The sequence below is a fragment of the Anas acuta genome, chromosome 4 (genome assembly GCF_963932015.1).
Source record: "Anas acuta chromosome 4, bAnaAcu1.1, whole genome shotgun sequence".
NCBI classification, from domain to species: domain Eukaryota; kingdom Metazoa; phylum Chordata; class Aves; order Anseriformes; family Anatidae; genus Anas; species Anas acuta.
The window spans coordinates 32,661,976-32,912,396 of record NC_088982.1 but is presented as its reverse complement, the minus strand read 5'-3'; the positions used below and the strand labels follow the sequence as shown (position 1 = coordinate 32,912,396).

Genomic DNA, 250,421 nt, shown 5'->3' with positions numbered 1-250,421 from the left:
TTCATAAAGAATTTATAGTGTGGTTGAACTACCAAATATGAGTTAAATTATGTGCATACAGCAGGTACTGAAAGGGAGCCTAATATTTTTTTTATAAATGAAAATAGTTGCATACAGCAGGAATCAATTGATGGCTACGTTTGTATTAGATTAAGATCCCTCAAGATGAGGTTGCAAGTAGGAGAGGAGTTATGTAAGTTTAAGGCTTAATGCTTCCAGAAAGAACAAGGTCTAATGGGAAATGAAGTCTGAGAAGGCAAGACCTTTATGCAATAGAAAATGTATGTGAATGGTCAGCATTGAAGGAAGTAGCCTGCCCAGGAGAAGCTGGATCTGGAAAGTCACTTATCATTAGAGATCTGATCCTGAAGGGTCTGACAGCAAAACCATGGTGGGTGAGATGAGTATAGGAAGTCACTCCTGAGCTGAAATAGTATACTACTGAATTGAGGAAGATGCTTTTAGGACATTTAAGGATGCAATTTTTAACTTTATTTAAAGTAGCTTTAAATGCCTTTGAAGGCAATTATTATGTATCCACTATTATTGTATATTCAGAAAAATTCAGGCGTTTAGTCCAGAGAACAGAAAATCTTCGCTTCCTCTTCTGAGGCAGTATTTACCAGACTTCTGATCAATGTCTACTGCATCTGGACTTTTCTTCTCCTTTGTTTTTCTTATCCTCTAACTGCTATAGAAAGAAATTAGATATGCTTTCCATGATTTTACTTGACCAGAACATGCAGGTACTTTGTCCTCTAGTCCCCTTTCTAGAAACACAATGCCTCAAAATGAGGCAGCTCTGCTCTCCAGCTGAGGCTGAACCAATACTGAAAATTATTTCACATTTTACCTTGTGGTGGTTCATTCTGGAGTGTACAAACAGGAGCATATCTGTAACTTTCACAATAGCATGATAACTGATTAAAGTTTAGCATAAGACCCACTATTGCTTCCAGATCTTTCTAAAGAGATGCTACTTGCTACCTGTGCAATTGTACTGTTCCCTATTCCTGTTGCTGATGAGTTTTAGTTATCTTCTCAGTATTGAACTGTAACCTGATCTTTCAGATCACTTGTCAGCATAAATGCAAATACTGTAGGGCTTAGGGCAGACCCGTGTGATATATACTAGATTAAAAATTAGTTACTGATGCTCAGAGAACTTTCAACTATTCCCTACTAGCTCTTTAAACTTCTATACTGCTTACATAAACCTGTCACATGAGAGAGAGCAGGAAAATCTTGCTACAGTCCAATAATATTATGCTTGTCTTAGCAACATCTATGATGTAGAACAATTAAATGGTTATTACTTTGAATATCACCAAATAACCTGAATTATTAGCTTAATCCAGCACTGATTCACTTAAAATCTTGCCTTAAGATTTTTTAAACCCTAGTTTAAAAACCTCTGAAACAATAGGAGCAAACAGTTAATATGCGGTCAGCTTGGGAATGGAACTGCAAACACATGTATGCATTTAAATATATTCAAAGAACAAGGAGCAAGTTCTTAATACTGAAATCCTGGCCCTGACTTCCAGGACTTCAAGTATCTGAGAAAGAAGCTTTGTCAGTAACTGTCTTACATGCAAAGACCAACATAAGTTGGAAAATCAGTCTTGCCATTTAATGCTTTCAATTATCTTGAGTATTGCAACACAAGAAGTCTGTACTGGTTTACAGGAAAAAAAAAAACAAAACAAAACACAACAAAACTTGGAAAACTTGGCATTGATTGGAAGAAAGATTTGGTGGGGAAATAATTTTTAGGTTGAAAAGTTTATTGAATTCAAACAGCTCTTAAAGAATTCTTGTAGAAAAAAAAAAGCCACAAAAAAAAGAGCAGTCCTTAAAAATAGCTTTGAAAGGAATCTTCCTCAGCAAATCAAAGTACATTAGGGAAAGAATAACTTAGGTTTTTCAGAAACCAGGAAATGCAGACAAAACAAATACTGTCAGAAGTGGGGAAAGAAGCTGAGACACTCAGTAGATGGGTCTTGTTGTCATATTTACAAAAAGCATATTTAGTTGTTTAGGGAAGTAGATTGTCTTCTAAGAGATTGAGTTTTTTAATTGGTAATGTAACATATGGTTTAAGTTGACTCATGTCAACACAATTTGTTCCAGGTACTTACAGCCATCATGCCTGGCAATTACTAGTAGTAAGGGTGCCGTTGTCCCTGAGGAAGGGGGAGACTTTAAAAGCATACACAGCTCTTACTAAGCTCTGGTAGTTAGTTTGCTGTTTGTTTTTAAATATTTGATAAAATTATCAAAATTTAGATTTTTTTTTAAATCCAATACTTGGATTCTATTTTCAGAAATAGAGTTGTCATATGTGTATGCACTGGTACGTCATGTGGACTAAAGCAGTATGGCTTCACATTCTGTTTGTTAATGTTGTATATCAAAATCACTGTTAATGGTTCAAAATAGCCATGTATATTTAGTTTCTTTGGATAAGGGGGTAGTCAATTTTTTTTTTTTTTTTTTAGGCTGAACTCTGTATAACTCTCACAAGAACAAGAAACCTGAGAGTCTATATACTATTCCTCCCATCTTCCCCTCAAATAGTCATTACATAAGCTGGAAGCTTTGCTTCTGGAGAACTTCTGTGTTAAAAAAAAAAAAAAAAAAAAGCAAAGTCATTCTTCCATCCTGGTCTGGATACTGTGGTGTAGAAAGTTTGGGAAGTTTGCGGTGAAAAAGAACAATGAACCCACACAAAGTTAATGAACTTGTACCTAGTCACAGAAAGTGGCTTGACAAATTCCAGGAATATCTGACTACAACCCTTGCATACCTGGTCAAAGCTAAACATTATTTGCACACTGGAGAAGTGCAGATATACGTGAATAAAGGCAGGCTGACAGTATTTGAAGTGTTCTCCTAACGGGCTACCAGGTAGCCCAAGGTTGCTTTTAAAGTGCTGCTTCTGTTCTAACAACGTTGGAGGGAAGTGGAGGAGGTTAGAAAAGAGATGCATAGATCCAGGAGAGAAGCTTTCAAAACAGCTGCTGCAAATGTGATTAATCTTCAGTAAAGAAATATCTTGTGCAACAGTGAATGTAAAAACTGGGAATGGAGAACCGCTATCATGAATAACACCCCTTCTAGGATCTCTGTCAGCTGCCAGAACCTAATAGCTGTGGATGCTGCAACAGCTAATACTCTAATACTTAAGGATGCAAGGAACTATTAAAAGGATAAAAGAACATTTGCCTTTCTGATTTCAGTCCAGCTGCTAGAGGGGCGGGAGGAGGTGAGGGAAGAAATGTGAAGTCCCTAAAAACTTTTAAGGATGATACCATACCATCCATCTAAACAAAGAACTAGCAATTAAGAGCCATCCCTTCTTCTGGAGAACAGATTTTTTCCTCTAAGCTGTGGAACACTTCAGGGGCTGGCATGTTTACTTCTAACCTTGAAGATTGCTTTGGCTTTAAATCTTTTTCTTCTAAGAATGTGGCATGTTGACTTCTTAAGCATGACCCTTAATTAGCTGTTCCTTGGGTGGGGGGAATATGGTACCATGCTTCTGGAATGATGTTGCAACAAGTATTAGAACTCCAGACAAGTAACTCCTGCAATTATTTTGTTTGTCACAACACATGGATTTCTTCCATGGAATTTAATTTGGGATGTAGCAGCTTCCATGACTGTGGGAGAGCTTTCTCATGAAAATACATTACAGGGAAGATATGTAAGTGGTTCCTGACACTATCAGGCTTCAAATCTGGAGGTTGTTGGATGCCCCAGTGTTCTTCCTTGATGCTGAATGTAGGTCTAAATACATAACTACAGAGTAACATAGAAGCAGTGGCTCAACATGTTTGGTTTCTCTCTGTGCTAGACTGTGGATGAGTTGTAGCTCACTGTTTGCATTTGCGGGTGGAGTTGGGGGGTCTGTGGTGAAAGGTGTGCTTTTTCAACTGTTCAGCACTGAGTAGGCTGTGGATATGCCCTAGAATAGGCCATATGAAGCTTTATAGCACCATGTTAACCTAATTATAATTAACTTGATGAAGGGACAAGCAATTCAGGAACTACAAAGCAGAGCAATGGGGAAGCACCAAGTATGAAGGGCATTCCCTATTTGGTCAACTCAAAGTATATGACCTGCTATATAAATTGTAAGGGTACCTTTGTTTAAGAACTAAGATTACAACAAATGATGGGATTTTGGGGTCCCTCGCTACAAGAAGGGCATTGAGGTGCTTGAGTGAGCCTAGAGAAGGGCAACGAAGCTGGTGAGGGTTCTGGAGAACAAGTCCTATGAGGAGAGGCTGAAGGAGCTGGGCTCGTTCAGCCTGGAGAAGAGGAGGCTCAGGGGCGACCTTATCGCTCTCCACAGGTACCTTAAAGGAGGCTGTAGTGAGGTGGGGATTGGCCTGTTCTCCCACATGCCTAGTGACAGGACGAGGGGGAATGGGCTAAAGTTGTGCCAGGGAGGTTTAGGTTGGATCTTAGGAAGAACTTCTTTACTGAAAGGGTTGTGAGGCATTGGAATGGGCTGCCCAGGGAGGTGGTGGAGTCACCATCCCTGGAGGTCTTTAAAAGACGTTTAGATATAGAGTTTAGTGATGTGGTTTAGTGGAGGACTTGTTAGTGTTAGGTCGGAGGTTGGACTCAGTGATCTTGGAGGTCTCTTCCAACCTAGATGATTCTGTGATTCTGTAATTTAAACTTACAAGAATTACCATTCCTTTATATTTAAAGGCATAATATTCAACTTGAGCTGTTATAATGTAACTTTGTGTTTCATTGCTCACTCTTACAAGGTGCAGGTTAGAGTCAAAAATGCTTCCTATTTTTCAGTACATTACTTCAGAATGGATTGTTTTTAATTGAGGTATATTCCTCAGATTTTTTGGTCCCCAATAATTCATTTGTCTTACTCAGTTGAAATGAGTACTAAAACTATCAAAGCATTCTTCTTAAAAGAATTAGGCCAATAAAAATGGAACCCAGCTGTCCCCTTGTATTTCTTTCCATATTTTTTGCAATTATATTTTGTAAATAGCAACTGAAGTGTTCAGAGCTAGTTTAAAAATGCAAAACAAAAATGGTTATGCTAATAATACTCTGAAAGAAAACATAACTGTGTACATGAGTTAATTAAAACTAATGAATCAAATAAAGCAGAAACACTGCAAGTTATAATAGCAACTGGGAAAGTTGGAACTTACTTAGGGAATAAGTCTTACTTCCCTAAGACTTTTCCAAAAGTCCTGTGCTGGCATGATAGAAGTTTGGGGGGGGGGGGGGGGAGAGGAGGGTAGTGAACACCCCAAAACCATCCAATCAAGCTTGTTCAGTGGCTGCTGCAAAGTAAGTCCTCTTTTCTGATCTTTAAACCTCTTAGATCGGTTAATTGAAATGTGCTTTATTTATCTAAAATATGGAATATGCTCACTACATGCCAGGGTACTTCTGAAGATTGCAATCGAATGTTACATGCAGTAGAACCAAAAACATGTGAAGTTCATCCACTTTCATGCTTGTTCATGGAGGAACATTGAGATTGCAAGGAAGGGACTCACTGAGCTTGCCTACACCTGATTGGTATTAGGATTTCACACTGGAAGAAAGTCATTTTTAATAACTTCTATATGACTATGTGCTGTTACTTCAGCAGTGCTTTTTAAATACACTGGATTAATTCCAGTTCACAATACTAGGTAAAAACCTGTGTGTTTTATATTCAAGCTCTAATCTCCACTGGAATCTCTTCATTGTCCTTTTCCCAGGAACTCTGGCTAAAGAGAGAACTGGTATTTGAAGTCTCATGGGACCCTACTGAGTATGCTTATTCTTATTATATGAACAAATAACTTCATCTTGTGTACATATCAAAGCTGCTTTCTTTCTGTTCTTGGAACATCATCTACTGCTTTTTAGCCCAGCTGTGGTAGATCAACTTCCTTGAGCAATAATGGTGTTGTCATTAATACGGACTAAGGACTTCTGCACAAATAACTTCTGTTTTCTCTGGGTGAGTGTGGTTTCTGCATGTGATTCTTGTCCGAGTTGTGCACACAAACCAATTTTCTCAGGCATTGTTCTAGAACATGAGTGCTACCCATCAGCACAGTTAAGCCACCTAGGCAGCACTGAATAGCCTTGGCAATGAAGTTGGTTATGTCCCTGAGCTCAAACATTTCTGGATTGATTGTCACCCTCAATTGCACCTGTTTTAGTGCAAATGCAAAAAAAAAAAAAAAAAAAAAAATATTTGAAAACAGTAAAGAATTACCTTGGTAGATGTTTATGCAGGAGTTGGAAACTTGAAGACAGCAAATCATTGAGTGTGGTGATTTGTAACTGTAAATAGACAACACTTTGATATAGTGCAGCAAATATTCGGTGTCTTTCAGAAGAAATCAATAGGTCAATGTGGATTGCTGTACATAAACGTGAAGTGTTGATATGAGATTCTTGGGAGGTGCACACAAAGGCTTACTTCTCAGCTTCTAAAAACAAAAAAGGCCTGGACAATGGGTTGACAGAAGTTCCCCCCCTATACTTTGCTCATTAGAGCCTTTACTGAGACAGTAGATAACTATCTGTTCCATGCCATCTGGCAGCTGTTTGTGTGGAGTTGGTCATTTTGGAGATGACTTTGCTATGCCAGCAAGAAAACTCCTTTAGTTGTTGTATGCTGCATCCTCAGCTGAAATAGGTTCATTACAGAATGACAGCATGCACCAAATACAAAGCAGTAATACTGAAACTTAAATGTTCTACATGTTCCACTCTTGCCTGACTAACAGTCAACATACACTCAGCATGATATGATGCCTTTCATCTTTGTTCTGACTGATCTGATCGCTTTGGGTCTCTGAGATACCACTCTTCTTGCAGCTGCAGATAGGATGAATTAAAAGAGCTGTTAACATGTCTGCTTGAGTAGCATTGTCAGTTCTATGCTCGAGAAGGCTGACTCTATCCCCTGCGGTGCCCCTTGTATGAACCAGAAAAGACAAAACCAATACCACTATTTATAACACCTTACGGTCAACATGGCTGACTAATTAAATTTAGAAAAATCTGTAATGGTGTCTGGGCAGTTGTGAACATCCAATTAATCTGACAACACCCATTATGCTATGAAAGGAGAAACTGGTGTGTGTTTTTGCCCAATCTTTCCTATTCTGTTTAAACTGAAGGAGATAGAACTAGCTGCATTTCATGTTAAAATAATTATGGGTGAAGTTTCTAAATGAGAATAGTCTTGCTTACTTCAAGAACTTAAATGTAAATGATGTAAATGAACTGCAAAGTGTGCTATAGTATTTCTGTGACGTTTTTAAGGTGAAATATGACGTGCTTTCAAGCTCTTTTGAGAAGAGATACTGATGATTTCATAGAGTGAAAATTAATTTTAAAAATATTCATAGCCTTTGAAAAAGGTCTAACAATAAAAATGACGTTAGCCTTTTAATCTTACATGTACTAAGATTGGCCTCAACTAAAGAAGGCATTTTATAAAATGTTAAGTATGTTTAGCTATGCATATGGAAGCTTTGGGACTCAATCTTAAGCTTAGTTAAGTTTTGCTATTACTCTTAAAACTGAAATAGTAGGCCTAGGTAACTTATTTTGTATCTGTTCAGTATAGTTGTTTTTGAGGTATTACAGTTCTTATTTTCATGGCTGTAGAATTTGATGGCCTGGACTCTGTTAATTTAGAAAGCCTAGGTTTTAAAGTTTTGTGTTTGATTGCTGTTTTAATTCCCAATGCCATTTGGGACAGTGTTGTTTGAGTTTCCCTTCCTGTTGTTGAAGTTGGGGCCTCCTCTAATTTACCAGAGCAGTTGCTCATGTACCGAATGACATCATATCATACATCACTGTACGCATCTGTGTATATAGATGTGTGGCTGAGGATACACATAACAAAGGTAGTTTTTTTAAAAGCCATATATCTGTGATATGATGCTCTGTATGTACCAAGCACAAAATGGCAGAGTTGTGCATGTATATAGGGAAACCAGGAAGTAGTCAAAGGAGCCTTTTATAAGGCCAGCCCTGTTTCTCCTTTTTTTTCCCCCTTTTCCCTACTGTCTGCCTACGGACTGAGGAGTTTTGCTATTGCAAAAGCCCACTTAATCCAGAAGGCCACATACTTCTGTACTGATGTTTACTGTCATCTTGTCATTAAAATTCTGTGCATTTTTTCATTCCCTCCTGCTGCTCCCACCACATAGATTTCTGCTATGCTTTGGTGGCGACTGGAAACTTGAACAGCTGCGCCTCTCTATGCATCTGATAACGCCTCTGGAAGAACACCAAGCCTAACCCCGCCTGAGGAGCTCCCTCGACGGCTCGAAGCCCCCCGGGGCTGCTGCCAATGGTCCCCAGCGGCCGCTGCCCCTCGGGCGCCCGCGCCCCCTGCCGCCGCCCGGCGCTGCGGGTGTCGGTGCCGGCTCCTCCCCTCGTCCTGCTCGGGAGCCGGGCGAGCCCCGCACCCAGCCCCTCGTCCTGCCCCCTCCCCCGGTGCGATGGAAGTCCCCGGGAGCCCTCCTCCTCCTCCTCCTCCTCCTCCTCCTGGCCGCTAGCCGGCGGCGGCCCGGCCCGGTGCAAAATGCTGGGCATGTACGTGCCGGATAGGTTTGCCCTGAAGTCGTCCCAAGTGCAGGACGGGATGGGGCTCTACACGGCCCGCAGGGTCAGAAAGGTGGGTGATCGCCGCCACGGCCCGGCACGGCCCGGCCCGGAGCCCTGCCACGTATCGCGGCGGGGCCGTGCCGCGCTCAGCCCCGCTCCGCTTCCGCCCCAGCCCAGCCCGGCCCGCGGAAGGGGAGCGGGGCGCCCCGCGGGGTCCCCCCGCTGTGTTGCTCCCCTCGGGGTTTGCTCGGAGAGCCCCCAGCCCTACGGCTCGGCGGGGCGGGCGGTGCAGGTCCTGGGTGCAGGGCAGCAGTGCGGGCCCGCCGGGGGTGCGGTGCTGCTGCTGCGGCCGCACCGCGCTCATCTCCCGAGCGGGCCCTGCCCCGCGGTGCCGCCTGGCTGCGGTGAAAAACTCTTCGGATTGTTTGAAACCACAATTAAAACTGCTCAGGTGGCTTGCTCCAACAACTTCTCCCAACCGCTAGAGGCATACCTAAAGTTACAAACCCTGCAGTGGCATGCACTTCCAGTTATGTGTGTTTCACTTTACATCTTTTTCCAGGTTTTGCTTCTCACAGGGTTGGCGGAGCTGCCTGATTTTTCTGTGCTATCGTCCACAGGGCTTAGGCACCTCGGGGTAGGAGTGCCTAATCTTTAAGCTGTTGAAAAGGATTAATAGAGGGCAGAGAATCCAAGCTTTCTATCAGTTAACTTTTTATTTATTTATTTATTTATTTTAATTGAGGTTCTGAACATTCATTTTGAAACCTTTGGGAATTCGCACAGGAAGGCAAATTGTACACTGCTGTCATATATCAATCCCTGGACTCTGAAATAGAATTAACTTTATGGTGAAACTTACTGAAATTGACACCTGTGTGTCAATATCAATGCTGAAGGTCTGAGTCCCCTTCCTTTACACTGTTGTACCATTAGATCTACATGCCAGGGAAAACAGCTTTTTCTTGCTGAAACTGCTCCATCTTGCTTTTGAATTCTCTTTCTGTACGGGCAAGGTATATGCTGTCAGAGCTCTGCCTGCATAGCTGCACCAGTGTGAGCTCCTCATAGAAGATATCCTAACAAAACTGAAATGTTGCAAGTGGGACATGTTACACGTGGAACATGGGAGGAAAAGGTGGAGGCAGTTACAGTAAGATCTGTCTGTGTTTTAGGAGTGTGTCATGACAGTGTCTGTTATAGACTTGGTTTTTGTTTGGTGTTTAATCCTCTGTGCTGGCAGCACCAACAGTTGTGGTATGCAAAGCCCTGATTAAAAGTCTATGCCTGACAGACAGGCAGACTTCCTTCAGTAGGATGAGGAAACCAGCTTCTGAGTTGTCCTTTGGAAACCAGGTATTCTTCAATTGTTTTTAAGACCTAAGCACAGTGTGTGGCCATAGCTGCTCACAGAACAGCAGATGTGTAAACAACACAAATGATGCATTGGATATAACCAGACTGTGTGTTACTCTTTTCCCATGGAAAGAAAAATCTGAAGTGCTCTCAATGTTTCTTCCTGTCCAGTAGTGAGGCAGCGTTACTACACTTTATGTTTATAATACAGAGTAACTAATAGCTGTCACATTGTTAAGTAATACCTTGGAGCTCTGGGATTGGACGGAGATGTTGAATATGGTACTAATTGTGAAATAATATCTGTGTTCCTGAGTAGCAAATACCGCATCATTTTCTTTCTGTTGTTATCACACAACTGCAGTTGTCTTAACTGGAAGTCAAACAAATTTCAGATGATCTTATAATCAGAAATTGCAGTAGCAACTATCCAGGTGTTAAGTAATCTTGAGGTAGGCCTTAGAAAACTATAGTATTAGCCAAGTTTTGGTAATAGTACATTTTGACCTGCTGTTACTTGCCATTTTCTTTTGTTCCTTCAGGTGTTTTCAATCTGTTGTCTGTAGTTACAAAAGGTGGAAACTTTCTGTTCTGTTACCTTAACAAAAGCTGTGATTCTCTTGTATTTTTTTTTTTCTCCAGCAGCTTGCCAATGGCTACAGCACCAGTGTCTTAAGACTCTTGGTATAGTCATGAGAGAGAGCTACTACCTTTCTCAGTGTTCTGCTGAGTCTGGAACAAGATTAGTCACTGATGCTTGTTCAACAGCAGCTGTTGGAAGCAGCTTTTTGACATTTGAATGATGTACCTTTCATATCTTCAGTCATTTCCATGGTTGACTTTAGTCTGTGCTGTAAGTTTTGAATTTGAGAAGAAGTCTAACTATGTTTTTGCTCTCTATATATTTATATGACAGCATATTAATTAGCTAGGACTAATGAAAAGTTTTTTTCACACAAGTGGAAAAAAAATTATCTTAAAGGCTGAATTAATAATTACACTTATCTCCACAGACTTTTGTGCTACAAGACACCAGATTTTGCTGTGTCTCGTTTCTGCTTTTTGTCCAAATTTGAGAAGCTATAAAAAGTGCTTAGTAGTTTGAATCACCTCTGGTTCATGTTACATTTGCTTTACATTACTGGCGGGCATCTTGCCTTTTGCTTTCTCTATTGTTTTGAGCTTCTACAAGGGCTTAAGCATATTGCAGGAGCGGTTTATTAGTTTAGAGTAGTTGACCTAGGAATGACGTGTGGTATTTCTTGTTTTGAGTAAGTATGCCCTATTAAGCTGTTGCTGTGTTTCACCCCAGAGGTGACGTGTTGTTCAGTGGTGGGTAAAATTAATCCTGTAGGTACTTCATATGTATGTAGGCATCCTTTGGATGGTGAGGATGAACGTATTACTGAGGTGGGGGTTGTGGAAACGTCCAAAGTAGCTAAGGAATAAATTCATCTTTCTTTGCCCACTTAAGTAGTGTTGTTCTGCTGCTGAAGAGAGTGTAAGAGACTAGCTGTTTCAGGTTCCTTATTCATTAGGTCTTTTAATTATTTCTCTGTTAAACTTACAGAGATTTTTTCTTTTTCTTTCTATAGAACTAATCTAGGTTATAGTCAAACAAGCTTCTTTCATCTTGATCCTTGCTATGAGTGATGGGGGGTTCTGCAGCCACAACCATGTCCGCCCTCAGAGCCCAGCAGCTGTAGTGAGCTAGTTTCTTGTTGCACCAAAACTACGTGGTGCTTTGTAAGTGAATGGGAAAAGGCAATTCAGCTTGGTGTGAGAAGTCTCCCGAAAGTGCCTACCTTATGTTTGCTGAGGCTAGAAAGGACCATACATCTCCAGAACAGAATTCCTCTGCCACCATCTTCCTCCTTTGTAAAATGATGAAAGTTGGTATGGAGATCAGTGAGAAGTGAAGGAGTTGAAGCCACACAGTGCTAATTTTTACTCTCACTGCCTATATCTGTATCTCAAGTGGTGCTCTGGGCTCCAGTCATTGTCTGGTATTCTTGTCTTTTTATCTCCTTATTCTCCTGGTCCTTCAAACGGAATATTTATTGAGCACATTTTAATATAATACTCCACTAGTCTGTTTCCTTGTTATTATGAAATGTCAATTTTCTGTTGTCTGTTACTTCCTCAAATTTCATTTTAAATATATTATATATATATATATATATATATATATATATATATAATTTATTTACTTGGTTAAGGGATCATCCTGTAAGTTTTCTATTCCACCTTTTTTCTCACCACTGTACCTGTAAGCAATGAAGGAGAAGGAAAAATATGTAGCAGGCTGTTCCTGGGATCATGGAATGTGTCAGGGGGAAGAGGCTTCTAGACAAGATCAATCCTTTTGTTAGCCTTTATGTTGTATTTTTAAAGAAACTCCAAAGTTACTTTTTATTGTATGATTATAACCTGTAATGCCTTAAAGTATATAACATTTTTTTTATCTTAATATTGCATAAAGGAACATTGTGTTCTGCATTCCAATTTATATGGTTTATCAGTGCAAATAAGAACAAGGGGAAAAACGTCTAGGCCTATGCCAGGTGGAAGTCCTAGTTGCAGAATTTACCCTGCTGCTGGCATGAAATCTGTAAAAGGAGGGAGAAAAAACAAAAACTTTTGGAAGAACATAGCAATGGATGGTTTCACGATGTGTATTATGACTAGCAGGTGGCATAATATTTTAATTTTTTTTGAAGGCTTGAATTAATTCATAGACACGTGCATATTCCCTCATTTTTTAAACAAGTCCCTCTGTACGTTCAAAACTTCAAAGTTATTTAGTGTTTTGATTTGTGGCACTTCAAAAAGTAGTGTTGCAAATAATCCTGCAAATAAATCTAATGTAAACTTTGTGTTTGCCAAATACTTTGGACTTAATGGGATGTATATTGCAAGGTGCTTCCTGAGAATCTTATAAGAAATGTAAGAAATTTGACTTGTAAATATGACCCTTATTTAAAATCAAGAAAAATGCTGTATGCCAAATGGAAAATTAGCATGTACAGGAAAGGCATGGTTTTAAGAGATTCTCTAAGCCATAAAAAGAATGGGAATGACCTTTTTGGCTGATAGTGGGTAGTGGGCTTCCAAAGCAAAACTGTCCTTTTCCACATGAAACTGAAATTGAGACCTCTGCTGGAGTTTGGAATTCAGATTTTTTTTTTTTAATATATCCCCTCCTGATTCATTTTCTTTTATATTCATTCCTTAGGGTGAAAAATTTGGCCCCTTTGCAGGGGAGAAGCGAATGCCTCAGGAACTGGATGAGGACACAGACTGCAGGCTTATGTGGGAAGTGAGTAGTCTACAATGAAGACATCACACCTAGCAAAAAGTGCTCCTGGGATTATATTTTTGTTGTAACATTTATGTTTGTTTTTGTTAAGGCTTAAAGATACTGTAGCTAGAGTATCTTACTGATGATATTAGAGTACACTTTTTGTATAGGGATATTAACAGGGAAATTACTTTTTTTAAAGGATAAAGAAATAACAAATGATAATTTCTAATCAATGAAATATGAAACATAAAAATGTAACAGCACTGGAAAATTGTTGAAAATTGTGAGAATTAAAAATGATGAAAGTAATTTTCATATGGGATTGTGTATTACTGAGGTTCTGGCTTATGTTTGCTAACATGTCAGGTCATATAAAGCATTCACTGCTGTGATGCTTGTGCTAGCATTTGGCAATTGTAAGATAAGTAAAGTTTTTGTATTTCACTAACATTTGTAATTCAATGTGTAGTTACGAGATCTTTAGCAAAATAAAAACCTGGTGCTATGGGTAGATGAAAGTACAGGGGGTTTCGGGGCTCTTCTAAAACACACTAAATCTTGTAATGAGGTCCTTAACGTTTGTGTCATAGCTGTGTTTGCCTGTAACAAAATCCTGTCTGGGTTTACCGGCTGAGGACTTCACACTTTGGCTGAAAAATACTTGAAATAACTTTTCAAACTTGCTTTAAGCACCTGCTTTTCAGTGCTTCCGTTTCATCTTTGTAATCTGTGATTTCTGCTCTAGTTCTTGGAATAGAATTCATTTCTTTCTTTTTTCACCCAAGCAATTTCCATTGAAAGCAAATTTAGTTCTCTTCTACTCTGAGAAAGGGACTCATTTTCAAGTTTCTCAGACTTTTGTGGTATATTTTTCTGTTGTGTGGCACTGTACAAAAAACACACAGGTTTGTCATCTGTATTAAAGCACTATACATACATTTATGATGTATGTATATTCCATATATGTATGTTCCAAAATAAATATTTGGAAAAAATAACCCTTTAGCATTAACATTGCTGAGCTCCTTCTAAGGAGAGCATGGTACTGATATGGCATTAGAGCTATAAATACCTTCTACACAGTGGAACAATGTGTGAAAATGCTAAAAGCTAAAAGTCCACCTTGCTAAACAATTTCTATCCAGTGATAGAGTGGAAAAATACTCCTTGATGAGTATTAACTCAAGTCTTTGAATCTCTGTGCCTTTATTTTTCCCTTTCCCCTAGAATAACCCTATTTTTTGTCTCTTTTATTGTTGTCTTTTTTAATTTGGAGATGTGTCCAAAAAACCTATTACCAAAGACATGGTGTAGATAGTTCTTTCCCCTGAGTTCTTTGGTTATGTACTCAGAGCAGCTGTTTTCATCTTGTTTTTTTCTCAGCTGAAAACAAAACAATACAATGTACTTTTGTTATGAATGATTGCCAAATACAGTACATGTTAATACACCCTGCCCTGTCTTACTTGCCTTTTCATGATATTTCTGCAAGATATTTTAAATTAATAAAATACTTGAGCTAGAACAAGGTTTTTAGAAGGGATGGTGAGTGGATTATAGGTGTGAGAAGGCCTTTAATTTAGGTTGTTTAGCAAGCCATATGATTTTCCAGATGCCTCATTGCTGATGATTAAATAAGATTTATCTGTTTCTATATGACAGAAAATAAAAGGGAAATGCATGTATTTATTGATGACACTAATATGACCCCTTCGACAGCAAACCAGAAAATGAGATTTTTATGAGCTGTTCTAAAACCTTTTCATAATATCTTATTGTAACCTAGTTTTGAGAGCCTTGAAAAGATTCCTGCATACCAAATTTTATGACTTCCTGAATGTTTGAACCTAAGTTGTTCATGTTTACTGAAGTTGATCTGAACATGAGCTTTATAATATAATTTAAATCATGCTGAGAGTAGTCTTAAGTTGAAAATTGAGACCAGGAATGCAGAAAGTAAAAAGTAAAGCAGTCCAAGTAAATGGTTATTCCAGAGACTGTGGGAGGCAGTCATAGCAACCAGCCAAATTTGTGTGTAGTCAGCTGTACCAAATATATTAAAAATAATTAATATGATGACTATTGGATGAAGGCACAGTCAGCCCTGAACTCACAGTCTGACTGCAATCAAAAAAAAAAAAAAGCATTTTCAGGGAGGACACCTTTAGAAAGAAAGCTAAATAGTAGAAGCTTTTCAATAGGTCAAGTAAAAATGAACGTTAGTGGAGTGTTTTTTTTTCTCTGTATGTGATGCCTGTGTTCTTAGCTTCAACTTTGTGGAACGGTTTTCTGCAAGGAAGCTTACCACATGAGTTTCTAGTTGCATAGACTAGTGGTCTGTAATATGGTCTATTTTGAATAAGCTCTTCCTATTTCTGTAAGATCAGCATTGTGAATTGGCATCTATAAGTTGTCACATTGAGACAGAAATGTACGTATGTTTAGGGACATGGTTTAGTGGTAAATTTGGCAACGATGGGTGGATGATGGGACCTGATGATCTTAGAGGTCTTTTGTAACCTAAATGATTCTCTGGTTCTATGTTATGTTTTCATTTGGTCTTTGGGAAAACATGGAACCAAAAAAGAATTTATCGGGTCCAGTGATTTTGTTAAATACAGTTCTGAGAACATTGGGGTTTGTGTTTTAAATTAAATATAGCATTGTGCTGCTGGTCTGCCTGCAAATTGCATAGTTCTGAAGAAATCAAAGGTTTACAGTTGCTCATTCAACAGACTCCAGGTTGGGAAGGGGTCTGAAACTCAGGAGTATTGCATCTAGATGTTTATCATTAACAACAAAAATCATGTTTTCAGCTAATCAAAACAATAGAATGCAGAAAAGAGAACTTTTCTTTACATGGTTGTTTGAACGAACATACATTTTTAAATTTATAAATGTTTAGAAAATGGTTTACAGAAAGCAGGCAGTGTGTTTACTGTCTTCAGCAAAGACAACCATCTGCTTATTTTCGGTAATTTTTTTTCACCTCTTGCCAGGTGTGCATGGTAAAATGTTTGCATTTGCAGTTGTGAACATTTTAAAGTAGTATACATGGCACCTTGAATGTTTTTCAAAAATTTGGAGGCAATTGCAGCATAAAAAGATGGAGTGCATCATGTGGATGGGCATTACAAGCATCTTAGGTGTTACTTAGAAGTCGATAGGACTCCATCTGGTAACTTATCCAATGATTAGAGGCTTTTTTTTTTTTTTTTTTTTATTACTAATACTTGTATAGCAATGTGAAATTTGTTATTGTGGCATATTTAGTGATGTGCTGGTTGATATTGAGGTAAAACCCCCCTGTGCAGTAGCAGTGAATGTCAGGTATTTCATCTTACTGTGAAGATATTTTATAGAGTCATTGAATAACTCGAGTTGGAAGGGACCCACAAAGAGGATCACTGAGTCCAACTCCTGGGTCTGCACAGGACCACCCCAAAATCAAACTATGTTCGAGAGCATTGTCCAAAGGCTTCCTGAACTCTAGCAGGCTTGGTGCTGTGACCACATCCCTGCAGAGCCTGTCCCAGTGCCTGACCACCCTCTGGTTGCAGAACCTTTCTCTAACCCCCAGCCTGACCCTCCCCTGTCCCAGCTCCATGCCGTGCCCTCGGGTCCTGTCGCTGTCCCCAGAGAGGAGAGCTTGGCGCCTGCCCCTCCGCTCCCCTCCTGAGGGAGCTGCAAGCTGCCATGAGGCCTCCCCTCAGCCTGCTCTGCTCTGGGCTGGACAAACCCAGGTATCTCAGCCACCCCTCATACATCTTCAGATCTCCAGAGCCTTCACCATCTTGTAGCCCTCCTTTGGACGTTCTCTAATAGTTTTGTGTCCTTTTTATGCTGTGGTGCCCAAAACTGCACGCATTGCTCGAAGTGAGGCCGCACCAGCGCAAAGCAGAGCAGGGCAATGATTTCACTTGACTGTCTAGCAGTCATGCTTGATGTAGCCCAGGAATATTTGACTTAGTTCAGTGACACCTTGTGTGTTAATTCTCAAGAAGATAATTCTTAGTGTGTGCTTTGTTTATGTATAAACGTTTTAGGTGGTGGGTGACCAAATATTAAGGGTGTTGTAGTAAAAAGGAAAGATATCTTGCCACGGATTACAAGGCATGAATTTGAACCTCATTCTAGGTTCATGCCAAAATTCATCTAAGCTTAAATATGAAGTGAATTGCCACTTAATTATTTGGCCTGGGAAATTAAAGGTGACTGTGTTGTGGTTTGGCTCTGGCAGGCAGCTGAATGCCACCCAGCTGCTCACTCGCTCTCCCTAGGTGGGCTGGAGGAGAGAATTGGAAAGGTAACAGTGCAAGAACTCATGGGTTGAGATAAAGACAGTTCACTAGGTAAAGCAGAAGTCGTGTATGTAAGCGAAGCAAAACCAAGAACTTATTCACCCCTTCCCATTCAGCCACTGACAGGAAAACAGGGCTCATCATGAGTATCAGTTTCTTGGGAAGACAAATACCATCACTCTGAACATCCCCTTCTTCCTCCTTGTTTCCCCCAGTTTTTATTGTTGAGCATGGTATCATATGGCATGGGACGTCTCTGGTCAGCGTAGGCCATTTGTCCTGGCTCCATTCCCTCTCGGCTCCCTGTGCACCCCTAACCTCCTTGCTGGCAGGGCAGCATGAGAAGCTGAAAAGTCCTTGGCTCTGTGTAAGCACTATTCTGTTGGTGTGCTATCACTACTATTTTCATCAAAAATCCAAAACACAGCGTTGTGTGAGCCTCTGCAAAGACAATTACCTCTGTCTCAGCCAAACTCATGACACTGCATGTCTGGTGACATCACTCCCTAAATAAATGAATAGAAACTCCAACTTATCTCCATTGGTTACAGAAACTACAGGAATGTCTTGGTCACAGTGGCCAGAAGTGCCTCAGAACCAGATAGGTGCTAGGCCAGGATGGTCTGAACTACAGCAGCAGACCTCAACTTCTGTGGATATGCCCCTTAATTTAGAGGAAGTAGGGATAATGTCCCATGTCCTGTTTAAATACAAAAACAACAACAAAAAAGTGTGATATCATCTATTGGTGACTAGGCTTTTGAGGTCTGTTCCTACTAGCTCTTTCACTGATTTCTCTTGTTGACAATAAGCACATCATATAATCCTTGTATGTCTTTGTTGATCTATGAAGATGACTGAGTCCTGTATTATTTAGGGGTGGTCTCACGAGACTTAAGAGCATTTTTAGTTTGGTACTCTTAGAAAACCAATTAAAAAAACAAACCAAAAAAAAAACCAAACACTACTGGGCTTGAGTTCAGGCCTTGTTAAAATAGTTTTAAAATCATTTCTGGATTGATCGCTGTAGCTTGAGGATCCTAAGGAACGCATCTCAAGCTAACTGGATATTTTTTATTAATTGAAAATTTGAGTTAAAGCTAACTGTATAGAAACTGGGCAAATAACATTAAAACATGGAATTATTCATATAGGCAGGTGGCAGGTTCAAATGTTACAATTTTTTAAAGAAAAGTATGTTCACTAGTATTATAGGATTGGACCTACTTCACTGAATTTTTCAGTCCTGTAAAAATGTTTTGCTTCTATTTGAAATGTTTTATAACTATTTATGGAAGACTAAAAATATTTAGATGTATGGGGAAAATGCAGTAAGTTGCTTGCAGATACTGTAAGAAAAGCTTCCTTAAAGCATTTTCTACTTCAGTTTGTAGTATACAAAAGTGTTTTTCCATTTCTTCCCTCAGAAAGATATCCTCCATTTTCCAACGATTTCCTGCCATCAGTAGTTGTGGTAGGCAGGTTGTCCTGAAGATTCTTGGAGTGGTTCAGTGACTAGAAAGGAATCCCCAGGGAGCAGACTGGAAGTTTTGTGGCAGAATGAATCCTGTTTACTTTTCCAGGTCTCATGTGCAGTAAGTGGTAAGACTGTGTGTGAATCCTTGTAAAAGAGGGTTCTGTGAGATAAAGAAGGTTAAGAAACCTTAGTTTATTCAATATGGGAGTTTGCTGGTCATGCTCCAGAAAGCTACTTTCTGAGTCCTAGTTCTGTGGGGTAAAGAGCTAAATTAGTAGTAGTATCTTTAAGTTTCTTGAGGAGCGTGTAAGCAGGTTGACACTGTCTTCTGTTTTTCTTCTCTTGCTGTTTTAGCTAGTGCAACTGCCAGGGCTGGGGGGAGATACTGAAACTACATAGTAAGTTTTTCATGTTTTCCACTGTCACCAACTGGGGATGTAGGAGGGAAAATTCTTTATTGCTGTGGCTAGTAGAACCAAGTTGGCTTATAGTACAACATCTATCTGAGTGACAGCCATCTTTGATCCTGTCTTCTTCGAGGTCTAAACAGATTTACAGGTAGAGCCATGTGAAAGCATTTTTGATTGCATTTGTTGATGTATCTTCTAATTAAGTTGATTTTCTTGTTTGATAATCACAGCACAAGGCAGAAGTATGACTGAGCAGGCTGTTACTGGAGAGAGCATCCCTTAGGACATATTCCAAACTTCATTTCAATTCATTAATAGTTCAACTTAGGTGATATTTAGGTACTCTTTTCAGTTTGAGGAATATATTTGCAAAGCAAACAGACTAGCTCTTGTTTGTTGTTCTTGTTTTTATTTTATTTTTTTTTAAAAAAGTAAGATATTGATAAAGTTTGGAATTTCTTACCATGGTGCTCAAAGACGCATCTAGGAAACTCACCCATTCACCCAACCAGTGAAAAAAGAATGGTAGATGTCTAGTCCATGTTAAGTATGGTATTTTGACTGTTTTTCTTGTCTTCTCTTCCTCACATCTGTGTATTTAATGCATTATTTCTTTATGAGGTGGAAAAAAGCAATAGGAAGTATAGCAAGTTTTCAAGGAATTTATTGTATTCTTATATCAATGGTTTCCTTATGTGTTAAGTCTTTGCTTTGTGTTTGATATTTCTTCATGAATTGGCAGAGAATAAGAAAGCACAACTGAGATGATTGTGTATCACTGAAGTCAATATAAGTTATCGTTACATAATTTAAGGATCAAACAAATGAAGAAAACTGGATGAAAAGGGAGGTAACGTAATGTATGTTTTTTATAATAGGGTCTTGATTCCGTTTCTAATCCATGACAAGATATGATGGAAACCTTTATAGGATTTGCACAGTGGGCCTCTCTAACCCAGTTTTTGGGTCACTTTAGCTAAATCACAAAGCCATTAACTTGACTTTAGTTGCTCACAGATGTTAATCTTCACTGCAAGCTATTTTCACTCAGACAATGTGAGGTTCTGCTCTGTGGTAATTTAGAACTGGGTGATTATTGCAGTATAATAGATGCAGAACTTCTGTAAGGCTTTGGGAAGGAGAGCTGTTTAGGAGGTAAATGCATCACTAACATGTCTTTTTTGCGTGAAGTTTGGTTTTGCTTTTATGATTTACAGTCATTCTGATCAAGTTCCTGGTGGAACAACAGTTCCAGCAATGAGCAGGTTTTATTTCTCAGTGGAATTGTCAAAGAATCACAGAATGGCTGAGGCTGGAAGGGACCTCTGGAGTTTATCTGGTCCAACCCCCTTGCTCAGGAAGGGCTACCTAACTCTGGTTGTCAAAGACCATGTCTAGGTGGCTCTTGAGTATCTTTTTCCAAGGATGGAGACTCCACTGCCTCTCAGTGCAAAGTATTCCAGTGCTTAGTGTTATATAATATTATGTGCAGGTGCATTTAAATATATGTTTGACACTTTTTACTCTGGTTAATTGGTGAGTTTGAAAGTAAAACAACTTTTAGAGTTCAAAATATTGGCATCTTTTCATGATATGTCCCTTTTAAGATAAGTGTCTTTGGAAGAATAGTATTACATTTTGAAGACTTATTTGTTTGGAGAACTACAGCAGTTTTTTTTTTTTTCTTTAATCTGAGAACAACATGCTGTCACCAGCTCTCATGCTAATGGAATACAGTTTTTGTTTCTAATGGTATCTTTAAAGTTTAGGTAATTTAATCAGTCATACTGAAGGAATATGATATTGCAATCATTAGAAATAAATACAGCAAGAATGTGGGCAATTTAAATATAAAGCCATGACGACAATCTAATTTTGATCTTGCACAGCTGAAATCACCAGCTCTTAGAAAATACCTACTCTGGACACTTCTTGTTGACAGATGAAAATATGTTCCTTATTTATATAAGTCATGTGGAATTTGTGTGACTTTATGACCTTTTTTCATGTGTCTCTATCTTTTATATCAGATTTAAATGATCTAAAACAATACCAGCAAGCCTCTAGCAAAGTGGCAGCTATGTTGATTCAGCAGTGTTTCTTTCTGTTTTAAGGGCAAAGAGTGACTTAGAAATAGTAATCTAATTTTAACTATTATTTTCATGTTGTCAGCATAAGCTGGAATTTTGTCACAGTCATAAAGATTCTATGGATCTATAATGATACCCAAAAGCCTCTGTTAAGAAGATGACGTGCAATTCTTTTTTCAAAATGGTGGCTAGCAGGGAAAAGTTGCTTGATCTAGTGTTAAAACTATCAGTAAGTATTATTTGGGGAGGTGGGTTCTACTACTACTGAAGTTCTGGAGTGGAAACAATGGGATGACTCATTAGTTAAAGCTGTCACATTTACATCTGCCTTCAGTTCTTCAGGGCAGTTCTTTAAAGTGTCTTCACTTAGTGAGCAAAACCTGAGCATGTGTGTTTCCCAGGCTAAACAATTTACAGCCCTTCACCTATGTAGTATGTTAATTTGTTATTACTGAAATCATCTCCTATTCTGATACAGTTTCAGCTAAGCGTAATTTAAAACTGACTAACTGTTCACTGAGGCTACGTATTCATGTCCTTTGGATCGGCATATATGAAGGATGCTCAAGTGAGCTGTAAAACAAGATATACGGGATAGATTGATGCAATTATATTGATCCTTGTTCTGAAGATAGTTCTCAGGAAGTGTTGGGAGTATGGGGGAAACACCAAGAAAAACCCCAGCAATCCTCAAACTTCCAAGACTTGAAAGGGAAACAAGTATTACAGTTTTTAAAAAGTGCTTTATAAGTTTCTGGAACATTTAGGATTGGTGTGGGACAGATTTTTTAGAAGCAAATTTAACAATAGCAAAACCATATTTGCTGGATTTGGAATTTGGAAGAAAAGATGCATATGGTGATAAAAGGGTAAAGAACATCTAGTGATGGTGTAGTGGGATTGGAATGGAGACAGAATTGATAATTCAAGGTTGGGCTTGTAAATTGCTTGAACATTTGCTAATTTTACAGAAAGGGGAAGCTGCAAACAAATGACAGTTGAGTTCAGATTTAGACATACTCTGTAATTGTTTGCAGTTAAGATTGAGATTTCTCTGGAGATGTGAGACTAGGCAGAAAGAGTTGGATTTAGGATTTAGCAGTAAAGGGTGAAAAGGATCTGCTAGAGAAAGAACATAATGAGCAAAGGACAAGGCAGTCTAGAAGAAGATCATAGAACCATAGAATGGCTTGGGTTGGAAGGGACCTTAAAGATCATCTAGTTCAAAGTCCCCTGCCAGGGGCAGGGATGCCACCCACTAGACCAGGTTGCCCAAGTCCTATCCAACCTGGCCTTGAACAGTTCCAGGGATGGGGCATACACAGCTTCTCTGGGCAATCTGTTGCCCAGAGAATCTGCCTCATCACTCTTTAAGTGAAGAATTTCTTCCTAACATCTAATCTAGATCTCTCCTTTTAGTTCAAAGTTCCCTGTGGTCCTATCACTATTTGCCTGTGTAAAAAGTTGTTCTCCATCTTTTTTATAAGCCCCTTTCAAGTATTGAAAAGCCACAGTGATGTCTCCCAGAGCCTTCTCTTCTCCAGGTTGAACAGCCCCAGCTCTCAAAGCCTTTCTTCACAGCAGAGGTGCTCCAGCCCTCTGATAATCCTTATGGCCCTCCTCTGGACCAGCTCTAACAGATTCACATCAGTCTTGTGCTGGGGGGCCCAGACCTAAATGCAGTGCTCCAAGTTGGGTGGAGGAGGGACAATTGCCTCCCTTGACCTGCTGGCATGCCTCTGTTGATGAAGCCTGGGATGCAGTTGGCCTTCTGGGCTGCAAGCATGCACTGCTGGCTCCTATTGAGCTTTTTGTCCACCAGAACTCCCGAGTCTTTCTCTGCAGGGCTGCTCTCAATGAGTTTTTCTTCCAGTCTGTGCTCATGTCCGGTGTTGCCCCGACCCGGGTGCAGCACCTTTCACTTGGGCTTATTGAACCTCATTAGGTTCTTGTGAGCCCACTTCTCAAGCTTGTCCAGGACTTGGAGGCAGGTAGGTTTATGACCTTAATCTGTAGAAAAGTCATCAGTGACAGGCTGAATGACGGGAAGTATGAGAATAATTAGATATACTAGGGGAGTAAAATGCTGGTGTCAGAACATGTAAAGGAGAAGAACTCTGAAGGGAAATCTGGAGAAGGGATGATAGGATTTGAATGGGAAAGGACCTCTCAGATTTTCTCACTTTCTGGCAAGATAGTAAACAGAGGTGGACTTAACAAAACGAAGTGGGAAGAAAGAACATGAGCGAAGTGATCATACTGTCAGATGAGTGAGACCCAGGAGTCAGTCATAAAGCAGAGAGGTTTGTTTAATAGAGGAAAGGCTAAGAAAAGAGACTGGGAACTCAAAGGAAACTGACCCCAGTTGCTGGATTTAAGATGTTTATGTATTTTTAGGTGGATAAATGCACTTATATAGAAAAACATGAATGTGCAGCACAGCTATGAGTACCTGTTGAAAGAAAGATCATCTTGCTGACACCAGCATATTTTAATGTTTTACTTGTTAGGATATGTTCAGTAGATATGCTAGATGGTAAGTTTTAATTCTGTGTTGATTTTTTTTGAATGTTTCAGGTTCGTGGCAGTAAAGGTGAAGTCCTTTACATCCTGGATGCAAGCAATCCACGCCATTCTAACTGGCTGCGTTTTGTCCATGAGGCTCCGTCACAAGAACAAAAGAATCTGGCAGCCATCCAGGTAGATTTGGTGAATTCCTACCATTTGCTTCCTGTGACTAATTTGTGAATTTGATCTCCTATTTGATCTTTGTCTCTTGGAATAAAATTGTAAGATCTGAGAAACATAGCCATGCTGCTTTCCTTTTCCTACATTTTTATTTTTAAAGAAGTGAGCACTCGTGCTTAAATATGGTACTATAAAAACAAGATTGAAAGACTGGCAAGACAGCTATTAGTTAGAACCTGGTATTCTTTGAAAGATTTGTATTAATTGACTGAGATGGAATTGCACTGAGTAACTTACTACAAACCAGGAGAAATAGTTTGTGTAAAACAAACAGTTTACATTTAGAAGAAAAATTGACATCCAGTCGTTCATTCAGTATACTAACAGAAGTCTAAATTTCTCACTAGAGCCTTACTCAGTCAAATTAAGCTTTTGCCTGAATAAAGTTTTTTGTCATGGTGGGATTTAAAAATATTAACTATGTAGGTATATACTTGACTGAATCGAGATGAGTGGTTTAGAGGCCTACTTGTGTTTCATGCTGAACTCAGGTATGGACTTAGGAAAGTAGTCATGATTTTACTTTATAGTTTAAAATTTAACAGAACAGTGTGACAAGTTTGAAAGCAAGCATGGTGCTTAAATTATTCCTGTAAAAACCAGAGAATTTAAGGATCTAATTATCTGATAGGATGATCATACAGTGCTTAACGATAAATTAATAAAAAAAGATTTTTCTTTTTCTAATCTTGGCTGCAGATCTGAATTTATCCAACTCATTTTTACATTTTTATATTTGTCATTTGCAGCATTCTGTGGTAATGAGTTCCGCTGTTTTAATTACATATGATGTGAAACATGCTTCTGTTTTTCTTTTAGCAACTTCTTAATTTCACTTGATTCCCTTTAGTCCTTGTGTAACAGTGAATAGTCACTTTGTTCAGTATTCTATGCCATTCTTGATTTTATAGAACCCTATTATATCTGTTCCTTCTTATTTGACAGCTCTTTTCTTAAGCTGAGGAGTCTTAGTTGGTTTAATCTCTCATTTTTGGAAGTATTTTGTGACTTTGCAGAATGGTAGCAAAGACAGACATATTTTTATAGTTATAGATACTGTCCTTTTAGAGATTATAAAAGAAATGAACTATCTGCATATTTTTTCAACAGTTCAGTAAAATAATTTCTAGTCCCATATATGCAAGAATTACATAGCTGTGTTATTTTTTTCTCAAAATATGCATTTGCCAAAAAAAAAAAAAGCTGTTTCAGGTTAATGCAAGCTATTTGTTAATGTAATCCAAATCTCCATTTATTTATTTATTAGTGTTATGAAAGGGAAGCATTAGGAAGATAGTAGAAGGGTATATGCTAGTTAACATTTCTGAAAATTATTTCTCTGCTTTTTCATATTGAAATGACTTTTTTTTCTAGGATTTTCCTGCAGATCCTTGAAAAAAAAAAAAGAACTAAACAGTTTATTTTGAGGCCTAACAAAAATATTATAAGATGTTTCTCTCTGTTGAGAAATAGAGTTTAAACAATGTTTACTTCTCTTTGCTGAGAAGAGAAATGTTTACTTGAAAAAAAGTAGTTAGTGAAGATTCAGCCTGTAGTTCTGTAGAAGGTGCGTACTGATGGCTGTCAACACTGGTAATTTCAATTTCTGTGTTGATGACTTGTTGGCTCCTTAAATCTCGTATTCGCCAGAGGGGCTGTTTGCTAAGTAGGATTTTAAGCAAGCACTGTCCACTGCTTTGAAATACTCTTGTATACCTCGCTTTTGCCTCCCTCTTCATGTCCAAGTTGTGCACCTTTCTGTGACTTTCATTCTACTGTTGTACTACATCTGTTCTGCCTAGCACTTATTCCTTTATCACAGTAGTTGAATGATACTATTATCAGTGGCATCATATTGGTAAATCTGACTGGATATCTGCCTTCACTTGATTTGGCCTCTTACTTTTCGAAGCTCTAGTTTTACTGAATGCTGGTCTATGGTGTACATGTCCAGCTTTATTCCAGGTAATCTCATGTGCAATTGAAAATTCAAGAATGATCTCCATAGAAACCAGAGATCTACTTCTGTCTTCCAGACCAACCAGTTTCTCTCCAAATAAAAATCTTTACCAGTCTCTGGTGCTCCATCAAATATTGATGGATGAATGTGACTGCAATTTTGCTGCTGGTGTTGTTTCTTTGGACCTTGTTGCTGATCCTGTCTTAGGTCAGTGTGGACAGCTTTATCATCAGCTTATCCTGTTGGCCTCTATTCTGTCATCTTTTTGTGATCTCTTCTGATCTTTACATCTATGCTACAGTTTAGTTTAAAGTAACATAGGAAAGAGTGTTCACTATTCATCCATGCAGCAAATACTCATCAGCCTTGACCAAATGACTGTTTCGTTGTGCTTTTCCATGATGTCTGTGACAAGTCAATGGTTAATTTAGTATAACCATTGCCTGTACAACTATTTCTTTATATTTTTCCTTCAGCCGTTGTCTTTCTGTTATATCAAGGCTTTACAGATGAAGATCTTTCAAATGATTTGTTGTCCTGCTTATAGAACTAAATTTGCAAGGTCCTCCTCATCCATGGTTGTCAGTCCTAGGCATTAGTCAAATATATGTTATCTTGAGTGAATAGGCAGTATGATAACAAATTACAGTCAATGTTGGCAAATGCAAAGTAAGGTTCACAAGAGGGAGCAGTGTGAACAAGTAATGCTCGTTATTACTTTTAAATAAAACACTCAGTAAAATGACCCGAATTTCTGAATAAAAGTCTTAATAGAATGTCACATCCAGTGCATAGCAGTGTTTTTTTGTTAGTGAAAATGATTCTTTAAATAAAGAAATAAAAACAGAGTATTATGTTGGATTGCATAATGCTATATCTTGTTTAGTATGTGTTTGGTGCTTTTTGCAAGTCTTTTTAAAGGATCGTGCTGGAGTTACAAGATGACTTAAAAAGAAAAAATGTGCCAAGAGTATTGAAGTCCTATAAAAACTTCCACAAAAATACATATGGAAAAGTTGAGAGTAGGAAAAAGAATAAACATCAGTATATACAAAGTGATGAAAAGTATTGCAGAGGCAAATTTATGAATGCAAACAAAAATTTTTAAAATTATCTCATTATTTTTAAAGGACCGTCGATAATCAGCTGATAATATAACTTGTGCATTCTCTGTGGGTGACCTTGAAATTGTGTGTGTGTATGTACACATATGTATTTAATTACACACAATGTGAATAGGTATTACTTGTATTGCATAAAGCTAAAGATGCACATATTTCTTTTCAGGGTTTGGTTTCCCTTTAGTAGATGGAGGTGCAAATCCCAAAGCTCTGCTATTCCTTCAGGCAAAAAAAAAAAAGCCAACAAATCCTTCAGAATTTTGCTTCCACATTCCTTGTCTTTATGATAGGCAGATTTAAGGCTACTTGTTTCAGTAATACTTTGCTTTATGAAATCAGTAGGCAAAATGATACTGGAGTATTTCCAGTAATAGTATCCTTTAATTTGAATTGGGAGTTGCCTGCTTGCCACAAGGATGATGAAATTATGTTTTAAAAAGAGGAAAAAGTTGTAAGTTACACGTATAAAGTTGCTTTAGCTTCATTATAATTTTGTGGCTGCAAAAAAACATAAGTTACATTGCTGAACAAATACCTAGGATAATTAAAAGATGAATAGAATTCAAACTACAGATCACTATATCAAACAAAATCCTAATCCTAAACCAACTGAATGATCATGCTTTATATAATTAAGTAGAGTATGTCTGCATAGTTTTAGAAAACTAACTCAAAAGAGTAAATAGAATACTTAGAGATGGCTAGAGACTATGTTCTAACCAGCACATTATAATTACCGTTACGAAACACAAAATTCTTCTGGACACTTTTATTTTGTGAAGACTTCCTATGAGCTTGTTTGGAATTTTAAACAAACATCTGATTTTTCGCTCTCAGTTTTTCTGCTTACTCTTTAAGGTAAAGTTGTACTACTGAATCTTGCAAATTAACAGTGATTAAAAATATTTGACCAATATTTATGATAATAACCTGTAAAACGTGGAAAATAAACGTTGTGTGCTTCACAGTTGCCCTTTTAAAATTTTCTAAGAGACTTTGTATGAACTAGGAAAAAAAAAAAAGGTGAATGGAAGCCAAATGATTCCTTCATTTTTTTTCTCACTGCTGCTAATTTCCACTATTTCTGTTTCTCACTATTTTTCTTTCTGGTTTCCAAATACTCCAACAGGAGATTTTTGGTCGACTGTGAGAATGCTTTCTAAACTGATTGTTTCACTCCAGTAGTGATAACCATTGTAATCTCATGTCGAAAATGAAGTGATCAGCTCACTGTTTGCTGCCTAGTGCTTGGTATTTAGTTTAAAGGAAAATGAAGTGGATGCATGTGCCTCAGTAAACCACATCCTGGGGTTGACTGGAAAATATGATTAGCTCATTATAGGTTAATTGTATACAATGATCACATTTAGACCTTGCACAAAATGCTTCCTGTGGTGAAAAGACAACATAGAGGGCCTGGGAATTATTTGAATATTTTTTTTTCCTTTCCTTTCCTGTAATGCAATGCTTTCTTACTAAAACCCTAGTTCTGGTAAGAGCTTTTGGTGGTATTGTGGGGTGCATGCTGGTCTCTGAGTTCTGTCACAGCTCAAGGGTGGAGCTGTGATGTCTGGGTGTTCTTTGACTTGGAACACACAGCAAGTATTTTTAACAACTGTTGTGTAAGTAGTGCCAATGTGTGACTGCTGGAAAAGAGAGGAGAGGTTGGAGGGTAGCAGCATATGTACCATTTGTTTTTCTCAGCATTTTGCAGTTGAATTGATATGTACCATTTGTTTTTCTCAGCATTTTGCGGTTGAATTGCTGCAGGGTTCTCTAACTTATTTCAAGTAGTAATTGAATGAGTTAATCCTCTGTTATGTTTAAAGTAGCTTTAGGATTACAACTTTTGCATTAAGAAAAACTGTATGAATTCTAATCTATTTTGCCCTGGGCTGTTCTTATCTATTTGCTTATAAACATGACTTGTTTTATGGAGTAAAAATGCATTGTAATTATCATAATCAAAGGGAAAAGGTTCCTGTCAAAAATTCTGCAGTTTTGTTTTTTCAGTTTTTAGAGTGGTGGAGTATTATATTTTCAATATTCTTCTATCCAGAATGTATGCACTTATCTGTTTGTCAGTTGTAATTTTATTAAACACTCTGCTGGAGATTACTATGCAAAAAAGGTCCTGTTGTTGTTAACATGAAAACTGTTTTATAAACAGAATCGCAGCCAGCTACAGCTTTAAATTCAAATATTATTTCATTAGCAAGCAGGCACTGAGATGATCTGATGTAGCTCAGAAAACCATGAGCTAGAATAATGATTAGCAAAAACTAATGCAAAGAAGGATATTTACTGTGAAGTGATAGAGTGGTTTAAATCATATTTCAAAAGTGTGACAGAGGACTATTAGTATGTGAGAGACAACGCTATAATAAGTGTAGTAAAACCAGACTATCCAAAAGCAAGAGCGAGAGAAGATGCAAGGAAAGCAAGGACAAACTGTTTTGTGAGCGCCTGAAATTCATTTTGAGTATTACAGAGGAATGATTAATTTGTTGTGCAATGTAAGAAGTAAAATGAATATAGTTGTTGGCTTCCCCTATGCTCAGTGGGGAGAACTCAAAAGTCTGCTTGAATCTTAATTTTTTCTTTTTCCAACAACAACAACAACAACATTCTGATTCCAGGGTGATAGGTGTTTATCTGCTCTTGAGTACACACTATCCCTGTTCAGATACTGTTGCTGAAGTGAGATGATTCTTTCCATATACTCCACATCTGGATTCATGTGTCCAGCTCTGGGCCTGTTACTGTGAGAGACACCTTGCTCCTGCAGAGAGTCCAGTCAAGGGCCACAAAGGTGATGAAGGGACTTGGAGGCTCAGGGGGGATCTTATCTATGTATGCAAATACCTGAAGGGAGGGTGCAAGGAAGATGGAGCCAGACTCTTCAGTGTCGCCCTATGACAGGACAAGAGGCAGTGGGCACAAACTGAAACACATAAGGTTTCCTCCAACCTTCAGGAAACTTTTTTTTTCTTTTTTTTTTTTTTTTTTTCTTCTTACTGGCACAGTTTGCCTAGAGAGGTTGTGGATTCTCCTGTCTCTCTTGGAGATCTTGAGAAGCTATGGTGCTGGCCAAGCCTCTCTAGGTGTCCCTACTTGTGCAGATGTTATTCTGATTGTGTCTTTCCTGGCACGGCATGCCCTTTTTGAACTTTCCTATGTCTGGGCTTGTGGCTTTGCCTTCCTCTGCCACCCTCCCTAAGGAGTCACCTCCACACATTTCCTGGTGTGGAGTTTCTGCCCTCACAGACCTTGCCTAGTGCTCTGGCAAGTGGGAAACCTTGGAGCTGCAGGCAAAGATCAAGGAAAAAAGAGCATGTTTGTTTGGAGAGCTACCAAAGGAGAACTGGCAGAACAGGTAGGCTGAAGAGCTTCCTTGCTGCCAGGAAATGGGGTGTGGAGAGAAGCTAGCTAATGCTGCTTTAAGACCAGTGGTTGTGGGCACTTCGTAAAGATAATAAAGGTTTGGGTTGGAGCCAGCTGATCAAGCCCTGGAGAATGGAGAGGCTCCATTCTCACTCAGGCAGTACAAGACTATTTGCTTCCTCCTCCTGTATTTTCAGTTTTCATGAGTGATCGTGATCTGCTTTGGATGAAACAGTAGGATGGGGCTGTCAGTGTTTGTTGGTCCATATTCCTTGCCAGCCTCCTCTGTTACAAAGCCCTCCTCTGTTACGAAGCATACGTATTCTTAGTAAATGTGAGGTTCATTAAAATTATTTGAAGGATGTTTTACTACTTTCACTATGTCTTCTGTGTATGTGTGCACGTAGATAAATGCACTTCATGCAGGTGCTGCCGGTGGGGAGGGAGAGATTTAAATTCCTTTGTTTGTGGTTTCTGGAGAACTCCCATTGCAGCCTGAGGAGATACTACAGTGGAGGTATATATGTTTTAATTAGCACTAAGAATACCAGACAATTAGCATAGCTGGAAAACCCGAACAAATTAGCTTTAGAGGAGGAATGAGCTTGAATTGTGTGTTAGGTTGGGTTGGTATTAAAACTTGTTTCAGTATGAATGCAATCCAGGTTACTTAGGCATTGAAAGTCCTTAGTACTTCTTCTATTATTATTATTATTGACCAAAAGTACACAAATGGGATAGAATCAGGAGGATGCCTTTTGACATAAATAGCCCTAAAATACATCCCAGATGCACACTGGGGAGGTGTGGAAAAGGTGAGAATGCAACAGTACTGAGGTGAGCTTGGTTGTTGGGATTCATGCACTTGGTCTAGGTAATGAGAATCGTTAGTTCTGGTTGCTGCAGTCCCAGATTGTACCATCTTGTTGTGCAAGGTACGTCGTGTATGATCTAAGTGAAAGGAGCACCATTTGGTTCTTTAATTAGTCAACTTTTTACCTGGGATACATGCATATTTTTTTGTAAGCCTGTAATAGATGTGGGCTTCTGCATGCATTTATAAGGTGGTCTTGCTTTTTATGTTTGTCCTGAACCCTTGATGTGGTGGGGGTTTACCCCAGTCATTTTATCCCATCTAAGTGGCTAAGAGACTGAATATAGAAAGATTTTCTGCCTTTCCTCACATCAGAGTTGCATGAGATGATTTGAGTTGAGACTGCAGTAAATTAAAGTACTCTGAAACTCGTGACAGAAGCATACAAAAAACAACTCTTAGATGTACATACACACAAGTTAGGATAGCATGCTGATAGATAATCTGGGCTGCACAATCTGTCTTAAAAAAAAAAAAAAGCCTAGTTTTGGTTTCAAATGCTGTTGATGAGATTAGAAATAAAAAGAAAAGTGGTGTGTCCTAGAAGGAAGCAGCAGCTACAAGTCCATTGAATTAAACAAGTTTCACTGTTGTGTGACAATAACTTTTGTAATGTATAACAGACCTTCTAAACAGGAGAAATGCTAAATCCCTGTTGATAGTTTAAATTAATCTTACTATATTACAAAAATTAAAAATCATTAACTTGTCCTTGCGGTATGAAGCTTGGTACAAAATATACGGCTAGAAGTACTGTAAAGAAGCTTCAGTTAACTTCCCTGGATGTTAATCAGATAAGCTTTAAGATTTATGATACAACTTGGAAGTCTTCATTACATAAACCTTTTAGTGTTTTGGGGAGCAACCAAAGCAATTTGTTCAAACAGAGCAAAAAAAAAAAAGCAGCTCCACAATAGCAGTTTAGGAGGGAGACAGCTGTTTTTGTTACAGCTTCTACTCTGACCTGCCTTGGTAACTTTAATTTAACATTATCAAAGGCCAAAATCGTTAGCTTATGGATCTGTTCGGGAACTTTTTTAGTCATTGTGGAGAAGATTTTGGACCTTGTTATTATGTAGTTTGAGCTGGATCTGAGAATCTGAGCTGGATCCTTGGCCTTCTGTTATTTAAACTAACAGAGTTTTGATCAAGTGGTTTAAAGTGCTTTTAATAGACCTACCTGCTAACTTAATAGTGAGGGTAACTGATCAGGGTTGAAAGTCTGTTGATGAAGAGAGCTGGGAATCCAAAAAAACGTTAATAATCAGTATGAAAACCTGTTACTGAAAGCTGGATTATAACTCATGCAGCCAATAGATGAGAGAGCTGAAGCTTATTGGTTATTTAAATTTCATCATTTTTCTAATAATCGTATGTTGCATTTTCAAACTCTGAAGTTCTTGTCAGGCTGAGTGTGGTAAGAGAAGAGGACTTTAACACCTTTACTTTGGTCTAGGCTGCAGTGCAGATTGGAAGAGCCTCCTAGGTGAGGTGGGACTTATTGCCAGAATACAAAGGCACTTTATCCATGCATTGGGGAAAAAAATCTAAGAAAGGCTCTTCCATCTTTTTGTCTCCTGGGGAATGGAGCTAACCCTTCTATAGTTCAGGGCTAGCATCAGGGTCCCAGACTTGTCTCTAAATTTTACTTTTGACACAGTTATTCATTGCTTCTACTTGTGGTTTGCAACAGGAAGGGGAAAATATTTTCTACCTGGCCGTGGACGATATTGAAACAGACACAGAACTTCTGATTGGTTACTTGGACAGTGACATGGAAGAAGAGGAGGAGGAAGAGGAAGAAGTAACTGTTATCCAGGAAGATGAAGACACTGGCAGCAATAAAGAAGTGCAACCAGCTGGTGAAAAGAATGCAGGTGAACAATATGTGGCAAATAGTGTAACTTGAGTGCTTAAAAGTAGAATCATAAGATCATTGAATAGTTTGGTTTGGAAGGGACCCTTGAAGATCATCTAGTCCAAGCCCCCTTCCTTGGGCAGGGAAATCTTTTGCTAGATCAGGTTGCCCAAAGCCCAACCTGGCAAAAACATGGCAATGTTTCCAGGAATGGGGCATCCACAACTTCTTTGAGCAACCTGTTCCAGTGCCTCACCACCCTCATAGTCAATAATTTCTTCCTTATATCTAATGTAAACATGTCCTCGTCCAGTTTAAAATCACTCCCCTTGTCCTATCACTTACTTTACCCCTGTAAAAAGCCTTTTCCATGTTCCTTATAAGCCTTACTTAAGTATCGAAAGGCTGCAGTGAGGTCTCCCCAGAGCCTTCTCTTCTCCAAGCTAAACAGCCCCCAGATTTCTTAGCCTTTCTTCAAAGAAGTGCTCCTCTGACCTGTAGGCCACACTTCTTTTAGTGCAGCTCAGGATACAATTAACTTTCTGAGCTGTAAGCACACGCTGCTGGCTTACGAACAAATTTTCATCCACCGGTTGTCCTGTGTTGTCTCCTCATGGCTGCTCTCAATCCATTCATCCCCTGCAAGTAACAAGGAAGAAAGACAACACTAACTGTATGGGACTGGGGAACTGGAAGGCTCCCCAGGTTTACTCTGAACTCTTGTATGATTTTTATCTTATTTTGGGTTGGGTTGGGATTCTTTGCCTGATATGGGGAAGCCAGTCCTCTGAGTTACTGCGAGCAGTGAAGGGGTGAACACAGATTTCATGACAAGTTATAATGAATTTTTTGAACCAAAAGAGTTAATCTCACATAACTATAGCCTTATAAAAGTTAGGTTTACAATCTAAGCAAGAGAGAGGTTCCCTGTGTAATAAACCTAGAGAAATAAACCTTTCCATAAAGGAGTTCAGCTGATCCTGAGGTAAGATGTCTAAGAAGGGGTAGGTGACTTGAGCTGCCTGTTGAATTCTCAGCATGTGTAGAGACAACCCGTGTAACCTGCTTAGACTAACAGTCTAAGTCACACCTAATGCTTTGTATCTATTTTCAGTTATGTTTATTATAATCCTGTGAAGATAGACTGTCTATTTGGAAGGAGAAATAGTAGTGCATCTGTCACCACTACTGAGATGGCAGTAAAATTCAGTAATTTCTTAGAAAAATTACTTTTCCCACACCTGTGAGAGAAGATGTAAGACCATTATCTGGAAGAGAAAGGTAGTTTATCTGAAGTCATCCTCTTTGCTTTAAATGGTATTTGCTTATAATAGATTTCTGTCTCACATCCCTGTTCAAAGTGAGTCTAGAATCACTAAGTCAGAGAAGTATGTCTGCACTTTATCTGAGCAGTCTAGGGGGATTCTAGTCTCTGCCCCGACAGCATTTCAGAACCTGCCTAACAGCAAGAGAATGAGCTGGTGTTAGATCTTTGTTGTGTAATATGAAGTTTGTAAACCTCGGTTGAAGAGAACAAGATTGCACAGGCATACATGTGTGCAAATTCCACGTTGAGAGAAAATAACCTCTTATGAATTTCATGATGCCATTTTGCAGTGCAAATTCCACATTGAGAGAAAATAACCTCTTATGAATTTCATGATGCCATTTTGCATAGTCTGTTTTTGGCAGAGTGTCTCTTAAAGTAACCAAGATATTCCCTGAAAACTATTGCTTTTCTGTTTTCTCTTCCAACCATGCAGATACCCTCACCTGTAAAGAGGACCATGCATGTCCAAACTGTGAATCCAGTTTTGCAAGCCAGGAGATTCTAGCTGAACATCTCCAGACATTGCACCAAAAACCCAGTGAGGAAAAGGAATTTAAGTGCCGAAACTGTGGAAAGAAATTCCCTGTTAAACAAGCTCTACAAAGACAGTGAGTAGAAAAAAGAGTGTTTTTCAGGGATCATCTCATTCAATCATTGATTTCTGTTGGCTTAATCCCAGTTTAGGCTTTAATTTTTTCTACCTATTTCTGTCCTCACTCTTTTCATATTAATTTCTTGTATTTGTTGGATACTTCAGTTTGAATAAGAAGGTGTTACTAATTTTTAATCTTTCAAAATTACTGTAGTTCAGATTAAAGCTACTGATTGGTGCAAAACCCATGATCTCCATCAGTGGACTCCAGCAGTTTAGGAGATTCAACTTTTTAACTGGGGGTGTCATTACAGAATTAGACTAAGATTTGGAAAAAACAAATGATATTTGGAAGGACAGAGAAAGGAAAAGCAGTGCTTTGTGTTGGTTTGATTAAATAGTTGGATGGCAAAAAGCAACACAAAACAAAAGAACCCATAGCAGATGGGAGACTTAAGTGCATCTTTTTTACTCTGTCCTTGGGTAGTGTAAATATGCAATTTTGTCACTGAAGTCATATTCCTCACATTATACTTTTGTACAAATATATAACCCTTTTTTCTTTTGTTATCTATATATATATTTGCTTGTGAATAAGTAGATATATTGCTTTTTATTGTAGGTAGTACACTGTTTGCCAAAGTATCTAATTATAGATAGTACATTTAATCTAACTCTTTCATATCAGGAGACTCATATTATACAATGCGATTAATACTGCTCTTGTAAAGAACTGCTGATGTTTCTTACGTCTGAATAATGTTAATGTATCTTAAACTGGCAGTTATTTATGAGCTCCGTGTCCTTTCATCGACATACATAGCAGAAAAATATTTGGTGGAGGTAATCAAATATTTTCTATTGAACATTCTGTAGTGGAGTTGAATTTGTGTAGTATGGCTAGTTAAGTAAATCTTTGCATCATGCAAAGTAAAATTAATGTATCTGAGGATACAGCAGTATGACCTGAACTCTTGCTGTTTATGTATCTGATGAGTCCCACTAAATTCCAGGAGACTTCACATATTAAATAGATTACTCATATACTTAAATGTTTGTAGTTTGATCTACAAGTAGTTTGTAGTTTCTAGCTACTGCAATTCTGTGAATTGTAGGATGTCCCACTTATTTTTTTCTTTTCTTTTCTTTTTTTTCTTTAGTGTACTTCAGTGCACAGAGAACATCAACCCAGGAGACTCTTCAAGAAGTTTTCAGTGCTCTGTTTGCAATACTTCCTTCAGCTCAGAATCGAGGTTTTGTGTCTGAGTTACTGGACTGCTGTCGTATCATTGCTGGCCTCCCTTTGCATGTTAGCTTTCAAGCTTGTTAGTGTATGTGAATCCTAACAGTGAAAGAAGTCAAATGCTTTCATTCTTATTTGCTGTAAGTAATGCATGAGGTGGCCTTGGAACTCTGCAGTGCAGCATGTGTTAAGCTCAGAGTACTTGCTGTGTGTCTGGTTTCTGCAGATACTGCTTCATGTGTTGTTTTTCTTTGCTGGTTATCCCATACAGTTACGAACAGCACAAGGAGGCATGCAGAGGGGATGCCAGATTCATATGCAAGGCAGATGGTTGCGGGAAGAGGTTCAAGAGTAAGGATGCCCTGAAAAAACATAAAGAAAATGTTCACAGTGGTAAGAAACAGTTTAATGATTTGGTGTTTGTTTGTATGTTTTTTCTCCAACACCTCTAACATGTTCCTAGCCTTAAATATGCAAATCAGAGTAAACATTGTCTTTTGGTTTCTTTTTTAATGGATTCATTTGTACCAAAAAGAAAATTAAGTAGTAACTAATTGCAAGGGTAAGTATTCCTCCTCCCCTAGGGAGAAATTACTGTATACCAGATGAATCATTAGTCTTTTGCAGAAAATGCAATAGGAATCTGAGGAAGTTTAAACTAGGCAAATCAGAGATAAAGCAAAACAATTCAGTAGTGAGGAAAATCAACCACTGGCACAAACGGCTGCAGGAAGTGGTGAGTTCTTGATCTTTTGGTATTTTTGGGATACAATGGGATGTCTTTCTGGAAGACATGCTTCACAAATGATTAGGCTTGATGAGGGTATTGCAGGAAATTCTATAGCCTCTGTTGTGCAGGAAGCCAGATCAGACAATCCACTAGTCCATTTAGGCCCTAGAGTTTTTATATCTGTGCACTGTGAATCAATAGTTTTCAATCAAACTTCACTCTGTTTTCATGAAAGGGCAAAATGCTTCTCTCAGGTCCACAATGCAGATCTCAGTTCTGTCATTCTGCTCTCTCTGCATGTCCCCTCTCAATGTCAATGGCAGATCAGTATGTGTGGGGACAGCAGAATACCAGAGTGCAAAGAAAACAGTCTTTAGTTGATGAGAACACTGAGATGCTTTGTAAGACTTTCAGTACATGAAATCTTTCTTCTGCCAAACTCTTACAGCATGCAGAAATCTTTCCATAACAATTTTTATAAAAGATTATCTTTCTTTTTTTGGTATCAGTAAGATTATTTTTTTCTCAGCCATGTACATTGTTATGTTTAGGCTCAACTTTGGTCAGTTATGTGTAGGTATACAAATTCCACAATTAGTCTCTTGTATGACCACTCCAGGCATGGCTGAGGTTATATATTTGAAGGATATTTTTGTTCTGCCTACACAATGAGCAGAGCTTTTATTTTGTCACTTGGAAGTCATAGAAATCACAACTGGTGTCAGCGCAGGAAGAGCCTACTAATGTTGAGGGAGAATTTTTCAGTTCCTTTATGCCTTGCAATACCTGGAGGCAAGGAACAGTAGAAGGGATTGCTATGTGTTTACATGTGTAGTCCATTATGCAAAGTTATGAACAGAGGCATAGGTATTCACTATCACCTTCCTTGCCTCTGGGAGACTCTTGATAATGCTTTTGTAAGTTAAGGTACTAAGTTTATTCCTGTATTTATATGTGTATCAATACATGTCAATACTTACCACAAGTTTTATAATAGCAAATACAGATGTGAGATGCAGTACTTACATATTACTATAAATTTAAGTATTGAACTGATTGATAGGGTACATTGTAGTGGAAAATGTACCTTGTATTATGCTTTCACAGTCTGCTCACTACACATGAGCAGCTTTCTTCATTATCATCTTTTAGTTCTCTGATCCATTGTGATAGTATGACCTAAGCTAGGTGTACTGATTTTACATTCAAAGTCTTTGAAATCCTATATGTTCTTAAAGCCTGCTATTAGATTCTTTTATTTCTTTGTACGAAATGTTCATTGGAAATAAAATTTTTTATTTGGAAATAAAACTGTGGGCAATAAAATGGTCTAGAAATGAATAACATTCTTTACAAATTCCTCCATTAACAGCAGGCTATGGTGTATCAACATGAGATATGCTGCCTTTATTTTCTAGCTTAGTTGCTTTAGTTTTATCCTGATCAATCATCAACAGAATGGAAACACTGAAGACTAAGACACATTTTGCTAGTCCCAAAGGGCTAAGAAATGCTAGTGTTTCTAGTTACAGTCCCCATAGGTCATTTTTGATTGTGTCATTTCAACACGTTTTAGCCAAATGTTATGTATATAATTTCATTCAATTTTTTTTAAAGTCATTTTATTTTAATGATATAAATAGTAAATGTCTTGTTATCAGTCTCATTTGAAAGACGATACTTTTGCAGGAGAAATTACAGTTACTAAAGCAGTACGAAACATTCTTTCTGGAATTGCAGTGCTTGCATTTGTGCACAGTCTTGGCATCAATGGATGGAAAAAATACCAATTAGGAACATGTGTTACGATTGCAATTAATCAAAAGACCCAATTTACCTCTTATGTTAGTAAACCAAAGGAGTAAATTATCTGCTCATATCATGTGCCAACTAACAAGATGCAGTAAAACATGGCATGAGTTCTTAAATGAACCTAGGAAGAACGGATCTGTTGTTCATGACAATTCCCAGTATCCTGGGTGATTTTTCCTTTAGAAGTCTCAGGAACCACTCAGCAGTTTACTTTCAATTATGTTTGTAAGTGAGAATTTGGTGCAGACTGATTTGCAGCCACAGACAGCAGGTGTGGTTGCCTTGTTTTACGTCATGCACAGAAGATATGAGGGCACCTTCTTGAGGCATCTGTTTGGTGAGGGCTCTTAAGACCAGCTCTATTAGCCATCTTTATTTGACCATTTTGTCGATGTGTATGCCTTAACGTGTAGTCTAGAGTAGCACTTGGGATCTTACAGATCACCAGTTTAGTACTAAAATAGATAAAATAGGAGAGCGATTGTCATTATAATTATATAAGTTCAGTATTTTGGAAGGGAAGACACAATTAAGGCCAGGATTAATTTTTTCTTCTTGAAGATTACTCCCAAGTAATAATCTGGAAAAACAAAGAATCAACATCATTAATTCTTTAGGACAGCAGGAACAGGAAAGATATACAATGCTGAAAGTGAAAAATTGAGCTGGAAACCATCAATAGGTTTGTTCAGGATCCATAATTTGTCTCTGTTTGAATAAACAGTGCTTGCCTTTCTTTGGTTCGGATTCCATTCTTTTTAGTGTTCAATGTAATGTGAACATTTTTTACATAAGCTATGAAATACATGTATCTCGCATAGGCATGTAACTATAAACAAAAAGCTAGGTTTGTGGTGGCTTTACCTTGTGATAGTTTTGTGGGTTATTAAAATTAATTTCAAATGACAAATAATAGACAAGTCCAATTAAATGCTTTGTCACTTCTTAAAGCAACTGCGAAAAAGGTAGAAAAATGTATCTGGTAGAGGATCTGTAGGTTGGTTTGTAATTTACATTATAGACTAGATTTGAATTTGTGATCTGGTGCTAATACACATTGCCTGTCTTGTTCAGTTAAAGACCATTAAGGCTATGTTAGTAGAATGCTTAATTCTTTCTGAATAGAGAAAAATGGGAAATGGTTGTTTCGGATCTTTTTTGTCATTGCTGCAATAACTTCTTTCAGGAGTGTTTCTGTTAAAGCTATAGTATAAATTTTTTGAAGATGTTAGTTGAATTGACTTCTGGAAGAATTCAGCTGTTCAGTTATAAAATGAATTATTCTTAGCTGTGAATTGTGCTCTTCATATTTGATTGGTTAATGTGTGATAACATCTATATCAAGGTTTGTTTTTTTCTATATTGCTCTAGTTTTCTTGCTTTACATTCCATTAGTAACTGGCTTGTTGGACACCCACAGAGAACTCCTGATACTGAATACTTTCAAGATGGGATACAAATGTAAAAATCTTATGTCAATGAAATGACCTGTGAAAAGTCACAAACTCAGTAGAAATATTTAGGTTCTTTCTTAGCACTTCCTTTTTAAGATGTTGGCGGTATTTTGTTTTTGTTTCAGGAAATTCTAGGAAGAAGCTGATGTGTTCAGTGTGCAATAAGAAATGTTCCTCAGCAACAAATCTCCAAGAGCATCGAAAGGTCAGTGAGATGAAGGCTAACCCACAGCAGGCTTTGATTTCACTAAGATGTAAGACTGTGGTGCCTAAGTAACTTGAAAGGTGCTGTAATGCAAACCTTTGACTAATCTCTGCCATAGTTACAAAACCAATTTGTTTTGTTTTGGGTATTTATTTTTGTAATCACAATTGGTTGCAGTAAAAATCTTTCTAATGCTGTAGTGGATCCTTTACCAAGTGGAAAAAAAATGGTTGTGCTTGTTTCATTTGTGCTTTCCAATATTAAGTCAAAGATGCATGCTGTTCTTTAGCATTCTTAAACACTATAAATGTAAAAGTATGTAACCTAACTAAGATGCACATAGGTGTTAAAAAACAACAAAAAGCAGTCAATCTTTCTTACTACCTTGTTGACATAACAGTAAGATTGTTACTTGTAATTTAGTTCTGAGGTAGAAAAAAAAAGTGCTTTCTCAAAAAGTAAATTTGTAATGCTTTTTTGTTTTGTATATGATTTATTACTAGAACAGGAAGGGTTAACACTTCTAAAAGCATCTATTAGAAATAAGGGGTTCATATAGAAATACAGATGGACTATGAATATGAGATTCTGAGTCCATTATACCCAAAGGAAGTCCCTGCAAGATTAATTTGATAAATCACTAAAACCCAGGAGATCCTGTTTTTCCAAAAAGCTACATTGTATTGTTTATCAGATTAACTGTAAGTCTTTAATAATGCCCTGGTTATAACCTGAATCCTTTGAGGATATAGATGATATCAATTAAAATATGTTGTTGCAAAGGAAATGATGGGGCCCCTCTTTTCTCCCCTTCCCCCCCCCCCCAATCTCTTGTCTTATATTAATACACCCTGCATTTCTTGGCTAACGGGGCTGTAATTTGTTCCTCTTCAGACCAAACTGTGGTATGCCTTGCCACATGTTATTACTGATTTTACACGTCAGTGCACCTTATCGAAGGTTCCTGAAAATGTAAAATATCATGGTTTTGCATGTCCATTTTATGAAAACATGTTTCTTCATAGTGTAGACGCTCTGATACAAGCTAATAAGCTTTTCAGATCGCATGGATAGTAGGCCAGTTGTGTGCTTACTCATCTGAATCACCATGAAGATTTTATGCATAAAACTTTTTCCTCTTCTTGATTAGCTCCTGTTTTAAGATATACAGAAAACAGATATTCCAGATTCACACATCTCCATCACGCAGTGAAAGAAATTGCTTGTAGGATTCATGTCTTCTATTATTTGAACTACTTTGCTTTTGTACGAAGTGGGGGAAAATCCATCAGCAACATTGCCCAAGATAGTCAAGCAAGAAAACCAGTAAGAAAACAATAATACATATAACAGGGAGGAAACAGATTTCTTTTCACTTATTTCCTGTCAACATAAAGAACTAAAACTAGGAAATAGAAAGGTAAAGTAAAACAGAAAATAAGCCTGAAGAACTGGAAGAGAGTTCTGACAGAGAAAGAAGGTAAAGATGATGACTACATGAGAGATTGAGATATGTTTACTGTGTGAAGACAGTCATTCAGATCGCTATATTCCACATCATTGTTGATTTAAACTTATTTTATCTTTCTGCGTTTTCCAGATTGTTTGTCTTAAATGTCTAAAGATAAGCCCTTTCTTTGTCATCCACAATTAAAGTTCATTGTCATCATCTTCTGTCCCTTAATCATAACTTCTTGTTTCCAGACTGTTGCTTGCACTGTGCTAATTTTCAGTGACTTCACTTTTTTTCCTTTATCAAAATACAGTCAAGGAAATGTTGAGCTGTGAAAGAGACCCCAGGAGATTTTCATGCCCGTTTCATTCGTATTTGGTAGAGGGGAGTAAGCATGTACCTATCATCCTAGGTATGCACCATCTCAACTCCTAAAGAGTTCACCTGAAGAAAATTCTATGGCCTATGATAGGTATCTTTTTGTATTCTGATTTTGAAATGTGCTCATTAGTCTAGTGTTTTTTTCTTATGTCTTACTTATATCTAATTCTTTATTGCAAATTGAGTTAATTATTCTTTGTCTTATCCCAGAGAATGCCAAGAAAAGTTCATCACCATCTTCTTTGTAGCAGATCAGCACACTGCAAAATTGTTATGAACATCCTTTGTCTTTTCTGAATTGTATAAACACAATTATCTTAACCTTTCTTCATGCACCTGTTTTCCCAAACTATTTAATTTTTTGAAGGCATTTTCTTCCTGTTGATTTTTTCCTTTTCGCCTTTATGCTTGCTGAAGTCAGCTGCCCAAACAAGCAGAGCCATGATGCTTAGTTGAGACCTTAATAGTCCCAAGTAGAGGAGAGTGATCTGGGGACCATGTTTTTTAACAGCAGAATCAAATTTATTATTCATACTTTGTTTGGAATTCATTATTATTCTCTGTAGTGGTCCTACTAGTTTCTTTGATTTATCCATCCTAGATACAGAGTGGTTTCTGAGCTTCATTCACTGTGTGGAAATCATTTTTGCATTCTGTTTTTGTACTCGTTAGGCATTACGATCCTATCCAGAATAGTGTCATCAACTTTTTTTTTTACTTTATATTCTGAATATATTTATATTTATACTCCCACATTACGTATGCTAATACAGTCCTTATACTGCACGATGCTTACAAATCTTCAACAACAGTTATGGTGTTACTATGTTCCTGCTTATTATAGTAGTCATCAGTATCTGTTTATTCTCCCATCTGTCTGTATTCACCTGTTTTCTTTGTCTTGTCCTCTAATTGTAAAGTGACAGCCTTCTACCTCGTAGTTATTATAGTTGGGCTGTAACATTATATGGTAATGAAAAATAAATTAAAATAAAAAATACCAGCAACCACAACTCAGCAAATGCAATACAGGTGCTTACAGAACACTGGGTGAAGGAAATGTCTTAAAACAACTGCCTGTATGAAATGCAGGATTACTTCTCTGGTAAGCCTTGTTTGTGCTGTTGCCTTTCTGGATTTCTTTGCAGACTTCTTAGAAGAATCTGTAAGATTCCATTAAGAGACATGCTGCAATGTGATTTGTCAGAGAGAAAATTACAGAGCTGAGGAGGAGCATACTGATCTGCTTGAAGAGATTTTATGAAGAAAACTTGATTCATTCTTAACTTACGGTCCTTTCTGCCTTATAGAGGGAGACATCATGCAAAATTATGCTGAGGAGAATCACTCTTAAATGTTATCTGTTTTCTTTTTCCTGCCTTTTTTTTCACCTAGCAGGTCCATGTGTCTCTGCATTATTTTTTTCTGTGCTTTTTTGTTCAACATGAGCCAGTGTTTTGTTCTACTGTGCAATCTTTGTCATGATTGCTGTGAAAACTGCAGAAATGTACTGAAATCCAAATGTCAAATATCATTTAGAAATTGTCTGATCATGGAGTAAATTCAGTTGAATGCAATGTTCTGGTATCCTTACATTCTTAAAAGCACTTTCTTCTGACCCAGAGTCTCATCCAATTCATCCAATTCTTGAAATGGTAGATTGAGATTCAAGTTAGTTTTTGAAAGTGTTTAACCTGGGTAACTTTTATCTTCCAAGTTTTACTGCAGTTTTACCCCTAGGACTCTTTTTGAATGACCTTTTGTTTTTCAGTAGACCTCATGAAAATTTTAAGATGGACAGTCCTGGTCGTGAAGGCATGTATTTATCTGAGTATACAATAATGTAGCTCAGATGTTTGCTAGTTTGTATAGCACTTATTAACTTGTTTTCTGAAAATGTAGCTCTTCAAAGCCCTGTGCAACAATTTCCAGTGCGTTCTGACTGTAATGTAATAGAAGTTAGCTGTTACAGAAGATAGCTGTTACAGCCCCCCTAAAAAGAGTAATGTTATTATATTAATAAATCATTGCACAATCACACCTGTGATATTACTGCATTGAATGAACGGGTTTGCATAGTGTACTCTTAAAGCATATTACTTTATAAGTTTTCTTAAAATGAAAATTTGTTTGAATATTTTTGTTAATAAAAATATTTGCTATATGTTAGTATCGTTTTAATATGTGATTGTGTAGTTTTGTAACTGATTGAAGAGTGCCAGCAATAGATTAATGTTTGATAGCTACAGCTGTTTAATGCACATACACACAAGTCTGTCTGGTTCTTTTCTAAAGAATTGATTAGAGTAACAGCTTACCAGCTATAGAGTATGCATTTGATATCAATAGCTTTTTAAAGTGTGCACACTCAAGTCTGTCTGAACACAAATGTACTCAGTGAGACTGTTTGATAAACAATGACCATAAATTGAAATCAGACAATTGTGTAGAGGTAAAGCACAACCTTGGATTCTGATGTGTTAAATAGTAGGCTTAAGAATACCTTATAAGTTATTTCAAGGAACTGTGGCAGGGGGATTCTGATATTACTCAATTGCAGAGCTTACATGTAAACTTCATTCAGCAATCTAAGTCAAAGTCCAGATCACTTTGGAAAGGGTAGAGTAGTAGATTGTTTGTGTATATAAGAGAAATTAACCTGAAATGCAGCTGGGTAAACAGGATATTTCAAATGAATGATCTTTACTTGTGCTTAACACCTGGTTCTGGCTAAGTATTTGGTTAAGCATCACTGTCCAGAGTATGCAAACTTACAGATATTGCAGGAAATGGCATAACCGCTCTTTAGAGCAAGGTAAATGTTTTAGCAAACTAAAGTTAGTTTGGGAGTAGCAGAATAAAAAGCCGCAGAATAAAAACATGGTGAGGCAGCATTCTTATGGAGAATCTCTTTATATTTTTTTCTTTTTTTTTTTAAGTGGAGGTCTTAGTTGATCTTTTTTACTGTGCTGTCCACAAATGTTTTCCATTAGAGTGTTGCACTGAACCTTTAATATTTGTTATTTTTAGCTGCTAGATTCTCCTACAGAAAGTTTGTGGAGCTCCCCAGAAAAGTTTCATGAAATGTGATCTGTGCCAGGAAGTTTTGCTGTCTAAGGCTGTAGTTCCAAAAGGCTAAAAAGTATGTTTAGTTGTGCTGTGACCAGGTCAAGGTGAGGCTGCTGAAAGCAAGTGTAACACAGGGGAAGGTGAATGATAACCTGGACAGGGTTTGCCATTGTAAAAGTACTTGTGCTGCATGAGTTGCCTCTGTTCAACAGATTAAATAACCAAAATGGTGAAATCATTTCTTTTATCAGTATAATTACCAGTATAATTACTCTGACTTTGAATTTTTTTAAAGAATTTGTTTTTTTCCCATGTTCTTTAGCTGATGGTAGATATTGCCAACAACCTGGTTGTTAGCCATGTATGCAAATATCCTTCATGCATGCCTTATTTGTATGTGCTATGTCTGGGAGTGGAAATGTACTGAACTGAATGAAACTAAGACCTACGAAATTCTACATAAATGTGGCCTTAAATGGTTTGGTGGAGCACAATCATTTTAAAACCACACCTGTATTTAATCAGATTCTCTTTTCTATGAGTAGAGATAGATCCTAATAGAGTTTGATGGTATTTGTATTTTGAAATTATGAAGCAGTTATTGTGTTGTTATTTTTACTTATGGCAGATTTACTAGAAGGAAATGTTCTCAAAAGGTATTCTGCATCCAATTTTTAAGCTTTCACATTAATCATATTTTAAATGGATTGGTTATTATGATTTTGCATAGCCTTTGTTTTGGAATAAATTTTAGTGATTTAAAAAAAATGATTATGAATACTGTTTTTGAGGGATACTGTTGTTCATTGGGGGACTAGCAAAGGGGATATCACAATATCTGTAGGTATTAGTGTAGTTGATGGCTAAGAAGTAGTTATGGTCTGTTAGAGAATTTCTGTATATGTAAGATGTGCAATCTTGTTTGAGACAGGTATTTAATTATCATTAAATGCTCATTTTGCAGGTTCATGAGACCTTTGAGTGTCAGGAATGTGACAAGAAATTTATTTCAGCTAACCAGCTAAAACGCCATATGATAACTCATTCAGGTAACACACAAAATGACACAAACCTATATATAATGTGTTACATATTTAGTGTATATTCAGTTTTACCTGAATTGCTTGCTTATAGAAGGCTTAACAAATTTGTTCTGTGTTGCCCTTGGTTGTTCAAGCAGGTCGTAGATTGCAAGGAAACCATCTAAGTTATTGTTTCGAAGCCTTTCAAAAATCCAAGTGTAATGTAGTGTTCTTACACCTGTTGCTGCTTTGTCAAGCTATTTTCTCATGCTAGTTGGCTAGATGATGTCAGTTAGCTGGGATAGGGCAAAAGATTGTTGCTTGGCTTATAGAGGAGGTGAAGAACTAGTGAGTGGCATTTTATGTTGAAAAGAAGAGCATGGGAGCTGAGGTATGCTGTCAGGCAGAGATCTGTGATGAAAGGGGAAATATTCATATTTATTTATATATGTTTAGTGGGCTCATATATGCACAGAGCTTTCAGTCAGAGGAAAACAGCTCATACCCCACACCATTTCGTAGCCCACACACAAAAGTTTCATTGTGCCTGTTTTCTGCCAGAACAGGTCACTGTGAGCAGGGAGCTGCCTGTCCATAGGCTTTGCAGTAGAACACAAATTGGCTCTGCCAGGATTTCTGATCACTGCAATCTAGTGAATTTATATCTTTCACCAGTGATTAGAAACATCAACCAATACAATGGAAACACAAATGTTGTTCTGTCAAATACATTAACATTTTAAAAATGCAGGTTTTTACAGCTGCAGAGGCTTGTAATTGAACTGTTTTCTTGGTATCAGTCCACACCAAAAGCTCATTTCTTGTAACATAATCTATATCTCAGAGGCTCTTAGCTTGCTTTTGACATTTTTGGATGAGCATTAATGTTGCAGTCACCAGTCAAAGCATAAAGGCCTTTTTCATAGCAAATTTTGGTTTTGAAAGCTAATATGTGTATTGTTAATTAAGTTTTAAAACATTTAAACTGTCATGCCCTCTTTCACATTTGTAATCTGGAAACAGGGTTTTCCTCTTTGAAGTCATTCTCTTTTGATTTAAGCTAATTAATCAGAATTTAGTTTTAGCAATGATTATTGCAAAGAATGTGCCAATTTCTTGAGATACACCATGGCTCATCTTTTGTGAAGTGACATAACTGTCTAACATAAAGGGCATTAGTTGTCTTTCTAATTGGTTTAATCTTAATTGGGTTGACTTAATTGCAAAAATCTCTCTGAGGAGATGACTGTCTCTGCCTTTCATCTTCTCCCCCTGTATAAAACAGGAGATTAAATGTCCCCCACTCATTTTCTACAGAAAAACGCCCCTACACCTGCGAGGTTTGCAATAAGTCCTTCAAACGACTTGATCAAGTGACTGCACACAAAATAATACACAGTGAAGATAAACCTTATAAATGCAAGCTTTGTGGAAAGGGATTTGCCCACAGAAATGTTTACAAGAATCACAAGAAGGTAAAGCACTCTGCTGTTGTTGTTTACAGGTCTGCCAGCCTCAGATTTACAGATATTTTTTCTTTAAATGGTTGAACATTAAGCTCTGGCATGCTTATAAACATGGGATTAAAGTATTGGAAAATGTATTTTTTTAGTGATTGTTGTTATAAGCAAAATCTCAAGATAATTATTGTGGTTAGAACAAAATAAGTGAAATAAGAAGGAAATCACACTTGCTTGATTAAAAGCATCAAATAAATTCCCATTTTGATTTTTTTTGTTTTTGTTTTATTATTTTTTTTAACATTAGTATGTCAAGTTAAATTTTAAACTGATCTAAAATCTCTTCAATTTTATTTTTTAAAATACCACATTTGAATAAAACTGTAGTCCTGTTGCAGTCATTCCTAGTTGTTAGACTTAGCAGTAGATGCTCACCAAGCTATACTGGATTTGCACTGAGTAGTGTTTGCACATTAAAACAACATCAGAAGAAACATTACCTGAGAAATAGGCTCCTGAAAGGATGCTCTGCTTCTGTTGATTCAAACTCAAATCTGCTTGACCTAATTTTCATAATGCTTGTCATTAATTTTAACATGGGTTTACATTTTTAATGGCAAAGCTGTATCCACAATGGCTGTATCAGAATTATAAGACAGAAGAAAATCTCTATTTTTGTGCCCAATATTTGGCAGTATTTTATTTTTATTTTTTACTTTTCCCTTTTCTTTCCCCCTTTTGATGAAGCTGATACACCCACACTTACAAGTCTTTTGCAGTTTGGCTCATGTTATATGCCATCTGGGAATTTGGCACAGGATCTTTGCACTATCTCTTGCACTTTCCGCAATAAATCATATTAGAGTAATAATAATGCCTCTCATAGGGTAAAATGGTGATGACTGTCTAAAACAGAAAACAAGCAGAAATCTGCTGAAAGACAAGATTCACTCCCGTATATGTTGTGGTTACATCTTGTGTTTTAGACTTTAATGGGGCAGAATCTCACAAATTGGATATATTCTAAGAAAATATACAGAAAACTGGACAGATACTTCTGTATCTTAAATTAATAGTTTTTATGTGTTTCCCATGTTAATTTGCAGCTGATGACTGATAGGGAATTTTGGCTGTGGGTGGACTTTGGGATAAGTATGAATAATGAGCAAACACTTTGACCCAATTCATTGTTCAAAAGAGCAGCACCACTAACATAAGCAACGATTGCATAAAAGAATGCCACAGAATTGGTTCTTGTGTCTGTCAAGAATTAGAGACTCCACGTAATAGGAGAAACATTAAAATTTAGACAGTGTTAGCAAGTACCTAATTTTGACAGAATTCTTTAAAGCATGTTGGAATACTTATTTTCTGAACCTGTTTGCACATAGTCCTATAATGAGAAAAAATTATTTGTGTCTTTACATAAAGTTTACCCAAACAGTTGTGCATATTCACCCACCTACATTTAGGTTTCTAATTTCACTTGCTAAATGAAGGGATAAGACTGAGAGACAGGACTTGATGTAGATCTCGTGAGTTGCTTTTCTGAGACACCTATGTTTCTAGTGAGTATAGAAGTTTTAAAGATACTGATTAGCAGAACAAGGTGTCTAGGTTTGGCCTTAGCTGTCCCTAAAATCTTCAGTTCAGTAACATATCTTTAATAAAGGTAAACAAAGAGAGGTGGTACATAATAGAGGGAAATATGAATATGTATACACAAAACAAATTGTAAGGTGTAAGCCAAGTATACATTAGTTTGTGATGCCAAAATAGTTTCAAGTGCCATTATTTTGGCAGTGCTGTAATACTATGGAGGAAGAGAATGAGAGTTCTGTTGCTTGGTCACAGAAATGATGAACCAGTAAGAGTAGAAATGTAAACTTTTATTTCTCATACTTTTGCATATTTGTTCTACTCAGGTTTTTAATGAGTCTTCAGGTGCGTACTCCCTGAAGACCACACTCCAGGTTTCATTTTCTTCTGAAGCAAGAAAAATTGACCTCAATTATAATTGAAATCATAAGTGCTTTTTTGAGTTATTCCTTTATGGACGCTACTTGATCTGTTTGTTTTCTTTTTTTTTTTGTTGGAAATATCAGAATAAAAATGACATTTGGCTCTCACAACAGATGTAAGAAAATATTTCTCAGATGTAAGTCATTTCAAAGGTACAGAAGATTAGTTCCTTGCATTTCGCTGGAAGATAGACAGTGGTTTTGCTATGAGCACATCCACTCTGTTTAGTGGAGCGCTGGGATGTGAACCCCAACTTAGTACTCATTAAACCCTTGTAGGCACAGATCTGAGAGGCAGGAGCCGTTAGTCTTTTTGTGGTATCACTCTGATGGACTGCTGCTGCACACAAGCACTACGCTGCTCTGTGTAGGTGCATGTGAAGCTTGCTTTGTCACTTGCTTGGAGATAGTGTTATACAGCGTGGAAAGAGCTCAAATGTCTTGAAAAAGCTCAGACTAAATCACTGAGTGGTCATGGGAAGAATATGGTTCCATTTTTTATGACAAAGTGTAAGGATTAAAGTTGTGTTATTGCAGTGGAAAATTCCACTAACATTGCATATTCAAAAGTAGTTGCGCAGGCATAACAGTGGGAGGGTATGTTAAGATAAGCACATAAGAGAAAGAGAATGCTATCTGAAATTAAGAGATGAGCACAGTATTATGTTGTGTTACAGACAAAAGTAGTCACTTTTCATTTAGGACAGACTGGATGAATGTGAGTATTCTGTGCCATGTAATGCAGGTTACTTCTATACAGGACAATGCAAAGTTTTCACTCCATCTGCTACTTTGCTATGTATAGAGGATGAGTTCAGAGAATAAAATATGAGGAAATGACAGTGAGCAGAAGTAGGTCACCAGACATGGGATTTTAAAGGGTTTATGGTTAATCCAGTGATATTTGGTCCTGGGGAGCATAGTGATTTAAAACAATTGCGTTCCTTCATCTTCTCTGCTGGGAATGGGTAGCCTTGGGCTGGGTTTGAACTTCCACAGATGCTATTGTAGGAAAGGCTGCCGTGAGATATTCCTTAAAAGCCCATCCTTAGTTGCTTTGATTGTATGACTGTCCAAAAAGTGCACTGAATTCTTCTGAAAATGGCCATCTTGCAAATCTTAAAGGATTGGAGGTGCAGGCTTTTTGTGGAATGATGACTTCATTTTGTATGGTTTCTGATGACAGATGCCAGTGCCCATACTATATCCAAATGAGCCTAATCCAGCGTCTGTAGTTTCTGTACCTTTCAAAATACTGCAATCAGTGGTATCCAACAGAAAATAAGGAAATTAGAAAAGAATTGTTTACTTGATTGTAAAGTATTTAAGGGGATATAAACATGGAAAACAACTTAAAGAAGTGTATTTAATTTTTGTAATCAAATAGAATCATAAATTGTGTTTTTCTACATAGTGAGTATGCAAGTAGAGGGAAATGTATATAATATAGAAGGAGTTTTTGGTTTTGTAGTGTTGTTTATGGTCCTACTGGCATTTTAACAGTAGAAATGTTGATTCAGCAATTTGGATGTCCTCTAGAGGAGACAACAGTAAAAACATCCGTTTTGTGTTTGTGCTTTATTTTCTGTTCTCCAGCATGCTGGGAATGTCTGGTGAAGAAGTAGCACAGAATAAAGTGATGGTATTTTTTTAGTCTAGATAGAATCTTTCTCTTTGGACTGTGATTATAAAGAGTTGCAGTACTGAATCCAAACATTTAATGCATTTCAAAGCTTAGCTTGCTACTGATGTACAGAAAAAGCTATGGATAGTTTAGAAAACTGTCTAAAGCTTCTATTTAGTGGTAGAACATCAGGTCACTGAAGCTAATTGCGATGTTAGCAATATGTGCTGCTTATATTCTACTCTATTTCAGGTTGTAAAATGAGACTATAACTTATATTGTTTAGTTTGACTACCACCTTTTTCTGAATTCTAATGCTGCAGACTTCCATACTGGATGTTTCGTCATATTTGAATGGAAGGCAATTATAGAAATCTCTCTCATGAGAGCAACTGCAGTCCATTTTTCCATATGCAAATCCAGAGCAGTCTAGTGCATTTTGCATGATGCTGCTGGGACCCCTATCCAAAAATAAAATCAGTTATTTAATTGTATGAGCATAGTCTATTGCTTTGTACTGCTGTGTACTTACATGTAGCTAAAAAACAAAGCCTAATTTATGTGTGCACTGCGTACCTGCTACCAGATATGTACATGTATCCTATTATATAGCAGACTGTATGGCTATTTAATACATTACGTCTCTTCTAGCAGCTTTTAGTAAACTTGTTAGCTATTTTTTAATATTTAATGTAAGCTTGACAAACGTACTGGCCCACTTTTGGGATTTGGAGTTCCTGTAGTATAAATGTGCTGCTCATAGTTGATCCCAAGCTTGCATAACTAAGTGAAGAGGTTAGACAATGGCGTTGACACATGCATCTCAAAGTGCATGTGCCTTGACAGCTGACGTTTTTCTGCCCCTTCTGTGACTGAATGGAAGCTCTCTCTTTTCTGGAACCTATTAGTAGGACATAGGAGGACGGTATTAGAACTAATGTGCTTGTTTGCGGGGATACCTTTGCTCATTAAGATTTTCATGGCTTTTTGTAACACTCACAGCTTGTTTCTGGACTTTTCACAGATGGGGCAGATGAAACGGGATATCTATGTACCCTTGCATGTGGGTATGACTAGTTAGACATTTGTAGTGAAGTTCAGAAATGTAGGTGAATTCTTGTATTTTGTTCAGAAGCGTAGAACTGGCAAGAGGATGCTAAGAAGGAATTATATGCAAGTGACTGTGCTCTTCAGAACTATCACTGAAGTGTTCTAAAACAGGGCATTTTTAAAGTAAATGACATGAAATTTGCGCTCGTGAAAGGTGCCAGATTGACAGCCCTAGAGACTGAACCCTTCTATTTATCCACAGAACAGGTACAGCACAGACAGCAGCACTGCGAGCTTCCCCACAGTGTCTCGTCAATATGTCTCAACCCTGTTCTGGAGGAACCACCTATTGAGGTGAGAGGGTAGTTCAGTCTCTTCATGTCCTGTCAATCCTTGGCCTGACTGCTGAGGTTGCCAAGCAGGGTGTCAGCTAATGCAAACTGTGATGTAAACCTCTAGCAGCTGGATTCAGCAGATTTTATATAACTTGTAATATATTCCACGTGTTTGACAGTGCTCCACTTGCATTTTTGCTTTAAGTGACGTAGGCTTGGGGTCAAAGAACTCACTTTGAGTCCAAAACCTCCGTATAACATTGCAAGTACTCTAATGTTTGGCACTGTTATTTACATGTACGTGAGAGGACGTTTGTGTTAAAAATCAGTCTTGTTTTGAGGCTGTGAATTTACATGTAAGTTATTACACTGGCTCCCCATAGTCCTTTTTTTCCTCCCCATTTTAAGGGATAGCTATAAATGTCATAGGGTATTAGGAAGTTTTCTTCCAAAAGCAGAAATGGATCATATGCACATGTACTATGCTAGTATTTACCACTACCCTACAAAATTAATTAATTCTCCTCTTTTCATACATACTACAGAACATTTACTGTCCATCCCTTTTTCTCCTTGGCACTCAAGTTTCCATTTAAGGTTTTTGCAAGCTAATACCATGTTCAGACACTGATGCTTTAAAAATGTGCTTTCCTTTGCAAAAAAAAATAGTAGGAAATTGGGTAGATAAATTGTATAGATTACTTTACTATCTATAGTGGGATAGCACTCAATATCACTAGGAAATGTGGAGAGGAAAAGGGAAATTCACAACAGTAGGATGAAGCTGGATGTTTCCCAAGCTCAAGAAAAGAAACATGCTTCTGCAACTCTGCAGTTTGTGAGATTCATCCAAACTTAGCCTTTTATTTTATTTATGGCTTTGAAGGCTGTTTCTATTTTTCTCTTTTTGAAGGCTATTGAGACTGTTTCTCAGCTATGGTGAAATTTTATTACAACAAACAAAAATCTCAGTTCTGATGCTTCTGTGTGTTTTTTGTTTCTTTTAAAATATGAAGGTCAAACAAGGATATGCAAGAGTAGTCTCATGATTTGAGAAATTTTCTTTGCCAAATTTTAGACTACTATCTTGAGATAATCAGATTCATTTTAATGTAAACATTAACTAAAAATAAAAAAATCAGGATTTTGTGTACACCTCTTTAATTTTAAGGTTTTTATTTGTATTAGTGAGTATGTAAGGCCAGTGTTAGTGCTGACAAAGAAATAAACTGATCTTGTAGTTTTCCTCCTGGTTATTTTGTATATTTGTTTCTATTTACATGCATGTGTCATATAACACTTCTGAGGACCGGGTTGGTGCATTAATTCAGTAGCTGCTATGCTGACTTCTAGGATTCAAGATGATGGCAGAATGATTGTTTTAATTCCCTGTCCCCTGATACTTCAACTTGTTATTATATCCCCTCCTGAATCCAGTCTGGAAAATTAGCTATAATTACTGTAATGACAGCTAATTGATTTCCCTGAGCCTCTAACATGTTGTCTTTCATCTGCAGACCCATTCTGAAGAGAGACCGTTCCAATGTGAGGAATGCAAAGCTTTGTTCCGAACCCCATTCTCTCTACAAAGGCATCTGCTAATCCATAACAGTAAGTACTGAGTCAGAGAGGAAAAAGAACTTCCTCACTTCTCATAGTTGACTGAGAAAAACAGATGTATGGCACCTTGCTCTAATACACAGCTTGCTATGTTAAATTAGTCTTAAAATTGAACTCTGACCCTGGGAGTTAGAAAATACAGAGCCAAATTCAAACCTTGCCTTTGAATGCACTTATATGCAAATCCAAATGCACTGTAGAAAATGTGTCCATGCTTTGAGATCTGATGATGAGATTTCTTTCTGCACTAAATGTCATAGTAGTACTTACATTTTAAGAAAGGAGAAATGGAAGTAAAGATAAGTAGGTGGCTTGCTCAGCTTTTGTAGGTAATCCATTTCAGAGAGGCTGAGACTGAGATTGTCTCTTCTGTGCCAGTCCAGGCTTCACTATAAGGTAATGTTTCCTGCCCGTAGGATATAACTAGCAGCCCAGAAGAATTCCGTGGCCGTTTTTCCTCATGAGTAATGTGTTCTTGGCAGTCTGTACTGTTTTTTAAATGACTGTTTAAAGATTTATTTTTATGGATTTTTCTCCATCTAATGTTTACAGAGCCCTAAGCTGCCACTCAACCATGTGATTGTCAGCAGTTTAGATTTTAGAAAAATATTCATGATTGAAAATTATTGTAGCTTAGATGGCAGTGCTTTGGTATGAGGAATATTTAGATTGGTATAATTTAAAAGGTAGGCTTTCCTCTCTTAATCCAGTATAACAGTGTTTATGGTAGATGAATTATTAGACTGGAGTGCTTGGCTTCTTCTTTTATAATTATCTTCTAAACCTACCACAATTTCACAAAGCACTGGATTTCGTAAAATCTGTATCCAATGTAAAACATTAGAAATGTTACAGGGGGAGGAGGGAGTTTGAAAATGTTCAGTAACATATGTATTCCTAAGTTCTATGCAGTGATAGGTGGACTAGGTGGACATGTTTGCAGGCTATCCAAAAGCAGTATTTTACAGTGTCCAGAATTTTCTGCACTGGTAAAAGGTAAAAGTCCCTATAAAAACACGCTTTACCTGTCACTCCCCTTCCCCCCTCCTCCCCCCAAGGAGTGTGGGAGCTCAGGAAATCTGAGGTCTTTGAATCGAACATGATTTGTGGCTTTAGGTGTTCCTGAACCACCACCATTTAAGCAAATACAAGTATTTCAGCCTGTGACCTAATCAGTCCTTCCTTGGTGCAACAGCAGTCTTGTTGAGGAGCAAAGGTTTTTAAAGTTAATAACTTCTTCTGCCTTATTAGGTAAAACTGTCTCCAAAATAAGTCAAAACATTAAAATAGTAATGTTTGGTATGTTTATTTATCACAGGGAAGATTGTCTCTTCTCGTTTTTTGGAAATCAAACAAACAAACAAAAAAACACAACAACAACAAAAAACAACAGACCTTCTTACCAAGTAGTTCTTAGTGCAACAGAACATGGTCCAAAACCTTTATGGTCATACTGCATCTCTATCATCCTTTTATAAAAGAAATGTTGATAGACCTATAAGCAAAATTAAAAGTTAAAGTTATGACTAGAAGAATCTAGTTCTAGTTCAGTTCAAGGCTGTGATTAAAAAAAAAATAGGTCGGCTAGTCTAAGAACTTGTGTTCCAGGTGAAGAAATATAGAACTCTTCTCCTGATGACATAATTCTGAAATTGACAGGTTATGTTGGTATGAAATAAAGCAGATTTATAGGCATTGTCCAGCTACATTTGGGAGATAGTGTCTCTCATAGCACTGAAACATACCTTTCTTTAGAAAGGAGAGAAACAAAACCCTCTCTAGATGTGTTTGGCTGGCTTTACTGATCTGTGCTGTAGGAAACAAAAACTTTTTTGTGAAGCTTGAAATCTCTAGGAAAAAATGAAGTTGAGCCTGCACGATACATTCCTTTTAAATTCAGTATTCCATTGTTTTAGAAGGAGGCATGCTGAAGAATGATATGGAATGCCTTAAATGTTATTTTACAAACTTAATTTACTAGAAAAAATAAGCGTATTTCATAAAGTTCATTTTTCAGGCATACCTGTCTTGAAATTTGCAAGACACAAGACATCACACATATAATTTTCCAAACTCAAGATTAAATATACCGGTTCATGAGGCCGTAAGAGATCTGGCTGACAGGAATGAGAAACTCAAAGCAGTTTATTGGGTCATTCAGTTTTCTGGAGCTGTGGAGGCACGCATGAAGGGGAATTTATCTGTTGAGAAAGACATCATCCTTTTTATGTATTTGTTTTCTAGTGTAAAAATCTATGTGCAGAACATTTGATAGTAAGAGAAATAATCATTAGTTCATTTTACAGGGCTTGGTGGAAGTGGATATTGAACATTGCACTTTTCAAATAAAGCACAAGTAGCCCTGTTTTTCATTGTGTTTTTTTTGTTTTGTTTTGTTTTGTTTTTTTTTTTGTCATAAAGAGAGCACATCAGTGGAGTAGAAAAAAACAGTCCAAGGAAAGACATTCACATTATGATATGTACTTCTGAGGGAAAATGCTGTAGGATATATTATGTCAGGATCTGCTTCCATATTTGGAGGCATTTACAGGTACTGATACCATAGTTTAATGTTAAGCACTACTTAAAAGTTTTCCTCCTTCAGTGGTTTCAAGAACTGAAGTCAATGATGTACTTTGTTGTTTGTTTCCACGTTCTAGAGTGCCTAAGTCTGAAGAGAATATGTGTATTTTTTTGTTAATGTTTTATTTTGTAACATCTTAATCTAGCACAGTGCAAACCTATTGACTGAAAATGAAGAAAGAAAATACTTACTTCATTTCTTATACATAGATATTCAAAATTATTTGCTACCTTTAATAATATTTTTATCTACCAAAGGTAGTGGAAAGACTTTGGTTTTTGGCAGTGACAATTCTTGAGCAACCAGCATGCTCTTACGTTTACTGTACGAAATCTCTCTTTTTATCACAACACGGGATACCATGAAATAAATTGTGTAGCTCTGTTTTTTGCTGCAGTTTTTTACGAGAGGATTTTCAAAGCTGCTCAGGGAATTTTGATGCTCGTGTCTTGTTGTGAATGATTTATACTTTTGCTTTATGCCATTTAGGAACCTTTTGAAACTCTTTGCAGCTAGTATTCTTTATGAAGTTTTCATGTGTCTTTGTTTATGGTTTGAAAAAGAGAAGGAAAAAGGCCAAAGACTGCTAAACGAGCCAACTGTGAGTGGGGATAGTGTTCTGATGGGTCTTCTATAGTGAGGTATATAGTTTGTGATTAAAAAAGGAAGTTGAGGAGAAACAATGATAATTTGCCTTTATCTAGTACAATGTTTGAAGAATAAAAACAAAACAAAAAACACAACAAAACAACAACAACAACAAAAACACTACTTTTAGTCTTCCCATCACTTTGTTGAAAAATTTTGCCAAACTGACACCAGGATTTGGCTGACAGCTGTGTATAGTGGAAGATTATTATAGTGTGTACACAGGAGAGACTAGTTAGTTCTGACTGCCTGGCTTTGGAGGACTTTTGTTTGAAAAATGGTTGATCTTTTAATACTGTATTATTTTTTGTTGTTGTTTGAAAGTTATTTTATCATAATAGAAGTGCAGTACTGAAAATTACAGGAAAGGTTACAAATAGAACTGTAAAATAAAAATGTTGAATCCTCCTGAGACTCAACAAATGTCAAATTTTGTCATAAATCACGATGGTAAGTGTATGGACATCATACAAATATTTTTTACTTTAGAAGACATGGTAATTTGTTCAAATGGTTTGGTATTGCTTCCTTTTTTTTTCCCAATTTGTTTTCAGGAGCTAAGTTATTAAAAGAGAGACAAAGAAACATATAGGCAATTAAATGAATTCAATAAGTGTATAAGTTCTTATGAGAAGTAAATTTCAACAGAAGTTACTTGAATATTTTCCCTTTGTTGAAATGAAATGATGTTACTTAGTAAAAATAGCAATGACTTCACTTGGTTAGCAGGGCAGTCTCGTGTTCCCAAGATGACTCGCTTTGTTAGCAGTGTGGTCTCATGTTCCCAAGATGAGAACAGAAGAGACTCAATAGGCAGTTAGAAGCAGCATAAGTGTTAATCCTCCACATAAAGGCATATATCCTTGTTGACCTTGAATTTTTTTCTGAATAGCTAGACTGGAAGTATTTTTAGGGTAAGACAACATATACTTTTATACCTTTTAGCATTTTCTTGCGTTATCCAAGACAAATCTGCCTTCGTTTCCAAACTGAAAAAAGAATGAGCAGTTTAGGGGTTGGGGAGAAGACAACTGTGGCTGATTTACAGGGGAGGGAAGCAGCTTATCTGGGCTTTGAAATGTCTGCGGGTACTTGCAGCACCACTGTTTATAAGCTTCACTTGTCATAGAATCATAGAATATCCAAGTTGGAAGGGACCCATGAGGGTCATTAAGTCCAACTTCCTGGGTCCCCAGAAGACCACAAAAAAAAAAAAAAAAAAAAAAGGCTCAAAGGAAAGGCTTGTGTCTGAGAACGTTATCTAAATGCTTCTTGAACTCTGGTAGGCTTGGTTCCATGACTGCTTCCTTGGGGAGCCTGTCCCAGTGCCCAACCACCCTCTTGTTTTAAAAACCTTTTCCTGATATCTGGCCTGATCCTCCTGTCACACTTTCAAACCATTCCCTCAGGTTCTATCGATGGTCAGCAGAGAGAAGAGCTCAGCACCTGACTCTCAGCTCCCCCTTGTGAGGAAGTTGTAGACCGCAATAAGGTCTTCTGTCAGTCACCTCCAGGCTGCGCAATCCAAGTGACTTCAGCCGCTCTTCATGCATCTAGGCCTTTCACCCTTTGTTGCCCGCCTTTGGACACTCTAAGTTTTGTGTCTTACATGTATACTATGGTGCCCAGAACTGCACACAGTACTCAAGGTGTGGCCACACCAACACAGAGTAGAGCAGGACAAGCACTTCCCTTTACCGACTAGCAATGCTGTGCTTGATGCACCCCGGGATATGTTTGGTCCTCCTGTCCACAACACATGGTTCATGCCCAGCTTTCTGTAAATCAAAACCCCCACATCCCTTTCTGCAGGGCTGTTCTCCATTTTCTCATCCCCCAGTCTGTATGTATAATCAGGGTTGCCCCTTCCCAGGTGCAGGATCTGGCACTTCCTCTTGTTAAACTTCGTTTTGTTGGTCATTGTCCAGCTCTCTAATTTGTTCAGATCTTCCTGCAAGGCCCTACCACCCTCAATGGGGTCAACAGCTCCACCCAATTTGGTATCGTCCATGAGCTTGCTCAAAAAACCTTCAATTCCTTCATCCAAATAGTTCATGAAAACACTGAAGAGAAAGGGTTCTAAAATGGAGCCCTGTATATGTATTACTTATATGTTACTTATGTGTATAATACTAATATGCACTCACTTATGTTATCAAGAAAAAACATTTTCCAATGCCTTGGCATGTAGCATCAAATGGGCTTTAATATGCAGCATACTAAAATCAATTTCCATTCATATTGGCCTTTGGACTTGCACCAAGACTGGGATGATTTTAGCCTTTTGTTGATCCACATCAAGGAAATACGTTACCTCTATATGTATATCGTTGCTACTAGAAAAAGTAGCTTTTGCATATAAAGACTGTGTCTTACTCAAATGTAACAGGAGGTTGCAGCTCAGACCTTTGTCCTGAAAAATAAGAAGTGGATGATAGTCCTGAAATTATGGTGGTCTTCTATTGTAATGCACTTCTTGCTAGGAATTTTTTTTTCAGGTATAGGCACATGATTTCCAGTTTAGGCTGTGGTTCTGGAAGTAACCTTATGCACCACTGATTTCTGAATGAGTGCTATGTTGCAGATGTTTATTAAGATGTATTCTTAATCAAGAAGTTAACAAATAAAAAAAGGACATCTTGCAATGATTTCTCTGCAGGATCACGTATCTTGTTTCTTTTCTGAAAACATGAACATGGATTTTCACAATATGATGTTTCTTCCTCTCTCTGAGATCTTTAGTTGAATTTTGAAACTCTTAGTAATATTAATTATGTCTGTGTCATAACCTTTAACCACATTACTATAGTTTGAACAGCAGCTATAACACTTAAAATTTTCATCTTTGTCATGAGTTTCTTTTTATTGATGTGAATGAGAGGTTACTCGAAGCATGTATTTTTTTTTTTTTTTTTTTGAGAAGTCTTTTACATTCAGGAAGATCTCATAATATGTAAGCTTCAAAAAATGAAATCTTGTTTTCTGTTACCATAAGGAAAGTCTGTTACTGGAGGCACTGATAAAACCTGTGGTTCTTTTCACAGGTAGCCATTTTGCCTTTGGATATAGAGCTTAATCTCACATTTCTGGCTATGTTATTGCCACAACTGCCTTCTGCTTTCTTAATTTCCCAGTGACATTTATATCTAATTTGGTATTCCTTCTCTTTCTGTTCTCAGAACCTAGCTCTTCAATTATCTTTGCTGCTTTTATTCATTTTTATGAAACAATACAAATTTGTGTATTTCCATAAAAAGTTGGTATCTTTAAACCTTGTTTTCTTCTTTATAAGGTGAGAGGACCTTCAAGTGTGATCATTGTGATGCTACTTTCAAAAGAAAGGACACCTTAAATGTTCATATTCAAGTTGTACATGATGGACATAAGAAATATAAGTGTGATCTCTGTGACAAAGCTTTTGTGACACCCTCAGTCCTGAAAAGTCATAAAAAAGTGAGTAGAATAAATTCTTTCCTATTTACTCCTTGTGTATCCTTAAGATTGTGGCTAAACACAAAATGCCTAGATGCTTCTGCATTGCTGACTTCTCAGTATAAAGCTGTGTTGATGCTTAATACCCTAAAGTGCTTAATACAGTAGTGGTGTTATTGGTGGTATCCAGAATATGCAGGAAGGCATTAATTGTTAGGAATGAATTAGTAGCTGTATATCTGGTATCCCCCATTGCTGCAGTTAGATATATAAGTGTTTTCTAGAGAACCCTATCCTAATCAAGGTGGATTTAACATTCATATCACTGATGTAAGGGAATGAAAATTATATAAGTCCATCCAGTATTGAAATACCTTATTTACTCTTCCTTCAGCTGCAGCATGATATGTATCATGTGAAATAAGGTTTTTATAATCTAATGGAGAACTTCGCAGAGTTAAGAATGTTCAATGTCTTTCATTAAAAGAAAAATAGAACAAAAAATTATTTCCCTATATAAAAAGAATTATGTGCAAAGCTAGAAATCCAGATTGTTAGCTGGACATATAATTTAGTTTATTTTTGTTCCTATCCCATTTAAATTAACAATCATAAATGAAGTAATTCAAAATACTCCACTATAAGATTATTCACAGTTATAAGGAAGAATTATTCAATAACCTGAGAAATCTTCAGAACTTGGAGTGGAAAGTAGTGTGAAAAATGAGAACCCGTGCATGTAACTTATTTCAAGTTGGTCTTGCTGTTGATCACACAGTGTGGATGGGAAAATTTTTGATTTTTTTTTCCTGTTTGAAATAATATATTTTTTTAAAGGCACTCTAGCCTTAAAAGCTTGATTTCAAAAGACAATCTCAACTTTTGATTTAGTTAGTGACAATTACAATTACAATATTCTTCTCATGATCAATTCTGTAAATATAGTCTGATTCTAATATTTATTAAGAACAAGACAAGGACCAATACACAATTTGTATTGACGGAAATCAGTGAGAACTTGTGGTTTGGAGGATTGCTGTCTGTCATATTTTGGGTAAACTGATGCCTGTGATTCATTCATATGAGACAATGTCAGAAATAATTTACACAAACCTCCATAGAGACAATTTGAAGCTCCAGTTCAAGTTGTGAGTGGGAAAATTGTACTAGTTGAGATAAAACTCTTTAACTACATTTAATAATGAAATAAAATTCTGAGACAGTATAAACTATTAAACAATATTTCCATTGATTTGGGTTACTCTTGCTAGGTAATCAAATTACTTTCTGCTTTAGAAACCACTGTCAGAGAAATAAAACTGAAAATCGGGTGCCTTGCTCTTTTAATCATGAAACTAGACAAAGGTGAATCAGGCTTTTGTAATAGTGCCTGTTTGGGAAATTGTAAACTGGAAAAAAAACAAAACAACAACAACACTTTTTTGCCATTAATATGAGATTAGTTTAGAAATTCTAGAAGAAAATTGAAAGAATACTCTAATACCTGAGAATCTGTGCCTGATGTGATGGAATAAAATACAAAACGGTTGTTGGAGAGAACAGTGGTTGTTGTCAAGTACAATTAAACTGTTTGTATTTCTCTTATTACAAGGCTATGTTATTTCTCTTACTTTAAGGCTATGTTGAAACTTTCATTCTTGTCTTTGCTTGCCCCTTTCAGACTCACACAGGAGAAAAAGAGAAAATTTGCCCATATTGCGGACAGAAGTTTGCAAGCAATGGAACGCTGAGAGTTCATATTCGAAGCCATACAGGTACAGTGATATTTCTTATAATCAACAGGGAAAAAAAAAATCTAACTGTATTCCAAGGTATCTCTAAATTTGTCTACAAATGCTCTGTCTAGCTACAAAAAGAAATACGAATTTACAGGTAGGCTTAACACACTTTTCAGATGTTTTACATGCTTAATGTATTAAACCAGATTCTATTTTGAACTGTAATTAGGTATGAATATATATGTATATGTGAGTATTTACATGGACATACACTGTGAGTTCATTCAAGTCTGTGGTTTCTGAGATGTTTTAAAACTCTAATCTCATGTTATTGTAACTTCTGACCTTATCATGGCCTACACATTACCCAAATTAGAATGTTCTACCTTGGGTACATTCTAATGTAAATAATTCAAAATGTATTTTCTGTTGCAACATCCAAATCATTCTGCTGTTCTCTTAGTATTTCTAGGTCTGAGTTATGTAACAGACTCTATATTGCCACCATGATTGCACTACTTTTTCCCTACTATTCGTTACATTTGTGCTTCTGTAAAATCACTGAAAATAAAATAGTCATGTTGTCATTTAGATAGGTTTCATTTTCTGAGCTTGTGTTTTCTTTTCAAATAAATGGCAAGTAACTGAAAGGGGTTTCTTTGTGATGATTTGTTTCCAATATAAAATGGTATCGATCTGCTTTTGGCAGCCAAAGCATCAGTTTACAAAGAGTCTTCCTGTGACATTTCATTCACTCCACATAAGCGAATTTGGTTTGTGGGGAGATAATAGAATTGGGATTTCTAATCATTTGGCTTTCCACTATGTTTGGCAAGTCTTAATCACTTCAGTTTATTAGGACTGCCTGTTGAGATTACAGGTCTTTACTAGTTTGAAATATTTTACAGTTTTAGATTTGACTGCCCCAGCTAATAGTAAATTTCACAGTCCTATTGTCACTATAAATGGCCAGACTTTAGCTCCTCTTCTTTGCTAAATTCCATGTTTGGAATCTTTTCTCCTTATAGCAGTTGTTTAATATGTGCATATAAGCTTGTGTATAAGTGTTCTGTGCAGGTAGTTAGCATGTAGTGTGATCATAGGCACAAAAGACACTGAAGGTCCAAGCTGCTAAGACACAATCACAATACAACAGTTCTCTTTTGTCCATTCCTCCTCTTTATTTTGTTTTTTCTCCATCTACATCTCCATCTTTTCAACCCTTTCAAACTCCTTACAGAATCACAGAATTTCTAGGTTGGAAGAGACCTCAAGATCATCGAGTCCAACCTCTAACCTAACACTAACAGTCCCCACTAAACCATATCCCTAAGCTCCTTCCTGCACAATCTCACCTGCTATGTCTTTCTCTTCAGTCTTCTGTCCCCTAAGATGGAATTTGCTCTTTTTTTGTCACTTCCTCAAGATGCAGAGGAGGGAAAAAACAAACAAACAAAAATCTCACTCATGGAGCATGTCGTATGAAGACTGAGAGAATCCTTGGGGAAATGTGCCTGTTGGAAGGACCAACCTGTTCCTAACCTGGGCTGTACTTTAAAGAAATGCGTAGGTGGGAGTACAAAGAAAGCAATTTGATAGTGTCAGTTACTCAGCACAGCAATACAGACTTCTGGGTCTATGACTGCCTACTTTTTTATTGTGTTAACTTTTTTCAGAAGATTATTTTGTTTATGGATATTTCTTTACCTTCACCTACCTTCACCTTACCATCCCGTGAGGATACTATGTTATTCTTTAATCTTCTATTTTTGCATACTAGACTTCCATGAAAAATTAGGATTGTTATAGATTTTCCAACGCTTAAGGGAATATCAAAATGTTACTCTAACTCTGCAATAAAATCTCTGGATTCACATTCCAATGTGTTTTGCAGGCAAGTCTGCTTTATTGCCTTCAGTAGTGGGGTGCTTTTTTTTTTTTTTTTATTTCATGGGCCTTTTTCTGAAACTACATCAATTTGCACAGTGCAGAGAGGCCTTAGTTTTTCAAGCTGATAGTGCAGATGGCTTTTGGGAAAATGTTTTATAGCTGTCTGAGTGAAAATGCTTTTCACACATGTGCTGCTACCAGTTGCATTTAATGTTTCAGCTCTCTCAAGCTGGTTTTCCCAAAAATAGGAAAGGCGAATGAGGTGAGTTCTGTGAAACCACACACCAGAGACCTCTAACCTTGAGGGCAGAGACTTGCAACATTTGTAGCCATTATTATGCAAGAAATAGTACAATGGCATTTTGAATTTACTTCAAGTAGAAAGGCACTGAAGTTTTCCAGTACGTTTGTAAATTAAATATGGCTGGAGAAGGTGCCTGGCCAGAAGATGGTACAGGCTGGAGTTAACAGAATGTGCACTGTGAAAAGAGCTTATGAAAGAATCTCACTGCAGAAGGAAATTTTCAAGGCTTCTTTATTCAACAGTCTTGCAGTACCCTTTTTTAAGATAGTTACAAATTCGGAAAGAATGTCTTATTAAATACATTATAATGGTTTGTGTGATAAACTTTGATCCTTACAGTTGCTATGGTGATGTTGATAATTTTGATAGAGGGATTTGTGATTTGCATCCTTCACCACTCAGAATCAACCGATAAACATTTTTTATTTTTTTTTGGGGGGGGAGGGGAGGGTATGTCATTCTCTTACGGTTCCTGACTGTTTCTTGATTATCCCAATGAAAGGTGGGAAAATGGGGACAGACAGAAGTGACTTCTTTGTGGTTAAAAAATTTGCTAAGTTACATGGTGCAATACCTTCTACTAGGTTTAGAGAGAAAATGCATAATTAGATTATTAGATTTATGTTGCACTTCAGGAGGGATGGTTTTGACTTGTGCTATGACTACAGACTTCAGCTAAGTTGTTCAAGATCATAATACATGCAGATCAACCACCAGAGAAAATTGCTGTTCAGTGTGGAAAAGTTGTGCTGTATTCAGTGGGCCTGATTAAGAATGGGCACAACTTTCTGAGGGTTAGTTTGCATCATTTCAAGAGAAAGTAAGGGTAGTTGATGAAGGGAATCCATGTTATTTGGAAATAGTACAAAAAGCTGAGTGCTGATTTGATGCCTTTTAAAGTTCACTGTGTTGTGAAAGTCCTTGAAAACTTTTCAAGCGTTTTCTGAGAAATCTTGAGTTCATCAAACATAGTGGAGCCACAAACTTGCATTATTTAGTGATAGATGTTTGGTTTTGAAATGTTGCAGTGTTGAATACTTCGTGCTCTTGATATTGAATAAATTCAGTGGTTTTGAATTAATCAGTTTAAAAATGTGGCCATCTTTTCTCTCTCTCTTTTTTTTTTCTTTTTTTTTGGTCAGACTTTAAAGTATCATTTCTAATTCTGAGCTAGAAGTGAACCAACCAACCAAGCAACAACTGTCCATTTGAAAGAGTTGATTCATGTTTTGAATAAGCCTTCAGTCGTGACCAAATTTTCAGTGCAACTAAATGGTACACCATAAGCATAAATATTGCAGGAAACTTCATGTTTTAAGAGATTAGGTTTCAGGTCCTGGTGCAGATGTTTGTGTTAGTGTATTTGCTGTGCATGTGGTCGGCTAGCCTTTATTAGCTACTTTGTATAAGAGGCTTTGCTCTGTATTTACAAAATAAGGCCAGGCAGAGTATTTTTGCAAAGAATTGTGCATCGATTTTTATCTTTTTCTTTTTTAATTATTATTATTATTTATATGTCCTTTATAAAAGCTAAGATTCTTGTGTATCCTATTCGTTCTGCTTTGGATGTGTAATTTTGATATGCTTAATATTTCATATACAAAAAGAAGCTTTTATTCAATATGCGGCACATGTCCTTAAATACTGCTACTCACAGATGCATGCATGCTTCCTCAATAAGCAGTTTTATTCCCTCTTTTATCTTAGAATAAGACTCTGTAAATGAGCCCTAACAATACTTGGCCTTTTGCAGAAACTGAGCTGGTTTGGGGTGAGTGAACATGTCTGCATGTGCATGTATAAGAGGGAAGGGGTTGATGTTTGCATCTGAACCTAGTATATTGCTCTGTAATTCATCATCTGGGGTTCTAGCCTTAGAATGACAGAGACAGCTCTCTGTAGGTCAGCTGAAACACTATAGCACATTCTCCCTCTGCTGTATCCTGTTGGTTTATGACTTCTCAGGGTCAGAGGGAGCTGAGGTTAATTCAGCAAAAGAATCCTCTGACTGCGATATAAATTCCTTGGCTTGTTCATAAATTGTAAAAGAAGTTCTATGGACTGTTTCTTGGGATTGAAGACTGTGGGCCAAGAGGTTAATTACTTGCCTAAAGTTTCAAGCAGCTTTCAGTGTTAACGCTTACTGGCTGTGGTTTGTGCAGCTTTGCGGTTGCCTTATGCATAGGTATTTAAAACTATTAATTGATGTCTTGTGTGTGCGTTTGTATGTGTGTACATATATAATTGTTTTGCCTATGTAATATGTATACATGTTTTTTTATCTGCCTGATACTGGTCTTGTTTCTTTTGTAATTATTTGTATCATAATCCCTTCCATCTTTGGTATGTAGCACATCAAGTTGTGGAACAATGAATGTTGGGGTGAAGTAGTTCATATTTGCACATTCTTTTATTTTTGCGAAAAGGAAAGTGAGTCTGTTTTAAATGTAACTCTGTCCTTTCCATGCAATCTTTTTCCTACTTCATTACACAGGGATTGGTGAGGTACCACTGATGCTCATACATGTCTTTCAGAAAATGCTTGTGCATACAGACATAGATTAAAACTCAAGGACATGTAACTTTGTTTTGTGTCTATCACATTTAGACAATCTGATAAAAAGACAGTAAAATAACTATAACTTCACAGGTCTTAAATGTTTTCTGAAAGGGTTTATGTTTTTATTCTACGCCATTTTACAGCCATTACTTAATGTGGCATTCTTTCATGTTATGCTCTCTGTTTTGTAGAAAAGAAGCTTTCTTTTTTAAGGAAGAGTTGAGAATGTTCTTTGGAAATTTACTTCCCTATCCATGAACTTAAGATGATACTGTGAAATTATGTTAAACAAACAAACAAAAATCATTCAAACCATCAGCTTCCATATCATTTGTGTCAACATAGCTAGGCTTACGTTTTTCAGTTTCCATTTCCACAACTAAATACTGTCTTATAAGCTCATAAAAATATTTTATACTTGTCCCCTGTAACTTTAGGTGCTGATTACCTTCTTAAAGCATGTCTTCCTCTGCATTGAGAGCCTGATATAATAGTCCTGGCTTTGCCATTGTAGTCACACTTGTGCAATTTGATTAATTAGGCATTTGAACATATTTAAAATCATGTTTAAAGTGCAACTGTAAAAACCCTAGTTCCAAATTTTGCACTCGTGTCAAAATTCCTGAGTAACCAAGCCAAATATTAATTGTGAAGTTAAAAATCAAAATCTGTGCTTATTAACAATAGCTCAATCATCTATGAAATTAAAATACATGAAAATAGTCAAAGGAAGTAATGAATTCAAGGAAGGAATGAATTCAAGTGACTCCTGCTTATTGCTGTGTAATACATGCCTCCAAAATTGTAGTAGATATGCAGATGACTGTTCATGAGTGTACATAAGATATGTTTACAAATAATCATTCTAGGAAATGATCTGGTCTTTTATATGTATACATTTGTTACCTCTCTATATACTTACTGCCTCTAAATAATTTATATTAAATAAAAAAGATAAAAGGGAAGCTTTGAGGAACTTCCTATCATATCACAATGAAGTATGTGAAAAAATGTATCTGTATCTAGTCAGAGAACAGCTTGCAAATGACTGCAGATAGATTGTTTCTATTTGATAACTTCTAGATGATCACTCTTTTATCTACTGAATTTAAAAAGGAGCTTGCATAAGACCTCAAAGGTGAGGATTCTGCATTTCTAAGCCTTTCAGTTTATACATCATTGTCATATTTATCTCCAGACAACAGTTAAATCTTTAAAAGTACCTGTGAAGTTTCATGCAACTGTCAGCTTCTTGTTGTCTGCTCCCATGAATGGAGAAATGTTCTTATAATGGATAGATTATTTGAATGCTAATGACATCTTTAGATAAATTACACCACATAACTGATTGATTAATATATATACTTTAAAAGATTTGGTTGACCTTAAGTCATAGATGTTAATGCTCCATTCATAGGGAAGGCAAATTGCTTAATTCCAGTGACAGATGCAAAGAATCAAATTGCTTTATTTTTTAAATTAAGCCTGTGGAGTTTTTATTTGTGACTAAAATTCTTAATACCAATATGCAACTGGTAAGACTGTATTACCTCTGTAGGTAATACAGGTATAGTTAGGAGTAAAGATAATAACTTTTGTATTTGATAAAGTTGTTTACTAGTCTTTATGATTTGTTCTGTTACGAATAGCTAAAACCTCAAGTATATGATAATCACGATAGGCCAGACAAATATTTTGACTGTAGGTCTAACTACTGCTAATCTGAATTCTGAGTAAAACCAAAACTTCTAAAGAAATGTTCTTGACTGTGAAAATATTGCTTCTCTGTCTCAAAGAATAAAAAGTACTTATGAGAGAGTATTGAAAGACAACATTTGTTAAAGCAATCTGGTTTTATTTTAAAAAGAATAGCATTAAGTTTGTTGTTGTTTTCTCCTTATTAAACGTGACCATAGCTAGTGACTGGAAAATGCATTTGGTTGAATCACATAAAAGAAATTCTATTTCTCCCTTGTGTCTATGAAGTGCACAAGTATTGGATATTGGTTAGGAAGCATTCAGACGTACACAGGCTTTAGTGTTATTAATCATCAGAGAAGAAAAACAAATACAGAAATATTTGATTTCATCTTCAGAGTCTGCCAAGTTTGAATGTCACTTAAAATGAAGAATGTGAAGAAATATCTCTAATTGACCTGTACCTGAGTACTGATTTCTGTTTATCTCAGGCAATAATTGTAGTCTGCACAGGACTATTCTCATACCAATCAGAGAATCCTATCCCCTTCTTTATCTGGTTGACTTTGAGTGTAGAATTACAGGTGTATTTGGTGTTTCTGGGTCTTGTCTCAGCTGACATCCACAAGTATTTTATCTTTCAAATCGTGAAGTTATTTAGTTCTTGGCATGAGAAAGCTATGCCTGTGTAGGTGCTTTCGTACTTTTAAAAGACTTATTTTGAGTGTTAAGTTTAATGGCTGAAAGTCAGGCAGGCCAGAGTTTTGTGTAGGCCAGATCACTGTGTTTATTGTCTAGTCCAGATTAGTGGTTTGGCATGTAAAGAGAACAGCTAGCTGCTGCAGTCAGCCAAACTTCTTCATTACTGCACCGCTATTTTCCATTCCTAATATCTCTGGTTAAAATTATAAAAATTCCTTAAGAGAACTTAAGCATTAAAAGACCTTAATGCTTAAGGGTATTAAATACTTTTGAAAATGCTGCTCTGTATCTAGAAAACAGCCACCTCTCTATAAGAGGAAATTTATTACTCTGAGGAAGTGTTTGTCTTCTCAAAGGTCAATTTGACATGCTGTGCAGCACAAAGGTGATTAAATTTACTGAATATTTTCTTAAAGTGTAGATATTTAATCTTCTTTCAATAGGTAGTTTTCTGGCATTTTATGCTTCAAGATCTGTCAAAGTCATTTGGTTTCTTGAGTTTGTATGTAACTTAGTCTTAATTCCTAATGAAGTTAATTTCATTTAGAAGAAATTCAGTTCTGTGTATTTTAGGTTTCTTTTTCTCTGTGCATGTGCATATTTGTATAATACATTTAACTGAACTTCTATTCAGTTAAGGACACAAAACTCCTTTTCTTTGATGGGAACTCCATATACAGAGCACCAGCGGCTGAGGATAGATGTGTAAAGTTGTCAAGTGCTCTATGTGAACAGATAATGTTCCAAAGCATATGTCACAGATTATAATTTTGTTATATCCGTTAACCTTTTGCCCATCCTTACTTGCTGTTGAATGCTGTCATCACCCTAGATTATCCCTGACTAAAAAAGCACTCTTGCAATTCCTTTTCGGGGCTGCCCTGTTGATCACCTGGCATGGAGTGTTGCATGTGTGATCCAGATGGCCCCTTTGCCTCCAAATTCCTCCCCAGGTGAGCTGTCTTTATTCTACCAGAGCTGTGTGGTGGTGGATTCACCTTTCTTCCTCTCTCCCCTGCCCCAATCTTGTTAGGTGTTATACGTTAGCATAAGTCTTCTAAACACAGACTTCTTAGAATAATACAGAGATGACTTTTTAGAATAATACAGAGATTATTTTTTTATAAATCATCTTGTAATCCTTACAGTTCAATGTCTGAGAAAAAGCCATATTTAGAAGATTATAAATGGCCTGGGAAAGATTCTGAGGGACAACGATATTGCCATAATTATCTATTTACTTTTTAAAGAAAACGATTGCTTTTAAGTTTCATACATACACATGGTCTGATGTTCAGTGCAGTCTTTTCCTGATGTTAGTGAATGTTGACCTAGACCAGTGGTGCTGAATACCCCAACTAATCCAGCAAAGAAGTATTAGTGCTTAAAAAAAAAAAAAAAAAAAAGGAAAGCATTTGATAATTTCACTGTCTAATGCAAATTCTTTATCCCTCAATACAATAGTTCCAATAAAGTCAGAAAGCAAGAAAGTGTGTACAGGAAGGGAAGGGGACAGTAAATATGACTCAAAATTACAAAATTAAACAGAATGAAGTAAAAGTAATGGCCATACAAGATTTGAAACAACTCTGTGAGACTGCTTCCAAAACTGAATGTAATAGTTCAGTAAATGCATACTTTTGCATGCTGTTGACTGCCTTGTTTGTGCCTCTGTCTCATTCATTGGTCTCTTCTGACTTTTGTTAAACTCTCTTCAAATTAGGACCATTTCTCCATTGCATGTCTGTGAAATACAGTAACCTTTTCTCATTTGATAGGAAGGTGTTTATCACCTGTAAAATACGTATTTTGTTGATCGTAGTCAATGTCATTGTTTCAAAGTAATAACTTTTTTTCTTCCATCAGGTTTCCACATGATTTTATAATTAGCTTTTTTTGTGGCTAAATTAACTACAGGGACTGCAAACTGTACTGTGGAAACGGCAACATATAGGACTAATTTGAATTATTTTGTCTTAAAGTCTTTAAATGTATAGCTTTAGCTACTGAAAACTAATAATGAGTGTTTGGTTTTGTTTCTTAATTGCTTTGCTCTCAGAGGTGTCTGAGTTTGGGAATCTGGGTGCTCAACTTACTGTAAGTATTGCCTTATAGTGCCTTTGATTACAAATGTCTCAGAGGAAAGTGTCCACCTCAGGTTGAATTGGAGTGGAAGAATCTGGTCTTTAGAATTAACATTTTATGCTCTATTAAGGTCCAATAAGTATTAGGATCTCAAGCTAGAGATGTATACACTTGAGAGAAAAAAAAGATACCAATTCTATCATGACATCTTTTCAGATCAAAATCCCATATGATTTTCCATCATGGAATTGTTTTTCATAATCCTTGTATTAGGGTTACATTTATTTTTATTATGTTAAAAGCTTTGTTTTTAGTCATACAGAATCTGGAAGTAGGATGTCTAGACTTTGAATTACATTAAATCCACTGCAATTTATCTAAGGATTATTTATTTGGGGTTATTTGTGCAGAAGTGCCATTAATGTGTTGAGCAGTTTGTTCTTGGACAGCAGGGATGTGACAGTCAGCTGTAACTTGAGGGTAATAAAAATGTTTATTAGGACATGTTGATTGGACAAGCTGCATTTAATATGTCTACTGGATTTTGATGTAGTAAAGTTAGTGGTTAAATGTCTTAGTGAAGACTGCATATCATAGTCTCACTGTGGTTTTATGGCAGAGTTGTGAACAATAGCATAGAAGGTAAGCCTTTTTTAAAGATATTTTCCAAATATGAAGTGTCAGAAACAAGGCTTAGTCATGTATCTGTGAATTAAGACTTTTTCCACATTACCCATATTTTTTAATAAGTAAAAAAAAAAAAAAAATCTTGGTGAAATAACACTAATTTTGAAAACTTTCATTCCAATTGACTCCAGTAAAAAGACATAATATTCAAAAAGTGGTGCAATGGTATACTTCAGTATGATATCCTTGGAAGGATTTATTATTGCTTCCAAACATGAAGATGTTTCTATATTTTATATATATTTATATGTAAAAATATATATGTGTATGTTACAAAAATATAGTAAGAATAGTAAAATATAGTATGCATGTACACTAGTGCAAATAGTATAACTGTTAATATCTTTTAGCATCAGTAACTTCACCTTAGGTGCACCCTGCTTGAAACTGGTCTTTTTCAGGTATAACATATTGGTATGAAGTCATACTGTTGCCATCTACTGGCATCTGCTGAAAGCTCTTAAGACTGTACTCATCAGGTATAATGATCTCCATGGTTAATTTCTGAAGGACACTGTTTATCTGTTTACTGAGTTTCAGACAAACTCAAAACCATCCCTTGGAAGCAAAATACTTTCTTTTTAGAGAGACTTGGGTATGGACAGAGAGAGGGAGGAAAGGTGTAACTCCTGCCTGTAAACACTCATCTGCTTACAAACTGCTGAGAGCTTTAACTTCTACATTCAAAAACCTTAAAACATAAAAATGTCTGCTGAATTAATTAAATATTTGAGCACTGACAACTGCTGGAGTGCTTGAAGGACAAAGGTGTGCATTAAAGACATAAAGGGTCATGAGAGAGAGTGTTATATTTCAAACTATTCAGTGAAAACACAGCTATGACATGGTGATTGTTCCTGTTAAAAAAAAAAAAAGGAAAAAAGCCAAGTTCACATAATTGTGCTTACTGAGAGATGGCAGAGTACAAAGGGAAAAATATTTAAATTTTGCACATACGTTACTACTGAGTTGCTGTCATTGAGTTGTCTAAACAGTAAGAAAAAAGAATAGAATATTCTACTGAAGAGATTTTGTATCCCCTTATTTCATCTTCTAATCTCAGCTGTCCTCAAGTCTCTGCACACCCTGTGACTATATGGAGATTTTATGTACTGCATTGGCTATCGGTTGATCAGCCTTACTGTATTTGGAATTGGTCCTTCTGAAGAGCTATTTCTATATGCTGTCTTCATTACATACCTTTTGTGAACCTTTGACACCTTGTTCACAAGAAGGAAAACATCCTGTATCTTCCTTCTGAGTAATCATGTAGAAACACCTCATGCAGAGAAAAGATGATGAAAAACAACAAAATTCTCTGAGTCAAGATTAATATCCCTGTCAGAAGGGACTGTGTTGCTGCCACTCTCTTAAACTAAGATTGTTGGCTTATCAGTGAAAAATTATTATTGTTTTAATTGTGAAATATAGTTTATCTTACCTTTTTTCTGGGATCGAGTGTGTGTGTTTTTAAGTGTTCATAAGATACTTGAACTATGCTAATTCTCTCTGTATATGCAAAGGTTCTCTGTGCATTGACGTGTCAGATGGAGCTTTATTTCATCTGTATTTTATACAGGCTTGTTACACCTTCAGCATTATGATTTTTGGATAAAAATTTTGAATTTGTTAGTAGAAAAGTAGTTATGGTAACTTGATTGGTTAAATTGTGTTTTTGTATTTGAAACATCCTGCAATTTGCCCTTAAAGCTTTGTATATAGGGAAGAGGGGATGATAGAGTGAGATTCCAGTACATAACCTAAAGAGTTAAAAATTGAAACACCATCGGGGAATTACAAAGCCTGAGCACTTATTGCAAATTATCAAACTAGTTTTAATTGTGTGAATCCGAATAGTTTGTTATTTATATTACATTGGGCTTGGTAAAATCAGCCAAATAAATGCTAAATGACACCAGTTTAATGAACTGTTAAACTAAATACATTTAAGATATGGGATGCTGCAAGGGAGATGCTAAGAGCCTTCTACTTTCATTTCAATTACAAATTGTGACAGAAAAATGTCAGAAACTTTCATAGAAAAATATTAAGTAGCTTTTAATGCAGTTCAGATGTAGCATTAAAAGAGAGTGAGTTTTATGTTTAAACTGGATTCTAACCCCCAGACTGTAACGGAATCATGGGTTGGGTTGGGTTGGAAGGGACCTTAAAGATCATCTAATTCCACCCCCCCCTCCCCCCGACGTGGACAGGGACACCTTTCACTATACCAGCTTGATCAAAGCACCATCTAATCTGACCTTAAACACTCCCAAGAATGGGGGCATCCACAACTTTTCTGGGCAACCTGTTCCAGTGCCTTACCACCCTTAGAGTCAAGAAATTCTTCTGAATATTTCTTCTGAATCTAAACCTATCCTCTCTTAGTTTAAAACCCTTGTCCTACCACTACACTCCCTGACAAAGAGTCTCTCCCCGTCTTTCTTGTATGCCCCCTTTATGTACTGGAAGGTCACTGTAAGGTCTCCCTGAAGCCTTCTCTTCTCCAGGCTGAACAACCCCAACTCCTTCAGCCTGTCTTCACAGGAGAGGTATTCCAACCCTTTGATCATCCTTGTGGTCCTTATCTGGGCTTTCCCCAACAGGTCCATGTCTTTCTCATACTGTGGGCCCCAGAGCTGACTGCGGTGCTCTAGGTAGGGTTTCATGAGAGCAGAGGAAGGGAATCATCTCCCTTGGCCTGTTGGCCATGGTTCTTTTGATGCAGCCCAGAATATGGTTGGCTTTCTGGGCAAGTGCGCATTGCTGGCTCATGTTGAGTTTCTTGTCATCGACTATCCAGGTCTTTTCCTCAGAACTGCTCTCAATCCATTCTCCGCCCCGCCTATGTTTGTGCTTGGGATTCCCCAGCCCATGTGCAGGACCTTGCACTTGGCCGTGTTGAATTTCATGAGGTTTGTATGCACCCACCTCTCAAGCCTGTTCAAGATATGAAATACCAGATATGAAATAAAAGTATTATTTGGAAGCAGTCAATGCCCAACCATAGAAGTGACCTTGTGCAGAATGTTGTTTGGGCAAAGGCAGTAGGTTTTTGCTTCTGTTTCTTTCCTTCTTTTTTTGTTGTTGTTTGTTTGTTTGTGTCATTTTTTGTGTTAAGTCTCTCCCTGAATATTCGTATGTGGCTAGAACAAAACTGAGCACTGAAAAGTAATACTTTGAACTAGTCCTGCAAAGTGCCCTTGTGCGCCTTTTTTTTTTTTGGGGGGGGGAGGGAGGGGGGTAATTTTCCAGATTCTTAGATCTCTTTTTGTTTGAATTGAGTGTGAAGACAAAAACAGAAAAAAAAAGTACCTCATTTTGTCAAATAACCATGCTGTAAGACCATCGTGAACTGAGGACATACACGTATTTCTGGATTCTTATGCTTTTCTTGTTTTCAGGTGAGCGTCCTTACCAGTGTCCTTACTGTGACAAAGCGTTCAGCAAGAACGATGGATTGAAGATGCATATTCGCACCCACACAAGGGTAAGTGTAGCTTAATTGCTTTTGTGGATACTTTTGAATTGTCAAATGAATCACATATGAGGAAAAGTGAATACCTCCTGTTTACACAGAGATTAGGGTATACCGAGTTATTTTATACTTACCAAAATAAAAAGCAAAGATTTAAGTCATTAACTATTAAATTCTGACTCCCTTCTGTATTCTGTGTTTTATGCTAAAATAATAGTAGTATGAATTTTCTTCCTGTAACCTGTGATAGTGTATAGGTACAAATGAACGTCTGTGATTTGTTTCCTGAGAAAACAATAGTAACGACGCTTCACCATGCTTTAAACTTCAATATTCAGTGCTTTGATTCTTACTGTCTCCTTAAAATCCAGTCACTGTGAGCTTTTAGAGAACTTTCCTCGTGCACGACAAACATTAAACTGGAAAGAACTTGGTGATTTAACTGAAGGAAAAATAAAAGACAAATTGCATATGTTTCTGAGATTATTCTTTAACCTCAAGTCTAATTTATCATAAAGGTTCCCTGCTTTAGGGGCGACACTTGTCATTTCATTGACATTTACTAGAGGACAAAGGCGAAATCTCAGCCCCACTCAGCCTTTCATTCCCTTCTAGATGGAGAGCTACCTTCAAACAGCCAACTGTGAATTCCCTTAGTAAAGGGTGACCTCCAGGTGAAATTAGACAGGTCTAGCATTCTGTATGCAACCTGCGTTTGACCACCCCTTCAACCATAAGAAAACAAACAAAAAATTAAGAACTAAATCCTAGCCTTTGCTGGTAATTCCCTGGGAAATGTTACTGCTTACAAAGGTTAAGGCATCGTGGAGGCCAAACCCAGCAAGTTCTTCGTTAGGATATGGGGAGGATGAAAGTGAAGTTAGTGGTCCCCATAGGCAAACCTGCACACAGAATAGCTTTTTGAGCGCATAAAGGTAATATCAAAGCTGTTTGTTTAATTTTCTAGCCATTTTACCCAGGCCTTGAGGGCATTAGCTGGAGGTCCTATATGACGTGGTAGCTCATGTACCACAAACTTTAGTTCAGAAGTAATCCTTACTTTGTGCAAAGCTTCATGGTGTTGTATTGGGAACAGCTTAGTCCCATGTTATTAGTTGTTTCTGCCTCTTTCCAGCTGCTAAATCACTTTAAGAAGTGCTATAATTTTTTTTTCTGTTATTGCTGTCCCATATTACTGTTTCTTCACCAGGAGAAATTTCATTGCTATATATGTTCTTTATGGCTGTGAATGTGAGGAAGAGTAACAAAACCTGCTCTGTAGTAATACAAAGCTTATTTTTTCCTGATTTGTCTTAGTTTGAGTAAAAACAACAAAAAATCCCATGTAGAAAGAAAATAGAGGGGAAAAAAGCATAAGAATAGGCCGTTAGAGCCCTTAATGATGCACCTCCATTGAGTATAGTGAACAACAGATGATGATTTCTTCCAAAATTGTGAGCGAAGCTAGAGAACTTTACAAACATAATCTTCAGTGCTTAAAAATGGTAAATTAACTGAGAGAGTTTACTTAGAGCAGAAGTGCAAATCCTACTGTCTTAGGAAATACACTGCTTCTTCAGTGTGCAGTATTTCTTGATAATTCTATATTTTCCCTGATAGTTGTATTTATCGGTCTTAGTTACCCACATGGTGCAAATATAAAGCACTCAGATGTATTACGTTTACAATCAAAAATAAAGGGAGGGGGGAGTATTTCAAAGTAGAGATACTTTAATTGTGTTGAATGAAGCACTTAGAGTTGTTCTTCAGCTGAGTATAATTTTGTGGTATGTTTCTTGCTCTACATTGTGCTTTGAAGCATAATTATACCTTGGACAATTTGCTTTTTTCTTGTCGGCTTTTGGCTGCTCACTTCTACCTCTTCTATATAATTTGTTGCTTACATATATTCCCATATGTGATCAACTTTGGCCACCCTTTTATTTATTTATTTATATCTATCTATCTATATATATCTATATATATATATAGATAAACAATCTTTGAGATTTGCCACCTGGTTCCAAAATGCTTTCATCTAATTGGACAGGAAGGCAAATTGAGGATTTATGTTGATATGAGAATAGGAGGAAAAATAAAATTATTAAAGCAGTACTTATGAATGATAGAAAAACAATTGAACCAACGCTTATTGTTTAGGTAACATGAAAAGAGAAGAGTCAGGAAACCAGCTTTTATGGAGTGGTACTTGTTGTTAATTTATGTAGGTTTTATAATCAGGGACAGACATTTTATTACACAAAGGCAATAAAATCTGAGTTAAAATGTATCAGAGTGTACTGTAACAGTATTTAGTCAAAATATCTGTACAGAAAAAAGTGTTTTCTGTACAGCTCAGTTCATGACAATCATAAGTGTTACTATGTACGAGAACTATAGTGGTCATCTAGGTATGAACAGTTCTTATTTCAATTTTCTTTTAATTTTTCTAAGCACTGTAAATCTTTACAGTTATGCTACGTGATTTAAAATATGGAGGCACAACATGATTTTTTGAGACCTTGGTTTGTGGTTTTGCTTCTTTTTGCTGTCATGCTGCTTATATGCTACTCCTACATGAGTATGCTACTCCTACTCCTAAATAAGCTTCTCTGTAAAGCTCATTTACATATAAATGACATTTTATATTAATTTATCCCCAAATAAATGTTTTTCACTTATTCACGCCTAATATTGAGAATGTTAATATTACTAGCTCATTTTGATAACCTAAGCCTGTTGCTATAATCTTGCTTGTCCCAAATTTTCCTCTTCTTCACCCTTCAACACCACATTGAATATGTAAATAGAACTGGATAGCTAAAAAGATTAAAATCCTAGTAGGAGGAAAAAAAGTTAATTAGTATTATTAACAAAAGCGATATAAGAAAAAAGCAAAGCTTATTACGAACTTTCACAGATTTTGAAGTCAGAAGGAATGGCTATGTTGAGTCTGTTCTGCAAAATGTTGTCTGTACTGTAGGATAATAAGCTGTGCTTTAATTGCTCAGATAAGTAAATATTAGTACAGGTACAAAGGAATAAATATATGTTTTAGGTGGTGTGATTCAGACAAATGAAAGAAAGCAGAGTGTGGTGAAAGGAGGTTGGGTACTTGGAAGGAATAAGAAGGGAGAGGGGGGAGAGAAATTACCGAAAGGTAAATTGTAAAGAGACCAGTACTTACAAGACTTGTTATGGCAAAAAGATGAAGATTCATTTAATGTTTGTAGTATGTTGATGTTGATGGTTGTCAGGACTGCAGCTGTTGGCCTTCAAGATCTATAGAAGAGGTGCTGAAAAACTTAAATAATCGATTCTGGTGTGCTTGGTGTTGTTTATGCATAATTTTTGAGATTTGTAATGTATTGAGAAGAGAAAAAAAAAAAAAGAATCCAGAAAAATGTTATATACAAAGCACAAAAAAAAAACCAATCCCCTTAAGTAAAAAGCTGTTTTATATGTACATTATATAGTAGTTTTGTAATATCAAGATACGTGCCGTGGTTTCTCTGTATGCAGGGATTTGTTCAAAGTTCAAAACTGTGCAGTCTGAAATGCAGAGCTCTGCTATGTACTGCCTGTGTTCTCTCCTTTTTTTTTTTTTTTCTCTCCTTTCATTCCTTTTCATTTTTCTCTGTGGAGTATATGTTACCTGTTAGAGAAGGAGGTGGGAATTCTCCTGTAGTCTTGCCCTTTTGGTCATGTTCTCCCTTCACACAAGTTTTGTGTATGTGATCATCAAGACTTGCAGAGATTAAGATGGCTTACTTTATTACATAAAAATATGTTAGCCTATCAACCTTGCAATGATAACCTGGACTGCCAGTTTTGAGCATTTTAGATCTTTAACTAAGAGCAATAGCTGAAATGAAAATTCTGAGCTACTGACGTGTAAGCCTTTTTTCGAGTGTACCCAGTCATACTGTAACATCTTTCAGGTTCTCAGGGTGGTTGTGGTGTAGTTCTTCATTTTGGAAATCAGAGGCTAAGTCTATAGTAATGAGTAATACAGTGCAGTACTAGATGTGTACAGTGAAACAGCTGTGGCTGAAGACCTCATGTTTGTGTTGTATGTGTTTCAAGGATTTTACTGTGGGTTATGTGTAGTCTGGTCCTGTGAACTGAACGTACGATGGAACTCCCTGGTATGCATCTTCTGGTTTATTTTTTTCCAAAATTAATCCAGGTCGTGCAGTCTAAAATGTTTTGGAAATGTGCACCGAAGGGCAGTAAGAGAGGACATCTGGGAGATGTGCTTCAAAAGCAAACACCTGATCTGCACGTGAAGACTGAAGTAGATTTTTTTCTAACTGTACTGTGTAAGAACTTTTACAGTGAAGGATTATACTTGTGCAGTTATAGCTTGAAACTCCTCAGTATGGTATTAATTCATTATAACTTGTTCCGTGATCCTAAGCCATTTAAACACAGGCTAAACTAAAGATTAGGTAATTAAAAATGGACCGTGTTTGCCAATGTTTACTTCTATCAATTCTAAGAGCAAGAAACGCCATGAAGTCAGACTTGAAATTTCTCTTTAGGGGTGTTTTTTTGTTTGTTTTGTTTTTCAAGACAAAAGATCGTACAGATAATGGCTATTCCTTTTTTTTATCCTTTTATTTTGAAATTTATTCTTGCATACCTTCTGAAAAATGTCTGAATAAAAAATAAACTTTATACATTCTGAAGGTGTTTTTGTATCAACTAAACCTAGCAATGTGAAATTAGCATGATCCATAGCATTCTTCTTCAAGAGCTATTCTTGTAGATATCTTGGAAAAAAAAGTCTTTTGATCAGAAAAATTGTAAAGTAGCTTAAATGTAATAATATGACATTCAACAAGGAAAATGTCATTGTAGAGATTAAATCTAGATATATTTTACCATTGGGATTAAATGCCAAACCTGATCCTGTGGATCAGGGAAGGCTGCTGGAAAAATCGTTGTAGAAAGTTGATTAAGGTCTGACAGCTGCTAAACATAGTACAGCCTGGGTGGCCACAGGTGTCAGCTCAAACTCTGGAGTAAACAAGAGGTAAGCCAAAACCCCTATTGATAATGGAAGGAGAAAATAGCAACCATTTAATATTAAAATTTCACCTGAGTGCTGATTTGCTTTTATAGAAGTAGATGTGTTTGTTTTGTTTATTGTATTCTTAAGAAGAAGAAATATTACAGCCTAAGAAAATGTAAATGAGGAACTCATTGAACTTATTAATTAAATGAATTTACAGGCCATATCAGCTTTGAGAAAATATGCTTCCAACCTGTGCCCCAAGTAAACTTTAGATTTTCCCTAAGGCTTTATTCAGTGCTTGACGCAATATTTTATAGTTTGAGCTCTAACAATTACATTGCAGTATTTTCTCCGTGTTTATGTTTGGAAATAATAGGTGCCCAGAATTACCATTATGTCAAATCGATTTTTTCAGTAACTCTGAAAATGTAGCTTTATTGCATTGTTTCAGTTGAATAAATGGCAGTGATGGAAAAAAGTAGAGGCCATTCCCAAATGCTTTTTCATCACTTGGATAGGATATTTCATATTTATACTTCGAAGGTGTAAGTGATATATGCCACTTTTATAGTTTGTTTAAAAAACTGATTTCTGATGAATGGAAGGCTACTAGCTGTAAAGCTCAAATAATACATTTCTGGGTTAATACTTCAAAATTAGAGAAATTACAATGGATTGTGCATTTATTTGATGCATAGGTACCTGCTGTTTAAAAAGTGATATTGTTTATCACTTTTGATATACGTTTAAAAAAGCTCCTACTGTTAAGAGATTATAGTAGAGAAAGTCAGGTGATAAACATGTCTTTTTGTAGTTCTGTAACTAACTTTACTTGGCTATACTTGTAATGCTTAGCCAGTGCTCTCTGTCACTAAAGCAAACACACACATTAGATGGAACTGATCAATAGATTGCAATTGATGCTGTGTAGCTTCTGAAGACTTAGAATCAAGAAATATCCTGAGATGGAGGAGACCCACAAGGGTCATCAAGTCCAGCACCTCACTCAATCATTCTATATATATGATCCTATGATTTTGGAGCCAACTCTTGAATTCCTAAATCCCATAGTTAATGTCAGTGGTGACCAAGAGAATTAATCTGACTGAAGCTTGTACATGTATAAATATGTCTGCATAAGCTGCAGTCGTGTGAGTGGCGTCAGTGTAAAAATGCCCTTTTAAACCAAGCCCTCAAGGTCTGAATACAGTATGTACACGAGTTAGCTAAACTTGAGTTAATTTTGAGTTTTATTAATGAATTCTATGGGAATTGGTATAAGTCATGATGAGCAAGGAAATTAGACAGCATCCTGTTGAGTTCATCTCTTCAAGTCAGTGTTTGAGCTTGCTGCTGGCATAGTACAAGAAGCAGACCCTCCTCATGCTGGTCCTGGGTTAAATGGTCTCTTGAAGGCACGTATTTTTAACTTTACACAACCTCCTCTATTCTTCTCTTAAAACAGAAGACTGTAAAAATAAAATTTAAAAAAATGCAAGAAGAATATTCATGATTGTTAATTTCACCTTTGTATTTTTTAGGAAATACTTGGGCTTAAGGAGGTTTAAAGAAGTCATGTGTTCTAGACACAGCATACCATGCTATTGCCAAAAAAAAAAAAAAAAAAAAAGCCTTGGGTACTAAATAGTCTCCTATGAACGAGACTGTATAATGAAATAATATATGAGGTGTTGATTGCATTTTGATTTTTTTTTCAATATTAGATTTTCTCTATATTTCCCCATTGGTGACACATGAGTGAGTTCCCAAACATCTGTCTGCCTGAGGATGATGACTTTGCCAGTACTGTGGTTTCCTTTGCATGTGAAATCTCTGCTTGTGTACAGAATATAGGTTTGAATCCCACTGCACATACATTTTCACACTTCTTTTTTTATGTGATGTTGACTGATGATCTTCTTTTCCTGGTAGAGGGAAAACATATCATTTGTATTGATATTGTTCTTCTTCCAAGAGCAGATCAACATCTGTTCAGTTCTCATCATGGCTGATTAAATAGACCCTCCACTAAATCTTAGGGCAAAAATTATTTCTGCAGTTTAAAACAAAACAAACAAAGGAAAACTTTACAATTGATTGTAGGTAGCAAATAGGCAGGACTACTTTGGAAAGCAAGAAGTTAATGGTGTAGTAGAGTTCTACTAAATGCACATGACTAGGGCTTTTGAATAAATGCACCTTTTTACTTCTGACAGACATTCCAATGCAGATGCATGTTTTTATGTTCGCTACAGATGTTCTTACAAGAATATCATATTTTTTGAAAACCCAAAACTGAAGTAATACAGAATTTTTTGAACAAAAGCACTTCTAATAAAAGTAAGTTTTTCCACTTAAATTTGCCAAAATTATTTCACTATTGTTTCAAAAGGAAGATTTCTGTACTTTCTGTAGCCACTGGAAATATTTTTGAAAGGATTTTACTTTTCAGCTGAGGAAGTGTGCATTTCTAAAGTGATTTATTAAGTCTAACTTTCTCTTACTTATTGGGCTTTAAACATTATCAGATTCAAAGCCCTACTACTTCTGTAGAGTTATAAATTTTCATCAGCCTTTGTCTTCCTGTGTCAACATTACTTCAGTAATTCAATGCAATTTTGATAGTTTAAGTAGGCCTCTGTCTGTGGGAGAGCCACTTGTTTTAAGTTCCAAAACCCCTCCAATTACTAAGAGAATGTCTTGTTAGTTCTTTCACATTTTTCACACTTAAATACAAAACTAGACTCCATTAACTCGCACCATCTGTGATCTTAAGTGACTTAACCTCTCTTCTCAATGGGGGTTGTGTTGCCAGTAGTGATGACCTGGCAGAAAGTATCAGTGATGTTTTTTTCCTGACATTAATCAGCTTAATGCTTGTTTTAGGGCTGAAATGTAACTAAACGTCAGCTATATAAGCCACCCTTGCTTCAGTAGGCACTTTACTGTCTTTTGTACTGTGCTATTTCTTAATTCCCTGCCCTTCAATTGAGATGAAAGCTGGTCTTTATAAAATTGAGTGATATATTACATGTCACCACTTCATTGATAGCAAAATTACCCATCACTCTTCTTCAATATAGAAAAAAAGTGTATATTGACACTGGAATTTGCAGAGGCTCAAAGGTCTGTTAACACAGCTGCTGTCTAACAGGTCTTCTTATAAAGAACTACCCGCTCGGCCTGGCCCTCAGCATGATCTGACGCTATGTCTTGGGGGGGGTTCCAGACGAAGCAGAAGGATCCATCAGGTTCTCTGGGACTTCTACTGCTTACTCACATTGCCATTCTGCTTTACTTTTGGTAGAAGTTTGCAGTTACCAAGGCTGCAAGGTAGTCTGTAGGTTGGCTACAATGCATCATGAAACCTGTGTAGGCTGTCGCAAGTTGGACTCTCTTTTCAGGCCCCTGACACCATGCTTTTCAGGCTGTTGTTTTCCTTTGTCTTCAGTTCACCTTCAGGTGGGACAATCAACTGAATGGTACCTGTTCTTGTCACTATCTTTGATAAATGACATGTCCAACTGTCCAAAGAGCTCGAGTGTAGTTTGAAGGACACATCAACATTAATAATTAGTAATGAATAAAACAAGGTGTTACTAATGTTAGCAAAAGTTTTAAAGCATGAAAACAAATGGGTGTATGTGAAATATACAGCTGTCAAACTTTTCAGAATGTAGAAAATTTAGATTGACTAAGTTGATAGTCATGTGACACTTAGCATTGTCAGTTTATCTTACCCTAAGATACATTTTAATTCTATGGATGCTTAGATATATGAGCATGATCTACAAGAAGAAATGAGCAATATTTGAAATTCTGACAGAAGTCAGAAGTAAATCTGCTGAATTCAGGAGGATATTTAAAAAGTGGACATAGATTTAGATAGGTCTGGTATTTTAAGTATGCTCTGTACGTCAATTAAACTAAAAAAAAGTGCTAAAAAGGATTATTGAGTAACATTTCTGTAGTCAACAAGTTCACTTTGAGTAGTATAAATCTGTGTTCACTGTAGTAAATTAATCAAAAAAGTAAAAGATGAGGTTTCCTCAGTATGGATTCAATTTTAACTTGATCCTGTCACCTTGGAAAGAGTTATCAGAATTGTTCTTAACTCTTATTTATCTGATCTTGAGCTATATTTTATTTGGAAATACTACTGTCTAGATGGTGTTTTTTCTTGTCACTGCTGATGAACTCAAAAGTTCCAGACTGAAATTTAAAAGGTTACTTGGAGATGCTCATGCTGAAGTCATTCATGTTTTTACCTTGCAATCAGTTTTACCAGATTTACACAAACAACCACATGTGCTAATGCTAAGTTAATATATGTAACATATTTATATAGCTTTAAAGGGAGATACAGTCAACTACAGCAGCAGTTAGCAGTTCAAAAATTCTGCATTTAAGTATTTCCATCTGCTGTGGTTGAAGGATACTCTGTGCACATGTTCTATCAATCTGTTAAAGGTGGCATCTAATGGCCTTGAGAATTGGTCTTGCTCTGATTTCTTTCTAATGCAAAGCACTATTTACATAGAATTCAAGATAGTCATTTGTGATTCATGTAGCTGAAGGCAGAGAAGGTGTGCACTGGAGAGAAGGCATTCTTTCCACAGTTGTTAAAATGTTGAATTTCTCCTTTTAATTTCATGAAGTAAAAATCAGTGGAGATGTGTACGTCCACATTAGTATGCCAGTTTTATGGTGAACCACCATCCGGAATGGCAAGACTCATTGAGGCTCTCCTTGGCCATTCTTTCCTTTCTTTGTTAAGAGGCAGAAAGGTTATAAATCCTGATCTACATATTTCTATTTATACCTGGTATACTTAAAAATTTAATACTAAATCACTTCAGTATCAGCTACATCCTGTCTTTCTCGCTCTTCCTGCTCCCTTTCCCATTTATATCATCAATAAAAGAAAACACATGTAATCCTTTGGCTTTGCTGCCACCATAACCATGGTCTGGCAGATGCTTTTGAACAGAGGGTAGATTTATAGTACTGGCAGTTGCTAACTCCTCTGAAGTCAAACTTCATATAATCTTCCCAATGACCTCCTGTTTTGTTGACAGTTAGCAGGTTTTTCCCTTTGCTCGAGGTTTTAAATTTGTCCAACTTCTAATCTCATCATTGTCCCTATTGTCCTTATGTGATGGCATTTCCATTCCTTCAGGCTTGTTGCTGTATTTAACTATTTTTTTTTTCCTGTGTAGATGTAGAGCAAAGTGGTTATGCTAAGCTAGCATCATCTTTTCCATGCTACAAATGCTGCCTTTTCCAAGCATTAGTATTGTGCATTGGAAATTTAGTGTGAAGTTAAAAAAAAAAAAAAAAAAAAAAAAAGGGGGGGGGGTGCGGGTGCAAAAAGAAGAAGTACAGAATGTTTTATTTTGAATAAACCAGTAAACGTTCTCTGGAGAGAAATTTATGGCCAAGTTTTTTCTCTGGACAGCACTGTTTTTTTGTTTTTGTTTTGTTTCAGTTTTTAACTGAAAATGGACACAAACAAGAATGAAGAGCAGCTTAATGAAGAGGGGGGTTGATGCAAATCAGAATTGTGTCTGCTGAAATCAGTGGAATATACAGATGTAAGGGATCTAAAATTAGATCAAAGACTGCTTTGGATATGTTTCATGCACTGCATATGTGAATTTGAATGTAAATGTCAAGGGAATAGTTAGATAAGCCTTTTTTTTGCAGTAGAGAATAATACAAATCATACTACTAGATGAGTATAACCTGAGGGAAGATATTCCAGCCCAGGTTTGTGACTTTAGCTTCCCGGAGTTCATAACGGCTATCTTTCCTGAAAGGAACCTAAGCATTCCTGAAGTCTGTTTAACTTTGAAATGAGTAAGATAATCATAATCAAGTTAACTCTTCATTCACCTTTAGAACAACATGATAAAAAGGAAGCAAGTATACCTGGTACCGTTTGCAATAGTGGATGTTTTCATAGGTGTTTAAAGATGTGTATGTCATATACTTTACATTTTTTGGGGAACAACCTAAACAGAGAAAGGCTGTTTTCAGAGAACTTGCAGAAAATGTGGTTTATGTTGACCACAATGCAAAACCAATTAAGTGTGTGTTGCAGAAACCTGCTTTTCATATGACTTGTCCATACATTTCCTTAAAAATTATGGGCCTGCTCCATGAAGTCTTTTGTCAGTCCAACAAAATTTCCTAAGACAAAGTTTTTTGTGTAGATGATCTTTTTTGTTTCTTCTCCTTTCTTCTTCAAGATCAGCTCAGTTCTTTTTAAAGTAATGTGTTATGTTTTAGTCTATAATAAAGAGTTAAGGAAATTACTAAATTAAAATAATGATGAAAAAACACAAAGAGGATTAGCATGTAAGGAGAGTCTTAGAAAGAAAAGTTTATTAATGGCCTCTGTTGACTATGTTGATGATACTCAGCTGGGCATCATGTACTCAGGTTGTGTCAGCAGATATATTTGTCTTCCATCATGCTGAAATGTACTTTACATGATATATATAAAATTGAAATTCTTAAAGAGGTACTTTTCCCTGTGTGCACAGCTTATGATGTGGTTTTGATGAGCTAGAGGATTCAGCCACAGCAAGTTGAGTTGTTTTGGTGATAGTGCCTTTTCTAGCAAACTTCATGGGAGGGCACTCTATCATGACTTGCAACAGGAAGAGCTGAGATCTCTGTGAAGAGCTGTCTTAATGAGAGAGCTCGGGATGTACTCAGAACAGCACTGATTGACAGTCTGGTATATTACTTGTACAGTTGATGAGTACCTGGCAAGATTAAGCAATGTATGGAGATCTGATTGTCCCCTCTATACTCAGAATAAGAATTCAATGACAAGAGAATTTCTTCACTTTGTAGCTTCAAAATCTAACCTCAGTAACTCCTTCCCACTTACCTTTGGAAAACACAGTATCTCCCAAAAGACTATATAAGATTAATGCTTATTATTTGTTAATTCATGTAGTTAGCATTTTTATTGCCTATTGATTTTTTAATCTTTGTTTTCAATTTAACCTAGCAAAAAATTTCTTAGTGTTTACTTTGTAGTCTAAAACACCCATCTTTAGAATACAAGCAATATATAATTAGACAGCACAGAAAAAAAGTATTAGGAAAGTGTAAGCAGTATAATTGCTTGACTGAAAAAAGGTGCCGTCTGGAGCTTCAAAATCTTCCGTGAGACAATGTATAGTATCATAATGGTAAAGTTTACATTTAATTAATTGATTTAAATGTTGTTTTCCATGTAACTTTAGTGGAATAAAGGAGGAATTATGCCTTATATGTAGGTTTCTATGATTAAGGAAGAACTTTGAAGAAGAAAATCTATATAAGAAATCTATAAAATCGTATTCTGTATAAGTGGTATTCTGTACATAATTCTAATTATTTATATGAGGTCAGTGAGCTTGCAACTTTTATAACATCATGTGTTACAGTAGCTGCTAACCAATAGTTCTAATAAAAATACAGATGGCTTAGTTGCCATCTGCACTTTTGAGATTCTGCAATGAATATGTGATTAACCTTCTGTCACCACTTTTCAAAATATTTTTTTTCTTCTCCACAACAAGCTTTTCTAGCTTTTCTTTTACCTCCCCTCCCCTCCCCGTGTTTGGAAACCTGGTAACAAACATAAGGTTTTTATAGACATCTTACTTGTCTTTATGCTTTAAGCTTTTGTGGAGGATGAAGGAAAATACATTGGAATTTTATGTTTTTGTACCTTTCACGTTATGAAAAACAGACTTCCAAAATGGCTGGATTTGAAAGACTGGAACAGATAATTAATTCATAAGTGGGTGTTGAAGTGGAAACTGTCAGGCCACAGCTTTCCCAGCTTTCACTTAATCATTTGAAAATCGTTTTGTGTTGTTTTCACTGACTGTAATCCCGTAGAGAGAATATAAAACTTGCACCATCCAGCATGGAATTCCACTCCTTTAATGACTTGGGCTCTGTGTTGACTCACTTTCACTCACTTTCACTTGCTGTTGTCATTTCATACAGGAAAAGCCATACCAATGTTCTGAGTGTAACAAGGCTTTCAGTCAGAAGCGAGGCCTAGATGAGCACATGAGAACCCACACCGGAGAGAAGCCATTTCAGTGTGATGTGAGTTGACCCATCCCTTTGTCTTCTTGAATTATATGCAGGAGCAAGACTTAATTTCAATGAGAAATGGCCTCGTACACATTGGCTGTGGCATAAAGTTACACCTTTGGTTGCCTAGCTAATGAGAGACCACTCAGGCAATTTTATGTACCCTCTGCAGTTGCCAAGAGTATAGTGTACACTTCTATTTTATGGTTTTGGATCCCGTAAGAGTTGTTTTCACCATTCTTAATGCAATTTAGATGTTGCAAGTTACAAATTCATGCTATTTGGTTCCCCCTTAATTGTATGACAGGTTAATAGTTGGAGATTAACTTATACAGGAAAAGTTATTAAATTCATTACATGGAATCTGGATACTTTTGATGTTGTTCAATAACACAAATATGAATTCAGAATTTCTGGGTTTTGTCTAATGAAATTTAGTGTGATATTTTCAACATCTGTTCATATGTTTTCGTTACAATGAAGAAATCCTGAATGCTGTGTATGCTTGCAATGCTGAAATGCGGAATATCGTATTACAGTTCATAGATCACCGTCAAGTACCTTTTGATCGGTATGCCCAATCCTGTATGTAGTGTATCTTACAGCTTTTAGAGGGGATGTTACAGCTTTTAGAGGGGATGTATGGGGAGGTGGAATGTACAGAAATCATTGTGAAATAATCTCATTCAGAATTATCAAATTACAGTATTACCAAATTGTAGTATTTGCTCAAGGATTTAGCGAGGGCACTAGCACAGGGCATAGAATTGTTATAGGTGCTTAATTTTGTGAATCTAGCTCTTACTGAATTAGTCACAAGGGAACCACCAGTTTTCAGTTATATAGTAGGTGGCTCAGTTTAAAGAGTTGTAAATTTGTTCACAAATTTCTGAAATGAAATATAAAATTAGAATAACCACTTGTCATGAAAGTCACAAGGCTCTGTTAATTGATCTGGCTTTCAATGAAGTACTCTGGCAACATTTCATTGAGAATAAAATTCACTTAATGAAAAATTTCAAGTACAATAGTAGCAGTTTTGCTAATGTCTGCAAGATGGGAGATTTGTTGTATTCTTTTGGGATAATCTCATCCTGGCTATAGATAGTACCTTAAGGATTTCTGTAATTACAAATTGTTGTCAGTCACATTTTCAGCTTTCAGATTGCTGTGATGTTTATCAACTGTTGGTTAGCTTGCAGTGTAAAAGCAACTTTTCCCACATGGAGGATCCAAGACTGTTCTTGGATTCACAATATACTTTTTGAGACCAATCCGAGGGTGTGTGTGTGAGTGCCCGTGCTATATTTTCTTCTTTTTTTCTTTCTTTAATTTAATACAGGAACTGCATGAAAATGCACTTTCCCGCTCCAACTAACTGGATGGAACTTTTGTTTTCCCAAATCACAGCGTATCTTGAAAAAGCTGTAACCTGTGCTTAGTCCTAGTCCTCTTCTGAGAATTTTTATGTAGCTGCATTTATTGGAGATTTTTTTATACTTTAAATTACTGTCATTTTTTGCTGAAATTACTCTTCAGCACTAAGCTTTGGCCAGTTGCACACCACAGAGATTGCTGACTTTTCAGGGCTCTGGCATATACAGCAGATGCCGTTTACTATTTATACAACATTAAGTTGCCCAAAACTCTACAATGCTCTTCTGCTTAATGAATGCTTGGATAACATTGGAAAAAGTTTTTTTTCTTCAATAGTTACTCCTGTTTCATCTGGACTCTAATTCTGATGATGCTAGGGACATAGTAAATATCACCCAGAGCAGACTGTTCCTCCAGAGCTGTCTTGCACAATGCATGTTGCCAGATGTTTCTACAGAAGCTACAGGAAAAACAGTAGTGGACAGTTTAAAAAAAAAAAAAAGAAAAAGAAAAAAAAGTTACCAATGGGAGACATTTATTCCTGGCTCCCTAGCACTAAAGATTGCTCTTCACACTAAAATATTCCTCTTAACAAGACTTTTTTATCTTGCTAAATATAGTTGTTCTCATTATTTTATTTATCATGACTTGAATGGTAATTTATGGCAACAAGTTCTACAAATTCTTAACTGTGTAGAGAGGTTTTGGGAAGGGAGAGCATGTCAGGTTACTGCATGCTCTCTTTGGTTCTTTAATTAACAGAAAGGTTTAATAGCTATTCCATGCATTATTTTTTGTACACCTACATGTCCCTTCTTAGTCAACTGCTCTGATTCAGATAGGTTAATTCTGTCCAAGTTCTTTGCAGGACAACTTCCCACGTCTATAATTGTATTTGGTAGTATTTTCTGAATTTTTCCCCTTATTTCCACTGCATGTTTTAAGGGTCAAAGGCATAATACTGGTGTATCCTTACTCATTATAGTAATTGCAAAAGTCTGTAAGTCTAATGCTCACCTACTCAGAATACCTCAAAGGTGAAAAACAGGCTGTTTTATTCAGTAATTAGCGTATTCCTATATGTAATCATATGTGTAGCCACACTGAAAAACAAAAGTCTTTCAGAGAACTGATTTTTTTTTGGTCTTGTTTCCCACCTGGCATTAGCAGCAGTCAGAGGAAGTATTCAGTTATTTCTTTTAAATAATGTGTTGATATTTGCTGTCAGAATTTTATGTGTTTACTACTAGTACTGTTCACATTTACAAACAGGAACTGCCTTCAGTGCCAAAGAACTGAAGAAAGAAAAGCTTTGGCTATTGAAAAAAAATACATATTCAATGGACTCATGAATAGGCTTCACTTGACACCCCACCTCTCCCCACCCAATAAAAACTATTACATACCAGTTTGTTTTAGAGTACATTTCTGCTTTAAATAGAAATTTCTTCCAGAGTGAGAAATAACTCCTACCTTATCTTCCTCTCTCCCTCCCCTCTCTCAGGCATATGTAACAGACATTACAAAACAGAATTATGATACATGTAAAAGTAATCCATATAGCCTGCTCAATGGAAGTGCTACACTTTATTTCTGTGGCCATTTCTTATATTATCAGTGATCAAAAATATTTTTAGAGCTTACATTTAATGAATCAAAGCTCTCACATCCCACTGATAGTAGTGATAATTTAATATTCCTATTTTAATGTGAAACTTCTAGTATATTTTGCATAGGAAAATGAAATAACTGAAATGTGGAAATGTAAAATGTGTATTTCCCAGTATGTTTGATTTCTGTCCTCTGAAAACCAATCTGGTCTTTAGTGGAAGGCTGGCTGAACTTCAGTTGCCTCAGAGACAAGAGATTCTCCAGGGGCAGAAGGGTCAGGTACTGCCTATCCTGGTTTATTTCCAGTATAGTATTTCCCAGCACTCTGCCTTTAGTTGACCCTACACTTACTTTCAAATGTCAGTCATCCCCTCTGCTCAGTTAAAACTGATCATTTTGACCAGATTGATTAGAGTTCCAGTGCAAATAAGCAGGAATGGCTGTAAATCTATAAAATGCCAGTCTTGCTTGTAAAACTGAAATGCAAAGCAAACTCCTAAAAACAAGATTGCAAGAGTACAGCACAAGGACTGGCTTCATCTTCCTGACACCCTCCCCTCAGATATTTATTCATGTTGATGAGATCAAAAATCTCTAAAGCTGATTGGCCTAATGCATCAGAAAAAAAGTTTTAGGCAATGTTTGCCCTGTTCCTCAGTCCCTTTTGCTATTGAAAACAGCTGGAGGAAGGTTAATATTGGTCTGACTGGCTCCTAGATTGGTTCTTTTTGTTTTACAGTCTTATGTTGTGACATTTCCATCCTATTCAATGTTTAAATTCTCTGTCTGCTATGGAGTGTTTCTGTAAGCTGCCTGTCCTCTCTTTATTAAAAATAATATGCAGTCATTGATGTAAGTTTTAAATTTATTGTAAGTTACCTAAGTGGAGGCTGGATTTGACATCTTGAATTCTATTTGTAATAGTAATCACATAGCTTTTTATAATTTTGAGGTGTATATAAGATGCACGGAACAAATGCAACTTATATGTATGTATATCCGTGATTGACTTCCTGACTTCCAGGAAATGTATGTTTACAAATACATGACACTTTTAACATGTTTAAACTTGTGGGCAAGTGTGATGATAACGATTAGGTATATGAGTTCACTTTGTGTATTTGTAGAAGAGAAATAGAAAATGGTGCTTGACAAAAGCAGTATTAAGACCCAGCCAATGAATGCTGCAAGTAACATTCACCACCATGTAACAAAAGAGTGACTGTTGCTTGGGGCTGAAAGAGGTAATTATATGTTTAGGGAAAAAACTTAGAGAGTTACAGTAGTTGTACAAAAGTTCTCAGTGTTACATCGTGTCATAAATTCAAAGTGTTCCATTGCAACAGCACATACAGTGTTCTTGTCTGGGGAAAAATTAGTTTGGGTACAAAACTTGCCTGTGGCTGTTGCCCTTTTTATGGTCATTGTATGGTTTTGCCTTAGCTGGCATAAAATACATATGCTGCAGGTCAAGACTATCCGTTTGTACAGTCAGTTGTTCTATTTGTCTGTCTTGCTTTTAAAAGGATCTGGTAGTCGCCCAGCAATTTCACTACCGTCTTAATACCCATGCAATTTTAAAACTTCATTTTCCAGCAGAGAGGTTCTGCTGGATTCTCTCAAGTTTCCTCTGCATGGGAGAGGAAATGGGAGACATTTTTGTTTGATTCCAAACAAAATGTCTGTGGTATCACTGTTAACATACAACATTGAAAATACTGGACAGAGTAATAGTCTTTAAAATGTTCTATGAAGGAGTATTCTTCTGAAGACTAGCTCGTTTACTGTTGCAGGTACATGTGGCTGTAGGTTCAGTGATGTAAAATATGGAGCGTTATACGTTCTTCTAAGTTTTAAGAACACTGTTGTCTTTGTCTTGTCTTCTCTGGCCTAGGTTTGTGATCTGTCCTTCAGCCTGAAGAAAATGCTGATCCGACATAAGCTGACTCACAACCCCAATCGACCGATGGCAGAATGCCAGCTTTGCCACAAGAAGTTTACAAGAAATGACTACCTCAAAGTGCACATGGAAAATGTCCATGGTGAAACTGACAGCTAATTATGGCGTGTGTGAGAAGAATGGATCTCATGTTCCAAAATGTTCCACTTGCACATGTACAAACTCCAGACCTCTCACCTGACTACTAAGCATAGTCAGGAGAAACAACTTTAATGTGTTCACATGCTATTTTTCTCATTTTTTGTTTTTATCCTACTAGCTTACTAAAAAAAAAAATACATTCACATGCAGTAAAACATTGTTTTGAAATAAATTTAAGATGCAAGAACTTCAGGAAGATTTTATCCTAATTAAGAAAAAAAAAAGCTTTAAATAAACTTTACTTTCTAAGTTTCCAAGGTTGTAATTGAGATATTGGTGGCATTACCTGGAAATCCTGGACATCTGAAACTGAATCACTTTGTCTCCAACTCTTATTTCTGTATTTAAGCCTCAACACTACATTAAAAATCTTCAACTGGAAACCATGCAGAATTTGTCATTGTGATTGACTTTTGATTGTATCCAGGCATATTTTATTCAGAACTTAATGCTACATTTTATCGTAACATGACTTTGTCTCATTTTCTTTATAGCTTTCTCATTACTAGATGAAACTGATTAACTTGAATTGGTTCCTGAGATGCTGTAATGTATGGGTATGGAAACTGTGGAAATCTGTCAGCTTAGGTATTTCTGTGTGAGCATTCAGGAAAATTTGCTACTTCTGGTTGCATGAAACACAACAGAAGTAGAAACTTTGAGCAATTTAGTGTAACTACTATATTTGTATTCATCATTGTGACTGGGAAGGCAAGTGTTTCTGAAAGACAACCTGACAGACTGTCTTGAGCAGTTACAGTTGTCTTGTTATCTACAAGGACAGTAAAAGTGTAACTTCAGAGGTGATTGCATGTGAAATTCCTGAGATATCAGCAGTTAATATTAAGACCGTGTAATTAGTGAACGATTCACATTCATTTTGGATTAGCCAATGCTTTATAAAATGAATTTGTGTTGGGATATCTTGATACCAGTTTTTATGGGAAAAGAGTTCAACTTTTCTGAACTGTAGTGGGGACAATTGAAAGGAACTGCATGACCCTTTATTTCACTTCTCAAATCTGTGTATCACAATAAATTTTCTACTCAGAAGAGCAGAAGCTTACAATAGAAAATGTTGCTTTATTTAGTCTTTAACACTTCATTCATTCCCTGCTAATAGTTTGCATTCCATCCTTCTACATGGACATCTCTATCTTCATGTTCGGTTTTGAGACCCAACACTGGGTCCCAATAGTAATGTGTTCCCAGATGAAAACTTTTCTACAAAAAATAAGCAGAACATGTTTTGTGTTTCAGAACCCAAAGAAGACACACAACTAATAGGGACAATTCTAAATACAGGATTTATAGACTGTTCATATTCAGCGTCCTTTCATTTTGGAAGTCTGTGACGCCCCATGACATCTAACAGGTTTTCCTTGTAAATGGAAAAGACACTTGTAATTGTGCAATTACAGGTTACTTTTCTCGTGAATTACAGTATCCTTTTCTTAGGGAAAACAGGTCACTTGTAGCAGTTACAATAAAATTGATCAGGAAACGGTCACTGTATTCAACAGGAGAAAAACCTTCAAAATTATGTCTTTCTATTTATTTCAGGAGTCCTTGGCTCAAGTTATGTATGACCAGTTAGGTTTTAATGAGTCACCAGCAAGGTTTCTGCAGGTAGAGGCATATCTTGTGTTTCGTGCAGTTGGAGGTACTATGATCTCAATTCATAGTGGTGAACTATCTAATTGAGTTTACATGCAATGCAGACTTACCATTAGACAATATATTTATTTCTTTTTTATTTCTTTTCTTTTTTATATTTCTTTTATATTTATTTCTTTTATATTTCAATATAAAGGCCATACCTGTCTTAAACAAATAAACAACAACAACAAAAAGCACAACCCTTTTTCCTTTGAGTAAAAATTTTCATTGGTAACTTCCACTTGGAAAAGATAGAGAACATTCCTTTCAGGTGATTTGGAGAAATGAGAAACTGAAACCTTTGTCTAAAGGAAATTCTTGCTTTTAGTGTGTGTGTGTTAGTATGTTTGTTTTGCTTTATTGTCCCCAATGGCAAAAAAAAAAAAAAAAAAAAAAGTTAAAATACTGAGTATTCCATGTTAAGTTGCACAATGCAGACAGACATGAAGAGCTAGAGATATTTGTGAAATAATGTGTAGTCACTGCAATTTTAGAAGGCTGTGGGTTTTTTTTTCCCAATATTGTATAATTTTATGCAGATCACAACATTCAATTTGTTCTCTTTATTTTTCCATTGTAGTTAACTGTTCTTGGAGAGAACTCCATCTATAGTGTTAGGAACAGCAGGAAACTCATGTTCCTTTTGCTTTCCATGCTGATCAGATGTACAGCCAACAGCTGATACAAATTGCTAATATGATATTATTAGCAAACACAAAAGATATTTATAATTATTTTTGTCAGCCTGATTTTCAAGAATTAGATGGATCCTTTGGTTTACACTAGCAAGTTATGATTAAAAATCAGGAAAAAAAAAAGGAAATATGTTAAGTTAACAAAGGTATACTAGGCATTTAATGTTACTATATTTGAATGTAATGATATAGTGCAGTCAAAGCATTTTGAATGTTCTGCAAGTAGATTTGTGACATTGTTATAAGAAAGTTTCTGGTGTATGTTTTAAATTGCAATGTTTAATGTTCTGCATTTGGGTAAATATGTACCAATATTATTATTCTTCAAAGACCTCTGACTGGAATTTATTTTAACTTATAAAGAACTAGTCACATTTGGCAGAAATGATGCTGTAACTTGCAATTATGTAAATTATTCTCACGGTCTGAAGAAATTACCTCATAAAACTATTGTGCTGTGAGTTGTTTATGACTGGTAGATTCACCAGCTGAAGCTCTATTTCAAAAAAAAAAAACAAAAACAACAAAAAAAAAAACATAACAACCACCTCCCTATTTTCTCTGCCTCCTTTCCTGCTTTTCACCAGTGATGTCAGCAAGTGCACAAGATTAAGGGAAGAAATTAAAGAAGTATTCCAACTGAGGAAAATCATTTCAATCTACTGAGAAGACATTTTTCCTTTATGAGGGCTGGGAAAAGTAAAGGAACTTTGAGTCCATACCTGAAGGTTATGTATTTATTTATTTACTTCTTTGTTTTGAGTTAAAACAGGGCAGAAGTGTCTCTTGGCAGAAGTGTATCTTGTCACAGCAGCTTACAGATCTTTCACTGTGTTGAATGATTTCAACTCTAGTTGAAATCCAGTAGTCCAGCCTGGGGTTTAAATTCTGGTTTATAAAAAATGGCTTCTGAGCAAGTGTAATCTGAGATCTGTTGATCTTTTGTGCCTGGTTTAGATACCTTTCACAAATGGACAAAGGTGTGCAGACTTCTCCATTCACATCCTAAAGAGGTAGGACACCTTGAAATAGCTCCCTATCCGAGACAAATACAATAAAAATACTATCATCTGTTGCTCCAACAGTGATTGGTAGTGATGTAGATAGGTGTAATTCTCTCTAATAGAAGATGAACTTTTGACTGTGTAATGTTAATAATGGTTTGCCATGAAGCCAGTGCTAGTAGGCTAGCATTAACTCAGAATATGATAGCAGTTTTGGCTGTAGAGCTGTATTCATAGAACATGCTTGAATTCTGTCAACTTATTTTTGTCTTTTGTGCATACTGTGGCACATCAAGAAGATGGAGTAATTTAAGGATACACGGTAACAGCGGGAAGGTGGTCACTGTTGAACAGTTTACTTGACTTGGAAAATTATTTGCTAAAAATTCAAGCTCAGACTGCCAGTCTTAATTTTATTTAACAGTTTTCTTTGAGTGTATTTTATCTCCCATCCTCATTCCATTGTAAGCTACTACTGGATCTGTAATAGCCTGTGAACAAGAACAGAGAGCATGGTTGCAGTCTTAGTACATACAGAGGATTCGCTGATAAGCTGCATCACTTTCATCATGCCCTGTTTGTTATGATCAAGTAGCATGTATCTCTGAGCTTTCTAACTTCAGCTACGTCTTGTGTTACAACAGGAGTGTGATCAGATGCTGTGCATGACAGGCAAATTGTCATCACCCTCTAATGATGAAAGAAACCATGAGGAAATGACCACCGATGTCGCAAGTGGGGGAGAGGACAGAGAGGTGAGGACCCATTTATGTCTCTGAACTCCAGCTGAGGTAGGCAAAAAAAAAATAATCTTGGATCTCCATCACTGCTTGTGTTCTGGACCTGGTCACCTCAGGAAAATCTAGATAGAAATATAGAGGAACAGGGACAAAAATATAATGTGTTTCACTTACTTGTAGAACTGTATGTGATTATATGTTTTGATGCTCCTTTTGAAAGTGATGGCAAGGACTTTGTATTTTAAACAAAAAACCTCTGATCTGAGTGTGTGGCAGGAGTGGGCAAGAAGTGCATTATCAAGAGGTATGTTCACTTTAAAGTGCAGCTTTCACCATGTTTATTGAATTTTGGTTAACTGAGTCATTCATCCTGCCCTGACTGTACAATGATCTGTTGTAACTAGAGTCAACTCAGTGCAGAGAGGGTTATCATTGCTATCAGTCTTTGCATGTCCTAAGTGGAGTTGGATTTTGAGAAATGGCTTATGCAGTATATTTTAGAAATGTACTTAGGATGCGCTGTACATGCAAACTGAAACTGTTGGAATTCAAGTAAATAATTCATATTTGTACCGCTCTTCTGCTATATACTGCTGAAATTTCAGATGTGATGTTTTCGAAGGAAACACAACATCTTGATATTAGTCCACCAGATCGTGAGGACCTTCCAACAATTAACCCAAATAAAACTTAGAATTGGACATTATCTTTCAATTTTATTAAAGAGAAAACTAGTAAGAGTTGCCACCTAGGTTTTTGAAACAGTGCTATTTCACAACTGTTTGTCACAGGCAGGTATGTATGCATACACGTAACTGTTAAATAGGGCAGATATATAAAAGACAGTCTAGCATGAAAAGGTGAGATCACAGGTTTCTAGTGCTTTGAAGCCTGATTCTGTGTGTGCTCCTTGAAGTCAGTGAAGTTTAAGTCCTGGAATTTAACTACATTCTTAAGGATTATCTTAACAGGATGTCCTGCTAAGCAACAACTCAGTTCTGTAAAATACAAGTATAGATGGAAACCAGTTGCTCTTTGAGTCAACAGAGACATTTGAGTGCATGTGAGAAATGAGTTGAAATCTCTGTCTTTAAAAATAAAGCAAATTACGTTTAGCTGAAAAGACATGTAAATATAGCTATGGATTCTGAGATCTTTTCACTTTCTGGAACAAGCATGAGGCCCAGAATAGTGGGTGTTTGAGGAACTCTAAAGAGTATGGCTATTATATTTTAGGATCTGCTTCTTGACTGCTGCTTGGACAAACTGATGTGTTTCTCTGTTTTCCTCTTTCTCTGTTATCAAGTCTTTCTTCCTAATTTGGCTCTAAGCTCTCCAACACAAATATATCTCTTTTCTGTTTATATAGGCATTTACAGTTCCCTTTGATTAGTTACTGTACTGAAAATAGTAATAAAAGGAACACTTCTTGAAAATTACTGACAAGGTATTAGAACGTCCTGAGGAAACGAGTGTTTGAGGGCTGTGAGTTTACAGTGGCTACAAATAACCAGAAAATCTCCTGCTTTTTAATTTGCCACTCCTTTAGTTTAAGAAAAAAAATATATATATATCAGAAAAACAATCAGACAAAACTGATTTGAGATCTGAGGACTAGTATGTAGTACGTGGTATCAGTTCTATGTAAGATTAGTATCCTATGAGAAATACACATGTATCACAATTGGGCTGTGGTATGACCAAATATATGTCTAGTTCTGATGGTTCAGCTGTTGAGCAATATGCTAAACTTAAGGATGTCATTGATCATTTTATTCATAGACTTTAGCTGTAAACTACGTCATAAAATGAAACTGCCTCTCGATGTGTTTGTGCAGCAACTAGCATCAGGTAGATCTAGCAAGCAAGAAACTAATTGTTTCACATTTTTCTGCTTCCATTTGTTGTTGCATATGGTAAAGCATCCATGTTGTTTGCTGAACAATAATTGAAGCAAATTTGTTTTCATTTCTGTTTTTCTTTGAGAAGGACGTTCTGAAAAAAAGGGGACCATTAATAAAAGTTGTTTTTTTTAATCCCTGTGTAAGGAAAAGACTGTAAGCTCTTAAATCCACAAGTTCATTTCCAGTTTGACAGCTGTTCAAACAAAACTGGAAGTGTATACTACAGCAGGTAATGTTTTGCTGCTGAATTAGATAGACCTTCACTGCAGCATTATCCAAATTAACTCTTTAGTACCAATATTTTGGTCATTTTCTATCTGTCTCATGTGTTGCACTTCAAAATATTCTTTAACAAATTATATGTGCCAAGTTCAAGGTAGGTCATAAATCCACTTAGCATTGAATTTATTTTAAAAAAATCTCATCTTTGTTTCACAGAAGTTTCAAAACCAGGCAGTCCATTTGCTTTTATGTGTATATATATGATGTCTTTTCTAACAGGTCATTTATACTTCAATAAAACTCAGAAGGGTTATTCTCTACATCATCTACATCTGTATGCACTTCGTTCAGTTTCATAGTAAGTAGACTGGGGATTGAGTCTGTTGAGATGAAATAATAAAAGTGATGACTTCAAAACTGGAAAAATAGTAAAAATTTGAGATTAAATAGAAATTCAGAAAAGACACCCTTTGAGCAGAAAAATAAAATTGTGATTAGAGGTTGCTTTATTACTTTTTCTTCCTTCTTCTCCATCACTTAGAACAAAATTCTAAAAGGTCCTTTGAATAATAAAACTGTTTGAAAAATTCTATTTAAATTCAATTTAGCAAATGTCAAAGGAGGATGAAATATTAATTCAAGTAAAACCACTAATCTTTGCAAAAAGATGAGACACATCTTTTGTTTGTTTGTTTTTTGGAGCTTGCTGTTACTAGCCAGGGCTACTTGCTTTCCTTCTGGTTTTGAGGACAGAGTTTAGTTTGTAGAAACTAAATCTTGTTAGATGACATTAGCAGTTTATGTAGAGGAAATCTGCTATTGTTTTGATTTTACAGTAAAGAAAAACTTGTTGAATTGCTCAGATGTTTTGGATAAAGAGTTCCAAGACCTGTGCTTTCATACCTTTGTGTGCAGTTTGAGCAGCCTTGAATCATGCAAGAACCCATTCTGTGAAATCTCTTCCTATACTTTTGTTTTCCAAAATCACTGTGCATGTCTGAGGGAATAACCTGTGGTTGTTTTTAGTGATGTGATTTAAGAGTCTTTCTCAAATAGGTCCAATATAAAGTTTCTTCTGCCTGGAGGGTAGTTGTAAGTTATGCCAAGCAGGTGAGGTTATCCCTTTCTAAAACATCTCCTCGCACAAGTCCAGGATATTTGTGTAGCTTGGCAAGACTAAATTTAGCTCTTTAGTACAGAGGAAGATGAACAAGCTCTTTCTTGGAGCTGTAAAGGAGGTCAGCTACACTAACCTACAAAACAAAGCTGCTGTTAATTCTTCTGTCCAGCCCCTTACAGCGCAGCAAGGCTGGCTGGAAAGCAGTGACTTCTTTATTTTTTCTCTTTGCTTTGAACCTTTTTATCAGGTTAGTAATAACAGTAAAATAAATAAGATCTGAATATGGCCTCAGAATTCAAATGAGGATTAGAATAGAAAAAAGATATGAAATTCATTATTTGGAGTTAATTTTTGTTTTCCTGATTCTGCAAATAAGTCTGTGGAAAGCAGGATTTCTGTGTCACTGCAGAACTCTGCAGGCTATTCACCTTATCACTGGAGAGGTGGCAAAGGGGCTGCCTGCTGGTGAAGCGTTAGCTGTTCTCAGTTGGAGAAATTACTGTGATTGGTATGCAGGCCTAATGGTTTATTTTTAAACTTAAAGAGTTAACAGCCCATTGTTTCAGAAAGAAAATTGCTGTTTCTTTCCCCAATATAAATTAGTGCATTTGTTTTTCATACCAAAATGGTAGCTTGCTGCTGCTGTGTATTACACTGACAATATAAGTTATCTAAACTTTCAACTACAGTTGTCTTTTTTTTTAATTGATAAGTCTTACAAAGAATCATTCTACTTACATTTAAATCTGGTAGCTACCAGTTATGTGCATGCTTGAAATGCATTGTGAACAAGGTTCTACTTTCTGACTCATTTATTAGTGTAATACCTTCATCCTTTAGGGTTATCTCATTGTTTTTTGCCTTTGGTTTTGTTTTTTTTATAAAAGTCTAACAATATAAGCCAGTCTTTTCCCAAGCACATAGCTTTTCATCCAAATTAAAATGTCATCAGTTAGCAAAAATATAGCTCTTAGCCAATAAACACCTAGTTTCCAGTTAAATGCTGTAAAACAATATTTTTCTAGAAATAGAAAATTAATAATCAGATTCAAAATTCATTAATCAAGACTGTAAATTGTTACTCCAGAGCATAGTACTAATCATTGTAAGTTCCTAGGAAGGTGAATAAATGCATTAAATCTCAGAAAACTTAGCGTGTCTTCCCTAGCAGACTTCTTTTGTAATTGTGGCTAGCTTCCTCTGTAAATAAAAAAAGCCCAGTCAGTAGTCAACTTTGTAATTGTGAGTTTTCTATAGCTAATTTTGCTGTTTCCTAAATTAAAGTCCAGTGAGGTCTGCAGGATATGGCCTGCTCTCAAGTCCACAGGAAATGGTTCTTTTTAGTTGTAGTTCTGCATCAATAAAGGATAAATACTTAGATGTTTGGTTCAAAAAACATTTTCAAAAAGATAAAAACAACTTAAGAAGATGTTCACTCTAAAAGAATTTAGAGTTGTATATATGCAGTGCACTGAAAATGGCTTTGGCATTTGTCTTTGCTTTTTCTAAAAGAAAATCTGGGCTGTATAAAGTGACTTTTTGCCACCTCTTTTACCACTTGGTTAATTCCTCATGACACGTTTTGAGAAGATTTGGGCATAAAGAACAACATTTTCTAGAAACCAAGCAAAGTAGATCACAGATGAATCCTTGGGTCTTTATTGCTTTTCAGATTTACCATAGGCAAATCCACAGTTGCTGTAGGTTTTGGCAACCTGTTCACAGACACATGGAGAGCTTTAATCTGAAGAAACTGAAAATTTTCTCTTGTTCTCATCTCATACTTTCTTTATTTTATTTTTTGGGGGGAGGGGAGGGAGGAGAAGGCAACTTGATTTATACTGATTAAAAAAAAAAAAAAGAAATGGCTATAGCTAATATATACACAAGAATGGTTTTTTGGGGTTCACTGTTTAAAGTAGGCACAAACAATATGTTTAAATTAAGATGTTCTTGTATGTATGCATGAATGTGCATAAACAGAACAAAATGTGCACACAGTAGGAAGGGGATGTCATAAATATGACGAAAGTTTTACATGATGACAAAACAAGACAAATTGGGTCTACCTTTATATGTGAAAGGATGAAAACCTGGTCTGCATATTAGAGAGAACTGTCTTTTTCTGTCTTCTGTCTGTGAGAGAAAAACTGACAGTACTAAGGAGGCCCTTCACTGATAAGGTTCATAGAACAACCTGATAATGAACAGGATATGGCTTCCATGTCCACAAACTAACAGAAGCATCCCTCTGTATGAGTAGACTTCTTCAAAGAGTGAGAAACCTTTGTGCTTAAAAGTATGTACCTGCCCAGCTTACACTGATTTTACTAATATTTCCTTGCATCACAATTTTCAGTAGAAGACTATGTACAAGATTGGTGGCAAAAAATTAAAGGCAAATATGATGTAGAGGTAATTTATAAGTTGGGTGGCAACTTAGCATATGCCCTTTGCAACTTGGATAGTTGTAATTCGAGATTTGTATTTGTATTGACCCTGTAGCAGGGATTCCTAAAGTAGCTATGTACTAATGGAGACGGGTGAGAAGTGAAAATAAATTGTTCATCTCCTAGATAATACTAACATTAGCAGAGGAGTTGCAGTGGGTAGGTTTTCTTATGTATAATTTTGTTGCTTGGGTAGTGTGGAAAGGAGGATTTAAAGTGGAGAATCCCCAATCAAGTGTGTGTTTACCTGCTTTGAAATGAAGGGCCTCATCATTCTTGATACTGATTTTTATACTGACTTTACACCGACTACATGAGCCAATTTCCCTCCTGCAATTTGCACTGTAGGTTCTGTTGGGTAGAAGAATGTCTATGAGTAAGTCCGTTTATGGCTGTAGCCCCAAATACTTGAATGTCTTTTGAAGATTAGTTTTAGGCTTCCAAGTCAGGACAATTTTGTCCGGTCCTGTCAGCAAAGGGTATGAGATACTGTATGTGAGAAACGAAACTCTCCTGTAGCAGCTTTATTTGAGTTGAGCTAGCTGTTGTACAAACTGATCATATCACCGCCAAGTTGAGGATGCTGGCTTCCTCTGTGTGTTTTTAAAGTCATTATATCATTGGCAGCGATTAATGACTTTCCAGATGAAACCAGTGAACAAATATGAATGACTGAATTGTGGTCATTTTGATTATCTGTGGAACCAATGCAGGCCAGTTTCAGAACAAATGAGGAATTGTTTGAACCTGGTTAATAGGATTCATATTTTCACCATATGGCAAGGTTTTATGTCTAAGTAAATGCAATCAGGAATTTAAATGCAATTATGAATTTAATTTCCTTTAGTAAGCGGTCAAATTCTCTTTTAAAAAACAAAAACAACAACAACAAAAGACCAACCAACCAACACCAAAACACACAAAAACCACATGTATTTCAGAACATCAAGGTCTTGTGCAAGATATGATATTGTCTAGCTTCTCTTTATTTTTTTGGCTATGTGCATATCTTTTTTACATTCACCACTTTACTTATTCTTCTGCCCTCTTGTGGATTTTAAATGTATCAAATACTATTATGTAGGTTTTAAAGCTACAGATCTTTGTAATGATTTTATGACTGATTTGCATTATCTAGGAAAAGATAGGTATGAATGTTCTACAATTTTGCTGTGTCTTCTTAGTGCATTTGACTAAAAGAACTGTTCTGCATACCCACTGATTTCAGGACTTTTTTAGTTCTGGTTTTTAAGTTTTATATATATATATATATATATATATATATATATATTTGGTACAAACTGGCATAGCTACCATATCTTCTACATTTTGTTCTCATTTCTTATCCCCCTACTGTCACACAATTGGTCTTCAAACATGACTGTCTCAGGAAACCATGAAATGAAAGATAATGACAAGGCATATGAAATATGAAATTTACTCAAAGCCTTGGGAACTTTTTCTAAGGTCATAAGGTGAATGGATCAGAGCCTTCTACAGCATAATGGTTTTCCAATACTACCTATAATTTCTGTCCAAAATGATGTTCTATCCAAATTGTTGCTGTGTATGCAGATCTAGTAAATTGCTTCAAAGCTCGAGTCCAGGGTTCACTTCCTGTGCTGAATACATCCAGGAGCATTAGTGTATGTAAACCTATAGTAAATAGTGCATGAAAATGGAAATCCAAGACTAGGTACTCAAAACACTGCATACAGTTGGGTTTTTTCTAAGTTACTCAAATTATCTGTCACTTTCATTGTGATTTTGGGTTTTAAGCCAGGGTAGTTTTGAATTTTACTACAGAACTAAGATAAAGATATATGGTATGTTCATAGTGTTTAGCTGGAAACTGAAAAACTCAGCTAATGAAAAATGACCTATCAGTATCATTGTGGCAATATATAATGGTCAACACAAAATAATTTAGATAGCCTCCTCATGTATCTTGTGAAATACAACAGTTGAATGATAAGAAAGGGAAAATAAATAAATAACATGGGGTCAGAATAGAGAACTAAAGTTTTCACTAAGTGTGGAAAGTGAATTTTCAGATAAATATGTGCAATAAGTTTCCTAGAAGGAGGTGGTAGTCTAGCACTGAAGTGCATTCTGGAGGATAATATAAAAATTTTATAATAAAACAGAGGTAAAGACAAAAACCTGGTCTAGACCTGCATTTTTCCTCTTTAGTGTTCTACCACTGTTGCTGTCAGCAGTGCAACTAGCACAGCAGCTAGTGGTATGAGCAAGTTGTCACTGAAAACAGCTTTCATCAATTGCGCTATTTTATTGGAATCCTGTTGTCTTCAGGATGCACAGGCTTCTGGCCTACTGGAAAACTTCAACGTGTTTCTAGTAGAAGCTATGAAATTTTGATGAAAATGGGAACACTAGAGATGTCCCTAGGCCACCATGGGGTCAGAGTGGGAGACCACAGGAGTTGCTTTGTCAGTGTTTCACTTTTGGGTAGCGGCACTTGCCACTGGTTCTCCCAGGCTCACACTGTCCAAGGTGCTGATGGCACCTGGGAGACATCAGACAGCCTCTGCACCGCAGAATCAGGGACCTGCCTTCTGGGAGTAGTGAGACCTCAGTGAAACCTTTCTTTTTTACTCTGCACAACAGCACAGGTTAGAAATTGTCAGGGCCTATCTTGCTTTCTAACCAACATTGTAATGCCAATTCTCTATTCAGAGGTGGTGTATAGCCATCACAAAAGTACTTGCATTTAGGTGTGAGTATACTCATTATTTTAACATTATTCTTCTGTGCTTCCATTTGCATCATTTGCATGATGTTGCAGAATATTTGTTCTGTTTTTGGAGAAAGTAGCAAAAATATTGAAAGCCTCTGGAAATTTACTTCTTGCTGGTAACTGAGCTTTTATTATGCAGTGTTGTTGCCAGTTGTAGATATGGTTCCTAATGTCTGTATTTCTCTGGTCAAAAATGGTATTTGTTTTGTTTTGTTTCATTTCATTTCATTGTCTGTGGTCATTTTTATGTCCACAGGTGACAGGAGAGACTTAAGGGTGAGAAAAGAAAGTATGTTAAAATGTAGTTTTTCTGCAATTAAAATAATGCTTTTCAACTGAGGTTGTGTATATGAGAGTAAAAATATGTGAATATGTGGGCACTTACCAGCTTCCTTTTTTAATTGTATCATGGACAAGTGCTATCCATGCAGAATTATTACTGGTTGGTCCAGTAATTATGAGACACTTCTAATTACCCACTATAGTATTTTCATGATTTTGGTCTTGGTAACCAAAACAGCAAAAAAGTAAGAAGATCATAGTGTAAGTATTTGCTGAGTGCTTCAGATGATCAGAAAGGCAAGAAGTGTGGAAGGGCAAACATAATTCTCCTGTAAGTGTGATAGTGTTCCTCATGGCATCTTCTGAAATGGGTCCTGTGCTTTTAAGGAGATGGATTCTAAAAGCAGCTATCTAGAGGCTGAACATGACTTCAGATACTGTACCATTTATCTGGGTAGGAGAGAGAAAATAGTATTAAAAAAAAAACTGACGTTGTGGGTTCACAAATTCTGAGTAGAAGCTCTCAGAAAGATAACAGCTATCATAAGATGTGTAAAAAGTCCTGAAGGCTGTCAAGGCTTGACTGAAAATATTTGTTTAATTATGTTGTGTTGATGTTGTTGTCTTTTTTTAAAGTATATTCACCTCTATGCATAAAACAACCACATAAGAATTGAACATTGTTTTGATGATTAAGACTTAGTTATAATGGTAAGTTTGTTTTTTATTATGTTTTATCCTGCTCTGCTGCTCTTTAGTATATGTATGGGGATTTTGTACTTACTACCTAACATATACAGGGGTATGTGTTCAGCAGGACTCTAAGAAAGCATTTAAATGCATGTCTGACTTCTGTGAGGGTCCAGAGAACTTGGATGCATTTAGAAAATAAAGAAGAGGTGTTCAAACACCATCCTAATAAGGAAAGTAAGGATGTGAGGAACTGAAATTGAAGGCTTTTTTTTTTTTTGACATACTTGTTCTTGCTAAGTAACATTTTACTTTGTAAATACCTTGGGGTTTTTATAAAGCGCTACTTTGAATTAGTGAGAAAAACTTTTCCACATATTTTAGTCCTGACAACAAATTCCCTTATTCTGCCAACATAACATTCTCATTTTGCTGAAGAAAGCTTAAAGTCTGTTGCTCTTTTTTTTTGCTTCTCAACTTGCAATTCTACTAAATCTTTCAGTCATTTCTCTTTACATCTTTATTTTCAGCACATTTAGGTAATCTGTAGGGTTTTAAGTTGTTTTAGCTTGGGTCCATTGTGAGACATTAATATATTTTTGACAAGGTACATGGTGTGGAACGTTTTGGTCTGTAACACCAATAAAAACAGATGGAGGAGCAGAGCCGTGTGTGACGTAAGGCACGCAAAAATGTGGATCTCACCAATTAATCATGGCATACTGCTGACAAATAAGTGACAGTAATTGATGCAACCCTTTGAGAGGCAATCTGGAACTACTGCAGCCTGGGAAAGCTCATTCATTTCTTTTCCTTTGCTGAGTTAGTGGTGAATAACAACCCTTTTTAATTGCTGCCCAGAGTTGCTTTATAAGGTAACACTGTCACTGACAAGCCAGGAAGTAAGAGTCTAGCAGTTAGAGCTATCTAGCTAGATTTTGTCTGTGTTCTGTTCTGAAAACTATTGATGTTTTCTGTTTGGTGTATTGGCCACCAAAGGGCTGACGTACATAAGTGTAAAATGCATTTGAATACCTGAATGTGTTGTGTTAGGTTTTCTGCTTGTCAGATTTGTACAGGTTTCAGCTCATCAGTTTAATTATCAAAATGTTTTAGTTCTGTATATTCATCTCACACTGTTAGGCCATAGTGTCAGGATTTCTACAGTGCCCAGCAGATTTCAGCAGTAAAATGTGCTCTGAGTAAGATCTAACTTGCACACCATGCTTTGTTTCAGGTGAACTTGTCTGACTCAGAGTAAAGCCAGAAGGTCTTATGGCTGTAAGAAAATGTTTAGCTGTTTTAATAGGCAGTATGCCAGACCAAGGCAACATATATTCAAACCACTGTCTGCTGCTATGGTCTCCTTTGCAGAGCTTTTTTTTTTTTTTTTTTTTTTTTTTTGTCAGCATGGGGAGAAACCGGGGCTGAGACCAGAATATTAGAACAAAGAGATATTTCTGCCGAATTTTCTCTCCAGTAGGCAGTGGTTGCTTCCATCGCATTGAACGAAATTTCCTTCTAGAACGACAATAGCCTGCCTTGGTTATTACTGGGGTGAGGCCAGGGAATTTCACTTCAGTGCAATAATATTTTTACAGCAAAAGAGCTGCTGAATGGGGCCTGCTAGGACTATCATATTTGCTGGCAGGGCCACCTGCATCATGATTTAGATCTGCTGCCATTTCCTTGTAACTATCAGGCAGGGCAAGATAATATTCAAATCCACTTTATTATTGCATATACTCTCTGATGGCTTCCTTTTTGATTTCTTACCTCTTTTTGGGTGTAGCGGAACAAGTGTCCCCAGCTCTGAGAAAAGGAGGAGGTAGCCAGAGGGGTGGCATAAACAACCATGTGGGAAGTAGTGTGAATAGGACGACCATTGAGGATGTCCAGCTCCTTGCTCTGTGTTTCATTAAGCAGAAGTGCAGTCAATCAGGTGACAACGTGGGATAAAGCAACCGGCTTAATGACAGACCGCTGTAGTCTATAGGGATAATCATACTATAACAGCAGTTTTCTTGTACAATTCTGCTGGCATTTTAAGAAGGAATATTTCCTCCTATTTTACAAATGTGAGAATTGCTGATAATCCAAACACTTCCACTTTCTGTCAAATAGAACAGGAGCTACAGATACTTACGACTACCATGAACCAAGCTGGCTGCATCTGATTTGCCCAGCCTCTGTAGTGATTCTGCAACAGAACAGAATGGAAGTCTAGACATCGATGTAAGGAGGGAAACAGAAGAAAGACACTAAGGACTCATGTGTTTCTTTACACTAGACTCCCTGGCAGTGGCACTGGCTATTTGGATCTTCCTTGCTCAGTACTGCAGTTCCTCCGTGGTCCCAAATGACTGATGTGAAGAGCTGCAGAGAACTGGAAATGCTGCATGGAGCTGAGAAATGTGGATGTACTCACTTGCATGTGAAATGACCTGGGAGGAGAGGCAGCTCCCACATAGTCAGAGGGACTGCACCTACCTGTTGTCTAATTCTTCGTAGTCCCACAGTGCATCAGAGAATAATGCATATTTCATGTGGGGGTAAATGAATATGTACTGAAAGGCTGCCTATACTGTCCCGATTGGTTTTGGGCCTGTCACCAGGCTTGTGGCCAAGCCACAGAGCTACTGAAATCACAGCACAGAAACACACTGCTGGACCCGTGGCAAGTTGGCAACATCTATGAAAATGTTCTATGGACTCGTCCACTCCAACAAGTTCTTTTCAGGTGATGTATCATTCTCCTTTTGTGCAACATGGACTTCAGTAATAAATGTCCATTCCTGAAAATAATTCATGATTTTGTGCTGACGCTGCCATCAATCCATAAGCAGTACCATCTGTGTCCAGTCTGAAGGTTTTCAAAACATAGGTATGCCAAGAAAAGGGTAGTCACGGGGGCTTTATTCAGCGTTTAAAATCTTAAATCATTCTACTGAATAGTGTGCTTACAGTATTGACATACCCAAAAATAAACCTGTAGCTAAAGCAGAGATGTACAGAGTTTCACATCTGGGAGTGCCTATGGAGATGGCTTGTTCAAAGTAACATTGTGGGGGCTGGTCAATTGTAATTCCCACCTCGTTTATGTATGAAATGTAGATGGTCTCTTTTGGACAAATTCCAGACTTTTCTGGATTTAACTTCAGTTTGCCAGAGTGCATTATAAATATATCAGGTTTTATTAAGCCCTTTTAGCATGCATCATATCATCTAGGCACAAAACTGAGTGAACCATGCTTTATTTTTCCGTGCAACTCATCGTCCAGCCTTTCCTTCTGGAAACACTCTAAATGACGCTTTACTTCCTTTTGTGAAATCTCCATCTCCTGATTTGTTTGGCTCCCCCCCCCCCCCACCCTGGGTCATGCTGTTCTTTTTTTTCCCCTCTTTATTTGTTAAGCTTTTCTCTCTCTCTTTTTTTTTTTTTTTTTTTTTTTTTTTTTTTTTCTCTCCGTCTTCTGAGTTTCTAAGTGCTTTAGGCACTGGTGACTGAGCACCAGATTTTTTTTTTTTTTTACTGCAATTTGGCCATATTTTTTTTCTGTAACACAAATTTACCTCAAATGACAACACAAATTCAGAGGAAACTGATGGCAATGTAAAGGAAATCTTTAATGGGATTTTGCTTGTTTATCAGTTAGGTACAAATCTCTTTGTCTCTGAATACAGAAAAATTAATAATAATAATAATAATATTAATAATAATAATAAGTATTAAATACGTATAAAAAAAAAGTCTTGAGTGTAATTCCAAGACTTTCTCGGTAGTGGTTGTATAAAAAGCTCTTATTCTATTCTTCTGTGGAAGCTTTCTTTTCAGGTATACATACAAAATGCTTGCTCTGACTAGGCTTTGCTTTTTTTTTTTTCTTTCCGTCTCTTGTCCCTACTGTTGTGCCTCCTCTTATCAGATGTATGTGTACACAGTTTTGCCACAAAAATATCCAGTGAAAGACCTGAACCTGCATAGCTAAGCTATCTTTATTGTTTCATCTGTTTGACTCTCTAATGCAGCTTTAATGATTTTATACAACTGTTTTAAGTGAAAGACCCATCCAACCATTCCAACTCATCTTAATGAAGTTGAATCCAGTCTGCCACCTATTGACAAGATCCTTTTGACTCCATGTTTGATTTTGGAGTTAGTAGAATTAAAGGTGTACAGTAAAAGAGTGGCTTTTCCTCTCCTTGTGGCTCAGGTAATCTGCACCATTTCCCACTGCTTGCTGTGTTACCTGCCCAAAATTGCTAATGTTTTTTTTTTTAATAGCTTTTACGGTCTGGTAGCACAAATGCCTCAAGTATTTGTGTAGTTGTACCTGGAGGGAGAGCAGCAGTAATTCACAATTTCTGTGGGACATGTGACTTGCTCTCTTAGTAGAAGTATGTACACCTTTGTGTGTGAAGAAGTCTGAAGTAAGCCTAGGCTATGAGAAGCTAGGCTATGGAAAAGCAATTTTTGTGGAACTTCAGGTAGATTTCCATAGTTTTGTGTATAAACTGGTGCGAGAATTTCTCAGAGATGGGGAGTAAGGAGATGAGACTCAGAAGGAACTCATCATTTCATCTCAGTTTGGGTGGTTTTGCATATGAAATAGAGGGAACTGGTATTTTGGCTGTTGCAAAAGTCCTTGCAAATACTAGCAGTGTTTCACTAGAAAATTTTGCTATTGTGTTCTCAGTTTCACTGAGCCTTTTAGTATTTTAGTAAAATTCTTAGAGAGGTTTAGGTATGATGCAAAATTTGTTTCCCTAGTTTTTCCCCTCTTTGCCTTTTCCCTTCAGGTTATTGCTGCTGTTACACATCAACTTCTCAACCCTTCTTTTCCTGGCTGGCTTTCTTTGTGTTTAGATCTTTCTCCAAGAAATCTGGAAAGATGCACTCATCTATTTTCCTTCCAAGCAGAAGAACAAAAGCGCAAAATGAGTGGTGTATTCCCTGCTGATTTCACAACTTGAACCAATATTTTTCACAGTGTTTATGGAAGCCTTCCTCCAGAGACACCTGCCAGATCTTGATCCCAGCTCGAAGCCTCACTGCTGTGGCTATGCACTGCTGTGGATTACTGGGATAAGAAGTGACCTCGGAAAATGTGACTGCAAGTGGTAAAAGCCAGGATGTTTTTCTGTAGAGTAAAGTTAACACTTCCTTTGCATCTGGGTTTGTTTTGAGTAACCATACATGGTTCAAGGTTCTTAGAAAACTGTTTTCTGGTATCTTTGACATACCTTATAATGTATTTCAAGCTTTGACAAAATGTGGCTGGCACAGTGTCATGAATGCTATAGCTATTTGACTGAGCAGCTAAAGAACTGTTCTTTTTAAATTGAGTTTTTCTAACATTTTCAGAGCTGCATGAATAGGGGCAATCAGCATAGTTAGGTTTGCTCAGAAGAACACTTGAGTCTGCCTGCTTGTGACTCTGGCAAGCAGTGGGACTTGGAATACAAGTACTGAGATCTGTAGTTCACTACGTCGTTTTTAGTTGTCTAACATTTCTGTATTTCAGTAAAAGCTGGGGTAGACCCACAAGTGTTGATGACAGAGGGAGATGTTCTGGCAGAGGATTAGATGTCATGTCTCTCTCTCACCTTGAGGAACTAAAAGGAGCCCTTTACATGGCAGACCCTGTGTAGGTTGCAGCCAGTGGCAATGCTTTCTTAACACAGTTAATGCCTCAGGTAACTAGCAAAGACAATAGCCAAGATTAAATGTAGCATATTTATTGGAAGTATTTGTTTGTAATATTATGGTTTACTTGAAAAAAAAAAAAAACAGATCCTACCTGTTTATTGCAGATTCTTTATTGATTATATCTGCTGGTTGTTTTTCCAGTTTGCATAAATGCTGCTTTTCAAGTGTTGGTCTGCACGTGAGGGCAATGGGTGGATTTTTGTGCATATTTTCCTGTTCAGTAAAGTTAACACTTAGTCAGTAAATTCATTCTGAAAACCTTGTTTTCAACTTGGGATAGTGGTTGGGTGTTACATGAATAGTCAGCCTTTTCCTGTCCATTTCTACTTGATGTGTGACCCTATGTAGAATGGGACTTTTCTTAATATAGAAGTCATTATTATGATAAAATACTTTGATTTGGGAAAAAATAATAATTCCTGAGTGATCTGTGAACTTAAAACACATTGAATTCCTATTTGAAATGTTACTCTACAAATTACAATTTTATTTGAGGTTATTACTACATTTACTGTGATCTTCTGCTTGACCTTAAGTCACAGCCTGGGCTCATGGTTTGATTTTTACCATTTTGCACCTACAGGTTACTTCTAGCTGGTGAGCTACAATTTAGATCAGTAGTTCAGAAGAGGATGAAAAATACTATTTCTAGTATCTATGGCTGATAAGTGAGGAATGAAATAATGAATTGTCCTGGCCGTGCTCTGAAGTCTGTGGCAAAGCTAAAATTTGAAATTGTGTGTTCTGACTCAGCTATCAGATACAACTCCTTGCCTAGGTGTTTAGATGTACAAAACCATTTTTTATATACTGAGTAGTTTGAATGTCACCTAACAAAGCAAGTTCTCTTCTTGTTTTGACATGAACAACTGAGATTTCCTCTTTTGCCCACAGACTTCATTAACTATGTAGCTTTTTTAATCACCAGGCACTCACCCAAAATAGCCTACACATTGTTCGAGTGTCCTTACTGGTAGGAAGCATGACCTTCTCTCTGATACTGGGCCACCAAAAAAGAATGTAGTAAATTTTAATGTGATTGTAACTTAGCCAGCATTTACATAAAAGAAAACAATGATCTTCTTGTTATGGAGATCATTAATGAAACATCAGCAGTGGTCTGCAAATGCTACCACGTTGTGATCCAGCTGAAAAAACAGCCTTGTGTAACTTGAGTACATTGCATAACACAGGAAGTGGAAAAACAAACTAAATTTTCAAGGGCTGTTTGCATTTTAACTAGAGCTGAATGAAAAGTCTACAGTGAATAACTTTTTGAGTAATTTAACTATTGTATCCTCTGAAGGTATATCTATGAGGCTGAATAAATTCTTCCTCGCCTGTTCAATGCTGCTATTTGTGGTGGCATTTTTCAGTGTGTTAATCTAACATATGAAATTCAAATAGCATAGAATTTCAGATACATCACACATCACATGGCACTGTTTCTGTTTCCTGTTGGGTAAGGGTCTGAGTGCTCTGCAGCCAGGATTTGTAAGTAATTCAAAATTCATCTTCCTTGCTTAGTCAGGCATGTAACTTTGAAATTTACCAATTAGCCTCCTGAAAGATAAATGCAGTAAATCATGTGCTGTGATAGGTGAACTTGTGTTCAAATAATTCATGGAAGCATAATAATTTATAGAACTTTCTTGACATTATTTATCTAAGTATAGTTCAATACGTTTTGATGCATGTATCCTCCCGACAAACATTTCTCTCAGATTGTATTCTTCAGTTGCATCTCACTGTAGAAAGGCGAAGTTGGAGAACTCAGCAAAATTTCAGGAGGTGACAGTCAATCAAGAAACTCTTCGACTATTTATTACAAGGTCTGCCATTTTCGAAAATGAAAATTTCCCATGAGGATCAAGTATGGAAATAATCTGAATCTAGTTTTTGACATCAAAAAAAAGTTTGTTAACAGCATTAAAAGACTTTCCCTGATATTCAAACTTCCCAGATCAGAGGTTTCTTTAGGATGAGTGGAAGCCTCTCTCTTTAGGATGAGGAAGTACAGCCTATGGAAGTTTTTTGCTACAGAGTTTTTCAAGGAAATGGCATCCAGGCAAAAAGGGTAGAAACCAAATGTAAAGATGGAAAAATCGGGAAAATTAACTCCAAAATGAAACTGTCAGCTTTTGTTAGGTGTTTAATGTGTTAATTAATGTTAATTTAATTTATTTTTAATTAGTTTATTTTATTTATGTAAATTTAGTTTAATTAATTAATTTAACGTGTTAATTGAATGTGTCTTTTTATGTGTTATGTGTTTTGTTATGTGTATAAACAAACATATGCACAGAGTTCAAGAGAAGTATATTGACTTCTCGTTAGCTGAAGATCTGTTTCTTTGACCCAACTGAAGGGACACAGATATTACTGACCAAAAAAGGGTTGTTCAGCAATGACTAGTAAATTGAGATTGACTCACTTGTGAATTAATAATAGATAGAACAGCCACACTGTAAATTGCATTTTGTCTTGTATTAGTAAGAGAGGAGAGTAGGAAAGGGTGCTGTGCTGGCTTATTTTTGTAAATAGCATGAAGCTGTGAACTTTTAAATTTCTTCTATGTACTGAACTCAACAGAATTGCAAGGCATACTCTCATTATAGTTTCCTTTGTTATTATTAAAATTAATAGCCATCTGGTGAGCATCAGCTTCAATATAAAAAATGATGTTCTTTAGTTTGGTCAGCCTTCAGTGGATAAGTGAGAGGCACGAAGGATCTGCATTTTCTCAGGCATTACTTGGCATTGGATATTTTCTGCCACCAGGATCTAAGGGTAATGGATGAGAAAGCACTTCACAATGGATATAATTACCATATTCCATGGGGCTGAAGGAACATTCACAGCCCACATTATCTGTTCAAACTCTAATACTAAATATGCATTAAGTATTGTGGTTTATTTGATCAACAGAACTCTCCCACCTCCCCTGTCCCTGCTCCCCAAGCCACAGATGGAGCAGTGGCTTTTCAATTGAGTGAGGACACCACAGGATTTATGGCTGCCTGGGGATTATTCTTTGGATTTGGGGTTAACTTAACATTGGGCTATGTTTTTATAATTATTTTTGTCCTTTATTTTATTTTCCCCATGTGAAAAAAATCTGTTTTTGATATATATTATTACCCACGTATTTAAAATAAGTGACAATATGCAAACTGTGTTTCAAATGGTGCAAGACTGGCCAATTTCCAAGCTGGGTTAGATTTATAGGATAACAATACATTGTATTGTTTTGTGCCAAATTCTTGGACTGATGTGACACTTAGTTAATTTTAACACACACATACAGACCCCTACCTATATTTCTATCTATAAAATTTTATGAAATACAGCAAGTAGCTGAAAGATGCATGTTTTTTAAAGAGCTGATTGTTTAAGGGAAAATATTCTGTGTGCCTTCTACTGCCTTATTTGTTCTTTGTATTTCAGTGAAGTCTTGAAGACCTCGTCTGTTGTGATAGGTGTACATGCATGAGAAAAAAAGTGGTCTTTACCCCAGCTGCCCTGCAGCCAGGTAAAAAGGAAGAAACTGGAGTTGGATACACAGAACTGGAGAAAGCATTGTGGGTGCTTTGTAATACTTTGTTGTTGTTGTTGATTCTTTTTTTTTTTTTTTTTTTTACATACTTGTGAAAATAAATTTTCCTGTGCTTGTTGCTTCATTGCTTATGTCTCTCTTGAGTTACAGTTCACTCCTCGTGACATTAATGCTTCTGTTTATATGAAGTAAACAAGGTGTAATGAATTAAAGGTTTCATAAACTTATGTGGGAAACCAGACAGGACAGCTATGGAACCTTTGTGAAAATCTGACCAAGTTCAGGCCAAAGGTTTGTTTTCTGACATTTCTTTTACCATGATGTGGCTGGGAAAATTTCTAAATTAAATATATTTCAGGTACACCAAGAGATAAGCATGTGCCTTTAAATTTTATTCTTTCTGTACCCATCTAACAATATAAAGTAAGCTTTTTTTTTTTTCCAAAGAAAGATCCCACCATAATAAGCTATTTCTGAATTCATTCAGATTTCCAGTATAATCTGAGGTGAAATTCATGTGGAATATGAAGAAATTAAGATTTTGTTAACAATGAAAAAACAATATTTCTGCTTTCTGTAAAAGTAATATCTTAAGGGTACTGCTTTTGATAAATACCTGTCAGAGTTTACACCATAATCTCAGACATAACCTGATTATATCCATGTTTTGGAGAAGCAAGTTTCAACATTACTTCTTGCTCAAGTGTGGTTGTATGAGTCTGGGCAAGTCATAATTGAATGTGTGTGTGGCAAAAATGATTTGGGTACTAATTATCTTGGAGATTGTTTGATTGCATGTGTGCAAAATGTATATCCTACATATTTATGGGTGGGTCTAGTGAACAAAGGTTATTTAAAATGTGGGTTCAATTCCACAAAATAAAAGTGGTAAATAGAAGGAAAAGATTAAAGAAAATAAAAAGACTAATAAAGGCAGAAAATGTGGATTATTTTTTTTTAATTCCATGTAGGTTGGGTGTTTTTGTTTTATTTTTGTTTTATTTTGTTTAAAAGGAACTGTATTAGATTTGCTGTGATTCTCTGGTGGTGTACTGAAGCTGTGTTTAATTGCTTCATAAACCTGGAAGGATGTTAGCAACAGAATTCCAGAGATGAGTAGAGCTTTGTAACTCTTTCATTGCTGATGGCACCTTACTCTTGACAAGACTGATCTTTTGTCTTGTGCTTGCACCCTGCAGGGTCCATGTGTTTGTCTTGTAACTTCCCAGGCTTCTTGCAGGCTGATTTGTATGCCACAAACTCACACCTATTCTTTTTATTCGGGATTTCAGAGAGTGGAGCTCACATGCTAAATTTGGGAAATTTGGCTTAAGTTTTGTCCTCTGGTATTTCTATTTTGCAGAGCCTGCAACAGAAGAGTTTGTTACAACCTAGGATGTGTCCTTCTGGGAAGGGAGAGAAGCAGATGCATCACCATTTTGAAGTGGCTGTCTTTATCCCTGGAAAAGCTGGTTTTATAACTCATGGCTCTGAAGCCTGGAGTGGCAAAGAAATGACCGCAGAGTTTGTTTATGAACCTTGTGCTTCTGGCACTCCAGCAAAGATGTGTCTTAAAAGTCCGACAGGTCAGAGATAATTTTCAGTAAAAAAAAACTTGCATTGTTTTTGGATTGCACTCACTCCCTTCTATTTGTTTTTCATGTCTACTCCTCTGATCATTCTCATGTTTCTCTATTTGCAAAGCTGAACAACAAAAGAAAAAAACAAAAACACACACAACTGTTTGCCACACTAGGAAGTAACAGATTAGAAATACAAAAATGAAAAATGGCTGCATTGTTTGTATTTCCTCTTAATTAAAATGTGATATTTTCAAAAGTACAAAAAATCCTTTTTAATTTTTTTTTTTTTTAAGAAAACAAAGGTATTTTCAGTGAAAAATATTGTTTGAGAACTGTCAACTACTGGATGTCTTATATCCTCAAGTTCAGTGGGATTGCTTTGGAAGCATGTATAATCTAGAACTTTGAATAATTTACTGTAACTACTTTATTCTGTGATCTATCAGAGTCAGGCTGCAGTAATTGAAGCTGAAGCAGCTTAGCCACTAGAACTGAATAAGACAATAGGGGTGAATGTACTTCAGCAGAGTATAAGGGTTTGATCAAAGTTTTGTGTGTTATCAGAAGTAATTCCCTGTTGTAACAGGAGATTGCCTGCTGATACGCATGTTTTTAACAGATACCAAAGCCTATTTTATATTATTTTTGCAGGAGGATGAACTTCTGTTCAACAGCCCATCCTTTAATAGAAGTAAGATCAAAGCAATGTCAAGCAAATGTTGCTAATCCTTTTGAATTAGTGGTGCAAGTTCATGAGGTCACTTGTAAAAGTGATGTAATATGCAGAAAACCTCTAAAAACTGAACATATGTTATATGTAAAGCAAGAAACAAAGTAAACTGGAACATTGAAATGGGACTTAGTGACATGCGTTCTGTATTCACATCAAAGGTCTGGATGGAAGGCACTAGAGACAAGGACACGGAGCTGGTAATGTCTCTATTTTTCTGGCTGCAGCATTGTACATAAATGCACATTGTGTTGCAGCAGTCTGAGCTTGTACTTCCTAGTTCAAGCTTCAGAAGGATTGCCAATAATAGCACACTTGCAAAGCGTTGGATATATTTTGCTTGTTAGTTTACCTCCATGACCAAATATATTACATTTGTGGATATTGTGATACCATTTAATGAAGTCCAATGTATAAAATACCAGTTGAAAAAAATATGAAATATCTTTTTTTACAAAACAGTTTTTTGTATGTGTTGTGAAATAAGGGAGAAGAAAGATCCTGGTCAAATACTCAAAGAAGCTTAGGGAATTATGATAGCTAAACAACTACAATACTTTTAGGAACTAAGCTAATCACAGCTTCAGTCACAAATCATTTTGTAATCCTTTCAACTATAATCTCATGGCGTAGTGGGACTCAATCTTACTTGTCACTGCTATTTTGTTGGAGCAGCAGTATAAAAATAGTAAGTGAAGAAGGGAGTTCTGGAGTTCAGACTCCTTTTTTGAGGTGTTGCACTGTATTTAATATTGAACAAACAATTATAAGATCAATGCTATGTCAGTTAAGAAATTACCTATGTTTAATGAATTAAAGAACAGTGAGAAGGGGACAGAAAAAAATGGAACATGGAGTTAAGCTGGTTCCCTAGTTGTATTCTTACCAGGACTTACTAACTAGTCATATTGCTAAGGGGGAAAAAAAAGTCATTACTGATCTGTTTCTGTTTTATGTTTAAGTACTGGATAGTAGTGACAGTAAGCTTGCATTTAAGGCACGTCTCAAAACTGTGCTAATGTGCCTCACTATTTGGAAGTTAAGAGGAATGTTTGCTGTCTAGCTGAAGATACTATTTTGGTCTAGCAGGTTTAGTGTGTGAAAATTTGGTATTAAGAGATGCAGTTTTAAATTATGAGGAATACCTAAGAAATGTATGTTTGGAAAGCAGGGCTTTTCACCCATCAGATGTCTCCAAATTTATCCACTGCTTGGGAAGCCCACTGGAATTAGGTGACAAAGGAACCAGTATCATTAAGATTTAGAGTGGGGTGCAGACACTGGTATAGGGTGATTGCAGGTCCTGGAACCTTCGTGCAGAGTGCACAGCATTTCCCCCTCTAATCAGAAGCAGATATTCCCTTCCCAGCTGTCCCCTGTACTCTTGTTCACATTCTGACATTAGAAGCGTGGGCCAGGCAGTGAAAACTTCATTTCCCATAATATCTTCAAGGAAATCCATGGGATTATCACCACCTGTTACCACTGTGCAACGCTCAGATGCTGTTCCACTTTGCGAGGTGAGATAGAAAGTGAATGACAATTGCAAGAGTGGATGGCTGCAAAAGAGAGCTTCACAGGTAGGTTTTCCTGCCTCAGGATCAGTGTCTGGACATCTTGGGACTCTACGCTTCAGTCCAGCTTCCATGGTCTCCTTCTGATGCTTGCTTTCCCTGTTTGTTTTCCTGCTTCATCTCTTTATGACTTTTCTGGTCTCTTGGTACCTCACTAATGCTTTTTGCTCCCTTGCTTTCAAATTGTTTCCATTAAAAAAAAAAAATCCCTGAATTTATTGTAACAGATCTGAACGTGCAGCCTCTAATGCTGGTGAGACATACGCTGTGGGTGGGATCCAGTTGCCTATATTGTGCTCTCGAGGATGCCCCAGGGCAGCCCACTTGGCCTGCGTTTGCCCAGAAGGGCACGTTATTTCCTGGAGGTCCTGTCTTGTTTGTCAGCCTCCTGGAGACATTTTCACATGCCCTAAGGCAGCCAAAATGCCACCAGACGCCTATGTTTACACAACTGAATCTCACCCACAGTGAAACGCTGCAGTCTGTGCAAAAAGGTTGAGAGAAAGTTTCCTGATGACATTTTTTTGACAGAAAATTTGGGTTTTATTTATTCCTTTGTGCGATATATGCCTTTTCTGTGGGCAGAATTCCCAGTGAAGACTTGATGGTTCAGCTCGCTCTGCACATGCACCCTGTCAGAGGGGAAAGAAACATTTCTAACCAGTTTCATAGCAGCCTTAGCTTACATTGGCGACTCCTGTGAATTATTGCCGCTTAGGAAGCCTTGCATTACAATGCTATAATGTGCTGTTTGGAGCATCGTTTCCACTGTTTGTGAATCCTAATTTGGGCAGAAAAATGAAATAGGGACAGTTAGCAGAATAATAAGTAATAGCAGGGATGTTTGTCTTCCTGTCATAACTATATATTGTTATACCGGTTCACCTGGAAACTGAATGCCCTTTTTTTTTTCTTCCCCCCCCCCCCCCCCCCATAGTAATCTTGGAGCAAGTAACACAAAGGTAAAGAAGACTTGAATTTTTTAAAACAAAAGACAATATATTGCTTGAAGAATATGCAATCACTGTTCTGGCCCCCTTCCTTTTTGTTCTATGCCTTGCCTTACACAGCCTTTGTGGATAATGCATAAGGATTTATTTAGAAATACAGCCCTCACTTCTGTGATCATCTCCACATGGGGGCAGAGGTCCATCTGTCGATCATTTTGCTGGGTGGGGTATTAATTTTGAAAAGAGCTGGGTAAAAGACAGCTTACATGTTTTTGATATTTCTTCATGTGGTTATGGTGGCTTTTGCTGCCCTCCTGTCTTCGAGGAGGGGATTTTCAGAAATGCTCCATTGGCCAAAGTCTGTTCCAATTATAGGCATTAGGAAGACTCTCCTGGGCGCGATGCAAGTTGAGAAAGGACAATCATAATAATTCTTTAAAAAAAAAAAAAAAAATCTCATCAGACATAATTTTGCAGACAGCAGGTAGAGTAGTTGAAATGGAACACACAGTGTGCAGGCTGCCTGGCAGTAGCTGTGAAGAAAACATGTGCCTGTATCCTTCACTGAGAAATGTAGTCATTGGTGTGCATTGACCAAGAGCTTGACAGTTTTTGTTGCTGGGCAAAAAAAGAGCAAAAAAGGAAACCAAGTCCAGAACATATGCTGAGAACGTTAAGTCTTATAAGCAGATGATGGTTACTCTGATTTGTTATTTATCTACACCTATTCTTAATTTCAATATTCTGTTGTCATTATATCCTAGTTGTGATCCATCTCATTACAATTTATTCCACAGCATGCTTAAACAGCATGTTACATGGTTGAAAATTATTGGTGTAATTTATACAATATATCAGTAAAGGATGTCGTTGGGGAAAGATCACCTAGGTGAACTGGAAAGGATAAAGTACATAAGAGATCTGAAAGTGTATTTTGTTTCCTCTCAGACGTCTTGTATTGGCTATGACATTGCTGTTTGCCTGGAGGGCACACGAGCAATATTTTACCTGTAGCATAAAAGGTAATATGTGTAAGTAGTGCATGTCCCCAAGGAGAAGTTTAAAAGAGAGGAAGTAGGCATCCTTGAAGTACTCATGTTTTTAGTTGAAATGGACAGGATTTGTGTCCATCTCTTATATCAGTGCACTTTAGTATTGCAAGCCTTTTGAATGATGTCAGTCCCAAGCAGAATATTTTTGAGAACTGCTACAAGATGTTATAAGGGCCATTCAATGCTATCAGATGCTTTTCTGGAAACCTATGATAGGACAGTTGAAGAATATTCAGACAATTAGGCCTCAGGCATTAATTGTATTATTCTTTGAACACAGCTTTTAACACCTGATTTATGAAACCCATTTGACCTTTCTATGTATTTATAGAAATCTGGTAGTGCAGTCTGACAGCCATGGCTTTTTGCTACGTTTTGTAATTTACAGTTAGGTAAGCTATTTGCTGGAAGTCCCTGATCTGTTTGATTTGATTCTTGTTTAATCATTTTGGGGATTAGTGCAATTAGATGAGTTTTTGAATTGGCTTGGACAGGGCCAATATTGAATTTCTTCTATAGCTATTCTAGTATCAGCATTATTTGGTGTTTACAGTTTTATAAAGTTGACCAAAAAGAAAAATAAGGAAAAAAAAAAAGGACCTCATGTCAATGATAGTTCCTCTTTAATGTGATATTACATTTCATATCTGTTGTCTATCCTCTCTACATACATAACAATATACATCTCAGCTGTTTCATTCATGTTATTTTGTTAGTAAAATGGTATATTTATAAGTCTATATAAGTAAGTTTCTTAGTACAAGGATAAAGAGGGGAGGAGTTTGGGGCTTACAGATGTTTTTATTAATGAGGTAATGAAGTTACTCTTCCAGTATTTTTTTTTTTGTCTGCTTCCTTGAAAGGGAGGAAGAAGTGATGTTGAATTTCAGATTTGCTCTGTCACATTTATCTTGCAAAAAGTTTCTGCATTTGATTGGAATTTGCTGTGACAAATGTGAATAAAAGAAGAAGGGATAATTACTACTTCTCAGTAGTGAAAAATGCAATTGCAGAGTCAGTGCTACTGGCTAAATAAGCTAAAAGAGCCAAAAATTTGTTACTGCTGCAGAGTCTGGTTCTGGATGCCAAAATCAAGTATGATCTTTCCCATTGGTATTCTGGTATAATATTCTAATCCAGCCTAATTTCAATGAAAACTGTGGCCTTTAGATTTATTTTGGTATATAATCTACATTTCCTGCTAAGCAAGGTTCCTGAGGAAGGTTGTGAGGTCCCAGTCAGAGGATGTTGTTCCCAAGTCCCAAGCTGGTTTTCTGCTTACAAAAGTGAACAAGATATGCTCTGGCACACGGATCATTTTTCACTGAGCTTTATGGAAGTAATCATATGCTACCTCTGCCAGGAAAAAAAAATAAAATAAATCCATAATCCACATTTGACCACCCCTAGCAAAAGCGGCCCCAGCTATAGGTCCTTGCTTAGGTTTAATAAGCCTTTTGTATCTATCCAAAGCCTGGAGCTGTTTAACGCAAAAGCTGTCAGGATTATTTTCACCATAGCATGGCTAAGTTAGAAGTGGAAGATCCTAGTTTTACATCGATCTCCTGGAGAGCTTGCTTTGGGGAGTCCCTGGAATACCAGCTGGGATTTAAATCTTCCTTGTTTTGGTGACAGCTCTGTCTGTTATCAGTGGAAACAGTCTCTGGGAATGGTTCCTCCATGCACCAGGGCTGCTTTTTGCTGGTTTTTTTTTTTTTTTTTTCCCCTGTGGTTAATTGCATTAAACTGAATTAAGTATTAAAGCAGAGTTCAGCAAGGAAACACACACCTCTTAAAAAGGAACAGAACATTCACTCTTATTTATACCAATCTGCTCTGAGAACTCCTACTAAATGTTAAATAACTATTATCTTAGAACTAAGCATCTAACAACTTTTTTTGAGTTGTGGACACAGAGCATATTTGTGATCAGATTGTTGTGACAGGTGTGACTTGCAAGGTGGTGTAGCAATCAACATTTGTGGAAAGTGATTTTTATGTTCTTTGACCCTGAACAAATTTGCATACTTACAGGGACTGTAGACCTACTGGTGCTGACAACAGATGGCTCAGAATGTTCTCAGAGGAGAGCGTGAAGTGAAAAGGGAGATAGATAATTGCTGCGATCATGCTGTTGGCCTGGAAGTCCGGAGTTGTTACTGGCTGTGAAATGATGCAAAGAAATTATTTGACCACAATGGACATGTAGTAGTAACAAGGTGAAGCTCTTGCCTTTTTCACAGAACTGATAGTGTTTTCAATATTTCACTCTAAACCATTTGCTTAGGAGTGAATGCAAAATCAGAGAGTCCTTTGGTATCCAGTAAAAATGTCATGAATTCAGCTATTTAGCTGGGGTTGAACAAGCCATGCAAATCTGAAAAGGAACGTCTTGTGCATCACTTGTTTATGCTTAAAGTTTGTGCTTCCTCCCATTTGGCTTGGTGATTTTGCTGAATGTATTTAAGAAAGAAATATAAATGGTGTACTAGTGGAAGCATTTCCAGATGGTTTTGCGTTACAAGAGGGAATATACTCTGTGGGATATTTGTGAGAGGGTTATATGCCTATGTACAGAAGTAAAGAATATCCCTGTGGCTTGAAAGTACATTTAGCACAGGCACTCATAGTAATCCACAGTATATAGCTGAAGGAGTGGAAGGCACTATGAAAGTGATGCTTCTTCATTGTTGCATATCTTCACTGCAGGTGCCTTCCTCCAAATAAAATTTGCAAGGACACAGGAGATGTAGAGTGACAGTGCACTAAGGAATGCACTGCCATCTCTCAAGTCACATGGCAAGACTTCTGCAGCAGAATTGATCTGTTTTGCTTCTAATCTTATATAGGTAGAGCTGGGAAACACATACAAAGGGTATCAGAGAATAGAGCATCAAAAGAAAACTGTGATGTGTTGGCTTTACAAGCTTCCTCCAGGGTATTTGACAGAATCCATAGCTTCATATCTCATTGCACATGTTTAAATAAATATTAAAGACAAGCATTTTTCCTAAGATATGCTAGCGTACAACAGAAAGAATATTAATGTTTTTGCCCCTGGCAAAAGCATTTCATGGCTGTAGTAATCATCTCCAATTATTTGTTACAGTGTCATGACTTTTTGGCTATTGTTTATCTAATAGCATTTACACAGAAGCTTATTTGTGATAAGTTTTTACATTTTTATAGGTTGAAGTCTGTATGCATTTAACATACATGCAAATTAATTTAGAAAATGGGGGCAAGACACAGATCAAAACTGGCTGTAAACTGCTGCAGACTTCACAACAGGGAGTTGGGCTTACATGGGTTTTAGTACTTCAGATTCCTTCCCAATCCTTTTATTTCTGATATAGCAATTGCCAGCAAAAATAGTTCTTATTTCCCCATGCTAAGAAAGACCTAAGTGTTCCCTTTCTTTGAGAACATCCAAATTCCCTTAGGCAAACACCCAGGAATGTGTAATTATTTTTGGGGAAAAAAAAAAAAAAGCTACTAGGGTAATCCTGCATTCATAACCAATCCCAGAAAATATAGAGACAAATATGAAATATCCTCTCAGTGTAAAAATTTGGTCTCTAGGTAGATATTTGCACTTGATAGATATTTGCATATGTACATATTTGGTAGATAAGCATTTGATTTGCACCTCAGATGTATACATACTACTAAAAGGTAGGTATTTTTCCATCTTGTCTTGCAGCAGATACTGCTCTGTGGAGGTGACAAATGTATAAATCTCACAGATTTCTCAGGAAGAGAATTCTCAGACACTTTTGTCCATCCTCAAGGAAAAAAAAAAAAAGGTATTCTCATTCCTCTGTTGCTCATCCTGTAAATGGAAATGTTTCTTGGGTAAGTTTACATTTTTTATTGAAAATGCTGTGGGCCTTGTTCTGTGATATACTTGCCTCCCTTCTGCCAGTAAATCCCAGAACCATTGCTAAATGTTTTCAGAAGTAAACCTCATGTCTTATCCTTGCACCTTTCCCTCTGGAGGTCAAATGTTTGTAGGATGGGTCTTTAGGCAGGGAATAAGGGATGCCAAATTCACAGCTGTGCAAATATCCTGTGCCCATGTGTGAAGGACGCTTCAAACAGTGCACCCAGGATGTGCCAGAGTTGGTTCAAGATGGACCAAAAATAGATCACACTACTCCAGAGGACTGCCAGCCTGGGCAAATATCTCTATTATCCTATCAAATATTATCCTAATGCGGATGCAGCTGGTTATTGATCTTAATGTGGTCCAATTCTTAAGGTCAGTCAGTGAAATCCAAAAACGTAGGATGCAATTAGAATCATTTTTGTTGTTCTATTTTCATCCCATCATTTGCACTTTCTACTTCTGGTTGAAACAGCAGACAAAGAGCTGAACCTTTATGGAGAAATCTGCTATTAAAGGTTTTGGTAATGATCTGATATAAACGAATCTGTTAAAATTGCTAATTTATTTATAAACAAGGAAGTATTAACAGAGGCAAAAATCAGGGAGAAGTTTAAAATAGCTAGATTGCCATCTTGTATATTGTTTGAAGAATGGACTAGCTATGCTCTCCCTCGGTCTTGTTTGCCTACTCAGGTTTTGAGGGAGGGTTGTTTTTTAAGTAAATTTATCCATGACCTGGAGAAGCCTTGGTGGAAGATTCTAAGATCATCCAAAGAGTTATTCAGACCCCAGGGCAATGTTTGTTTTATCTCTAAAAAAAGCCAAGATATGGGATTATAGCATAGTCCCTGCCATAAATGTGGTGCTTCCTCTCTTTAAAACTATTGAATTAGGTCATACCACTGTTCTGTTCCTTCAACAAACTTTACAACTGAAACCCTTCCAGAAGGCAAAAAATTAAATTTCCTGCCTGAGAAGTATTGGGAGAGAAAATCTGCCTTGATTTCTGTTTCTCTTCAGAAGTCCGACCATTGGATACAAAAGTGCCAATTGCACTTTACTTGGTAATATTTGCAATGTGAACTATTAAATGAAAGATTTAATTCATCAGCCACTGGTAGTAAATCTTTTGATATTATGTGCATTACTTTAGAAACAATTTTTTAAACCAAATTAAAAAGAAAAATTGCTTTGATTATTAGAAATGCATCTGCAATAACTCTGTAAGCAGTTCAGCCATATTATAACTCCAGACACATTCCTGTTGCCTGATTGTTCCCTGTGTAACAGTGTTTGTTGTCTGACATAAGAAGCAAGCATTATGAGAATGAAAGACTTGTCTTCTGTATGTAAAGCAATGGCCAAACTCGAAGCACTGCAGTGATTTTGTAATTAGTGGCAAACCTTAAGAAATTTTATGTAATGAAATGCATAAAGATTCTAGTGGGTTGTTTTTAATTTATTTGAAATTCTGACGTCTGCATTTTTTGTATTGTATTTTGTTGTTTTTTTCGTAAGTAGCATGCTATAAAACAGTGTAATTAAAAAACAAAACAAAACAACAAAAAAACAGATTAACCAGCTGTGGACAGTGTTTGGCAGAACAAAATTTTTGAATTTAACTGTTGAAAAAACTCCATTATGGAGTTCTGGACTTTTACAATAGAAGAATGAAATAGAAATTGGATATGAAAAAATGACTTTGTATCTTTTCAAGACTAGTGCTTTTAATTTATATGCTATCTGAAATGATTTTGTTTGGGGGAATAAAACAGTAATATATGATCGAAGAACTCAGCTTTTTAACTCTCACTTTGTACTGGAATTCTAATTATTGGATATGTACCTAATTGCTCCACTCTGTGAGCTATATGTCATGAAGATGATCTTGTTCCAGCAAGTTTTCAGCTTGAAATAATACAGCAGAAATGGAGGTGCAAAGTAGCATCAAAGAACAAGTCAAAGAATGATAAAAAGGTTCCATTACTGAATCTGATATAGATTTGCAGCAAAGTAAAAAGTGCTTTTCCAAAGCTGAAAAAAAATGCTAGATTTTCTAAAAATATTCCTTTAATTTTGATTTTGTGAAGTGGACTTATAAAGCAGTTATAAATTGATGTCCAAATCAATTAGTGACATAATAGCAGGCACAAGTGTGGAAGAAAAAGGCTATTTTGAGTGATATTCCTGAAATACAGCAGGTACTGTCATTTTCATATTGGGTAGTTATTAACATTTTTGAAGTCGCCAGAGCAACTGATCTATCTCTAATGTAATGCAGTATTTGGAATTATGGTGTGTTTTTCCTTTGTTTATTTGTTTGTTTTGTAATCCTGTTGTTTGGTGATGAACATTTGCACATTTCTTGGACTTCTTTCAATAATTTACTAGAAGGTACTTTGTATGTAGGCTGTGAAAGGCCCCAGAAATTTTCTAGTCTGGATTTACTCAGACAAAGTGAAATAAACCTCCAATTCAAAGGTATGACAAACACTATTTCCATACTAGTACTGTACCTTCATCACATGTGACCTTACTGTTTGATGATTCGGCACAATGCCACAGCATAATTCAGTGATCCACTGAATATCATGATTCCTTCATGTGGAAAACAATAAAAAGCATATGTTATCAATTATACTTCACTATTTCCCTGAGAATTCAAGCACTAGAAATAAAAAACATTGTCTGAAGACTTTGAATTTCCATTAACCAGAAACAGTTGGCATAAATTATTTTTACTGAAATGGCTTACAAGCCCTGGATAATAAAGAAAAATAACATTGGCATTTCGTTAACTTTGTAGGTGCAAAATATGTCATGCTCAGAGGGAGCATAAAATTCCAAGTCGGGCAGTGGAATCATTTTATTGAGTATTGCGTTTGTCTTGGCGAAGTCTGGAAGAATGCGTTTCCTATGATCTTAATTTCTACAGCATCTCTAGTATCATGGTGATTTGTGTGATAAAACAAATATACTGGATAAAGAATATCATGAGCAGCTACAGTAAAAGTAGGACATAAGAAGAGAGGCTTCTAGAATAATAAGACTTTTGGTGTCATTGCAGAAGTGTAAATTCTTGCACAGGTGCATTAATATGTTGCAGGGAATTGAAAGAGTAACCTTTCATTATCATTTCTCTGAGATCTCTAATTGGGACATAGATTTTGAGTACCATCCAAGGTGAAAATTCTGAACTGTATCTCTTGACAGTCTCTTTTGAACTCTCTCTGAGGGAGATTCATTCTTCAGGTGTATGTGAGTGCCTGTGAAGGCACAAATTGGTCTTAAGGTTTCAGCTAAAGAATGCACTTAAACACTTCAGAAATCAAAGCTGAGCTATTCAAAGAAACATTTTTACTAGCAATATATTTCCAACGCATGGCTTGGTTGGACCTGAGTTTTAGAAATTTCACAGCTGCACATATTTTAGTGCCTTACTCTCTGAGTATTTTCATTGTAATTGACTGTATAAAAGTCAGTTACAGTGCAAGAGAGGGCTTTTGTTCCTTTGTTTCTTGATTCAAGACAATTACTCTGCAGAATCAGGACTCATTCTGATGTGGCAACATTTCTGGTAAATTGCAATCAAGTTTATATTACACTGTTTGTCTTAACTCCCAGGATTTATCTTTATTGCCTACTATCACATTTCGTAAGTGGCTTTTTTCCTATAGTTTCTGTAAAAGGAACAACTCTATAAAAGCAGTAGTGTTTACTCAGATAGAAACTGAAGCTTAACTGATAGCAACTCTCAGAAACCTAAACATAATGCATCTGGAATTACCATGGTAAAGCAAGAAGTCAATAAAATGCTTGTTAACCAGAAAGGAAAATAGGAAAGTGAGTTAACTTTCAGACTTCTAAATTTTTTACATGACAAATAGACTGTTATCCATGTTAAATATGACTTAATCATTAGGGTTGCTTGTATAATTATATACCACTTAGCGTTAGGAGTTTATGTGCCTGTGGATTTGCAGGCACATTTTTAGGTTTATTAGGCAATAGTTATTACTTTCTATTTACATTCTAGAACTGGAATTGCATGAAACAGAATGGAATTTAGCCTTCAAGCATGGTGTTAAGTCTCACTGGATGGGTTAGCAAAAGAGGTGAACAAATTAAGTGTGCAAGAATGGCTGAAGTTCAGCAACACGAGTAGAACTGCAGAATTTTGAAAGCAGCAGTGTGGAAGAAGGAGTCAACATTAGACTGAAGTCTTTTATCTGTGGATATATGGCAACTGTAAAAGTAAGAAATTTGCTGTTGATTAATCAAAAAAAAAAAAAAAAGAAAAGAAAAAAAGAAAAAAAAAAGCATCATGAGGTCAAAGAAGCCAATGAATCCTTGAAAACTCCAGGTGGACCTCTGTCGGCTTCTGTTAGCATTTGTTGACCAGCAAGGCTTCATTTTCCAAGTCTCTTGTACTGCAGTAAGAATCTTTGCTCTGTTAAAATATGCTATATTCTAAAGCTGTGAGAGTAACAGTAGCGTAGAGAAATGTAAGTGGACAAAAGAACAGTGTCCAGTGTATTTGAGATGAACGATTACATTTGAAATATTGTTGTCTTTGCAGAGGCTCTTGTAGGAGTTCTGTGGACGCAAGAAGAAAGATCTAGAAGTTTGATAAAAGATTAATGGTGTCCTATATGCTGCTGAATTCCCTTTTAATCTATGAAGAAGGTAAGAATACTGATCAGAACTTGGCAAAATTAGACTTCCAAGGCTGTGCTGTAGTATGATTTTCATCCTTTAGATATGGTTATTTGAAAGTGGGTGCATAGTTGCTCCCAAGTCTTATATCTGAAGCAAATTCAGGCAGCACCCATCCGAATTATGATCCTGAGTTTCTTATACTTGTCTGCTTGCCCAAAGAGCTATTTCCATCTATCCCCAAGAAAAGAAGAGGCACAGGTAATTCACCTGGGAGCAACACTTCTCCACACAGTCCCTTATTTGGGTCTGTTGACCGCTATGCCCAGCTGGCTTACCAGGAAGGAGTATTGCCCTAATGTGCTTATATTTAACTGGCAAATCATGAAGGTATAAAGACCCTCCATCTTCCTTCTTCTGAGAGATGAGTGACACTGGTCTGATGGGAAATAATGAATTTTCTCTGCTAAGGTGTTTGGAGATAGTGAGTTTTCCTGAAGTTAACTACAAATTATACCTACCTTCTCTGTAATAGTCTTAGTTTCAGCATTGATGGCCCAATATAAAAATGTTTTAACTGACATTGCCAAATTTGGTATAGTTAAGCAAACCATATGTATTTGAAAAAAAAAATAGAGTTTATTGTTATAAAATAGCATATAATAGTTAAACTACCATATTTTTTCCAGACATCTTTCATTAGAGAGACTGATGACTATTACTACAAATATCCCACAGAGCCTTCGATTATGCTGGAAGGAGGGTGAAAATGACATGCCAGAAGCTACGCAAGAGAGATGATGCACATTATTCTAATTTTATGAGGTTGTAGATCTTGGGAAAAGGAGAGATTTATAACGCCACTCCCTACAATAATTAAGAAAGTGTGTGTATGATTTATGTGTATGTAGTGGGAAGATGGGGTAATTTGCTGAAAATATCACAGAAAATAGAATCTCTGAATAAAAATGATCTGTGCAATATGTGTTTTCTCAGGATACCTCAGAAGAACCCAAATATTCTATACTAGTCATGAGGTAAAAGTTCATTTTTCAAATTGAAAAATATCTTTCTGTGCTGCAGAACTCAGCCATTGTTTTCTCTTTCATTTCTCAGTGATTTGGTGCTAGCTAAAAATACATGTCATATTCAATGCCACAGAGCCTGAAAAACACCGCTGATCAGCTGCCAACATAATGTTTTATAAATCTTGTCATCTTAATGTGAGCAGAAATTAGGTAGGGATTTTACTTTAAACTAAGCATAAGCCTGATTTGTCAGGTCTTTTAAGTGTAGGCTTGCGGGTATTGCATAAATGTCAACTGCATATACAGATCTTGAGGTAGAGTTTAAGGCAAGTTATTTAAAAAATATTTTTTAAAAACTGTTGATACTATATTTTGTAATTTTTTCTTCCCTTCATTTACAATTACAGATTCAGTGTTCAGATGATTATGTGGAAAGTGAAATAGTGCAAGCGCTTTGAAACAAATATGAAGTTTGCTTTCTTTGATATTTTACTTTGCACTCATTCCAAGAACACATAGGGGAAACAAGCCTTCATTAGGAATAAAATACTATTTCTAGGGAAAGTTGCAGATAAAATCTGGCTGGTTTCAAGAGAAGGAGGAGGGACAGTAAATTAATACTTTATGTTCTCTATGTTAGCTAATGTCAGACTTTGTTGCAGGAATTCTCATCTGGAAACTTTTTCAACAGAGGAGTAGGTCTTAAGTTTTCTTCTTAAGTAGTTTCCATTTTCTACAGCAAAATCTGGATTTTACTCTTATTTCTTGTAGTTTTAGGCTAGCAAAATTTCACTAATGTTGAATAATATTATTTGTCCTAATACAGGATTTCATTAGAAAATTAAAAGTGACACCTTTGTGTCCCTTATATGTCCCATTGTTTGCATTCAGAGTGAACATCAAAAGTGCAGGTCTAATTTTTAGCTTCTTCCTGTACAGCATCAATGGACTACTTATTAATTTTGAGTCTAAATGTGAAAACTGGCTTCATTACCTTATTCAAAGTTCATTTATTTCAATGATTCTATTCTAATGGTGGGACACCCACTAATGGCAGTGACCTATTGCCTTTCATACATGTAATTATTGTTAATCTAATACTCTGTTCTTAAAGCGTGGGAGCAGCTAGCAATCTGGGCTCATGCAAAAGCGTTTGGATTTTATTTATTTATTTTTGGTCCCCAAAAGACATAAGAAAACAAAAATTATCAAAAAGGTTTTGTTTGCTAGCTTGGAAAAAGAGAGCAGAGCAGAATTAAAACTGTGCGATATCTACATACAAATATGAAAATACAGCACCTGAAGAGTCAGTTCTTTCTAAAAGTATTTTAGTTTGTATGCAAATAATTTTACAATGTACTGTTTATCTTCTAAAGCAAAAATCTGTCGCTGGCGGATACAGATTATAGTAATGTAGCTTTTATTTTATTTTAATTCTAGTATGGTAATCTAATGCAAAAAAGGAAGTGTGCTTTTGCAAGTTCATTTTTTATGTTTTTTTCTAAAGAAAGTAAACATCAGTAAATTTGTCTTAAATATGTGATGTGATACTGCCCAATTTTTAAGTATTTTTAAAGTATTTTTCTTATGGTTTTGCAGTGGAATTACTTTTTGTTCATTCAAAAAGGATGAAACCTTATGACTGCTTTACAGAAGTCTGCTGTTACTGAGGTCTGTGTTATTTATTTTAAATTAAGTGTTCTAATATTGTTCACAGAGAAGAAAATATACTATGGAAAAACTAGCTCCAATGCTTGAAACACATTCCAGATCATGCAGACGTACTGCTCTATCCATATTTAATGTGCCAGTCTGACCACTGGCGTAAGTTACCTTATGCTCATAAAGTGTTTATTCTATACAAATTTTCCTTCTTTACTGTGAGTAGCTCCAAGGTCATCTCTTCCACTTTCCCCCAGATGTGGTCTTCTGCTGGGGATCAAAATCATTGAACTAAGTGAAGTCTAAAGATAGTATTTTATGATGATACGCTTACGTAGATAGTTTTACATTGTTTCTTGAGGCTTTTCATCCCCTGTTCCCCCTAATCTCAGTTTTTTACTCCAGTTTTGTGCTGTCATAATGATATTGCTGGTCTTTTCCAGATAAACACAGATTTGTGCCTCTGGTCATCTTTCTGGTTGCACGTGGACAGTACTTACATAAAACCACTCTGGAGAGTGCATTTAAGATAGACATGGGACTCTTACATGGAGTTTGCAGCTGAAGGGTTTTTTAAATCATCTTTCTATTTCCAGGATTGCTGTACAAATTTACAAAATGGTAGAAGCAGCACATTATTCAAAAGTAACATTTGTATAAAGCCATGTCAAATGCATGCATGTTCTGTGTTTCAGTATGGCAAAGAAAGAGCTTCTCTTCTCCAAGCCTCTGCAGTCCAGCTTTTCTCACAGTCATGTTGAGTAAGGAAAGCCAGCAGTCAGAATTACTTTGCAGAAAGCAAACAAATTGCTATCAGTAAGAAGTTTTTGTTACAGGATCCCAGGACAGCCTTAGGACAAGAACAAGGCCTTCTGTGCTACTTGGAACAGGGATGCACGCACATGTGCATGCAGCTCTATGTAAGAAGCAAGGACACCAAGAACTAGTAAAGTACACATTTGGCCGCTTCTGTGAAATTGCACACAAGATTTTTGCTGCCAAGTAGTATTTTTTTTTTCCTCTTTATGAATAAACTTCTAACTATTGCAGGTGGCAGACCCCATTTCTAAGTGTATATTTGTGTGTGTCCTGAGACATCAGAGGGAAATATCTGAGGTGGGGGATGGAACTGAAAAGAGACTGGAATGCTGTGCAGGTATGGTGAGATTGTTCTGTACAACTTCTCTGAGACAGAGAAAATACTAAGAAGGGTGAGGCCTGGGGGTTTGTCAGTGCTGCATGAATGTGCACTTGTGGGAAAGAAGAATGTCTCATTGAACAGTCACATCAAAACAAGTCTGTCTCATTTCTTTTTGTTTATTTATATATGAGTTAAAAGTATATTTATTTGGACAGCTTGAAATAAACTCTGTTTTCTAGCAGGAAAAGTACAGCTAAATCCTTGCGTACTATGAATTGGCTCCACTGCACTGAAATCAAGAAAGCTTGTTGATTTGCATCAGCTGTTGCATATTAACTAGAAAAAAAAAATAATGTAGTGTCCAGATCCAAAATTTTTCAAGTCAGTTTTTTAGCTAGTATGTTTGGATGATAGAGATATCCTGACAGGTATATTAGAAGAAAAACCTCATGATTTAAAATTAATTTACCGTGCCAGGTGTTTCTGATTGGGTTGTGTGTTGTACCACAGTAATCTTAAGTAATGCTTTCTTCATATGTGCTAAAGATTTTATTATTCAGTATTGCTTCTGTTTTGAGTAAGAATATTGCTTATGCCTAATTTTCTGTAGAGAAAGTGTAGGCTATATATAAACAATAATTGATTAAGCTGGGATACAGTCTGAATCTAACCATAATATTAATGATACAAGAAGATGCAAACTGCTAGAAACTAGTTTCACAGCTTTATAGGGTTACTCAAAAGGACAGAAGCATTGCACCAAATTGACTGACTGATGCAGTGCCAAAGCTCTCAAAGGGCAGACCTTGAATTGCCTGGCACAAGACTGTTTTGGCCAGGAGTTCAGAGCAGCACAATTTGAGGAAATTATCTGTGAGAAGCAGTGCCCCCTCCCTGCACCACCAGTTCAGAACTCAGGGGAAACCAGAAGCTGTTGGCCTTGAACAAAATTGATGTAATTGGTCTCATCTTTGGAGGAATAACTGTTTTTTTTGGCATGTTTCCTCTTTAACTTGGCAAAGAGCAATATGTTATGGTAAGACCTTGTAAGACCACTAGGCTGTCTGTGGGTTGTTGCCCATCTTTCATATGATCCATCTTTTCCATCTTTGATACCACAAAATTTTTTCTTCACAAGATAACAGGGTTACAAATAGGATCTTTTTCTGCTATTGAAATGATTCAACATCCTCTCTCCAGAACAAGTTACCTCCTGGGCCAAGAATGCTTCAGTTTAGGTGCATGGAGCCAGGCACACTCAGCTTAGAGATACATTTGCCAGGATTTGGCATTCATATTTCTGTCTGATTTGCCTCCAGTTGTACCTTTTCCTATTCTTACATTTGCATTTGAAATGTACTCTGGGTCTTTTGCCCATATCCTACACCTTAGGCAGCTTTTTAATGGCCCTGAAAGGTATAAAAGGCTTCTTGGCATAACAGATCATACAAACTGTGCTGCCAGAACTGACCCACCAGTGACAGCTACACAGGAGGTCTTTGTGCCTTTACATGTTTAGCTATAACTTCAGAGCATCTTTGTTTCTCAGCCCCTAAGAAAAAGGAATGTGGGTTTACAATGTCTTGACACCCATTCCCTCTTCTGAAAGATTCCCAGGAGTAAAAGAAGTCAAGACAAGGAGGGGTTTGTGGGGAGAGTATGAAAATGTTGTGAAAGGATGGCAGCAGCACCATGTCGGAGAAGGTTTAGTTTAAACATGCCTGTGAATTACAAATCGCAATTTTTATTCCCCAGGGTGAAAAGGAGAGAACTAATTCTCTACTGAAACAAAAGCTTTAAGCATAATAATCTATATCTGAGAGTAGGCATTGGGTTGGAGAACATCACTCAGCCTTTTGGGCCATTAACGACCTTGTAAACTAACAGTTAACTCTACTGTTCAACAGAAGTCCTTCTGACAGGTTGTTTAAGCTGAGCTCTTTTGTCCAACCATAGAACTGGTAGAGGATGACAGTTGTGGAGAGAATGAGTTTTGAGATACTCCACCATGTCAAGACTGTACAGAGTTTCACCCCAAAGGCCTACTGCTGTCGTCTCACAGAAGCAAACACACAAACAAAACCTAACTAATATACCTGGAAGCTTGGAAAATAGCTCGTGATTACTAGTTATGCAAGAAAGAGGGCATTGGAATGGGTGTAAGAATTTTTGGTTAGATGGATTTTCAAACTTCAAGGAAAAAGTTGGGCTTGCATTTTGATTAAGGTTTATTCTTCTTTTAACTCAGCAATGTCCTTGTTCCATATTTATTTTGGCATGCAGCTAATTAGTAATATGACTCTTGACTGTGAGGGTTTATATAAAGTATCCCACATTCTTTAGTACCCAAAACTCTGACTGGTTTTAATACAGGTTGGTGTTACTGTTGCAATTCACGACTGAGCTTCATTTTGGGCATCTATATTTAGCTACTTAAGGCACTGCTGAGGGAGAAGAATCTGTCCAAATAATACATTTCAAAAGAATTCTGGTGGTGTGAAAGGCTGTGTTTATTGAATAAACACTGGTGGAGTAAATCAATGCTGGGTATAAAAATATGCAGTTCTTGTAAAGTATATGTTACACTAAGCACGGATATGTTGCATCTCTATTCCATCAGTGTTACAATCATATATGCTAGTTGTTGTGCACTTAGAAACTGGGAAAAAAATCTATCAGGTATAACACAGGGTTTCATGATCTTGTTAAACCAGCCACAAAAATCAGATGTACTTACAAATTTAAAGCAAAAGTATCTCTCAATCTTAAGATTTAATGGATTCTTAAAATATGTTAGCAACAATAAATTCTACTCCCTAGGTTCAAAATGCACTTAATTGTATTCAAGAATGGCAGAACAACCCATGCTCATCATTGAATGATAAATGGGATGGATGTGAACTCCTGAAATGCACACCGGAGTGTGACAAAATGCACCTGCACCACTGTTAGATGAAAACAGGTGATGAAACATCTCTTTCTAAGATGAAACAGCTCTCTCGAAGAGCTGCATATGAAGATTCCATTTCTGAAATCAATGAGATGAGTAAATTTTTATAGTATGAGTTGTAATTTAAATCACCATAATTTGAATCAAATCATAGTCCTATGCCAACAGTGATATCATTAATACTGTCAGTTTTTCAGTCCTTATCTGTATAAAGTCTAAAGTGGCAAATTCAATTCAATGTTAGTTGTAAACAGATGAGGATAACCTGAAACAATTCACTGGAAGTTATATATATGTTGGAATATATCCTTTTATTTTGTGTGCCATAGAAACAGTAAACATAATTAGATCTATACTTTTCCACCCAAGTGACTTCTAGGTATAAAAATGCACTCAGACAATAACACAACATGATTTACTCCTTGTATAAAAAGAAATAGCTACATGTTCCTCTATTTCCTTCTCTCTGAATTTCAACTGCAGACTCAAAAATGCATGCTCAAACTGGTGCAAAATAAAGGTGCAGATTATTGTGCAAATGAAAGTACTGAGCTCAAGAATGCAAATTTAAAAAATAGATATAATCTCCATCCTTTTTTTTGTCCTTTTGTATGACATGTATTTTACGAAGATAAAAATCTTCAGATTATGAAGAGATTAATACTGATTAATATACTTCATTATGCCATCGTTCAGTGCACACATCAAAAAAAAATAAATGACAGAGCCTGAAGGGTCTGGTCAATACGATACAAACCGCTGCTCTGTCTCCCCCACTACCTTATTTTCTTATATGTGACTTAGATTTGTTTCTGGAAGATAAAATCTGGGTTTAATTACATCTATGGACAACCCATGCAAAATAAGAAACAGCAGGAAGGAGGGTACTTTGGGGAGCAAAATATTTGGGTGAGCTTCCTCTTGTATATTTGGAGAAGCACAGTACTTGGATTTCTCTGAAACATAAGCTGGCTTTTCTTCCTCTCCCCAGAGAATCGATTAGTAATTGGTATGCAAAAGTAGTAATTATATTCAGGTGTTTAATCCACAGTATTTCATAGCACATGGCACTTCACTAGTACTTATGTTTTATCTTGGAAAAGTTATGTGAGAAATTAACTTAAACTTGGGAGTCCTTGAACATACCTGCATCACTCTGAAAAATGTGTTTTCCAAAAGGACTGGGGGATGGTAAGCTGCCACTGAGTACCTATGGCCTGCATAGCTACCCTGGTCCTCAGTCAGTGAGTGAAGCCCCCACTTACTGAGGAATGATTCAAGAAGTTGGGGAGCTGCACGTCTGCACACCCTCCTGCCCACATGGGGCCAAAATGACCCCTCAAGGCCAAAAGCAGACCAGTAGAAAAACCTTCCTGACTCCTGAGGTCTGCGGAAGATACTTGCGCTATGCCCCAAAATCTCTTTCACTTCAGCCAGAGCAAGGTTACTATGTCAGGCTGCCTCCTGCAATGATACAGGTTTGAACTGCCAGGTCTTCAGCCCTTTGTTTTGTTAGACGTTTGCCAGGAAAAATTATAAATAGTTTTCTCAGCCAGAGAACCTTGTGTTCTATGCAAATGAAAGCAAATTGTTCTGGTGTTAATCATCTCACTTGTCATTGAGCAAAAGAAAGCTTTTGACGCTAATTCAGAAATTTCCATCCTATCAAAATGCAAGTTTTGTTGGGTCTGCTTACCTGTGCAGTGTTATTCTCGTACATACACACACATTAGCATTGCCTTAACTAAAGATCTGACAAACATATCCTGATTTAGTGGAGGTCAGTGGAAAACAGTATTGAATCCAGACTTTCCTGGTTCACTTTGAAATAACTTGTTGGATGAATGTACCAAGATCATTTGTGGAAAACTGCCCTTGCACTATGTAACAGTGAGCTCTGCTTTTAGCTCTGTGAGTCTTGCCTGGCTCTGGTACAACCTCCCAGTCTACTACTTTTATTATCTTCAGTCTCTTTTCAATGCAGATGTTGCCTGTATTTTCTGAGGAATGAAACAAGCAACGCAGGGAAAAAAAAAAAAAGGATGTTCTTTCTGGAGATTGTAGGGATTTACATCTACATTCTTCTTTCCTTTGAAGAAGCTCAAAGTGTTTTACTAGCTTCAGATAACAGTGGTTTGTATCTGTCACCCTACTTGTGATTATTTCATTGTTAGGGTTTGTATGTTTGGTTAGTAACACATGTTGATTTGTCTGATTAGCACCATGCTTTAATTTCATTTAATAAGTATATTTTGGAGTCAGGATGAACTTCATCAACCAAATAATTTAACTTTGCCGTGTAGAATTAATTAAGTCGAAGACTGTCAAATGAAACATAAAAAATAATCAGTGGTTCTCATTAGGAGATAATAACAAGTGGTTTTTTGTTGTTTATCAGTTTTGTTTTGAGTTCAGTATCAAATTTATTTTTTAAGAACAGTTACATGTTGTGAACATTCATTTAAATGCATTTGATTTCATATGGCACCATGCAAATAAATAAAATCCTTAACCCTCTTTTGACAACCAATAATTAAGAATGCAACCTAAATACTGAAAAAGAGATTTAGGAATAGGTGCCTTATTCAGGCATACATTGTGAGTTTGAAGAATTATGTATCACTTGAGAGATTAGCTGAGGCAGTCTCTGTTAGAAATTAATGATTATCTCCAAGAACTGATAGAGTTGTGATACAATTTTGGGAGATTTGAGGCAAGATATTAAAGAAAATGCTTTTGAAAGGGAAGAAAAAAGAGGATCCAGGGAACTGTAATCACAGAATCACAGAATTTTCTAGGTTGGAAGAGACCTCAAGATCGTCGAGTCCAACCTCTGACCTAACACTAACAGTCCCCACTAAACCATATCCCTAAGCTCTACATCTAAACGTCTTTTGAAGACTTCCAGGGATGGTGACTCCACCACCTCCCTGGGCAGCCCGTTCCAATGCCTCACAACCCTTTCAGTAAAGAAATTCTTCCTAACATCTAACCTAAAACTCCCCTGGCGTAACTTTAGCCCATTCCCCCTCGTCCTGTCACCAGGCACATGGGAGAACAGGCCAACCCCCACCTCGCTACAGCCTCCTTTAATGTACTTATACAGAGCAATAAGGTCACCCCTGAGCCTCCTCTTCTCTAGGCTGAACAAGCCCAGCTCCTTCAGCCGCTCCTCATAGGACTTGCTCTCCAGGCCCCTCACCAGCTTCGTCGCCTTTCTTTGGACCTGCTCAAGCACCTCGATGTCCTTCTTGTAGCGAGGGGCCCAAAACTGAACACAGTACTCGAGGTGCGGCCTCACCAGAGCCGAGTACAGGGGGACGATCACCTCCCTAGCCCTGCTGGTCACACTGTTTCTGATACAAGCCAGGATGCCGTTGGCCTTCTTGGCCACCAGAGCACACTGCTGGCTCATATTCAGCCGACTGTCCACCATCACTCCCAGGTCCTTCTCTGCCTGGCAGCTCTCCAACCATTCCTCTCCCAGCCTGTAGTTCTGCTTGGGGTTATTGCGCCCCAGGTGCAGGACCCAGCACTTGGCCTTGTTGAACTTCATACAGTTGACCTCAGCCCATCGGTGCAGCCTATCCAGATCGTCCTGCAGAGCCTTCCTACCCTCGAGCAGATCGACACACTCACCTAGCTTGGTGTCATCTGCAAACTTACTGAGGGTGCACTCAATGCCGTCATCCAGATCATTGATGAAGATGTTAAAGAGGACCGGCCCCAGCACCGAGCCCTGGGGGACGCCACTAGTGACTGGCCTCCAACTGGACTTGGCTCCATTCACCACAACTCTTTGGGCCCGGCTATCCAGCCAGTTTCTAACCCAACGAAGCGTGCGCCAGTCCAAGCCAAGAGCAGCCAGTTTCTTGAGGAGAATGCTGTGGGAGACGGTGTCAAAAGCCTTGCTGAAGTCAAGGTAGACCACATCCACAGCCTTTCCCTCGTCCACCCAGCGCGTCACTTTGTCGTAGAAGGAGATCAGGTTCGTCAAGCAGGACCTGCCTTCCATAAACCCATGCTGGCTGGGCCTGATCGCCTGCTTGCCCTTCAAGTGCCGCATGATGACTCCCAAGAGGATCTGCTCCATGAGCTTCCCTGGTACTGAGGTCAAACTGACCGGCCTGTAGTTCCCCGGGTCTGCCCTCCGGCCCTTCTTGTAGATGGGCGTCACATTTGCTAGCCGCCAGTCAGCTGGGATCTCCCCCGATAGTTGTTGTTGAAGAACTGACTACTGTCTGTTTCCATTCAAGAATGTCCTACTTTGGAATCTAAATGTCACCCTGGTTATGTTCAGGACTTTTCTTGCTCTCTGCACATCAAAATGCTACACCTGGCATTGCCCAGCACATTGTCTATGTGCCTGTGCTTTGGTAACAAAAACTTTATACGAAGGACTAGTGGAGTACACTTAAGCACCAAGTCTGTGTAACTAATATAGATGTCAAATGGAATGGCATTTTAGGACAGGACCTACGAATGTTTTATAAATCAAGTTCTTTTCAGTGTTTTCATTAACGGCTCAGAGCATGGCCAGTGGAAAAGGCTGGTGTAAGACTTTGTGGAAGAAGTCCAGATGGAAGGGATTTGAAACAGCTCGGAGTGTGAAAGCGAAGACTGGATAAATTGGTGAAATGGTCTTAAATACACGAAATTCAATGCACAAATGCAAATTATGACAGTGGGGACAAAGAAATCTCATACACAAGTGTAAAAAAAGGCCATGTAAGCAGGCAATAATACTGTGGAAAAAAGATGGAAAGATTTTAATGGGTTCAAAAATGAATCAATGGTGTGATGCTGTTGCAAAAATTAAAAAAAGATTTCATTCAGGAGTATGTTGGTAGACACATGGTCTGTCAGACTGTATGTACAACTGTGCTTAGTAATGGTAGAGACTTACTGGCAGTATGTTGTATAAGCAGGTTTAAGGTAGAAAAGTTAGAGTGCAGAGGAGAGTGTCTGGGCAATAAGGGATTTAGAAAAAAATGGAGGCTTTTGTTATGTTTTGCAGATAGAAGACTTGGTCCAATTTCTGTGGTTTGGAAGAAGCTGGCTGTGAGAAGGATGGTACCGGCTGATTCAATGCATCCCCTAGGGATCAGGCAGGAAGTATTTGGTGAACATGCAGCAAAGACATTTTTGTGTCAGGAAGAGCTGATATCCCAAACCAGGCAGCTATTCAAGGTGGTTATGGAGTCTTTTCCTTTGGAGATTTTTAAGAACAGAGCGGAAAATATCTCCCGGAAATGCTGAGATGCATTTTCCCCAGACTGGGGAAATTATTTGGTGCTTTCTTTCTGCACACATGCCTGTTTTCTTCCAAGTCAGAGAAGAGTTTGCAGGAAAGCAGTTGGCATTCATAAGGAGTGCACTTGCCTCAAGGTATTGTCTCAGCCAAGGAGTCAAAATTTGGCTTGAATCATTTTAATTTAATAGTCTTAAGGTGATAGGGCATAAAGGTTGAAACATAGATCCATGCTGAACTAGTACAGACATTGTGAAATGGAAAGTAATTCTGCAAATGCAAAAAGTTGGCTATGCTTCAAATCAGGGAAATTCTTCCTGCTTGTATGTGCAGTTTCTACACAATGGCAGCATCATTTGCTTTCTGGATTTCCTTTGTGTTGTTTCACATTTCCAGGTTTATGGTGAACATAAAGGTCATAATAAACTATTCAAGAAACATAAGCTTTGAGGGGTTAGAGATGTCATCATTGCCTACAATTAAAGCCAAGAAATAGAAGTCTCGCCCCTTCCAGCTTGTTGTTGGGCAGCGTGCCCAATGAAGTAATTTTCCTTTGATTATGCAGCCAGTCCTGAACATATGAATAGATTTGATGACTGTATGCTCTATTTTTTTTTTTAATTTTTATTTTTTCATTTTATGGATTTTATTCTGACTAGAGGCTATACAGTATGTTATGCTACCCATCAGACTTGGCAACAGAGTCAAGCTTCAAGAACACTGTTCTTTCCTTGCCAACTTATTCAGCCTACAGTCACTCAGCCCACAACAGCTTGTCAGCTCTACTGAAAAGAGCCAAGTAAGACTTCACCATGTTTCTTTCCTGCTCCACTGCAAAAGACAGTACATTTCTTGAATCAGATTGAGCAGAAGTTCTTGCAATACATGGCCAAGAGTTTTGTTAATATCTCATGGGCTCAGAAGAGGCAGCCTGGTCCTGTTAACTGTTGAGTGCTGAAGAGGAGCCAGGAAGAAAACAATTCTTCCTCATAGTTACGGGAATGTTCTGTTCATAACGCATCGATGTTTTTATGAGCTCCAGCAAACTGTAAACACAGAGGGAAATATATTTTCCACCCCTATGCTGTGGTGAAGAGAAACAGCATGTCCTAAGTTCACAGAATGAAAGGCTACTGAACTGCACATGAGGAAAAAATACTGTTGGTATTAAAATCCTCTAAAGGCATCCATATGGCATCATTATCTGATACAAGCTGAAAAGAATGCTCTTCAGAAACACTCTCAGGATAACACTTTGTGGGAAAGGTGCATTTCAAGATGAGATTGCTGTCCATGTGCTCAGAGCAACAGAACAGAATTACCAGGAAGAGACCTGAGGTATAAACAGTCGAAGCAAACATGGCATCTGTGTCTAGGGAAACACCAACTACCTTATAGGTCTTCTGACCTCTGAGACTTATTAGTCTCAGTGTACCAGAAGAGACCGATAGGAAATTAGCTACTACAGGAACCCCACAGACTAATACCTGGTAATTTAGTTTGCTCACTCTTTTATACATTCTACACTGTTTAGCGTTAGCATTTTTTAATACTTCAGTGGAAGAACCCAAATCATGCACCTTTTCCAGGTGATTTTTCTGTTGTGCATTAGCGTGACAAAGTACCCACTGTATCATTTTATGTAAGAAGACATCTCAGAATCCAGAATGCCAAATGAGTTAACAATACAGTCTGCATCTGGCTGTTCCTGTTGTGCTAGTGATGAACAGAAGAACAGGAAATGGGGAAAAAGTATGACAATAAAATTGTACCAGAATAAGAGTAGAATTGTCATAGAGACATAGACCATTGTTACAACTCTAAAATTAGGGATATAATCATAATAGAAACCTCACATTCTAACTTAATTTAGACTCTCCAAGAAGAATTGCAGATGCTTTCACCCCACAAAGCACATTGCCTTGACAAATACTCAGGAGTTGTTTGCCTGCTAACCATGACAACACATGGCTGGTAAGGTTTTGTATTGTGGTCCAGCTACAGTGCAACTCTTCTCTCTTTCCCTCTCTCTCTCCCCCTTCCCTCCATCTCTCTCTGTCTCTCTTCCTTTCCCTCCTCTCAGGCTTATTCCCACTGGGCGTTTCTTTCAAGTTCTGCTGCCAAACTTTTTGCTTCTCTCCTGCCAGGCGTTCTGCTTGTAAATTGCCAGAGCACTCTCTTTTTTCTTCTAAGCATTCACTTTTCTTTCTTCTCATTTTCTCTAGTCTTTCATCTTTCGTTTGTAATTAAATTATTTTTTTCCCCATCTTTCTTTTTTTTTTTTTCTTTTCTGCTGCCATTTTGTGTAGCTGTTGCCTACAAGTTTCTGAGATTACAATTTCTGTTAGTGTATATGCGATGATGCTTTTGGTCTAACACTTTGCTCCCCAATTACTCACTGTTTTGCCTGAAGTTGATTGCCTTTCATAGCAAACGTCGATGCAGTCTATACTTCTAGGTAACTTGTGTAAATCTCGTGAAATAGAAATTCAAAGGACTTAGAGTCTGTAAAAACACATAGGTGTGAACTGATTTAAATGTTTTCAAACTGTGCAAAATTAAATCCTTGTCTTCCATGAACTTCACAAATTTTTGTGTTTTGGTGGAGGAAAAAGAAAGATTTGAGGAGTGAAGTTTTCTGCAGTATTATATTCTGCTGCTTTTAACAAATGTATTGGGGACTTTGAAGTATTGTGTTAAGCTACATTTTAACACGAAGTACGGTATTATCAAAATGTCTCCTATCAGTTGTTGAAAACAACTTTCTTCATATTTGAGTAATGTTTTATATTATTCTATTTATCTAGGATGAGGAATAGCAGGAACACAAGAGGTTTTCCTGGGAATGCATCCAAGAAGTGCTGGTAGAGGCTTTCTAGTTAATCAGTTTGTCAAAAGCAGTACTTTTTCAACATGCAGCATTATTCACTTAATTTTTCATTAGGCCTTTTAATGTAAGTGCTATTAAAGCAAGCAGCTGTGATATGGAAATGTTTACATGTGCCAGATCACTTGAACATCCTAACTTTTCATCTGTGCAACAAGAAACTGAACAATATATCGTGAGCATCGCTGAACATCAGCAGCGACAACACAGCCATGCAGAGCTCACTCCCTCCAGCACCACACACTCACTGCAGTCTCCCTTAAAATTTGTTCTCTGTTCATATATCATAAGTGAGTGTTACTCATAAAGGATTTGAAGTCCCCAAGCATATGTGTCCACTTCCACCATTAAAGTGGATTCAGGTGCTTGGCATGGCTGTCTCCAGGCAGACTTTCCTTAAATAATTGATAGCTGCCGTCCCAATGCCCCATAGTTGTGTATCTGGATGTACTCACGTTGCATTTATAGGGGTTTTGCATGAGTCGCTGGCTGACAGAACCCGTGGCAAGGATCTCACACTTTCTTTTATTAACATAACCTATTTTTGCATTCTCAGATGACAAATTATGCCAAATGAGCTTTCTTGCACCTACTACGATACGATGAGAAATTCGTACGTCAGCCACAGCTGTCCCGAAAATGTTGTAAAACTTTTAGTGGTTTGAGGCACTTGGATTTGACTGCCAGAAGATGTTGAATGAAAAAATGAGAGACATGCTAGAAATTAACCTTTCAAACATTTAGCTGTGATCAAGTGTGTTATATTTTGACTTATCTGCTTTCATAAGAGTTAGGTATAGTGCTCCTATGTGGTGTTACAGTTAAAATCTTGCTGCAGGCAAAAGGCAACATGCATTGAACCAAGAACTTTCCATTAATTTAGTTAGTCTTTTATTACTCTGGTCAAACTTATCTAATTAATACAAAAAGCCCCATTAATCATATGGTAAAAATGTTACAGAAGAAAACCTTCCTATTTACACCTTTTCTCTAGTGTTATATACACAATTCCGAAGTCCTTCTGGGTCCTCAGAACAGTGGTTTTGGTCTTCCTCAAAAGGAAGAGGAAGTTCATAAGGATGTGTCAGCATAAAGAGAACAAACAAAATTATTGGTGTTCTATGCAGTGAGTAGAACTGTGTGTCAGTCTTTTCCCACGTATGATATTCCCAGAGATAAGCCAAAAGAGGTGAAGCAATAAGCAGTGGCCTGGCAGTTGAGTGACTTCAAAAAATGGTGCCACAGAAGTTTGAAGGGGCACACAGCAGTGGTTAAAGGCCTTAATCTGTCTCTTTCATGTGGTTGTTGAGTTCATTGCAGACATAGAATAAATCTCAGTCAGATTTTTGAAAATTGAGGTGTGCAGTTTCAGGAGCCATGGCAATTCACTGCCCTTTGCACAGAGATGAGTGTAAGAGTGTCAGACAAACTGCACGTGATTGTTCTGTGTCACAAAGGATAGCTAATGTACATACTGGGCCTCCCTCTAGGAGAAAAAAACAATCTGTATCTTAACCATTTTACTAGTTTCATTGATATTTAGAATTTTTTTAATTGCTTTGGAAATTCTCTGCTGCAGACATGATGTTTTAAGGGCAAACCCCCAAATTATTTGGAGACTGGAGAAATCAACTGATTAAAATAATTTGGAAAAGATTAAATATTTTCCAGTCAATGAAATATGAACATAATTTGCATATACTTAAAAGATATGAATGCTTAAGTCAAAGGAAAGGACTAATGTTATATCAGCTTTGGGAAAAGCTGTTTCTGTTAGCTTTAGTTGTGAAGAATGTTTTGGAACTTTTCCCTGCAGAGCTCTTGCAAAAATCCATGATGCTTTCCCTTTTTTTAAACAAGATGTTTTATTTTCCAGAAGACTAACAGACATATGACACAGTTTTGCTGCTCTCTTGTGCTTGAAAATTGCTGGTTTTATCAGGATGCTGAGCACCTGTAATCTCAATTCATTTACATGATATATTTTCTCAGTCTCATCCTGTACCAGCTGTAGCTCAGTATCGTTTCCTTAACTACAGACAGCACTTGCTGCCTAGTGGAAAGGATCTCCCTCTCTCTCGGGATAGTTTATTTCAGGAAAAGGTACTCAATTTCTTAGGCCACTAAATTGTGTGTATCTCTGGCACTACAACATAGATGCTTTGCAGCAGCTTTATTTAAACTTAAAGAAATAAAATTCATTTATATATTAAATGATGAAAGTAATTCAGTATGGTGGCTTGTTCTGCATTTTGTTCTTTTATGTGCTTGCCGCTATTAATTCAGGGTGATTTATTCTGTTAAAAATTAATTGATAGTTTTCAGATGTGTAATTCTTTATATGCCAAAGGCTATTGTATTTATAATAACCTAGTTTTATGTATTCAAAAACTGTCTAAAGTATATTAATGCTGGATGGCAGAGGACAGGTGGGAAGTGATTGGACTTTTGTCCCAAAGATACATAACAATGCTGATTTTTATATTGCCACTTCTCGCTCCAGATTGGGTATTTGTTCAGATGAAATGGATAGTTTACTTTCACCAAGTTATCTCAGTCAGTTTAGAGAGAGGGGAAGTTGGGGGAGGGGGGAGGGGGGGAGAATATCTGATTTGTTGTGGGTTCAGATCTGCCATATTCTGCTAGCAAATGTGAGAATCCCATATAAGATCCCCAGAGCATAATTTTGACACTCATTGGCATCAGAGAGCTAGAAAACCCATTCTCCTGTTTTTACCAGATCATTTTATATCCTGAGGTAAGCAAGTTTGAAACTATCATTATTTCATTTTGCATAAGTAAGTAAACTATGGTCTTCCAGATAGTTTTAGAAAACTGATTGCATGCATGTACTGATATTGGTGAATTTCTTTCAGGTGGAAAGACAACATGCATGCGGATGACAGCACTGCGACAACACGAAGATGGTCTTTAGAGGGAAAACAGTTCCTAGTTATGGCAATGCTGTTCAGAAACAAAGGAATGCATATAGAAGATAACAACATTAGATGCTGTAATTTATTTTCTCTGCAGAAAGTACAGCAGAGACTATTCCCATCAAGTGAGTACAACATCAAATTTTATTGAATGTTAAACAAGCATGGTTTGTATCTGTTTTGAAGCTTTCCCTTTGTCATGTGCATTCATTTGGTACCTATAATGCCTATTTGTTGCACTGACTGCAAAGTGCATCAGTACTTCCTTATAGGAGAGTGACATATAATTGAATAGCTTCCACGTGGATAGCAGTTACACAACTTGTAGCCTGCCAGGCTTCTGTCCCTTAGTTTATCATGGGAGCTGAATTTTACTACATTCAGATTGTTGCCTTCTTTTGTATTTGTTTTTAAATGCACACCTTTTTCATAAAAACAAAACAAACAAACAAACAAAAAATGATAAATTTAAGTTAATAAAATCCTTGTCTGCTCTGGTCTTCCCTGTTCAGGGAGAGCAAACCAGGGAGTGAAATTAAGCTGTAGCTGATGTGCCATCCTAATTTATGATTTGCAGTGTATTTTGAAAAAAAGTGACACACAGATCAGAGTATTGAATTTAATTCCTTATATTTGATACAGTGCTTCCATGAAAGTAGTGGGACTTCTCAGAAGATAGTCATCAAATTCACCATTTTTTTCTGTAGAGCTCATTAATGCACAAAAGGTGTAGTGCCCTCGAAAAAACAACAAAACAACAAACTCTTTAGGAATGCTGTGGAAAGGCAATATTTTGCTGGGCCAAAGTATGAGTATTAATCTTGCAAATGTATTCACATATAAAGGCAAAATAAATTTGTGCATATGACAGTTTCTGCCCAATGCAGTAGCCTCAGTGAGAGTTGGAATCATCCTTATTCTGATGCCGTTTCTGAGGTGTTTCCAGTCATCTGTGAAGGAAAAAGAATTGCAGATTGCAAACTCATTTTAGTCATTGTTTCACACAGGGCAGAGATGAATCTCTAGAGGAGTCTTGGGAGGTAGGGGAGGGGGGTCTGTCAAGAAAGGCAGCTTGGAAAGCCAAGAAAAGGAGTGACACAGTATCTAGGATAAAGTATGGATAATAGGAAGAAAATAGTTTTGGGGATGGAATGTAAACAACCACCCTCAGAGCCATCACAGAGGCAGCCCTGGATTTCATATTGCAGGTGAGCAATCTCTTACTGGATCTGCAAAATCCCTGTGTGGGCAGGGGCAAGGAAGAGGAAATGAAGACATGTCGAGTGTGAAAAATCATAAAGTGTTTTTTGCCTACACTGTTGTCCAAGTCAGTCTTTCACAGTAAGAGACCTCTATGGCAAGCATGGATTTGTAGTGAGGAGGGGCTACTATTTCAAGTCAACCTTCTCTGCTGGTGTGTCTGAGAGAAATAAAAGTGGCTAAATACAGTGTCTCTGACATATATTCCCACTTCTGTTAGAAATATTTTATAACCCACATCCCTAACAGAATTTGGGAGAAATAATTGCAACAATGTATTGTTATGATGTATTGCAAGACCACAGTGGAATAATATTTTGAAACTTTAACCGTTCTGCATCTGATCTAATATTGCAGCTAATCCATCAAAAATTGATCCCGAAGTCTCTCAAAAATAGCTGCTGCTGCAAATAACTCTAATAAATGCTAGCACTGCTTTGCTGAATACAAAAATGGTAGTGCACAAGTCCTGAGAGTGACCAAAACAGATCAATAGTTTGTGGGAAGATATCCCCAACAGAACCTGGTGAACACTCATCTTCATCTCTCTATTGATCAGTACTGCAATTCCACACGTTACAAATAAGTTTTGTTAAATAAGGAAATGTCATAGAATCATTAAAATAGGACCAGAGCTAACTTCACTCAAGTCATTTCTACCTGAACCACTATAAATGTACTGAAACTTGGTCCTTGCAGTTACTGCCATCACTGTACTAGGGCTTTTTGCAATGATAAACAGCATTCCCTGCATTGCATCAGGGAGTCCTTTTTCATAAAATAATAACAAAAAATAATCATCGCTATCCTTTCTCAGATTTTTATGAACGAATCAAGAAATTTTGTAGAACATCAACCTGACAGTAAATTCCTGCACTAAAAAACAAGTAAATTCAGGATAAATTTAATTTCAAGAAACTGTGCTAAACCAAGGGATATGCTACATTTAAATACTGAAAATAAATTTAATCAGTTATGGACAAACCAGTTACAGGCTTGCTGATCAAAAAAGCAGGAACTTTTGATAATGTGTTTGAGTCATACTACATTTTGTTGCCTTTTTAATGGAAGAAATTTGAGGAAAATGGATCTTTTTTCAAGGAATGGACAGAGCAATAGCAGAGTATATTGGTTGTGATGATTTATTTATTTTCCAGTGTTTTTGGTTGACTTATTCGTGAAATATTACTGAGTTAGCTTCTCCCAGCTCACCTGCTGGAGCCATTGTTTTTCCTCTGCAGGCATTTTACTATTGTCTCCGCCTGTCACTATATGTAGTCATAAATGTAATACTTCAGACCTCATGTTTCACATGCAAAGCCAAAAAGGAGATTTTCTTTTTCTTTTGCTGGAACAATTGAATTCTAGGAGAAACTGAAGCTAGTTAAGCAAAGTGGACTCTGAGCCATTTGGGAGCTGGCTAAAGATTAGTGAAAATTATATAGGAAAGAAGCAAGTCTGCAAAATGAAGTGTAGAAACTGGATAATGCGAGCAATCGTTTCTGACAAGGTCATTACTGTCTATTATTTGGGTAGAGAAAGACAATGCCTAGTTAGTAGCTTCATCAAGAACGGGACTTCACATTTTGCAGAATCTCAGTGAGTAATTGCAATTTTAAGGCTATTATTTCACTATTCAAGATTTTATTCAAAATGGAGATAAAATGCTTTTGTTTACTAACAAAGATGCATGGAATTTCCACACGAAGCATTCAGGTGCTGGATAATGGCCTTTGTTGTCAGAGGATAAATGAGTCAGCCTCATTTCTCAAAGGACATTTTGGTCAAGTAATAAGAACAGGAATTACTTCCACTGATGTATCATAGACAGAATTTTACAAACTAAGATTAGGTAGCCTTTGCAGGTGTAGTAGTTATCCTGTGCGTTCTGCACATAAATATTAAGTACTCAACAGAAGCCTGCCTCTGGACATGCTTTTTGGCATGCTTTCCAATGGAGCTTTTCCGTTTCTGAAACAGCCATTTAGGGACTTCTCTGTTAAAGCTTTCACAAGACAAGAAGTAATAGGGAAGGAAATGAGTAAATCCATGGCAAAAGTGCATTTTCATTATTAGTTCTTTTCTGGTTCCTTTTACAGCTTTTGTTATACATTTTAGAAGGGAAAGGTTTGTTACAATATCTGGTTTTGTTACAATATCTGATTGTTGGTGAGTTTGGGGTTCAGAAATAAGCATGACAACAATGGCTATTTGACAACATTTTCATAGTCTGAAAGAGTTCCAGACCAAGCTTCTTTTCTTGCTATCACATATGTTTTCCTTTTTCAAATTACTGTGAATTAAAGGAATGTTACATGATTGTTGCTTCATATAACCTTTTAGCTGGCAAATAGAAAAGGATGAAATAATAATGCAAGATAATGCAAGAACCTTCTTTTAAACTATAAAGCAGCAATTTTTAAACAGCATAGAATGATCTAGTACATGCTGAATGCTTGACTTTTTTCATAAATGTGTTATAATTCTTCAGTTGTTAAAGAGAAGAGAGCTATCTAGTGGTTACAGATGTCATCATCTTTTGTCCAACAGCTATCAAGGACTGTATCCAACTTGAAAAGTACAGAGTGGTTTAAATCATCTGTGAATAATGCAAGGTTTGGGATTACGCTCTAACACTGGAGGACAAATTCTGCCACCTGCTATGGTTTAACAAACTCATTTTTTGAAGCACAGGTTTCTCATCTGACTAATTGAAACTCACACAATATTTTAAGGTAAAAGTTACAGCTGGAAATGTGAATTGAAGTAGTTTTGTTGGGATAGTTTAATGACTAGTCTTTGTGTAGCCATGGGAAAAAAAGGGGGGAGGAACAAAAAAAAAAACAGATTAGTTGGCAAGTGGCATGAAGGAAATGTGGTTGCCCAACAAATATTTATCTTCTGGAAGTGAATGAAATCCTCCACAGCATACTTTACTATGGAGGATAATCAGCATATTAGCAGTCAATATGGCATCCTATGGCAGATTGCACCAGTCTGCTGTATATGACTTATATATGAAACTTGAACATTTGCTTGCCTTAAAAATGAGTAAGAAACTACAGACCTAACTTAAATATCAGTATTGTTTGTTTAAAAAAAAAAAAAGAAATAAAATCAAACACTACTTGAAGCAGTGGAGGGTACTTCTCCGTTCTTCTTTTCTGTCTAAAGTGTACGGTGTTCTCTAGCAAGTGCTTGCATTGAAATAGAGAGAATAAATAGTAAGTTTGAAGCTGTAGTAGGAGTTCATTCATTAATTTCAGATTGTGTTTTGTCCTTTAAAGCTAACAAGGTCTTGAATAGTCAGATAACTCTCAGCTTGCACTCTGGCAGGTAAACAGTGCAAAAATGAGCTCTGAAATATTTTCAGCTCTTTTGAATAATTTAACAACAGAGATTTTTCCAAAGATGCTCTCAGTGCAAGGTATTCTATTGCATTACTCTTCTGTAGAGAGTGCCAGCCTATTCCTTTGCACATTTTGCTTCCTTCTAAGTATATGCTCTTGCCATTTTTTGTGCTACTTTATGTTCCCTTTGCTGTTTCTTCTCTGAATTAAACCATTCCAACAGGGACATTGCACCTGCTTAAATATCTTTAAAACTACCTCTGCGCATACCTAAATTCATTACAGATGCACACGAGAACCAAGCAATGAGACACTCTGTCTTGGTGTCTCTGACACCAAATTGTCATCAAAAATCTCGCCATTGCTTTTTCACCTGCTCATGTGGTACCCAGCTGTGGCTTGTTGGCCTTGCGTTTGCCTGCACTAGGAGATTTGCTGTTCAGAGATGAGATTTCCACTTCTGCAGGACTCTCACATCAATTCTGAGTTGGCCCCTGTGTGCTCTTCCAGGGAATGCAGAGAGTTAGGCTTTGATAGGAGGGGAGGTGGGGGTTACTTGTTCTTCTTCCATGTGTGCTAAAACATAAGTGCATATTGTAAAGAAAACATAGCTACAAAAGAGAGCAGAGTGGTTAGAGTGAAAATGTCTAACAACTTTGGAAACCAGTATCTTTACATGTTTTACATTATAGTTCAGTACGTTAACACTTGGCCACAGAGCCGTACATCTCCTAATGCATCAGAATTATTGAAACATCTGGGCTAAATAGCTTCATGCCGATCCACTGAGAAAATCCACAAAGGATTCAATCCTTTTTAAAATATTTCATTTTATATCTAGGATAGTAGGTTGCATCACAGTTATATACCAATTTATTAAACACACAGGAACATTTTGTTTCCTTTTTTTTTTTTCCTCTCAGTCTTTAAGTGCCTGCAGGGCACACCTGTGTTTCTTCACCAAGAGCTGCTTGCCACCAAGCCTTGTGTGGCTGCCATGTGGGAGAGGGAGCAGAGAGGTACCTTGTCCTTTAGCACAGCCCATCTGAAAGCTGCCAAAAATAATAGACCTCCCCAGAGCCAGGAGTAATCCTTTAAAATTAAGATGCTTCTGCTACATTTTTCTCCTGTGCAACGATGCAAGCTGATCCCATCCAGTGTCAGGAGAGGTTCCTGGTTTCCAGAACTTCTCTGGCTCCCTAAGAAGTATGAATGATGTTCGCTGCCCTGCTCTGAGTACAGGAAGACAGAGCCAGTGGGCAGCCATGGTTAGATGTAATGCACTGTGGCCAAGTGTTCAGAAATTACATTGAGGAGTGTGGTATGATTTTTGTACAATGGGAATTTAGATGTGCTAAGCATCAATGGAGCTTCACTTCCTTCCTGTGGCTGGGGTTAGTAATGGCTTAGAATTGCTTAAAATGTTTTGTCAAAGTGTGCTATATTGAAGAAATAATCATTTTATTGGTAGAAATTATGTTTTTCTCTCCTTTTTGGGGAGCATGGTCCACCGAGAATGCACGTCATCCAACTTAGAAAAGGCAGATTTTATTCTTTTCCACTCTCTCTCTCTTTTTTTTTTTTTTCTTTTTTAATAGCTCTTTTAATTCCTTCCAGAGGGGGAAAAATCCAAAGCCACTATCATTTTTTCATTTATAAAAATGAAGGAAATCATCTTGTTTTATTTTATTTTATTTATTTATTTATTTTCCTACCAGCTTTGCATGCAGTACAGAATGTTTCTGGCATCAGCTGTCTTCTCCATTGCTCACCAGTCTGGTGCTGCCCCTCGTGATGACTGCTCCTCTTCTGCCTTGACATCATGTATCTTCTGAAATACCGTACAACTAATGTTCCTATAGTAGCCATTTCCTGAAGGTGAGAAGGTTGCATATGCTACAGCAACGTATTCCTTGTATCTGTCTGCAGCGTCTTCCACAGACTGGAGTGGAAATGATTGTGAGAGCCACTTAAGAATTGGTTGAATGGTTTCTCTTTATTACTTCTATTGTAGAAAGATGTAGTAATAGTGAATGTCTGTGGGTTTGGTTTTTGTTGATGCTTTGTTGTTGTTGTTGTTTTGTTTGTTTATTTGTCTGTTTTATCTTGTTTTTTAAATCCTGATTTGAAAAAAAAAACAAGAGAGTAAGTTTTGCCTGGAGTAAATGCCAGGGAAAAGACAACAGAATATATTTCTCTGCATTAGATACTAGATAAGTGGTGCAGCTGGACTTGTTCAGTTGGCATTCCAGATGTTTTCAAGCTTAAGTCCCAAATGTGCTGGTAATTAATGTGTTTTCTAGCATTCAGAAATACCCATGTATCAGCAAGAATGAATTTCAAGTTTTTTTTCTGCTTTGCATCATTTTAGATGCAGTTTTCTCCAGTTTATGTAGAACTAAAAACAGTCCCACATTTCAAAAATGCATAGTGCCAGGTACAACATTCACACCGGTTAAGGAAATGATGCATGAAATAAATATGCTTTTTTCAGAGAAATGTATACCTGTTGAACTAGGTGTTCAAGGGATTACATCATCTGCTCAAGAGCAAAATTCGGTCTGAAAAATCACAAATGATACCTGATAGCACTCACTTGTTCTTATGGCACTGATGATTTCAGTCAGTTTTCTCAAATATTTTCAGATGGAAGCATAAATGACTCATGCTGTTACGTGGACTTGTTCCCTGTTTACTTAGAAATACTTATGCTTTGTAAGGTTCTGTTGTTATTATCATTATTATCATTATTATCATTATTATCATTATTATTATGAATTTTATAATTACTATAATTATTAATTAATAATTATATAATATTATATAATGTTTAATATATCATATGATATTTTACATATTAATAACTATATTATATATTATATATTATACATAATTATATATTATATAATGTAATTATATAATAATTATTATAATATAATTATGATTATATAATATTTAATGATGCATAATCTATAATTATTTATTATTTAATTAATATTAATTATTCTGCAAGGCCCCAGTTGAAATTGTCGTGGGACTTATTTGCAATGTTTTCAAAAATATTTATCTTTTAAGTCTTTTTAGCAGGTAGAAATAAGGTACGATTGTCAGCAGGTTGAATCAGGCATCTATGAGCAAAATGCTTCATGGACGTTTATTTAGAAACCATTTAAGCCAAATTAAATAGTACTTGGATGGTAGAATCTTCCCCAAAGACACTCTTTTAAGAATATTTTGTATTGTGCAACTAAAATCTGTTGCTGAGAAAGACGACCTAAGTCCCCCATTTCCTTCAGTTATTTCTTCTGTTTACCCTAAAACGCAGTTACTCATAAGTGATAGGAAAACGTCCTTTTCTACTTGTTCAACTATTAGTATGTTGGTATTCCAGAGCAGATTTCATGGAGAAAAGTGACAATTACACCAAATCTCTTGGGACAGTGAAGCACTGAGGTTGCCCACGCAGCATCTCCACATTTGTGTTAAGGGACATGTGCTCTTCACTTTGTACTCTCCTAATGACAAGAACATTTGTGCCACCCCAAAAGGCAGCTGTTGTTTCACTGCCAGCATCCCTTGCAGTCAGCAGGATTTGTGGTACAAGCTGAAATATGGGATGGCCAGAGAATGCTGCTCAACTCACCATGCATTTCAGGATAGCCCCAGGTGACTCTGTGATTCTCTGGTTGCAGTGAGTGACAGCAGCGTTCCTTCAGGTGGCGTTTTCCCTGGGACAGCCAAAGACACTTTCAGGTAGGTGGTGATTGCTGTTTCTGTCATACGGTTGGTAAGATTAAATCCCTAGGTGTTTAAGTGGTTAACCTGAGGAGCAGGTACTAAATCCAGAACACATTAAGCACCAAACATCCCAGCTTTTGGCCTCTGGCAACATAGCTCCATTTAGTATAAGATGAACAAAAATTCCCCAAATCCTTTAATTAATCATAGAAGGAATAAATGTGCAGAAATCTCATACGCTTTCAATCACACAGTTATTTTTCATTGCTGCAAAGCTATTCTGGGGCATGAGTTCACAGGGAGAAAGGGTGGCTGAGGTGAGAAGTGCTCAAACAGCTGAGCAAACTGCACATGCACTTGAAATTACTGCAAGGTTTGTAAGTTCACATAAGCCTCATAACTGTAAGGTTTATTAGCTAGTGCAGAGATTTTCCAAGGGAAACGGGGGAAGATGCAAGTTGATCAACTGTCCACTATATTGCATGTGCTGTAATGCTGGAGAGCATACGGCATGGAAGAGTCCCAAATGGTGAAGGTGGGGTAAGTCTCACTCCACCTCTTTTTGCTACTTTTCAGGGAGTTTAAATTCGGGAAAAAAGTTGGCAAAAAATAAATGGTTGATGATAATGAGAGCAAAGGCCCAGTGAAGCTCATTTCATTTCATGAAAAGTTTTCATCTTTTGTGCTAAAGGGTCAGTTTTGTTTTCAAGCAGAGTGTAAATGCATCTTTAAAAATCCAGGACACCTAGAGACATGCACGGTGTGGACCTCAGTGCTGGAAGCCAGGGTGCCTGGCTGGTGATTCAGGCTCTCAGCCTCACACCAGGATGTTTGCAGCTACTATCCAGCAGTTGTCACCAACAGCGATGCTTGTTAGTGTGGAGAAGGAAGCCTTTAGGTGATTCAAACAAGGCACCCAGAATCAGGGTATATGAAACAACTCACAAAAAGCCCATACTGAGACAGTTGTAGTTCCTCGATAGTTGTAGCAAGAGCAAGCATTAGCGTGTTTTACAGGCAGGATGTAGAGTTTCACTAAAATGAGATTTTCTTATATTTTACCAGCCACAGTTTGATTTTGAACATGCTTGAAAGACCTGCCATTCTTCCTTGGGTGTCTATGGGACTGATTACCATGGTCTAAATAAGCATGTGTATATGTGCAAGCAGATTACAAAACTTGCTCAAGAAAGAGGCTTTGTTTTTACACTACAGCTGAGATCTTTTTGGCTAGTGAGGTGACTAAAAGGAGATAAGGCTTTTGTTTATTTAATATTTTTTAGCAGAGAACTTGTCCCATGAATTGCTGGGTACTGGTGAAATGATAACATGAAGTTTTGAGGTTTGGTCTAATAGGAAGAACAGAAGAGCTTCTTGGAGTACAGGAAGAAGGAGGTGACTTCCCTGAACCAAGTGAAATGGTATGGAATGTAATGGTGCTGAGCATGAGATTAGGCAGCTAAGAGGAAGACCAACCATATGAAAAGCAAAGAATTGGTCAATAGTTTTAGTGCTTGGCTAAAATGTGAAGGTTTCTGTCCAACAAATGTTCAGACTGATGTTACAGGAAAAGACCGTATGCTCCTGATTTTATTTATTTATTTATTCATTCATTCATTTTTAAGGTGAAATTTGTGAAAGGCAATATGTCTACTTATGGCAGCAGAAGAGTGCAGTCAGTGGTTTAGGAGTGTCTTTCCAGTTTTGGGTCCCCAGTCACAAGCAGTATTTACATAGGGGAAATGGAAACAGCATTGGTCATCTAAAAGAGACGTGCTGACTTGCTTCAAAAGAGTGTTTGCTAAAACTTCTAATTGGACTATCACTAAAGATGTATATTCTCAGGAAAAAGCAGAAGAAAATGAATTTTGTGGTATGCTGAACATACAGCACAGAACCCATCACTTTATTGGTGAAATCTTTTTTTTTTTCAGTAGCAATGAAGTGATAAAATGGTATCTTATCGTATATTTCAAAGCAAAACAGCTTCAAATCAAAATCTGCTACTTTTTTTTTTTTTTTTCTGTAGATGGAGTAATTTGTTTTTCTGTATGAGTTTTGTTAGGATGTCAACATTCAAAGGCATAACTTTTGTGGTTAGAGTAATATCACTGGTGGCTTTTAATGCAGCTGGCAAATATGATTCACAAAAAGTTTGCATTTTACAGGCATGTTTTTAGGACGAAAGTCATTTTTTCCACTAGACTCTGGAAGTATTTTATAATGCATATAAATGGAGTTTATTAAGGTTTTGGCAGATTTGTGATCCACATGAATTTGAATAACCTACAATGTCTCCTAGTAAATAGTCAAGTTTGGTAATCTTGGGCCCAGCTAAGATTCCTGGACATGTTCCTTTGACCCTGACCCCAGGTAACATGTTTTCTTAGATCAGTACATGTTTGCTCCAGTAACTGTGGGACAAAACAACATTTCTTGACTACCCGAGCTACTTCTGTCCAATCTAAGGTAGAATTCACATGCCTAAAGTGGACAGCAAATATAAAAAGTGTTTGAACAGCTGAATAAGCTGAACAGGTGTTTTAAAATAATACTATTTATAAGTTCATACAGCTTCATAACACTGAGACTTATTAGCCAGCATAATAATTTTCCAAGGGAAGTAAGAGACGGTTTGAATTAATTAACTCTTGAGTATATTGTGCACATTTTAGCACTGAAGAGATCACTGTGTGGATCAATCCTGAATGGCATATATGTGTTGGGTAAGCTCTTTTCTCCCAGTCAGTGGGTAGCTGCAACACTCCATGTTGCATCCAAGTACTTTTTGTCATAACTGTAGGGATTAGAAGGTTTAATTTAACTTCTTTATTTGCTGCTGAGAAATCAAAAGCACAGGATTGTACAAGCATAGTGGTAAGTGATGAATGGCTTGTCCCAGCACCTTAGGAGTTCTTGTTTCTTCTGTATTTATTTTCCCTTGCCTACCCTGCTTGTCATGGTGACAGTGTTAAAATAAGAAAGCTAATAAATATTTTTTCTGTATTTTTGCACATTCAAAAATAGCTGCAAATTTCTCCAAAATATAAAGGAAAAGGCTACCTCCATGAAGAGACCAAACCTGTTACTTCTGGGGCAGAAAAGAGAAAATTTTACACTCAAACATATGAACTCAAATTAGCAATGTCTAAATATATACAGCCTGGCCCCTTTCCCTTAAGAAGCTTGGCTTTTAAACTTAGAAGAAATGTTTTTGATGGCAAATGGAGGCTCTGGCAGACAGCACACCACTCTGGCCCATTGGGTAGCATCTACCCTGATGAGACTGCCTGTGGGACCTCTCTTCCTCTCTGTGAGGCTGGGGACACATCCTCACCAGCACCCAGGATGCTAGTGGAGAAGCTCATGCAGTATTTAGGTATTGCACATTCAGGCTTATCTGTATTGCCATTCAGTTGCCACTCAGACTGTCACGTCTTTAATTCTTGGCAGCATATGCAGCTATGGAGACTTGAACCTTATTTGGGAAAATTAACTGTGAAAGAAGCAATTATTTGAAGTTAGGGAGGTGATTATGCAGTGTGTTGCTCCATCCAAAAAGGCATTAAATTGTTACACTAAGCCCTACAGAAACTAGGCAGGATATGTAATAATAATAATAATAATAATGGCAGTATTTTAGAACAGGTATATAATTTGCAGAAAATGTTTAGAAGGTGTAAATGAGTACCTATAACATACTGACATCTTCCACCATTGTACTACACTGAAAGTATATACATCTGATATTGAAAACAGAGGTCAAAACTTAAGGTTGGTCTCAGTAAGTCTGGATTGTTGTGGTATGAAGAAAATAGGGAACTGGATATATATGCATTTAAAAAAAATGGTACTTTTATTGATAAATAAAGGAGGTGTATTCATCACTGTGCCTGCAAAAAGAAGTATTTCTTTGGTAAAGTAATAAGCATAGATTTCACAATAACATAAGGACTATTGCTTTCCCAAACTAGTTATGAAAAATTATTGAAGAAAATATGGATGAAAATATTGCTCTCTTAAAAACGTTATATTATCCCATACATAAATTGAATTTCCTCTTCCGATCCCTCATTGCATGTGCTGTTCTCTATCTGTTCTAACCTCTATGTCGAAAAATAACCTGAGCTTTCAGTAATTTGGTTTACCTTCATTAAAAATATAGTGAGTAGGCTTTTAAATGAATGAAGTCTCAGTTTCTTCTCCTTTGTTGTGGGTACTGTGGTAAATGATACAGTAAATAATGTAGTGAGTGATATAGTAATACATATCTGGAATATAATAAACAATAATTACTTTTTAATTGCTAACATTCATTATGAAAGTTAAAGTCACCAAAGGAAATTCAAATTATGGGAGCTCACTATACTTTTTCTTGAAGAATAAGTTTTTCTTAAAACAAAATGAAAGAAAACAAACCACCCTGTTTCCTAGAAACTCAGTCACTTGAATACGATGGCATTTCTCAATGTCTTCTGCTTCTACTTTAGAAGAATACTCGTATTACAACAACACTGAAGAGTCATTACAGAAATGGAGAATGCCATTTCAAGGTGTTGATACAACATGAATTGTGTTTTCAGAACCTGTGATTTAAAGGTGGAAGGCAATCACCATAGGCAATCAACTCCTCACCTGGGAAAAGGGGAACATCTTTATCTGCAGGTTGGAAAACAGTGGATGCCAAATTTCTTGGGGTTTCTAGGGGCTCACGTTGGCAGCCTGTGCAGGGCAGAGGAGGAGCGGAGCAGCTGGGGTGCGACGGGTACTCCCCTGCGGCAGCGCCCTGTGGGTTCTGGCAGTGCTAGGAGGAAAAGCACCAACAGTGGACAGAGGAAGGGTTTCTGCTTTCAGTGTGTCAGCCAACTTTTGGTTGCTGCTGCCAAGATTTTATTAGCACTGCAAAAAGAAACTTTGTTCAGGGGTCTTTACTTCCAATTCCAGTTTAATTCAAGTCAATGCTGGAAAGCGTGTCCTGCTCTCCACCACCCTGCTGCCGTTTCACAACCTTTGGTGGAGTTGCCCTCATGCAACAGAATAGGAATGGCTTCTGGATCTCTGGGGAGCCTGATTTATTATACCACATTCTGTGCATAAATGGGCATATTATGGGCGTGGGGGAGAGATGGAGACAGGAGGAAGAAGGGCCTGAGAGATGTGAGCTGGTTTCAATAAGAGACAGTATGAAATTTCATCCCCCTCTCGGGAAGAAATCAGCCTCTTCAAAATCTCCCATTTTCCAGAGCTTAAAGTAAATAAGTAAATAGCTTCTGCTTGTTGGCTTCAGAGGGAGCCCAGAACCAGGGTACAAAAGGGACATGAAAAACAATTTTAAAAATTTGAGAAAAAAAATATCAAGTATTTCCAAATGAATCTGTGTGAGGTAGGATTGGTTCTGAATGATTTCCCCTTTTGGTTTTCATATTAGAGGGGACAACAGAAGAACTCCTTTCACCTATTGCTGAATTCACTCTGAACCAAATAGGTGGTCGAGCAAAGAAATATTTAATTGCTGAAACTTCAATTTACATTAGCTCTAAAGACTCATTTTGTTACTTTCTTTAATTATCTGAACCAAATAAACACTGAAGAGTATCTCTCACTTCAATTTAGGACCTGATTCAGCAAGGTAATTTAATTAAGTGGGAATATAATTCAGCCCATTATAAGTCCCACTGAAACCTACTTTTGCCGCTTTGCAGTTCTTTCAGAGCTGGTTTTATTTCTTGGCATTCCAAGCCAAGCCCAGCTTGGTGTGGTGGTGGTGCTGTGCTTTTTTTTTTCTTTTTTTTTTTTTTTCCCATTTCAGTTCAAGATGTGACCGGGGAGAAAGGTATGCAAAGTTAAGTGGCAAAAAAATGTTTGGACAATTTAAGGAAGAACTGGATTTTTGGTTGGGGAAGGGCTGCAGAGGAGCAGAAGTGTGCATGAAGCTGGTGCTGCCCCAGATGCTGTGGGATTCTCTGTGGCAGAGGGATGCCGGTGGGATTCTGGTGCCGGAGGGACAGGCGGTGGCACTCTGTGAGACACCCTGTGTGGCTGCGCTCCTCTCTAGGAGCAGTCAAAACGTCACCACCCCGTGTGTGCTCCCTTGCATAAACATTTTGCAGACACCTGCATTGGTGGTGATGTGCTGGGTGGTGGCAGGAACAAGGCCTCTGCTTAACTCTTCACATCGCTTCCCTGCATAGGCCTAAATGGCTCACGGGAGGCTGCCTCTGCTGTCCCAAAAAGGCTGATGAAGCTGTGATGAAGGATTTGCCTGGATAAATTTCTATTAAAAAGTTCTAGGGAAACACTCACCTTGACGTTAGCAGAGTTGGAATATTTATTTTTGAAATGCAGCTCACTCAGAGTGTGGTCCCACTTGACCTGGTATGAATAACTCCATTATGTGCGTGTGTGTGTGTATATATATATATATGTGTGTGTGTGCATATATGTATATGTATATACACACATATAAATGGATCAATTAGAAAAAACTTGGATAAAGTGCCCCTCTTTCAAGAAATTGTGGCTGCAGTTCAAGAATCAACTGGTTGGTATATAAATTGAGAACACACAGAGGAAAATTTTTATCTGTCGTTATGGATAAAGCAATATTATAAATAACTTTTTTTTCTTTTGTTCAAAACAGGGAATCTAGGTGATAAATACTTTATTTTGTTTAAAAGCAATTAAATTCGTGCTTTATATTCTTATATATAATAAAGAAGAAACAGCCTATGAATAGTGTTTTTTTTGTTTTGTTTTGTTTTTTTCAGGAAAATATCCAAACAATTTTCTGAAGTTTTGGAAAAATTTGAACTTCTAATGATACAGAAAATGATGGAAGATTAGCACTTTAAAACAAATATTTTTTTTTGTGTAATATGAGAATAACTAATCTTCATGTTAAAGAGGAAGGGACATAACAAAGAGGCAATTTGCCAGATGCCAGTGCAGGGTTATGAATAGACTCCAACAAAGCTCTTAGCTTCTTGTTCAGAGAGTGCAGTGCAGAGCTGCTTTCCCACAAAGTTAACTTCATGTCACTGACTGAGTTGCTGGGAAACTGGGGTACTTGCACATAGAAAATTAATATGAAAGACGTTTCCATTCTGGATTTGTCAACACATGATTCTGAAAAAGATTCTTTTTTTTTTTTTCAATTATGCTGCCTCAGGTGAGTAGTGGTGCTTGGAAATATTTTAAATTTGTAGAGTGACAAATAAATGCCAAATTATTACTTTTAAAAATAAATTAAAAACAAACAAACAACAACGAACAATCAAAAAAAAACCTCTTTAGAAATACCACTACTTTGATTTTACACAAGAAGAGAATACTTTCAGTTTGGTGCCGATAGCCTTCTGGGGGACAGTTCCTGAAAAACTTGCGTTTTGGATTTGGGGAAAGGAAAAGGAAGAGAAAGTAGCTTTCAGAAGAAATTCATGTTGAGAAACTCTTACACTGGAAAATAAGTGCAGTAAGGTCAGAAGGAAACCGAACAAAAAGGCAACTATTTCTTTGGCTCATAACAAATAGAAAGGCGGGAAGTTTTTGTGCATTATTATTGGTCTTTAAAAGACGAGTGAGTGTGAAGCAAAGGTATGAGCTATCTTTAGCTGGAAGTGTAACTGCACTAGCTGAACCAGGTTGCACATGCTGTTGAAAAACCTTGAGAAACAGGTTTGCAGAGCTGATTTCAGGAGCAGATCAGCTGGGACACATCTGGTCCAGGTTGAACATTTTCTCTGGGTGCCTTTTTGCATTATTAAGCGGGACAGGGACCTGATCCTGCATGTGCTCGTGGATCTCGTGGGGCTTACATGGACAGCCTCAGCCAGTTGGTTGAAACTTCAGCAGATGTGAGACTTTGTGGAGATGAGTTTTCTAGCCAATGCTTTACATTTTTAGTTCTCCAGATCATTTAAAACTGTTTTACAGCTTTACTACAGCAAGAAATGTGCATGTATATATTTAAGTGCTGTTGATAGAAGGAAAGTTGATTGAGGAAAAAGGGAATGCGCTTTAAAAAAAAAAAAAAAAAAAAAAAAAAAAAAAAAGGACAATAAAAACTTTCAGCAGAAATAAAAGACGAAATTTATTTAATTTATCAGCTGTCATCTATGTTCCTCTGCTTGGGATATTCTCCCTAGGTGCTAATTTTCCCTGCAACAGCTAACACCAGACCACACTGTATAACAGGAAAAAATGTTAAACTGTTTAAGATGGTTCAATTGTACTGTAAATATGCACAAACCCAGCACTTGGGTAACTGAAGTAGTTGTGCCAGGACGTTTCTGAATCGCTTGTTCCCAGCTAACTGAAACATCCGTGCTGTTTCTGTGTGTGAGAGCAGCAGTTGTACCTTTGTGCCCTGCTTTGCAAAAGGGCTTCTGGTGCTGGGAAGAAAAACGAAAATAACGGGGGGCTGCAGGAATGTCTGCCAGGACATGGAGCCCCCACATGAGATGCAGAGTTGAGGACACCAAGCATAAATTGAGCACTGATACATATTTTTTTCCTGGATTATCTGACAGCTTAATTTTTTGTTAGGTTCTTATTCCATGAGGAACAAATTTACATAATCTATAAGGATTCACAGTTATCTGTACAGATCTGAAACACTGAGCATGCTATCTGGGATGATTGACTTAGTGCTTCTCAAAAATGCTGTTCATTTGTTTCTCACTTGCCCTCTAGATTTCGCTCCTGCTGTGCTAGCAGACGCACACCATGTATGCAGACATCTGTATTTGTTCCACTGACAGGAACTTGGTCGTGAACACCTCATGGCTGTCTGCATTAGTTTGGACAGCTGGGTAGGCATGTCCTTAGAGAAATCACCAAGGCACTTTCACAACTTTTCTTCCTTCATTTATTTTCTACCTCATTGTTTGTTCCTTTGCTTTTATCTGTATCAATGTTACTGTGTTTCCTGCCAGCATGCAAACTCAATGCCTTGTATTCTGCATTTTGCTGGCTTCATATTTAAGTGAACATTAGATCCTTTCCTTTCATATTCAACATTTTTCTCCTACGTTTCCTGAGCAGGAGATCTATCAGCAGTAGCTGCGTGCCAGTCATAGATTCCTTAACTGAAATATTTCATTTGAATAATTTTTGAGAGAGCTGATCAGTCCATGGGAACCACCAGGCCAGTCCTTTTTCCGTAGCTGCTCTCAGTGGAGAACAGCAACATGTCCTTTGGTCGGGGAGGGAACTCAGCACATTTCCCAACAGCTGGAGGAGCAGGCTTGAGAAAAAGACAGGCAAGCCACTAACGAGCTCATAACAGAAAGGAGGAAGATCAGAGTGAAGCAGCTTGAAATGAAGGGCCAGGTGGGCACCAGAAGGAAGTGCTGTGCACTCTCTTGCTTTGGCCCCGAGGGAAAGCAATTTCAGAGCGAATGCTTGCATGTGTACATGGAATGTATCAGCTAGTGAGATCATGATGATTTGTTCCAGAAAGTAGCCAAACCGTGTTATGCAAACTTCTAATTCCTGATAAAGCAAGCAACACAGCAGGGGTGCTGGCTCAGTCATGTCTCTGGCACTTCATGGTCTTCAGTGAGCTTAATGTTGTCTAATGGGTTGGGAGGTGTGGAGGAAACTATTCCCTTCTTAACTACTCTTCACACATCTGAAGACCTCTGCAAAGCACTTTGAGGATTGTTTCTCTGCTCCCCAGAGCAAGCAGCCATCACCTTCAGCCTTTCCTAATAAGCTGTCTTCCCAAGGCCTGTCTTCCCGAAGCCCTTCATTGTCCCTGTTCCTGTTCATGAGACTTTTTCCATCCTGTCCACATCCTCCTGGACTTATGGTGCCTGCAGCTGAGCCACGTGCTTCCTACCACCGAGCCAAATGCCAGTGGTACACCATGTGTTTTCCAGATGGTACTTCTGTTTATTTTTCCCAGAATGGTTTTCCATTTTTTTCCCAGCAGCATGATATTGTTAACTCATATCTATAAATTAATATATTAAAGCTTAGTAGTGAAACGGTGGGTTTGGGGTGTTTTTTGCTTTTTGGTGGTGTTAGTGGTAATGTGTTTTGTTTGTTTGTTTTAATTTAAGGCAGCCAGGAATCACTGGCAGATTAAGCTTATTCAATGTATAGGCTTTTTCAATGCTAAGGTTGAAAAAACACATTCACAAAAATAAGTGCCAACGCCACGAATGTCATTAGGCCTTCACTGGGCTATCAGAAGGATTGTTCTGCTTCTTCTTTTAATTGATATCAGGAAAGAGGTTTGTGCTTGACTACAGGTTTGTCCATTATCACTGTACAAATTAAATTACCATTGGTTTTATCAGGTCTGAAGATAGGCTTTTGAAAGTAGAAGTCAAATCTGGTCTTTTGCTTCCCAGCTTGTTTCAAGGAAGCAAAAGGTTGCAGGCCCTTTGCTGTCTGTGTCACAACAGTCTGAACTCCTCGGTTACCAGTGTGACAAAGTATTTTTTCCTCCTGTCACCAAATCCACATTGATTGAAGGCTCAGTTTTCTATGCATGCTGAAAACTCTCCATTATTTCCCCTATCGGTCTACACTGAAGCCATTATGTAGTCAGAAATATCTGAGAGAGTAGGTGTCCTGCAAAGCCATAATTTGTGTCCAGGCTGACACATTTCAAAAACATGGGGGGAGGGGAGTATATATATTTTTCTTTTTAATGGTTTGGAAACAGATGACTAGTTAACCTCTTGAGATTCAACATATGTTAGCGTAAAGTGGTAAGCTTGCATGCTTGCTGCCCACTTCATGACTACAAGCTGAAAATATTTTGACATCACTAGTCAAAGTTTGATAAAGCTAATTATTGTTGGAGAAGCACCCAAGATGCTTGCCATGTTGGCTGCCTTTCAGTGCATCCCACTGAATATTGCAGTGCTCTCCAGTCAGATGTTTCCAGAGACCATTTCATGAATGCATATAACAACCTGGCAAAGTTTCCTGCCACTGAAAATGCACTGTCTGCATAAATCCCAGGGTACTTATTCCTGTCTCTGTAATTTTCTTCATAGGAAACCATTCAATATACGGAGTATATCTTCTGCACGCATTCAAATGGTAAAAAGAAAGAAAACAACACAAAAATGTTCCAATAGCTCATTTTCAGCTCATGTTTTATGTTTCAAATAAGTTAGTAGATATCGCAACAGCTGTAGACTGTGCAAGCAAAGCAGAAGTCTCTTGATTTAGTCTGTGGCATGATTTTGCTCATTCTTCCACAGCTTCCTGAACTCAGCATGTCCCAGTGTTGCTTGACAGAGATACCAAGTCAGCTGGCTGCTTTTCCCGTCAGCACTGCTTTCTACTGTGCCTTTCTCTGCAGACAGCAACTTCTGTGATAAGGACAAGTTTTTGGCTCTTAGCATTCATCAAAAAGCACCGTTTCTCTAACAAATACGTTCAGCTAGGATCTCCAATGCATGTCTAATTTGTCTCCTGCACAACACTCTTCTTCGTTTGCTTTTTTAATGCAGTGGGATTGGAAATAATCAGACTTTAACAACACCATGTGGCTGAGCACACAGTATAGAAACCAGACCGTTTCAGAAGTACACCATTATCTGTGTTACACAGATGGAGTAGCCCATCAGTGATTTTTTTATCGCAGACATAGTGGTGGAGGAATGAAATCAGGGTCGCTACTCTTGCTCCCTGTCCTGCTAGACAGCACTCAGGACAACAGCATTAATGGTTCAAGGCTTTTGTGTTCATTTGTTGTTTTGTTTGTTTGTTTGTTTGTTTTCCCGCTTTTGTAGCTTGACCTCCTCTCTGCTCAGCCTACTTGATGCTCATGTCACCTAGTGGAACTGTAGACTTGCTTTCATCCCAAGCCTCTTCTGCATTTTGTCCAACTCTGCAAGGGGAGCAGAGTTCTCAGCCAGGCTGAGCTAAACGTTAGGCAGAAACGAAGAACGTGAGAGTGTGATCTCTTACCAGCAACACGAAGAGTCTGCAGACAGCTCAGCAGCCCTCAGACATGGAGATCAGATGGGGACTGATGGGTACTGAATACAGTGAGTGTTCCCGATTCACATGGAATTATGTTAGAATGGGTATTTCTAACTTAAGGGGGCAAAAGCCTCTCCCAATAAAGAATAGGGTTGTTTTAGTTCTTAGGACATTTAATGATGTACTGGCACATAGTAACTGCGCTATAAATACAGTCTGAAAAAATATGAGCTTAGTTTGGAAGCTGCTCTTCAGCTAAATTATGGGGTTTTGATCCTGACCTAAACTGATCCCACATGTTCCTGGGTTCTCCCAATGTTTGAGTGCACAGTAAATCAACCATAGCTTTTGCTTTTTATTGCAAAGAATGAACAGAAGAGATCGTGAGTTATGAGACTTTGGCATCTGTTTATCACATGGTTTAGGATTGTTTGATATCTTCTTAGCTTTAAGATGTAAATGAAGCCTAAAACAGGTACACAGGATCAAAATGTAGATGTCTGCACATCTCTGCCAGGGACCAAACTATTTAATTGGCATCAGTTTACAGAAAGTAGTCTGAGGTTCTCCCAAACCTTCGTGTTTCAAAAGTGCCTCTACAGAGAAAACTGCTGGTACTGATCTTACAAGTACTAATGGGTTCTGCTCACAAATATTTTGCATTATTGCCTATGTGAAGAAATAGTACCTTAGTAGTGAATGATAAAGAGTGAATATATCAAGCAACTTATTCACTAGTAATTCCCAATGTTTAAAAGCAACAACTGTTGTACCCCTGGATTATGCTGCTTCCGCTTAGAAAAATGTACATGACTGGTACGTCTTCTTTCCTCCTCTTCTAAGGCCACCTCATCCCTCCTTTTTGATTCTTTTTGTTAGACCAGTTTTAGTGGTCCTGTTACAAGCAAGTGTCTGTTCTGCAGCATGGATCTTACCCTTCCCACCTCAGCTCAAAAGCTCTTTGCATTTCTGTTCATTGACATGTTTTTGTCCTCTGATCCCTGCCCTCCAGGCCTTTTTATTTTTGAGATATTTTGCTCTTTTTGTCTTTGCAGTCTGTACCTGGTAGCTTCTTCCTATTCATTGGCTTTTTTTTCAAGTTTTTTTTTTTTTCTTTTTTTCTTTTTTCCCTTCTTTAAGAGTTGGTATTTTTACTCTTTAACTATAGTATTAATGTATGGCTAAGCTGTATTCTTGGACTCAGTTTTCCCAGTGCACTGGCTTTCCCCTTTGAAACTATTAATCATGCAGCTTTTCTTTTTCTTTTTTTTTTTTTAATTTTTGAGTCTGCTGCCCACACAAGCCTGTTGCCATGTGGGCTGTAGAGTCAGCTTGTCTGAAGTCTCACATAGTAATTACCAGGTAATAAAAGTTAACTGCCCGATAAAACCACATGGAAGAACCATGATATTGCTGGCTTGTCCTACCCAGCTGTCCTCTTCCTGCCTGCTGGATCTTCTGGGCAGAGGAAGGACTAACCAAGGTCCTTTTTGGCCCTCTTCTATGTGTTTCTATGATAAGGATTATGGTGAATCAAGGTTCAGAGGACTTCTGTAACAGACTGTGTGCTGTAAGCAATGAATCTGAACTAAATAATTCCTACTTTTCTTCAGGATTCCTACTTTTCCATCAGGAAAAAAGAAAAAAAGATAAACAAGGCACTCCAAAGTTATCCTCAGACACTAAGCTGCTTTCTAGGTGCCTGGGAAAATGTTTCACCTACCAATGCTGCAAAGCTGATCTACTGCAGCACTAAATTACCTGGTGTGGTGTGAAGGTGTCTAGCATGGACTAAACAGCAGCTCCACTAAATTGGCTATGACTCAAGCTGGCAGAACTAGCATTACGTCTCCGGTCCAGTAAGGGTATATAATAGCTTTATGGAGAAATGAAAAATGTCAGCTTTCTGCCAACTTGCTAACAGAATATATATCCCCATTGTAACTCATAATTTATATTACTGTAGTGCTGGTATCTTCTTTTATCACCTGTGTCTTCTGTCCTTTTTTTTTTAATTATTTTTTTTAAACTTCTCAATAGGATAACAGTCCTGGTGTTTTATGTTGTTTTTGCTTGTCTCTGTTTGTTTGGTTTTTCCATTTTCTGTTTTTATAACTCAGTAACTAATATTCCTGTCTTCTCCTGAGCTCCTTGGGGGTGAAAGTATATCTGCCCAGAGTTTCTGGAAGCTTTGTGAATGCATTTAAATCTGGTCCAGAAGACTATTAAAATGGTGGGTAGGTAATTTGGGAGGGAAGGTTGCTGAGTTGTACAGTCAGGCAAACAGAAAGGATCTTAAGATGTCATTAAATCCATGTTCCTGCCCCAAAGCAAGATACACTAATATTCCTAAAAGATGCTTTTCTAAAGAGTCTTTCAATGATGACGACACTTCAGCTTCATTAGACAACTGTTTGCCCTTAGTGTTAAAAATGTTATGTTAATACTGAATCTAAGTATTTCAGGATGTCATTTATGTAATTTCTGCTCTTATTCCCTGGTGGGCATGGGGAACATAAACACGTCCTTTTCTTTAAAGCATCATTTTAGATTGTTGAAGACTTATCTGCCCTCACTAGTCCAATCTTCTTTAAACTGAAAAGCTCCAACATAGTGGGACTTTCCACAGAGTTTGTGTTGTCTATCAATTTTGTTTCTCTCCTGTCTTTTTTCCCCATTAATCCACATCTTTGCAGTACAGTACACAAAACTGGACACACTAACGTAGCTGAGGGTTTCCACTGAGGCTGGTGAGATGAGTGGGGAGATTACTTCCTTTGCCTTGCAAGTTATATTCCCATTTATACAGCTGAGTGTTGTATCTGGAGCTTTTTGCAATGTGATATCATCCATGCCTGTCTGTCTGTGCTATGTCCACTATAACCTATGTATCAACTTCTAAGGAATTGCTCTGAAGTAGTCTGGCCTGTATTGGCACAGTTTAATATCCTGAAGTACACAATAGCCTTGTAAGTGTGCCATCAGATGATCTGTCCTTATTCTTTGAGATCACGTCTCCGTTGATCTGCTCTTTTCTTGCTAATCCCATGGTCCCCCATATGTGTTCTTTCAGATTCATGTTGACTCCAAATACTCTCTATTCCATCATGTGGGACATTAATAAATATATTTAAAATAGTCCTGAATCTAGGACAGATTCTAAAAAGCCATCCCTTGAAGCACTCTACCATTTTCACTCTGAAGCACCATCTTTCTTTCTACTTGTTTTCTACTGCCTCAGAGTTTGTCTTGTTCCTTGAAGGAAAACAACTTGCTTGGTATATAGTGCGAAAAGAGTTCCATTTCCTTCCTACTTCTTGCAGTGGTTTTCTGGGAGTGGAGAAGGAGGGAAGGAACAACGTGCAAGTTGCTTTCAGAACGATGTATATATTATCAATCCTTTTTGTCAGACTGATCATTATAGTGCCTGCAGACACTTCAGGGTCTCCCCTTGGGAGCAGGATCAGAGATAAGCATTCAGAGCACTGGAGTCAAAACCCTGAGCCTCCTGCAATAGCTGCACATGGCTGTTCTGCTTTTAGTTAAAAACCAATGAGCTGTTACACCGAAATCTAGGCAAGGGAGCTGTGAAGGGAAAACGCATGGGAATGCCTTGATTAATAGCATCCCTAAATGACAATGGCTGTTTTATAGGCTTTATAAGGATTGTGGTGTTTCTCATATATAAAAAAGGACAAGATGTGGTTGTAATTAATGGAGAAGCTCTTTGTTGAAGCTGTTGACTCTAGCAAAGAACCCAAGGGTTTCTCAGGCTCTTCAGTTGTAAAACTAACTAAATACATCTAGGGCTGCCTTGTGTCACTCCATGGCATCTTTCAAAGCTGTAATTAGCAGATACCTAATGAGTTGCTGTTACAGTATGTGCATCAGATGACTCAAATGTTTATTTTAGGCCTCTGCTTCTCTTTCTCTATACAAGTCAGAATTATTTAGTTTTAACGTTTAGAGAGAGAGTTTTCTTCAGTCACCTTGCTTCAAAACTTCATTGCTTTCCAATATCCTGGCTGTCAGTCTGAGTCCTCTTTAGTACCTTTAGCAGAAAGGTGCATATAAAACATTTAGTGGTGAGAGTCCTTGCTTCATGAAGCTTTCTCTGATTTGTAAGAAGTTTGCTTGAAAGCAATATTTTCACTACTATAGGTGGCAAATTTGAATTTAATATAGTCCCTGGCATAAAGCCTACTGATGGGCTTAGGAAGATTTTAAGATTTTTTAAGATTCTCCTCTGCATCTTCTTTTAAATTGTCTCCATCCTCATGAGTCTTCAGCAAAGCTGCAGTGTTCATTGTGCTCCAGAAAACCTGTTTGTTATAATTATTTGAGTGTTACACCAAATCAGATGTCTGATGCATAAAACATAGCTGGCCTTCTGATGGTTATGAAGGAGCAAATGACAGAAATGACAGAATTGTTGCCCTCCTTGCATTTCTTAGCATGACTGCAGCTGTCCCATTGCTTCATGGTAGACCTTGTGAGCTTAAGACATCTCACTAAAGGTGGGTGGAAACAAATCAAGCCAGGTTATGCTTTTAGCTCTAAAAGAATTTCATGAACGGGGCAGTGGAAGAATAATTAGGAGCCTGGATCCCTGACACTTACCATGTATAACAGACTCTTCTGACAGACCGTAAAGTGTGATGCCAGTAATGAAGCAGCTGTGATTTAGCCTTGTGATTCCAGTGTACAGCACCTGGTTTTCTGTACTGACTTTGCTTTCTCACTCCAAAATTTGTATTCACTTACCTGCCTGCGATGTCTGAAGCACAGGGCAGACAAATATTTTTATCATCATATAGTTGCTATGGCAGATCTTTTCAAAATGACCAACTGCAGCCATCAGTATTAAATTGCCTACATTTCTTAAATGCTTGAAGGTGTAACCCATGTGGGTAGCACAGCTAGTTGCTCCTTAACCTTGGAGAAATATGGTCTAATGGGACTGTGAAAAGACTAAGAAATTAGGCTGCATCTGTCTGTTGTGACCTAGATGGAGTGGTGCCAGATGATAGTAGCCCTTTATCTTTGCCAGGATGGGGTGGTTCTAGTAGAGGAACTTTCATTGGTGCTGTGATGTCCTGTGTGGGCCAGCGGTGATGGAGCTGGAACATGATTCTCCATCCCAGGGTAGCATGTTACAGGCTGGGTGGGGTGTGCAGCAGGAAACCCTCCTGTGCTTGAGTGCATGTTGCACTCTGCAAGGTCAGGGAAGGGAAGGGGTGCCTGCAGCCCTTCTTCCACTAATGTCTATTGAAATGAAGATTGCTAACACTTCCCAATGACCAGCAAGGAGCTGCTTCCAGGAGAAGAGTGTATGTGTCAGGAATCCTTCATACTCCAAAGCCTTCCTATGATTGTCCATCCACATTATTCTAAAGACATTCCTTTCATACTCTTTGTTAAACACACTTGAAAACCTTAAATATTAGCTTTGACAATAATTTCACATTGACTGTGTTTGGGCTGACCTTGGTTCAGAAATTTCCTAGTCACTCCCTGTCCTTAGCCACTTTCACTGTGAAGAGTAAATATTCAGATAAGAATCAAATATAGAACTAAATTAAATATCTTTCACTTAGATATTTTTTTCTACACAGTTGGTTGTTTCTGAAGACTGTTCAAAGACATTTTTAAAGAAATAACTGCATGACTTCAGATCTGAGAACAAAGGTACATCTAGACACATATATGCAACTAGTGTATTGCAAGCATCTTCTGTTGCATTTACGTGAAACAGATTTCTTCCTGGCATCACTGGTCTTCTAGACATAAATCTCAGGGGGCCTGAACTGAATGTTCAACAGGTTTTGAATGAAGAAAAAAAAATAGTGGGGGGGAGGTTAGTGTGTGTTGTAAGAGTATCTGTTTTATAACAGTCATGGTTGTCACAATAATCATGATTAATTTGTTCTTCATTGCCAGCCACTCTCTTAATTCTTTAGATGGTGGCAAAGATGAATAGGGAGCAAGTTTCATACTTCTGAAAAGCTGTGAATTTATATGGTGCCAGTCTCATAGTTACAGGCAGTTGAATGAATCACACATGAGTTGCAATCTGACCAGTAGTTCTTTTCTTAACTATGATTTTTTAATGTGCCAGTCTTATTTTTCCCTCAGCACAGTTCCATTTCTTTCATCGACAAAAGGAAGAATGGGAATATTTCTTTTCTTTAGCAAATTTGCTTTAGTCTGTGGGCACTGAGTAATTCATGCAAATTATGCAATTTATAGAAGATAGACATTAGTTTTGCTCCAAGGTCCCCAAAATACACATTAGTGTTAATGTCTTTGAGTCTGCCCTGTCACTACCATCCAAGATCCTATGAATCATTTTCGCTTTTATCTTCAAACTTATCTTGATTTTTGACAAAATTACAGAGAAACATTGCCAATGGGCTCTGTAAGGCATGCCTAAAATAAACCAAAACATAAAGTATTATTTATTGGTTAGCCTCCCCAGATCATCTCCTTTTTAAACTGCTGCTCTCACTTCTGTCTGTTTTGGTCAGTATTGATTTGGTCTTGTCAAATTGCTCGTTTATTTTTTGCAGTCATCTATCTTGCCTTCAGATGTTGTTCATCTGGAGTGACATTTGCTTACACATTAATTAGCAAAGTGACTTAGATGTATATATTTTTGTAGGTCTGGTTATTTTTAGAGGGGTCTGGATGTTGCCAGGTTAAGTTGCATTTCTACCTCTGCTTTTTGGATATCTGTCAGGTAACAACTGTAAATTTGGGGCTGTAACTTACCACTGAGCATGAAATTTGTTTGCAGATTTACACAGATGTTCAAAATAGGCAAGCAAAGAGGTGAGCCACAATGGCTACCCCTAATATCTGTGCTTGAGGTTTGATATGTGAGGATTTGGCAGATCAACCTCAAAGTTTGGAAAAGCTGTATTCCCTTCTTCAGTGAACAAAACCTGATGCTGCTTAATGTAAGTAAGGTTTTAATACAGTATCTAGAGTGTGTGTATAGATGCTTGTTTAAATTAGGTGTGGTAATGTAAAGTGTTAAATACACATCTTGTGTGGCATTTCAGATCTCATTTGGATGAAATCAAAGTTGGCATTTGTAACCCAAAATGAGATATAACTCACAGAAAATAAAAATGGTATTAAAGAAAAAGACACATTATTTGATTGTACTTAGCAAGTAAACAAACAAACTATATATATGGTTAAGGGACACTACAAATTTTCCTGGTGGCAATGCCAGAACCAAACATTGGGCCTCCAACCCACACTCCCAGTTCTGGACCTTTTATCACTTATACACTAGAAGTAGCCTTTGTAGTATTGGAAGATGATGATGATTTGCCATATCATCTAAAGTGCTGGAGATGTGCTTTTTTGTTTGTTTATTGGATTTCTGCTTGTTTGTATATTGGCTTTCTTCTTGTTTGTTTATTGGGTTTTGGTTTTGGTTTAACCTTACATAAAGCTTTATAAACAACTAATGTGGCTGACACCAATGCAAATTTCCCTGAATCATGAAGTAGCTAAATAATTTCTGTTAGCAGAGAGACTCTATCTTGTCTGTCAGTCAAGCAGATCTTATTGTCCTATTGGTTGTACTCAGATGATTTTAATGGACTGAATTAGAGGAAAATGCCTCATAGCACAGACCTTCTTGCTTTAAAGATGTTTGTACTTTTACTACAATATCTTTCCCCAAATTATCTATTTAGTATCTGTTTAAAATTAACGAGAAAATCCATGGCTTAAACAGGTAATGAGAATCACTTAATTACTTCAAGCTATAAGGAAAGTAATTTCCAACAGAATAACTTTGGCTATCATCCTGTGCTCTACAGCTGAGGGACTGAACTGCACAGTGCTGTCCGCAGCTGGGAACGCAACAGTATAAACTGCTTTCACATCCCTACTCCACCAGAGCTTACACCTTACAAAGGAAATGGGTATGGTCAGGGAAAGGCTGGAAATAAGGAGCTGGAAATAGGGATGCATGGCACGAGCAGGCATTTCCATTAAAATGAAGTCCTCTTGGTGAAGTCCTTGGGCAAAAATTATTGTAATAGCCCATCCTTTTCTTCCAAGGAGATGATTCATGTCTGAGATCTTTCAACTTTTCCTGAAAGGGAAAGACAGAAATTCCTGCTGTTGTACAATAATTGAATTCAATGTTTTTCCTCCCTTCAGGCCAAGGTTTTTAACTGAAAGAGAAAACTGGCAGATATTCTTAGCTTTTGGAATTTATCTCTGTCAGTTTTCTGTCTTGTGATTCCAAGCAAATCAAAACAACAAAGACGGTCTCTGAGTTCCAAGATGGGACACACAAGAATGACACAATTGTGTTTGCAGAAGAATGGATGAGTTAACCTCTAGGTCTTTCAACTTGCTTGCAATGGCTGATGTCAAACACGTATACAAGAAAATATGAAATTCCTTTATAATTTACAAAATTGCTGTTGAGCTTTTAGTGCAATATGGTCAAAGGCTGTTTTACTTCTAATGCTGGGAGGTTGGCCATTTGCGCTGGGTGAGAGGAGTGCGCTGCTTGTAATCTCGCATGCCAGCCCTTTATCAATCTTGGAGATGGGTCAGCAACTCCGACCAAATTTGAGATGAGCTTTAATCACCTTAATTGCCTATGGAGGTCTATGAGCTGGATGGAAGGAAAAGATTCATGTTATTGCCAGCGCTGACAGAAGCACTGTCAGAAACCATCCATTACATCAAGGGTTTGACAGGAGCTGCTGGGCCAGCCCACATCTCCAGCTCCAGACCAACGCTGCAGGTATCCACAACCAAGGTTATTGCAGGGGAAGAGCAGATGGCTGGGGTTATTGTGCTAGAAGGAGATTTAGGAGACAAAGGGCAAAAATAGAAAGGAAATCAAGCTTTGCTAATTTTGCTGCTTATGGAATTACCTTTTACCATTGAAATTAGAGAATAGCCCCACAAGTCTCTTTCCGTTTTTTCTCTAGAGCACTGTCAGGGTGAGATTCTTCTCACTAATCTAGTTTTCAAATTAGCTATCAGTTTGGCCTGTGTACCTTCTTAGTTCTTTTTTTTTTTTTTTTTTTTCCCTGACATAATGTTACTATTGCAGAAGATTTATAACATTACTAGCTCATAAGATTTTTGAATTATAAATATGACAGGAGATTATAGGGTTTTCTTTCATGTTAAAGACATTTACTGAATGTATATATATAATGTCAACAGAGCAAGGGCATGACCAATACTTGTGTATTGTCTACTGGGATCAAAACGTAACCAAGCTTGTATTTTACTCTCTTTATGTATGTTTTACTACCATTGTAAATTGTTGTCAGTTGACTTGGAAGGTGGTCAGAGGTTAAAATACCAAGTAACTGTTTTGTGAACAATATTCCAACATTCTTCAGCTGGAGAAGATAACACAACAGCTTAATTTCACAATTTATGGCGTATCTCTGCAGAGGGGGCATCATTTTAGAAAAATACACCCTCAGTGAATGGATGTTACTGAGAAATCCATGAATGTCAAGCCAAGTTGAAGCCAGTAAACTCCAACTTTCATGCTCAGTCAGATAGGTGTGGGGTCTGATCATCTCTTTTGAAATCTATGTGTTACTTCTAAATATTTTTCAATAACAGTTGAATTTGGCCCTTGAATTACAGATGGAGGCTATTTACTCTGTTTTGGTGGTCTAGAACGAAGTGTTGTGTGCTGATGTGGAAATAAGATGGCATAAGACACAGCAGCTTTGGCTGATGAGTGAATTTCAGCTTTCAGCCCAGCTGGTTAGTTAGCTGTTTGTTCAGGGGCATGATGAAATAATAATAATAATAATAATAATAATAATAATCATAATCATAATAAAGGTTATGCATTACAACAGTGAACAATTGGCTGCAGCTCTAATTAAAGAAAAGACAAAGAAAATCATGCCTAATGACTAAGCCAGACAGCAGGTTGCACATTTGGACTTCATGATGCATTCCAGTCAGTAACATGAAAGACAGGAAATACCTTACACGTGTTGCCTTTGGGGAACAAGAGAAGATATTGGAGGTCAAGCATGGCTCTACAACATTTGCTGATAAATCTTTTCAATAGTGGTGTTTTTTTTTTTTTTTTTTTTTTTTTTTTTTTTTTTTTCTTTTATAGTCATAAGCAGCGCGGTATTGCCTGAAAAGCAGTGGGAAGATCAAACAGCCTTTCAGCCAGCTGCTCAACATTGGTCACTGCCTTTGGAGAACGATGAACCCATCAGCGCAGCTGAGCGCTGCTGTAGATCACCCAGCACATGCAGAGGTAAGCTGAGAGCCGAGAATGACCTTGAGCACTGTACCAACAGCATTTGGCCACGACCAGTAATAATGTCAATCTGTTATCTCCCAGCGCAATCCAACAAGCTACTGGAGACAAGGTCGCAGACTGGGGACCCCAGAGCTGTTTTTAACTGCTTGCATCTGAAAGTGCATCTAAATTCAGTTTGGTGAAATTGCTGCAACATTAGAAACCATCACTGTAATTAGGCTTCACAGAGCCCTTTATCTATATTCCTACACTCTGTTTTGTAAATATAAGATAGCAGACGTAAGAGGGTGTCATTCCCTCTGGTGTCAAAATTTGGGTAAATCACTAGAAAAACAGTATTCTTGGTGTGGTAACAAACACGATAAAATGTTATTTTCCCCTTTTTAAATCCTGACAAGCTGTAGAAAGCAGCAACTTTACAGCCTCTCTCAAAACACATTATAATATAGCACATTACTTTATGCTGTTCCTAATGTTTTGGCTGTTATTTGCTAACTACAATGGCATGTTAATGTTGGCTACTTCACAGGTTACTGAGGAGTAGAATCCCTGTTCCAAACAGTTGTCTTTTAATAAAAGAGAGAGTAAAAGTGAAGGAATTAGTTCCATGACATTAGTGGGTTTCTCTTGCTTGGCTGTTGTATTTATTAGTGTGGTGATAATGGTACTGATTTTCTATAAGACTGTAGTAAAAAAAAAAAAATAGCCATTCTATTTCAGTAAAAATAGGGTGCCTAGACCTTTATGTTACAAAAAGTAAAGAGAAGGATATAGAGATGTGGGAGGTGAATCTCACAGTAGAGTATTTCTTCAGTAGTTGTATATAAATTGTCAGTAAATTTCTTCAGCATTGCATGGTGTGCCTACAAGTGTGCCTAGATATAAGCATGTAGTTGAACACCTTGGGCTAGGACCAAGGTATGGTTGGATTTGATGATCTTGTGAGTCTTTTCCAACCTGAATAATTGTATAATTCTATTTGTAAATGGAAGTGATGTAATTCTGTCCGTGGTGCTGCCAAGAGTCCCCGTGCCACTCTGCTCTACCACAATCTACAGGGTAGTATCAAACCTTGACTTGCTGTCTGCTGTGGCACAGCTTTTGGGGGTCCATTTGGATCTGTTAACTGTTAGGTGAATGGTTACAATGGGCTTCAAGTAAGAAATTTAGGGATTTCAGCTCCTCAGTGGATAATTTTCTGTCATTTCACATGTGAGATATTTTGTTCAGTTCTATAAAGAAATCTTGTGAAGTTTCTGATTCTGAGCCATGCTAGAAAAGCAGGTATGCTTGTGAAAAATAGTAACCACAGTATACTTGAAATGATTCCTTCAAAATATGTTCATGAAAAGGAGAGAAAGGGTAGAAAGAGGGTGCATTTTTTTCCTGATTTCTTTAGAAGCTAAAGAAAACTGTTTGTCTTAAAACATGTTAGCCTTTTTCCTGAGTGCTTTTTGAATGCTGTAATAGTCTGTGCAGTTTAGAAATACCAGAGCCAAAGACAGGACTTTAACTACGGTTTCAGTGAACTGAGGCTGCAGACTTACCTAAGCAGCCAGTTCTATGGTGAGTTTCAGCTCAATCCTGTTTCATCTTAGGATAATAGAAAAACTCAGAATAATTTCAATACTATATGTTCGGGGAAGTAATCCTCGGTTTGGAGGGCAATTAAAAAGCTACTGGAAGCATAGAGAATCAGCAAAAATATTTTTAGAAGTCTGTAATTCCTCTGCACAATGGATAGTCAGAGCATCGTGTCACCCAACAAGGTACAAATTAGGTTGTTATTTTCCCAGCTGCAAGTTATTCACTTGGGGGATGACATGCATCAACAAAGCTGCTTGTGCATATACATATTTCGAGACTTTCAAAAGCTAGTGACAAGGTAATTGTTTGATAGATGCAATATGTTATGGAATTGCTATCCAAATAACACCAACATCAATATTTGGTCATATTGTCAGTGTATAAGCAATCTGTCTTCAAATTGTGTCTGAAAGCAACAAAACCACATTTTCTCAGAAAAAGTTGCATTGCATGTGCAGTGGAGAAAAATCTCCACTGGTGATAACACATTGTGGTCAAGTTTCTCAAAATTGCTGGGTAACTTATGCCAGACAAATATGAACCAAGTATATTATGTGAAAACTAAGCATGTGCTTGGCTGGTAGACTGTAATCATACTCAGACATGCTTATTGTTTGAAGAAACTCAGGGAACAAGTCTCAAAATTCCACTTGGTGAGTTCAAACTGGCACTGCTCTGAGTGGCACTGAGGATTTCTTGGGTTACTGAGCAGTATTGGTTGTTTTAATTTGAGAGTTACAGAAAGCAATTACAAAAAATTAGTCAATACTGTTGACAACGTTCATTACTGCTGCACGTCAGTCTGCTTGCATTTTGCTCCACAGTCATGTTGCCATAAATATTTTCCATGGAAAGTATGGAGTGAACCACCCTTTTACTTTTCAACTTTGATGATTTTTAGTGAGATGAACTGCATAGCATTTCCAAAGCATGATGGCACCAGGGAGGAGGAAACTTGCTTCGGTTCTGCAGATTTCACTCTTTTAAAAAGTTCCTTTTCTAAGTTGTGTTTTTACGCATTTGGACCATCTATGAATGCAGCTGGTTTTGATGTATGAGGTAGTTAATATGATTGAGGAGAATAAATGGTCAATACTTGATTTTAAAACATTTAAGGTGACTTTGACCTTAGCAGTCTATTTCTTGTTAAGCCAATAAATTAGAAGTGATAGTCTACTTTGTATTAAGGCAAAATATAAGTAGGCTTAAATGTCTGTAAAATACCCATTCACATTTACTATGCATGTCATTGAAAGATAGCTGTAATGTTTTCTCTTGCATTTTTCTCAATTAGCCAGCATTTCTATCTAAACAGGCATTTTCAGTCCTCTAGAAATGTGTATGAAAACATTCCCTCAGCTAAGAACTGATAAGTAGGGTCACATTTTAGGAGCCTTTTGAAAACATAGAATATAGCATAGCATATACCTTTAGCACATTCGTATATATGTAGCAGATGCTTTTCATATCATTTTTTGAAGAGCAATATGGTTGCATGAAAAAAGACACAAGGCCAACAAGCAGTCCCCAGCAGTTCACCCAGGTCTGGCAGCAGTGTGGCAATTCCAATGGAGCGCTTGGCATGAGCTATCCCATTTCTCAGCTGTGACACCACATTTGCAGTCTTGCTGGTTGGTTGTTCTTCTGGGGGAAGATTGTTACTGTTTTTTAATTCTGCTATAACTTCAGGATTAAACAAAGCAGTAAACAGACTGTGTAGTGATAAAAGCAACTTATATACCTGAGGACTTCAAAGTAATGGTGGGGATGTTGCTGTAGAAAACTTACTAGAGGTTATGACCCTTTTTTGGACACACATTAAATTTTTATGAAATTCTTCCCAGTCCCTGGGGATGCTTCACAAACACCAAGAACAGTTCCTGTTGCAGGCTGGGCTTCTTCACTGCTTATGCTAAATCATTAATAAATGATTTCAAGTAATGTTGGCTCTGATAGAGATTGCAAGCCTGTTCTTCAACATTATAAAACTGATATTTGCATCTGATTTGGGTTTTGATCTCCTATTCCTTTTGTGATCCAGAACAGTATTTACCTCTCCTTCTGTGTCATGCTTTGTCATGAGCCTTTTGTGAACTGAAGTGAGCATTATCAAATCCTTCAAGCAGTTCCCAGGCTTAAGAAATTCAAGACCATTACACAACAAACCACGAAAATTCACAGCTTTTTTTTGTAGATATCCAAGAGTGGAAGAAGTAAAATAATTTGATTAGTCTGTTCATAATATGTTTACTGTAGGATCTGTAGATGCATATAACTTTGTAAGACTCGCTATTAACAAGTATTTCCAAAGGAAATGGGTTCCTTTCTTTCAGGAAGTCTCCCTAAATGTGAAGTTCTGTTTATGGCTTAAAAGATTATTTTGGCATCCTTCCACTCAGTTGTTAGCATCTTGAATCCCACACTGTAATTAGTTACACATGCATACTGGTGTACTGGTGTAGCAGTCTGTCATATCTAGCCACCTTTAAGCTCATTGTTTCCTGTTTGTCACCATGTTCCTCTATTTGTTAATGATTGTTTTGCTGAACACCTACAACAAACAATATGGAAGCGCAAATATTTAGAAAGATGAGAGAGATACTCATCTTGGGAAGAGTATTATGGATTTTTCAATACTATTGCATTCCATAATATCACTTTGACCTTCAGAAAAGTTTCACAAGGGAGGATGCTCTAGCTCTGCCTAACCTACCATTGCTATATATATGTTACAGTGTTAAAAGTAAAATCACTTATGGATGTGTCCTAAAGGAGGATGAGGTGCCTGGAGAAACCCAGAACAGTGCCAGTGCCCCAGCTGGGGCTCAGATGCTCCTGCACGAGTGGTGTACTGTTTTCACTCCTCTCTGGCTGCCAGTGCTGCAGGTCCCCCAGGTGGGCAGGGTGGTACCATGGCACTGGACACCACCTGCTGCCTCAGGGGGATCTGGGTGGGCTGGAGGTCAGGAAGCAGCTCATGTCTCCTAAGACCATCTGATGGAAACACACCTTGTGTTTAAGGTATGGAACAGTAAAATGAGGAAAAAATCTGCATTTCTGCTGTAGCTTTCTATTAATTCTCTGAGCCGCATTTGGTGGTCTTGGTAAGCATGAGGAAGGTTGGTGCTGCTGACGAAGGTAACCAAAGCCAGTACCTCCTGTGTACAGGTTTCCAGCTGGTCTATGTTCCTCTTTCACAGAACAGTCCCTAGGCTGTTCTTGTTCAGGCCAGGTGATGTTATCAGCTGCTGATCAGGCTCTTGCAGGAAGCTCCATTTTCATGAACCTGAACGTTTATTCTCCAGAAAATGATCATCAGATCCTTGTGTTATTATAGTTCTGAAAGGGAGCTGCAAATGCTGGTTTAAGACCACATTACTCATCTTTAAAAGGATGGTGTACTTCCTCAGGGACCAATGTGTGGTTTTTATCTGAATTTATTACCTGTTATTTTGTTTCATGTGTCAAGTATGATAACGAGGTCCAATCAGGAACAACCAAGACTGGCTATTTCTTGAAGAGCAAAAACTTTCTAAGGCTTTGAAGCATAAGGTTTTATGCATTTAAAATGAGAAGAGAAATGAGAAGTTAAAATGAAATGGAAAACTAATTTCTGAATGCTCAAAGGCAGGATCTGGGATAGGTGAGGAGGCTGTGATGGCATTTCAGCTGGGAGTTTCACAGCCCATGTTTGCACTCGCAAATGTGAATCTATGTGTGTCGATTCTGCTCTTTGCAGAGCCCTTGGTCTGGATAAAGAGGTTGTGGGATGTGCAGGAGGATCTTTGTCAGCAGCTAAAGTCTGTCTCAGAAGCCAAGCTTCCCATGGGGAAGAGGACAGCTCATCCAGATATTTGGATGGGATCTGTAGGATCTGTATTTGCACTCACAAATAACAGTACTCTGCATCCATATCCCAGTTGAGCCTCATTTGTGACATGACCAGAATACAGGAAGAGCAGGTTATTGAATTCATGTTGCCACCTTGTCATTTGAAGACTTTTTGTGGACCTGAAGTACAGCAGCTGTTTACAAGGCATCCTTATTTTTTCTCATCTATTTCAGTAATAGGCAAAAATACTTTAGAAAGAGAAATCCTCTGATCAGGCATTCATAATGAAGAATTACTGCCTGTCCTATACTGTTCCCTTCAGACTGTTGCTGTCATTTAATAACTCAAGGATGTGATTTGTAGCATCCTTTTTGGGAAAGTATCCTACCATCTAACATCCCTTTTTGGAAGGCTGTTTCCAATATGTAGCTGTAAGCTTCCTTCATTCAAAATTGCGTTGCTTTCAAGCTGTTCTTCCAATGTACACACACATTTCACTTACTGCAATTAATCATTTTCCTTCTTGGGAAACTTACATGGGTCTAGTTATAGCTTTTTCTCGTAAGCTGGAAGTTTTAACTAAATGATGCCTTGGGATCCAAAACCGGTCCATGGCACTGAAGCTGTTTCCTCAGAATAAACTCCATCACTGCTAGGTTTCATTGTGCTCCAGATTTTCCTTGATATTTTTCAGTTGTAGGTGCATGAAAAGTATTAAATGATGGCCTTTGTTAGTGCCACCACTACTACTCCATTCTGGAAGTCCACTTGGATGCTTCTGGGGTTAAAAAAGCCTAAACTTATCCTGAACCCTTGCCTACTGGTAGGGTCCTACATGCTTTCCTCTCTCTAGAAAACAGTTCAATGTTATTGGTCTCTCCTTCCATTATTATCCAATTTTTCTACTTTTAACACGTTTTTTAGTGGCTGGTGATGTTATTTTTCTTCTCCATCAGCCCTGCAGCCTTGGTACTGTTGGGGCAGGACCCCCTTCCTGTCCAGCCCCATGCAGCTGAAAAACCTGCATGTAAAACCTGCATGGTATGAGCCCTCTGCTTACACTTCCAAAAATTAATTTGTTGTTTTCCATCTCCTGAAAACCTCTTTGACCTGCTTGTATTACTATAAATATCCTCTTTGCTTGTCACAACTATTTTAGTGATAAAACAACTGTTCACATGGTGTCAAAGAATGGGCAGGAATGTGAGAGAAAAATGATCAAGACCAATGTTTTTCCTGCTTTCTTAACTCTAGGCAGTGCTCGCTGAAAAGACAGATCTGCTGAAAAACAATGCTATCTAAAGAGAAAGCAGTTTTCCTTACTCTCAAACAAACATTTAAAAACTATCTCCCCCCCAAAAAAGTTTCAAAGCTCTCAAAAAATAAAGGGGGGGGGGGGGGGGGGGGGGGAGTGTATATAAAGATGAATGGGAAGACACATGCTTTTAGTAACAGATACTTTATTTTTAGGTAGTATAATTTTTATGGAAGTCATAATGTTTTATGAATTTTAATGAATGTCCTTCTCAGAATAACTTGAGACTTACTATCAGTGCATTATCTGCGAAAAGGTCACCAGATCTGTTCTGAAAAGAGAGGCATTTGCAAATGGGAGATTACAATGGTTGGGGAAGGGAGTTTAGAGTAAAACACTACGTGCACATCGCAGTCTGCACTGAGGGATGTGCACAGCTGGTATAGCAAGACCAGATGCATGAATCCTGAAGTCTTTTGGATTTTCTTTGTGTCCAAACATGAGCAAACCTTTATGCCATCGCAGAATTTATGTTCTGTAGCAGGAATACAACTCCCCTTCTTGAGACAAATAAGCCATGACCTGCTTGCTGTTCTAATATCTGCAAGTTGCTAAACTTCAGATTCACAGCCGAACTTCAGAGAAACAGTCCTTGCAACCACTGCATGCCCGTGTCCTGGCTGCTGGCTCGCACCCAGCCCTTAGGTGTGCCTCCAGCAAGCCTTGGCTCAAAATGCAGTGCACCAGTCACCCTGAGGTGCACACTGAATTTAATTCAAGCCACAGCCAGGGACACAAGCCATGTTGTAATTGTGGGCTCAAAGCCCATTACATTCATGGATCAAGCCTGCAGTATGATCCTGTGAAAAGACACCAGATCTGTTTCAGCAGAAACTGGGAAGCAATGATTTTTACCAATTTTTCCTGTTAACTTTAAACTGTTGACATGGTGCTAAATTCAGTATGCTGAAGGTGTTTCCATGTGTCACTTCTAATAGGATACAGGTGTCAGACAATTTGAGATTATTTCAAACCTAATTTTCCTAGAGTGAAGATACAAACAGTTACACCAGAAGCAGATGTTGGGTCTTTCTCACCCCTCTGAAATGTGGTTTGGCATCCATCCAGACTGAGTCTATGGGGAAAAAGAAAATTATATTTAATTTTAGCTTGCTTGGTTTCCTCCTTTCAAAATCTACATGAATGTGCAATAAAATAGCCCATCCCTTTTCCCTCTGCTTACACAGGGACTAAGGATCTTGTTGCAAACAGATGGAGTGCAGTCAGGTTGGGACATGAGCATTTTTCCATCTCCCCACTATCACCATGTGGGCCAAAATTTTGCAAAAAAAATGCTATCTTTTCCTTTTTCCACCATTCTCCCTGCCTCTTTCAGTTATTTTTCTAGTGCATTTGTTGGAAGTAACAGCCAGGAAAGAAAGGCTACAAGGACTGCATGTAAACCACCATTTTGGGGTCCTGCCTCTGGTCCATCTCCACTGACCTACCTTGGGGTGGTCTCTAGGATTGCATCAGGACTCAAGAGAGCAGCCCTGAGAACACCATCTTCCCTCTGACTTCAGGCTGCAAAGATCTCCTCTAGCTTTCCTTACTGTTTGAAGCAATGCTCCTTTTCCACCTTGTTCATGTAGTTTTATGTATGACTGGAAATAAAATCTCAGCTATACATCATGGGTACAAAAACTAGATCACTTGCTGGCACCGTGCTGTCCTGTGAATGATACATGCTTTTCATCATAACTCATGTAGATGAAGAAGAACTGAGCTCATAATTTTGGGATTTACTCCTTGTAGAAAAGAACGCCCTATTCTGAACATCACCATTCAGATTTTGGTTTCTGATGCTTAAATATATATTTCTTCATCTGTTTCTAGTGACGGAATCTTATGACTACAAATCCCACTTAGGGTACAACCTTACTTGAAGTCAAATTATCATCAAATGCTACAATTAAAAAGAGTTCTGCTTAAGTTCAAATAATTGCACATTAATATATTAATTAATATATATTAAGGATTTAAGAAAATGTATTGTGGAGATAATGATCCTTTTTTTCTTTTTCTTTTTTTTTTTCCAATCAATATTCAGTATTTGTTGGTCATGAAAAAACTTCTGAAGAATTGCCATCATAACCAAACAATACAACCTTCAAAATTTAAGAGCAATAAATTTATACTGGGTAGCAAAGGGGTGGGATGTTTGTGTCATCCAGCTCAACATGCCAGAAGACGAAAGGCATGAAGTCCTTCCACACAAAACAGGGACTCCACAGAGTGGTAAGTACATAACAGAAAAAACACCAGATGGTGGGTGGAAGGCTTTAACGCCACTGTTTATCTGCACTATGTCAATGCAGATTGCACCGGGAAGGTTCTCAAGTCAACCCCCCACTGAGGCCACCATCAGAGGTGAGTAAATACGATAAATAGGAAGCATTAAGTGCTGGCTTCTGAATCAAAGGAAAGACTATGGAAACGCCACTCTGCAAATTGGGTTTTAACTGCACTGCCAGGAAGTTATCTAGAGGCATTTGAAGACCAACTTAGTAACAGGAAATTAATCAAAAGCATTTTAAAGTGGCTCCTTGGCCAGTGAGTGCTGCGGTGGCTATTTATTCTGCTGAACTATGGCAATTTAGCCCAGTTAAGGGTCTGCTCAGATGTCGTATATTAGCCACTGCCAGAACAAGTGACCTTTTTGCACAGTACATTAAGAACAGAACAAAAAGATAGAAATTCCCATTTTCCAAGCATGGTCCAAATAAACCTCTGTGCTTTTGTTGAGCCAGCTGTGTTGAAGAGGAGTGATTATAACAAGCCTTTTTTTCAGCCTGCACCTGTCTCTCCTTCCACAGCTGAGGACACACTGGAAATCGACTTCCCTATAGACCTGATCCAGTAAAAGTTTCAGGTGGAAATCAAATACATAATTATTTACATCTATTTTTACTTAACCACTTAAGGGGAAAAACACCCAAAAGTCAGCAGTTACAGGAATGTGCAGTAGCTCCTTACCCACAGTGAAGAAAAACTTTTTTCATCCCCAAATAGACGAAAGTTCTTTTATTTTTCACTTTTGTGGTCATCAAGATCTTGCAAAGGAGAAATGAGGACCAGATTTAAGCAGCCTCGCATTGCCGGTAGCCACAGTCCAGCTTGTGAGACGACAGCTCAGCTCCCACCTAACCAGAAAAATTCCTGTTTGGGGAAGGTTTAGTGCACCCTGGGTTGTGCCACTTGGGACTGTGTCCTGCACCACTTGCTTTAGGCACAGCTGCGTGGATCAACCCAGCAGCTTTGTTTTATCAAGAAATATATGGGAAACAAATGTGCCAAAATATTGAGAAGAAAAAAACAAAACAAAACAAAACAAATTTATGTGTTTTTTACAAAGTGTAGCATCCACTGCCAATGTCTGATGTGGATCCACCATGAAGGACATTGGCTGGCTTTCTCCAGACTGTTTTCCTCTTGATTTTTCTGAGGAATTTAAGAATTTGCTAGAGCAAAATGGAGTTCGACATTATCCATGGAGAATGCAAAACTGCCTGGCTTCCTCCTAGCAGTTGGATATATTATAGAAAATATAAATATACTATAGACTATAAAAAGTCTACGAAGTGCTGTGAGATATTCCATTTATTTGTTGTATCTAAAATTGCATTGCCATTTCTAAAGCATTGGTTTCCTTTAAGATATCTTCCTTCTTTCAAATGAATAGCTTTTTTCTTTATACTTAGTTATTTTGCTGAGGTAATTCTTACACAGTGATCTCATCCACCTTCGAAGCTTTGCCCACATTCCCAGCCAGCTGTTATTCACCCATAAGCATGCCTAATGCCAGTAGTTTGATTTCTGGCACTGAAATACAAGAAAATTAATGGCTTCAAAATTGGCATTATTGGATTTTTCTGTTAATCCAAAATTATTGGATTTTTCTGTCTTTAAGACATGATGCCTGTAAGCTGACTGGCACTATATAAACATCAGACATCACACATAGTCTCTGTTCCTGGGGAAAAAATCAAAGTAGGACTTGAATTGTTTTGTGACAAGATGCTGTATATGACTGAGGCAAGACAGCATGATGCTCAATGAAAATTACTAAAGCATGTCAAAATAGAGTGACAATAATAAATTATTGTCAAATGAAATGCTTCATGCTGACCTAAATTGTTACACTACATTTTATCATATTGTGATTAAGTATGTGGTTCAAAAAAGATTAATCTCCCTGGGATGTTGTTATTTCTACTGTGGATCAATTGGCACAGCTTACTTGAAATAAATTAGATTTTTCAAAATAACATTCTTAATGCAAGCCATGCAAATCATATCTCCAATAATTAATATATTTATCTCCTATAACATCAAAGTGCTAATTGTTAGATTTTTTATTAGTCTTATTATTTCAAGGCAGTACCTGCATTTCTGGAACTTTCTGTAGTTTGATCTTCTATCGTTTGGGGTTTGAGAAGAATTATATCTACAAATGCAGCCATTCAAAATTATGATTGCATGACAGAAAATGACTACTTTCAGCATACTAATCAGCAAGTCAATAGAGTCCATAAAAACTAGGGATACGAACCAGAAAACATTATTCATTAATTTTGTTTATGGTTATTTAATTTTAATTATAATACTTTAAAGCTCTTTAAATCTACAACTCCATCATATGTAAGTTAATGTAGCATATTTTTTTCAAAAATAATCAAGGCCTAATAATATAGATCACTACAGAGCCTGTAATTAAATCTTTGATGAGTTTCAAAGTGGTTTTTAAGTGTGCATGCAGATTGTAAAAAGTGCTTTACCGAAGCTCTGTTCCTATCATCATGACTTCAGGAATGTTTTTCAGGCATTGTCCAAATTAAATTTTCTTTCAAGTTCAAAATGGATATGTTTGTAATTGAATAATGACCTTGCCAATAAATATTCGGTGTAGGTACACAAAACAATTAATTTTCACACCTCTTTCCCTTTGTAAGTGATAATAACAAATATTTTTCTACGAATCATAAAGGCCTTTAATACTATTATTGCCATTATGCCTTAGAGAAGGGAGCCTTGATGATATCCATTGCAGGTGTTTTCTTCTCTGAAGAGGTGATACTGGATCTGATCTTACAGTGCTAATTTTGGCACCATCACAATGGTCAAAGGCCAAAAAAAAAAAAAAAAGGCACTGACAACAGAATATATCTGACTGCTCTCTGCACCCTGCGTAAGGACCTCATGAGATGGAGGACAATTTCTCTGCCATTTCCTGATTTTTATTTCATAGAATCCAGTGTGCACCACTTATCCACTATTCTCACTGCAGATTTTATTCACATTTGTACATTCTGAAATGGTCCTCAGACCGACACCATTGCCATGGTCCATCAGGAATCACATCATCTAATGCATGTCATCAAGTCTCCTGGCCCACCTGCACCTCTGACAGCAGAAAATGGGTGGAAGTTTTTTTTTTTTTTTTTTTCTGGAGTAATTTCCTTGTAATTAAATTACATGTTAAAGACAGGCTTTCACTACCTTGTGTTACAACATGGGAGCTTGCAGGTTTCCAGCGATAAGCAGGCTGTAGTCAATTAGAAAACCTCAGGGTTTTAAGAGTCTGTTAGCTAAAATATGTTATAGTTCAAGTCATTGTTTAACAACCCGCATCTCTTACAGTTGTGAAATGCTCCCATCATCAAGTAGGTCTCTGGGACTCCCTCAGGAACGGCAGGCTCTAGATATCCAGCTGCTAGGAACAAAAATAAATCTCTTTGAAGACTTATTTGCTGTCACATTGTGCGAGGACTTAGAAAGGCTGAAATATTTTAATCATTAATCTCCATTCATCAAATCTTGTCATTCTTAACAAAACTCCAAAATAGTTTCAGCTGCGAGTTGGATGTCAATGACACCTAGCTCCATGCATAGATATCAATTTTGTGAGATATGCCACACACAAGACATGCCTGTTGCAATTGAAACAACTCCTGCCCATGCAGAGACACTAGAGAGCATTCCATAACTCATTATTATTTATACTTTTAGCTATTCTGCAGGAATAATAGCAAAACTTTAATAGCTATTGATCACAAACCTCTATTACCAGTATTATAATCTTTTCCAATAATGGTCAAAGAGCCTGTGATACTGACATGTAGTGTTTGTTACCATTTCTCTGGTGTAATATTAGCAGCAGAAATCACTACTATTAGAAGTTGTCACTACATAGAAATATTTATTGCAGAGGTGTATATGGAAAAATATCTTTAAATATCTTAGTGAGTGATGAAAAACTCAGTAGAATATGTGGGCCTTTATTTTGCTGGGGTTGGAAGAAAACACATTTTCATCTCTTTTCTGAGTTCCTTGTTTTAAAGTAGTAATCATTTCTATTTTTTTTTCCTCAAAATATTTTATTTTTTTAATAGCTAACCTTAAAATAAAACAAAAATAATGTGAAGGAAAATGAGGCTGTATTTAAAATGTTCTTTGACCTCTTCCTTGGCTTTGCTTACAAACACTGTACAAATTAATAGCAAACATGTTGCACAACTTAGAGTTAAGTTCTTACTGACTTAAAAGACTTCTTGGCTGGCAAACATTTCCAAACAAAGGAATCCCAACATATTTCTTTAGACTGTTATTTTTTCTCATAGTATTTCTTCTTATTTATAAGCAATGTCTTGCTTCTCTGTCTTCCATCCAACCTTCCTGAGTAACACCAAGACCATTAATGCTATACTTGTGGTGTTGCACTAGCAATCCTGGTGGAAGTCTGTGACATGAAGTTAGCAGAAGAGAAGGTGAATACGTGTGGGAAAATGTACTCAGACTGCACAAATATCTGAAGCATGCACATTAAATACAGAGCACATTATTGCTGGCCAAGTGCAAGGATATTGCTTGAACATCAGAGTGATTCTTTGCTTCTCTATGATTTAATCCAAAGGCCACCAAGATCCATGGAGAGAAGCTCCTCCAGGCTTCAGAAAAACTTTGCCTCAGCCTGCCTTAATACCCTTCTACCAGAAGGCCAGAAATCCCTGCAGCCATCTAGGAAGAAAAACCTTACCCTACTCGGAGACAAAATAACATTAAGGGATGTACAGGTTAGATCATCTTACCAAATGGATAGAGTACGGGGATGAAGAATAAAAATCCTAGTCCAACTGTTGTTTTCAAGGGCTTTTATTAATTCTTTTGAAGCACAAGCCAAAGCCATTTGCAGGCTCCTGTGGAAACGTTCACATTAACATCAGTATGTAATTTTTCTGGGATTTGGGTATATTTGAAGGACAGAGAATAATATAAGAATTGCTATGAAATGTTGAAAATATTTTGACCTGCTCTTGATTTTTTATTTTCTTTTTTTTTTTGAGCTGCTGGTTTATCACTATATTCTGTTCATCTTTAGATAATATTTAGTAGAAAAAAAGCTCTTTGTTAGAAGAATAGGGCAGCAAGCAAAGCATGAGTATTGTCTTGCTTTTTATTACAAGGATGAAGCCAAAGGTCTGGGTATAAAATGGTTCTGGACCTCAGTATTACCACCGAGAGCATAAATGCTTCTTCACTAGTAACCTATAGCCATGGGGAAAAAAAGGTGTAATTAGCAGGAAGCTGGACAGTTTAATGAATGCGTGTACTTAACTCCCTCCTTCTAAGTGAATTTTTCCATTGAGTTTTCTGCGGCTTCTGATTTTTCTTTTTTTTTTTTTTTTTTATTTTTTAATTATTCCCTCTCTGGGAGGGATTTTCCTGTATCATTATTTCCAAGAGTTTTCTGTCTGATTTATTTTCTATTTTCAGTGCTCAATGAAGCAGAAAAACAATGTTAGTCTTTGGTGACCGGGGAAAATAAAAAAAAAAAGTTCATAAAGGTGGTCTCCAGATGATCTAGTGCCTCATAGAAGCAATCACTTTGGTCTGCCTTTGCACTGACTGGAAGCAAATCTTCAATGCCAGCAGGGCTGGCAAGTGCAGGTAAGCTGCGTTCGCTAAATGTGCTAAGAAATCACCCAAACAAACATGCTTCAGCTTTGGGAGTATCCAAGCAGTGGCTATTACCGCTCCAAGGAGGAAATAATTAAAGCCATTTCTTGACTCTGACAGTTTGATACTGGTGGTTTTCAATGGCAAATTACCAACATCTGTACTGCAAAATTCAGCTACTGCTGCAATTATTCAGCAGGGATAACCACAGAGGTGCTAGGACTTTTTCATTTTCTATGTGTTACCTAGTTAGATGTGACCTACAATTGAGACCTAAACTACACATGGTGGCAAGTTCGGTCTCTTGTGTTAGAAACGTAAATGAAACCATATGAAAACTTAATATGCTGTGAAAAACCCAATGGCAAATGCATCAAAGACAGAAAATGAAAGACTGGAAAAACATCTGAATGGGCTTCTTAATCATATAAGAATTCCAAGTTTGCAGAGCAATTCAGAAGTAAAATTTATACAATTCATTCATTTCCACAAAAATGATGTCTTTTCATTCCCACATACTGTTCTAACTGTCTTGCACAGTAAGCACGAGTAGAGTGTGACTGTACAAGCTGAAAAGTCACATCTAATGTCCATGGCAAGCAACTGGAACTCTTAATTGCTTTTGAAAGAAAAATGTAGCTAAAAGATAAATAATCTAGTCATATATAGAACTCAAACTCAAATATTTATTTTTAAATACTTTCTAGAAAAGGGAATACAAATATGAGCAGAAGTGAGAGGCTATGATAGGAAATATATTTCTAAGAGAGAATTAGGTTTGGATTCACAATAAAATTAATATTTGGATTCATAATGAAATTACTGCTTTATTATTCCACTGCTTCTGTTGTAGCTAGGTGCCTATCAGGGTTTTAAGTTATAATCCAGTCGGGTCAAGGATTTACTGATATATGAAACTTAGTTTAGTTTGTAAGTTGGCACTCAGTCTTCAGCTTCATATCACTATTGTTTAAGCTTCAGAACCAGATCAAGGTGTAATATAATTGCTGTTAAAACGCACGGTCAGAAGGATGGTTTCCTTTGTGTTTCATGCTCTCCTGGCTGGTTGGGCTTTCACACTGGGCAGCCACAGGTGTGCAGACTGCACTGATCCTGCCCCCAAATACTTCACTGTTGAGAAAGGAGAGGGAAAATATCACCATGCATCAGCTTCTTCTTGCTGTGTAGCTATGGTTCTGCATTAATACATAAGGGCTGATTCCCAGCTTTAGATTTGCAATAAACATTTTACATGAACTGTGTAGTATGGGATAAGAGACAAGTCAGGAGGAGTTACTTTGCATGACTATGGGCCAAAAACCCACAAAACAACAACAAAGAGAAATCTGCATGTTGTAAGCAAAAAGTGTAAGAAGAAATTGCATAAAAAACAATTTTCTCTCAGTTGTGTTAAGGCCAAACAGTAGTAATTTTTAAATGCTGATGATAGTTATAGTCTTTATGGCTCTAATCAGCTAATCAGGCTGTGGCAAAAATCATCTGTAGTCACTAAACAATTAAATGCCTACTTCCCTTTAGAAAAAAGAGAAACAGGGTTGAGCTCCCAGGAAATTAGAGTAAGTTTCTCAGAAGAAGCTGTTTTGGACTGCTCAGAGGGTTCTTTGTGAGTAAAAGGATGAAGCTCTTTGATGGGCAAAGGTAGCTTGTTTTTTGTTTGGTTGGTTTTTTAATTTTCCTGTTATGTTGTGGTTATTTCAATTTAATTTAGGTATTATAAGTGCCAATAAATCTAATAAAACACTTAAAGGATCATAGATATTTATATTTTGAAATTGATAAGGAAGAGAACATCTAATTTTGATGATGCATTATCATAGCAATAATAAAGCAATTTTCAGTCCTCATTTCAAGCAGAGTGTTGTGCTGGCTATGTTCTTATCAGTGGGGCAAAGGATGCTAATCAATGTCCCCATCGTGCAAATCCTACTTCTAGGATTCTAGGACCTAGGACCTAGAAGTAGGATTCTAATCCTACTTCTAGGATTCTTTACCTAAGGAAAAAAATAGGTCACTAATTTTTTTGTAGTAGTACTGAATCCAAATGCTGTGAAGTGAATTAAATGCAAACTAAGTGGACTAGGAAATGTTTGTAGCTTTGAAAAGCAGGGGCAGCTGCTGTATATGCAGTTGGATGAAGATTATATAGAAGAAAATACACATGTAAATATCTTTTTCCATTCTGACTCTACATTTCACGTGAGCATGGACAGAACAACTCTAGATATTATATTCACATCAGCAGCACCTTAAAACATTGTCATCATTTATAGCAGTCAGAAATATAGAAATGAATATTGATTGGTCACTAAATTAAGAGTAATATGATGACATAGCTTCCAGGCAAATCCACATTGATTTATGAGTGGGTCTGGGAGGAAGGGGTAAGGATAAGGTTTAACAGGTATCATAATTTTGTGATTGAGATTTTTCTCATGTAGGACTAAACAGTTTAAAAAGAGAAACTGTGTGAGTGCAATGATCTAAATGGAAAATTTTGCCAGTCTCTAGGCTATTTGAGAGGAGTTTTAGCCTCTTACCAGAGTACTGAGCCATTTCACTGTGTATTGGTGTCATCAGGGGAAATACAGCATGAAGCTAATAGTAATGAGAAAATAAAATTACTTCCCTGTGGCGCAGGTTGGAGCGAGTATAAGTTGCAACTCTGTTTTGTCATGTTGGTCTTTTGTTTTGTTAATGCTGAGTGTATTCAGTTTACAAACACTGGAATTGTAGCTGTCTATGTATAACATCTCCATTTAGGAAAACCCACTAAAGTAATTTGAAGTGCATTCCTCCTAGGAATCCATGTAATCCAACATTTTTACCTGCCTCTTGACAATCAGGGCAGTGATTGGTTTCTGCAACATGCTATATCTGACAGTCATATCTAACATGTTTGTTTGAGTGGAGCCATGTGCGAGTTGCAAAGCAGAGAACTCAACCCACTGTGTCACTAACTAAATCCCAGGGCTTTGTATTTCCACGTATTTCTGTTTTGCTAAGGCCAGTGAAGAGGAAAATTAAAGGAATTAATGCCATAAGGAACTGTTTCTCATCTGGTCATGTTTACACAAAAATACAGAGAATTATGCCTTTAAAAGTTCAAGTCTTAAAATGGAGGTTTGTGCATAGCAGACTTAAGTCAAGAAGTCACTTGCAACAAAACTGGGTTTGTTTTTTATCATCACTTGCAATATCCTGATTCTCTGCTAGCTATTGCAAACAGTTTGGCGAGCAAGCAGAAGAGATGTCAGAGGACGAGGTATCAGTAAGAAGAATTCTTGGCCATTGCTAGGTAAAGGCATGACTTAATACAGAAAAGTATGATTTAGTCACTGAATCAGTTTTTAAAATAACATTTCTCCAAAGGCAAGAAACAAACCTTAGAAAACATATTTATATCTGGTAATAAAAGAAACTACTATTTTTTTTTAATCTGAAAGTGCAAAATGATAATTTGTATATTCTGAACATTATGAACAAAGCCAGACAACTCCATAGTTTTTGATGAATTTCACTGATAGTCTTATAAATGAAGGCATGATCTAAGGAGAAATCATCCTCTTCATTCTGGATTTTAATTTTTGTTCAAATGTTAATTTCTAAAAGCTGGCAAGTATCAATTCTCTGAATTCAAAAGATTGAATTTCTGAAGGTTTTGTATCTTAGGACTTGTAACAAGACTTGGTACTAGAAATATTTGGTCTTGGAGTCTCTAAAATTGTTCTTTGTTTCTTCAGTCAGCTGTAAGGGATACTAAGTTCTCCTAACAAAAATAAATAAATAAATAAATGAGCAGCATAAAGAGAGAGAATGAAAAGTATTTTCATGAATATAAGTAGTATTTTTCACAAATGTCTTCAAATTTCTTTGTTGCTTTTTCTTATTGTTCACTCATTTACTTCCTCATGATTATGGCATCGGTGTGATGATTTCCTTGGGGAACCCCATCTTCAAGTTTCAGGAAAAAACATGGTACAGTTGAGTTTGAGAAAATTGCTTGTGCCCTAGACACGAAACTGTCTTGTCCTGCTTCTAGAAATGCTTCAGTGCTCCTTTCTCAAAGACTCATGTTTCCTTTCTTGAAGCCTGCTGGCTGGCGAGAGGACTTGGGTCAGGCGGGCACACACCTCCAGTATGACATCCGTGCTGCGTCCTCCTCCGCTCCCAGCCCTGGCTACATCCAGGCTGTCTCTCCACCCAGTGCAGCAACAGCTCTTCCCTGTCTGCTTCTGGTCCTGGGACTGCCTGATGTGTGATGGCATTGATTCTTTCCCTGGGATTGCTTTAGTGACTATGACAACAGAAATGTGATGTTTATTCATACACAGAAGATACAGAAAGAGAAGTTGCAACACAAAGGTTCGAGGATAAATAAGAGCTGCTCTCTGCAGCTCTGTGTTAGGACTGGAGGAGTACATGACAGTGCTCCTGTAAATGTTTGCATGTAGATTTAACTGGGCAGGAGCCCCAAGACTTTTGTATGGGCAAAAACATTGCTGTCTTGTGATCTGGAGTTAACACAGACAACACTAATAAACTGCAGTACTTACCGGGATGTTTCCCTGTCCTATTAAAAAAAAATAAAAAAATAAAAAAATATATAATCTAATATTTCTCTCCACTGCCATCTAGTGAAGTTGTTATGCTGCATAAAGGCTTTGATACTCTCAGCTGATCATTGTAACTGCTAATCATATCTTAGTTACATACAGGACTTTGTGCAGAAAATAGAGTTTGAATGTAAAATAGCTAATATTCATCCTTAGAATAATAGCAAATAAAACTAAAAAATAGCAAAAAGTTAGGTAAACTAAGTCTAATTGTAGAATTCTAAAAGTGACTAGAGATATTCAAAAGGGTTTTGAATAAAGCGAGAACTAAATCTCTGCAGGCTGACAGAGTGGTTTATATTCAGACTTTTTTTATTCCCCCCCCCCCCCCCCCCCCCCCCCCCCCAAAAAAAAAGTAAATGGGTTTCCTAGGGATTAAACCAATATAAGTTCAGAAATAAAAAAAAAATAGCTCTTGTGGCAAATGTACAGTTTCTGTTTTGTAAACCATCCTAAAAGATTTTAAAGTTAAGATTTGTTTTTTGTATGCTGTTACTTCCAGAATCTTGCAGAAAGTTTATCCTTACACAGAACATCCCTTCATTAAGGTCTGAAAGGTACTCCAGATGTCGTTTGGACGTTGCCCTGCACCAAATCAAGTTTGTAATTAGTCCATTCCATCCCTTCAAATAAGTGATCTTTTCAGCCTCTGATCTCTCCTGATCCACCTTTTGTGTGTGTGTGTCTCAGTTACCAGTCTGTATCTTCTACTTCCAGTCTGTATCTTCAAGTCCACAGAATGATGCTAACCAAAATCCTCACTGAAGTTCTTTGGCCTAGAATTTAAACAATATATTTCAAAAAGAAGATGTTGAGATTTTCATTAATTAACTATGCTCAACCATGTCAAGCAAAAGACACTGTAGGTGTACTTTTTTTTTCCTGCTTCATGTGCCAGGATGTGCATGTCCCCAGGTTATGCTCTGAGCAGTTGCCTGATCTGGAAAGAGAAGAGAAAAGAAATGGAACAATTATACTTCTCCATATCTGTTCAACTCGATGAGATTGATTTTGTTTAAAGATCCTTGGCTATTTTTGTTACTTACAAGTAGGTCAACCCATCTTTTCCTGATAGGGGAAATAGCTAAAATAGGACATGCAGCTCTAAAATCATTACTGCCTTCATGTATCATTCAGTGAGCAAAATCTCTGTCTTAATGCTCCCATGAACATCTTCCTAAAACCAGAAGCTTTTTGCAATACAAGAGACTAAAATTACTTCAAGTTGAAAACATACATAATATTAAGACAATTTAGAAGAAGAATATATTGAGGCAAAAATAATTCCTTCTGTGGCTGAAACCTGTACTTTAATTATGATAGCTGAGTGGTATCTCTAGACTCTGTCACATTCACTGTATCTCAATTTCACTTGCACAGACAGGATGGAAAAGCCTGAGTTCATACAAGGCTAATCTGTTTGCTTTTGTGTCTAGCTTTAATAGATAGATGGGGCTTAAGTAATTATTTTTAGTTTTGTCCTACTGAACTTGTAATTTTCCCCAAAATCTACCAGGCAATATTTACTGGCAAACTTTTGGTGTGTATCCTTCAGCCCTAACTGATTAAATACTGTGTTAAAGTAGAAAGATAGGATGAGTTAATTTATAGTTTAACTTGAGGTTAGCTGCTGAGACGTGTACTACAGGCAGAAACAGTAGATATATGGACTTGCTGTATTTTCTGGAGTTGTGAAAAGGAGGTCAAAGAATCACAGAATGGTTGAGGTTGGAAGGGACCTGTGGAAGTTATCTAGTACAACGTGCTTGCTGAAGCAGGGCCACCTAGAGCAGGTTGCAACCTAGAGCAGATTTTTTGGTTGGAAAGTTGGTTGGAGTGGTCCAAAACATATCTGGGATGCAAATTAATAGTTAAGGACTGTGAGAGCTCAGAGTAAATCATTCACGTTTACTCTTTTCTAACTGATTTCTAATTTACTCTTCTCTAACATTTATTCTTTTCTACTTTTTTATCTGTCTTGGCCTATCTAAAATGTTTAGCAGACATTGAGAAGTGTTTGCTTTTGAAAATTTCCTCCCAGATATTAGCCAAGCTCAACCTGAAAGTCTAAAGTAGAGCATGAAAAAATAAAATAGAGAGTGAAATAAATAGTCATCTGGCAACCAAAAGACAAGTCCGGGGTGTAGTAAAGTTCTGGCAATTATTTATTTGGGGAAAAACTTTTGATTAAAGTCTTCCATGGAATTGTATCATAAAGTGTAAATTACTGAGCAACAACTCTTAATATTGCTTGCTAAAAGGTTTAGGGAATTCAGGAGGCTTTGAAAAATCTGATGCTTACAGTTCTGAATGAGGTTGCTATATAGGGTAATTGGAGTAATATTTAAAGAAAGTAACAAACCTTTATTCAGTTTACTGAGAAAGGGTTAAATAGGACTTAGTTGTATCTACTACTCCCCTAAGCCAAGCTGACTGAGTGATTAAGAGAGAGTTATTTTACCTGTCTCTTGAGGCTGTCTTCTAAATAATCTTAAATCATACAGTCTTCACAGACTTATTTACAATATGCCAGGATAGCCAGACAATGACCATGTTGCTAATTATACGTAAGCAGACAGTTTGGTTCATTGACAACTTCAGTACTGATCTTTTGCTGAATAACATTTAATTTCTAGCCAAATTGCATTTAAGCTTCTTTGTTCAAGAACTTGCCTTTCTGAGTTAGAAGCAATGACATTTGAACACTTGATTGCATGTTGCTGTAATACTTACATTTAGTTTTTATTGGAAAAATACCATTCTGATTAGAAAACTACAGCCACTGTGTTATCTTTATTTACATCTTCATCCAAAAAGTTACAAGTTAATGGAATATAAAGAACCCACAATGCAGTTCCTAAGTAGCCCTATTATCAATAAACAGCTAAGAAAGTACCTTGTACTTAGGAACATCAAGCACATCAGGAGGAAGACGGAAGTTGAATTATGATGGCATTGCACGGTTCACAATATATTCTCAACCAGAATTCTTATTACTTTTTTTGAAGTTCCCTGGTAAGGTTTCAGTATTAAGAAGCTCTCTTTTATTCTTTCCATGATTGTTTATGTTGGACCTCACATACTCCAAGCTGTTTTGCTTTTTTTTTTTTTTTATTTAGCTCACCCCAAAACATCAGAGCTTATGGACATTCCTACAGCTGATAAAGCAAAGTAAATGGCCTTTATGTCTCAAGCTAAAAAGCAGTGTGGCAGATTAAATGGCATGCCCTTCTTTGAAAAGTGACAAGAAAGAAAAACTCCACGAGTGCAAAGCCACTTGTTTTTCACTTTCAGGGTAAGCTGCTTGATGGATAGGTGGCTATAGAAGAGGGATGAATACAGGGCATTTTACTTAGACACAGGAAAGTTCAAGATTGATTACATACCCTAGTTTTGCATAGTGCAGCTTCTATACATAATATTAAATGCAGACTGCAGAACAAAGGTAAAATATTTCAGGATGTGCTGAATATGGATGACTATAACATAATTATTTCCTCTTTTCAATGCACTGTTGTTTGTAATACCATGCTATAAAATTATCCTGTTGAAAAGATGAATCAATCTGATCAGGTTTATTAATGCTCAGCTACACAGAATTACTGCAGATGGATTTTACAAAGCAGTACTACAGTTTCTCAGTCTGCCAGTAAGTTGAATGCTGTTCTGTTTCCACAAGGAAAATGTAATAAAAATGAGACATCAAGAAATCTATGGAAAATGTGGAGAGGAAAAAAAAAAAAAAAAAAGGATTTTAATTCTAATTCACAGTAATGTAAAGTATCTGCAAAAATGGCTTGATTTAAGTCAAACTTTTCTAATCAAGTATCAAAATGTTTTGTTTTCTTGAGAAGTTAACCTGTCCATTGTATTCTTTTCTATTCCTGCACTCCATCAGAGTAATAACTGTATTACACCTTGTATGTACATTTTCCATTATATATAGGAATGAATGTATATTAAAAAATCTGGTGAAAAGGGAGAAGGATATAAGCTACAAACTTCGAAGGTAATCTTGTTGCATAAGATCAGTGTCAGACTTAGCATCCATTTTGTCTAAAATCATGTGTCCTAATATAACCAAGGCTGAATACTTAGGAAGAGAAAAACATGAGAAAACAACTAGTGATACTTCCCCAGAATTCTTTTCTGGCCTATGTTGCTATATGGCCCAGATCTTCCTGAGCCAGAACTGGTGTGAGCTTGATCCAACTCTTGATGGATTTTTCTTCCATAAGCTTTCCCAATCCCTCTCTAAATCCAAGGAAACTTTTGGTGTTCTGGTTTGGTCCTGACTGTGGAACCACCTCTATGAATCTGGTTTTGTTGGGTTTCAAAAATCCAGGGCAAGTTTTGGGGTCCTGACCCTAATGAGGTTGATGGACTGCTGACCAGGACTCCATCCTTGCTTCCACTTGCACATATTGCATCTGGTGCACAGGCTGCCTTCAGTTCTTCTGAAGGAATAAAATACATATAAATAATAAAATAAAAAATAATGACTTCTGGGAAAATTATTTGATGTCTATCCTGTCTTAGACTCATTTGGTGGATGTAAAAGTAGTGTCATAATAATCACTTAATATTTGTAAAGAAAAACAGAATTCGGCAGTATATTATTGTGCAAATTTATATGTAGTTTGCATTTTTTTTATTTGTTTACTTAAAGAGTAATTTTTTTTTTTTTTTTTTTTTTTTTTTTTTTTTTTTTTTCAGGCAGAAGGCATAGAGATTTTGCTAATAAGGGCAGATTCTTTTGATGTCAGGCCTCACGCTGCATAAACTTCATAGACCCATCATTAGTTCTTGTCATCTCTTAGGGGTTTTTGGCTTGGGGCCAAACAATTGATATAGTAGAGAGCTTCCAGCTAAAATAACAGCCTCTGCATCTTTATCTTCCCATCCATCAGATTGTTGGTGGAAGATAGGGCTAATTTGTCACTCTATCCACTTGGAAAAGTTTGATAAATGGCTTAATTAGACTTTTTTTTTATTAAGAAATCATATTTCTTGAGAACTGGAGGTTGGGAAAACAATGGATAAGGAGTAAATTAGAAAAGGAAAATATTTTTTCTTCAGTAAAGATGGAGGAGACGTGACCATTATGTGAGGAGGAGAAGTGGAAAGAGTGCAGTTGGTTGGAAAGAGTTTCAAGGAAAAACAAAACAAAAAAAATAACAAAGAAGTGTTCTGCAAGCAGAGCAGTAACCTGGAGAGTGTGGGCTTGACAGTGTCTCTATAGAAGCACCAAGCTGCAGAGTGCCAATTTAAATTGGCACTCCCAAATTAGAGTGCATTTAATCCTTTATGTTGAGACCTCTAAAACAAATAACATGGCATCATTGTACCCTGAAGAACATCCAACTATACAATTAAGTATATTGGCTTAATGTTTTTTAATCCAGATTGTCATATGTAATGAAGGAAACCATGCTCTTGAGGACACTCTTTGCACTGGTTAGTGTCTATGCCAGTCAAAGTGAGGACTTCACTTCAAACCTCATTCTTTAGTTTGGGGAAAGAGGGGACAACACCATGGCCATGTGCAATTCTTTTTGTGACGAGTCAAAGGCTGAGCAAAGCAGGATCACAGTTTTCAAATATCCCTGCAAAGAATGCTCTAAATTTAAAAGGATATTTCCATTTTCTTCTTCTTGTGAGGTCATTTCATGGCTTATGAATAAAGCACCTACAAGGATTAAAATCAGTAGTTTTGGTACTTTTGGAACTTTCAGCCACAAAAAAAAGGGAGAGGGAAGCTGCATGAAGTTCTTTTCTTGAGTGTTGTTTTAGTCACTGTGTTTAGATAGTTACCCCTCTACTTTACATACGTAACTATGACATGTATACACACGTATTCACAAATGTGGATGTGTCTGTGACATCTGGCAAATCTTAACATGTTACATATGCCTGGACTTTGTATTTGTAACCATCTTTTTATGTAACTATGCTATTTAGGTCACTAAGAAGCATCATTTTTCTTCCTCTTGTCTGATGTAAATTAACAAGGCAACAGACAAATTTCATTCTCCACTTTTCAATAAACTGTCCAGAAATTGGATGTACTTCAAAAATAATGTTAAGACTCCTTAACCTCCAGGCAAAAACTTATTTTAGGAAGCAAAAGACAAATATTTTTCAATTAATAAGATTTAGCATCCACTTCTATGCAATGCATTAATATGAAATGACACTGAGGGGTAATAGGCCTGGAATTAGTACTTCCCCAAGGAAATGTCTTATCTTTTGCACTAAATTAACTGTGTCTTTCTCACACATCCTAAAGCTGTCACTTTGGGCATTCTGCTTAAGGAAATGTCTTCTGATTTAAAGTTTCTGAGAAGAAAGGCAAAACAAATGTGGTTAAACAATAATGACCTCTTACGCCCCAGTCTCCACAACCCTTTCTGAAGTGGGTAGCTGTTACCATTACCATTAAATCATTAACACTTCTGGAAAGGTCACTGGGACAGAATGTGGGAGTAGCCTCCATGTGGGTCAAATCCTGGAGGCATTACATCTGTGAAAGCACAGCAGAAAATAGCAGGGTAACGAGGCAATGAATCAGGATAACACAGTGAACTGCATAAGGGGCCTGTTGAGGAGTTTTCAGGCTGGCCTGCAGGCAATCATTACAGCTACAACCAGAGATGGGTGTAAGTTACTGCTATCTCCTGGTGGCCTCTCTGAGACCTAATAATCACAATGCAAGCACTGCTCTGCAGGTATTCGCCATTGCTGCAAGCCAAGGTCACCAAAAGGGGACTTTGGGACCTGCTTTTGCTACTCTTGCTGTTTTGGCCCAAGTGCTGATGCGACCCCTGCTCTTCGTGGCTGCTCTCACCAGAGACCACAGCAGGAGGGCCACGCTGACCTCCAGCTCAGCAGATGTTGTTTGCAGAGCCAGTTATGTGAAAAGGCTTTGTCTGTGCTATTCTGTCTCACTCCTCTGTTGACAGGAGTTGCAAAATGCCCTGTATTGCTGTTTGTAGATGGCACCTATTAAGAGCTCCAAGTTGGGCCTTCTTGTAAATAAGGGTCATCCTTAACATAATAGGAAAAAAGATGTAAAAAAAAAAATAATAATAATAATAAAAATATGAGTTGAGTTTATATGATGGCTTGGTTTTACCATTTCCTGTTAGAATGTCAGGACTGGTACTCTGCAAACATTTTCCATCTCAGGGAATGGTTTGATACATCCTAACTCACATGAAGTGAAATGGTCATCACTGGACCAACCATGACGGTTGAAGCTATTCATGTGCATGTTTACAGGATCTGGTCCCAAGATAGTAACTACCTCTATTACTAGTGAACTGAAGATAAATTGTGCTTGCAGCTTTAGTTCTTCACTAGGAAATCTGATTTATCTGATTGCAGAATCTAAAAGTTCAGCAAAGTGACTACACATTGGGACATGAAAAGTGCATTTACAGGATTATTTTTGCATTGAAGGAAAGGAAATCAAGCATTTTTTTTCCCGTGTAAAGAAACGTTTTAGATGCAAGGAAAAAAAAAGGATATGTCAATCCCTGTGTTGCTGATTTGCTATTTTAAGCTAAGTGAATATACGCAATATGCTTTACTATACTTTAAAAATAAGAACTGTGAGAAATAAAGCTCACTATGTCTACAGTAATTCTGTGTTTTTATTTAGAGACAGTTGTGGATATTAATATTTTAAATTAATTCAATGTGTTTGGAGTTGCTCTGCCACTTAGTTTACTTGAAAACTAAAACCATTTGTAACAAAACAGCTAGGTTGGTTTTAAAGTCAAACCAGTGTAAAAGAATATGTAAAACTAATGGTGCACTTCAGACCAATAAAAAAAAAAGTCTTTTGGACTATAAATGAAAATGACTTCAATTTATGTGCATTAGAAACCAAAGCTAAAACTCTAGAGGTACTTTGAAAAAAAAAAAAAAATCTCCAGACATTCATGTTATGATTCCCTCCACCCACCCACCTGCCCCCCCCACCCCCCCAATAAAAAAAAAATCATTCGATTTAAAGTGAGCTCAAGGGTAGATTACTACAGGTATTGAGCATCCAGGAGAGTTGGAATGAGTATATTGGAACTAACTGGAAGTTTTGCGGCCAGATCTTTTTTGAATCCTGTGAATAGCATATCTGCAGTTTTAACTACCTAAATCTGCTATAGCACAGAAAAAAGTATCTTCTATGTTAGTCAGCCAGTGGTGAAGATTGGAGAGTAGAGCTAATGTAAGCCCTGATCATGAAGTAGACGTATAGAACAGGAGAAAAAAAAAAATAAAAAAAAAATTGGCTTTAGGCATTTCCAGTAGGCATTTTCGATACCACGGCTTTGCTGTATTGTACAACCAGAAGTGATCAGTAGCTGGAAATAACCTTTGATGTCTCATGTGAACATCAATATGAGCATGCAGTAGTGAGTTTAAAGTGACCATGATACTAAGCTCCACGTGGTCAGTGCTCTCAAGCATTTTGGCAGATGAACTTGGTTTCTTACAAATGATCAAGTGTTCTTATCAGCAGTTAACCGCATATTGAATAGGCTTAGATATTTTTACATGTACATTAAGTACCATCTGCTAAATGATTGTGAATCTGCCATTGATTTGCTTTTTAACACTTGCTATCATATACATTTTAAAAGAATCTGTTATATATGAATAAAGAAGAATAGCTCATAACATTTTACAATTACTGTAAATAAACCATATCTGGCAGTCTGTCCTAAGATGAAATGAAGCATATTTTTATTTCACCTTACGGTATAGTGTGTTTTATTCAAACCAAGTTCTTATTTGTTTTATTTAGAGCCTGAACTGAAATCATTATGCTTTAGTTTTTCATAAAATGCTTGGAAACTAGACTTTTCAGTAAGGATTTCAAAATGATGTCATTTTTACACAGTTGAAAAGTTTAGACCAAGCACGGGACAGCAGAAACAAAGGGCCAGGTTCATTCAAATATTAAAAAAGGTACATGAATGATCCCAAGTGGAATTTAGTTACGTAAGGACTTCACAATCTGATCATAGTGATGACCTGCAGATTGCTTAGCTGTAGTTCAAATTAATTTCTGGAAAGAGTAGGTAGAAGCTATAACATTCATGGCATTTTTTCTCAAATGAAGAAAATTGCTAGCCTTCCTTCTTCTTGTGACACAATAACACTTGAATAGTTATTTTCGTTATGATGAACTCTATCCTTAGGATTGGTTGGATAAACAGTTTTTTTTTTAAATAAATATTTATTATTAATATCTTGATTATTTGGTTGATAGCTGTTTTCAAAGGGGAAGAATATAACACAATCAGGAAAGTGTATGATAGTCTCTCTACTGAGCTCAATAGTAATATCTTCTAGTCTTCCTGTCTAGTTCATCTATTGAGATAATCTCTGCCAAACTTTTTCATCCATTATATATTATCTATGAACTAAATAAACTCCATTTTCTTTTTAATACAGATTCCAGTTGCTCATCCAGTTGCTTCTGGGCTCGTTAAGGTAAGTGAGAAACACAGTGAACTTGAGTGAATATAAATCCAGAAGAGAGATCATAAAGCAAAGGATATGCATGTAGTTAAAATTGTTTATGTATGTTTGCTTTGATCTTTAAATGTAAAACTAATGCTCATCGCAAGTTAATAATTGCTTACCAGAACCAGATTTGCCTTTCATTGTAGCATCAAACTTGAGATAATAATAGCAGCATGAAAAATAGCTCCTAAGTTGCCAGCAGGAAAAATAGCTTCTGAGGTTTTAATGTATGATGCTTTTACTCTTTTGGCTTTCGTTTGCCTTTAGAACCAGAAATGAACATATTATCCTTTCAAATTGCTTTGATAAATCTCATTCACTTCAGGATTAAACATTCCTGAACATCTTTATGTCTCACTGATCTCTTTCAAACAAACATAAATTAATTCTTTAGCTCAAAATTTCTACTCATGAGACCTAATTCCCCTTGTCTCTAGCATTATTATAGCCAAGTTTGTTTGTACAAAGTGACCGTCATGTTACTGTTTTGATTTGTGCTATTTGACATAGCTGGCTTGCATACTTAAGGGAAGTACAGAGATCATGCATGGCATTGAGCAGTGCAAAACAAGACTCAGCTTTTAACGCTGTAGTGTCCTACAAGGGCAAGTTAGAGGATTATATGTCAAACGTCAGTTGTGGATGCAAATCTTTTTGTGTTACTTGAGTTCAAATGCAGGTGGAACCACCAGGTACTAGCTACTTCATGATATGGTGTATCTCCTCTGAATTAAAGCAGAGGATAATACACATAAAGACAAGAGTTCACTCCTCATAAATACTCATACACGAACATTTGCAAAATTGTTAACGGCATAACATGACTCTGCTCTCTTGAAATAATTGAACCATGTGATTTATACCACTAATTTTAGTTGACCATACTGTAAACTTCTGGAAGCTGACCCTATTCAAAAGAGTGTGATATAAAAAAAAAAAACTTTTTCTGCAGGAAAGGTATCCACTGAAGATGATATTAAACTTAAAACAGTACAAGTTTCTATCAGAGTACTGCAGTTCCACACAGCCAAGTATTCATCTGGTTTTATGGGCCTGCTAGGTGTCACTTGACTTTCTTGGTGTGTGTATTTCTTCATGTATATTTATGTGGACAGCACTGTTCTGGTTGTAAACAGTATAGCTGGCCAGGCCAGCTGGATGGTAAGGAAGCATCAGCCACAATTGTGAGTGATGTAGGTATTGTAGTATAAAAAAAACACCCAGAGTGTGCTGCTGGTCCTCTGGGGATGCTGTGAGTGGCCACTACCACCCCAGCACATGGTGGGAATCATTTGGAATAACTGGTTTTCTCACTTGCAACTTCTGTTTAGGGGCTCTGGAGGGGAAGAGACATACAGGGAGGATCTGAAGGACACCGTGTCTGTGCCTGGCACCACTCTGCAGGGCAGCTTTTGGCCAAGGGGCCTCTGACAAGTTAGGTAGTCCAGGCTGCCTTTGGGGGAACCCAAAGAGAGCTGAGCATTTCCCAGGTTTCTTCACTGTACATGAACTTGGCATCCTGTGAGCTGACCCAAGCAGACAGTGGTCAGCCAGTGAATTTGGCATGGAAGAAGGTGGTTTTACTGGGCAACAGTTCGCCAGGAGTGACCTCTCTTTCTAGTTCCCTGGAGATATTTCTTAAACAGCCACAATCCTTTTGGTTGTCTGGCCCTCAGTTTTGGCAAAACAGTTTTAAGACATGGCTTAAGTCAAAATATAAGAATTTTGTGAACAGCTCAGGCATTATATTATGAGAGTTTCCTGTGAGATGTCTTACCTGAAGGCATTCTCCATTTTTCTTGTTTTCTTTTCTAACAGCCTACTAGACAAATCCGTAGATTTATACAAAGAACATCTCAACAAACAGTTCATATACAGTATTCAATATTCATATACTAACTTAGACGAGTTATATACACTCATGTAGCTGGTAAAGCGCATGAATCACAGAATGGGTGGGGTTGGAAGGGACCTGTGAAGATCATTTAGTCCAACCCCCCTGCCGAGCAGGATCACCTAGGGCACATTGTGCGGGATGGCATCCAGGTGGGTTTTGAGTATCTCCAGAGGAGACTCTGCAGCCTTTCTGGGCAACCTGTTCCAGTGCTCTGCCACCCTCACAGTAAAGAAGTGCCCGCTCATGAAGGAGATACAGATTTGATAGATAGAAGATGAATTTTTGTCCCAGCAAATCTTTTTAAGGATATTGGTGTTCAGGAAGAAGGAAGGAATGTCCAATTCTATCTCAGATGGAGTCTGCAGCACCTATGTTGTTCGATAATTCATTTTTTTATGTTTAGTTTTAAGTTACATGTCCTAATGATGTGGCAGTGCTTGAATGAATGAGATGGCTTGTGCACACCAGGTAATTTGAAAAAGTTCAAGTGAAAAAGAAAATCACAATTCATGCTACAGATTATGAGTATCTATTTCAGAATTACTAAGGCTTTGAACAAGGCTATATACATTTTCCTTCATGAGGCTGGCATGTCATATAAATGGTTTATGAGTTCTCTGGTTCAGGAACAAGGCTTTATAACTGATACAGTACAATTCTGAAGTACAGAGGTGTAAGAGACAAAACCAATCTACATTGAGATACATGCAATTTGTGTTTTACTTTGCATTTGACTCTTTTTTCAACTGCTCAACAGTCATCCTGTAATTGGACTTATAAAATTACACTCTAATTTCCTTTAGTGACAGGGAAACTGCTAAAGTGTCTGCCATACTCAGTTTAATTTCTACCATCATCCAAACACACAGATGGTTATTCAAATCTCATCTAGAAAAGGAAGTAGGACTTTTCTGATCAAAGTGCTATGAAATTTCCAGTACTCTGGACAGGGCAGAATCAGTGCAAAAACACTCTCCCTTGCACTGAAGTACTGCTGCAGGGTTGGTGTTATCCCAGCTCCAGTGATGAAAAAATACTGGCAAAATGTTTAAAAATAGGCTACAAAATATGTTTTAAAAGTAGATGTATTTTGTGATTCAAATTTAATGTTTACACTGTCTACTATTCTGTTCAATATGATGTATACATTTCCAACATGTATATTGTATTTTTGCATATTATAGACCTAGTTCAATTAGAAACATACAAAAGTAATTCCAAATGAAATTACATAAACCCATAGTATTAAACTGGATTGCTTTCACATGCAGGCTTCCTATTAGACTTCATGTATTAGTATTAGGACTTACCGGTTCCAGTGACTTTATATTCATGCTTAAGAGTTATTCCATGCCATTGGTGCATTTTTACTAGTTATAAATTAAATTGGACACTTCCTATTATATCTGTTATCAACTGAAAAAATTACATGTTAAAAATTGACCTCCTAAGCATTTCCAAGTAAAAAACAAATAGGGTAAAAGTGATTTCAATATCCATGGTTTTGTAGTGATTTAATTTTGTTGATTTCAGAATATAAGGAATCCTTAACATTGTTATGAAGAAACGTTCTACTACCACAAAAGCTTTATTTCTCACTAACCAGTTCAGGCGTCTCTAAGGTCTCTTCAGACCAACTGAAGGTGGTCTTTTTAGGTACAGAAAGGTACACCAGAACTTTGTAAAATTATGAACTATTGTTAATGTTCTGGTTGTTTCAATGCATAAGCAAAGGATTTCTGCCATTCTTCCCAAATATTTATCTTTATTATTATTGTGCCTATTATCTTTATTTTTTTCTATAATATTTGCATAACCTCCTGGGACCTTTTTGAGGATTATAAAGCAGTTAACATTCAAAATTCACTTCTGAATTTGCATACAAACTGATTCCAGTTCCAGGTGCTGTGGTTGCAAATGAAAGAGACATTTAATCTAATATTTAATTTAATGTTTAGTCTTAGAGGAGAAATTCAATTAAAAATACTAATCAAGTTAAAAACATTCAGCAAAAGCAAAACTTACAGTTAAGAACAAGCAAGTTGTGAAAGCTCCATATCTGAAATGGTTTAACTGTCCTTTAAGAAAGTTTGACCCGGAGCCAACATTCATCCATTCCCATATTATAACTGTATTTTGGAAAACTCACCATTTGGGAGTTATATTTCCTCAGGTAACACTGGTAAAGCACATAAAATTCCTCCTGTTTAAGCCAATGTAAGCCTGTGAAATCTGTACGCTTCTGTGCAGCATTTATAAAAATGTTATGGTGTTGGACTCAGTCTGTAAAGGCCTTTCTGTGGCTAATGCCGGAGAAGTACCATATACAGGACATATTTTCAATATTGACAAAAATGGAAAAAGCAAGCTCAGCCCAATTTGTGCTCCAAACTTGGACTGTGAACACTGATGAACTCTCTCAGCTGTGTCCAGCTGCTAAGGCCAGGGAGTTCAAGAAGTGCGCAGTCTATCAATGGCTCTTATGTGCCTCTAACTGCCCTAATATCTGAATGTCCCAAAGTCATCTTCATAACTCCTCTGTGTGCTAGGGAAGTGATAAAGTTTCAGTAGAACAGACAGAACTGAGTTTCAAATATGTCAGCACTTTCTTATCCAGTAGTGGAGGAGGCACCACCACTGAGTGATTGATTCCACTGAAAGTTCAAATTTCTTTCTTTTTCTCTCCCTCCTTATTGCAAGTAGAGGGATATAAGACGGTAGGTTAAACAAGGTGCTTCTCTTTTATATGGTTAAATTAGGGAAAATGAATCCACCTCAACTGACTTTCCCAGCAACACACAGAACAGTTAGCTGAGGCAGTGGGCCAGTGACTAATCCATGCTGGTATCCTAATTACAGATATACAAGTGTTTATAGTCTTGGTGCACAAATGCAAAAGAAAAAAGGAAAATAAAATTAAATTCAGATGACCAAACAATTTTTTTTTTTTTTATTATCTTGTGAAAAAAATGGATGTTCTGATTGCTCTGATTGGTGTGGAACATTATTCTCAAGAAAAGTCAATCTTGTAGAAATTAATTGTTTAATTTAGTTTAGTTCCAGCTTGCAAATATTTTCTACTCTGGAGCTGTTCTCTTAATGAACTAAACGAGAAAAAGAAATCCTGCAGCCCTCAGTTTAATCACCCTCCCTCACTATAACTTTTCTTGTGGGCAGTGGCACCATTCATACCAGAGAAGTATGACCTTAACTTTAGAATTAGCAATATCTCACACTGATAAAGTGCCTCAAGAAAACAATAGGATGGGGTGGCACATGTACCATAGCACATTACATTAATATAGCCGGGATAAATAGCTAAAAACGGTACTATGTATAAATTTAATGTATCAACAATGAATGGTTGCAATTCTTCCCTCCTTGAGTTTAAGGAAAGAACTTCCATTTTCCCAAAGGGCTTTTCTTTTAATATTGGGGTGACCAAGAATGATAAATAAGTAAGCAAAACCACAAGTTAAGTGATGCCAGACTTTAGTCTAAGTATACAGTATATGATTACAATGGTCTCAAACTGCTAGCAGGCAATTACTGTTCACAACAGCAAGGCATCTCAAGAACATTATGTCTGCTGTTAACATATATCAGCTCCATGTGAAGAATGCATTCCTTTAACTGAAATTTGTATTTTATTTTGCTTCCCTGAAACGCAATGTCAGCCCTGAACTTGGGCATAGTGGCACCCCTCCCTAACAAAACAAAAGTATTTCTTTGTCATTTTGTCATAGAAATAATATGCACTATATACATAATACAAGGAATTCTACTTCTATCATGCAACAGAGGTAATTAAAATACCTTGTAAATTTTTTTCCCACATGTAACAACTTTCTGCTCATATTTATACATACATATTTATTTTTGTTGTTGTTATTTTACATATGCTTAAACAAGTAACATGGTAACATGCACTGATTACTCATGCACCTGGGCAGTAGACCTCAGCAGGAATTTTGCTGACCATCCACAAACACATGGATATGGGGAGGTGGCAAGTTGGGCTAAGCATGAAAAGGGCTATGTTGGAGAAACACGGTCTGTTACAAGGTCTATTAAAATAAAATGGCTATTTTCACTACAAACAAACAAACAAACAAACAAAAACTTTAACCTTGTTAATGTTATATTGATAGTGAGTAGTCTCTTTCGTACAACATCGTTCTCTTAAGCTTGCATTGTATTATGTACATGTTAAAATATATATCTTATACAAGATTTCCTGTTGATACATGTATATCAAGCACCTAAAAAGAAGCACCATCTGAGCCACCACCAGAGAAGTATTTTATGGCGAAGAGTGCTGCCCAAATTTACAATGGATGCCACAGATTTCAGGAGGCAGGTGAAGGCGGTTGTGATCACTGAAGGGATGCCGTGGCCTCAGTTTGGCCATAGTGCCATGGCACTCTGTGTCTACTCTAGGCTACTGTGGGAACTGCTATTTCCCAGCACTACTGAGAAAATTTTTGATAGAATAAATCAGCCTGTAGTCAATTCAGTGCATAGTATAGATAAGTCCAAATGCAAAATGTGGTGTGTATTTGCATCTAAATCTAAAATCGTATGTGTTTTTTTTTCTAAGGAAACGGTATAAAAGTAGGTAATGAGAGTTCTCTGCTTTTGTTTCCAGGGACTGCAAAACACGCAGGTGATTTTGGGGAACATCTTAATATTGTGTACATGGTGCAGAACATAGCATAATGTACAGAAAGCCCTCAGAGGGAAATATAAACCTCCATTGGCAGACTCCAGTTCTTCAGGAAAACAATGTGTAGGTCAGTATTCATATGTCTTTGATATACTCGTAACACCTTTTAAAGAAATACAGCCTAATAACAATAATGTAGTAAATTCTCTTAAGATTTTTTCCAACTGTATCTCTTGCTTTATTATGAACAAACAAGTTTTTAATTCTGATGAATTTTAGTTAGTATAGCGCAGAAAAAAGTCTGTTTTTATACCACATTAAAGCAATGATTAAGCTTTCCTATGTGACTGGAAGACAAAGAGTTAACACAGGTCAAGGTTTGATAAACTCAGAACCACCTAAGTTTCAGACACAAACAAATCAAGTGTAATTTTGATTTAACATTTAATATTTCACATATTTCTTTCTAGGACTAGTGATTTGGACGTGATTTTCTTTACCTTTTCATTTTTCTAAAATCTTGTTAGTTCATCTGATCATGAGTGTTTGCATTTCAGTGCTTGTCTTTCCTAGTGAATTTCTTTACCTCTCTTTGATGTTTACTGTACCTGGCTTTTAAGAACTTACCAGTGGTTCTGAAAATTTCTTGGACTTTATTTTTAGCCTAATTGAGAGATTTTTATTGTTTAACCTCTGCAAATCCCTCCATAAAGAATATTGTAGGAAAACTGAAAAGGAACAACCTTAAACCCAATTTCTAATACCTACACTTGGTTCCTTGGTGTTTTTTTTGTTTGTTTGTTTTTGTTTTTGTTTTTGTTTTTTCTGAAGTCATCTGCACTTTCTTCTATTTTAATTTCCCTACTGAGAGATTTTTTTTTTGTTGGTTTTGTAGAAGCTTATCTATATCCAGTAGTTTTGAACTCTTACTGTGGTGATTTGTTTTGGTTTGTTTGTTTGTTTTTAATGTGCTAGCACAACTACTGTCAGAAGTGATGAATTTCTATTTGAATTTCAGTTACTTCTTTATTTATTTGCATAAATAGTCCTATTTTTGCTTCAATAATGATATGTCTGCCTGTAGTTGTTAACATCATTATTGTCCAAGTAAAAGATCTGTCAAGAAACAGATAGTTTCTTCCACAGGCTAAAAGGGGGATTTTTAAACAAAAATAACAGTAAGAAAAATCACTTTTTTATATTGAGGTTTGGCTGTACCTTGGCTTGATCAGTATAATGGTTTTACATAACAGCCTGTGTCTGTTCAAAGTCAATTCACATTTACCTGCAGAGTCCTCATCAAGTGTATTTGTACAAACAGAAAATTAGAACACTTCTGTTGTATTTGTCATTGCTTATCTGAGGTCTCATACCTGCCCACCATGCTCCATGTATTCTGGAGTCAGCAACACACATGAGACCTGAAGACATAAATTCTACAGCCTGCCTTGAGTTGGGTACCTCCATCTAAACCCCTGCTTCCCGAAGTGCACCTCTTCCCCAGTTTTGTAGGTTTAAATGATCTGATTCAATATTTTCCTAAATATTCATGTAATTATTACTGTGCATGAAGTTGGGCAAGTATTTGGTTTACTTTGCTAAGTCACAGTTAGCTTCAAGCACAGTATATGCAGTTCCCACAAAAAAAGCTTTATAGGAAGGTAAAGATTATACTGAACTTATATTTTTTTGATTGATTATTAAAATTCTACTGCCCTTTATTTCACTCCCATGGCTATACTGATGTAACATTAGGAGTAAAATAAATAAATAAATAAATAATAAATTAATTCCTGCTTCCATTTTTAACTTCTTTTTCAGTACTGAGTGGAAAAAGGAAAAATGGGAATTGCCCAAACTTGCAGACTGAGCTTAGCTGAAACAATCTTAATAAAAAACACAAACATCTCTTGGGAAGCATTTTAGGAAATAGAAACTGCTCCAATTTGGGAGCTGAAAAAACATCGAAGAAAATACCCTGCACATACATACAGATCTATTTGCTTTAAAAATATTGTGCATAGGAAGCTGTTCTTTTCTTAATACTCATATCTGAGTTTTTCAACAGCAAATGTTCGAAGTGGAACATATAGAAAAGGGGTGAGCATGGATTAGAGAGGATTGTACATGGTTGGCTCAAGAATGGTAAAACCAATGTTGACCAAGTTTTACAGATATCCTGGACAAAACCTCAGTCTGCAAATTGCAAAGTCCAGATGGAGTTTATTTGAGGGTGTTATGCTCAATACAAAATAAAGAGTTTTTATAGTTAAGACAAAATTAAATCTTAACTACATTTTTCACAGACCAAACTTTTTTCTTACTGTTGAAATTACTAGCTAGGCCACCAGCCATACCACCACAAAGCAACAGAAATTCCTGAGGTCTCTCCTGGTGCTTTGTTTCTATCTGGCCTAACAGACGGACCAGAATCTGGCCTGCAAAGTTATCATTATAATGTCAATATAAATATAATTACATTTTCTCCAGCAATGGAATTAGTGCCACTAGGAAACAAAATCATTTTAGGTTTCTCCTGCTGTGTTTGTACGAGCATAGGGTCTAACTGGCAACCAGGGAAATTTGGCCTTTACGCTCAGATACTGTAATGCTATGCTTTCCATTTCAAGATGAAATTACTACTAGTGGGATTTATGCCATATGAAAAGAATTTTTGTTGCTAAATCTTCTGGTTGTTCAAGCTGCTTTGCCTCACCACATAAAGATAGCTATTTAAATGACTCCACATACACAGATATACAGCTAGATGTGTGTGTGTGTGTGGTGTTGGTAGGGGGTTAGGATGCCTTTTTAGGGAAATTAATGTGAAAGAAATTATGGCAATGTAAAGCAACATATTCAACCAGAATTTACAACACATTTTCTGTTCCTCATATAGTGAGGCATATGTCACCTTTCGAAGCAAATGTGAAATAGAGCCTTCACACATTCCTTTTTCATTTGTCCAAGCATTAGAAAAGGCTGTCAGCTGCCAAAGATACAAAATACATCCCTGTTGATTTTGAATCTGAGTGCATTTTTTTTTTTCAGTAGAGCTGGTGAGCTTCCTGGTAACTATTTTCTGCAGATCTGGGCATGTTTGCTTCCTAAGACTCCGCAGGTGAGTGAGGCATCTTGTCTGAATGCATGTGATGATAGGACCAAGCTCACCAGTTTTCACCCATTTTGACATACCTTGGTAGACTTCTCTGAATACCAGGTGCTCTGTCTCTGCTGGCAGCACTCAATAGTAAGCCCTTGGATGCTGCTCACTGCAGGGACCCAGGCAAATGTTCTGAAGATCTTGCAGCAAGCCACATGCCCTCATTTTTCTTTGTGAAAGCAAGAACTGGGAGGGGGGAACAAGTCACTTAGCGGGTAGGAAAGAAGAAGGGCTTGGTTATCCATGGGCTTGTGTCCTCAGTTTTGGAGGAAAAGTCAACTAGGAAATAAATGAATCCCTGCAGATTCCAGAAGCTTGTATTGTGCATCAGTAGATTGGCTCTTCACTTACTACCACAGAAAACATAGTATTACTTTAGAATAATGATGAAAAGCTAATTATCCCTACATAAGATTGCTTCTAAACTAATATTGGAGTGACTAAACTGTTCTTAAAAGTGTTCTCAAATGAGATGAAATCAACCAACTGAAGCCAATGTTCTTTAAACATAGCCATCAGCCTCTTTTAAAACAGTCTGAAGTTTTACTACGTTTTAAGTATTTCAACTGCAGCTTTAGCATTATCCAGCTTCAGTGATTTAGAGCAAAACCTTGCCCTGTTACCAACTGTAGTCCAGCTGGGCTGCTTAATGTTCTATTGTAGACGTAGCAATCTGATGCCCAGCATCCTCAGTAGGAAAAAATATATATATTGCATGGTATATTATTGGTTTTACTACTAAAATTGTTTCAAATAACCACTAGAAAACCTAAAAAAGTATAATACTCACCCTAAAGGAAATATTCTCATGATTTAATCTCAAAGCTTTTTAAATCCCTAGCTTAGTTTTTTTCTTCCTCAGCCAAAGAAGCAACACTTTACTTTCAAGATGTTTTGCTAGCATATGTATATTAATATTTTTTTTAAATCTCTTTTCCACTACAACTTAAACAGTGAATGTGCTTATTTAATCCTAGGTAGGATGAAATTTGGCTTTAATTACTTTTATACTAATTACATGTTTTTAATCTATGGTTTAGTGAATTATTAGTTACAGCTGCAGTAAGCAAAATACACATTGGCTGAGGGAAATGTGTCCCTTTGTAGATGGTCTCTGTAGGTCCTTATTAAATCCTACTAAACCTTATGAGTTAAGGCCTAAGTAGTTTATAGGCTTTGAGCAAATGAGCACATTTCAGCCTCTGAGGTTATCGTTGACATCTCCCCAGTAGGTACATAGTACCTCTGCTGTTTTTCTAACCATTTTAGATATATATATAGTAATGACAATAATAATAAAGGCTTGAATGTAAAGCCCAAAAAAACTTATCACAGAAAATTTAAAATCACATACTTTCAGACAGGATTTTGTTCCAAAATTTTGTATTGTTTCTAATTTTCCTCTGCTTTTTTTTCTTTTTTTGTTTCATTGTTATGATTTATCAGTGGGGGTCAGATTCTTAAAGTCAAGATAGGACAAGGCTATTGGCAAACTTTCTGGGTATCTAGATTTAAAGTTTTAGTTGGACTGTTTTCTGGTATGCAAAAACTGTACACTTGTATTGCTCTTCCCTTTGCACATCTGAAAACTACAGCATTAAAGAATTAGCCCCTGGAGCGTTATTATCCACTTCCAACTGATGGGATACAAAGAGGCTTGATGACTCCTTCAATACACTGTGGTAAAGCTGGGAAAGGAACCCAGATGTCCTGGTTCCTCATCCTGTCCCTGAATCACAAACCACACACTCTTGCCTTATTAGTGACAATCACAGCACATGGAAACAGACTATTTATACTTAAATATTTCATCTGTTCTCACTCATTATTCCCTAACTCACCAATATAATTATGTTGGCAAGGCAACAATATCTTTTCCCCAGTAAGCACAAACAGATTGTTAGGTTTTCTGCTGAGATACAAGCTGTGGAAGAAGAGCTCCCAAATAACCAAGATCAAAAGCATCGCGATTTCTTGGTAACTCAGAAATTGAAGAGAAGATTTTTTAACATCTTCCCCAGTTGGCTCTGACAGATGTATTAAAAGGATGGATGAAGAGAAGTTAACATTGAAAAGAACATCAATTCAGAAAGAGTTAAGCCAAAGACTAAAAAAGACTAAAATGGTCCTTTGGAAAGTTCTTTCTGTTTGTTTGTTTTAATTTTTAATTTTTATTTTCTACCAGTTCAGGGCTGGCTCCCTGAGACAGTGCAGGGGACACATTCATCCCACAGGGGATTTGCATGAGATGTACCCCAATGTGGTTCACATTCCTGGCTTGGCACCTTAAAACCCAGGCAAGGCTGAGAAAACTATGAAGTAACTATGGACAGGTCTTGGGGATGCTGGAGACTTCAGCACCATGTCACAGCGTGATTCCCATCTCTCTCACGCTAACGGGAATGTTGCAGCCACACACATACACTGGATACAGCTTGCCAGGGAAAGGCTCTCAAGCCTGCAGATGTAAGACAGGTTCTCTGCAAAGCACAAGACTAATGGTGAGGGGATTGAAATGAGCAGGGCATTTAACTGACAGCTTTGTTTGCAATTGGTAAAGCAAACAGCACCATAGCAAGCCATTTGGTATCTAATGCACTGTTTGTTTCTTCTGTTCAAACAAAGGAGAGAGCGGAGGAGGCTATGAGATCCAAAGCTCATAGTGGCTCAAGGTGTTAAACTGGATCCATAACGAGAAGAACACATCAGTTACAGTAAGCTAACAGACATGAAAAAATGCAGTTTTGCCACATCAATACAGACCCAGTCAATTGTTTTAGTCTGGGAGGCTTGCCCTAAGGTTGTAGCCAGATCTCTTTCAAAGTCCTTTCCAAACAAACTACTCATAATACTGTGTAAAGGTTGTTCAAACAATATATAACAGTCCTCAGAGTCTGCATAACAATTAACTTTGCATAGAAAAATAAGATCTGTGCAAGATAAATCTGAGCTATTCATTGTATAAATGTTACAAATTGTCTAAGTGACTACATATCCTCTGATTAGCAAAAATCACGCTTGTTTTGTCAAAATATTTGCTTCCATATATGGGGCATAAAGACGCACCCTGGGCAAAGCATGAAAGCCATAGAGAACTTTGCTACTGAAGCCTGTAATGCCACATTTCGCTCTATATAAGGCAGGGACCTCTCAGCTATTGACACTGCCAGGCTGCCTCGTCCTGGGACTGGAGTGGCAGCTGCAATCTGTCTCCCAGATGTCGACGTCTGAACGCTGCATTATATAAATGTCATGTGCCCCGTCCTTGGTGTTTTTCAGAGAAATGCAGAAGCCTAGTTGCATTTGTTAACTTGTAGACAACACGTACACTAGTACTTCTCAATAGGGAGTTTATCACCATAAAGCTTTAGGCTCCAAATTTCAAGCAGATTTGGAGCAGAGGCTGAAAATACATCGATTCATAATGTTCTTGTTGAGGTTTCCAAAGCAATTGCCAATTAACAGGAACACTTTGGCTGGAACTGTTGGTCTGCTGCCTTATGCCCTCCCAAATGTATCCCTAGGAAATCTCCCAAGCAGTGGAAAATAACAAGTTGAATCCGAGAGCGTCAGTGCTCTTTAGCCATCTCCTATGTATTTTCATCTGTTACTAAGTCGGAAACATTCTGCTTAACGTGTGCTCTTTTGTTTCCTTTGCCTGGTGTTGGGTGACTCAGTGCAGCCCCTGTGGGATCCTGAAGCATTGCGTTTTTTAACACTGCAAGTGAAACGGGCACCGTAACCTCTGCACAGCCCCGGAGCTGCATAGGAATTATTTCCTGCTCTCTGCAAAGGAAGATGCCTTCAGATTTTTTTCAATGATAACAAATACAAAAAGGGAGGCCTCCCCTGGCTTCAGCAATCCTATCCCTCCCACTGGGCTTTGCTAGAGGTGGCAGAGTTGAAACTCCCAGGTTTTATTTTCAGAACGTGGTCATTTCTCATTTTGATATTTTAAAGTAAACAACTCTTGGTTCCCATGTATTATTCAAATAGAGAGGAGTGGGTATCCAACGCATGCATAATCAAATATCCAGCCTGCACCAGACAACCTTCTCGGACCACTTGAGAAATTTCCCTATCACTATTGTTATCATTCTCCAGCCACTTCCTTCCATTATTTAATACTTCAGATATCATGTCTCATGTTTACCCCACAGCTGAGCTGTGGGGTGAAGTGACCATGGTCTGTATTCCTGCAAGCTTTCTTGGACAGTGCTTGCCCACAGCAGAAGAGAGCTGCGCAGGTGTGGCTGCTACCACATTCAGACAGAAATAACCTGTTGGAAGTAGATTTGTTTTCAAATCTTTCAGTGGGAAAATATCCATTTCAGAGAGGGGAATTAATGATTTTTAACCTGCCTATCACTCTCTTTTATTGCTGGCATGTAAAATCCTTACTGGGTTTGAAGTTGTAAGTGGAAACGCTGAGGATATTTTCATTGCTGCCAAAACATTTACGTGAAACTGCAATTCAGATCAAATTATCTTGAAACTGCAAAGCGTGCAGAGATTCCAAATTAGTCAACTCGGAGAGATTATTGCATATTGAAATTACACAGCAGAAGCCAGCAGAATGCCACCGCTGCTTCTGACTCACAAAAATGGCAAAAGCAACTCTTAAAAGAATTCTTCTCTGTAAATGCACAGTTGTAATGGGCACAAAGAGCAATATTTGACCCAGTATTTCACTATCAGAAAAACATAGCTTGTCATGCTTTCAGGCAGGCTGGTTAGTTCTGGCCATTGTTTCCACAATGCTTTAGGTACAAATGGAACTGCTCAGAGAGAACAGTGGGGTGGGTGGTAACGGGGCATGGAAGTGATGCACGAGCAAGCTAAAGCGTAAAAGTAAAGAGCTATGGTTACTTGCAAAAGGACAGGCTGAAAATATAAATTCAGAAGTGCACTAGGCTGTCAAAGCTGGTCAGTGCTGGCAGGTTACTGTTACCCGCTCTATTTTATTTCTTTGTATCTCACATATATTTTTCAGCAACACCCTAGTTATGGAAAAGACTCAAAAATACCAACAAAAAGAGGACTGGGGCGACATCATGAAATTCAAGTCTTTAACGAGCCACCATTCAAGATATTTAGAAGTGTTCTTCCTTTTCACAGTATTCTAAATAACGTTACTGCTGCTGCTCTATGGGGATTCTTCAATGCAAGGTAAAGTAGTGTTAAAGGCTTCCCTAAAATATACCATGGTTCCCCCAAAAAGCCATAAAGGTAATTTTTCAGCAATCACAGGAAGGGCTGTCTGATTTGGCAGCAGAGGTCAGGGGTCATTTCTATTTGGCAGAGAGGGGATGGACAGATGAAAGCACCCTATACAGAGAAAATTTTAAGTGAGAAAAACAGAAACTTCTAATGCTTCTCTCAGAAAGGAGCTGACAAAAGTGAGGGCTGCAGAAAGAGCTCACTCATAAGGAATATTGGGGGTGGCACTGGAGGGGGGTCCTTTGCCCTCTTAGTCACTGGCAGTTGGAGACTGACAGCTATAGCTTGTGTGTTCTTTCTGTGCAAGTTTGCAGTTGATTTGTTCTCATTCATTCAGTGAAGTATCCTGAAAAGCAATGGGATAACATATTATAGGATAATCCATAGATGTCATGACTATTGATGCTCAATATCCTTAAGTATGACATATTTGTCATAGTACAAAATCTCAACAGTTTCAGAATCATCTTCCTAATTTTTGTTAAAAGGATATACTGCCCTGGTGAGTGTCCTGCATGTAAGGACAGTCATGGTTTCACAAAATCAGATCAATTTATATTTATTTTTTTGTCATTAAATTCTTTACCCAGAGTTAGCAAAAAGAAGAAATGAATGATGCTACACAGGACAGCGTGGCACTGGCTCTTTAAATTTAACACAAATTTCTGCTAAAATACTAATAAAATCCTTCTGTCCTGCAAATTTGACATAAATTTTTGATGAAAAATGGGCTAAAGCTGAAATAACCCATTAAAAAGAGAGACTATCTTGTAACCTGGTATTTCCTTCACACTTCTTTAATTCAGTATGTATTTTCATGCATGTATTTTCAACATATGCATACAAAGCCAATGATCTCAGAATGCTTGAAACACTGATGTCATGTCACACCTCACTATCTTGAGTATTTTTGATCCCTCAGGTTTGGTGGTGAACTTGGCATCACCCACAAAGAGAGGCGCACAAATTTCCTGCATCTTCTCCTTTGTCACAAACTCTTGATGCTTCCAGGAGAAATAGCTAGCTCTTCATTCTCCACCTTAAAAAAGTGAAATCTATCTTATGGCTCTGATTCAATAGTGCATTTCAACACCTATTTTAAAGCATCAGACGAGCTCCAGTGAGCACAGGAAGTGTGTGGGCAGTCTGAATGACATAGGCACATATGTAAATATTCTGCTGAATGGGGCTTCAAGTTGCATTGGGGAAAGCATGCAGTTAGATAAAAAAAAAAGAGCACAACTATTCCTTTTCTTCTATTTTCAACAGTATTTATCTGTATTTTTCTTAAAGTAAGGGTGTGTGAAAAGCTGCACTATTGTAGATAGAATATATAAAATGTGACGCATTAAAGATTTGGAAATTAATTTCTCAGGGGACTTCTTTTCAGTCTAGACTATAATGACATATTCTGCCAATTTGTTTTTCCGGTCTCCCTGTGAACATAACATTTGATACTGTAGGCAATGTAAAGATCTCTGATAAGCTTGCTATTTCCTGCAGTACTCTATGTTTATGATGAAGATTTTTAAGTATTGTGGCATACTTCCTCAAAACATATACAGTAAGTTAAATATAAGATCCTAAGGAATAGAAAAAAATTTGAACATATTTGCTAAATCTTACTTCCTGCCTCTTTTGACTGATTTTTTAATTATTATTTTATTTTTAGTTAATGACGTTTTATTGCAACATTTATATCCAAATGACAAAAGGAAATTTTGAACCAGGAATTTCAGGTCTGGTCAAAAGCAAACAGAAATAAGGAAGATTAATATCAGTGTACTGAGTACTGGACTCAGTCATATATCCCACTGCTCTGGCACTCAAACTGGAATTCCTGATAGACGAGAAGGTGCAGAGCAATCCTGCAGCAGTTCTTAATGTGTTACCTTGCCTCCAGGGAACTGTAACTTCCAAAAGTTTAAACCGATCAAGTCCTAAGTCCTTGCAGAGACATGAGAAACATAATTGTCTCAAGAATGTCTCATATCTTGCAGTATCTCAAAATTCCTCATAGCAAGAAGTTCCAGGACATGTACATTCAGTGCTGTCTTCTTTGTCCACATTTTGCACATTTTCACCATGTGCCCTCATGTTTCTTTCCAAGCTAGACTATTCTTAACTTTAAAATCCCTGGTTAAGACCAGGCATCTTTGAGTTTTTGCTGCTGTGCCAACATCCTCTGTGTTTACCCTCTCTGTGGTGCATATATACTTCTGAAATGCTAGGACTTGGCTGTGATCTTGCTCATGACCTCAGCCTAGACCCTTTGGTAGCTACTTACTCAGTACCAAGCAACTGGGAACTTCTGGATGTGAAGCACTGGAAACAAAGCTGAACATAAGAAATAACAAGCATTTCCACCAGAAAGATTCCAGCAACTAAGCCAATCTTCAGGGGGTAATGCTGACTCATTCATGGTACTTCTTGCAATGTCTTTATTGCTTTTCAGTTAAGCACAATGCAGCTGTGTATTAAGCCACAGGCATAATATGGGACAAAAGGCACATCTGGCTTTTTCACTGTTTTTAATTTTCTTTCTTCCAGTTATTACTGGGCCTATTGTAGTGGCAACAGCTAGACATGAAGAAGAGTTGTGCTCAAATTTTGCCATTTCAGATTCATTTGTAAAACTCATGTTGTTTTCTGAAAATGTTAAATTTCACTACAAGAAGTTAGATTTAAAAAAAAATAATAAATTCTAATTATCCTTATTAGTCTGGATATTTTGGTTCAAATTCTGAATGCAAGAATATTTGAAATTCAAATAAAATACAAGCTGAGCGTAGAAGAAATCCAGGAAAACTAACTACTGTTCTTCCCATCAGATAACTCAAACATTGTTCTAAAAAGTTACTGGAACCACCTGTAGGAATAATCAGATCATGATTTACACAGGCAAGCATAGCTAGCTAATTAAGATCTTCTGGGAAGCTGCCACACGGGGTAAAGGTGCTCAAGAGAGCTGGTGAGTTTTTCTGAGAGTTGAGGACCAAATCAGCTCTTGTGCATGAAGACAGAAACTATGTCAGAAGGCTCTCTTGACTAAGCAATAAGCTTATTAATGTGTGGAAATGGAAATGCAACCACACAAGAAGCAGAAACAAGCATGGGCCATCAAGGGCAGGGGTATGCTCACTTGCTTGGGTACTTAATAGTGAAATCGGGAAGGCCGAAGCCTGGCTGGAGCTAAAACTAAGGGGTATAAGAAGGTAATAGGAGGTTGCTACAAGTGTATTAGCAGCAAAAAGACCATTAATGTTTCCTGCAAATTGATTAGAATTTTACTGAGTGGAGTTTCAATGAAGATCCAGACTTAGTTTTCCTGCCCTCTACTACCTGGACTCAGCTGCATGGATGTGTTTCTGCTCAGAGAACTGTGTTAAAAGAATAGATAAAAAGGGTTTTTTTATTTGTTTGTTTGTCTTTATTGTGTGTGTTTCTGAAGTATCCAGTATAGAAATTATTCTCTGTTGTCCTTGCATTTAGAGAAATATCTCCCCTGGCTGTGTGCAGTCAGCTCTAGTTTGAATGTAAGAGAATATCTTTGAGTTGGTCTTCATCATCACCCAGAATCACACTACTGGGAATGGCAGCAGTATCCTTTGGCACTGTGAAGTCACCTCCAGAAATAGTGGCTCATGGCTCTCTTCAGGTTATTCCAATATCATACGGTGAGTAATGGTTAGACCTGGATTATCAAATGTGACTGCAGATAAATGAGGTACACCTGAACTAGATTTAAACCACCTATGAAGGGACTGAAAGCCATGTAGTCTAGAGCTTGCCCCAATCCAAAGAGCTGGTTTTTGAATCTATTTCTATGCAAATCATTGTGATTTCTGCACTGTGGGGGCAGTGTGACAGCTACCATAGTTTTGAAATCAGCCTTGCTGAGTTTGTCAGCTGCTAGTTCAAGGCTGCATGACTTGAAGTTTATGGAAACCAGGACAGTCATCTAGAAGGCATGTCATCTCTATTTGAAATAGTTTATTTACACTAGCTTTTACATATATGTAATGAACAAACTTGGATCAAAGCCATCCAAGGGCTGTAACCCTCTCATGGGAACCACTCTTCAAATTAGATATCTAGACCTAATTAAGTTGACTTTCAGAGAGGAATCTATTAGAGTGTGCCAGTGGTTTATGTGACTCTTGCTAAGCAATGCCATTTCTGTTTGGAAACTTCTGGAACAGCGGACAATAGGTCTCTAAATGTTGCACTAATTTTGTCAACGTTGTCTATAAATGGGCAAAACTTCAAATTGTGCTAAGGGATGAAGGAGTAGTATGAAATAATTTAATGGAAAATTGGCAATTTAGACTACCTGTAGTCTCATTAAAAGTAATTACACTGGACTAGATGAGTAACATTTGAGCCTGTAATCTGCCAAAAAAAAAAAAAAAATGTTGTCTATTCAAAATCCACTAAATTGTGTTCTGTCACAGTCTCTGCCTTTCTGAAATGGAAAGTAAGATGTAGCAATCTTCTGTGGATTTTCTGGCATTCTTTATAGGATGTTTTTCATATTCTGTACCTTGCACAATTACAGAAAAAGGCCTCCAGGCTTGTAACTGCTTTCTGTCTTGTTATATAGACCATCCACCAGCTGGGATTGTTGCCTTCCCTCATCTCTCTAGTGCCTTTTAGGTAGTTGGACCCAACTATTTTGGAATAAATCAAGTGAGCATCACTGGTTTTCCTTTGCTGAGCTACCTTCCCTCTGATGGATGAAGTTCTCTTTTACCTCATTGGGGTGATCGTAGGAGTTTGGTGCACTCCTTTTAAAAAAAAAAAATAAATAAAAAATCGTGTCTGCAGTGAGCCACTGTTTGAATTATTATGCAATACAGTGGTTGTAAGAATAAACTCTTTAAGTCAGAGATCCTAACAAATAACTGGTTATTATAACTAGCTGAAAGCACCATTTTCTGTTTCTTGCTGCATGACTTGTCTGTGCTAGAGGTTTTTCTTAGCACTGCTTCCAACATTGTATTTAGAGTACCATCCTTAGGTCAGACTAACAAAGAAAATTCTTTTTACACTTTAAAAATGCTGATTCTTGTTTCCTCTTTAATTTTATATATATATATATATATGTATATACACACACACACACACACTGGGAATCTCTGAAATCTCAGCAATTGTACTAATTACTAAAAGTAATTGACAATTAGTAATTGGCAGTGGCATGGTTAGCTTTTAAACTGATTCTAAATCAGACTTCAGTTCAATCTACTTTGTGTTAGTTTTAAATCCATTTTTTTCTCCCATATGACTTTTTAAAGCCTTTGCAGAGGATAATTATGAAGAGAGTAACACAGATTTTTAAGGAGATAGTGTCTTTCAAACAATATGTCTGCTCTTGTAGAACAAGTTTTAGTATAAATTCCAGTTACAAATTAAAACAAAAATCAAAGCATTATGTGCCTCCTTCTTCCATCCTGTCAGCAGCTCTATCTGTCCCCAATGTGCTTTTTAATACCTACTTTGTACTTCCTAATCTTTTCATAATGCAGCCAGTTCATCCCCAGCTTCTCTGTGAAGGAAGATGCTCAGCCCCTGGCTGTATGTTGTGTGGATGCACGCCTTCCAGGTGGTTTGGAGACCAAACACCAGCTATCCTCTTTTCCATTTCAAAAATGGAAAGGACAGGGAGACAAGCCAAACTAAAAGTCAATCTGCAAAAATATATGCTTGAGTTCCTGTGCAAGTTTGTGAAGAGAAGGGTCCTATGTTTTTAGAAAGTAGTAGTATTTCATATCGTATTGTATTTGTATACAGTTGCTGTACATTTTTGCTTCAAGTGGTTACACGTCAACATTCATAAAATGAAACCATATGGTGTGGTTATTATTTCCAATGTCAACTGTTACTAGATTTAAACACCCACCTTCTCTGGACATAATTTTTTTTTTTCCCCGCATTAGAGTACACTGCTGAAGAGTCTTTTGTTTTGCTTTAACTTATGTTTGTTTGAGGCCCAGTGCAATAGAAGATTCATTTTGGTGGAAGACTACCTGGCATTAATGCAATACAAACAATAAGCGGTAATAAAAATTTGTTGTTGTTGTTTGCAAATCACAATAATATCTAACAAACATTTACTTTTTGCCTCTTTAACCAAGCTGATTAAATGATTCATTTCATGCACATTCACTGCATCCAGATGTAATTCCAGTTTCAGTACACAGGTTGCCAAAGATTTGTTGAAAAACAGCTATTTTACAAGTGTTTTTTGGTAATCAGTTTTCAGTGTACAAGATTTCTGTGATTTGTTTCATTGACATAACTTGTTACAGCAAGGGTGAGAAAAAGATCTAGGTGTTCTTCTTGACCCCGTGAAGAATATGAGCTCTCGGCAGCAGGTAATCATACAAATACAATAACACTATACAATTTAAATGTGACATTTGGATTCATCAGGATAAATATTTCAGGTGTAGACAGAAAGTGTTAGCACCTTTGTATGAAGCCCAGAGAAGAGTGCTCTACACATGGAAGGCTATGTAAAATTCTGGTCATCTGCGGTTAAGAAAGATGATCTCAGATGGATGCTGGAAATGCTGGTAGGATGGTGGGAGGAGTGGAAAACCTATTATACAAGAGAAAAGCAAAGATCACAGCCTCTGCAGCCTAACAAAATTAAGAGGGCATTATAGTCATTGTCACTGAATAGGTTCTGGAGATAAGTATCAAGGGAGAAATGCTATTTCAGCAACCTAAGAGCAACATTGGTATTAGGAACAAGCAGGGATAAATTGCCTATAACTAAATTTAAGCTGCAAATTATGATGGTTATAAGCAATGAGATCCTAGAACTGCCACAGGGTAAAAAGAGCTGAGTGTTAACTCTTTCTAAGACTTGAGCTCACTAAATTTTCAAAAGGGATTTTTAAGTGAGACTACATTTGTTACAGTCCCTCAAGAGTCCCTTCCTTTGTAGAAGGCAGAAAACGAAGGGTGTCCCAGACCCCTCCTAACCCAGGGGCTGCTTGGATTTCAGGCTGGTATGATCAGAGCTCCCTGGTTTTATGTTCTCCAGCATAACCGGGATCACTAGAATTTTCAGAGTAATGATATAAACTAAAGGAAACAACATTTGATTTTTCAGGTAGATACCGATGCTTCAAATTGATGACAATTTTGGAATTAACCAAATACCTATCAGCAACTTGGATGCTGATCCACACACAGTATGGTACAAAAAAAATAAATAAATGAAAGAACACATTAAAAGCAAACAATATTTTTATTAATGAGTATATTCAGATATTCCCAGGGGATTCGTACAGTTATATCCTGAGTTGGAAGTGTCTACCCTGATGATCCACAAGGATCATCGAGTCCAAATGCTTGTGTGCACACAGGACCATCCAAAATTCAAATCATGTTTCGACGTTTTCTGGAAGAAAACCCTGCAGCACCCCTAAATGGCCAGGTCTCTGCCCAGGAGCCCTGGGGACAGTGCAGGCTCACAGGCACCGACCCTGCCATGGGCTGAGCCCTGCTTCCCAGGGGCTGGGGGACACAGAAAGGACTAAGACTGCAGGAGGGGCAGCTGAAGGGACAGATATGGCATGTCAGGGAAACAAACCAACAAAAAAAAAAAAAAGACACATTAAGGAAACACTGTATTTACCTTGCATAAAGAGCTATGATGCACTCATTTCTTTCCCAGAAAGGGGCCTCTCTGAAATATGCTACATAAAATAATCTTCTACCCCATCCTTTGTTTTCTAACTCCTTACATGTTTTTAAAATGTACCCCTGCAAAACCAAAAAAGAACATCTTCTTCCAGTGACCTAAATTTACAGAAAGACAAATCCATTGTCTTCAAACAGCATGAGAACTTCCAGCTTCATAGGTTGCTGATCCTCTCCTTCCCAAGCCAAAAAAATTTTCTGTTAACCAGTAACACGATTGTCTTATGGCAGCATATTTGTAAAATGTTCTTTATATTTTCTTTCCTATTAAACTATGATATTATTTCTGGGGCTCTGTATTAAGAGCAAGCTTTAATCCTCTGAATCATCTGCCTCAGAGGCAGGTGCTCAGAGGTGACCCACACCACCTTCCTTCTTCCCCTGTTCTGGGGGATATAATTGCTCTAACTAAGGATCTTGTACAGACTAGAACAGCCACAGGACTACTTTAATTTTCTTCATTAAATTAGCAAGGTCATGATGAAGGAATTGGCTGCACATACTATTTCACCTCTGCCCCTCAATATCCCTGAGACCCTGCCTATGCTGTTCAAGCATCCGTCTCAACAAGAAAGAAAGGGGAAGTGGAATAAACACATCACTCAATGCTACAGAATCAGCTGGCTGCTTGACGTTTATGTTGTATTCGTTTTTTTTGTCACAGAGGTAGTAAAGTGTGATTCCAGCAGACCCAGAGACCGCCTCTTGGAGAACCTGGCACATGATTACTGGCCCTTTTTGAAATGACAAGCAAGCCACAACAAAAGAACAGGAGTCCATTATTTTGGAAGTAAGTGTTTCTGTACCTGGACGCTATGTTCTCATCAAGTGGTAGAGATGCACAAATTTTCTTTAGCAATACTGCCATTTTGCTTGCTTGGAATGGCCCTTATGTGTCCTTGTCTGTATCTAACACTGACAAATTAACAAATAATGTGCACCTTAAAATTTCTGTTGTAAGCTTGCTTTCTCTGGCTGATAACAAGTTTCCAGTAAACTCAGTTTGTGCTATAGATGCAAAGGAGTTTTTTGTCAGACTAATTCCTTCCTAACCATGGATAATCATTATCCACTATAAATTACCTAATTATCTTTTTTTTTTTTTTTTTTTTTTTTTTTTTTTTTTTTTTTAATTGTGTGGAAAAAGAAACAAGGAGTTTGGTTGCCAAATCCCTCAGAAGTGGCCTAAATGCTCATTGTCTAACTGAGATCATAGATTCAGACTGTTGTCCCATTGTCCAGCATCGGTGCATGCAATAGCCTGGCCTCATAAAACAGACATTTAGCTGAACAGAACCAATTAGCCCTCCATCGTTGCCCCTGTTCACAATAGAAAAAACAGCTGATGTTCCCTTAACTTGAAACAATAGGAGGATATGCATGGGCTGTGTAACTCTTACAAGCAGAGTAACTCTTTCCAGAGTGAGACCGTGAGAAAGTAAAGCCCATAAATGCCCTTTCAGTGGATGAACTCCTGAACAGTCTTTTATAATGTGAACTCATCTGTCAGCTGTCTGTAGATGCACTTTTCTTTAGAAAATCTCAGTTCAACTGCAGCATGCCAGTTTTTAGTGATAAACTATTCTGCTGAATAATATTCTGTCTCAGAACTGTATTCATCCCAGTATTGATTTATTCAGCAACATCGTTTCCCCCCTGCCCTCTTTTACATTCCTTACCATGCTTGCACCTCTTCCTAATGGTCTCAGAATAGCAATGACCACCGATGAGAGTATGGCAAGAACTGAATGTTGCTTCTAACAATAGCAGTGAGGCTTCATTTAAGATTAAGATGCTGAGAAAATTCAAGTGAAGAAGCTGATGAGCTCAGAAATTCAGGCCTTCCATATGAATTCAGTAATTTACTTTCTTTTGACTGCTTTCTGCTCCACCTAGTTGGGATGTTGCCACCACATCTAATGTCTGAATACCAAGAACCCAGCTCCTGCTAGTGACAAGGCTGTGTTCACAATATGACTCCCTCTCTTCAAAACTAGTATATAGCATTGTCTCACTTCCAACCCACAGTGTTTTCCAAGCACCTTCAGGCAACAGTTGCAAGTATGAAACTCTTTGGACAAAGAGGCCTTCATTAATGGCAAGGCAAAGATACCATTAACTTCTGAGAAACAATGCACAATAAATAAAACCATCTATTCATTCAGTACCTTTGGCAATTGTCCTGTGTCTTGCTCGCCAGCTGATGCTGTGAATTTCCTGTAGGCATGCATTCTTTCTGAAAATCATTTCTCCTTCCCTATCTGCTAAATTTCACTGTAGTTTAGCAGTATTTGGACACTGTAGCTTCAGAACTCTGAATCCTGCTTAGGCAGGCCTGTTTCCAACCCCCTGCAAATCCACACACTGTTGTATTCTGAATTCCCTTCCTAAAGCCCCATCTAAAGGTCTCATTCTATTTCATGGCTCAGTAAAGGAGTTTTCAGTGATGATGTCTGAGTTCTGCTGCTGTTACTGATGGTTTGAGTAAAAAAGACTTCCCTTTGTTCAGCTCCATCATGACCATGTCTCTCCAGCAAGGCTACTTGTTAAATCCTTTGCCAGAGCTCTTACAGAGGAGTCCTCCCAGTATGAAAGGCTGAGAGTGGTAGGACTTTGCTCGTTTAAATGTGTTATCTCCCCAAAATGCCACTGTAGGAGTGAGTAGTGAAAGACATAGAAAGGCCATATTTTTTGTTAACTAACTGGTGGTATCGGAGAGCCCCTACCTCTCTGTATTATCTGTCCTTCCAGTGATCTGGATGAATAACTGAACAGACTAGTTTCATGGACATTCTTCTCTTGCTCACCAATAGATGGGAGCAGAGATTTCTCTACTCATGAAATTTTGAGGGTAAAATGCTTGCAGTTTTTTGAAAGACTAGAAGGGGAAAAAAATAAAACCAAACAATGACGATATAGCTCATTCATGTGCCCACAGGGAGAAGTATACTGTTTAGTTTAGTAGCATAGAAATGAGGTTTGTAATGGGAGTCAAATGGAAACCAGGAGTCAGCATTCTTGAATTCTTTAACCTTGGAAATCTCCGTTACGGTATCTAGTGCTGGTCAAAGGTATTTAATACATTTACAACCTCTCATTGTTATTTCCCAGATATAAGCATGTTTTGCTTGGATCCAGGCCTTTACAAAACCAAATAAACATGTCCTAAACTTCCATTCATTTTTCTTAAAAGATCAAAGACGAAAAGCTGTCCAGATGTAAATAGCTAAGCCTCTAATGAGACGATCAGTGAATTGTTTCTCTCTTGTACTATAAGCACTTAAATTAAAATATTGCACTTAGGGCACTCTGCACTTTCTAACTCGTATAGCAGGAGCCAAATATCTAACACAAGCCAGACAAAAAACTTCAGCAATTAGCTTTCAACATAGGTCTCCAGCCTCTGACCTTTCTTGTTCATCAGAGGCAAGCCAAATGCTTTGTTAAACAATATTAATTGCGCCTGGCACTTCTCTAGAGCCAGAGACGTCACAAATAGTTTCCTATTAGCAGGAGGCTGTTTGCAAGAAGCAAATTCATGCATATGTCTTTTCAACAGAGGCTGACTCAGCCATACTAGAGGTGAAGAGAATTCTGATCCTGTTCTCTGCATGCTGAACGTGGACGTGGAAGGGGAGCCTCTACAGAGGTAACACACGCATGGTGCTATGTTATGCTGCTCTTTGCCATCCCAGGCTTAACACCTCCCCTGGCCCAAGGGTCTATCCACTACATCCTGCACTTGCTGATCCCTGCAGCCATCCTATCTAACTGCACACATATCACTGAAGTGCTCAAATTAGGACTTCTTTGTACTGGCAGCGAGGGAAAGAAATGTTTGGAGAGGTACACTTTGGCTGGGCTGAGCTGCTTCTTGCCACCGCCAGTTTGCACCATGTACAGATGGGGTCTGGAGCTAGTAGGCACTCACCTTGGGAAGCTTAGTCAAGTGTCACAGCAAAGCAGGATGAACGTGGGATAAAAGGCTTGATTTATGTATGTATCAGAAGACAGAAAGCTGCAGCTTTCCTGTTAAATGGAGTCCTGCTGTTACTGTCTAATTTCAAGGGTTTAAACATGATGCATCACATTGTGTCTAAACTGTTGTCAAGTCACTGTAACTCCAGTGGAACCCGTAGACTTTCTCCTCTTCTGCAACATGGTGAGGTTGAAATTTTTCAGCCCATCTTAAAAACTGTTGGGTTTCTCCCCGTAAATTTCTGTCCTTAGATGCCAAGAAGATTAAGTAATCATTGTAGCAAAACCTAACTGCAGCTGATTGCCACATAGCAACTGCCTAGTCCTGGTGTCTCCATTCTGCAAAAAGCAATTAATTTCAGAAAGCGAAGCAAAAAAAACTCTTCTCACTTACAACAAAGGAGCAATTGATATTATCATTTGTGCTGATCCATGCTGACATATTAAAGTAAGCAGCAGTATAAAGTAAGCAGCATTTGCCTTGGCTTCATGGATTTCACATTTTTTCTAGTTCTAAATTTAAAAGAATATGCAAATGCAGCTCATTTCACAGTTAAATACCGTGTATCTGCTTAGAAATACTTTGGGTTGAGATACATGCTAGTCAAAATTGTAGTCTGAGCTCTCCTGTTTCTTTCAGCTTTTCCAACAATAAATGTATCAGATATTCCTCAAGGGAAAACATCCCTCCTGGAGCCCTGTGTTGTGTACATGCCTTTGCACATGGCACAGTCTGAGCTTCCTCTTTCTTCCTGTTTTACTTTATCTTGCTCTTTTCAAAGCTTCTCCATGGTGAAAACATTGAGAAAATCTTGTTATGGTCCCAGTAGCTGGAGTTTTCTGGATTATTACAAATTACACTACAAATTGATGCTAAAGCAGTCCTATTGCCTGCATAGCCTCAATTCCAATTGCTTAATAGTTTTCTTTGTCTGGTCTGGTCTCACTAGCTGCTCTGGAACATGGACAGAGGTTTACAATATGTTGGTACACATTTGGGGTCCACTTGGTATGAGATGCCACCAAGGACTACACAGGTGAACCAGACCCCCACTCCAGTGATGGAAATTACAGCTTTCAGTAGCTGCTGCAGCAGAACATGGGAGTCTGAATAGGAACAAGTTTTATTCTCTGCTACCTTTTGAAGTCAAGAAGTAGAGTTTGTACTTAGGAAGCAACATCAAGACTCTGTTCAGTTTTTCTTAGAGTCCTGAATAGTTAACTACTGCTGGTAAGACAGATCTATGGGGCCTAGCCCTCCATACCTTGGCACGCCTGACATTTTGCCAGCTCCTGAGGTGCTGTTAGACACACACTGCCCCTCCCTTACATCTCATACTGCTTTGGCAGAAGTGGGATATAACCAGAGAAATGTTCTGCCTAGGTCACAGGTTAATCTTTTTAATTGTGTCTTTCTTTTTTAAATAGGTGAAAATTTTAAAAAGGAAGAGTTAAGGAAAGTCAGAAGTTACACCAATTGGGTTAAAACACACTCCTTCTTCAGCAACCAGGAACTACAGGTGTAAGTTGTAACAGCTAAAATACCCATCAGTGATAAGGGCTTTGTATCAGCAAAAACAGTGCTGTAAAGGTTGATTCAGTGGCATTCAGATGTAAAACCTTGCCCCACCAGAGGCATCTGATGTGGGATCCAGAGCGGGAAGTGATGCCTGGAGAGGGACAGAGCTGGGGGTTACATGGACAAAGGTTGCACTACACTATAAATGGCAAATTGCTTTTGAGAAATGATTTGGTTTGAGATCTACTGCTGACCAGGGATAACAGAATATCGATTTTTCTTAATAGAAAAGAAAGGTAGTAACAAAGAGGTTGAAACAAATAGAAGCAGTTTTACTGTACTGTATGTCCTCCCTCCCCATTTCAGGAGATCACATCTTACAGATTTACAGCTGAAGCTTTCAGAGTAAAGCAGGAGACACGAGCATCTATCAGTTTTAGAGAAAGGGCATGCAAGCTCCCAAAGAGATTCTAAAGACATTTCAGCCCACAACTCATAACAAAAACAGACAAAGGAACAGTTTTAGTAAATGTGTCATACCATGGGTCACAAAGTGGGGAAAATATAGTGTCATGGTTCTCTTTAAAATTTACGTGTCTGTATACAATACAAGGCTCTGAGGAGGATGCACATAACACCACCTGTTTACACTGAAAATATTAGTTAAGGCAGTGAAAGTCAGCTCACTGAGTAACTCTGCCATACCTTATTTTCAAAAATAAAAATCTGTTTGATGTTGGCCAGGAACAAGGTGACGGTGACTTGTATGTCTTGAGGGAGCTAGGGAAAGCTGGCAAGGCAAGGACCACGTTTTTTATAGGATATAGCATGGAAAGCAGCCACACACTATCAGAAAGGCCAGAGACCATTCAGATCTCTCTTTTATTTGGTATATTGAACAAACAATTCTAGGAAACAAGAAGGTGGGACTTAGATCTGCTGCTGCTTTTTCCAAGATGTTGTCAGTTAGACTTACTGCCAGGGGTCACAGAAAAATGGGTATTTCCAGGCCTACAAACAATTGGGTGGGGCTTTTTTGCCATTGAGCTCGGCATTGGTTTTGTAACGCATATGTGCATGTACAGTCTCAGATCTGGTTGGATGACAGCTCTTTCACCTAGTTCAGCAGGCTGCTTACTCACCACACTCACCACACACTATGGTGCATCTGCCTGTGGATACCACACAATTTTCATGTTCTTCTTTAGCTTAACCCAGGGCCATGTTGCCTTCTGGCTCTGGTGAATCAAAGGGTGCAAGACCATAATCTGGTTTGTTTTCTCTAACACGTCTTAGTACCCTTCCTTTACAAGCAGGCAATTAAAGAGCATAAACCTCAGTCTAACATTTGCTTGAAAAAGCAGTTTGCCCTTTGCATAATTACAAAGAACTAGTGCTGTTTGATGACAACTCAGCTTCAGAAAAGGTTTTGAGATTGTGACAAAATCCATTCCACTTTAAAACAAACCTATTTTTCTCAGTTTACAATTATGATATGTAAATATAACTTTACTTTCTTTGCTGCAGAAGATAAAGGTTTAAGTTTCTGCCTGCATAATGCAGAACTATTTTCAAGTATGAGCAAGTGGTCCAGAGGAACAACATCATGGAGTCTCTAACATCTCAGATCACTTACTTGGCACTTTTTGAAGAAGAGATACAGATAACCCATCGTCTGCAATGAATGCTTATGTACCGGGCTCAAAATAATTTTGGATTTATTTTTTTTTTAGTCTCTTTAGAATTTTCCAGGAGGAATTTCTAGTATTTATTCTGAATTTTATCTAAACTCATTCACTCTCCATTGTTAAGAGATTTATTCCTTATAAAAAAGTGGGTTTGCCACCTTTTCCATGAACCCAGTTTTTCATGACTCAGTGACCTTTCAGAGCCCTGATCTTGTCCAAGAATGTGGGTATTTGGAATGCATTTCCCAGCTCTTCTCATGTCATTTGCTTTACTCCAGGATGATGATCTCTCCAGATCCCCTTCATTACAGGGCTTCTCTGAAGCAAAAGTCTATTTTTTTTTTCCTTCTGTCAGTGACCTACAGATAGCAATCATCTTAACAAGCACAGTTAGCATAGAAACTGCCAAGAGTTCCATAAATAAATAAATAAATAGAATAGAATAGAATAGAGAAAAAGAAGTCAACTGACTGCAAGACAAGGAGGAGTTTTTTGGAAGTTAGCAAGATCTCTGATTTGTAGTTTGGGCATGTTCCTAGTTTATCAAAGCCACATCTTCATTCTAGTAATAAGCTCTACTACAAACCAAACTCTCCAACCCAAAACTGACTGCTGACTTTATGCTGACAGTAATAGCAGCCTTTCTGAAATTATAGTTTTTGTTACTGATGCTATCAAAATTAAAATGAAAACTTTATTCTGCAAGAGAGAATGCTTTTACACATTTTTGTACACTTTTATAATAAGATGGGGGGAGAAATTTCACAGAATTACCCAATAAAACATTAGATTAAGATGCTGTAGTAATTCAATATTTAAGATCATAATTAACCAGCTTCAGCTGATTAGGAGTCAAGGATTAGCTACTTCCCTCCACTGGAATAAGCAGAAAAATAGGTACCTCTAGAAAGCTCCCTGTGTTACAGCCATGCTATGAAGGGAACATTTGCACAGGGGAGAAATATCTGGCTTCCATTCACTATAAGAAAAGCCAAAACAAGCAGCTTTAGCCTAAGTGCCCAAGTCTTAGACAGCTAATGTTAGGTGAGTGGAACCCTGCCCTGGTTATGTAGCAGGAGGTACAGGTTGTTTTCAGTAATAGGTTCTATTGAAATCATCAGTGGAAGTGCCAGTCCTAAAATGGAGTAAAAGGCAAAACACTGAAGGCTGCTCCCTTTGACGTGGTGTAAAATGAAGCTTGTGGCTAGCGGCAGCGTGCCTGCATTCATGTAAAAAAAAAGAATCCATGTAATCATACATTCTTCTTTTTATTATTTTATATATAAACATGACCTAGGAGAAGGAACTATGTATAAAATTCAAACCCTTAGCAAAAGTCTATGGTTTTTGCAGAGCTACAATTTATACATGCAGAGGAGCATGGCTTCTATTACACATCAAATGTGTTTGCGGGGCAGTGCTTTGCTCCAGACTGTTTACATTAACGCCACACATATCCTACTTGCATTCCTTATCCATCTCCCGCGCCCTTTCCGATCCAGGAGCGAGGGGTGCACAGGAGTGATGGCTGTGTGGTGTGGAGGTGCTGACCTGCTCCCACCACCAAGTGCCGGGCAGAGGGCTGGGTGGGACACTTGGCAGCATGCTCCAGCTCCACAAAGGCATTCCTGCTGCTCTGCAATCCAGCTGCGGGCACAAGGCCCAGGCTGTGATTTGTGGTGAGGATATTTTGCTTTGACAGCCCAATGTCACTTTGTTTTTACATAATCAGCCCTTTTTGTTATAATCTGCTGGCTTCAGATAACAGCAGTGAAAAACATTTCCAAGTGGAAGTGGCACCCTGGGTAAGGACTGAGACAGAAGGCATTCAAAGAGACCAAATATTTCTTATTTCTTGTAATCACCTGCAGTCAAGTGTTGGCAAGTGTTTGTTGATAACTTTCTCTGCAGGAAGGACAGAGTGACAGCATGGGAAGAGAGGTTCTTTTGTGTTTTAACAAGCCCCTGATTATGCCCTTCAAAGACAGGTTTGCCGTCAGCAGAAAGTGAGACAAGTATCTGTGGCCTGAAGTGGCTGGAGGAGAAGTCACACATGCCTTCGCTGTACCAGGCTTTTGTTTGGAGAACCTCTCCATCTGGATGGGCAGCAGGAGCAGGAGAGCACTTCAAGCTGAGGGAAGTACTGTGCTGCTGCCCAGAAACCACTGACGGGGTTTTTGCATGGAGCATTACAGAAAACTACATGCAGTGCTTTTTTTTTTTTTTTTTTTTTTTTTTTTTTCCTGCCAAATGCAAGAGCTAAGATGTTTGCAAGCAACACAAAGTAAACTCAGGCATTGAGACTCATTCCTGAAATCCGTCTGGTGGCCAATCCTGCGGCACGTACCCTGAACACACTCATTGTGTAAGCTTTCCCTCGTGCATACCCAAAGACTGTCATGAGTACAACAGCGCTACCGCTGTGATACTGCTAACGGTACCGCCTCCACAAAAGGGAAGGTAATTAGCAGAGAAATGACTATTGGTGCAGCTAGAAAGTAGACAACTAATCTTTTGGATTTCAGTTCATTGCCTCGTTGTTGTCAAACCAGTGCCTGATCTTCCCAGACCCCACTTCAAGGCTGTTCCTTTCTTTCTGTCTTTTCTTCTTCCCCCTCTTTGTGGGGACTATGGCTTATTCCGATTCACTTTATTTCTTTCTTCTGAAGTGGCCATAGGGCAGCCCCCCTGTTGCCAAGGATATGGTAAATGCATGCGACATCGTGCCGCAGGAAACAATCGGGAGCCTCCTGCTCATGCCTGGCGTAACGGTGCTGCAATCAGCAAAGCCAGACTGGGAGCAGGACTTGCACGCTGTGCAGTTATAGAAGGACTTCTCTTTAAAGGAAGTGTTTTTAGAAATAGCTTTCAGGAGGAAAGGTACAGCTTTTGCTTGTAAAATGATAGCTTACAAAGGTATTATGGCCAAACTCAAGTCAGAGAATAGACCAGCAGTGGTAAACATGTGCCCTTTTGACAATAAATCAGCAAGTAATATTGCCGTGTGGAAAATACTAGATTATTTTCCTAACCACAAAGAGCCTATCAGGAGATTAAGAATCACCAGTTCTCAATGATATAGCCGCTTTACCAAAATTTAATTAATGAGGAATAATATTTGGGGAACAAGAGAAAACACCTCTGAAAGATGTGGACTGTGAGGGATAGATGGAAAGTCGCCTGTGTAAACAGCTCAGCAACTCTGGGATAAATTATAGCAGTATTTGTATGCATGATTGCCCTTCTGTGTAAAACAAGGCATGCAGCCACGCACAGGAGTGATGTGCAAGGCAGGCATGGGGGTTGATGTTAAGCTGATCCAGAACAGAAGATCTCTCCCATCACATCCGAGTTTGACCCAAGCAAGTTTATGTAACTCTAAATGAGCAAATAAATAGAGGAGCAGGTCTCACTGAGAGTACTGAGAGGAAATTCAAGGTATTCTACCTACATATCTATTTCTGGGTCTGGGTTAACTCAGAATATGGATTGTAACTTCTCCATTAATAGTTATTTTGTCAATTTCTGGACTTCGGGTCAGATGCTGAAAGATCAGGTCCAGGGTGCTCCATTTTCACGGAGTCTACACACACAGGCATGGGTACAGAGAGCTGGAGGTGTTTGTATCAGAGGCACCGCCAGGAGCTTTGCATTCCCCAGATCTGTCTGCATTGCTAGCTGCAAAACGTCAACATCACCTTCCTCAGAGAGCACAATGAATTAAATGAGGCTTAATTAATTAGTGTCAGTAAAGCAGACATAACAATTATGATGGAAGTAAATAAATGTACATATTGTAAATTATTATTGTCTCTGCAAAGGATTTGTTCTGAAATCCCTATGGCCATTTCATTCCTCCCCACGTTGCTGTTGGGAACATCACTGGGAAACATTCAGAAATAAACTGCAAATTGATGAGGAGCTAATGTACTTTTACAAGTTTATATTGTAGCAAAACAATCAGGAAGCAGCCCTCTTTAATAAGTCGCTGTAGACTTGATGGTGAAATACACCCCCAGTATTTTATGTCCATATCATGCTACATCATGTGTCACAAATAAGGGTACTGTTCAAAGTTCTGGGGTTTATTTGAAATGTTTTACTTGTGATAGCCCCACTGAGGCTTTTGTGTTATCTATGAAGTCTGTTCTGCACTACAGGAGGGGAAGTTAAAGAGGCTGTGCCAGTCTGAGCTGTTTCATATGAAGATAATAATTAACTGTGTATTTTATCCTGAGTGTGTATTCACAGGAGCTGATTTTGGTCACATATGCCCTTCTGAGAATAAAGAATAAAAATGCTAAACTTGGTTTAGTTACATTGAACATATTTGGTGTAAGTAAGAGAGAGCATCTGAACCCTACCTCCTATGCCTTCTTTCAGACCAACAGGGCATCTTTTATGATGTTGGTTGGCAAGTACTGGTGCAAAGTAGTCATTTGCCCTTGGGTCATGGGATGACGTCAAGGGAAAGAAAAGGGGGGAAAAAAGTGAGGGGAATGAAAGAACAAAACCTAGTAATTGCGAAGTTATTGCATGTGTCTGTGCAGTAGGTATTCTGCAAAATATGGGTCTGAAAAGAACAAATTTGAAGCTATACCAGGCTAGTATTGTATGAAGCCTTTGGCAGCTTTGAAATGCATCTTATTAGCAATGAAATTTATTGCCAATCCAGTCAAGAAATTAGGTCATTATAAAGTATTTGAAATGAATAAGACCTTACATACCTTGAGGGTAGTAAGGACAATACAAACTCTATAATAGACACTGTAATAGTAAATCGTACTTGGAAATATGTAAATAGAGAAAATTCTGAGGTGCTTTTCTAAGCAAAATGACAAAAAGAGGACAAATTAAGTTGACTAGAGATCCTAGTTATAAAAACAAGCTGGACTAATGTACTGAGAAGCAGGCAAAATATTAAGAAAATAAGAGTACTCAGGATGAAAGATAACGTGCCACATTGAGGGGAATAACTGGGCTGAGGGGAATAACTGTACTCTGCAGAGGCAGCCAGAGATGAAACCCTTTCCAGTCATCAGCTCACCCAAGAGATTTTTATATTTTGCTCTATGCTCTTTTCGCTCTGCAAGTGATGGCAGTTTCAGCAGAGAGAGAATGGGAGCCAGGACCTGTGCGACTGCAATATTGCCATCTCACTACATCATGCTGAGCAGAAGCCATGGAGGGGAAAAAATATCCTCCTGCCTCACTGAGGAAGGATAGGGGTGAAGCAATCATGGACCGTGCGTAGAGCACTCTGTCTTTTCTGCCCCTTAGCCCAGTAGCTCTTTTATTATTTTTTTTTCTTTCACTAGATGCTACTAACAGTCAACACTTGTGGAAAGAAAAGTTTCCACAGCCTATTCCAAGATACCTCCTTGTTTCTTTGGGTGACTGCATTTGCTCTGCTGTAATGAGCTGTCCGTGACTGCTGCATCTTTAGGGCTATGCACTGTTCCCTGCCAGGGATGGCACCGTCACGTATTACCCTGCTTGTAGGACATATCTGTGGATTTTCAGTTTTATGTTATACACTTTGTGCTTATGTGTTTCCCTCCTTTCTTCCAAAGAAGAAAACAAGACTTCAAAGCAAGACTTAAGGGTAACTATGCGGTGCAGTGTGTTGCTAACCTCATTAGGGGCATGAGTCTATTCACAGATGTACATTTCTTTTTTGCCTGTCTCAACTTAATCAATGTTTGTCCCAATGAGTAAATGAGCAGTGAAGGAGTAATGAGATGAGTGAAAATATGAATGGAAAAATAACAAGTACTAGTTTCTATTGCCTTTAATAATATTTGTATTTATATTGTTACATTAATAAATTAAATATTAAATGAGTTAGCTAAATTAAATATTAAGACAATATGTTAGATACACATAATGTATATATGGTATTTGTTTTATTATAAGATTTTATTATTATTCCATTTTAAATACTAGCACATTTAAATATAATTCCAAAAGAACCACCCACAGACTAAGATGTGTGAATGCGAAGAGGAACAAAGGCATTTTCCCACACCCAGCTTGTGACCAAGAAAGTCCCCAGACAGCTCAGGCACCTGAGGAGGCAGAGGGATGATCAGCATGATGGGCTGCCACCTGGGCAGGTACTGCAGACAGCCTGCTAGCTGCCTTTCAGCACTTAGGTGCATTTGGAAACCTCTACCTCTGGCTTTAAACAGGTGATGGCAGAGTGATATGAATGGAACCTACACAAGGAGCTTGGTCTGCCACAAAAGGAGTCTGCTTGGGTTTGGGGGGGTCTGAAAAGGAAAACATCTAAAACAATTCTTAAGGTCTCCTTTTTTCTTCTCTCAAAGTCTGAATTCTTTCTTTTTAAATTACTTTTTTTTGACATGATATGACATCTTTTTCTTCCTGTTTTCTCTCACTTAAAAAAAAAATAGTTTTTGTGCACATTCTAATGCATTTTAGAGAGTTTTTATAAGACAGCTTTGCCAGCTTCCAACTACACTAAGTGTTCTGTGATTTGAGCATCTATTCAGGCAATGTTAGCTTTACATTTAATAGTCAATGTCTGGATTTACATAAACACAAAATATAAATAATCTTCAGGGACTTAATGCAACAAAAGCTAACCAGCTTTCCATAATATTATCTCTGTTCCTCATAGCTGTGCTTTGCATTTTTCACCATACCTAAATGGGAGAGGGGAAACCCTATCATTAAGGCAATTTACTGAAAGAAATGCCCTGATAACAAAAACAAACAAACAAAAAATATTCTCTTGTTTGCAAATTGTTACCAGTGGAAATTTTTGAGGACAGATGCAGTGACTGTAGAGTCATTCTAGTATTACAGAGCCAAAGCCGCATGAATTATCCTCAGGTGCAGGCTCTGTTTGAGTGAAAGATGTAGATGCCCATCACCTTTTTACCTCTTTCCATTTACTCTTCCTCATCTCCCAGCCATGCAGTGCAAAGCTGAGCCTGAGACACAAGTATCCTGAAAACACAGGATAGCTGCACATATTTGCAGTCTCAAAAACAATACAATAAATTAGAAAAATATCTTTTTTTATTTTTATTTATTTTTCTGAGTGCTAAGACAGAAGAGAACTCACCCTGTGGGAGTTGGATGTGGGGCTGGCAGGGTCTGCGGTCCTGTGTCCATGTTTCAGGCACTGGGGGAATGTGTGACCAAGGCTCAGGATGTCTCTTGTATGAAGCTGCATTTGGGTGATATGTGTCCCTTTAATGCAGCTTCACAGCAATACCTCTGTGCCTGATCCTGCTGATACCCCTTAACCTCTCTGAACACTTATTCCCCATCATGAAAACAGGAATGATTATGCTGCCTTTGTTCCACACATTCTTATTTTAAATGTGATATTTTTCAATGCAACCTAAGCACGTAAGGTAAAGTGATGGTTTCATAGACCAGTGGGCATTGCTGGAATAGGAAGAGATATGGTCATTGAACAGATGTCATAGGACAGCACATATGGGTTTGGCATGCACTCCTGCCAAAATGCTTTGATCCAAAAGTATACATTTTAATATAAAAATTAATTGTGCCAATTGATTTTGAGGGGGGTGAAGGCTTGAGTGTGTGGTGTTGGCAGGAAAAAAGAAGGAAAGCATTCTGTTTTTCAAGAAAGAAAAGCAGTATCTCCTGAACTTTCACATTTCTTTTGCAATTCCTAACTGAGAAAACACTTCCTCCTGCAGTTCTGACCAAGAAGGAGGTAGGAAAGGGGTGCTGGACAGATTTCTTTCAAACCTAGCAGCAGACAACTCAGACCCTCATCTTAAACACAGAACCTCATCTTAAACACAAGAGTCTGCATGACACTTCACTTTGAGAGGTGCAGATCTCTTCTGATGTCCACAGGGCTCCATGGGAGCTCCATTAGGGATTTTCTAAGCCTTGTGATGTTTTTCTATTTTCATTGTATATTTCTCTCATTCCATTTTTCTCTATCTTCCAAGCACTGCATGTAAATCAAGACAAAACTGGGTTAATACCTTTACCCTCAGACCAGAGAATGACAATCAGCCTGAAGACATTTCAGTAGATGCGACTACTCCCAGGCTTAAATTTAAGCAGGTGCTGAATGCTGACTATAGGAAAATACTTCAGTGTTCCCAGCCCAGCTCATATTTGAACATCCCTTCCAAGAAAAACCTACATAAACTTTGTCAGACAGTGAAACAATAAACTACCACACGCCTTGGACACTTCCTTGACTTCCACCCCTTTTTTAGATAATTTCCAAAAACTATGTATTCTCTTCCTGTAGTCAGTACACGACAAGCTTAGAGCAAGTTGGCTAAAGTTTGTTCAGGCTGGGGAATACCAAAATGAGGCTCAGCAGGGTGATATGGCTACAGTCTCTGTTGCTGGATCCATCGTCGGCTGGACCAGCTCCCTCCTCATGTCCTGTACATGAAGCTTAATTGGCCTGGTTACTCCAAGAAAAGGCAGCAGTATTGATTTACTGCACTGTATAAATGTGTTTATAGCTTGGCAATAGCACACTTACACTCACTTTTTTTCCAACATAGATTTCAAATAAGCCCTTTGCTCAAATGAGTCTATTAACTTTAAAGTGCCTAAAGCTAAACTGAATTACAGGAGGCAAGCTTTGGGGGCTGCAGCCCAAAACAGCTGGGGATGGCTATTGGAATCTTCTGTCAGTGACTGTTTTTGGGGCAGTGCTGGTGGAAAAATAATTAATTAAGTAAAAGCAAGCACCATACATTGCTCCCACTGAGCTGCCTGTTACTTCGGCTGGTGCTCAGATCCACCTGACTCCTTGGGCTTGTTAGAACAGCTCTTGATTTCAGCCAACAAGAAACCAGAATTTAACCCATTCCTTCCTCTTTTTAGTAATTTTGAATAATCATAATTCCCCGTGGGTGGGGAACAAGGGGATCAGCAGCCCTAAGAGATGCTGGGGGAGCCATGCCTCTGCATAGCACTGGAGACTTTCATGCCTAACAGCAATTTGCAGCCCAGCAGGGATAGTTAATCAAGCAGAAAGTTTTAGAAGACCCCTAAGTGCAACCCGTAATTACTTATACCTGCTCCAGATGAGTTCTCTCCACCTAAGGAATAATATGGCATTCTAGTTGCAAATAAGTGTTTGACTTTACCTGTAATACTAAAAGAACACCTTCCTACTCAATGAGAGAAAATATTTGAACTAATGTAAATTTTACGGTTTAACATAAAGACATCTGGCTGATATTTTTCTGTCTCATCCCCAGCAAATAGTACCTTAATAATTCTTCAGACTTTCAAGCATTGCTTTTGCACATTTCTGCAAGCTAGAGCATGATAATTACTGGATATCTGCTTTGAAATCATTTTGAAAAAAAAAAAAAAAAAAAAGGCTCCTTTTGTTTTACAGTTATCCCTAGTATCACAAAAGAAAAGCACTTCTTACTTACGTGCTGGAGGAAGAGAAAAATAGATGGACTTGATATGTAATAAGAACTAGATGTGTTTCTGCGCTGTGTTTTATTTTGCTTTTTTTCCCAGGGAGTTTGCTCATAGTTTCTGGTGGGTAATGAGGAAGTATCTCCTGATCTGTAGCTGTCTGGGGAATCCCTTTTCCAGAGGAAATTTTGAGCACAGCATTATCACAAGTTATAGGCTGATCTGAGAAAGCACGGCTGCTCTGTGAATTGGGAACTGCTCCCTTCCCAGCCTGCCATCCATTACAAGGCGATGCCTGCCCACTGCTTTTTGTGCCAGTGAGTTGTTTGTGTGATGACCGAAAAAAAAAACATCTATGTGCCACAGTCGGGACATGATGCCCTGTTCCCTCCAGAGCCTGGCTCACGTTGCCCTGTTTCTGGGTGGCAGCCATCAGAAAGAGCTGCAGACATTATGAAAGGATACAGTTTTTAATTAAAAATTATAATGTGCTCGTGTCACACTGTGATACAAATCGGACTTGCAAACTTCAGCAAAATACCTATGTTTAGGAAATTAATGTTTTCACTGCAATGTTTCTTAGACCCACTAGATTTAGAAAATACCAGACTACATAGATGTTTGTTGAAATTAAAGGCATCGTGATGAGTGAAAATGCACTGAATCTGCTTCATATGACATTCAGACACTTCATTCCATGTACAGATAGATGTTACTCTCCAAAACAAATGCACAGCGATATACTAGTCATGACCCACACAGTTTTTCCCTGGAGACTTCCGTGTGCATAAAAGAAGAAATGAGAGCAAAAGAAGCTAGGAGAGAGGAAATAGTCCAAACAGGCTCTGAATGGAACAGATATGGGGAAAGGAGCTGCAGGAAACTGAGTGAGAGCAAGCTTGAGGGCTGAGCCCAGGTGGAGAGAGGCCTGGAGCTGCGAGCAAGAAGCCATCTCCTGTGATGTTGTGGTGTGCCTTCTCCTGGGCCTGGGGAGCATGTCAGTTTTAGGTAAGCAGGGCTGCTTCAAAGATACCCAGCAGCAATACCCATTTTTCTGTTTAACAGAATATATGGAGACCCCTGTATTTTGTCCAGCCACTTTGATCGCAGCACTCACAGCTGACTGGCTGTTGCTCTATGGCATCAGCCATTAGGCAGTGCTGACAGACTCATTTAGTTATTTGTGTCTTATCAGGAAAAAAAGTGTCTATTGCCACTCTCCAGGTATGCAGGAAGGCTCAAAAACAAAACAAAACAAAACAACAACAACAAAACAACAAACAAAAACACAGACATGGAGAAAGAAGCATCCATGGCTATTTTCCTCATTCTTCTGTTCATGTTGGCTTTTGCATTTGTTCAGGTTAGGCTGCTGCCACTTCATGGTGTACTTTATCTGCTGGAATGACAGTGGAGCTGTCTGTGTTTATCTTCTGCATTTACATTTGCATTTATATTTGCATTTATATTTGTTATCTTTATATTTTGGAAAGGCTATCCACTGTGATTTTTTGCTTTCACCTGACTGGCCCCCTTTGCATGGTAGGTCTCTTCCAATATTAATTTCCCATAGTGTTTCAGAGTGCACATTTGAGTGGAGGAGGTTGCTGCATGAGTTGGGAGACCAAAGACTTCAGGAGAGCTCTGTAGTTGGCTGGGGGGGTCTTAGGGAAATTTCTGTCTCAGTTCTTTATATACAACCTCTTA

The 250,421-nt window shown here is 37.5% G+C and overlaps 1 protein-coding gene and 3 long non-coding RNA genes across 6 annotated transcripts; all 4 read left to right on the top strand.

The window, feature by feature from the left end:
• Positions 1 to 8,316: 8,316 nt before the first annotated feature.
• Positions 8,317 to 95,311, top strand: PRDM5 (PR/SET domain 5). 3 transcript variants are annotated; one of them, XM_068680621.1, is made up of 17 exons: positions 8,317 to 8,686; positions 13,208 to 13,291; positions 24,132 to 24,254; positions 33,335 to 33,518; positions 35,263 to 35,437; positions 36,582 to 36,674; positions 36,936 to 37,057; positions 40,786 to 40,865; positions 46,733 to 46,817; positions 48,108 to 48,265; positions 53,213 to 53,299; positions 54,798 to 54,891; positions 61,425 to 61,585; positions 63,246 to 63,339; positions 76,634 to 76,719; positions 89,744 to 89,848; positions 94,719 to 95,311. In XM_068680621.1, exons 1-17 carry the CDS (start codon positions 8,360 to 8,362, stop codon positions 94,881 to 94,883), a joined length of 2,223 nt encoding a protein of 740 aa, XP_068536722.1. In that variant the 5' UTR covers positions 8,317 to 8,359; the 3' UTR covers positions 94,884 to 95,311. The 3 variants fall into 3 exon arrangements, with proteins under 3 accessions (XP_068536722.1, XP_068536723.1, XP_068536724.1); XM_068680622.1 differs by lacking the exon at positions 53,213 to 53,299 and having other exon boundaries at positions 8,337 to 8,686; XM_068680623.1 differs by lacking the exon at positions 48,108 to 48,265 and having other exon boundaries at positions 8,343 to 8,686; positions 53,208 to 53,299.
• Positions 95,312 to 114,216: 18,905 nt separating this feature from the next.
• On the top strand, positions 114,217 to 119,564 carry LOC137855924 (uncharacterized). Its single transcript, XR_011096051.1, has 2 exons — positions 114,217 to 115,653; positions 117,607 to 119,564. It is a non-coding gene; the product is annotated as an uncharacterized lncRNA (long non-coding RNA).
• Positions 119,565 to 131,886: 12,322 nt separating this feature from the next.
• Positions 131,887 to 134,389, top strand: LOC137855232 (uncharacterized). Its single transcript, XR_011095617.1, has 3 exons — positions 131,887 to 131,928; positions 132,073 to 132,179; positions 132,839 to 134,389. It is a non-coding gene; the product is annotated as an uncharacterized lncRNA (long non-coding RNA).
• Positions 134,390 to 196,687: 62,298 nt separating this feature from the next.
• LOC137855923 (uncharacterized) lies at positions 196,688 to 236,491 on the top strand. The gene is made up of 8 exons (XR_011096049.1): positions 196,688 to 196,944; positions 209,382 to 209,420; positions 215,999 to 216,143; positions 219,071 to 219,141; positions 221,808 to 221,893; positions 224,173 to 224,348; positions 227,892 to 228,076; positions 235,675 to 236,491. It is a non-coding gene; the product is annotated as an uncharacterized lncRNA (long non-coding RNA).
• The last annotated feature ends 13,930 nt before the right edge of the window (positions 236,492 to 250,421 follow it).

Coding starts and splice junctions, on each gene's coding strand:
- PRDM5 (XM_068680621.1), top strand. CDS start 8,360: ATGGTCCCCAGCGGCCGCTGCCCCTCGGGCGCCCGCGCCCCCTGCCGC. Junction 37,058..40,785: donor TAAAGAAAATGTTCACAGTG/GTAAGAAACAGT, acceptor TTTTTGTTTCAG/GAAATTCTAGGAAGAAGCTG. Junction 76,720..89,743: donor ATATTCGCACCCACACAAGG/GTAAGTGTAGCT, acceptor CATTTCATACAG/GAAAAGCCATACCAATGTTC.